Genomic DNA, 288,358 nt, shown 5'->3' with positions numbered 1-288,358 from the left:
AGATAGACTCAAGCTTCTATGAAGAGTTCAAGAAAGCAGGTCTCCTTCAGTTCTTGGGCCATTTAGACACAGCCTCCAACCTATAAAGGAATTAAAAATAATTAGCTCTCTTTTCCCTCCCAGTCCTCTACCTACCTTCTACCAGTTCCTCATCCTTTTCATTTCACATCCTACTATCATCCAATCAGAGTGCATCTTCTTTATCCCTCTGCCTTTTCCTCCTATCAAAGTGCATCTTCCTTATCCCTCTGCCTCTTCCTCCTATCAGAGTGCATCTTCCTTATCCCTCTGCCTATTCCTCCTATCAGAGTGCATCTTCCTTATCCCTCTGCCTCTTCCTCCAATCAGAGTGCATCTTCCTTATCCCTCTGCCTCTTCCTCCAATCAGAGTGCATCTTCCTTATCCCTCTGCCTCTTCCTCCAATCAGAGTGCATCTTCCTTATCCCTCTGCCTCTTCCTCCAATCAGAGTGCATCTTCCTTATCCTTCTGCCTCTTCCTCCAATCAGAGTGCATCTTCCTTATCCCTCTGCCTCTTCCTCCAATCAGAGTGCATCTTCCTTATCCCTCTGCCTCTTCCTCCAATCAGAGTGCATCTTCCTTATCCCTCTGCCTTTTCCTCCTAGCAGAGTGCATCTTCTTTAGTCCTCAGCCTCTTCAACCTGTCGGAGTGCACCTTCTATATCCTCTTCCTCCTATATCTTCTTCATCACCCTGCCTATTCCTCCTATCAAAATGCATCTTCCTTAGTCCTCTGCCTCTTCCTATCATAGTGCATCTTCTTTAAGCCTCAGCCTCTTCATCCAATTAGAAGGCACTTTCCATATCCTTCTCCTTCTTCATCTTATCAGAGTGCACCTTCCTTATCCCTCAGCCTCTTCATTCTATCAATTCCTCTTTTATTACCCATTTGCTCCCCTGCCCACCTGCAGCCACATATCACCTTCCAGTTCCTCCTCCTCCTCCTATTCTCACTCACCTTTCTACTTGGGCTTCCACCCTTGCAACTGCTGATCAAGGATCATGGCCTCAAACGTTGCTGATCTATTGCCTTTCATGGATGCTGCCTGGCCTGCTGAGTTCCACCAGAGTTTTGTGCGGACCTGCTGAAACCATGTCTTCATTCCTTTGAAAACCACTGGCCATTGTCATGAAAACAATTTCTGGCTGGAGAAAGTACCTTCCTTCATCGCCTGCTCCTCCTCCCATACAATGTTTTGGATCTACCTGTGAGCCCCTTCTACTGGGGCTCCTGGAGTTCTGAGATCTTGTTTCCACTGCAACATTGAGGACTAATTTAGCAAAAAGCTAATGAATGCTAGTTAACTTTCAGATCCCCTTATGGAACCACTTTAATTGCCTGCAGTTCAGCAGTTGAGGGTGTGGGAGTTCAGCTTGAACTAATAGTTGCCTTTGATCTAGCATGCGCCTCAAGGCAGTCCACATGAGTGCAAGCAGCCCAATGTGTCCAAGTGCATTATCCGTCTATAAAGTCTATATGCTTGATGCAGAAGAAAAGAACCCACACGTGCACACACAAACACATCAGGACAACCCAAATCTGGATTCAGTTTATGTCAGGTATCACATGGAAACATAAACAAGTTCTACAAACCTGTCCTCTTCGGCAGCTGTACATAACAAATCACACTTTATGCCTCTGTGTCTACAATTAAGAAATGTGTTCATCAAGTCATACCTCTGTGCCTTATATACTTCTGTGCTCCCTACTTCAGACCCCTTCTCCCTCATTAAACCTTCCTCCTCCTCCTCCTGGACACCTCTCTCCATCCTTCTGCCTGGTCTGTACTTTTATATTTCCAAGTGCTGACTTCACCACTCCCCTCACTAATTATAATCTCACCCCCTCAGAATGCTTGTCGCTCCTCTCACTCTGCACTAATCCCAACCTCGCCATCAAACCTGCACCCAGGGGTGGTACTGCACTGGCGTACTGACTACTATCAGCGTCTGTAGACTTTTGTGTTTCACCACCTCCTTCTGTGTTTTAATGCTCTGACTTAGGAGAAAAGCCCATTGTTCAAATCAAGCATTTGCAGGTGACCAACCAAACCAGCCAAATGTTATGGCCATAGATAGCATTTACTTTCAAAATCTCTCCCAATTTTATTCTGGCTTTCAGGCGATCATAAATAAATCAGCATTCCTGTGAATGTTACCCAACCCATTGATAAAGTCTAGCAGGTGTACAAAATTATGAGAGTGTGGATAGAGGAAATGCAAGCAGTTTTTTGAGGCTGGATGAGACCTGAACTCGAAGACATAGGTTAAGAGTGAAATGGAAAATGTTTAAGGGGAACATTTAGGGTGAACTCCTTCAGGCAGAGAGTGATGAGAATATGGAACAAGCTGGCGGCTAAAGCAGTGAACGCAGGCTCAATTTTACATGGACAGGAGGAGTATGGAGGGCTAGGGTCTGAATGAACCACCTCTTGAACACTCCTACATCTCCGCTAATTAAACTTTGTAAATTTAAATGTAATTTTTAATGTTTTTTTTAAACATTCAGCACGTTAACATGGCCCACAAGCCCATGCAGCTCAAAATATCTCAATCAAGTTACAACCCCTACACATTTTGAAGGTAGCTCTTTAATACTGCATTCCAGATTCCAGATTTTAACCCTGTGTGTGCAAAATTCTTTTATTGGTTACCTTCTGGTATTTTTTTGTTGTTGCCTGGGTGACTGTCCAGTCGACTCTGAGGATTCCATTTGATAAGTAGGCCTCACTTCTTCTAAACTTTTAAAGTGAAGTTTCTTCTGAATCTGTGTCTTCGATTTCTTTGTATTAGCTGCCTTTACAGTCTTTCAGATAACTTCAAAACAAACTTAAAGTCCTTAAATTCAGGTTTTTTTAGTCCAACTGGGAGAATATGGAATTACACTTCTTCCTCCTTTGCCATCAGGCCACGCCCCCGACTCCCCTTCTAGTATTTTTGATCATTATTTTGAGCTGTGATTATTGTCTCACTTTGCCAGATGAAACAGTTCCTTCTTGTGGGTCGATCATAAATCTCTGACTATCTCTTAACCACTTAACCTTCTCTGTTTACGGAGATCACTGGCACTGATGTACGTCAGAATTGGTGAACTTTGTTCAATGTGAGTTCATTGTCATATGTAGAAATACAATGTACAGAGGCACTCAAATTCTTAATTGCAGCGGCCAAATGCCAACTACAAAAATGTTAAGGACTACAAATGGAAGACAGAAAAAGAGGTGATAAATATGAAAAGATAGATAAATATCTATTTGAAACACTGAATCTGTGAGAGACATTACAAAGCACTTGATGAAGGGCTCTGGCCTGAAACATTATCAATTCTTCTTCCACTGATGGTGATCGACCTGTTGAGTTCCTCCAGTGGATTGTTTGTTTCCCCAGATTCCTACCTTTATTCTTTTGTTTATATTGCAAAGATAAAGGTGCATAACCAATGTTTCTGGGGTTACCTTTGCTATATAACCTGCTGAGCTTCTCCAGAATTTTTATTACTTCAACCACAGTGTCTGGAAACTTTTGTGTTTTACACCTGTTCCTGTTGCCACGACCTCCTCTGACAACTCATTCTAGATACTAACAAATTCCTGATTCCTGACCAAGGCCTCAGGCTGTCTTTTATTTCCTGTGAATGTTACCCAACCTGCTGAGCCTCTCCAGCACTTTTGTGCACTGCACTTGACCCCAGAATCTGCAGATGCCCTTGTTCACTTCCAGATACTAAATGCTCTTTGTGTGAAACATTGACCCCTCAGACCCATCCCCCCCCCCCCCACCTCCAATGGGAAACAGACATTGGCTATCTATATATCTTCTAAAGTTATACACCTCAATCATGTCACCTTTGCTGTAATGCAAACAAATTCAGCCTATCCAATCTCTCTTGTTAATGCAAGCCCTCCAGTTCAGACAGCATCCTTGTTTGGTTGATCTTTTCTCCCAGTGTCAGTTCCCTGTGCTAAACTTATACTTGGCACCATGAATATCCAAAATCTACCAATTCTGTCTTGAATCTACAGTACCCACCTTAATGTTTGGGACAAAGACACTATTTTTTCAGTTGTTTGCCCCAGTGCTCCAGTTTTACATTTGTAATCAAACATTCATATGTAATTAAAGCCCACATTCCAGATTTTATTCAAGGTTATTTGCATACATTTCGGTTTGACCATGTAGAGATTACAGTACTTTTTACCATAGATAGACCCATCATTTCAGAGATCCATAATATTGGGGACATTTGGTTTCACAGGTGTTTGTGAGAACTCAGGTATGTTTAACTGCGTCATTGGTGCAGGTATAAGAGAACTAGGCTTGCTTCTAAGCTTTTGATCACATTTAGAGTTTGTAGTGGCCATTTTTCAACAAGAGAATCAGAATTGTGCCAATGACATCACCCAAACTTTAAGATTCCTAGAGTCAACAGTTTGGAACAGCATTAAGAAAGAGCGCACTGGTGAGCTCAGTAATCGCAAAGGCACTGGTCGGCCAATGAAGATCTCCACTGCTGATGACGGAAAAATTCTCATCATCAAGAAGAAAAATCCCCAAATGCCTCTCTGACAGATTAGAAACATTCTTCAGGAGGCAGATGTGGATGTGTCAGTAACGATGGTCCACAGAAGACCATGAAGAGAAATACAGAGGAGAGGAGAATGCAAGTTGCAAACCTCTACTTAGCCACGGAAAGAATGGCTAGATTACAATTTTCAAGGAATTCTGGAAAAAAAGTTCTTACGGACAGATGAGACCAAGATTAATATGTATCAGAATGATGGCAAGAGCAAAATGTGGAGGCATAAAGGAACTCCCCAAGATCCAAAACATACCACTTATGCCATGCTTTGCATCTTGCAGAACTGTATGGGTGGAGCATGAACATTCTTTCGGCGACTGCATAGAATTTAATTGAATTCATGGCCACATAGAACATAGAACACTTCAGGCCCTTCAGCCCTTGATGTTGTGCTGACTTATATATTCCTACCAAAATAAAACTAAACCTTTCCTACCTCAAAACCCTCTATTTTGCATTTATCCATGCGTCTGTCTAAGAGTCTAATAAATGCTCCTAATGTTTCGGCCTCCACCACCACACCTGGCAAGACATTCCAACTTACCCCTGATCTATCTTGTAAACTTTCCTCCCTTCACTTTGTATAGATGTCCTCTGGTGTTTGCTATTCCTGCCCTGGGACAAAGGCACTGACACGTGAAGAGATTTCAGATTTAATGTCAGACTGCATACATGATATCACATACAACTCTGATGCAAAAATCTGTACTTAATGTACACATGTAAACAAAGAAAGAAATGTAAATGCACTGACTGTGCATTACAGTCATTGAAAAAAAAATAAAGTGCAAAAGTAAATCTTTAAATGAGACCCTGAAGGAGTTTGTTGTTGAGAAGACTGAGGATGGAGGGGTAGCAAATGTTCCTGAACCTGATGGTGCCAGTATTATGGAACCGATACCTCTTTCCTGATACAGTGAAAAGCTTTGTTTCGTGTGTTATCAAAATAAGTCCACTTACAAAACATGTTGTGCAAATGGAAAAAAAATAAAAATAAACAAATAAATAAACTAATAAGTAAACAAGAGTGTAGGGAGCAGTGACTGAATAAGGCGAAGAATGAGGGGCACAGAGAAAAGTACAAAAACATAATGCAGGATTTACAGTTAAAAACATTGCAAGAGCATCATTTTTTTGCCAGCGTGAGATCTATGTTAACAGCAGCAGAATCTGAATTTGAATATTTGGTTTTTCCAACTCATACATCTTCTGTCCGGAGGAGTAAAGAAGAGAGAGTAACTGGTTGGCACGGTTGATGAAGCGGTTAGTGATCAGGGCCAGGGTTTGAAGACGTCTGCAAGGAGTTTGTATGTTTTCCCCGTGTCGATGTGGGTTTTCTCTGGCGGCTCCAGTTTCCTCCCACTGTTCAAAACATACCAGGGGCGTAGGTTAATTGGTGGTAAATTGAGCAGCCCGGTTTTGTGGGCTGCTACTGTGCTGAATGTATGTCTAAATTTAAAAAGAAAAGTTAAATGGAATGGAATCGATCCTCTAATATGTTGGCAAATTTCCAAGACAGTGGAAGGTAGTGATGTCGGAGGGCAGGTAACTTGTCTGATGGTCTGAATTGTGTTCACATCTCTCTGCAGTTCTTGAGGTCCTGGGCAGAGCAGTTCCCATCTCAAGCCAATATGCATCCAGAGAGAATACTTTATTGGACAGGTGCATCTATAAGCATTGGGAAGAGGCCTTAGCAGCATGTCAAATTTCCTCAGGCCTGGTGCACTGTCTTGACTGTAACATTGACATGGTTGGACCAAGAAAGTTTGTTGGTGATATTTACACCTTAGAACTTGAAGCTCTCCATCATATCATCTCCACCTCAACACTGTTGATATGTACAGATGAGTTCTTCTCTGTTTCCTGAAGTCTATGACCAGCTTTTTAATTTCTGACAGAAAGGTTGTAATCCTGATGCCTTTCCACCAGCCGTTCTATCTCTTTCCTGTTCTTCATCTTGTCATTGTTTGATAATTGTCTTTTCTGCAAACGTAGATGGAGTGGAGGCTGTGTTCAGCCTCACAGCCATGAGTGTATAGAAACCACAGTAAGGGTTTGCTTACGCAGACTTGCAGAGCACCGCTTCTGAGGATGATGAAGGAGGTGATGTATCACTAACTTTCACTGATTATGCTCAGGTAGGTCAGGAAGTTAAGGAAGCAGTTGTAGACAGGGTTGCTGAGATTTGTCTCTTGGAGTTTGCAGATTAATCTGCTTGGGATAATGGTGTTGAAGACAGAGTTGCAGTCAATAAATAGGAGATCGACGCTGATGTCCTTCTTTTCAGGTGTGCCAAGTTAGACTGCAAGGGCAGGGAGATGGTATCTGTCCTGAGCCTGTTGTGATGAGGGCAACAGGTCCATGACAGATAGTACATTGTAGGGGATTTTCTTCAGATGCTTCAGCTTTTGCCCATAAAGACTACATCATTAAATACATGAGGCTCATGAGGCCGTGTCATCCAAATACATCCATGTGACCAACTTCCTTGTCAAATCCTCCTTTCCTACCAATTACCCCTTTTGGATCTACCCCTGTGACAACAGGAGATGCTCCACTTGCACCACAACTCCTCACTCATCACCATTTTGGGCCATAAACAGTCCTTCCAAGTGAAGCAACACTTCACTTCTGAATCTGCAGAATCTGAATCTCTATACATCAGAGAGACTGGCCGCAGACTGGGAGATCGCTTTGTTGAGCACCTCAGCTCTGTCCACCACAAGAGCGTGGATCTCCCAGTGGCCACCCATTTCAATTCCCCATCCCAATTCCCTTCCTGACATATCTGTCCATGGTCTAATGCACTGCCAAACTGAGACCACCTGTAAATTGGAGGAACAACCCCTCATCCACCGACTGGTCACCCTCCATCGGGATGGCATTTATATCGACTTCTCTGGCTTTCATTAAACCCCTCCCCCCTCACTTCTTCTCCCATCACCTTTCTCCAGCTCTCTCTCTCTCCCTTTTTCCTGTTTCCTTTCACACAAATATAATCAATTCTCATCTCTCCCCTTGTCATATCAAATGAACACCTTTTCTTGGACTGGATTCCTCCTTCAGCCAGGATTGTCTTTTTTCTGAGATTCCCTATTTTTTTTTGCTCATTCTTCCTATTTCTTGAAGAAGGGCTCAGGTCTGAAATGCCACAATATAGCTTTACCTCCTATGGACGCTGAAAAATTGGCTAAGTTCCTCCAGCATTTTGTTCTGTTTTTAACCTAAGAACCCTGCATGTCTTTGGAAAGTGGGAAGTAGCAGGAGCATACAGAGGAAAACTGGAGGTCATGGGGAGAACCTACAGACACATTTATATTGATTTTTATTTATTGTAGGGATATTAAAGGGTCTGGAGAAAAGAAGGGGATGTGGGGTTGAATCCATGGCAAAATTTTATTTAATAGCAGAGCCAGCTGAATGGGCTTATCCTGCTCCTTTGATTTTATGTTCAGAATATCTGGCTGAGCCTTCCTTCAGCAACAGTTGGCTCTCTGCCTGCTGCCCACTACTGCTTTCAATCTGTTTTGGGTGAAGGATTAATTATCAATCAGCAGGGTGAGGCAACCCACCAGCAAGTCTCTTGTGGTCCCTGCTCTACAGTTCCTGATGTAAACACATAGCCTGTTAAAACTCCCGCAAGCAGGCCTCCTCAATGGGAGAATGTCACAGGAGAGACTTTGCCATCCACAGAAGAAAAAGTATTCGACAACAAAACATCAATAATATAGCTTTACCCCCTATGGACGCTGTGAGACCTGCTGAGTTCCTCCAGCATTTTCATGTTTTAGTAACAATCACAGCATCTGCAGCCTTTCGTGTTTCAATGTCTTCAAAGTGCTTCCAGCCATTTTGCAAAAGGCAAATGATGATTGAACCAAATGTTTTGTCATCTTCCATTGAAAGAGACTTGGACCACAATGTTTTTTCACAAAAAAATCAATTTTGATGAATTAAACAATTGCCAACTTTCCGTCATTTGGAACAGTCACTTGGTTTCTGCTGTAGATTCGTCCCTGGTCCAGTGACAATTTAATTTAAAAATTCTTGTGCCACGATTCAAACCCCACATTCCCTTTGTAAACTCCTGTTACCTCACAACTGTTTACAGGTGTTACTTCCTTTCACTTCTGGTCTAATATGCTCCTTGACAATTTTCCTCAGTTCGGACTTTATCTGCCTTATAACACCATAAGTCAGAGGAGCTATTCAGCCCATTAAGTCTGCCCTGCCATTCAATCATGGCCTGACCCATTTTGCCACTCAGCCCCACTTCCCTGCCTTGTCCCCATAACCTTTGATACCCTGGCTATTCAAGAATCCATCAATCTCTGCCTTAAATACACCCAATGTCTTGGCCTCTGCAACCGCCTGTGCCAACAAATTCCACAATTTTACCACCCTCTGGCTGAAGAAATCCCACCATATCTCTGTTCTAAGTGGATGCTCTTCAATCCTGACCTTGGGCCCTCTTGTACTCAACTCTCCCACCATAGGAAACAACCTTTCTACATCTACTCTATCCATGTCTTTCAACATTTCTAAGTGGATGCCCTTCAATCCTGAAGTAGTGTTGAGACCTGATTCCCTCCTGAACCATTTATCTCTTCCCTTTCCTTTAAAGGATTCTTTAAGCTGATATCTTAGGCAAGTTCTGGGCCAAGATTTTTGTTAAAATCTGGAACTTCTCAGTTAAATTTCATCCATTAAAAAATATTATTATGATGCACATCAGAATATCTTGTTAATGATGCTTTATGAATTTAAGCTCAGACATGCTTAATTGAATATAAACTGTTTGAAACCTTGTGAATATCTAAAATAAAGTATATTTCTTTTATACTGGAGCATAGCAGCACATCAGGATATTGACCCACATCAGCAGAGCTGGGCTGCAGGCTAGTAACAGCAATTAAACTAACACCATGGAGCACATGTGGTAACATTTTTGATTTCTGGAACAAATCCTCAAATCTCTGCGCCACTGCAGCTGTCAATGGTTAGAAAACTAACCCCAGAAAGAGAAAGGAAATAATTAGATAACAACATTCACATATTTAGAGCATCTTATAAAACGTTAACTTCTGCATATTCTTTAAACAATAAATAATTAATGAAGAACAATGGAGGAGATGAGGATTAACGGAGAAACCAGAGAAAGGCGAAGGATTAGGAGGGAGAAAGATGGGGTGCAGGGAGAGAGAGAGAGAGAGAGAGAGAGAGAGAGAGAGAGAGAGAGAGAGAGAGAGAGAGAGAGAGAGAGGGAGACACAAGAGACTAAGAGACTGCAGATCTCCTAACTTTTCAGGAAGGTTCAACAGTGACCTCACTACCTGACTAGACTGAAGTAGGCAAGGCTACTAGCCACCATCAAGACTAAAGTTGCTCGATCAAGAGCATCCTGGCAGGCTGCATCACAGTGTGGTAAGGTTGCTGTAGAGAAATGGATCAGAGGTTACTATCCAGGACTATAAGAGTGGTAGAGAGGATCACTGGAGTCTTCCGCCACCTATCGATGTGATCTATTGGAATGGTTGTCTGAATCATTGAGGACCCCCTTCCACCCTGCGCACAGCATCTTTCAGCTACTCCCATCAGGAAAGAGATATGGAGGATCAGAGCCAGCACCACCAGGCTGAGGAACAGCTTCTTCCCACAGGCAGTGAGAATACTAAATGACTAAATGAACTGCTGTTACTATGCATCTGAGACTTTATTTATTTAACGATATTTATTTATTTTTATCTTTGTCCTGTGTATGTATTGCTTCCCTTTATATGTGTAATGTCCAGTGTGTTTGCATGTTTTGACCAGAGAACGGTGTTTCGTTGGGTTGTGAACCCAACTGCGCTGGGTGGGTCACGTCTCCAGAATGGAGGACCATCGCCTTCCCAAGATCGGTTTATATAGCGAGCTCTCCACTGGCCACCGAGACAGAGGTGCACCAAAGAAGAGGTACAAGGACTGCCTAAAGAAATCTCTTGGTGCCTGCTACATTGACCACCGCCAGTGGGCTGATATCGCCTCCAACTGTGCATCTTGGCGCCTCACAGTTCGGCGGGCAGCAACCTCCTTTGAAGAAGACCGCAGAGCCCACCTCACTGACAAAAGACAAAGGAGGAAAAACCCAACACCCAACCCCAACCAGCCAATTTTCCCTTGCAACCGCTGCAACCGTGCCTGCCTGTCCCGCATCGGACTTGTCAGTCACCAACGAGCCTGCAGCAGACGTGATCGTACCCCTCCATAAATCTTCGTCCGCGAAGCCAAGCCAAAGAACGACTTGTGAAATAGGATAATAATAAACTGAACCTGAGATGCCGAAATCTGGAGCAACAAACCAAATGGCTGGAGGAAACAGATGGTCAAGCAGCATCTGTGGGTGTGGGGTGGAGGAAGAGATGACTGATGCCGTGACCCTGTGCCATGACTGATGGATGACGTGTCATGAAAGGAGAGAGTGAGCAGATGTGGAAGATCCTATTCAAAACAATCATCAGTGGGGAAATAAGCCCACATCACACAGGAATCCCTCAAGGTGCTGTGATTTCCCTCAGATGAGATCCAGATACTGGCTGGGGTGTTTCTGACAGTTTTGTTTAAGCTGATAGTGCAGTAAGTGCCAACAGTTTTTGTAGCTGAGTCCAAATGTCCATTCTCAAGAGCCTAATGTTGTGGTCAGTTCCAAGAGCTGAACGATTCAGCAAGTATGTCTGTGCAGCCTTGCATATAACCCTCTGCCTCTTTCGATACACATCTGCTTCATCTCAATATTTTCATGAAAACATTGCACACATTGGCACGTGCATCTATAATATATACATACACACACACACACTGGAACCCCAATGTAACGCGACCCGATTTAACGTGAACCCAGATATTGCGTGATCAGCTCGTGGACCTCATTTTTTCCCTCCTTCCAGAATTGAAATTGTTTTCAGATCAAAATGGAACGCACCATTAGAAGATGGAAATCTTTTTCAGTGAAAGATAAGCTTCACGCATTTGAAGCAATCAAGAATAAAAGTCAAACCCAAGTTGCATGTGACCTAGGCATACCTGAATCAACACTTCATGGCTGGAAATCTCAGGAAGATAGGTTACGCGCGTGGCTTTGGAAAGTTGAGGAAGAGACAGGACTAAAGACCAAATGCATGAAGATATCCAAAGATGTCAGCCTCGATGAGTGGTTCATTCAAGCATGCTCAGAAGGCCTTCCAAATTCTGGACCAATTCTCAAAACTCAAGCTGAGAAGTATGACTAGCTGATCAACGGAGAAACCTCATAGTTCAAAGCTATCAGTGGACGGCTAGACTGGTTTAAACATTGTCACGGGATTTCTCAAGTGTTGGTGCCTGGAGAAATTCGATCAGCTGACATTGCCACACCAATTAATACCCGGCAGAACTAAAAACTCTGTTAGGAGAAGGTGGCTACATTGAAGAACCAGTGTACGATTGTGACGACTGCTACAAGATGATCACAGACCGCACGCTGTCTAGCAAGGATGACACCCATCAATGTGAGGGGTTCAAACAATGCAAAGGTCGCGTGACATTTGTTGATTTGTGTAAACAAGACTGGAACACAAGTTAAAACTACTTATAATTGGCAAAGTTCACTCACCCCGCTGTTTCCACCATGTCAACGTGAAGTCGTTACCGTTTGAGTACATGCATAGCAGCAATGCTTGGATGACCAGTGTCATATTTGAGAATTGGTTTTACAAAACTTCTGTCCCTGCTGTCTGTGCTCATTGGCATAAGTAAAAGCTAGAACTCAAAAGTTTTTCTTTTGTTGGACAACTGTCTCACCCACCTGCCAGCTGCCAACCTATTAAGCCACAATGGAAAGATCTGAGTTTCTTATCTCCTAAAGAACATTATATCTATGATCCAGCCCCTAGATCAGGGGATCATCTCCATGTTCAAGCAGAATTACAGGCGTGAATTAATTTGTAGAACTGTAGCTGAATCAACAACGATGGAAGACTATCTGAGAAGCATGAACATTAAGGAAGTTTGCCACTTGGGCCAGGCAGAAGTCAGCTCCTCGTGTTTGTGGAAAAATGCTGGGAGAAGGGTCTGGGTCCAGCCTTTTCATCAGGACAGTCTACCGGGGAAGATGAAGATGATAATGAGCAAGTATTCTACGGCTTCACAGATGAAGAGGTGGGTGAGGCTCAGAGGCTGTTTGAAATTAGCAAAGAGTACTCTGCAGATGATGCATGCCCGACATATGAGCATCTGACAGACTCCAAGATCATCTGTTACATTACTATAGCTTAAGTACCAGAACCACAGGAAGAGGATAATGAGGAGCCTCCTCTCCCACCCCTAAAAATGTCTGAAGCCATTGAATACCTTGAGGTTAGTCAATATTGGCTGGAGACCCTGGATGTGGGACCATATAAAAATCCTCTAGCTTATAAACATTTTGGGTTTCGCTCACCGCCAGTGACCTGCTGCATTCACGTAACGAACACTTGATTGTTTTTTTAAGAAATAAAATGATGATTGTTAAAAAGGTGATTGCCAAAACAGGTATTGTACACATGTTCTTTATTTTTATAAAAACTTTGCTCTTTGTGACCCCGATTTAGTGACACCTGCTTTACTCATGATCCAATTATTTGGACCTGATTCATCACATTATAATGGGGTTCCACTGTAGATATATCTTCTGGTTAACCATCCCATAGGATGATGATGGTCCCTTTCAGTCAGCTTGTGGGGTTTGATATGAGGATACGCTACTCCTGAGAAAGGAACAGTGCATGAATGGATTTAGGTGAGTAGGGGTTTCACAGGTCCAGATCTACCCTCTCAACATCCCCTCCTGGATCCAGCGGCATGGTGAGATTCAGGACAACTGGGGGAAGTCAATTGCTAGACCAAGCTTCAATGCAAGGGATGCCCTTTCCACTCTTCATGGCACGTATTTGCTAGAAGTCCTTTGATCCTACAAGAGGGTTAGTCTGCACTTTGACAGGAATTGTTAGGGTAGATATACATCAGGTGCAGGAGTAGGCCAAACAGATCTAACCTTGTTGTACCTCCGCATGACTGATCTGATTATATTGGAAAATGAAGATTTTTTTCTTCCTGAATACTTTTGGGGGCATTTTATGGATTTTAGGCTGCTGATCACGAAAATTACCTTAAAATTTTCCGATCACATACCATTTTTTTAGACGTAACCAATTTTTGTGATTTCCTGTCATATTTTAAGTCTGCTTCAAGCATGCAAAACCATGAAGTGCAACATGTCATTGAAAATTCATTTTCTGCATTCACCCTTGGACTTCTTCCCTGCTATCTTGCTGCAGTCAGTGACGAACATGGTGAAAGGTTTCACTAGGACATTGCGACCCTGGAAAATCATTGTCAGGGCAACTGAAATCTATCAATGTTGTCCGATTATTCTTGGACACGGATATAAGAAGCATCAGATGCTGGGTACAAATGAAAATCAGAGGCGAAACATTTTTAGGTCAATTGAACTCATGCAATGTGTTCACATCATTATGTGATTAAACATGCTAAATTCAATAAAAGTTAATTTAATGTTTCTCCAATTTCCCACGTAATACAACAAATCTGAAGGTGTATTTGTGTTCAGCTTGAAATTGTTTATCATAATTCTGAAATTTTTTTTGCAAGGCAAATCTTTCAAAGAACATTGTATTCCAGTGTAATTGTCTCAACTCCATGTTCCTGTGAACCCGCAGAAAGCTGTTTATCAAGAGCTCCATCTGCCTTCGTGATATTTAATGATTCTTCTGCTGTTCTGATTAATCAGGTGTAGACCATTGAAGAAGGCACGCTTGTCTTTTTTGGCAGGGCATTGAGTATAACTGTGGAGATGTCCTAATACAGCTGTATAATTTGTTGATGTACTTTGAGTAGAGATTTAGCTCTGGAGCTCAGATTGCCAATGGTTTGGACTGAAGACAGTGCAGCTGCGGAAGTGCTCGAGGGGAATCCATGGGAATTTAGTAACTCTGGGGGAGACCCACTTTTGCTTCCCTTTCACTGACTGTAAGGAGCACTGGGCAATTTCTGCTGATAGTGAAACTATTCTGCCTTACAGTAGGCTAAAGGAAATTTTGTGTAATATCACATAGAGGGGTTGAGGGGGTTGGGGGAGGGGCAGTGGAGGTAGCACAGTTAGTGTAGCAATCGGGACCAGAGTTTGAATCCCGAGTTGTCTGTAAGAAATTTGGACGTTCTCCCCTTGTCCGCGTGGGTTTTGCCTGGGGCTCCGGATTCCTCCCACCATTCAAAAATGTACCGGGGGTTGTAGGTGAATTGGGTGCATTTGAGCGTTGTGGACTTATGGGCCAAAAGAGCCTGTTTCTGCGTTGTATGTCTAAATTTAAAATTTAATCACATTTTCTGTTTTATTACATGTCAATAAAGTAATCTTGAATCTTGAATGTTGACAGGACGGGAATGCATGAAGTCATGAGGCAGAGGGTCAACCTTATGGAGGATTATAAATCGAGAAGGGCATGGATAAAGTTCTCACTTTATTCTTAAGCTAGTAGCTGAAGGTTGAAAATGAGAGGAGAATAATTTAAGGAAGATCTGAGGGGCAATTTTTTCACTCAGAGGTGGTCTATGTCTGCAACAAGCTGCCAGAAAAATAACTAGAGAGGCAGGTACAATTATAATGTTCAAGAGTCATTTGGGCGGATATATGGATAGGAAAGGTTGAGAAAGATACTGTACGTCCAGTCCCAGAAAATGAATCCCTTTAGTCCCGTTCCCCTGTCTTGCTTCTTTCCTCTCTTTCACATGCTGTTGAACTCCCCTCTGATTCAGTCCTTTGTCATTATCCAACTCTGAGGGGTCATTTCCTTGAGTTTGTTGTTGCAAATACCCCTTTGTAACTTGATCCTTGATTTTCTCATCAGAAGACCACAGTCAGTATGAATTGGAAACAACGTCTCCTCCTCAATGATCACCAACAGAGGCGCGCCCCACTGATCTATTTGTTATACAGCCATGACTGCTTGGCCAGGCACAATTCCAATGCTATCTACAAATTGGTCAATGGCACCACAGTTGTTGGCAGAATCACGAGCGGCAATGAAGAACCGTACAGGAAGGAGATAGATCAACTCCTTGAATGCTGTGATGACAACAACCTTGCTTTGAGTGTCAGCAAAACCGAGGAAATGATTGTGGACGTCGGGAGGAAATCAGGGGAACATGACCCAATCCACATCGAGAGCTCAGTAGTGGAGAGGATCTAGAACTTCAAATTCCTGGGTGTCAACATTTCAAGTCAAATCAACTTTATGTTTTGGTTTGGGACCCTCCACCAAGCTTCCACTTAGTGGTATAATGTGGGGGATCTTATATCAAACCCATTTCTGTCCAATTCTGGATGTGAATACAACTGTTTTCTGGAAAATCGAAGTATGTATTTGGCTTCCTACTTTTACTGCCCATGGGCCACTCAACTCAACCGTTGTCCTGGCTATATTCAACAAATTTGGTCCACACTGGGAGCATCTCTCCCTCTCCCTCAATCTCCCCTCTTTCTGTCTACCACACACAGACTTAAGAATGCATTTTGCAAGAGAATAACATACTTGAGGGTGTAAAAAAAAAATATTCTGAAGCACGTATTTTAATTTCAGCAATGTATTTCTTACAAATTAGGTTTGGTGAACAAGTATATGGCCTTTCCTCAGCCCTCCCACCCTCTTTCTCTCGAACCACAATGGCATTCCACACACACTATAACTGGAGTTCATTTCCTGATCATCAGACTTCTGGTATGAACACTCAATGTGCTCGTGCCAAATTTCCATTTGTATTTTATTCCCATTAGACATCTGTACGTCCCAGAATAGTGCCAATTAGTAAACAAAGCTCAATATCCTCAGTGTTAGCATTTTACATGTCGTGAGGTCGAAACTGGGGCTTGGCAATGAGCACTAAATGCACAACATGGCATCACTGCCCATTGACAGATTTGCTACCCATTGTCTTCAGTGACTGGGCATTTTGTAAATGAAGCTTCATGTGCAGCCGATAAATTTCTTGCAAATTTTCACAAGCCAAATTCCCAGCAACATCCAAATCCAAAACTCCATGGATGCTTGAAATCTGAAATTAAATATATATATTTCAATTCAAGTTTATTGTCATCTGATTGCACAAGTACAACCTGACGAAAAAATGTTCTCCGGTCCTCGGTGCAAAACACGCAGACAGACAACCCGACATAACACACAAACAGACAAACAAATGCAGGACAAGTGCTTCATCAACACACATAAATAAATAAATATTGTTTTGTAAATATGAAAGTCTCAGATGGTTAGTTCCTCTGGTTCTTGAGTGTTCTCACTGTCCGTGGGATGAAGCTGGCTCTAATACTTCCATATCTCTTCCTTGATGGGAGCAGCTGAAAGATGCTGTGTACAGGGTGGAAGGGGTCCTCAATGGTTTTGTGCGCCCTCTTCAGACAAAGATCCTGGAAGATCATGTCAATGGAGGGGAAAGGAGATTCCAGTGATCCTCTCTGCCACTCATATGGTCCTGTGGATTGACCTCCAATTCATTTCTCTGCAGCAACCATACCACACTGTGATGCAACCGGCCAGGACACTCTCAGATTATATATTCATGCTGGAGGAACTCAGCCAATCTTATAGCGTCCACAGGAGGTAAAGTTATATTACTGACATTTCATGCCTGAGCCCTTCTTCAAGCATAAGCAAAAACTAGGCAAGCATTTTAATTAAAGATGAGAGGGAATGGTGGAGAATGGGAGGGGGCGGTGTCCAGACCTATCAGCAAAAAGGTGTTAATTGGATATGATAAGAGGAAAGGTGAGAATTGATTTTGTCTCTGTGAAAGGAGACAGGGGGAAGAGAAAGAGGGAGACACACATAGCTGGAGGAAAGGTGATAAACGGATGAAGATTGGGGGTTTTTAATGAAAACCAGAGAAGCTGATACAAAGGCCATCTGGTTGGAGGGTGTCCAGATGGAAGAGGAGGTGCTGTTCCTCCAACCTGTGTGCAGCCTCTATCCGGCAATGCACAAGAGATTGGGATTGGGAACTGAGGTCAGACATCTGTGGAAAGAGTTAAACTTTACAGTCCCGTCCTGATCGCTAGTGCTGTAATTGCATTGCACTAATCGCTTCACCAACTGTGCTGCCACTAAAGAATGTTTATTACCGCACTTGGAAGTCACAAAAGGGGTCGCACTCACATGCGCGCATGCACACACACATACCCCAACCCCTCCACACACACACACACACACATACACCCTGACCCACACACACACAAGCACACACACCAACCTACACACACCCCAAATCCCCCCCCACATACACACACACACACACACACACACACTCACACACACACACACACATCCCGACCCACACACACATACACACACACACACCCCGACCCACACACACACATACATACACTGCAACCCACACACACACCAACCTACACACACACACACCCCAAATCCCCCCCCACACACACACACACACACACACACACCCCGACCCACACATACATGCACCCCGACCCACACACACACATGCACACACACCAACCTACACACACACACACCCCAAACACCCCCCCACACACACACACATACACCCCGACCCACACACACATACACCCCGACCCTCACACACACACACACACACCAACCACACACACACATACATACTCCGCAACCCACACACACACACACCAACCAACACACACACCCCAAATACCCCCCCACACACACACCCCAAATACCCCCCACACACACACACATACACCCCGACCCACACATACATACACCCCAACCCACACACACACATGCACACACACCAACCAACACACACACACACACACACACACACACACACACACACACACACACACACACACCCCGACCCCCACACACATACATTTCACATGCAGTAGATGCTACAATCCACAATACACAGAGAAAAAAGACAGGATAAAACCTTGTTAACCGGCACTATAATTGATTACAAAGTTACAATGAAGGATAAATTACAATAGTCCTTCAGGTATGCAACAACTATAGCTCCCCACCCTTTAATTGCACACAACTTACAATTATCTCACCAGCATTTCCCCCGACTTGCCACATGGAGTGGAGCTATAAAAGGAGCCAATAATAAGGTATGTGCTCACCTATGGGTGGGCTAAGCCTTGATTGGCATATAAGCTGTCTTTCGACTAGGTTCCCAATAGAAGGGTCAGCCACCTCATTACAGGTCCTGGTAAACCAAATCTGTCAGCCCCAATTCCTAATTTTAACCCTTGCCCTGAAAATTCTCTTCAATGTGCTTCTTCAGATCCCATTTGAAGGCCATCATTAACTGTCACACCTAATGATTCACTGCTTTCTTTCTCACATTTTTCTTGAATCTTACATCCCTTTGTTCTTGAACGGTCTGCCAATTAAAACATTTTCCTCATGTAAAATAGTAATGATCTTGGATGCTGAAACATGTGTGTCAACTCCATCTACACACCTCCCTTCCTTCTTGGGAAGGCTGCCAATATACTATAGGAACCATCCCAGGCCCAGTTACTCTCTCCTCTCCCTGACTGGTACAGGATGCTTGAGCTCGATAACATGAACTTCCAGATTCATAGACAATTTCTTTCCTGCATTGATCAGACTCCTCGGTAAATTTCTTATCAGCAATAGATAATACCTCTGCACTGTTGGTATTTTCCTTCATATCCTGCACTTTGCCCTCATAACACAATACCCAACTCTTTTTGACTTACTCTCACACCCTGTAGGTTGTTTTAATATTTTACCATCTGCTTTACTTGAGCATGTGTCAACTTGCCTGAGGAGCAAGAACAAGAACATTTTTAATCTTCAATTTTAAATTTAGACATACAGCACAGTATTAGGCCCTGCTGGCCCATGAGCCCGTGCCACCCAATTATACCCAATTAACCTGTAGCCCCTGCATGTTTTGAAGAATGGCAGGAAACCGGAGCACCTGGGGAAAATCCAAGCAGACACGGGGAGAACACACAAACTCCTTACAGACAGCGACAGATTGGAACCTGGGACGCTGGCACTGCAATAGCATCGCGCTAATCACTGCATGAAAATAAACAAGTCAATTCACTCCAATTCATTTCAGTCTGTGCCAAGAGCTTCAAGACTTCACAATACTCTAAAGATCCTTCCTTCCCTGTGGATATATGTTATCGATAAGCTGCACCTGAATGCATTCACGGAGACTAACTGCCTTTCAGATTTTACTTGAGGGATAAATATTGGACAAAACACCAGGGAGAACATCTTGCTCCCTTTCCAAATGGTACAGTGGAATAACTTATGTCCAAACGAACAAGGTTCATGATCAGACTGGGTCGAGATTTATTCAGACTCTTTGGTGCCAGAAGCATAGTTTCAGCCTGCAATAAAAACAGAAAATGCTGGAAACACTCGACAGGTCAGGCAACATCTGGAGAGAGAGAAGCAGTTCACATTTCAAGACCAGCACCCTTCATCAGGATAGAGAAAGAGAAAACAAAGTTGTCAAATAAATTAGCTCGAAAAGGCAGAAAATACAGAAACTTGGTATGTTCAGGTTCAAGATTTTTTTTTCCCTCAAACATCCATCAGTTTCATGAACCACCTCATACTCCCCTAACCATAAGCTACTCCTTGACTACCAAAAATAGAACCGAGAACAATGAACATTACACACGGTACAGACACTTAATCCCATGATGTTCTGCTGACCTAAGATCTGTCAGCACGATTGAAACAGCACATTTTTTTAAAATCTTACTGCTACTATGAAGATTTATCTATTTTTTTATATTCATTGTGTATTTTTCCTCTTGTCGTGCATTGTAATAATTTTATTTCTACTGATTGTCTGCTGTTTTACACATCTGTGTAAAACCGCAAGTAAGAATTTCAGTGCAGCTGTACATTGTACTTATGGATATGACAATAAAACTTTATCATCATAACTGCTTCCAATGGCTACATTATTTCACCCTGTCAGAGAAATTCCCTTTATTCCAGCTTCCCTCGCCTTCTGTACGACCTGAACTATAATACCTTGCTTCTCCCTCTCTCAGCTTCGATGGTAATGAGTCAACTGTTGTGCTTTCTTTCTTTGCATTCTTTTTAATTGGTTTTGAAAAACAAATGAGATACCTAGATACATATGATATAAATGTTCAGGTTACACAAATTAAAATTACAGATAGAAAGGAATGGTAAACAAGATATGTATGATCTGTGTTAGTGATTGAAAAAGGTAAATGAAAAAAAAGTCTATAACTATTTGAATTTCTAACCCCAACCTATTCTATGAGTGATAGCTATCAAAGTCAGATGTCACTTACTAATTTCAATATTAATAGGTTCAGAGAAAAAAGAAATGAAAAAGAAAAAAAAACCCAAAACAATTGATCTATACATTTTTAAAAAGAACCCCAGTGAGAAAAAAAAATTGTCCTCGTTTGAGTAGTTGAGCACCTGATTTCTGCAGAGAGAAGGATGCCATCAAATCCGAGAACCATTGTGTATGTGTGGGAGGGTCAAGATCTTTCCACCTCAGCAAAATGGGCTTTCTAGCAATCAGGGCAGCAAAACGCGACCCCATGGTTAACTGTTTTCCTTTCCATAGTTTCTGCTTGACCTGCTGAGTAATCTTATTTTTTCAGGTTCCTGTTTTCTCGAGGCTTTTTATTGATTTTCATTGGCCTGATATAAGCCTTTCGGAACTGAGAGAGTCCAACTCACATCTCAGCTTTGGAACACATAGTTCAATGATATTGAATTAAAAATCTTTTCTCGTTGGAGCAATGGAGGATGGGGGGGGGGGGGGTTGCATTTGTATGCAATGACACCGTCCATTTATCCTGCTTGACTCTGTTCACAGTTGGCTGTACAGTGTCTGTTGACTTATGGTTTTTCTGAACTACCATGCATCACTGAGAGTAGTTTCTTCTATAGTGTGTTTTATAGCATGCATACTTTCATTTCTGCTTTGTTTCCCTTGATAAAAAGATTGCCTTACATAGTGATTCTGTGCTTTGCGCTTATTACAGACTTATTCAAAGGCTGGGCATTGCTTTGGTGCATGTTGCACGCCACATCATTTACAATTGAATGTCTCGCCATCTTTTTTGTTGTTTCCTATATCTTGTTTTTTTGTTTATGTGTATGGACACGTTATGTGGCTATGGCCATTTTCACTGGCTTTTGCACTATCACTGAATTTTTTGGTGTGTTGCAGTGCTATTTCACTGGTGTGGCACATCTTCACAGCTCCAGCTAAGGCAAGCTCTATCTCTTGGAGAAACCTCTCTCTCACTTTCTTATCATTAATCCTGCACACAATTTGATCACAGATCTACTGAGGCCATGGCTGAAAATGTTGCGGGTAAGGTACGCACTGCACTGAAGATGGGCCAAAGTGCTGCGATAGAGCAGTACTTGCAGAGTACTGGGAACCAGGAGTATGTTTGAAAGTCCTTGTCTGTAGAGTGTGTGAGCATATAGAGCATAGGTCGCCACAGGTATCAGAGTCCAGCCTAGGCCCGTGTGAATGTCTATATCATTGTTTAAGTAATAGAGTACCATTTGACATTCTGCCATTTGTATTAATTAATGTGATTGTAACACTTGTGTCCAGACTCATCTCTCTGTGAACCCATTGAACGTGATACTCTTCTCGACATGACAGTTGAGTGCAGTTTTGTTTGCACTACCAATAAGTGGCAATTCTGCCTCGCCTGCAGGGAAAAGAATCTCAGGGTTGTATGTGATGTCATGTATGCACACCTGCAATAAATTTGAAATTTAGAACTAGAGAGCAGGTTTAAGGTGGGAAGGGAGAAATTTCCTTTCCTAGGGTTACAGCTCAGTAACGGGCCACTCTGGATCAACAGCAGAGTGAGGAATGCCCACAAGTGCAGATTAGTTAGTTTAATGGAGATCCGGAGGGGTTAGCTTTGACACAGCGGGTGGTGTTTTATCTGGAATGAGCTGCCAAAGGAGGTGGTGCAGACAGATGCAATGAGAATGTTTAAAACACATTTGGACAGATCCTTAGATCAGAAATGCCTAGACGAATATAGGCCTAATGCAAGCAAATGGAATAAAAGGAGATGGGTATCATGATCGACATGGATGAGGTGTGTTGAAAGGGCCCCTTTCTGTACTGTATGATTCTATGAATGAAACACAAAGCATTATCGTGTTAGACAACTCATACCTTTGGATTTTAGACAAATCTTTGAGGAAGCTACACCCTAGATTATTACAGAAATGCCAAACTCACCATTCACACCCCTGTTCTCTAGGGACAGAGAGAGATGGAACATAATCAAGCAGGATGAAAGAACTTGTGTACTTCCTATTAGTATCCACAGTATAAGCTTTACTATTAACAGATTGATCCAGATACTCCAGATTTATCCATTGGGTGGGTCACAACCTGGTTACTCCTTTTCCTCAGTGGGTGCCTGAAACACATTGTCAGGGGTGGTGGAGGCTGGTTCAATAGGAACATTCAAAACACTGAGACACAAAAGTCAACAAATGCTCTGATTGTAGTAAAAACACAGAAATGCTGGGGGAACTCAGCGGGTCTTGCAGCACCCATAGGAGATAAAGGCAGAAGAAGGGCAAAGGCCCGAAACATCGGTTCTAATACCTTTACCTCCTATGGACGCTGCAAGACTTGCTGAGTTTCTTGAATAGTTCTGTGTTTTTATATTCTGGACTATTAGATGGGCACATGGATATCAGAAAAAAATAGAGGGTTATGGGTATGGGGTGGGGAAAAATTAAATTGCTTTGGAGTACGTTTACATAGATCGGCACAACATCATGAGCTAAGGCTCTGTACTGTGCTGTAATGTTCTATGATTCTTGTGTTACTGAATGACTGACTTATCAAATCATAAGGGGAATGACTTTATAACAGAGCAATTTAATGAATGTTTTCCTTGTTCTTTGCCCTGAGTCACACAGTGAATTTATCCAATTCCCCTGTTTCCATGAATCTTTCATAGAGAACATAGAACTTACAACACAGTGAAGGCCCTTCAGGTGTGGGAAGCCAGGTCACAATGCCCCCAACTTTCCCAGTTACTTTAGATCTGCACCTGCCTTCTCATTTGGACCTCCTGATAACACAGCTCCTCCCAAGGAGAGCAGTCATATTCTCCTCATGCCTTTCACTCAGGTACATGCTGTCAAAAACCGAACACTAATGTTGACGCACAGAGTGGGTCACATTACTCCTGATGGCATCCAACTGTATCATCACTTTTATATCTGAGTTTCATTTTATAAAGGCAATCATTTCCCACACAATTATATGTTTTGGTCAGGGGAATAGGGAGAGACAAAATATTTCTAAGTTCAGAGTGTGGTGATACGACCACCAGCCGACTGCAGAGGGCGATCTCTGTACCTGCAGAAACACCACCTAAGGGGCTGACTGCACCTGGCTGGCCGTCAATCAGCCAACCCGAATATAGATCTGAGCCGGCCCCTCCTGAGCCAGTCACACGGGAGCCACCAAAGCATGAACTGGTGTTCAGACTTTTACTGGGATAAAGCCTGTTGTACAGTCTTTTGAGTCTACCTCAGCACACCACACAGAGTAGATGCAGAAACATGAATAATGGAAAAAAAATTAAAGGTGACCTAAGGGGTATGTTTTTTACTTCACACAGAAGATGGTGAATATCTGGAATGAGATGCCAGAGGAAATGGTGGAGGCAGATGCTCGATGAATATTTGGACGAGAACTGAAACAGGAAAGGAGTAGAGGGATACCAGGCGAATTAGGGCATATGGAATTAGTGGAGATCGGTATCATGGTTGGTGTAGATGGGGTCGGGTGACGGGGTTCATTTCTGAGCTGTACATTTCTATGATTCCATCATAGAAATAACAATTTATGGCATTTTACTTCATAATAGGGGCTCAGAATACAAAGTGCAAGGCAGTAATGGACAATAACAGTCAAATTCAGGGAAATTTAAAACTTTTATGGCAGAGTATTAGGCCATTTGGCCCATCAGGCTTATGCTAGTGTTTATAGAGGCTGTTAGTCCCTTCTCCCTCACCTCCACTCTTTTTCAAAGTTTATTCCCTCTCAGCTGGCTTTTCCCTTTTGAAAGGACTGTAACCTTCAGCTCTCCTAGAAATGTGCTCCAGACGACCTGATCTTGAAAAAAAAAGATTTTCTCACATTTCTTGTGTGTGCGCGTGCTGCTCAGGAACTGAGACTTCACTTCAGTGCAGATGGCAAGGTAGCCTGAGCTATTGCAAGATCCAAGCTGTCTAAGACCATCCGGGAAGCAAAGCATGTGCGCATTCACAGTTACTTGCTGGACAGCAAGGACACACAACACATGTGGAAGGGCTTCCAAGATATCACCAACCACAAGACAATACCATCTGCATCTACTAATGATGTCTCCCTCCCAGGTGTACTGAACAAATTCTACACACGCTTTGCAGTGAAGACCACCTCTCCTCCAAACGACCAGGTGCTGTGTCTTGCAGTGGTCAATGTGAAGAAAAAGATAGGCAAGGTCGACCTGCGGAAAACTGCGGAACCGGCTAACACTCCCGGCAGAGTGCTCAGGGGATGAGTGGCTCAGCTAGCAGAACTCACCGAAATGTTTAACACCTCCCTTAGAAGCATCATGCTTCCAATCTGTTTCAAAGCTGCCACCATTGTCTCCGTGCCAAAGATGTCATCTGTGAACTGCCTTCCTCAATGACTACCGCCCAGTTGCACTCTTGTCCATCATCATGAAGTGCTTCGAGAGATCGTCATGTGGCACATCAAACTCCTGCTGCCCCCGTTACTGGACCCCCTGCAGTTCACATAAAGACCCAACTGCTCATGGACAATGCCATCTCCACCGCCCTCCATCTAGCCACCACCCACCTGAAAAATAAGGATTTGTATGTTCAAATGCTGTTCATTAACTTCAGCTCGGCATTCAACACAATCGTACCTCAGTACCTGATAAGGAAGTTGAGCCTGCTGGGTCGAAGCACCTCCCTCTGCAATTGGAACCTTGACTTCCTGTCGGGGAGACCTCAAGCAGACCAGATTTGTAACAGCACCTCCAAGACCATCATACTGACTACATTGGGAGGAGGGGCAAGGCTACATGCTTATTCCACTCCTGTTCACTCTGCTGACCCATGACTGTGCAGCTAAACACTGCTCAAATCACATCATCAAGTCCGCTAATGACACAACCGTGGTGGGACTGATCAGTAAGAATGATGAGTCAGTGAACAGAGATGAGGTGCAGTCACTAACAGACTGCTGCAGAGCCAACAAACTGTATCTGAACGTTAATAAAATAAAAGAGATGGTTGTCAACTTCAGGAGGGTCTGGGGGGACCATGTGCAGCTGAGCATTGATGGCTCGACCATTGAGGTCATCAAGAGTATCAAGTTCCGTGGAGTGCACTTGGCAGGGTATCTCACCTGGTCCCTTAACTCCAGCTCCACATCCAAGAAAGCCCAGCAGTGCCTTTACTTCCTGCAAAGGCTGAGGAAAGTTCATCTCCCACCCTCCATCCCCACTACCACTTTGGACTGCAAGACCCTGCAGATGATAGTGAAATCAGCAGAAAAGATCTTTGGGGCTCTCTTCCTATTTTGAAGAACATCTACAACATTCAATGCAGGCAAAAGGCAATAAACATTGAGTAGGACTCCACACACCCCTCCAGTAAACTGTTCTCCCTTCTGCCATCTGGTAGGAAGTACTGCAGCACTTGGGCCCTTACGTCCAGATTGGGCAACAGCTTTTTTTCCCCCTGAATTCCCAGAACATAGGTGGATTGTGTACCATGGACTTTCATTGAATACATCTTAATATCTTAATATTTCAATGTGTTTAACTTTTATTCTTACTTATATTTATGTAAATACTCTCCGTGGTCCTGGAGTCATGCTGTCTTGTCCTTACCATGTGAAAATGGTATGAACAATAAATAAAAGTGACTTGAATTGACTTGACTTGTGTCCTTTGCTTAAAGGCTTCAACCTAAGTCTCCCGGCTCTAATGGGTACAACCTCCTTCCACTTCTTCATCCAAAATGTCTCTGATCTTGTATGAGCCTAGTAATATCCCTCTTAGACTCCTCAACCAAGGTGAAACAGAATAGCCACCAATTCTGTTCACTATACTTCATGAAGAATGTGAAAGCCTATGAGAAGGTTTAAGTTGAACTTCAATAGAATATAGAACAGGCCCTTCAGCTCATGATGTACTGATCTATATCAAATTTATTATCACGACTCTACATATGGGATAACGATGAACACACACATAAAATAATACCTTTCTCGCACACCACATAATAATCATATGCATTCTTAAAATAAAATATAAAATAAATATGTATAATTATTCAGGAATAATTTTTTATCAATTTCATTAATAAGAGACCCAAGGTTACAGGATACCAATCTGATAGCCTCGGGGAAGAAGTTATTTCCCAGCCTGGCAGTCCTGATTTTGATGTTCCTGTACCTGATGGTAGTAATCAAAGATGTGTGCTGGATGGAAGGGATCCCTGATGATTCTTTGAGCCCTATTGAAGCAAGGGTGTCCGGGAATGTCATCAATAGAGGGAAGTGAGATCCCAGTGATCTTCCTGGCCAAATTTAGTGATCCTCTAATATTGATTCCAGTCTGATGCTTCGCAGCTACTGCCCCACACAATGATGCAGCCAGTCAAGACCCTCTCAATTGTGCTCCAGTCAAAGGTTGTCAAGGTGAGGGCCATTAGCCTTCCCACCTCAACCTCTAGAGAAAGTGTAGACACTGATGTGCCTTCCTGACGAATGGGGAGGTGTTGAATGTGCACCACTCCTAACTATTTTCTGTTTCTCAGTCACTTGTGCATTCAGGTGTTTCCTGTCCTTAATAAACCACCAAGTTTAATTCCAGGAATATTCTTGGGCTTTTCAATAACTTACCTACAAATTTGTTCCCTTGTATTTTTTTCCACTAATTGATGCTTCGATGGAATAGTTTCTCTGATAATTCTATCGCGTTGACCAATTTTTATGAAGAAGTCCTCATTTTTATCATTCATTTCCGACCCTGGAACAGCACTGTTGATTATTCCTGCCGAAGCCAGTGTTAGATCTTGCCAATTAACTTACTGCAGAGCAAGGAGACAAGAAACTTTGTCTATTTTTCTCCCTTCTGACAGAAAGAAAACAGGATGATGAGCAGACCAAAGATCACTGATCAAAATACCAACTGCTCAATTTCCAGTGGTGACTTCAAATTACGTCTAATTTTAGGGAGACACAAGAAACAACAGATGCTGGAATACGGAACAAAAAAAAACTGCTGCAGTCCTGGTAGGATCATGTAGGTAAATTTTGGGTCGAGAACCTTCATCTGGACTGGGTATCGAATCTTATGCCATTGATTCTGCCCGACCCCCTGAGGAACTGGGCAGTAGCTAAATATTTGGAAGATTTGACTTTAATTCCTGAAGTTATATCTTAGAGTAAGAATGATAATGGTGTTTCTATTTTACTCACAGGATGTGAATGTTCATTTTAAGCCACATAGTACAACACAGTAGAAGATCTTCAGCCCACGCTGTGGTGCTAACACGCGTAAACCAACTCTGCGATGATCTAATCCTTTCCTATCTCACACCTGTAACCTACTATTTTTCTTACATCCATGTGCCCACCTGAAGCTCTTTTAAATGTCCCTGTTGTATCAGCCCCCACCATCACCCCCAGCAATACATTCCAGGCACCCCCCCCCCCACTCTTACCTCTGACCTCTCCCCTAAACTTTCCTTCACTCACCTTAAACCGATGCCTTCTGGTAGTTGTTACTGTCGTAGAGTAAGTGGGAGGAATTAAAAGACTGGAACTTACTGTGCATTCCCTATTGTTCCTGGATCACCTCAGAGAGAAATAAGGACATTGATGGGACCAGGTGAGGACAATAGTAAATTGATCGGATTATTTGGCAATCCAGCAATTTCACATTGTCCATTACTGATGCAGTTATTAAATAGACTCAATGGGTTGAATAGCCTTTTCTGCTCCTATTTCTTATGGTCAGTGAAGAAAGGGTGGCATTTAGTTAACCTTAAACTCACCAGCAATCCTTGTGGGTCTTGGACTTTTATCTCTGGGACATTAAACGTCTGAATACATCCTAAATTTAACAACTTAGATCATTGTAAAAGCTGCAGCACAGTACGGTCCATTCACCCCATAGGATTGTGCTAGCCTATTTACATTCTCTAACAATTGCCTAGTATTTCTCTACTGCATAACCCTGCATTTTTTCTCAGTTCCACGTACCACCCTAGCAGCCTCTTAATAGATCCGATCGTACCTGCCTCCACCACCATTGCCAGCAGTGCATTCTATGCACCTACCACTTCCTGTGCAAAGAACTCACCTCTTACATCCCTCCAGTACACACTCCTAAAGTTCTTAAAACTATGTCCTGTCATGTTTACCATTTCAGCCTTAGGAAAAGGTCTCTGGTGATCCTCACGATCAATGCCTCTCATCATTTACACCTCTACCCTATCACCCCTCATCCTCCATCATTGCATGGAGAAAAGACCAAGTTCAACCAGCCTATTCTCATAAGGGATGCTCACCTATTCCAGAATACCCTCCTCAAATTTCCCCATGTATCCACCAAGAGGTATAATGAAAACAGCAAACAGCTAACACAAAACCAAACAGCTGAGGAGAGCCCCTAGGATGAATGCTAAATATCTGTTGCTCTGAGCAATTAAACTTTTCCACAAAACACAATTGTAGCCAAAAAGAACCCTACTTCCATCAAACAGAATTTGGATGCGCAGTGGCGTTATGGAAATAAAATTGTCAAAGTAGGGAACGTTCCTTTTTTTCTCAATATATTTATTGAGATTTTATATAATGAAGATCCAGCTGCGCTGGATGGGTCACGTCTCCAGAATGGAGGACCATCGCCTTCCCAAGATCGTGTTATATGGCGAGCTCTCCACTGGCCACCGTGACAGAGGTGCACCAAAGAAAAGGTACAAGGACTGCCTAAAGAAATCTCTTGGTGCCTGCCACATTGACCACCGCCAGTGGGCTGATAACGCCTCAAACCGTGCATCTTGGCGCCTCACAGTTTGGCGGGCAGCAACCTCCTTTGAAGAAGACCGCAGAGCCCACCTCACTGACAAAAGGCAAAGGAGGAAAAACCCAACACCCAACCCCAACCAACCAATTTTCCCCTGCAACCGCTGCAATCGTGTCTGCCTGTCCCGCATCGGACTTGTCAGCCACAAACGAGCATGCAGCTGACGTGGACTTTTTACCCCCTCCATAAATCTTCGTCCGCGAAGCCAAGCCAAAGAAGAAGATATAATGATACATACATACATACAGAAAAAAGATTGCTGCATGACACTGATATAGTTGTAACAAAGTAAGCAAACTCATTAGCAGAAAATAAAAGATTTTGCCTTATAACATAACATAACATAACATAACAATTACAGCACGGAAACAGGCCATTAGGCCCTTCTAGTCCGCACCGAACCAAACACCCCTCTCTAGTCCCACCTCCCTGCACAATGCCCATAACCCTCCATCTACTTCTCATCCATATACCTGTCCAACCTTTTCTTAAATAATACAATTGCATAATACAATTATGCAACAATAGTGATTCAAGGATATATCAAAAAAGAAGAAAAAAATGAAAAGAGAGGAAAAAGAAACATGAAAAATATGTTTATATAATTCAAACCCAAAACCATTCCAAAGTTGTGTGGCAATATAAAAAAAAAGTACACTGCTAGCAAGAATAAGAAGAATCAGAACAGGACATACGTGGTAAATGGGAGAGCATTGATGAATACAGAAGAGCAGAAAGATTTAGGAGTAACGGTACATCGTTCCCTGAAGGTAGAAACTCACGTGAATAGGGTGGTGAAGAAGGCTTTTAGTATGCTGGCCTTTATCAATCATTGCATGGAATATAGGAGTTGGGAGGTGATTTTGAGACTGCATAAGACGTTGGTGTGGCCTAATTTGGAGTTCTGTGTGCAGTTCTGGTCGCCTAATTATAGGAAGGATATAAACAGAGTGGAGAGAGTGCAGAGAAGGTTTACCAGAATGTTACCTGGGTTTAAGCATCTAGAGTATAGGGAGAGATTGGACAGATTAGGTCTTTATTCTTTGGAGCGTAGAAGGTTGAGAGGGGATTTGATAGAAGTATTTAAGATTATGAAAGGGATAGACAGAGTGGATGTGGATAGACCTTTTCCGTTAAGAGGAGGAAAGATTAAAACAAGAGGACATGAGTTAAGAATTAAGGGGCAGAGGTTTAGAGGTAACATGAGGGGGAACTTCTTTACTCAGAGAATGGTAGACGTGTGGAATGAGCTTCCGGGAGAAATAGTGGCAGCGGAGTCAATTGTATTATTTAAGAAAAGGTTGGACAGGTATATGGATGAGAAGAAGATGGAGGGCTATGGGCATTGTGCAGGGAGGTGGGACTAGAGAGGGGTGTTTGGTTCGGTGCGGACTAGAAGGGCCTAATGGCCTGTTTCCGTGCTGTAAATTGTTATGTTATGTTATGTTAAAAATAAGATGAAATGCAAATCCACGATAATCACAAATTACATTATTATAATTCCCATTAAAGGTCATGAAGGTAATTCAAAAAGGAACCCCAAAGATTAGAAAAAAATTAAATTTAAAACCTATGTTGAACATCTTATTTTCTCCAAATTTAAATGTGACGTCATATCATTCATGTCCACCATTGATTTTGATTGGGCAGGACAGCATCTTTCCATCTGATTAAAATTACTCGTCTCGCATTAAGAGAAGTGAAGGCCAATATATGATGTTGAGGCAGACGATTTCACTACCTTCTGCTCAACCTTCCCAAACAAGGCTATTAACGGATCAGGTGTTGTTTAATATAGGTAACATTCCATAAATAGAGAGCTTGGTGACACAGAATGGAATTGGAAGGCGGATAAGCATTTTCTGGACTGATGTTCATGCATTATTTTTCGTGAAAGTGAATGGTAGAAAAGTGAATTTGGCAGTCAGTCAATCCCTGAAGCAATCTGAAATTGGCATTAGGAGAGAGATATTTGCTGAGTACAGATTAAGCCAGGTTGCTTGACCCCAGAAAAATGTAATGCAAATTGAAGAATCTTCTGGAATTGCAGAGTAGGTCAGGTGGAATCAGTGGAAGTACAGTAAAAGTCCTAAAATATAAACTGCTAGGGGATTGGGTCGGTTTGGAGTTTCGGAATTTCCAGATTGTCAGGCAGTACTTTTAAAATACAAATTAAAAGAGGAATAGAGAGATGAACAGGTAAATTTTGATAGTTTATTACTCAGCCAATCCAGCATGCTTTATTTATCAAAACAGGCAGTTTTTAAAGAAAAATAAAGTCAACACCGTTCAAAAATGTAAACAAAAATTTTTCACGACAGATAAGAGCATGTGATGCCTGAAATTATGTATAAAAATAAACATTGTTAAAAAAAAATACAGTATACAAATTAATTTCTTTATTAAGTATGGTAGCTTGTTGCTGCGTTGCATCTATGGCACTTACAAAAGCCCACTAAATTAAAAAAGTTGAGAGTTCAGATTCTCTGTTGGTCTGAATTTCTGGCAATATGGATTTTTACTGTATAAACCATGTTGATTGTACTCATTATGGAAAACGATCTGAGTGGTTGACACTTGAAGGAAGGAAGGTATTGAATTCAGATCCAGAGATGCCCACCTCAACGTTCACCACTCCTTTACTCTTGGTCTCTTGTTCATTCCCTCTCCCTTCATCCTTCCAGTCACAGGCCAGCGTGATCATAAGGTATACCTGTTCAATCTGTTTGTGAAAGGAAAGAAAAGGAAAAGAAAGTGAAAGAGAGTGGGAGAGAAAGTCACAGAAAGAAAGAGAAAATGAAAGAGAGGGGAGTGACAGAAAGAAAATGAAAAAAGAAAGCATGAAAGGCATAGAGAGGAAGTGAAAGAGAGAGAGAGACAAGTAGAAATAAAGTAAAAGAGGGAGCAGGGAGAGAATGAGAAACAGAAAGAAATTGAAGAGAGAATAAGATGAAGAGACTAGTCAATGATCTGCTGCCAAGTGAAAGATGTGGACAGAGTAAATGTAGAATTGTTTTTATCCATGGTGGGAGAGTCAGGACAAGAGGGCATAACTTCAGGATTGAAGGCCGTCTACTTAGATCGGAAATGCGTCAGAATTTCTCCATCCAGAGGGTGGTGAATCTGTAGAATTTGTTGTCACAGTCGGATGTCGAGGCCAGGTCATTGGGTGAATTTATGACAGAGATTGATATTCTTGATTAGCCAGGGCATCAAAGGTTATGGGGAGAAGGCTGGGGAGTGGGGAAAATAAATCAGATCATGATTAAAAGGCGGGGCAGACTCAATGGGCTAAATGGCCTATTTCTACTCCTCTGCCTTCTGGTCCTATTTGAGAACATCTAGAACATTGTGCAGTGACGAAGAAGGCTCGTGGTATGGTTGATGTGCCGTGAGGTAGAAGTGTGGCTGCCAATTTCCATTCATAATGGAATGTATAATGGTGACCAAATAAATTGTTGACTGAGAAATACATCCCAGTGAGAGTATTATTTATCCTCTGTGGAATGCTTAATTTCACATAATTGCCACGTTAAAGAGAACATCATAATTAGAGGAAGAATGGAGAGAAAATGCACATAAGGGACCACCTTGACAGAAGGTGAGAACAGGGAATGTGGAAAGAGGCAAAGAATCATCAACCACAATTTTCTAACTGGTGATAGGAAAAGGGACTTAGATCAGATTTAAGTGGGAGAAGGTAGAGCGGATTTCTTAAGTTCGAAGAGGAGATCTGGAGGAGAAGGAGAGGATCATAATGTCTTTAGATGAGGTCGCTCGAAGCTGTTCCCATCAGCAAATGATTCAAGGACAATGGGATAAGGGGTCAAAAGAAAAACAGGAAAATGTGAGGAATTGTCCTCTCACTCACAGGCTCATTAGGATTGGAATTCATTCCCTGTAAAGTGTTGTGGCAACTGAATCAATCCTTGGGATTCTCCTGCTACGAGCTGGCATAAATTAACACTGAACATGAAACATTACAGTGCAGGGAAGGCATTTCAACCCACAATGTTGTACTGACATATTTATATACACTCCACAATCTAAACCTTCCCAATCTCACACCAATTACCCTCTATCTTCCTCCCATCTAAAAGTATTTTAAATGTTCCTATTGTACCAGCCTCCACTCCCACCCCCGGCAATGTATTCCAGGCACTGACCACTCTGTGTAAAAAAAAACATCACTGGCGTGTCTCCTAAATGTTCATCCACTCACTTTAAACAAATGTCCTCTGGAACTTGCTATTTTTGCCTTGCAATAAATGTGCTGGCTGTCAACCCTATCTATGCCTTCCATAATCTCATATGCCTAACTTAATCTTAAATCCTGATAAATATTCTATCTTGACTGAGACTTGGCATTGTGGTAGTTTGTATTCTATGACAATAACTACATTTCAAAAAGAGCAGAGATTTAAAAGAACTGCAAATGCCGGAAACCTGAAATGAAATCAGAATATGCTGGAAACAGAAACAGGAGTTGGAAGTTGGAAGTCATTTATCACAAATAGGAAAGTTTGGATCGAAGAAAAGGAATATCTTCATTCAGATATGGCAGTAAAGAATGGAATCACCATGGTTACACTAGTCTTGCCCTGTCAGAGATATTCCTTTGTTCCATCATTCCTTGACCCAGCCTCTCTGCCACTTCAAACTAACATTTTCAAACCTCCCCAATTTTGATGAGAGATGTTATCGTGAAATGTTCACTCTGCTTCCAGAGATGCTGCCTGACCTGTTTTTATTTTACATTTGAAAATTAATTATTTGGTTGTAACAAAGTCCCAAGGTTGTAATCGGACTGATCTAAATACCAGTTCTTCTGTTCCTCAGGAAATTCAATCAGGGACCATTTTTAGCTCAGATGCAATTTCCCACAATGCAACACATTCTAGCCACATCACCATTGACGTTTATCACAATCTCCAAGTCCGCTGGGGCACGGCAGGAGCTGGTGGGCCGTATGCTGGTGGAGCCACTTTAATCACATCAATTTCATTTTAAATCACCATGAGTGAATATCAGAGTAGAACAAAACTAGATTGGATCTGAGATGTGATTCTGATTGCAATGAGAACAATTTTTTATTTGAATTTGGAACAGTTTTGTTCGTGACTGAGATTTAATCAGTTCAGAGTCTTTTCACAAAGGGAGAAAGGTTGAAAGGATGTGCTCCAGTTCTTCAACAGACACAGTTTTTTTGACTGGATTTTCTTTAGACAACTGGGGCAGGAAACTAGATTTCCAGCATCAGCCTTTGGATTTTTGAATTTCATCTCTGAAGATATTAGGATTAGAGATTACAGTGATAAGGAGGGACAACAAGAACAAAGAAGTATTGCAAACAAACAGGATGTACGACAGCAACTCAACAAGACTCGTTGGACTCACCAGAATCAGAATCAGGTTTATGGTTATGAACGTGTTTCATGAAATTTGTTGTTTGGCAGCAGCAGTTTTGTGCACAACGTGCAAAAATTAATGTATATTACAATTTCATAACAACAAGATTTAAAAAAAAATGAGGTCCAGATGCTGTAGCTCAGAAAAAAATGTTAAATGCCAATTTTCACAAGCTCGGGACTTTTCAAAGTGCTTTAGCACCAATTATCATGGCTACTGGATAACAGACTCATCATGCGCCAGTGATGGAGCTTCACTCGCGTAGGTCTGACATCATCCACAACAAAGCTTAGTTGACACAAATTCAACCACTTCAAGAATTTATTCCTTCCATCAATGGTCTTTGAGGTGATGACAGGGAGCTACCTCATTAATCCAGTAGAAGGCCCTTCCTGCCCATGCAACCTGCACTCTCCAATTCTTCTTCTTTGGCTTGGCTTCGCGGACGAAGATTTATGGAGGGGGTAAAAAGTCCACGTCAGCTGCAGGCTCGTTTGTGGCTGACAAGTCCGATGCGGGACAGGCAGACACGGTTGCAGGGGAAAATTGGTGGGTTGGGGTTGGGTGTTGGGTTTTTTCTCCTTTGCCTTTTATCCTTTATGTCTTTGGAGGGTGGGAAGAAACCTGTGCAGCTGGAGAAAAATCCATTCAGGACATGGGGAGAACGTACAAACTCCTTGCAGACAGGGGCAGGTTCGACCCTGGGTCTCTGGTATTGAGCCAGTCATGTCGCTCTCAGTGACTTGACCCCACAGAAAATGCGCTGTGGGATTAGACTCAATGAGTAAAAGTGATGCTGCTAAAGGTTCAGATGATCAAGCAACATGGGGTGGGGAAGGGGGGTGGGGGGAGGGGGGTGGGGGGTGGGGAGAGTGAAAGAGTTGTTGATGTTTTGGGTCAAGACTACAGCATTGAAAGAGATCAACAGAATCAGTGAATAGAAATGAATCCCTTAACAACTGTATAGCTGCTGGATGATTTGTTTAAATATAATCTTTCCATTGGACAATGATTTGTAATTACTCGATGGAGTGAACAAACAGATTCCATCTGTTACTTTCTCTGATCACTTTAGACAATTTTTTTTTGTCAATATTCAGAAGGAGTTAGGGTTGTTATTCTCCCATTGGCAGCTACCATCTCATGATGTACATCACTCTCCGACCCACCTCTCCCCAAGGAAAGGTTAACTTTGGACATTTGAATTTTATGGACTATGTACTCTAGTCCAGAGATATGATGTTTCATCGGGACGTACACTCAAATGACAATAAACTTGATTGAACGTGACCTTGAACTCGAACAATTTTGAATCAGCCAGTCGTCCAAAATTAGTGAAGGTGGTGGCGATGTTGCAAGATCAGTAATCCTGAAATGTAGATTGATGAACTGAATCAAAATTGTTTAAATCCTGCAAATGAGAAACAGGACTCAGTGAATAAACTGGAGAAACTCAAAAACTGCAGCTGCTGGAATCTTGAGTAAACAGAGAGAAGCTGCAGGGACTCAACAGGCCAGGTAACATCCATGGAGAGAAGTGGACAGTCCACATTTCCACTCGGAGCCCTTTAGCGACCGACCTTTTCCATGTATAGCTGCTGCCTGACCCAATGTGCCGTTCGAGCTTCTTTCTGTTCACTCATTTGATGAGTTCACCCATCACTCTAAAATCTAAAGCTCTTTGTTAATGATCAATATTTGTCAAGTGCTCCCCATGGATTCTTGATTAATCACATTCATGACCCAGCCTCTCTCTTCATTAGGCTGATAAAAACACATTAGAAATTCCTGTCACATTTATCGTCCGACATTAATCCCACCTTAACTTATAAGTGCAGTTAACACTCAGCAGGTCAACCTTCATCTGTGGGAAGGCTAACAGTCAAGGTTTCATAGACCCTTCATCAGGGGAGTCTTGGAGCTGAACAATTACATCTGTTTCTCTTCCCTCAGATGCAGCCTGACCTACTGAGTGTTTCCTGCATTTTCTGTCACTGAAATCTGTGCCTCTTTATAACGTCCTTCCAGATTGGCCTTTTTTTCTCTTTCCCAGATTACACACAATGAGTGACGTTTCTCATTCCTGATGAATGGATTTAGTCCAAAAAGTCTTCCACAAATGCTGCCTGACCCATCAAATTCCTCTAGCACTTTATGTGCTACTCAAGTGAGGTTACTCCATTGTTCATATTGCAAAGTTGGAGGTAGATAACCAACATTTCAGGGATTATCTTTGCTATATAAAGGACACTGTTTGACTTGCTGAGTTTCTCCAGCATTGTGTTTTTACTTCAACCACGGCGTCTGCAGATTTTCATGTTTTACTCCTTACTTTTTTGTTTCTTAGCTTTGCCAAAATTGATTTAATCCCTCAAGAGAATCCATTGTCTCAATCCATCTTCTACTGCATTCCCTGATCATCAACACTCCAACACCACCTTCTTCAATCTTTCCTGAACACCCGAGGTGCTCAATCCCCAATCTTGCCCTTCTGTTACTCTCACCGTAATGCACAAGGATACTTGAAATGCCCGATGTGGTTCTGCTGACAGTCTGTCAATCTGAAACATTATCTCTGTTCACAGATAATATGTCTGCCCTGCTGATCTTTCGCAGCACATTCTGTTCCTGTTTCAGATTCCCAGCATGTGTGGTATTTTTCTCATTGCGTGCCACAGTGTTTCATATTTCAAGAGTGTTTTCTTTCACAGCAACATGCAAATGCTGAGAATTGTCCATGGAAACCGGCAGCACCACTGAGATCGAAGGAGAAATCTGTCTTAAACATGACTAACTACAAGGCTTTCAGAACTAGTACAAAATGTATACTATTAATTGTTGAGTTATTACACCACAGGAAAATGTTACAGCTTCTATGTTGCTTCTCTTCAGTGGAGTCCCATTACTTGCTCAATTTCTGTGGGGCTTTTTTTGGGGAAATTCTAAATTTGTTTAATGTGTTTCATTTGAATACAGATTTTCAGATTTCACATTTATTATCAGAGTCTTCTTTGGCTTGGCTTCGCAGACGAAGATTTATGGAGGGGTAATGTCCACGTCAGCTGCAGGCTCGTTTGTGGCTGACAAGTCCGACGCGGGACAGGCAGACACAGTTGCAGCGGTTGCAAGGGAAAATTGGTTGGTTGGGGTTGGGTGTTGGGTTTTTCCTCCTTTGTCTTTTGTCAGTGAGGTGGGCTCTGCAGCCTTCTTCAAAGGAGGTTGCTGCCCACCGAACTGTGAGGTGCCAAGATGCACGGTTTGAGGCGATATCAGCCCAATGGCGGTGGTCAATGTGGCAGGCACCAAGAGATTTCTTTAGGCAGTCCTTGTACTTCTTCTTTGGTGCACCTCTGTCACGGTAGCCAGTGGAGAGCTTGCCATATAACACGATCTTGGGAAGGCGATGGTCCTCCATTCTGGAGACGTGACCTACCCAGCGCAGTTGGATCTTCAGCAGTGTGGATTCGATGCTGTGGCCTCTGCCATCTGGAGTACTCCAATGTTAGGGATGAAGTCACTCCAATGAATGTTGAGGATGGAGTACATACATAACATCACGTACAACCCTGAGATTCTTTTTCCTGCAGGCGAGGCAGAGTTACCACTTCTTGGTAGTGCGAACAAAACCGTATTCAATGTCCACCTGACAAAAAAAATGTAAACACGCTGACTGTGCAATACAGAGAGAAAAAAAAATCAATAAAATGGGAAAAGTCAGAGTCCTTAAATGAGTTTGTTGTTGAGGAGACTGATAGTGGAGGAATAACAGCTGTTCCTGAACCAGGTGGTGTGAGTCTTGTGGGACCTATACCTCTTTCTTGATGGTTGCAGTGAGGACAGAACGTGTGCTGGGTGATGTGGTTCCTGATGATTGCTGCTGCTCTCTGATGGCATCATTCCCTTGTTGTTGTGGAGGGTTTTGCTTGTGATGTCCTGGACTATATCCACTATCTTTTGCAGGGCTTTTGGTGGTATTGGTGTCCCCATCCCTGGCCATGATGCAGCCAGTCAGCACACTTTTCACCACACAGTGTAGAAATTTGCCAGGGTTTCTGACATCATACCAAACCTTAGAAAGTTAAGGCGCTGACGTGCTTTCTTCCTGATGCCATTATCGTGTTTGCTCCAGGAAAGAATCTCCGAGATAATGACTCCCAAGAACTTAAATTAGCTCACCCTCTCCTCCTCTGATCCCCCAAGGATCACTGGATCCATACATCTCTGGTTTTCCCTTCCTGAAGTCAACCATCAGCTCCTTGACTTTGGAGACATTGAGTGCGAGGTTGTTATGGGTGCACCATTCAGCAAAGTTTTTGATCTCCAACCTGTGTGCTGACCGCTGAATTTCTAGACAGCCTTGATGGGCCATGCAGTCAGATACCACATTGAAAGGTTTTTCATCTGCAACCACTTCCAAATGCCTAATTGTATTCATCTATTTTTTTTCCTACATCAGAATGATATGCTGAGAGGTTGATTGGCAGCTCCAAGCATTGGTGTAGATTAGTGATGCGGAGATTCGGTATGGTATCACAAACCTTGGGAAACTTCTACAGATGTGTGGTGGGAAGTGTGCTGGCTGGCTGCATATTGACCTGGTACAGGTCACCAATACCTCTGAGTGGAAAGCCCAGCACAAGGTAGTGGACACAGCCCAGTACATCACAGGCAAAACTTTCCCCACCAACGAGAAAATCTGCAGGGAGCACTGCCGTCGGAGAGCAGCAGCAATCAAGGATCCATGCCACCCGGCACACCCTCTGTTCTCGATGCTCACATCAGGAAAGAGGTATAAGTGTGACAGGACTCATGACCAGGTTGAAGAAGAGTTACTGCTCCTTCACCATCAGACTCATGAACAATAAACTCAAACAGGGACTCATTTAAGGACTTGTACTTTCCATATTATTTATTACTGATTTATTTTTCTGTATTTCAGGCAGTTTGTTTAATTTTTTTTCTTTGTTTACATTTCTCTTTTTTGTATACATACCTTTTCTTGAGTACAGTTTTTTTTTCACCACTGATAAATTGAAATTCTGCCTGACCTGCAGGAAGAATAATTTAAGGGTGGTATGTGATATAATTTATGTACTCTACAATAGATCTGAACTTTCAACTCCAATGTGAGACAAAATATGTTGTAGGACTACAGAGACGTAGGAATAGGAGCAATGGAATATTGGGCTAGGAACTTGGATGGTCTCATTGGGTTGAATGGTTCCTAGAATCAGCCAGCACAGAAGCAGGACTTTTATCTGCACCAACCATGAATCACCCATTTATAATAATCCTTCATTAATCCCCTTATTTATTCTCCCTGTATTCTCATCAACACCTTCCTTTTCCAATACAACCACTCCTGCTACATTCACCTGCACATTGAGAACAATTTACAGCGGCCACTTTCCATGTCCGCATCTCTTTAAGATGTGGAATGAAACCGGTCATTGCTGTATCTTGACTTAATTCTTCATTGCATTCCCACTCTGAGTCCCTGTCTTTAAGCTTTTGCTCTGCTCCATTGATGCTCAATATACACAGCACCTCATCTTCTAGCTTGGCACATTGCAGCCAGCCCCGCCATTCAATGATTCCAGCTGAACTACTGAGATCTCCTTCTTCCCCAAATTGCCAGAGCCCTCAATTCCTTAATCTTGCAAAAAGGGTTTATATTTCCTACCTACCTTCCTCCATGTTAACTGCTTCTAATAACACTGGACAATTTTTTTTCAAAAGGTCTGTTTCCTGAAAAAAAATTGGGGATTATGATAGACAACTTCAGTAGATCGCAAAGATAATTTCAGATTTGCTGTACTGGGTAGGAAATGGGAGAAATATTAAATGAACCTTTTATTGAATTTAGCATGTTTAATCATATAAATATGCTGACACATTGCATTAGAACAAGTGACATAAAAATGCTTTGCCACTGATTTTGTTTGTACTCAGCATCTGATACCTCTCTTGCCAGTGTCTGAGGATTGTCGGCCAGCATTGATGGATTCCAGTTCCCCCGATACTACCTTTACATGGTCGCAATATCCTGGTGAAATCGTTCACAACGTTTATCGCTGACTGCACCGAGATGTGCAGGGAAAAAGTCCAAGTGTGAATGCAGAAAATGAATTTCAATGACATTTTGCACTTTATGGATTTGTCTGGTTGTAGTTTTAAAATATGGCAGGAAATCACAAACATAGGTTATATCTAAACGTCGGTATGTGATAGGAACATTTTAAGGTGTTTTTCGTGATCAGCAGCCCAGAATTGATAAAATACACCCAAAGGTGTTCAGGAAGCAAAGTTTACATTCTCCAGTGTAATCGCTGCTTTCAATTATATACGGAGCAGCGCACAATGAAGCAGTTAATACACCTACTGCCTCACAATTCCCATGATCCCGAGTTCAATCCTGATCTCTGGTGCATATGTGATAATAAGCAACTTAAATATATTTTTTCTCTTCTACCATACAACCTATATACTCCTATGACCTGTTACTCTGTGGTCCTTCCCCTGTACTTTCCTCCCTTCTCATCTCTCCTCTCCTCCCCTACTTTCGATACAGGCTGTGGTAAACCACTATTTGCATATAATGGTCTGATCAGGCACACTCTTTGGCCGACTGTAACTGTGTCCCCTCCCACAAGCTCCTGGATAAAGGTGACTGTTCCACAACCCCCTCAGTGCAGGTCAGTCCAGGGGTGTGGATGTTCCTTTGGAAGTTTTTTTTACAACAATGGAGCAGATCTTGAAGCCAGAAAAGCTGGAAATCGACCCTCAATTGCCACCAACTTTGAACTCTGGCTCTGTTGCTTTGAAGCATTCCTGCAACCATTTTCTACCAGCGAGTGCTCAGAGATCGATAAGCTGCAGATACTGCAGGGTGGGCACCCTGGTATACTCCATGATCGAGGATGCCACATTATACCAGGAAGTTGTGGACATATTCAAAGGATAATATCTTCAGAAGATCAATGTTGTCTTCTAGTGACCTGCAAACAGTGACCTGGTGAGTCCAATACTGAGTACCTTTGAGCCCTGCGATCCCTCAGCAGGACCTGTAGATGTAAGGCCGTAACTGCTGCATAGTACACTGAGGACTTGATCAGGGATGCCTATGTCACGGGGATCAGGTCGAACTACATCCACCAGAGACTTTTGGAGCAAGGGGAGCTCAGTCTGTGGAGAGTTGTTGAGCTGGCAAGTACGCTGGAGGTGGCTCTCCAGAACATGGAGGCCTAGTTGACCGACAATGTGGCTGCCTCATGGCTACCCCGGCTGCCACCATCTTAGGATGTGCTGCCACAACCCCCCCACTCCACTAACGACCTGTCCATGACAGTAGTGCTCCATGATCGCCTACCACCTCCTTCGCCCTGTCCTGTTGGTGATCTGATCATAGTTGAGGATTTCCGGGACACCCGAAGTTTTACTTCTGTGGCCTGGGAAAGTATCAGTGGAAACACTGCCCAACAAAGGATTCAATTTGCTCCAGCAGTGGGAAGAAGGGACATTACGCCAAAGTGTGGAAGTCGAAACCGCTTCCTAGCAGAAGAGTGTGTGAATTGTGGGGGATGACATCCTGGATACCACCATCAAGGGGGGGTCCAGCAGAGCCATGTACCAACTGTGGGGACCACCATCTTCGGGATCTAGTAGTGCTGTGTGCGGGCCCTGGGGGGCCACCATCTTGGACACCATCTTGGAGATCCAGCAGTGCCACGGGTGGGCCCTAGGGGCTTCCATTTTGGACACTGCTGTCTTCCACTGAAGAAATGATCAGCGATCCGACACTGGCCTCCATCACATTCGACCAGAACAGCCTGGACCAGCTCACTAGTTCGATGATGGAAATGAAGGTAAACGGCCACTTGACGTATTCAACAAACTTCAAACACTTGGACACGGTGCACCATCTTTCCCACACAGTGTTGCCAATTAATCAGAAGGTCTCCTCGTCCTTCAAGTCACACATGGCTGATGTCCTTAGGTACTGCGTGGTGACTCTAACAATGCAGGGTACAGACTATAAAGACTTCAAACTTTTGGCAATGTCACAGCACTCCGCTGCTCTACTATTCGGGCTTGATTTTCAGTGTCACCTTAAAAGCGTGTCAATGGAGTTCAAAGAGTCCTAGCCACTCCTCACTGTATATAATCCGTAATTTTCTAACCGACCACTGCGCTCCACCCACCTTCCACAACCCCACAGCATGCATGGCCAACAACTCAGCCGCTCACCACGTACAACCTGTGGACTCTCCACCCCGTCGTTATTCGCCAACCTCACCCCCGACTGTAAACCTGTCGCCACTAAAAGTTGATGGCACAGTGCCGGGGACAGGGCCTTTATCCAGGCAGAGGTACAGCCCTTGCTCAAGGAAGGGATCATTGAACCCAGCACCAGCCCTTGGAGAACATAGGTAGTGGTAGTGGGGAGTGGAGAAAAGAACAGGATGATCATCGATTCAAGTCAGACCATCAATTGATACATGCAATTGGACACATAGACCCTCCCTCGCATAGCCGACATGGTGAACAAAGTTGCACAGTATCGAGTCCTCTCGACCATTGACCTGAAGTCGGCATATCGTCAGTTCCAAATCTGCCCGGAGGGACCGCTAGTATACGGGGTTCGAGGCAGATGGCCACCTTTACCATTTCCTGTGAGTCCTTTTGGTAGACCAGTACGAACTGCAGGCCATCTTCCTGTACCTTAATATCACCATCAGTAGTCACGACCTTCAGGATCATGACACCAGTCTCCAGAAATTTCTCAAAATGGCCATGCACCTCAACCTCAAAGACAAGTGTATATTTCACGCAATTGGCCTTGTCATCCTTGGATATGTCATTGATAACAGAGTCATTGACCTAGACCCTGACCACATGTATCCACTCCTGGAACTTCCACTCCCCCACATCCCTAAGGCCCTGAAGAGATGCCTTGGGTTTTTTTCCTATTATGCCCAATAGATCCCCAATTATGTGGACAAGGCCCGCCCCCTCGTCAAATCCACAACCTTCCCTTTGACCGTGGAGGATTGTGCAGCTTTCAATCACATCAAGGCAGACAATGCCAAGGCCACGATGCACACTGTAGATGAATCCACCCCGTTCCAGGTGGAAAGTGAGCAAAAGGGTACACCTGCTCCATGCCAGTTCCCACAATGCCTACACGGCAGAGCCTGATGGACACGAAGACACAATCTCTGTTAGGGATTTGGCTCCCCCACAGGGCCTGGAGACCTCTGCGCATCACCCCACACACCCTTCACCATTGAACACACATGATGCACCTGACCCCTGGTACCCTGCCCCTGGCCCCCAAGGGAGGATACACCAGACTCATCAACACTTACCAACCAGCACAACAACGATGAGTATATATAGGCGCCCAAGATCGTCCAGGACCCCATCGTTGCACCTCAGCCACAGACACCTGCCAGCTTTGTACTTATATCTTGATGAAGGGCTCAGGCCCGAAAGTCATTACCCCTGATTTCCTATGGTGCTACGTGACCTGCTGAGCTTCTCTAACACTTTTATGCATTGAATTACATTTGAAACTTTTCCATTTTTAATTTTATGTTATTTTTCATCAACAGGGGTCACTAAGGTGCTTTCTTTCCACTGTGAATCAATAAAATCACTGATTTTAACAATCATTTAAAATTTTAAACATGCAGGCCAGTTACAGGCCATTTCGACCCACAAGCCCATGCTGCTCAATTTGCACTCAATTAACCTGCCCCCCCCAGTACTTTTCGAGTGGTGGGTGGAAACTGGACCCCCTGGGGGAAAATCCATGCTGATACAGCAAGAATGTACTAACTCCTTATGGACAGCGCGAGATTCGAACCCCAATCCCAATTGCTGGCGCTGTAAAGGCATTACGCTAACCACTTCACCAACTGTGTCACCCCAAATTACACTCCTTGTTTAAAAAAAAATCCCTTAATTACAAACTCCCACAGTAAATCAACAATGGGCATAGAGAAAGCTATTTATTAATTATTTCACTGCTCATGCATCATAACAATAAATAATTGCTATTTAAAACATCAAATGGTATCTTTGCTTGCTTGATGCTTCCTATTTAAGTCTCTTTATTACCCATAAAAATGCTTAAAATAAGACTGGTTTCCTTCAGCAAAGCTAAATACAGAAATTGAGCCCAAAAGAAGAGTTTGAATGCTGTGACCTTCCTTCCTTGAATCCAAAAGTTGTCATCTGATATTCCCAACCCAAACTGCAGTATTTAGCTCATTCGATGTCACCCATTGTTAATAGTTTCCTTTGTTCCTGAGCTATGATTCAAGAATCTTATATAATCATGTAATAAAACAGAAAAAAGTAATATTACACAAAAGGCAGATGAAGAGTTGCCATTAATATTGCATGGTGCCCCTTTTAGTATGAGAGAAGCAAAAGGGAGTTCCTTTCGAGTGCCCGAGGATTCCCCTCCAGTGTTACAGCAGCTGCACAGACCCCTGTTCTATCCATTGCCAAACTGAGTTCCAGATCCAAACTTCTGATACGATCAGGAGGCCTTCAGCGCCCGAGGCCCTTTGGGAGCCCTTCTTGCCCTCCGCTCCCTTTCAAATCCCAGGTGATTCCCATGAGCCAGTCTCCAGCAGCCTGTGTGGGTCCTTTGACCAGGAGTCACCAACAGCCTGCAGCCCATGTGGGTCCTTCAGCTACTGACCCCCTCTCTGGTCCGCTGTCATGGTCACTGTTCTGCAGGGTCATCTCCTCTGCTTCTCCCTCTCAACAGAGTGTGTTTCTCCCTAGTTCTGGAGCCCTGCACCTGTCCACTGCCCCCCCCCCCTACCCACTACATCCCCCTCCCTCAGAATCTGGAACCACTTGTGGCCAGTGCTGAGTGCTGCCATTTTGGGCACAGACCTCTGCGGTTGCAGAATTTACTTACAATGTCAACTCCTTTAATGGGCTGTATAAGCCTGTGCAGAACCATCGGCATTAGTACCGGATGGTTGGACCCTGCGAAGCAGCACTGTATCTCTGCTTGCCGCTCTCCCCAGCATCTGTGGTAGCAGATTATTATGTCTTCGGTAGAATACCTTGATATCGTAAGCTTCCTTATGACCTTGGACATACTCTTTGACGTTGTAATGTTAAGCAAAAATCAGTGCATCATTTTAAGCATGGAACAATGCTTTATCATTATTGTTGACTGCTGGGAGTTGAGGCCATCACACACACCAACTTCCCCTCCACTGATTCCATTTATATGTCTCGCTGTCTCAGGGAAGCTGCTAATCCATCTCACTCGGGTCATACACTTATCTCACCCCTTCCTTTGACCAGAGGGTACATGTGGTTGAGAACACAACCATGTAGATTCAAGGACAGATACTTTCCTGCCATTATCAGAGTCTTAAAACATTCTCCCACAAACACTATTTTTAGCTACTTTTCTCAACACAATTTGAAGTAATACTATTCTCTTCACTGTTGTTTATTTGTGACTCTTGTACGAGTTTACTTGCCTGAATAGCATTTTTTTTTTCCCAGTGAATACCAGAGGATATCTGTTTAAGGTGAGTGGAGGAAAGTTTGGGAAAGACGTCAGGAGTATGTTCTTTACTCAGAAGGTGGGGGGTGCCTGGAATGCTTTGCAGAGGTGGCAGTGGAGGCTGGTACAACAGGGACATTTACAAAACTCTTAAGACATGGATGTCAGATGATCGAGGGTTATGGGTGTAAAGCAAGCAAGGATGAGATTGTCATTGAATAGGTTTATATGGGTCAGCATGACATTGTGGGCTGAAGAACCTGTACTGTGCTGCGATGCTCTATGTTTTAAGGGTGCCTTGAGTTGCAGGACAGAGATGGGAGAAGGTATGCCTGGAGGAGTGGAAGGGTGGAGTTGGATAACATAGAACACCATTGTGGTGAGCATTGTCAAACTGATGAGATGAACAAAGGAGGCTGGAAAGAGAAAAAATGATATTGAAATTCAAGAGGCTGGAATTGTTAGAAATAGCAGATCAGGTACCCAAAATGGACCTTTTGACAACAGGGTTTAGCAAATCAGCATTGATGCAGAGAGAAAAAGAAAATCTGAGGGAAGGTAGTTCAGACACAGGGGCAAGTTTCAAGGAAGATCTTAATTGAAAGTCGGAGAGGTCTGGAGAAGCAGAAGGAGTTCCAGAGTTTGGAACCAAGTGTTGAAGAAGGAAGGCTACCTTTATTTGGCCAAAGGGACCAGGGGAGAGGGGATGCTGCGAAAGGCAGGCTTTGAGATCCCAGAGGTGTGCAGGACAACAGGAGGCAGTAAAGGGGTGTCTTCAGGGCGGACAGTACGAATCTGGAAGCCATCGGTGAAAGGATGTCCCATAGGAAAGCCAACAATCTTGGTCTGATATCAGTGAAACACTAAAGTCTGCGGTTGCTGTAGTTGTAGTAAAAAAACATAGAAATGCTGGGGGAGCTCAGCAGGTCTCGCAGCATCCATAGAGGGTAAAGATATATAACCATCAATTGGGTTACATATCTTTATCTCCTATGGACGGTGTGACACCTGCTGAGTTCCTCCCGCATTTTCGAGTTCATCAGATGTCACCATGCTTGAACAACTACCTGAGATGGCCTGTTCAAATCCAGCTAACCTGTCTTCTAAAACTCTTCCTTAACAAGAGAAAGCCAGAAATGTTTCATTGCCTAATTTCCCCATCTCATGAAGGGGCAACCAGACGGTGACTCAAGCCTCTTTCAGTGAAGCCTGCAGAATTTATTTTGAAAACTTCCACCAGTGTTTGAGAAGCAAAGAAAACACTTGCCATTTGAATATTTTCCGACAGTTAGAGGTTTGGAAAATCACCTTGTTGCTAAAGCTTTGCTCAGCTCATTAAAGAACAGTCAGGGCCTGTTCTCCACCGGCTTTACTCGGGGAGAAGCCTCTCCATGAGTTCCACTGTTTGCAGAGGAAAGCAGTTAACAGGTGCAGCATTAATGAGCCCATCATCTAGAACATGGTGAACAGTTGCGTTTTATTACCTAATCTGTCACCTCTCCCTGTTGGAAGGATTTCAAACTGGCTATCAGTGTTGTGGAATGCTTCATTATCAGATGCCTGGCTCTCACTGAAGTCAGATTACAATGTTCAAAAGAGTGGCATGGTGAACGCAGCAGTTAGTTCAACACGTTACAATGCCAGCGACAGGGGTTGGAATCTAGCGCTGTCTCTTAGAAGTTTGTACGTTCTCCCCGAGTCGGCTTGGGTTTCCTCTACTCACTCCAGTTTCCTTCCATCCTTCGAAATGTATGGGGGTTGTGGGTTAATTGGGTGTAATTGGCCAGCATGGGCTCCTGGGCCGAAAGAGCCTGTAAGCGCACTCTATTTGGACAGGCACGTAGCTAGGAAAGGTTTAGAAGGATACGGGGCCAGACGCAGTAGATGGGATCAGCTCAGGAAGGATGGATAAGATGGGCTGAAAGGCCTGTTTCATGCTGTAAAACTCTACGATTCTATAATGCAGAGAATCAGCACAGCAGCAGGTTCACTGGCCCACTAAGTCGACGCTCATGTTAACTCTATCTCTACCTTAATCCTGCATCTCATCCACACCCAGCAGATTCTTCAATGCATTTATATAGGCCAGGGGAATTTTACTCCAGCCAAAAGAGTACCCATGTTTTTATGATGTGGAAACTAAAGCACCCAGGAGGGGGTACCCACACAGTCACAGGGAGTACATGCCTACTCCGCACAGGTAGCATCTGAGGTTGGTGTTGATCCCAGGTCACTGGGTGAGCCAGTGAGCCAGTGTCATATTTCACTAACTCACCGATGGGACCCTGACTCACATTGTCATGCTGACGTGGAAGGCCATTTGGTCTGTCGTGTCTGTGCCAGCTCCCAGATCAGACCCCTTCACCCACATTTCCCAATAATTCTACAAGGGGGAGGATGTTTAAGGGAGAGGCACAGAGCAAATATTTTGCACAGAGAATGGCAGGTGCCTGGAAGATGCCACCGAGAGTAGTGATGGAGAAGCAGATACAACAGGAGCATTGGAGAGACTTCAAAACAGACCCAGGGATATGATGGGAATGGGGGATATTGACCCGAATCAAGCAGCAGAGTTTCAGTTTGATTTGGACATCATGTTCAGCACAGACGTGTGGACCGGAGGGCCTGTTACTGTGCTCTACTGCTCCGTGTTCTATATTTCTGCAGCTCCCAGATTGCACTGCCTCCCTCAAGTTTTCTTTCAAGTTCATTGTCACATTATACCTGGTACAACGAGAAGGGTTCTTCCATGAGTGGCCCAGCAAGTCAGGTCCAGCATTCAATTCAAGTCAAGTTTATTGTCATCTGATTGTACAAGTACAACCCAACTGCGCTCTTCAGTCCTCGGTGCAAAACACGCAGACACACATCCAGACACAGCACACATACAGACAGACAATACTATCAGAATCAGAATTTATCGTCATGAACAAGTCATGAAATTCGGTGTTTTGTGGCAGCGTCGTAGTGTAAACATTCCTATTATAACCATCTTACGGATCACTATAAAAAATAACAATAATATAATAGTGCAGGTAAAGTAAGGCAGTGTCTTTGGTTGATTGATTATTCAGGAATCTGATAGCAGCAGGGAAGAAGCTGTCCTTGTGCCAAAGAGTGCTCGTCTTTAGGCTCCTGTTTCTTTTTCCCTATGGTAGAAGAGTGAAGAGGCCATGGCCTAGGTGATGGGAGTCTTTGGGGATAGAGGATGCTTTTTTTAAGACACCACCTCTTGTAGATGTCCTTGATGGAGTGACGTCTGGTACCTGTGATGTTGCAGGCCGAGTTAACAACCCTCTGGAGTTTATTCTTGTCCTGAGAGTTGGCGCCTCCATACCAAGCAGTGAGGCAACCAGCCAGAACGCTCTCCACGGTACACATGTAGAAGTATGCAGGACCTATTCAGGACAAGTATTCATATCTACAAGTAAATAATTAATTTTTTCCATAAATGTGAGAGTCTTGGATGGTTAGAGTGAGCAATCCCTTTGGTCGTTCAGCATTCTCACTGCCCGTGGGAAGAAGCTGTTTCTCAGCCTGTCTCTGATACTCCTGTATCTCTTTCCCAATGAGTGCAGCTGAAAGATGCTGTGTGTGGAGTGGAAGGGGTACTCAGAAGGGCAAGTCTACAATCACAGAGTAGGCGAAGGGCAGAATACATGGACTTTATTCAAGAGCAGGAGCTTTATGGCAGTAGGGAAGAATCTGCTTTTAAGCCTGTTAATATACAGTTTCACACAATACCTAGAAGAACACTGACTTAATTTTGTGAGAGCTGCACCCATCAGTTACCCACTATTCTTGCAATGTCACCGTTCTACTCTGCTCTCCCTGCACTCTCAGGCCCACCCTCACAAATCCTGGAAACAGGAACATGAGGGGGGGGGGGGGCGGGGGGGGGATTGTATTGAGTGGCGGAGGAGGCTCGAAGGTCCGAATAGCCTCTATCTTGCTCCCTTTTTTTCAGTGTTTCTTCAAATTCACCCAAGCAAGTGGAGGTGCAAGCAAACTGCTGGAGAAAGCCAGCAATTCAAACTACCTATATGCAGGTAAAAAGTAAATGTCGACATTTTGGGTCGAACTGATGCTGCTCAAATTCCTCCTGCGGCTTGTCTTTTTTTTTATTCCTCATTCAAGTACCTGGAATTTCTTTGGTCTCAAATGGAGCTGAGATGTGGGTCATTTGTGGGACTGAAAAGAAAGTGGCAGTGCTGCGGAGAACAGGGAACGGAGACACAGTCTCCCCTGCTGGGTCCAACCGCCCAGCCTGACTGCCATTGGCTGCATACAGGCTCTAGTGGCCTACTGAAGGAGCCAACTGCATTTTATTTTAAAATCCCGTGAGCTGGGCCCAAGATGGGCCACGCCTATGATTGGCTGCAGCCACGAGAGGGTTGCAGACTCCAGGGATATGAAGGAATGGTGAGGGGGGAGGATCACTGAATGCAGTGACTGCATTCACTTTGTGAACCAGTGCACAGAAATGGAAGTGTGCCCAATGGCACAGAGATAAGAGTGGGCGCCAAGATTTCATTGACATCTCAGACCAAGAGATTACAATCTGCTGAAGGGAATCACACTAAAAAATGGTGGCAGTACTGTCACAGGTGCAGACCCACGGACAATTGGTAGTGGAAACATAGCGCTCCCCTGTGGAGTCCAACAGCTCAGACTGACTGCCATCGGTTTATGTACAGGCTTGTAAAATAAACCAACGGTGGTTTATTTGAAAAACCCGCGACCTCAGATTCTTGGCCCAAAATGGCGGCACCTATGTTCGGCAGCGGTGTGAAGGGGTTGCAGAGTCCGGGGAAGTGGAGGAGTGGTGAAGTGCATCAGAAGAGAAGCAGAGAAGACAATCCGTGGGACGGTGACCATAATGGCAGGCCAGTGAGGGGCTCTGAGGCTGTAGAATACAGAGGTGGGATTTTGGCGACTCAAGGTGAGGAACCCATTTTGGATATGAGCTGCTGGTGACTGCAGTCAACGGACTTGTACCAAGCTGCCAATTGCTGGAGACCGGCTGAAGACTGGTTGAAGATGTACCTGTACTGACAATAACCACACCAGCAGTGCGAGTATAAGACAGCTTTAATAATCTAATATGTACACTAAAAAGTCTTGTCTCTCTGCAAGACAAACCTGGAAGGCTAGACTGTAGCTCTGGACTGCTTTATAGACAAGGCCACCGAGATGACCCCTGGTGACTTAGTGGTGTAATTACATATCACCACAGTACCAGGTGTCGGAACTGGACAGGAGTGTCAAGGGTACTGGAGGCTTCCTGATCGTGTCCAGAGGTTTGCATCTGGAGCTCGAGTTGCCAATGGTCTGGGTGAAAGCTGTGCAGCTGCCGAGCCTGCGGAACCCCTGGAGCTGAAGCCATGGACCTTCAATGACTCTGGGGAGACTGTCTTTTACTGTAATGGGCGCAGGGCAATTTCTGATCATAGCAAATCTGGGTCTGCTTTGTGGCTGTTCAAAGGAAATTTTGTGTAATTTTACATTTTCTGTTTTATTACATGACAATAAAATAATCTTTAACCTTGAACTGATAGAGCAGGACCGATGATTTCAGGCACTAAAGCACAGTTGAAAAGAGCCGAGCGAATGAGGCACAGTATCTGTCAAGTTTACAAGTGGAGATCTCTGTCAAAGGAGGACAGGACTTCTGTTCAGAGTCCCAGTCCTGCGCCACTGTTTAATCAAAGGAAATTAAGGCTGGGAAAGGCTGTTAAAACAGGAGGGACAGGATGGGAGGATGAAGAGGAAATTCAAGAGAGGAAGTGCAATGCCTTTAGGCCACAGGAAATGTCCTTGGGATAATGATCCACGGGTGATCAGATCATTGACCTTTGTACTCTCCAATCTCTGCCCATTAGGAACATAGCCTGAAAACTAATATTTAAATGTAGCTCCTCAAGATTAAATAGTTGTAACTGTTTGTTATCTTTTCCCTTGTAAAGTTCTTTGGATTTAATCCCACAGATGTCTCTTTTGCATTAATTAATGTTAAATGTACTTGTCCCATTACTCTGCATTATTTGACTTACTGTTACATTACTCTCTATTCTGTTCTTTGTGCTTATTTGGAAGGAACCTGTACGTTCTACCCGTGACTTGTGTAGGTTTCCTCCGGGTGCTCCCGTTTCCTCCCACCCTCCAAAAATGGTAGGTTATTGGTGTAATTGGATGGCACTGGTTTTATGGGCCTTAAGGGCCTCCTACTGTGCTTTTATTAAATGAAGTCGCTTCAGTAAGTTGTGACAAGGAAACTATTGGATTGGTCATAATGTCCTTCAGGGAGTAAAATCTCTCCTTCTTACCCTCAGAGTGATCTATATGTGACCTGCTAACTCACAGGTCAATGAATCACACTCTGAAATAGAACCATACACTACAGCACAGAAACAGATCCTTCAGCCCCATATAGTCTGTGCTGTAATGTTATTCCTAGTCTCACTGACCTCCCTCCCCATCTTAAACCTCCACACCCTTCCCCTCCATAGAACCACAGAAGCAGAGAACATTACAGCACAGAAAACAGGCCCTTTGGCCCTTCCAGTCTGTGCTCAACTATTACACTAGCCAATCCCTGACTGACCTAAACCCAGACCATATTGCTCCATACCCCTCTCATCCATGTATCTCCCCTAATTTTTCTTAAATGTCATTCACCACTTTAGATGGCAGCTCATTCCACGCTCTCTGCACCCTCTGTGTGAAGTTCCCATTAATACCTTCCCTAAACTTCTCTCCTTTCTCCCTTAACCCACGTTCCATTTCTGTCTAACATCAGGAGAAAGCCTACTTGCTTTTACTTATTCTAAACCCTTCATAATTTTATATCCTCTATCAAATCTCCCCTCAATCTTCTATGCTCGAGGAAATAAAGACCTCAGCAATCAAAACACAGGAATTCATTGTCCTGAGCCCTACATTGGGCAAGGGGTAAGACCTGAAACATCAGTTATATATCTTTACCTCCTACGGACCCTGTGAGATCTGCTGAGTTCCTCCAGCATTTCTGTGCTTTGACTGAATTCACAGTGTCTTTCATGAAGAACTTCTGTGTTTCATTCTTCTCAACCATTCCCTGAAACTCAATTTCTCAAATTCTGGCAACATCCTTGTAAATCCGAGACCATTGGAGAGCATGGTTTTCAATGGTCATCTGCCGTGTAGCAAATATGTTTTTTTTAAAGAATCCCCTCAGTTTCACTAGCTTGTGGAGATGATTATGGATTTCAGGAGGAAGTCAGGAGAATGCAAACCAGTTCTCATTGAGGGCTCAGTAGTGGAGAGGGTCAAGAATTTCAAATTTCTGGGTGTCAACATCTCCGTGGATCTGTCTTGGAACCCCCCCCCACCCCCCACCCCATGTCGACACAATCATGAAGAAGGCTCACCAGCAACTATACAGTGTGAGGTGTTAGAGGAGATTTGGTATGTCATTGAAGACTCAAAAACTTCTACAGGTGTTTCAAGGAGAGCATTCTGGATAGTTGCATCACTGTCTGTTATGGAAGTGACAATGCTTAGGACAAGAAAAATCTCCAGAGCATTGTTAACTTGGCCTGCAACATCACAGATACCAATCTTCGCTCCATCAAGGCAGTCTTAAGAAAGCAGCCTCTAACCTCAAGGATCCCAACCACCAGACCACCCCCTCTTCAGTCTGCTCCGATTGGGAAAAAGGTACAGGAGCCTGAAGACAAGCACTCAATGACACAAGGACAGCTTCATTCTCCCCATCAGATTCCTGAATGACATTTCGTGTACCATTTTTATTTAGTTTTGTAAGGTGATTTGCCCTGTGATGCTGTCATAAAACAACAAATTTCATGACTTGTTCATGACAATAAATTCAAAAATTTTGAAATCCTGGAATTCCATTTACTGCAAGAACCTCTCCAATACCCTCTCAATTGCACTTGGGATGGGCAAAAAATATTCACTCGGCCAATTTCTCTTTATTGAAAATGCAAATAAAGAAAAGAGAAATTATGACCACAACATTTGAGAATGGTTTGTGTTTAGTGATTTAATTCCATAGGAATATGCTAGGATGTGTTGCATCCTGTTCAATGGTAAATTTAGCATAGCTCAAACAAAAGTACTCAGGTTGTGTCCTTTATCAGCCTGTAACAAGCCGAGATCTAAAAACATATCTTTGTGACAAACAATGCCTCCCATGTACTAACTGATGCTGAGCTCCTGAACCCCACAATGTCCTCTGTAAGGAAATGCTCAGTTTAGTAAAATTTTCTCAGTGAGCAGATCACATCACTTGGAAAAGGATTTCCACAGGAAAGATTGTATGTAAGCCTTTTAATCCTAAATATTGTAATGAAAATAGCATGCAAAAAGAAATTAACAAAATGGTATAAGAGACATTTGGAGAGGAGTAGATTAAAGACAATAATAAGCAGGGTTATGGATGAGTTGTCTCTACCCATTAAGTGGGTACTGAGGCGATAGATAAGGCCAAAGTGAGATCCTCAAACTCATGGCTGTGTGCTCCACTTAGAGAGGACTTCTTACTTTCATACTGAACCTCCCTAGAATTACTGGGAGATCGCTTCGCTGAGCACTTTCACTCTGCCCGCATTAGTGACAGGGATCCCCCAGTGGCCAACTATTTCAATTCTGCACCCCGCTTCCTTGCTGACATGTCTTTCCATTGCCTTATGTACTGTCAAACCAAGACCACCTATAAACTGAAGGAGCAACACTAATTTTTCATCTGGGCACTCTTCAACCACATGGCATTAACGTCAACCTTTCCGGTTTCTGCTAGCCTACTCTCTGTTCTCTCTCCCTTCCCATTCCCTCTGTCCCCTTTTCCTTCAGCTCTCCACCCCTTTCCCTCTCCATTCACGGAGCCATTCCCCCCCTTCCCCGTTTGTTGCTGTGCCCTCCCGCCCTTATCCACCTATTACCTCCTCTCTGTGGGACTGTGGTTCTCCCCCTGCCACCTCACCATTTTGTTTGGGTGCCTGCTGAGACTTTTCCATACCTCGATGAAGGGCTCAGCCCTGAAACGTTGGTTATGTATCTTTATCTTTGCTATATAAAGAAAAATGTTTGATCTGCTGAGTTTCTCCGGCAAAGTGTTTTAACTTCATTCATGGTGTCTGCAGACTTTCGTGTTTTACTTCTACCTCGAATTCACAGCAGTAGCTGATTTTTAGTTGACCTTAAAAGTGTGCTGCAAGCTGTTCAGTCATATCAAAATTGATGTTATAAGATGGACAACAGTGGTGAAAGGAGGACACCACTTTCAAAGCACAATTAAAATCGAGCCTTAATTGCTGGGATGAAATGCAACAATCTGCAGATGCTGTGATTGAAGAAAAAACACAGACACGTGAAGGAACTTGGCAGATTTCACAATCCGTCCGCCCAACTCACGCTGCTGGTCTCCCCACCCTCGCCCGCCTGAGTCGCGCTGCTGTTCTCTCCCCCTCACCCACCTGACTTGTGCTGCTGGTCTCTCCCCCTCGCCCGCCCAACTCGCGCTGCCGGTCTCTCCCCACTTGCTGGATTTTAGATGTCTGGATAATGGATTGTGTACCTGTATAACCATATATATACATATATATATAAATGCCTTGAAGAAGAGCTCAGGCCTGAAACGTTAGTTACACATCTTTACCCACTATGGACGCCTCATGACCTGCTGAGTTCCTCCAGCATTTTTGTGGCTTTGCCTTGATAGCTGGTCTTGTCATCCTGAAACAGATTAAACAAACCAGCTAAAACTAAATAACAAAACCAGCAAAAACTAAACAACATTCAAGATGTGCAATGTAAGCGAGGTCCAGGCTCTGTGCAATAATTGACCTGGAGATTATCAATGTTTGCAAGCAATACTGTGGTAATGTCAGAAAATTCAACCGTATGTCCTCAGGGTTTCCTGGCCCTTGTGTGAGGCCCACAGGAAATGCCTTGTTGAAACTGCAAGCCAATAAATAGAGTTGATCCGCAGGAAGGAATTTTCCTAATCTGCTTTGTCATCTGAGAGAAACACACTCCTGCTCTCCGCTTCTTAGTGCACAAGCTGGGATAACTACAGGGTAAAAGAAAGTTAATTTTCCTTCGTACAATATTCGAACCAAGAACAATAATTGATGTTGTTTACAACATGAAAGAAACCCCAGCTGAAGTGGTAAATGCAGGTTCAAATTTGAAATTTAAGAAAACTGTGGACAGCTTCATGGATGGAAGGGGTATGGAGGGATATGGTTCGGGTGCACATCAGTGAACTAGGCCAAAAAATAGTTTGGCAGAGACTAGAAGGGTCAATGAGCCTGTTTGTGTGCTGATTTGATCATTAAATCCAAGTTACCGGACTGGGTAATTTAGACATTTCAAACTCTGGGCATGATTGGCCAAACTTTAGTGATTGAAATACCTCATGATGGATGCTAGAAATACAACTCAGAGTCTGATTATAGATATAAATATTGAAATTGTGCATAAAACCATGAGATAGACTCAAGGATTTATTAGCTGAGAAGTCAACAGGATAACTAGAAGAAGCTTTGGAGGAAACATCTTTTTTTTTAACCCTGCAGCTATTGAAGATAAATTACCCGCAAAACCCACGCAATTATAGAATTGATAGAGTACTAACAGAAGACCAGTGGCTCGGTGCCCGGAGCTCTCACTCAACACAGCAAGAAGAAGGAGCTGGTCGTGGACTTCCGAAGGAGGGGTGAAGCTCATTCTGCTGAGGTGAAGATAGTCAACAGGTTTATATTCTACAATGATGCATGTGGAAGGGCATCCAAGATATCACCAAGCACTGGACGACACCATCTGCCTGTGCTGGTGATGCCTTCCTCCCAGATGATGTGGCACGAAGAAGACCACCTAGCCTCCAAACGATGCGAGAAATGATCTAGGCAAGGTCAACCCGCAGAAAGTTGCTGGTCATGTAACATTCCCAGCAGAGTGCTCAGGGGATGAGCGGCTCAGCTGGCAGATCTTCTCACTGATATCTTTAACATCTCCCTGAGAAGTTCCGTAGTCCCAACGTGCTTCAAAGCCGCCACCTTTGTCTCCGTGCTGAAGAAGTCACCTGTGACCTGCCTCAATGACTACCGCCCTGTTGTACTCACATCCATTGTCATGAAATGCTTCGAGAGGCTCATCATGGGGTACATCAAGCTCTTGCTGCCCTCGTCACTGAACCCCCTTCAGTTCGCCTACAGATCCAACCTCTCTAAGGATGATACCATTGCCACCGCCCTCCATTAAGCCCTCACCCACCTGGAAAATAAGGACACGTATGATCGAATGCTGTTCATTGACTTCATTCAGTGTTCAACACAATCGTACCTCAGTACCTGATAGAGACGTTGAGCCTGCTGGGTCTAAACACCTCCCTCTGCAATTAGATTCTTCACTTCCTGTCGGGAAGATCTCAGGCAGTCCGGATCAGAAACAGCACCTCAAATACCATCACACTGAGCTTGGGGGCCCCCCAGGGCTGTGTGCTTAGTCTACTGCTGTTCACTCTGTTGACCCACGACTGTGCAGCTAAACACCACTCGAACCACATCATTAAGTTCACTGACGACATGACTGTGGTGGGCCTTGTTAGTAAGAATGATGAGTCAGCGTACATAGATGAGGTGTAGTCATTAATGGACTGGTTCACAACCAACAAACTGTATCTGAATGTTAAAAAAAGACAAAAGATGGTTGTCGACTTCAGGAGGGCCCTGGGGATCACTCACACTGACCATAGATGGCTCTACCATCGAGGTCGTCAAGAGTATCATGTTCCTTGGTGTGCACTTGGTGGAGAATATCACCAGGTCCCTTAACACCAGCTCCATAGCCAAGAAAGCCCAGCAGCACCTCTACTTACTGCAAAGGCTGAGGAAAGTTCATCTCCTACCCTCCAACCTCACTACATTCTACAGAGGATGCATTGAGAGCATTTTGAGCAATTGCATCAATCTGCTTTGGAAGCTGTACCACCTCAGACCATTAGACCCTGCAGAGGACAGTGAAGTCAGCATAAAAGATCATTTGGGGCTCACTCCCTACCATGAAGGACATCTACAAAACTCGATGTAGGCGAAAGGTCTCAGTGTGAAGGACTTCACCCACCCCTCATGTAAACTGTTCTCCCTTCTACCATCAGGTAGGAGGTACTGCAGCACTCGGGCCCTTCTGTCCAGATTGGACAATGGTTTTTCCACCAAGACATCAGATTCCTGAATTCACAGAACAGATGTGAACAGTTCACTGTGGACTGTGCCCCAGCATCTGCAGACTTCCTTGTTGAACACCATTAAAGTGACTTTGCCTTTTTTCTGTACTATCCGATCTCTCTGTATTTCTGCACTCTTTACTGTGTTTTTATTGACTAGACAGGCTCCTCACACAAAAAGCCCTCTCATAGTACTTCGCTTCAAAAGGCAATAAATTTGAATTTGTCCGGAATTAGACCCTTCAACCCATTCATCTTAGTAGAACAATCCCATCAGTCCCTTGGCCACCCTCTTTCCCAACAGGCCAAATGACCTCCCAAGATGCCTAAACAATTCTCTTTTGAAGTTGACCAAATGTCATCTTTCTATGCAAATGGAGGAGATACAACACCCTTGTACTCATCACTTTGTTTCCCACCAGAGAGAAGTCTGAACTATCATTGCAAGGGGAGCTGTGGCGAAACCAGACTCAGACTGGGTAATCACTTTACAAAGCACCAACGTTCATTCCACTGGCTGATCCTGAGCTTCCTTTCTTTTCCAATCTTTTTTATTAACCATATTATAAGTAAACAATACATGAAGAGAATAGAATGAAGAATCGAACAGTAAAAACAGAAACATCAATATATTGCAACACATAATGTAACATACAACATTGTAGCATTTTGAACCATATTAACCCTTTCCCCTCAAGTTGAAATATTCAAAAAAAGAGAGAAAAAATTTGAAGTTAAAACCCCATCTACCTGCCAAAATAAACACAAAAAAAACCGCATCAGCAAAAAAAAAGCTGGGCAGCCTAAACTGAGAGTTCACTACAACACAACAGTACAAACTATTTATGTGGTCTCTGCCAACTAAAAAAACAACAGAAATCCAAAACAGTCTGGGAGGTAAAATCCAAATGCAAATGAACTCATATGAAAATAGTTTATAAAAGGACACCAAATCTCTCAAACTTAAAAGAGGTATCAAAAGTGCAACTTCTAATATTTTTTCTTAACTTAAACATGACATAAATTGAAAGAGCCATTGCATCAAAGTAGGTGAATTAGGATCTTTCCATTAAAATAAAATAGCTCTTCTGGGTAACAGTGTGGTAAAGGCTACAACCTGGAGTGCAGAAGTGGGAACTCAACCCATCTCTGGAACAATAATTCCAAAAATAGTGGTGTGATAGTACAGATCTATCACCTATGTATATAGTGTATGTAGTTACAGTATCTAGACAACACATATCAAACTCTGGCCAAATTTGGCCCGCGATATAATTATATTTGGCCCGCAAGATCATTTAAAAAATGTATTAGAGGTGGCCCGCCCTGCAGCGAGAGCCGATGCAGTTTTTTGGTAATGTCACCCCCACCATCCTCCCCCTTCATTGCACATCCTTCCCCACCCCCTAACTATCCCCCCCCCCTAAAACCACCCCCCTTAAAAGATGGCCAGAATATTCTCAAAAAGGAATCCAGAATGGTAAAGTTCCACAAACCTTCTGCTGGGAATCCTAACAACACCCGGGCATCAGATCCACGGGACGCGGAGGGAGCAAGAGTGTTGCAGGTTGACCGTGCAAACTTTGAGAATAGGGAAAACAAAATTGTAACACGAGAAGTCTGTCGATGTCATCAGCCGGCAAGCCAGTTGGAAGGCTCCCCGCACAACCAGTCACTTCTCCCACCTGTCGAGCGGTGCGGCGGATTGGCGAGCGCCTGTGATTTCCTGTCGGCGTGACGGACATGGCAGGCTGTGCACGGTCCCCGCTGTTCTGCAAAGGCTGATCGGCAGCGTGCTGGGCCTGAGTGGGTGGGTAAGCAGGGGTGGGCAGAGGGTGTAGGTGAGGAGTAATGGGCAGGGGAAGTTATGGTGGTGTGAGGGGCAGTTAGAGGGAGGGATGAGTAGAAGGAGGGGTGGATAGGGAAGAGGTAAAAGGGGAGGGGCAGGGCGAGTAGGGGAGGGGTGATTAGAGGGTGAGAGATGGGTAGAGGGAGGAACAGGTTGAGGGGAGAGGCAGTAGAGGGGCGTGTATAGGATGGGGTGGGTAGAGGCAGAGCGAGTGGAGTGAGGGGTGAGTAGAGGTTGGGTAAAGGACTGGTCAGGTAGAGGGATGGTAGGTCGAGGGTGAATAGAGGCCTAGAGCCTGAGGAGTGAGCAGGAAATGCTGAGTCCTGATGTAGGCCAAAATGGACACAGCCTGTGAATGCTGACTACATCTCCACAGGGGCCAAATATGTTTCCCTCAGGTCAAGCAAAGGGTGAACTTGAGCTACCTACTCCTGACCTGTAACATTATCCTCCTAAAGTTATATCCTAAAGTTTAACATTACATATGTTGAAAGAAGAGAAAACATGCAGATGTTGTTGAAAATTTTCAATAAATATTTAGTTCGGCCCTCGACTTAGTCCAAGTTTTTAATTTTGGCCCTCCGTGAATTTGAGTTTGACAGCCCTGATCTAGACTGCGCTTACAGCAATTGGCTCAGAGCTAAGCCACGCCTACTGTCTGGGCCTCAAAGGCTTGTGTTCCTAGCCAGGTTGGATCATTCCGGACTGGTCGGCCACCTGTGAAGAGCTCCTGTCTTTTGCTAATAAAAGCCTTGGTTTGGATCAACAAGTCTTTGATTCTTTCAACGAGCTCTACAAGTGGTCACTGGATTAGGTTGCAAACTAACACCCAGTATGACAAAGTTTTGAAAATATCTGTTCAATACAATGCAAGACCAAAACATATGCATTAGTGTGGTCACTTGTGATTTACATCTATTATACCTCAGACTAACATCAGGAAAGATACAGGCCAATTTATCTTTCGACATATGAACCCGATGTACCACTTTAAACTGAATCAATGCATGTCGCGCACATAATGAGGAAGTATTAACCATTCCAAAAATATTTTCCCAATGTTTCTCTGGGAGAAGTGACTGAAGTTCCAATCCCCAAGCTCCTCTAATTTTATCCAGAGATTCCTGCTGCTCCCTCTTTGATTCTCAGTCTCACTCTCACTCCAAACCACTTGGCTCTTGCTTCCTCACTAATGAGGCCCAACATAAGCCAGAAGAACAATTTCTTATCCTTTGTCTGGACATGTTGCCTCTCTCGGGAATGAACAGTGAATTCTCCAACTTCAAGATTCAAGATTCCATTTATTATCGAGAAAAACACCGCCCAACTGAGACCACCGGCAAATTGGGGTAATAACCCCTCATATTCTGTCTGGGCAAACCCCCCCCCACATCTGGACAGCCTTAATATCGACCTCTGCTTTCCATCAGACCATCCCACCCCCGCCCAGCCCCCACCACTGCACCATCTTTCTTGTTCCCCATCAGCACAGTCTTTCCTTCAGCTTCCCTCCCCTTGTCTCTCACACTCTTTCCATAGCCCTCTGTCTCTTTTCTTATAGCTCTCCATTCACAGAGCTACACCACTCCCCCACTAATCAATTCTCAGCTTTTTTCTCCTGTCCTCCTATCGTTGAAATCCCTGCTCCTTACACCACCCCCCCAATCATTAATCAATTCTCAGCTTTTCGCTCCTGCCCTCCTGTCAATGAAACCCCTGCTCTTTCTTCCCTCTTCCTCCTACCTTTTCATTCAGGCATCCACTTGCTTTTATGCTCATACCTTGGCAAAGGACTAAAGGCCCAAAAGGTTGATTATATATCTTTGCCTTCTGTGGACGTTGTTGAGTTCCTCCAGCATTTTTGTGTATTTACTTACAATCACAGCAGCTGCCGGTTTTCTTGTTTCACACAAAATCTATCCTTTATTTTCCCCTTAAAGCCATGCAAATGAGCTATTTGTGTCAAAATCAGACAAGAAAAGGAAGTACTAGAGAGTTCCCTCAGAGACACCGAGTGTCTGTGGGTCCTACCATCTCCTCCAATGCCGCCACTTCTTGTGCCCCTGTCATCTCCGTAGCCTCACGGGCTCCTGTCCAGTACTGAACCTGAGCTCACATGATAACTCATTGACCCTTGATGCTGAGGCCCTTTGGCAGACTTGTGCTCGCCGTCGCACCTTCACGAGTCCTGATTCCGAAGCCTGATTCCCAGAAACCGGTTGTTAGCAGCCTGTGGCCTGGTGTGAGGACTTTGCTGACCCAGCCCCAAGGCAGAATTGAGGTCCATTGTTGTCATTGCCTGGTTCTTCAAGTCCTCTCCAAGGCTCCGTCTCAACAACCAAGATGTTCTCCCAGTCCTGGTGCTCAGGGCTGATCGTCGCTTCCTCAGACCTCGCAGCCCCTGATGTCTAGGCTGCCAAACCTGGGTGCCGCTATCTTGAACACAAAACCTGAGCATCCCGTTGTCATAAAATCTGCCACCAGCCCTGCTCTGCACGCAACCCACAGGTGGCCATGGGCAGGTTAACCAGGCAGTAGGACCTCGCTAAGGAGCTGACATAGAACAGATGGGGCAGAATTTCATCTCCCAGCAGACTGCAAGCTTCAGAGTTTTCTGTAATGGAGCAGATGTTATTTCATCTATTCAATATGATGAAAGCTTTTTACTTGGACCAGTGATCAATGACACAGCAGAAAGGGAAAGAGAGAGATGGGATGAAAGAGAGGGACAGAGCTAGAGACTGACAGACTGATATCGATAAATTGAGAGAGGGATAGATAGATAGATAGATAGATGGATGGATGGATGAATGGATAGACAGACAGACAGACATAGATAGATAGATAGATATAGATAGATAGATAGATAGATAGATAGATAGATAGATAGATAGATAGATAGATAGATAGATAGTTCAGAAGAATGAGAGGAGATCTTATGGAAACATATAGGATTATGAAGGGTATGGATAGGATAGATGTAGGAAAGTTTTTTGAGCTGGCCAGGGAAACTAAAACGAGAGGACACAGTCTCAAGATTCGGGGGAGTAGATTTTGGACAGAGATGAGGAAAAATAGTTTTTCCCAGAGAGTAGTGAATGTTTGGAATTCTCTATCCAGGGATGTGGTTGAGGCTGCTTCATTAAACATATTTAAAATTTGGTTAGATCAATTTTTACATGATAGAGGAATTAGGGGATATGGGGAGAAGGCAGGTAGGTGGAGTTAGGTCATAAATTAGATCAGCCATGATCTTATTGAATGGCGGAGCAGGCTCGATGGGCCATTTTTGGCCTACTCCTGTTCCTACTTCCTATGGACCTATAGATAGATAGAACTAAAATGAATTGAGCAAATAATGAGAAGCTGGAGGGACTCAATAGGCCAGGCAGCATCCCTAGAGAGAAATGGAGAGTAAATGCTTTGGGTCAGGACCATTTCTTAAGGTTAATGGAGATTAATAATTTTAAATGGGTGATAAAATCAGTCCTGAAGTTTCACATTGAAGATTGCTTGGGGTCTCTCTATCCCACTCCTGCTCCATTTCTTTGCTGTATCTGATTGCACCACATCTTGTTTTATGACACAGCCAAGAGTCTCATTATAGGCTCAATGTTAAATCTTAGAATTGAACCGATGGACTGATGGGCATTTTCCAACCTTACTTATCCCAGTGACACTTGATATGTAATGAGTCAGTGATTGCAGAACCAAACCAACAAAAACTGCATGCTTTTAAATGCCAGGATGACTGCAAATGAGTTGGTTTACAAATTAGTCTCGTCAAATATTCTCCATCATATCTGATTGAACTTTTTATCCATTTTGAGAATGAAATGAGGCATCAGATTATGATCATTAGTAAAATGAATGACCCTTTAAGAAAAAAGAGTTTGTGTGCGCACTCGTGAGTGTGCATGCACGTGTGTGTGTGTACGCTCATGTGTGCACATGTGTGTGTGACTACTTGTGTGTGTGCATGCACGTGTGTGTACGCTCATGTGTGTGTGTGTGTGTGTGTGTCTGTATGTGAGAGAGAGACAGAGAGAGTCAGAGAGAGAGAAAGAGAAAGGAACAGAGGATATACAGTGAAAAAGAGGATGATTAAACATGAGGACCAAACCCATGACTTCTGCAGCAGAGGCTGATATGTCACTGTTTGCTTTGGATGCTTAGAGCTTCACCAGTTCCAAACAAGTGGAACAGGAGAAGACATATAAGCCATTTGCTTTAAGGGGTCTCCAAATGGACAGAAAGACATTGGATCTCTCAAAGCATCATCGGGCACTTTGAGAGAAGATAGCAAAGGCTCAGTCACATTGATTCAAACTTCATGTCGAGAGAGAGAGAGAGAGAGAGAGAGAGAGAGAGAGAGAGAGAGAGAGAGAGAGAAAGAGAGAGAGAACACAGAGATAGGAGAGAGAGAAGGAAAGAGAGTGAGTGAATTAAATATGCTAAGCAGATCTTGCTGAAGTTTTTTTTAACTTGTTCTTGAATAATGTGCAAGCATAGTTGACACAGATGGTAGCAATAAGCAGGCAGAATCATGACTGCCAGTTACTCGGGCAGTTTAATGTAGCATTTTATTTTACCTTTCCCATCATGCACCATTGAAAATCCATACTATCTTTCCCGGAATAAAAGCTTCACGTGCCATTAATCTTTTTGAAAGCTCAGTGGCACATCATCTTGTCCTGGCTTCCACTTCAGGTTCTGACCTCTGCAACTCGTTGCTTTTCTGCATCTCTATCCCTCTGCCTCTCCCTCTGCCTCTATATCACAGAGTTGGAAAATCTTACAGTACAGAAATAGGGCCTTCTTCCACTCATCAAGCCTGTATTATTTATCTAGCACCCTTTTACACTGATCCAATATTCATCCCATTTTAGTCTCACCACAACTCCCTCCAGATTCTCCCACTCACTTACACACAATTTATGGTGGCCAATTAATCTACCAACATACATGTATTCGGGATGTGGGAGGAAATTGGATTCTATGGAAGCAACCTACGTTGTCATAGTCAGAGCATTCAAACTTTCGGGGGAGCAGCGGACTGGCGCAGGACACCAGGAACAGGGAGCAAATGCCTTTTTGAGAAAGAGAAACCTGAGGACAGTCAGGACCAGCGAGGGGCTCAGCAGCTGAAGGACAGGCACAGGTAGATGAGCTGTGGGTGACTTGCAGGTGAGGAACCCTCACAGGCTGCAGGCAGCAGGAGACTGGCTCACAAGGACCAGGTATTGGAATTGGGATTCGAGAGGATTTTGAGGGCAAGGAGAGCTTCCAAAGAGTGCTGAAGGCTTCCTCATCGCGTCAGAGGTTTGGATCTGGGCTTGGATTTCCATGGGTTTGAACTGAACTGGAGTCTTGTGCAGCTGCAGAGGCTACGGGAACGCTGGAGGCTCAGTGACTCTGAAGGGACTCTCTCTGAACATAAAGGGCGGCAAACAATGCTAAAGCTAATGGTAAATCTGTCTGCCTTATGACAATTTCTTGTAATACAGGTTGTATCTCTCTTATCCACTCTGTGGTCTGGTAACTACCATGGTCTGGCACATTTGAATCTGCCTCTGTTAGTACAAACAGTGTGCGACTTAAATACCGGCTGCGATAGTTGGTGCTGTAAAGGCTTTGTGCTATAGTATTATAGCAGTACTATTTACTCTTTTAAGCTTTGTTATACCTTTGATATATTTACATAATGGGTTTCCTTTGGGGTCAATTTCTGATTCCAGCATTTTCTGCGATATAGCAACGTCGTCGGATTAAAGAGGTACAACCAGTATTACTCTATTACTCCCCTTTTTAATGGTTTTATGGTATATCCAGCATATAAGGTGGCCCCCATTTTATGGCTGCCTGAGGTTCCCCGTTGACCGGCGTATAAGTCGACCCCTAAAGCTCATGATGCCTAGATGGGCCGTTTACTGGCATATATGTGAGCACTGCTGTGTGAATAATTCTGACACAAAGTCCACAGACTGTACAAAAGGCTCTAATTAGCTTAAACCTGTACACACCAGGTCTCAGTACACTCCTGGCTCCACATATCTGACTCGAGCTGGCTCGAGTCTTTATAAAGGCCGGTGACTGACAGCAGGAAGGTGAGGCCAGCCTCACAGGTCGCCTACTTGCAAATACAGTGGTTGCCCCCTGAAGTAGGCTGGTAGGAATGCAGCCAGTAGAAGTATCACCACAGTATACAATAGCTCCAATAAATCATGCAGATTGACCTACTGGACGTTAGGTGGAGGTGATTGCTATCATAGATGGTCCTTTGATGTGATGAAAATAATGAAGTGAGCTTTAAGTTTAAAGTGATAGAAATGGCCAAGAAAAGAAACAACTGGGCTGCTGCAAGAAAATTTAATGTGCATGAGAAGTTGGTAAGAGATTGGAGGAAGAAAGACAGAAATTAAACAAAATACCAAAAAGGCAATGTTCGTTGAGAAAAGGAATCACTCGTTGGCCAGAGTTGGAAAATCACATTGCAGAATGGGTATGTGAGCAGAGGCAAGATTGCTACATAGTCACCTGAAATAAAATACAGTGTAAGAACATTTGCACTGCGGTGAGCAAAGTCGCACTCAGACCTCAGTGATGACTTTGAGGCTACAGTAGGCCGGTGCAAGTCTTTCATGAACAGGAAAAATTTGGTATTACGACAAATAACAAAAAAATGCACAGGAACTACCAACAGGTCTTGATCATAAATGTGTAAGCTTTCACCAGTTTATTATACGTAACCAGCAGAAACACCAGTTTGCAATGGCAAATACCGGAAACATGGACATTACCCATGAATTTCAACATGATAGGTAATAGAACAGTGGAATGGAAGGGTGTTAAAACTGTGCAAACCAGAAGTACAGGGCACAAAAGGACCAGGTTTTCCATGGTGTTATTGTGTATGGCCGACAGGATAAAGTTAAGACCCATGGTAATCCTCAAATGCAAAATTAAACTGAAAATGAAATTTCCTGCAGGTATTTTTGTACATCTACATGAAAAAGGATGGATGGATGAAAATGGTGTAAAACTATGGATAGACAATGTGTGGAACAGGTGGCCAGGCGGTTTATCCAAAGAACAAATTTTTCTGGTCTGGGATAAGTTTCGTAGCCACCTAACAGAGAACACTAAAAGTAGATTAGCACTAAATAATAGTTATATGGTTTGACGTCTATATTGCAACCTCTCGATGTCTGCTTGAACAAGCCATTCAAAGACCATTTGCGCGAGGAGTGGAATACATGGATGTCGGGTGCAGAAAAGTCATTTACGTGATGTGCTCTGTAAATTCATGCTCAAGGCATGAGACAAAGTTAAAGTAGAGACTGTGATAAAATCATTTAAAAAGTGCAGTATCTCGTGCAATTGATGCCATGGAAGATGATTTCTTGTGGGACACTGAAAACAAAACTGAAACTGCCTCATCAGATAGAGACCGGGACTCTTATAATGACTGTTTGAACAGTGAGTACGGTCGTGCTTGCCACCATCTTTACCTCAGATGATGATAAAGAGAGTGATTTTGAAGGGTTTCTAAGTGTGTTGATGTTTTCAGACAATGATAACGATTTTGAAGGCTGATAATTGTGTTGTTTTCAATAAAAATCTCAATGAAAATCTGTCGCAGTCGTTTTTGTTTTGGTTTTTCAAGGGTCAACATATGCTGAATCGGTTTTTCAAGGGTTGACTTATACGCTGGATTAGCATGGATTGGATTTTGAGCTGATTAACTGGCCTAAAAGTTGATCCTCATTTTATTAGAGATTTTTTTGGGTTTCACGACTTGACTTATACACCAAAATATATGATGGACATGCAAATATCATGACCCAGTAGCTAACTGGGTCTAACCATGGATTCAGCATGAAGGTGATGGACTGATGGCCTGGGAGATTTTGCCAATATTTATTTCTTTAACCTTCATGGGAAAGTTTTGTGGAAATCCTTACTATGACATTACTCCAGTGCCTTGAAGGTACTGCCATAGGAGGTACGTATCTCAGAAACATAAAGGAGGGAAAGAATCACTCCTACCCAGTAGGAATTAAACTTTAGGCTATGTCTGAGATCTTGAATAACATTTCAAAGTTTACCACAATCTCTTCTGGTGCATTAAAGGTGGTGGTGAATGTCATCATGCAGATGGATTTCTATCTTTATAAATGCAAAGTGATGCATTGAGGGAGGTCAAGTAAGAGTAGAACATACACAATGAATGGGTGTGGGATGTATTGAGGATTAAAGGGACTATAATGTACCAAAGAGATGAACTAGGATTTTTGTTCAATGCGCAGAAGTGCTGGAGAAAGATCTGCAGGTCCATAAGAAGCATAAATACAACTAACATTTAGGGCCTGAGTCCCTTGTCAAGGTAGGAGCAAAATGCAGGAAAACACCTGAATAAAAAGGTGGGGAAAGCAGAGGAGAGAAGGGAAGAATGGAGAATGGGCCCACAGGCAAGAGGCCATAGGTGGGAGGGTAGAAGAGGAAAAATGGTGGGAAGGGATACATGCCTTTTGCTCATACCTTGACAGAGGCCTCAGACTTTAATTTTTGGCTACATACCTTTGCTACACAAGAAACACTGCGTGATCTGCTGACTTTCTCCAGCAATTGTGCATATTGAACTACAGTCGCAGCATCTGCAGACATTCTTATTTAACTAGATTAACTTGGATGATGCCTGAGATGGAATGGCACAGTAATGACAGACTGGAGAACACCAAGTTCCTTGGAGGTCACTTAACTAGTGACCTATTGTGAACATTCAACATCTCCTCACTTATCAGAACTGCATTTCCTGAGAAGACTGAAGCGGGCAAGGGTACCAGACACCATCCTGTCAACTTTCTGAAGGAGCTCTATCGGGAGTGACCCTGGCCGGCTGCATCATGATGCGGTACAGTTGCTGCAAAGAAATGGATTGGAGGTCAATCCACAGGACCATAAGAGTAGCAGAGAGCATCACTGGAGTCTCCCTCCCTCACCCCCCCCATCGACATGATCATTGGGATCATTGTCTGAAGAGGGCAGGTTAAATCATTGAGGACCCCTTCCACCCCGTACACAGCACTTTTTAGCTGCTCCCATTGGGAAAGAGATACAGGAGAATCAGAGCTAGCACCACTGAGCTGAGAAACAGCTTCTTCTCACAGACAGGGAGAATGCTAAATGACCAAAGGAACTGCTCTCACTAAACATGCAAGACTATCATATCTACGAAACAATATTTATTGTACCTATGAATTCTAGTCCTGCTTAGATGTCCCAGTGATCATGTCGATGGGGGTGGGGGGGGGGGGTGGGGCGAGGGAGGGGGACTCCAGTGATGCTCTCTGCTACCCTTATGGTCCTGTGGATTGACCTCCAATCCATTTCTTTGCAGCAACTGTACCGCATCATGATGCAGCCGGCCAGGGTCACTCCCGATAGATCTCCTTCAGTAAGTTGACAAGATGGTGTCTGGTACCCTCGTCCGCTTCAGTCTTCTCAGGAAATGCAGTCCTGATAAGTGAGGAGATTGTTTGAAGGCATGTGTGTTATATCAGGTTGTGTGTCTGCCCATTTTGCACCCAAGACTAGAGAACACTATTAAATCAGCTTGCACTTGTTCAATCAGAAGACAATAAACCTGACTTGAGTTGAATTGACTTGGTATATTTCATTCCCTTGTCCTTTTCGATGAAGGCCAACATTTCATTTGCCTTTCTGCTTGTTATATCTTCATGCTAGCTTACTGTGTGGTCAAAGCTAACGTTCTGTGAAGTATTTCAGTCTTTAGCCAAACGATCTTGTATGACGTAATTCAAACCATGCTGGGAAGGATTAGTTCTGTCAGTTTAGGATCAAATCTTTCAATCTCTCCCAAGCAAATAGAAACTTCTCATGAATTGGCCATTATAACAATAAATACTCATTAGCTAATGAAACTTTTACTTCATTAATTGCATGTTCAAAGCAATTTTAAAGAGCAGCTATCTGATTATCTAAATTAGCCTTTACACAGTGCTCTGCGTATTTTCATTGAGGCCACATTTTTCAGGAATGGGGCAGCTAATGGTACACACATGACTCAAAGGAAAGAATACATTTCAGTGTCAGAAATTTGCTGAGAGTGTAAGTTGTTTGGATGGATGGTCTGTGACAGGGTTTCTGAGCCCTTTGAAGGTAAGGAGACAATCGTTCTATTCAGTTCTGGTTGTCCTGCTACAGGAAAGGTGTCTGTCACCTGGAAAAGGGTGGGAAAGATTCACAAATATGTTACCAAGACAGGAGGGCTTGAGTTATAAAGAGAGACTAGATAGACTCGGATGTTTTTGAGTGGAGCCTTGGAGGTTGAGGAATAAACGTATAAAGGCATATGTGCCAGAGATAAAGGTGAAAGTTCCTAGTCATTTCCTCAGAGCAGGAGAGTCCAAAATTAGAGGGTATTGTTTTATTTTTAATTTTTTAAATACTTTTTACTGATTTTAATAAAGAACTTATACAAACAAAAAAGGTACAATTCATTAAGATGATATTGACAGTTACAAAACTAAATAAGATATTCCATATAACACTAACATACATAAATTGTAAATCATACCCATAATTCATATTCTAAAGAGTATGTACCTTTTTTAGAAGAAAAACTCTAATTAATAAAATAAAAGAAAGGAAGTAAAAAAATAGTAAAGGAGAAAAACACAAACCTTTTCCCTAACTGCACTGCTAGATGCTATATATGACTGCTATTAAAAGAAAAACGAAGGTTAGAAATAATATAAAGAACGCAGAAAAGATACAAACAATTTAATCACATTGGAGTACAATGATAAAGTAAGATAACGAGTCATAAATGACCCCCATAACTAGAGGAGCCAAGATGGCCTGTTTCCATATTGTAATTGTTATATAGTTACATGGTTATACCTGAATTATTAATTGAATAACAATTTTTTTCCATGTTCAAACAGGACATGATATCACCCAATCACTGATCATGAGTAGGTGGAGCAGCATCCTTCCATTTCAGTAAAATCGCACGCCTCACCAAAAGAGAGGCAAAAGAGAAAGCACAATTCTGAACCAGAGTCTACAGAAGGGCATCTACATGAGGCGGCAGCCTCTATTCTCAAAGACCCCCACCAACCAGGCCATGACCCCTTCATTCTGCAACCACAGGGGGGAAAGGTACAGGAGCCTAAAGACGAGCATTCAGCGGCACAAGGACAGCTTCTTCCCCTTTGCCATCAGATTCCTGAATAATCAATGAACCAAAGACACGGCCTTACTTTTTGTGCCCTGTTATTGTTATTTTATTTGATTTTTTATAATAATGTCGTAAGATGGTTATAATATGAATGTTTACACTTCGATGCTCCTGCAAACCCCAAATTTCATGACTTGTTCATGACAATAAATCCTGAATCTGATTCTGATTCTGTGATAAAGAAGAATCATTCCCTCCTGTTAAACCGAAGAGGAACCACCAAAGGGCTTGGTGCTAAATCTATATTGAAATGTTTTGATAGAGTATGGAAAATTTTTCTCCATTATTTTTCTAGATGAAGACAAGTCCAGAACATATGAATTAGTGATGCCTCTCCTTTCTTACACCTGTCACACTATGGAGTCATTTCAGAATAAAAGTGAGATAATTTAGTTTTAGACAAATGCACTCTATGTACCACTTTGAATCGTAATAGACAAGGTCGAGCACATAATGAAGAGTTATTAATCAACTAAAGAATTGTGTCCCTATCCCCATTCAATAGAGTCAGATTTGAATCCTGTTCCCAACCATTTTTTTTATTTTAAATAATGAAGTCTGATTTAAACATCACAATTTCTTGTAAATAATAGATATTAAACTTTTACAAGAAGGTATTACACTAAAAGACTCATCTTCAAAATTTGATGCAGACTCTTCTAGAAAATTAGAAAATTAGAAACTTGTGCTTCAAGAAAATATCTAAAGGATTGAGATTTGGCCAGAGTTTTTAAGTGAGAAGGGAAAAGAAACTGAGAGGCAATATTTTTTCATGCAGAGAATAGTATATGGTACAAGTGGCTAGAAAACACGGATAAGGCAGACACATTTATGACATTTGAATCCTATGGGGTTAGGAAAGGTTTAGAACAATATGGGGCAATTGCAGGCAAAGGGATTGAGCTCAGACAGGTAACTTGGTCAATATCAATGATTTGGGTTCAAGGGACTACTTTGTAATGTATGACTAATGCTGAATGACCAAAAGAAATCCTCACACTAACCATCTGGGACTGTAATATCTACTAAGCAATATTTATTTATCTATATCTATCATTATCTATATCTATCAATTTGTCTATTTATTTATCTATGTATTTATCTGTTTATTTGTTTATTTATATATATTTCAACGTTCCAATTTATTGTCAGACTATGTACATGACATGACATAAACCCTGAGAAAACTTCATGCAAGTGAGGCAGAATTACCACTTATTAGTTGTGCAAAGAGTGTACTCAAGAAAAAAAAACATACACTGTACATGTAAACAAATAAAGAATTTTAAACAAACTGACTGCAATACAGAGGGAATGTATATGTATAGATATATAGTTTGCCTGTATGAGTATTATGTTTACTTGGTTGTCTGCGTGTTTTGCACTGAGGACCAGAGGACGCTGTTTTATTGGGTTGTACCTGTGCCATTTAATGATATTAAACTCTTCAGATTTCAGATTTATTGTCAGAGTACATCACATTAAACCCTTAGATTATTTTCCCTGTGGGTGAAGTAGAATCACTTCTTGTTGGTAGTGTAAAAATAATGTACAGAACGTACACATGTAAACAATTAAATAAATGGAAACAAACTGCGCAACACAGATAATAAAAAATAACAAGAAAGTGCACCAGTAAGAGGTTCTTAAATGAGTCCCAGATTGAGCTTGTTGTTGAGGGGTCTGATGGTTGAGGGGGTAGCAGCTGTTCCTGAACCTGGGGGTATGCATCTTGTGGCACCTAGACCTCTTTTCGAATGGTAGCAGTGAGAACAGAGTTTGTCCTGGGTTGTGTGGATCCTTGAGGAAACTGCTGCTCTCTGATGGTAATGTTCCCCATAGATGTTCTTGATGGTAGGGAGGGTTTTGCCTGTGATGTCCTGGGCTGTGTCCACTATGTTTTGCAGAGCTTTATACTCGGTGTCTCCATATCGGACCGTGATGCAGTTGGTCAGCACACTTTTGCCAGGGTTTCCAATGTCATGCCTAACCTCAGCAAACTCTTGAGGAAGTAAAGGTACTGAGATGTTTTCTTCATGATACCAAGCTAGGGACTCACAAGAACTTAAATTTGCTCAAACTCTCCACCTCTGACCCTTAAATGATTACTGGATAGTATACGTTGGGTTTTCCTTTCCGGAAATCAGCAATTACCTCCTTGGTTTCGATGACATTGAGAGCAAGATTATTGTTGGTACACCATTCAGCCAAGTTTACAATCTCCCTCCTGCATGCTGACTCATTGCCCCTTTTTATACAACCCACTACCGTGGTATCGTCAGTAAATTGGTTGTTGTACTGAGCCACACAGCCACAAGTGTAAAGTGAGTAGAGCAGGGGGCTAATAATGCAGGCCAGTGCTGCTCCGGTACTGATGGAGGTTGTGGAGGAGATGGCCTTACCATGATTGTGGTCTGTATGTGAGGAAATCAAAGATCTAATTACACAGTGGGATGTTGATCCCAGGTCTTGGGAGTTTGCTGATCTGTGTTGAGGGGATGATGGTGTTAAATGCTGAACTTTAGTCAATAAAGAGCATCCTGATGATTGTATCTTTACTGTCCAGGTTTTCCAGGGCTTTAGTGTAGAGTCAGTGAGACAGCATCCACTGTAAACCCGTTGCTACTTCAACTTGAACCTGACCTTGAAGAATATAACTCACCAACGTTTAGATTTGATGGTGTATTGTCTTCAGTTTTGGTCACTGTGCCTGCAGGAAAAATGTTGTCAAGATGGAGAGAATGCAAAGAAGATTGACAAGGATGTTGCCAAGAATTGAGGACCTGAAATATAAGGAGATGTTGAGCAGGGTTGGGCTTTATTCCATGGATATGAGGAGCATGAGGGTTTGATCTCATCATTTAAAAGATCATGAGAAGTTTAGAGTGTGAACAGAAAGAATCTTTTTTTCCCGGAGCAGAGGAATCTGTAATCAGAGGATATAGATTTAAGGTGAGGGGGTAAAGATATAGCAGGACCTGAAGGGGGTAAGTTTTTCACACAACAGATGATAAGTGTATGGAACAAGTTGTCAGAGAAGGTGATTAAGGTAGGTACAGTAGAAAAAAATGGATGGTTACTTGGATAGGATGGGTTTAGAGGGATATTGGCTAAACACTGGAAGGTGGGATGAGTGTGGGTCGGACATTTTGTCCATGTGGGTATGTTGGGCTGAAGGTCAAGAGAAGTCGTTTATTGTCATCTGATTGCCCAAGTACAACCCGATGGAACAACATTCTCCAGTCCTCAAAGCAAAACACACTGACACATTGCCAGATATCACACACATACAGTCAAACATCACATATGCAGGACAAATACTGATATGTAGAAATAAATAAATAAATAGATAGATATTGTTTCATAAATATGAGGGTCTCGCGGGTTAGTGCGAGCAGTTGCTTTGGTCGCTCAGCATTCTCACTGCCTGCAGGAAGAAGCTGTTTCTCAGCCTGATGGTGCTTGATCTGATAGTCCTGGATCTCTTTCCCGACAGGAGCAACTGAAAGATACCCTATGTGAAAGGAATCCTCAATGATTTTTAACACTCTCTCCAGACAACAATTCTGGTAGACCACGTTGATGGGGAGGGGGTTGGTGGAGGGAGTCTTATGGTCCTGTTGATTGACCTCCAATCTATTTCTCTGCAGCAACCATACCACACTGTGATGCAGCCGGCCAGGACGCTCGTGAAAGAGCTCTTGTAGAAGCTTGATATGATGACAGCTAGTAGCATTTCCCAGTTCAATCTTCTCAGGAATTACAGTCACTGTTGTGTGAGGAGATGATGCATATCCATGATAGGTCATTAGATCCTGTTTCCACGCTGTATGACATTATGGTGTAGTCTTGATTTTCTTCATGAAATATTGCTTTATTACTGCAATACAAAAGCATGTAAAACGCATGTAACCAAGCAAAAAAAAAATGCTATTGGAGGAACTCAGAAGGTCAAGCTGTGCTTGTGGATGGAACTGAACTGTTGATATTTTATGCCAAGACCTTTTATCTGCTCTGAAAGAGTAATGTGGAAATGGTCAAAGAGTTAAGGTGAAAATATTATTCAAATTTTTATCAAAGAGGACCATCTTTGATTCTTGAGAGTCAACTGAAATTTCTGCAAGTTTAGAAAGTGGGGCTTGAACCCACAACTCATTGGAGCCATCAAGGATCCACGTCACCCAGCACAAGCCCTGTTCCTGCTGCGACCATCAGGAAAGAGGTGTAGGTGCCACAAGACTCGCACCACCAGGTTCAGGAACAGCTGCTACCCCTCCTCCATCAGACTCCTCAAAGACAAACTAAATCAGGGACTTATTTAAGGGCTCTTTTTTTCTGTCTCTATTATACAGTGAGTTTCTTTACATTGTTTTCCTATGTATGCTGAGTACAGCTTATTTGCTCTACCAATAAATGGCAATTCTGCTTTACCAACAGGAAGAAGAATCTTTGGGTTGTATGTGATGTCATGAATGTACTCTTGACAATAAATATGAAATCTGAATATGAAACTGATGGCCAAAGATGAGCTAGAGATATAGATCTAGCCATTTTGATGAATAGATTGTTAATTCTTTCTCTTTTCAGGGTGCTGCCGAACCTATCAATTGTTTCTCAACAGTTTTTTTAAATTCCTGATTTCTATACCTTAAGGCAGTGCCTCTGCACTGCCTCCTAACTCCAAAATTATTTATCTATCTTTTTATATCTTTTAATTTTTGTCTCTCTTGGCATATTGTTGTAATTTAATGTATCCTTGTGTACCTGTATGGCTGCAGCACGAAAGAATTTCAGTGCATCTGTACGTGCATGACATTAAACTCTCATCTTATTGATTTAATTAGAATTTTAGTTTTATTTTAAATAAATGTTTAAATGTATGCATGAAGCACAGTAACAGATCCTTTCACCCCATGAGCCTGTGCTGCCCCATTGACCTACATCCCTGGTATGCTTTGAAAGATGGGAGGAAACCGGACCACCCGGTAGAAACCCCTCGCAGAAACAGGGGGGGCGGGGGAGCAATCTCCTGACAGACTGCGTGGGATTCGAACCCCGGTCACTGGCACTGTAATAGCGTTGTGTTAACTGCTACGCTAATTGTGCCAGCCTGCTCTGCTAACTTTGCCACCCTGCTATGCTAACCATGTCACTCTGTCATGCTAACCATGTTCAGATGTTCTATGTTTAGAGTGAATCACAATTAAATTGATATGTAGTGCTTAGTTAAAGAATCTCTGGCAACCACCACACCCCCCCCCCCACCCCCCCCCCACATCTCCCAGCTTTTACAGCACTGTTCGTAACATTAATAGGCCTCCTTATTCAGCTTGAAATCAGTGCTGTGAATGGTTTTAGCCTGAGCTCAAGGAATTAACATGTTTTGGTGTTGAGGTCACAGCATGACATCATTCCCATTTAATCGGAATGAATTAGTGCGCCTCCTTTGGTAGGGGTGTCGAGTTGGAGGCTGTTGTTAACTTCAAAACTCTTCCAGCTGGAGTGAGAAGGAGAGAACTGGCAAGGAAATGTGTGGGATTTGGAACAGCATCTGTGCATTGGACCACCCCAACCCTTCCCACCAACCCCCCCCAACCCCCCACACAACCTCCCCATCACCCCCCTCAGTGAATAGGTAGACTGCTGTGTAAGAGAGCAGAAACAATTACACTCTGTGGTTTAATGTGACCTCACACTTATGCGAAAGACCAAAAGAGATTGGCTGGCAGTGACGTGACCATTTGTAAAATATTTCATTAAAGCCCAATTAACTTCCAGCACATTTCTTTATTTTCACTAATAACAAACATTACTTTCCAGTGAGCGGCTGGTGTTATTATTTTTTCTTTTAGTAAATATATAAATCTTTTTTCCTTTCTGCAGCGTAATAAATTGCCTCCTGAGTGCGTTAAGGATCTGGATGAAGTATGAATCACTGGTCAGAGTGAATCATACTGCAGCTGAGTAAATGGTGCCCAAATATCCCTCAAGGTGTATGAAAAGCCCTTCAAAAAAACAGCCCTCCATGCAAAGGACTGCAGAAGGTTGGAAGCTGACTCACTGCTGAGTTCAGAGTGGAATTTGGCTGCTCAAAGGACCAGAATCATCTTAAAACTAATTGAGGAAGATCTCTCTCTCTCTCTCTCTCTCTCTCTCTCTCTCTCTCTTCCCTTTTCAGCTCCTTTCATCCTCCAGGAAGAAAAGTCCGAGTCTATCCAGTGTCTTCCTATACATCAAGCCCACCAGTCCAGATAGATTTCATGGATTTTTTGGTTTAGTTTCCAGGTTATTGATATATTTCCTTTAACTAGAAACAGCCCCTTCAGCCCATTGAGTCTGTGTCAACCATCAACCACCCACTCAAACCAATCCTACATTAATTCCATGTTGTAAATCACAACTTCCCCCAGATTTGCCTCTCACCTCTATGCACGAAACAATTAATCTACAAATATGCACTTTTGGGATGTGAGAGGTAACGGGAACGCACGAATGAAACCCATGCGTGTCAACTCCCCATGGACAGTTAAGATTGAAGATACACAGGAGACTGTCAAACCACCCCACCCTGATGACTCATTTCCCACCCCATAGTTTTCTTGCCCCCTCTCTCTGTCTCTCTCTCTCTCTCTCTGTCTCTCTCTCTCTTTTTTCCTCTCTCTCACTCTCTCACTCTTTTGGACTATAAATTTCCTTTCATCTACAATAAGGCAGTTAAAGATTCACTATCAACAGAAATTGCCTGGTGTCCTTCACAGTCAGAGAAATAGAAGCAAAAGTGCTCCCAGTATCACTGAGTGTCCATGGATTCAACTCCAGACCTCACGCAGCCTCTGCAGCCACACAGCCTCCGTCCAAACCATCGGCAACCAGAACTCCAAATCTAATCCCCTCAATGCCCTTGGCACCCTCTAGTTGTTGGTTCTGATATCTGGTCCCCCTTCAGTCAGTCTCAAGCCAGTCATCACCAGCCTGCAGCCTGAGGGGGTTCCTCGTTTTGAGTCACCGACAGTTCACCACCTATGTGTTCTTCAGCTGCAGAGCCGCTCATTGGTCCAACCAAATGTTTATATGTAAATATAGATATAGCGTGAGAGAGAATCATCATAAAGTATCCCAGTATTTGAGATTGTCCACTCTGTTGTAACATCATACTTTTTTTTTTATGATATGCAATGTGAATATTTACAGTAAAAACACAGAAAAGCAGTAGGCCCTGCAGAGTCCATTGGGGATAAAGATATAAAATTGACATTCTTGGCCTGACTCCTTCCTCAAGGTCTCTCTCTCTCTCTCTCTCTCTCTCTCTCTCTCTCTCTCTCTCTCTCTCTCTCTCTCTCTCTCTCTCTCTCTCTCTCTTTCTCTCTTCTCTCTCTCCCTCTCTCTCCCTCCCTCTCTCCCTCTTTACCTGCATCAGTTCAATATGTTACACCTCTACGTGGTTGGCCAAACATGTGGACCCCGTCTCACCCTTTCGACCCTCTCCTCTCTACACCACTTTGATTCTAACTTTTCTCAGTCCTACAAAGAGTTTTAGCTCAAAAAGGTCGGTCATTCTTTTTCTCCCACTGAGCTCTGGTGCTCTACAAGCTTTTCCAATCTAACAATGTTCCATGTTCTAAGGTTCTATAATCGACACATTTTAAGAAGACATGGATGAGATGTACACAAGATCCATGTAGATGAGACAGTGGCTCCTGTTGTCCATGCATGCAGGAAAGTTCTGTTTCTACTTAGATCAAACTTAAACAAGAATTAGCATGCATGGGATGGATGAAAGAAATACAGAAAATTGAAGAACTCACAGATTGGTCATTGTGCAAAAGAATGCATATGCTGGACCTAAGAGATCTCAATAAAGCCATCAAGAGAAAGCATTTTAAATTGCCAACACGGGAGGAAATCATATACCAGTTTGCAAGTGACAAGTGGTTCAGCAAGCTTGATGCATCACTAGGGTTTTGGCAGATAAATCTTGATGAGGCAAGTTTGAGACCAGGCATTTTCAATACTCCAAAATGCACATACTGCTTTCTTTGGTGACCATATGGGATCTTGTCCACACCAGAAGTCAACTATAAAACCATCCACATGATCTTTGAAAGTGTACCTGAAGTTGAGACTATAATGGATGACATTATTGTATGGAGATCCACCAAAAATGAACATGATACACGGCTAAGGCAAGTGCTTGACATAACATGGAAAGTCAATTTGAAATTAAAGAGAGATGTGAGTTTGGCGTAAAGACACCAAGCTTTATAGGAGAAGTCATATTTGAACAGGGAGAGAAGCCTGATCCAAGAAAGGCATCAACCATTGAAAATTTTGTGAAGCCCTTAAACAGAGGAGATGAGACATTTCTTGGGACTGGTGACTTACCTGGCTATGTTCATCCCTCGTCTGTCAACTGTGTCAGGACAACCTAGGTCACTCCTTGAGTAGAAAAAATGAGTGCATCTGGTTGCACGAGCAAGAAAAGTACTTCCAGGTACTCAAAAAAGTCCTAACAGAAGAGCCTGTGCTAAAATTTTATGATCCGGATCGGCGCCTCAATATTCAGATGATGCTTCTCAACATGGCCTTGGAGCAGTACTACTGCAGCAGCATGAGGACACATGGCAACCTGGGGCCAATGTATCAAGGGCTTTAACGAGGGCAAAAGCCAGCTATGCACAGATAGAGAAAGAACTTATTGCCAGCACTTATGCATGCAAGATAAAAAAGAGATACAGGCCTTTGTTGACATGATTTTCACCTCATTTCCAGTTTGCCAGGATAGAACACAGCAGATCAGGAAAGCAACAGAGACAGATGAAACAATGAAAGACCTCAGTTACAATATAGAAAGGATGACCAGCAGCTAAGAATGAGTGTCCAATGGGTATTTGGGATTATTGGGCATGCAGAGATGACATGTCAGTTATGAAAGATATGGTCTTCAAAGGGAACAGGTTTGTAATTCCAGTTTTGCTATGCAAATAAATGGTCTAGAAGATACATGAAGGACATAAAATGCAAACGTAGAGCTAGAGAGGTGATGTACTGGCCAAGAATGAACCAAGACATAAGCCAGACCACTGCTTCATGTGAAATATGGCTTACCTTCAGACCAAAGCAGCAAACAGAACCAATTACCCCACACCCTGTACCAACCAGACAGGCTGGACTTCAAAGTTGGAGTAGATTTGTTTGACTATAATAGGAAGAGTCATTTAGTAGTAACAGGCTATTTTTCCAGTTACCCAGAGGTAGCAACACTGCGGTCAACATCCAGCAAAGCATTTATCACTTTCATGAAAAATGTTTTCGTGAGGCATGGAGTTACTTGTGAAGTCGTATCAGACAATGGTCCACAATTTTCAAGCTGTGAACTTGAGTACTTTGCCAATACCTGGGGGCTTTGACATTTAACTTCATTCCCACATCACCCAAAATGTAATAGCCTAGCAAAGAGTTCTCTCAAGGTGGTGAAGAGCCTCATGAAGAAAGAGCCTCATGATTGGCAAGAGGATTTCCACAGAAGTCTAATGATTCACAGAAGTGCGCCTCTACAGAATGGCCTTACTCCTGCCTAAATGCTGATGGGTCGATGCATGCATACTAACCTTCTGATGCATGAAAGTCTGATGACACCTATAGGAGCACACAAGGACAAACAGTCTAAAGTGGAAGAGAAAGTAAAACAATAACAGTAGACTGCAAAAAGCCGATGCAAGATCACAATTCTGGCATGTGGTTTACGCAAAGAGATGTGCAAGAGGAAATAGATCCACATTCCTACCAGATCCAGACAGAGAGAGGGACACTTCTGAGAAGGAACTGCATAGATCTACAACCACACTCTCCAACACATGGTCATGACCCATCACCTGTCAGTACACAAAAGGAGCAGCACACATAGAAAAGGAATATGCTGTCCAGAGTTCATGGAAAGACACAAATACTAACTCAGCAAATGTAAGCAATACACTAGTACCAACCCATAACAGATCAAAAAGGACTGTTAAACCACCTCAGAGACTGATTGAAACCTGCTGAGTGAGAAGAGACTGGCTATGGACTGTAGATACCCTTGTTATGTAAACATGGTATTGTGTTTGTACTTCTATTTTTTTTAAAAGGGGATGTATAATAAAAGGGCATGTATATTAAAGAACTACATTTCCCAGTAGACAATGCACAACGTTGATGTGGGAAGGAGAAGTAGACCACGACAGAAGTCGAGTGCATTGTTCGTTCAAGCAGCTCGAAAAATTAAATTGTTTAAGCATTAAACCCACGTTGTCCTTCTTCAGGGAACAAACATAACAATAGCCAAAAGCATTCTTGAAGCAAATTCCTTGTTGTCCAATGATATTTCTTTGTAACTTTCCATCAACATTTACCTCAAACGTTCTTACATGGCACCTTGAAACTTTTTAGCTGAAAGGAAAGCACCATGTAAATTATTGTTGGCTATTGATTGAAAGAAAATAATTACCTTTACAAGCAAAGCACTTACTTGGCAAAGGCAGATGGTGGGTCCAAATCTTGGGATAAATCCCATTGAATTGCAAGAGAAGTTAAATAAACATTTGAAATTGAGAAAGATATCACTATAAGACCATTAGATAGGAACAGAAATAGGTTATTGAACTCATCAAGGCTGCCTCGTCATTTAATCAGAGCTGATCCATTTTCCCACTCAGCCCCACTGCCCGGCTTTCTCCCCATAACCTTTGGTGCCCTGAATGGGAGGCACTTAGCATGGGGGCAGCGGTTAGCACAATGCTATTATGGCACCAGTGACCTGGGTTCAAATCCGATACTGCCTGCAAGGAGTTTGTACATTCTCCCCTTTTCTGTGAGTGTTTATTCTGTCCAAAAGCATACAGGGTTGTAGGTTAATTGTGGTATTTGTGCGGCACGGGTTCCTGGGCCGGAAGGGCCTGTTACAATGTTGTACAGCAAGATCCAATGAGAATCCACTAGGATCTTGGATTCTGAGTGGGCCATTCTCCAGACATGAGTAATTTACCAGTCTCCTTGTTATGAGAGCCTAAAAGATAAAGAACCCCCCCCCCCCCCCCCAATGTTACAAGTATCTGTTGGTGACAACTCTTGAGTAGGATATCTAAAACTTTCCATGCCAGTAGGCATTCTGCCCAACATTTGTAATGAAGCTAGCTGGTACTTGGCACGGCTAGTGTAGCAGTTAGCTCAGCGCTATTACAGTGCCAGTGACCCATGGTTGAATCTGGCCTTTTGAGCTTACACTGCTCAAATAAGATCATGACTGGCTTAGGCATGGACTTTGCCTACCTGCCTTTTCCCCATTATCCCAAAATCCTCTACTATGTAAAATATATTTACAACTGTGTCCTAAATATATTTAATAAGGAAATCTCTCCTGTTTTGGACAGAGAATTCCACAGATTCACTACTATCTAGGAAAAGTAGTTCCTACTTATCTTAGTCAGAAATCCACTCCATGGATCCTGAGGCTCTGTGCCCTGGTCTCTTCTACCAGCCAAAAGTAGCAGGTGAGACTTTTTTGCCTCTATTTATCTCTTTAATAACTTTAAATGTTTCCATAAGATCGCCACTCATTCTTTTGAAATCCAGCAAAGGTACTCCCATGTGACTCAATTTCTCCTCATAGGCTAACCTCCTCATTTCTGGAATCAACCTGGTGAACCTTCTCCATGACACCTCCAAATCCAATATTTATGTTCTCAGGAAAGGAGACCAGAACTGCACACAGTACTCCATATGCAGCCTCACCAGTTCCCTGTACAATTATAACAGAACCTCCCTGCTCTTTAATTCAATCCCTCTAGCCACAAAAGCCAAAGTTCCATTTGCTGCCATGATAACCTGTAACACCTGCAATTTAACTTTTTGTGATTCATTCACAAGCGCTCCCAAGTCCCTCTGCATGACAGCATGCTGCAACTTTTCACCTTTTAAATAATAAATTGATTTTTTTTTCATCCAAATTGGAAGATGTTGCATTTACCAACATTGCACTTTATGTGCCAAACCCATCTTTTTTAGACATACAGCACAGTAAACAGGCCCTTTCAACCCATGAGTCTTTGCTATCCAACTCCTGGCACGTTTTGAAGGGTAGGAGGAAACCGGAGCACCTGGAGAAAACCCATGCAAACACAGAGAGAACGTAGAAACTCCTTACAAACAGTGCAGGATTCAAATGCTGGTCAATGGCACTGCAACAAAGCTGTGCTAACTGATAGAGTAACTATGCTATCCCAACCACAAGGGCTAAACATGGCAGATGGGACTAGCTTAGGTAAAAATGGATGGGTTGGGCTGAAGAGCCTAATTCCATAATGTTAAACTGTGACTCTTAGTCATGTATTTTATTCAAATGAGGATGACTTAGGTTAAGAAGGTTAATTTTTGATTAGACATGAAGCCTGTACAACCAGGTCAATTTTAACAACATACCTTCAGTTCTCATTGAAATTTCTGGATGATGATTCATTGCAAAGTAAATATAAGGATGTTTAATAAAAACAGGCCAGGAAGAATTGAAAGGGAGTGGGGAGGGGGGATGGGTTTCATTAATAGGCATTTGACTTCTTGGCTGTACTTTGGGATTGGTCACCTTTGTTTACATTATTACTCATGACATGGGCCAAAACTTGTGGAGGCTGGAAACCCAAGCTGACGTCATGACAAGTTTATAAATATTTATTATTGAGGGGGCCGGTTGCGGTAAAGCCAGAAAGATAAACTCCTTTCATATTCATACTTTATTTCTTCTCATACAATGGCATAGTCCATGCCTGTGTGCAGCAAGAACTTGAGAACATTCAATGAAAAAAAAACTGCAGGGGCCAGAAATGTGAAATACAGTAAAAACCCCTGGTTTGGGAATTGGTAGGTACCGGTAAATAAATTTTCTGGTTGCTTGAGATTACGTATTGTGTGACTGGCGAACTAACGGGTGAGATGTGCCAATTTTAAACTATTTTTTTTACTATTTATTTTCTGCAATTTTTTTTTAACCAGTTGCTTGGATAATAGGGGTTTTGCTGCAAATTATAAAATGCCGGTGACACTCAAAACAACAGTTAACATCTCAAAAGAGAAAGCCGCCCAGTGTTTCAGGTCCAAGATCCTAATGAAAGTGAAACTTGAATATATTTTCTCTCTTTCCCTTGAAGGGACTGATGAGTGGCAAGTAACATTTATGGGCTGGGAGTGGAAAAGCTGGGCTTGTTATCCCTTGAGTGTAGGAGGCAGGTTGGTTATTTGACACAGGTTTATAGATGATAAAAAGCACTGATGCAGGTAAATGAGGTTAGTGCAAGTAACAAGGTCAGTGTAGATAGACAATTATTTTTACCTTAGAAAGCAAGACAACAGAGTTTTAAGAAAGGAGGTCAGACTATTAGGTTCTTGAATCTCCCCTTACAACTCTAATTGTAACTTACTCCAGGACCACTAAAAGATCTGTCTGTGCTATTAAAACATTATTCACATGTACTACCAATCAACCACAATCAGACAGAGAGTCGTGATAAATAAGGCTTTAATTGCCTTACAGTGTCAGCACGCTTGCATGTTGCTGGCCCGGTTCCAAGGCAGGTACTGAGGGTGGGGTTTGGGTGTGACAGCCTTTATGGGGATATCTGGGAGGGAGGAGTTACAGGTTCAGGTGGCAGGCCAGCCCATACAGCACATATATCTATCTATACAGAATAATGGTAGCACCACATTGCACTAACTGCAACTGTGAATATTCATCTATCTTATAATGATTATCTCTTTGTTATTTCTTGGTATCTTGTGGTAACGTAATGTTTACTCTTGCAAATTTCTACAGGCCTACTGCGGAGAGCATTATAACTGGTTGCATCACTGACTGGTATGGAGGTGGCAAGCACTGGTCAAGAAGAAAACTATAGAGAGTTGTGAACTTTGCCCGTGCAGTCATCAATCTTCACTCCATCAAGGACATCTACAAGAGTCGGTGCCTTAGGAAAGCAACCATTATCATCAAGGACACTCACCACCCATCCATGCCATGCCCTCTTCACACTGCGACCATCAGGATGGAGATACAGGACCCTGAAGACGAACACCCAGCAGCACAAAAAAAAAGCATGGGTGGCATGGGATTCAATGGCCAGAATCTGCTTCCACCATGCTGTAATGAAATAAATGCAGTGAGTCAGGCATGGAGGGAAATGGACAATTGATGCTTCGTATTCAAATATTGTTTCTGTTCGATATGACGCTGGGTTTTAACCAATAACGTTGACCATCATTTTTCCTCCATGGATGCTGCTTGACCAGTTGAGTTCCTCTACTGGTTTGATATTTGCTCTAGATTAGGGATTCCCAAAGTGGCCGCTACCTCCATCCTTTAGGTGGTGGAAAGATCCAAGGGGGAAATGAGGGAAAAGGGGGCAATCAGGGGGGTGATAAGGGCAAAGGGGGTGGTCAAGGGCGGTGAGGGATAAGGGGACGTTCCAAACCTTCAGTCTTGTTATTATTTATCCTGCTGCAAAGTTTTACTGAAGAAGCCAGTGCAGTAATTTTCTGGGGTGGCTGTAGTGAGCAAAATAAATGGTAACAAAGCTTTTTTTGCAAGAGCTGGTCTCAGTGGCCGCCATGTTGCATGGGCGTCAGTTCCGTCCACTCAGTGCCACCGCCGCCACTACCCCCAAACCCGCTCAGCACCGCCACTACCCCACACCCCTCTCAGCGCTGCCACTACCCCCCTCTCAGTGCTGCCATTAACCCCCGCTACCCTGCTAAGTGCTGTCACTAACCCCGCATGCTGCTCAGCGCTGCCAACTCGCCCAACCCCAATGCCATTGTATAGGGGGGGGGTAGGTGGTGGGGGAGTCAGGATATGGTCTGGACGCTAAGTGGGTGGCACCCCAAAAATATTTGGGAACCACTGCTCTAGATTCCAATCTCTACGGTCCCTGTGTCTCTCCAAATTTGTGTAATTGAGTTCATGATATTAAGTACCAGACACAATGTATAATTGTAACCACTGTAGTGGTATTAGGCTGGTGTCAAATTAACTTAGCAGTTAAGATTCAGAATATTACTTATGGCAGATTAAATAAAATTCCATGTAATATTACTGTGGAAGAAATTTTATGAAGAAAGGATTGACACTGTTACTAACACAATTGGCAAACAGCCCATTTTAATAACAGCATCTGTTCCACAAGATCGTATTTAAAAGCTAAGTTGTCGCCTTTAACCGTAGTCAAGGATGCTAATAGTAGATATTGATGCATTCTCCTTCAAATTAGACTAAAGTAAGATTTAATTTACAAAAATTATAATAAAGGTCTTGATGTTGTTTTCATCTTGTTTATTCCATGATGTAATCTGTAATAGTTTGTCTCTCTGCATAAATATACACTCTTGTAGAAGTAGATGTCAGAGACAGATAGCAGTGGGGATTGCCGCTTAATACAAGGTGAATTAAAGTCTGCAAAATGACACTCGAGGTCTCCGATCAGTTAATTTCATTTTCAATTTTATTACATATCAATAAAAAATCTTGAATTTGGAGAATGCGCATTTCAATATATTAATATCTATGCTAAGGTAATAATTGTGGAAGAGGATGTGAGGTCAGATGGTGTGAATATTATATGAACAAGTGATCCACTGGAATTGTTAACATCTCAAGAAAATCATGGATATATCAAGTACAAATCAAATTAAAATTTGGTCATTGAGACCAAGAGACTGAAAACATTTAAATGTGTTTAAATTTATAACCACGCATGCATATCACTTTAGAAAATTGGCTAATTGTATAATTTTTAGTCTAAGCAGTTGGTATAACTTGATATTTGCAGCAAGTAGATTTTATGTACAGCTTTACATAGAAGGGAGAATCAATGTGGGGTATATGAATGGTGATTTACCTTTCAGAAACAATGTGCCATCTGATATGATTTTGAATACATCATTGTGGCTGCCGCAGCTATTAGCTGACACCAGTTGCTCTCAATGAATCCTTCCCAAAAATAACTACAGGTGGTCCCCCACTTATGACCGTAATGAGGACCAACGAATTGGCCGTAACTCTGATTGGTCATAAGTCGGGTTCGCCCAACACGCACAATTAAACGAGACCATAAAGATTTTTAACAAATGAGTCTTTAATGAAAAATGTAAACATATGTACAGTACAGAACCTTCAATAAAAGTACTCCCCAATCCCCACGTGAACTTCTCGTATATAACAGTCATTGGACTTGGGTGTTGGGATGCCGCGGGGAACGGGGACTTCAACGCTGCCGCGGAGAGTGGGAACTTTAGGGCTGCCCCAGGGAACGGGGATATTGGGCTGCCGCTGGCAGCGGGAACCAGTATACAGTACTTTTAGTACAAAATATGTACTTGTACAGTAGTTATAATAAAGATTTTTTGAAAATGGTCATATGTGCGGGTGGACGTAACTCGCATAGGTCAGAAGTCGAGGACTACCTGTACCTAGTTCTACCTTCGACAGAAAATAACTGCCCAGTTCTACCTCTGACACAAAAATATTTTCTGACTCAAAAAGAAGGATATCTTGTCTGAAGCTCTATCTCTGTGAGCAGCAACACTGAAGTGGAACAGACCCAACAGAGCAAGTTCTCCTTAGCTGGGGACTGAACTGGAACTGTTACAAGAGCCTTGGGTACTCTCTGGAGTTTCCCTAAACTGATCACTTCCCTAAGGGCATAAACAGAATAACAATTAGAACAAAGTCTACTTATTCCAGCTAATTTAGTTCCTTCACATAAACCCATAAAATAATAAACCATGTCAGCCATGCTCCAGTTTAAATATATTTGCTCTGCATCAGTCCAAGCATTGATTCAGGTCAACGCCTACACAGGCCTAGTTGTTTCATGCACTCCCTCTTTTATACACTAAAGTAAACTGCCAATGTCATACATGGCTTTCTTGAAGCAGACCGCACCAAATGACTTCCTGAAATTGAAGTTAACCACAACTGTTTGCCGCCTGACTGGAAATAATTCTTCACATACATTGGGAAAGGATGGGCAAGGAACCATTGCTAAACAGAGAAAAATTAGCTCCACAGAAGGCTCATCTGAGGTGAACTGATCCCCCCCATGAGGTGAGCAGAGCTGGGGAGAGCTCGAGCTCTGCTACTGATGACTGGTCCCAGAGCATCTGCTGTGAGAGGGAGTTGTATCGAGTCAGTGACCGTTATGTACCCGGAGATGTTGGAGAGTTGCATTACATTTCTATAATTATTAAAGGGAGGTGTATTCAGAATGTTTGGGTGTTGGAGGGATTTACCTAGGGGTTAGGTAAGGGAGAAGGGTGTATTCTGAGGGTTAGTTTTTGGAAAGGTGTGTACCCAGAAGGTTAGTTGTGGGAGAGGGGTGTACCCAAAGGTTTAGGTGTTGGAGAGAGGTGTACCCAGGGCATTAAACATTGGAGAGGAGTGTAACCAGGGGGGTAGGTGCTTGAGAGTGATGTACCCAAGTGAGTTAGATATTAGAGAGGGGCATTCCCATGGAGTTAGCTGTTGGTGAGAAGTGTAACCAGCAGGTAGTAGAGACAGGCCTTCATTATTAGGTATTCTGACCCTGGGGTGTGGGAGCTGACCAGGACTACCACGTCCCAGCACCACATCATGTTGACGAGAGACTCTGCCTCCTGCTTTTACTGAGTACATTGACTAGACCATTGGCAGATTAAGAAATCCTCTGGTTGTACCACACAGTCAGGAGTGGAGGGTGTGAGCCTTGTCTCCGTGAAGCAGAGCAGACGGCAATCTCTCACCTCCCTTTGAAAGGTAGCCCCAGCTTTGCCTAACTTGATCTCTGTGGCTTGGATATCTGATGAGGGAATACTGGGGAGGTGGCAGGCCTTGAAACCATTCTCATCAGTAGCTGGCCTCATCAGCCACAAGGATGAGTCACACTGCAGAGAAAATGTAGAAAATTTTGTGATGTGGTCTGAGAGTAACAACCTGAGTCTCATTGTGGACAAGACAAAGAAGATGAGCATGATATTCAAGCGGACCAAGAACAACCACCCTCCATTACACACTAGCAACTCTGTAATAGAGAGTGGAGAGCACCACGTTCCTTGGAGTTCAGGTAACTAGTGACCTATCGTGGATACTCAATATCTCCTCACTTGTCAGGAGGCACAACGGAGACTGCACTTCCTGAGAAGAGTGAAGCGGGCAAGGCTATGACCACTATTATGCCATCCTTCTGTACGAGCTCTATCGAGAGCATCCTTTCCAGCTGCATCACAGTGTGTTACAATTGCTGTAGAGAAATGGTTTAGAGGTCAATCCACAGAACCATAAGATTGGCAGAGAGGATCACTTCTAACACCCCATCCCCTCATTGATGTGATCTACCAGGATCATTGTCTGAAGAGGGGGCACAAAATTATTAAGAACCCCATCCATCCTGCACACAACATCTTTCAGTTGCTCCCATTAGGAAAGAGATGCAGGAGTATCAGAGCAACCGCCATCAGGGTGAGGAACAGCTTCTTCCCACGGGCAGTGAGAATGCTGAACGGTCAAAGGAACGGCTCACACTAACCATCCAAGATTCTCATATTCATTGAACAATATCTATTTATTTATTTATTGCATTAATTAAATACTTGTCCTGCATATGTGTTGTTTGTCTGTATGTGTGTTATGTCTGGTTGTGTGTCTGCATGTTTTGCACTGAAGGCCAGCGAACACTGCTTCATCGGGTTGTTCTTATACAATCAGATGATAATAAACTTGACTTAATTCTGCTTCATTCACCACTGCGGCCCACCTCGACTGCTGTCTACATGGGAATCCACCTTCAATGAACTCTGTACCATAACCCCCCCATGTCCCTCTGTTCCTCTGAATACCTTAATGCCCTCCCCTTAACTGCATATGTCCTATTTTGGTTATTTTTTCTGAAATGCAGCTCCTCGCACTTGTCTACATTAAATTCCACCTGCCATCTTTCAGCCCACTTTTCCAAACAAACCAAATCCTTCAGTAATCCAAGAAAAACTTCCTCACTATCCACCATTCCCCCTATTTTCATCTCATCCGCATATTTGCTTACCCAGTTAATCACCCCCTCCTCCAAATCATTAATATAAATGATAAACAACAAGGGACTCAGTACCGATCCCTGAGGCACCCTGCTTGTTATAGACTTCCAACCTGACAGACAGTTGTCCACCATGACTCTCTGCTGTCTATCTTCCAGCTAACTCTGAACTCATCTCACTATCTCTCTGTTAATATCTAGTGACTGAACCTTCCTTATTAACCTTACATGCGGAACCTTATCAAAAGCCTTACTAAAATCCAAATAGATCACATCAACCGCCCTTACCTTCATCCACTTTTTTTGTCACCTCCACAAAAAACTCAACTCATCAAACATGTATGTATTAGATTAGATTTCAGATTCTGCCTCCTGTGGGTGAGGCAGAATTACTACTATTTGTTAGTGCAAAGAAAATGTACACATCATATATGTGTGTAAAAAAAAAAGACTGTCAACAGATAACAAATGTAAACAAACTGCAATACAGTTAGAATTTAAAAAAACAATAAAATGCACAGGGAAGAGTCCTTAAATGAGACCCTGATTGAACTTGTTGTTGAGAAGTCTGATGGTGGAGGGGTAGTAGCTGTTCCTGAATCTGGTGGTGCAAGCCTTGTTTCTTTCCTGATGGTAGCTGTGAGAACAGAGTGTGTGCTGGGTGGTTGTGTGTCTTTGATAGTTGCTGCTGCTCTCTACAGCAGGCTTCCTTGTAGATGTGCTCAGTAGTGGGAAAGATTTTGCCTATGATGTCCGGGGCTTTGTCCACAACCTTTTGTAGGACTTTATTCTCAGGGGTATTGGTGACCCCATACCAGACCGTGATGCAGCTGATCAGCACATTTTCCATCACACATCTGTAGAAATTTGTCAGGGTTTCTGGCGTTATACAAAACTTCCGCAAACTTCTGAGGAAGTAAAGGCGCTGACATGCATTCTTCACGATACCATTAATGTGTTGGGTACAGTAAGATCTTCTGAGATAGTGATTCCCTCAAATTTAAATTTGTTCACCCTTTCCATGAATGGATCATACACCTCTGGTTTTCCCTTCCTGAAGTCAATAATCAGTTCCTTGGTTTTGGTGATATTAAGTGCAATGTTGACACCTCAGTTGTTCAGACAAATTGTTTGGTGGTTCTGGAGTAGTTTATGGTTAACATCATAGGTGGAGGTTCAAGCTCCAGGTAGCTGTTCAATAAAAGGTGTTCTTGAATCTGGAGGTTCGGTCTTCAGACTTCTGCACCTCCTGCCAGAGCATGGCAGTGAGAAGAGGTTGTGACCAGGGTGTTGGGGGTCCTTTATGATGTTGGCTGCCTTCTTAAGGCAGCAACTCATTTGGATGCCTTCAGGAGGTCAATGCTTGTGATGGATGTGGCTTGGGTTTGTCACTTCCTGCAGCCTTCTGCGTACCTGGGCACTAAAACCTGCCTGTGAATTTGCTTTCTCGTACACTTTCTGCTATTTGCAGGGCTGGTAATAAGGTCGTTCCTGAATTCTGGAGGGCCCCCAATCCCAAAAGAAGGTTTAAGAGAGAAATATTAGGGATGTACAAAGAGGAAGCAAAGTAGAGCAATTGCATTTAATGAGAAGAGAATATCTCCTCAGAGCACGAGGCCAAATGTTAACAGCACCATTTTTTTTTCTCTCTACAATCAATGATTTCACCTTCAATTCTCGAAATTGTTCTCAACGAATCACTTAGCTTATTATGTGTTCTGAACTCTATTCATCTTCATCACAACCCTCCCATTCAGCTTTCTATCATCAGTAAATGTGGATCTATTTGGTTTGATCTTCTAAATCATTGGTCACACAACATGGAATCAAGCCCTTCGACCCAGCTTCCCCATGCCAACCAAAATATCCCACCCACTCTAGCCTGACCTGCCTGCGTTGGTTGTAGAATGGGAATACATGAAACACCAAACTATTCCTCTCTAATCACAGCCTGCTGACCTGAAAGTGGCCCCTTTATTGAAACTCTTTGCATATTGTCCACTAATCAAAGCTCCTTCCATATAAGTACATTACTCCTGCTCCTATATGCTCTGTTTGTTTAATAATCTCTTGTATGGCACATTATCAAAGGAATTCTGAGAATCCAAATACACCAGATTTCTATTCTGCTAATTATAACCTCAGAAAGCTCCAACTGTTTTGTTAAAAAGGGTTTCTCTTTTATAAATTCACGCTGACACTGTCCAGTCGTGTTGTTAATTTTCAAGTATCCTGCTACTAGTTCCCCAAAAAAACCAGATTTAAGCACTTGCCCTGAGGTTATAATTACACTGACATAAATTTTGTTCCCTGCTTTCTTCCCCTACATTTATTAACCCCTCATTTGAGGTTAAAATGGGTTTTTTAAACTCCAGAGAGTTGTTAACTCTTTACACCATCGAGGACATCTACAAGAGGTTGGTGTCTTCAGAAAGCAGCCTCTATCCTCAAAGACCCCACCACCAAGGTCATGCCCTCTTCACACTGCTACCACTGGGAAGGAGGTGTAGGACAGTGATGGTGAACACGCAACAGTAGAAGGACAGTTTCTTCTCTTCTCCCATTAGATTTCTGAATGGACAATGAATCACAGACACTTCCACATTTTCTCATCTTTTTCTTGCACTATTTATTTATTTTGAAATGTAATTTATTGCAATACTTGGACAGTAATACTACTGCAAAACAATGAATTTCGTGACATGTTCATGACAATAAATTCTGATTCTGATTATGGTGTATTTTTGACCTAAGCTACAGGAACCATTTTAGAATCTATAGAACTTAGAAAGATGCCTAACAGGTCATCAGTATTACCATTGTCAATCCTTAGATGTAACTCATCAGGACCTGGGGATTTATGAGTGTCCATGTCCTTCATTTCTCTAAATATTCTTTCTGTTCACCATTCACTCTCAATGTGCTCTCCATTAGATCTGGGAATGCTTTCTGTATCTTCTTCAAGAAGACAGACAGAAAACATTTGCTTAATTTCTCTGTCATTTCCTTATAGAGCGTTTTCTGTCTCAGTCCCACATTACCTTTTGCTAACCATTTCCTTTACATTTGGCAACAGGAGCCTTTAGAGTTTGTTCCTGCATTTCTCTGGACTCTTGTATTCTCCTTTTCATGTCCTTATCAATATTTTGTTCCTTCTTTGCCAAATTCTTGGAAATCACCCAATCTTTAAGCTTACTGATGTTTTTGACAACATTATAAGTATTTTCCTTTGATCTAAAAACTTTAATGTCAGCCAGCGCTGGATTAGTTTCCCCACTTTGTTTCTGTGCCTTAAAGGGATATATATATATCTTTGTTGTCCATTATCTATTAATTCTTTCAATGCTAGCTACAGCTGTTTTACCATCATACCTTTTATTGAACTTTGTATTTTACCATAACCAACGCATTTCTCCTAGTTTTACATTTTAAATTTAAATTTAGACATACAGCTCGGTAACAGGGCATTTCGGCCATGAGTCCTTGCCGCCCAATTTACACCCAATTAACCTACACCCACAGGACATTTCAAACAGTGGGAGGAAACCTGATCTCCTAGGAAAAACCTACGCAGACACAGGGAGAATGTACAAATTCATTACAGACAGCAAGGGATTTGAACCCCATCCCGATCACTGGTATAGGAAAGGTGTTGCACTAACCGTTGTTCCAACCGTGCTGTCTTTGTGATTTCTTTGTGACTGCTTAGAATTAATAACATTGTTTCAAGATGAATTGAGGCCTTTTTCATATGAAAATCCCTCTTATTGTTGATCACTCTTCTTTCATGGGACTTAATTAGAGCTATGGAGGCATAGAACATTACAGCACAGAAAATAGGCGCTTTGACCCTTCTAGTCAGTGCTGAATTATCATTCTGCCTTGTCCCACTGACCCACACCCTGTCCATATCCCTCTGTACCCATCTCATCCATGTATCTGTCCAAATTTTTCTTCAATGTTAAAATTACGGCCGCATTCACCACTTCAGCTGGCAGCTCATTCCACTCTCCTATCACTCTCTGGGTGAAGAAATTCATGCAATGTTCCCCCTTCACCCCTTCACCCTTAACTCCTTGTCAGACTCTTAATTAAACATTTTTTATATAACAGCACAGGATGTTATTACACCTTTCTCTCAATCTAATTGCTATGTCTGGGTTTTTTTTAATCATGTTAATCTTGATAAGGATCTCTTCCTCCATTCACAAGTTCATTCTCGATACAATTATTGCTAACTTCATTTACCAAGATTAGGTGGTAAAGGTAAAGGTTCCATTATAGTCACATAATGCTATATTTAGAATGTAACATCCATGAAATTCTTTAACTTTTTCTACTGTAAGGAAGAGCACTTTATCCAGCGCCCCTCACAGAAAAAAAATACCCCAGCAAGGAACAAACTCACGACCCCTGGTTTACAAGACCAGTGCTCTCACCACTGAGCTTGTGCAAACTGAAGTTCCCCCACTTATTGGAGTTCCAGTAATTTACTGATTAATATTTTGTCTTAAATCTTCACTGCTGTTGGGAGGACCATGGATGCGGCCACATTTTGACTTGCTGTGTGTGCAATCTGTGCTCGTGAAATACGGAAGTTTGCAGATGCTGTGACTGTAGTAAAATCACACAGTAAATTCTGGAGGAACTCAGCCAGTCTCACAGCGTCCATTGGAGGTTAATATATGTTAATGGCATTTTGGGCCTGAGCCTTGAGAAGGGAATAGCCCTAAAACAACAGTAATATATCTTGACCTCCTATGGACGCTGCAAGATTGGCTGAGTTCCCTCAGAATTTACTGTGTTTTAGTAAAATCTGTGCTGTCTTCATTCCATCTTTCTTCATCCCACTTGCCTCTCAATTTTGTCCAATTTTTTGATGTTAAATATGCTACAATATTTAACTCCAAGCTTTCATTATTTTGCAATCATGTATTCACAATGGCTGCTTGTTTGCACTGAACTATTTTTATTTTTGGCATTAATTCATCTTGTTAGGAACACTGCCTGCATTCAGATTGAGTCTTCAACTTTGTCTCTACAATTTTCCCATTTTTAACTGGAGATATATTTGCATGTTTCTAATTTTTTTTTACCTTTCTGGCAGACTTTGACCATCCTCTTTGCTACCATGTGTTATTTATTGTCTTGTGCAATCTCATTTGCCCTCACCATCTACCCCATTATTTAGGTAAAGGCCTTGTCTTTTGCATGGTTATTTGATTCACAAGGACACTGGTCCCGGCTGGATTCAAGTAAAGTGCATTCCATTGGTGTCAGAGACTGAAGCTTCTCCAGCACTATGCTCTGGATTCCAATATTTGCTTCACCTGCTGTAACATCCTCCATTACCAGTTCCACAAAATCTAAAGTGCGTCAGCCTTCTGGAACAAATTGTACCACCCAGTGTTTGAATCCTGGACTCCAGTTCCACAATAATGGAACCTTTACCTTTACCACCTTATCTGGGAAATTCTGTGCTGAATTTCCTCAAGCTTTGTGATATCTGTCTCAGAAGTATCTTTCCAGAGGGTGACCCTCGCAAGGCATGAAGCCCTGACAAGGTACTGAAAATCTATGTCAACCAACCAGCCGGAGCGTTCACGAATATTTTCAATATCTCACTGCTCCAGTCAGAGGTTTCCACTTGTTTTAAATGGGCATCAATCATCCTGGTGCCCAAGAAGAGACAAGTGAGCTGCTTCACTGACTATGGCCCAGTAGCACTAATATCTAATTTGAGAAAATACTTTGAGAGGTTGGTCATGGCCAGAATTAATAAGTACATAAGTAAAGTATTGGACCCACTACCATCAAAATTGCTCCACAACAGATACAATATCACTGGTTCTCCACTCAGCTGTGGATTACCTAGGCAACAGCAATTCATACATATGGTGGCACTTCATCGACTGCAGCTCGGCCTTCAACAACATAATTCCCTCAGTGCTGGTCAACAAGCTCCAAATCCTGGGCCATTGAACCACCCCCCACCCCCCATCAGAAGACCAAAGTCAGTACAAATTGGAAACAATGCAAATGCTACGTACAAATTTGCCGATTATACCACAGTTGTTGGTAGAATTGCAAATGGCAGTGAGGAAGTGTACAGCAGGGCGGTAGATCAGATAGTTAAGTAGAGTCACAACAACCTTGCTCTCAACATTAACAAAGCCAAAGAGATGATTGTGCACTTCAAGAGGAAGACAAGGGAACCCGACCCATTCCTCCTTGAGGGGTCATTAGTGAAGAGGGTCAAGAACTTCAAATACCTGGGTGTCAATATCTCTGAGAATCTGTTTTGGAGCCTCCATGTTTATGCAATCACTAAGAAAGTTTGACAGCAGCAAGGCAGAAGAGTTTGAGGAGATTTGGTATGTCACCAAAGACTCTCGAAAACTTCTATAGGTGTACTGTGGAGACCATTCCATCTGGTTGCATCACTGTCTGGTATGGAGGTGCCAATGGTCAGGACAAGAAAAACTCCAAAGTGTTGTTAACTCGACCTGCAACATCATGGACACTAACCTTCATTTCTTCGAGGATATCTACATCAGGCAGTGTCTTAAGAAAGCAGTCTCCGTCCTCAAGGACCCCCCATCACCCAGGTCATGCCCTCTTCACTCTACTACCATCAGGAAAAGGTACAGGAGCCTGAAGGCAAGCACTCATTTTCATTTTCTTACTCTATTTTTATTCATTTTTGCAATGTGGTTTATATAAATGTTGGAACTGTGATGCTGCCACAATTCAACAAATTTTGTGACATACTCATGACAATAAATTTTGAATCTGAAGTGGCCAACAGCACTGCAGATGTGTTTACAATGTATTTTTTGATGTGCAATCTACTTGGGACCAGGACCACCTTGAAGGATTGAATGGTCCTTTTCTCTTCCTAAATTCCTACATGTATGATGTCTTCTGGATTTGAATTGCTCCAATCATGTTTCAGTTGCCATGGCAGTTCAAGGGATTCTATTGTGTTGGTTGCCTTGTTGACATCATTAAAGTGTATGCAGTCCTTACATTATCCCAATGAGCTACAGAAAAGCCTGTCAACTGTTCATGAGGCTCAGGATATTATACGGGCATCAGAATCATTAACAGGTTGACACTCTGAACTCTGACAAATGTTTACATCCTGTGAGAAACAGAAGTACCTTCACAGATTTCGCTCGAGACAAAAATTGAGAACAAAGAACATTTATTGTACAACAGTGCAAAGTTGGGTGCTTCCCCTTACCCTGGGAATACACACACATACTGGGGCTCACCCAACTTTTATACAGTTCATTTCAGTGTAGAGGTACCCACCCCCCCCCCCCCCCCCCCTAACATTCTTCTGCCTCCTGGATTGGTTTGGTATTTGATAATTCTGTCTGCCTACATGCAGTTTCTGTAAACTTGAAAGACCATGGGGTATCCTGTCTGGGTCCCATCACGTCATTTCATGAATCTGCCTTTGTCCTTATTCACACATCTCAACCCCCCTTACTAATTCTATATGCAGAACTTGCTAATTCTTTCTATCACTATAAGGCCCTTATTCTATTATACTTGCATAAACCTTCCTCACACTCTTATCGGAATTCATCCCTACTCAGCACTTACTCCTCTAGTCCAGTCCAGTATTCCTTATTTCATTCATACTAGCTTTACTTCCTATATTCTATTATCTCTCACAATACACACTTTTTCTTTAGCTTTGCTTAGTAAATTCTCAACTGGAAGCTTGGTCTTTTTCCCAGCGAGTCAGCAAACGAACTGCAATCTCAGCATCATCAGACGGAGCTTGGGAAACATACATCCTTTGTGATCTGACGAAGGGTCCGTTGAATTAAACACTGCACACAAGTCATTAGGCAGGGAAGTATCATGATGGCTAAAATAACAAGTCCAACTGCTATAAGTCACCAGTAAAAAGTTCAACCGCCTGACCATTGTGACCGTTGTCATCAATCGATCTTCCACAAACGCCGCCCTCAGCAGCCAACAAGTAATCGAGAGCCAGGCGGTTTTGATAAGCTGTAGCTCGTATCTGTCGTTGTTCTTCAGCCAATAAATCCAAGGCCATCGCTGTCTGTTTGGTGATAATCTCCAAAACTGCCTGGAGTCTGATTAAATGGTTTAAATGCCAAACAGCTGTGGTACTCTGGAGCAGCTTGAGCCGATTACAACTGGAATCCCCCTTATAGTGACCTTTAGCCTTCCGAATGTATTTGTGACCCAAAGGATGATTTACAAGATGCCAAGTTGGGGGGGGGCATTTATTGTTACCTAACCTGTGAGTAGCAGTTTGTCTGCGAACATTTGCATATATGCCCCCTTTATCCCTACTCCAGGTATAGCCCTGACTAATGTTCTGCCGATCACTTTCCCACCATCTTCTCTGTACCATATTTTTAGCACTCATCTCTTTAATATCTGTAGAGGCCGGGATGCAAACCCAATCCACTCCCCTAGGGCAATTCTGTTTTCCTGGTCCATGTTGGGATCCTAAATTAAACCATACTAAATAAGGTACCCCACTATGAATACACTCTATACCTGTGCTCTGTCTGCATTCTAAAGGTAAACTTTTCCATTTCTCAAAGTAATTATCACCTCTGCTGCCCCATTCCAGGAGGACTTAATACATTGTGTACAATTGGGTGGTTTCCCAAAAATTGGGAACCAGCAGAAAAACAATACAGCAAATAATAAAAATAATATTACAGCACTTTTTCCCGGCGTAGCGTAACTTTCAGACCAGAAGGATGTGAGGCTGCATGCCAGGTGGAGGGTATATTATCAACGTCTTTAGTTCGTGGATTAGCTTGTTTAATGCGTTGTATGTGAGTCCACCCCTTTTCTTTTGTTCGCACTGCAGTGTCTGTAATCAGAAGTACACAATAAGGGCCGTCCCATATCGGTTTTAGTTTATGGTCTTGCCACACTTTTACATATACCCAATCACCAGGTTTAACAGAATGAATAGGTTAGTCCAGGGGTGGGTTTTGAGCTAATAAACCCTTCTGTCGTAAGTCATACAGAGAAGTAGAAAGTCCTTGTAAATATTTAGATATGTACTGGTCATTAGCCTCAGGGATAGGGGTATCAGTGTGGAATCCCATGTAAGGAAGACCAAACATCATTTCATATGGTAAGATAGCAAGGTCCTTACGAGGAGCTGTGAGAGTCCTAATTAAAGCTAAGGGTAAGCATTTAATCCAGGAGAGGCCAGTTTCCTCATGAAGTCGAGTGAGTTGATTTTTCAGGGTCTGATTCATCCGTTCAACATGGCCTGAACTCTGGGGGTGCCATGGGATATGTAACTGCCAATCTATTCCCAGGATTTTATACACACCCCGGAGTACCTGAGAGGTAAAATGTGTACCTCGATCTGAGTCAATGGTTTGAATAATGCCATAACGCGGAATAACAGTAATATCCGGATAACGGTGCTAGCACGATCATTAGGGGTCGGGAAAGCCTCAACCCATCGAGTAAAATGATCCACCATCACCAGGAGGTCCACCACAACCCATCGGCAGTTTGACGCATTCCCTGGTCTTTCATATAAACCTCCTCTTCCCGTGAAAAGATGGGAGTCTTTTTAACCTCATGTGGGACGGGGAGTAACAGCTGCATGTCTATTTTTTCTGTGAGTCTGTTCCTCTGTGCTTCAGGACTGTCAATAATTTTATGGCCTCGTACATGAATTACAGCTATCTCCTCAGGTAACATAAGAACATCTAAGGATTGAACAATTAAGTTTTCATGGATCAACTTTTGTCCTTTCCCAGTTATCATTCCCCGCTCTTTCCAAATCTTTCCAAAGGTGTGCACTACACCAAAAACATACTTTGAGTCGGTATAGATTGTGCCCACCTTTCCCTCTAAACCCTGGGGAAGGACTGTCCACCGGTATTGATTTTTCCATCCTGTAAAAGGATTCTCCCACTCAAATGCAAACAGTCCCAACTGTCTATTGCCAACGGACAGGTCCAAAAGGCAGCTTTGAGGTCAATTACAGTAAACCACTTACTATGGGGATCAATTTTACCCATTATCGTATAGGGGTTAGGTACAACTGGATAACGGGTGAGAATAATTTTAACTTCCTCAAATCCTGCACTAATCGATAGGTACCATCTGGTTTTTGGACAGGTAAAATTGGGGTATTAAAAGGTGACATACAAGGTTCTAGTATACTATCTTTCACCAATTGGTCAATTACTGGCTGCAGCCCCTTTCGGCCAGCCATAGGTATTGGATACTGTTTTCATCTAATTACTTGGTCAGGGTCTTTTAAAGTAACTTGCAGGGGAGGAACATCTAACCCTCCTCTATTGCCTATTTTTGCCCATACTCTAGGATTTATTAGTTCCCGAACCTCCTCTGTTAGTACATAAAATTGAACCCCGATACCTGATCCCTGTGGCCGGGTACCGATAGCCATTTGGTCCTGTAAATCCCGTCCCAACAAGCAAACTCCAGCTTGGGGAACTAGTAAAATATCCTCTGTTATTATCTTTTCTCCTCTTTGTATCCTTACATTCTTTAGTATAGGGACTGTAAAATCTCTTCCTCCCACTCCCAAAATCATCACTGCCCCTTCTGTTTTAACACCCTCGGGCTGTTGTAAAATACTAGACCGGGCTGCCCCAGAATCTACTAGAAAAGTCGTCTTGTCACTGTGGGGTCCTATGCTTAAATTTACCAATGGTTCTCCGTGCAGCCCCACGGTGTGTATTGACTGAGAACCGTGACCCCCCCATTCATAATCTGCCTCCATCAATGCGTAAGATCGCATCTCCCTAGCTCGTATTGGGCATTCCCTCTTAAAGTGTCCCTCCTTTTTACAATAATAGCAAACTAATGCTCCTGTTTCCCAATTTCTACCAGGGTCTCCACGGGGTTCCGGGAATGGTCGTCGTCCCTGGAATTCTCCTCTACCCCTGCCTCTGCTCTGGTCTCTACTTCCCCACTCCTGGCGCTCCTCCCAACGTCCAGGAGCTGGCACACAGCTCCTAATATTTCCCTGCTGTCCCTCCACAACTTCCTTGACTGCCAAGGGTTCTGCCCTTCCCTCCCGAAGGGTCTCACACTGTTCTGAATGACCCTCATAATCAAAGTCTCCTCCCTCTCGTGTCATTTGAGGTGGTAATCTTGTACTCTGTGAGCGGGTCATCATACCACCCCTACTTTCTTCTTCTTTCTCTAACTGTGGAGGAGGAGGTGAAGGTAAAGAAGGGTAAAGCGTAGGTGAGAGGGGGGAGATAGGAGCCGGCACAGGGAGAACATAAGGTGGAGGAAGGGAATGTAACACATCCATCCTTGTATTTCAGGGGCAGAAGGTTCCTCATCCTTCTTGTTCTTACATTCCTTTTCACTCAAAATCATTTGATCAAACGATCCACTAAGCCAACAGGCTGCATATTCTCTGCTCTCGGTATTACCTCCTTGATTTTAGTAGAGCCAGATGTTCAATGCCTGACACATCCAGTCCTCGTCAGATCCGAACTTTGGCCAATATACCGAACTCCCTTTTATCGGATTCTTAACCCATTCCTGACAGCAATACCTGACCATGCTCTGTTTATCTTTCCCACGGGTTTTCCCCGCATACCAATCAGATAACATTAATCCTAACGGTCTATGTTTAGGTATCTGAACTTCCCGTCCTTCTTTAGGACTGTTTCCCTTGCTACTTACTCCTCCCATACTAGCAGGTAAATAAAATTCCTCTTACTGGGATCCAGTAGCTATTCCTAGCGCGCTTCCTTAATGTTTTCCCGTCGTTTGTACTCAATGCCTCTTCTCGGATATCACTCGCTTTATCCACTGACCAGTCACCCATCGTCCGGGAGTCCAGCTGAATCAGCCGGGATGCACCTACCTCCGTCGTCGGGCACTTTGTCAGTGGAGGGAGTGCGATCCCGGACGAGCCCCCATTTGTGAGAAAAGGAAGTACCTTCACAGATTTCGCTCGAGACAAAAATTGAGAACAAAGAACATTTGTTGTACAACAGTGCAAAGTTGGGTGCTTCCCCTTACCCTGGGAATACACACACATACTGGGGCTCACTCTTATCGGAATTCATCCCTACTCAGCAATTACTCCTCTAGTCCAGTCCAGTATTCCTTATTTCATTCATACTAGCTTTACTTCCTATATTCTATTATCTCTCACACATCCCATATCTTGTTTCAAAACTATCTCCATGACAATCTCATCTCCCATCAAATCATTCAAATTCCAGAAGTATAGAAGAAGTGAAAAAGCAGGCATGTTGTGTGGAAACCTGTTGAGACCACACACACACACACACACACACACACACACACACACACACACACACACACACTTACACACACACACACACACACACTCACACACACACACACACACACACTCATACACACACACACACACACACACACACACACACACACCCTAACTCAAGACAGTTTTGTTCTCCATATTACAAAACAAAGTAGAGGCATCTGATGATACAAAAATATTTACAATTGTACAACCAGCGGTGGGAAGTTCAATCTGCTAAGATTCTTTCTTGGCAGAAAATTGGAGTAGTGGAGGATATGCAAGTGAGGGTGGGATCAAGAAAAGTTGCTGTGCACAAATTCGTTTCTACATTTCCAAAAGAATAACCAATGTTAAAATCAACTTCATTATTCAAACAAAGAACAGACATAACATGTTTCAGCCAATTGCATTCTCCAGAATCAGATAACCTTTTCTATCTGTCATCATGCTGGCTCAATTTATCTTTTTCCATTAATAGAGACTGGTCTCATTGTTATCAACACAACTCAGACAAAGATACACCCTGACTACTACTCCTCCTGCCATTGGTGTCACCCTATCAGAGATACTCACTTCATCAAATCCATCCTCTCCCACTTTCTTGCTGTTTTAAAAAAACTCACTTATATCCTCCACTATCTGCACATCTGCCCTGGCCCGCTCCACCTCCACGTGCAACAAGGACAGGATTCCCCTTTTCTTCACCTACCACCCCACCAGTCTCCATGTCTAATATATCCTCCTCTGCCATTTCTGTCACCTATTATGTGATTCCACCACCATTCACATATTTCCCTTACCCTCCCCCTCCACCTTCCACAGGGATCACTGCCTCCATGACTCCTTTGTCCACTCCTTCCTCCCCATTTATCGTCCCCTTAACACCTACTCCTGGGGTCATCTACTGTATCCAGTGCTTCCATTTTGGGAGATCACTTTGAAGGGCACCTTGGTTCTGTCCACTACAATATTGTGGATTTCCCTGTGGCAACCCATTTTGATTTCTTGTCCCAATCCCTTGCTGACATTCTATCCATGGTCTCAAGCACTGCCAGGTTACCCACAAATTGGAGGAAAAACATCTCATCATCCATCCAACCAGATGGCATTAACATCAATTTCTCTGATTTCTATTAAGAAAACACCCCCCCCTCATTCTTCCCTCTGGTTTCTCTCTCTCTCTCTCTCTCTCTCTCTCTCTCTCTCTCTCTCTCTCTCTCTCTCTCTCTCTCTCTCTCTCTGTCTCTCTCTCTCTCTCTCTCTCTCTCTCTCTCTCTCTCTCTCTCTCTCTCTCTTCCCCCCCTCTCTTTCCTCTCTCTCTCTTTAATTTATCCTTTGTCTCTTTTCACAGAGCCAAAATCAATTCCTACCTTTCAAATTAACATCTTTTGTCTATTGGTTTGGACTCTTCCCTCTTCAATTTTTCCCCATTTCTCTCTAGTTAATTAAGGTATCTGCCTACTTTTTGCTTATATCTTGGAGAAGGGCTCAGGCCTGAAATGTCAGTAATATATCTTTACCTCCTCTAGATGCTGTGAGACTGGCTGAGCTCTTCTATGTGTTTTTTTACTTTTCAGTCTAGTCCTGTTGTCCAGGCAAATTCCTTTTCTATACCCTCTCCGACTTATAATTGCAATGAGGCTACTTCATCTAGAAACAAGATCCAACACGACAAGTAATTAGATAATTTCCTTATTTTTGGATATCAAGACCAGCACAGTACCATTCTGAACTTTGCTTGGATTAAGTGGCTTTAAAGCTCGATCACATTCGAAGGTCTTGAGTAACATATTGGCCCAACCAAGCAGAGATCGCAGATTTCGTCCCCTGGTGGGCATTGTGAAACGGATGGGTATTAATAGCATCAAGTCATTTTGAGTTTAGCATGAATGTGACAATATTTCCATGAGGCCGGAGGCGGACGATGCTCAACATGGTTTGGAGAAGGATCTCGTCAATACTTCGGCTCCTGCTGAACACTTCTGACTGGAAATGTTGACCACCATTCTTTTTCTCCCATTGACGCTGCTCTACCTGCTGAGTTCCTGCAGCAGATTCTGTGCTGTCCACATCTGACAATGGTAATGAGTTATTGTCATACACACTGTAACATTTACATATCCACCAACATTCTTGCTGCAGCTGAGCATTTATATAAAAAAACAACTAAAAAAAATCTGCATTCCAAATATTTAATTGAAGTAAGAAAACAATAAATACAAAAAAGATAGATAATTAGTATTTAGAGTTATCCTTGTGCCAAATAAAAGACATTTTGAAGAGCTGGAGCCGTTCCTGATAAGAGTGCTGTCTCTCGTGTGTCTCTTGAAAGATTGGAAATAGTAATTTCCTATCAGCTACTTTCTTTTGGACTGCAGTTGTCTTGTGGACCAATTTCCACGTTTCCCCTCGTCCTTATTATTCAGTCAAGATCCTTATCTATTTTTCAGAATCTTCAAGATCGCAGAAGTCCAACTGCAATGCACGTGGCATAGATTGAGAATGAATGGATGATGTAATTACACTTAAGTCCAAAATAAACTGGGAAGTGCAAAGCAGACTCACACGTTTCATACCAAGAATATTACATTCAGCGTTACTGGGGAGTTTGAATCTTATGGGAGCTTTGAAGATCATTACCAACTCCTCCCACTGCATTAGGTCACATGCACTTACTAAATCCCAGTTACATAATCTCCTAAATTTGGAACTGGCGAGAATGACAACATCCATTAGCATGATGGAATCACAGAGGGATTTTTGGACTTGAAGAGGAAACGTGATATTTAAAAACTATTTTGTTTTAAAATAAAAAGGACTTACATTTTTACACTATTTGTTGTGACTTTGAAATGTGAGCAGGAAGTGGCATATGGGGTCCCTTGAGCCTGGCCTGATACTCAATAGCATAAGGGCTGGTCTGAACTTGGCCCCTGTTCCCTACCTGTTCCCCATGGCTCTTGACTGCCCTGTAGACCAAAAATCTGTTTCAAACCTGAATAAATTAAATCAAAGCTATAGAGCTGTTCAGCCTGGAAGCAGTCCCTTCAGCTCACCTTCATGCAGGTTGTCTACCTGAGCCACTCCTGTCTCCTATGTATTTTGTCCTTTTCTTTCTTTTCTTTGGCTTGGCTTCGCGGACGAAGATTTATGGAGGGGTATGTCCACGTCTGTTGCAGGCTCGTTGGTGACTGACAAGTCCGATGCGGGACAGGAAGGCACGGTTGCAGCGGTTGCAAGGGAAAATTGGTGGGTTGGGGTTAGGTGTTGGGTTTTTCCTCCTTTGTCTTTTGTCAGTGAGGTGGGGTCTGCGGTCTTCTTCAAAGGAGGTTGCTGCCCGCCGAACTGTGAGGCGCCAAGATGCACGACTGGAGGCGATATCAGCCCACTGACGGTGGTCAATGTGGCAGGCACCAAGAGATTTCTTTAGGCAGTCCTTGTACCTCTTCTTTGGTGCACCTCTGTCTCGGTGGCCAGTGGAGAGCTCGCCATAGAACACAATCTTGGGAAGGTGATGGTCCTCCATTCTGGAGATGTGACCCACCCAGCGCAGTTGGGTCTTCAGCAGCATGGATTCGATGCTTGCGGACTCTGCCAGCATCCCTCTAAATCATACTTGTCCAAGTAGCTCTCTAAATGTCTTTGAAATGTCACAATCATACCCATATCTACTACTTTCTCTGGCAGCTCATTCCACACACTCACTACCCACTGTGTGATGAAGTTACCACTCAAGTCCCTTTTAACTTTCCTCCTTCTCATTGTAAACCTCTGCCCCTTGAATTTAGATGCCCCTTCATTTCGGAGCAGACACTGTGACCATTCACGTTAACTGCGCCCTGCGTGACTTAATATACCTTTATAACATCACCCCTTGGCCTCCTGTACTCCACTTAGTCAAGTCAAGTCACATTTATTGTCATCTGATTGCACAAGTGCAACCAGACAAAACAGTGTTCTCCGGTTCTTGGTGCAAAGCATGCAGATGCACAACCAGAAATAACACACATACAGACAAGCAATACATATGCAGGACATGTATTCAAATACTGTATACAAATAAATAAATAAATATGTTTCAGAAATATGAGAGTCTCAGATGGTTAGTGTGAGCAGTTCTTTCGGTCGTTCGGCAGTCTCACTGCTCATTGGAAGTAGGTGCTTCACAGCCTGGTGGTGTTGGCTCAGATACTCCTCTCGAGAGAACTCCTGTAGAAGATTAACATGCTGGTGGCCGGTAGCCTTGCCCACTTCAGTCTTCTCAGGAAGTGAGGTTACTGTTGCACCTTCCTGACAAGTGAGATGTTGTGTGTCCTTGATAAGTCACTGGTTAGTTTAGGTAGGAGGAGCAGATTTCCTATTCTGAAGGACGTTATTGAGTTGGATGTCTATTTTTTGACAGAAGCTTAATGATCGTCATCCCTAATGTTGGTTGGATTAGCTGAAGGAAGGATATTCTTGATAATGGTGGTGGGGGGGGGGGGTAGTCCAGGACCAGGGGTTATGGTCTACAGAACAGGAACAGAATCTTTGGCCCACAATGTCCGTGCTGAACAAGATACCAAATTGAACTAAAATGTCTCTGCCTGCATAATGATCCATAACCCTCTAAGCCATGCATATCCATGTGTCTATCTTGAAGCTTCTTAAATGCTACAATCATATCTACTTCTACCACTACCCCAGCCAGCCCATGCCAGGTACCCATCATTCTCTGTGTAAAAAAAAAACAACCCCACATCTCCCTTAAACTTTCCCTTCACTCACCTGAAATTCATGTCCTCTGGTCGGTGACATCTTTAACTTGGGTTTAAAAGACTCTTACTATCTTCCATATTTATGCCTCTCATATTGTTGTACTGTGTTGTAATCTTTGGTGTAAGACTGATTGTGGAGAAGGAAGACAGCTGGTGTAAGGAGCACAAGTCTGGTTATCTCCCTTTAAATATTCAATAGATCCAGACAATCCCTTTTGAGAGTTCAAGATTATTTTATTGTCCTATAATAAAACAGAAAATGTGATATTACAGTATATTTCCTTTAGTCTGTCATATGGCACCCAAAGATTTGGCATCAGCAAAAATTGTCCAGTGTTCCTTACAGCCAGAGAAAAAGAAGTAAAAAGAGAGTCCACCCAGAGTTCAGATGGCTTCACCTCTAGCGCTCCTGTAGCCTCCGCAGACACAAGCCTTTAGTCCGAACCATTAGCAACCCAAGCGTCTGCCACGAGCAGGAAGCCTCCAGTGCCCTCTCACATCTTGGATCCAATACCTGATACCCCTTCAGCCAGTCTCCAATAACTGAAGGTAGCAGCAAGAGGAAATTGTAACCAGGGTGTTGGCAGTCCTTTATGAGTCTATGAAAGGATTCCACTGAAAACATCGTCCATTCTCTTTCTTCCAGGTTCCAAGTTCCATCAAATGGCACCTCTTGTGTGTCTCTTTTATGATGTTCACCATCCCCTTGACAGGACCACAATGCCTATGATGCAATTGGCAATGTTTTAGAGGAAGGACCCTTTAAAATCTGCAAAGACTAGCATGTTAAAAGTTGCAGTGAGGGGAAGGATTGAGATCTCTGTGATAGTGCAAGACAATATTTTGTAAACCATCAGTTGAGGACAAAATGGATAAAGAAGCAAATTAAAACAGGAGAGTCCAATCACATCTGTGGAGAAATGCAAAACAAAATTGGTTTACACCTTCTCCACTCAGAAATATTCAGGGCCACACCCATAGTCCTTCCAAGAGAAGCAGCACTTCACCTGAATCTGTTGGCTTCACGAGAGCTGCAGCAATCATCAAGGATCCACACCACCCACCACACGCTCTGTTCTCACTGCTACCATCAAGAAATAGGTATAGGTGTCACAAGACTCACACCATCAAGCTCAGGAACAGTTGCTACCCTCTACCATCAGGGTCTTCAACAACAAACTCAACCAGAGACTCATATAAGGACATTTTCTTTGCACATTATTTATTACTGAAAATTGATTTTATGTAGTGCATAGTCAGTTTATTTACATTTCTTTATTTGGTTGCATGCGTACGTTCTATATAACTTTTCCTTTGTATTACCTCACCTGCAGAAAAAGAATCTCAGGTTTGTATGTAATATCATGTAGGTATTCTGACAATAAATCTGAAATCCGAATCTGTAGTCAAGTCAAGTTGATTACTGGAGCCATCTTCCCTCTCCCCCCCCCCCCCCCACACCCCCCAATTGATGTGATCGACCACGATCATTGTCTGAAGAGGCTGCGCAAAGTAATTGAGGACCATTTCCACCTGCACACAGCATCTTTCAGCTGCTCCTGTTGAGAAAGAGATGCAAGAGGATCAGAGCCAGCACCACCAGCTTCTTCCCACGGCCAGCGACAACGCTGAACGACTAAAGGAACTGCTCACACTAACCATCCGAGACTCTCCTTTTTTCTGAAACAATATTTATTTATCTATTTGTATCTATGAATACTTGTCCTGCATAAGTATTGCTTGCCTGTATGTGTGTTATGTCTGGTTGTGTGTCTATGTGCTTTGCACTGAGGACCGGAGAATGCTGTTTCATCGGATTGTGCTTGTATAATTAGATGACAATAAACTTGACTTAATGTTGATGTGACTCCAGACCAACAACTGACATGGCTGACTGTGAAATAACCCAGCCAGCCTCTCAGCTCACTGCCAACTAAGAATGGTCAATAAATGCTGGCTTTAACATCTGAATAAAAATAAATCAAATCCTATTTTAACAGCAGTGCTACTGTTTTTCCGCAGTCAGTGGGTCTGATCCAAGCTGCACTCGTCAATAAAATCCAATTATAGAGTGTGATTTGGATCAGATCTTCTTCAGTACATAAAATGTATTAAAAATATTCCATAGGTTAGTCCTCATCTGTAAAAAAAGAGGAGCAGAGACAGCGTTTCAAATGGATCAATCTTCTCCAGTAAATAAAATTTGGATCAGATTTCCTCCAGTGTACAAAATGCATTAGAAAATATTGGAAATACTCCATTGGTTAGTCTTCATGTGTGAGAAAAGAAGCAGACTCAGTGTTTCAGGTCAGAGATCCTTCAGCAGGGCTGGGAAGGAGATGAGGGTAGAATTGAGTAGATTAACGAGCTTGTTTTATCTTTGACTCAAAGCGTTGCCTTTCTTCCCACAGACAGCTCATCAAACACACCAGTCTGCAATGAAGAGTCCTGCTGTTGCTGGAGTTCCTGGGACTGTTTAGTTCCTCACTCATAAGGTTATTCAGTAATACGGACACAACACTTAATCAATTCCATGCATCCCCTTCCAGCATGGAAGCAGAAACTGGCAGCCAATTGATGAGATGAGAAAATGAGTTTATTATTATACTCATAAGTACAATGCGTAGATTTACTGGAATTCTTTGTGCAGGAAAACAAGTACACAAGAAGGGGCAACTACAATAGAATGCGTTAAAGCCTACAGGGCAATGACCATGGCAGCAGACCAACAAGTGGCTTAGCGGCTGAAGGATGCACACAGGCTGTGGACAACGCGGTCAGGGACCCGCAGGAACTGCAGGCTGCTGGAGACTGGCTCATGAAGACCAGGTATCGGAACCAAATTCAAGAGGGTGCTGAGGGCAAGAAGAGCTCCCAAAGGATCTTGGGCACCAAAGTCTTTTTGATCATTTTGGAGGATTGGATCTGGAGCTGGGGTTGTTGATGAATAGAACAGGAGTCTATGCAGCTGCAGAGGCTGTGGGAGCCGTTTAGGTGAATCCACGGACACTCAGTTACTCTAAAGGAACTCTGTTTTGCTTCTCTTTCTCTCATACTGTTAGGGGCAGTGGGTTTCATTCATGGCGGCTCTTTGTCTTAGGGCAGGGAGAAGACAATATTGCATGGCTTTTTTAATTAAAATTTTTATATTTTAATTTTTATTTAAATGCAGCCATGCAGCAAGTAACAGACCATTTCAGCCATGAGCACATCCCTGCTGCCCAATTACACTCAATTAACCTACCAACTCCAGTATGTTCCAAATGGTGGGAGGAAACCAGAGCCCTGAAGAACGCGCCAGGCAGCTTACAGGTAGCATGGGATTCAAATTCCAGTTCTGATCACTGGTGCTGCAGCGTCATTACGCCAACCCCTACACCAACTATGCTGCCCATACTATTATATGGCAATAAAGGAATCTTGACTCTTGAATGAAAAATTGGCATCTTCTGCACTCCTGCCTCTATATCCAAATTCCATCCTTCCCACACCACCTGATTCCACCTGTCCATCATCCTTAGCCTCTTCTTGATCCACCTATCACCCCCCCACTACCCATTTCATTTTTATGTTGCCTGTCTTTTCTCTCCTTTCTCCATCCTGAAGGAATATTTTGACCCAAAATGTCATCTTTCCTGTTCTCTCCATGGATGCTGTCTGATCTGTTGAGGTCCTCTATATCTTTTTTTTTGTTGTTGCTCCAGTCTAATCAGTTCCATTGGCAAGGGAACAAGCTAATCATAATCTTTGGACTTTAGTTTTGGAAGAGCAAGATTGGGCGTGAGATGACATGGTGACTTCTCCCTGCCATAGCTCACCATCCATTTCCAGAATCAAAATCATCATCTACTCAATAGCTGATCGGATGTAAATTGGGTGGAATGTTGGCAGATGGAGTTCAATCCAGATAAGTGTGAAGTGATGCCCTTCGGAAGGTTGAAAGAAGGCAGAGTATGGTAGGATTTTTAACAGAGTGGAGGAACAGAAAGATTGTAGGTTCCAGGCCATAGGTCCCTCAAGGTAGTCACATAAGTTAATAGGGTAGCTGAGAAGGCGTATGATGTGTTCACTTTCCTTAGTCAGAGGATTGAGATGAAGAGCCATGAGGTAATGTTGCAGCTCTATACGACTCTGGTTGGACAACACTTAGAGTTTAGTTAGGTTCTCTTCTGGTCACCTCATTATAAGAAGGATTTAGATGCTTTAGAGAAGGTGCAGGGGAGATTTACCAGGACATTAACTGGATTGGAGAACATCTTATGAACAAAGATCGACAGATCTTTGAAGCAACGTTGGATGACAGGAGACATAACAGAAATACTGTACGCAATGTTATGATGGGTTTCAATAAGATGGGCATCCAGCACGTGTTTCCTGGGGTGACAATAGCAAATACCAGAGGATATTTGTTTAATATGAGTGCTGGAAAGTTTAGGTGAGTTGTTTTTAACACATGGGCAGGAGTGATGGTGGAGGCTAGTACAATAGGGACCTTCAAAAGACATAGATAGGCACATGGATGTAAAAAATGGAGGTTTATGAAAAATTGAATTGTTGTGGAGTAGAATTATTTAGGTTGAGACAACATCATGGGCTGAAGGGCCTACACTGTGCTGCAATGTTCTATGATCTATGAAATTGTTCCATTGGTATCACATCATTGGAAACCTTTGAATGCTTAAACCATTCAGTGAATGTGACATGTCCTTCTGGGCTTAATTCAGAGAGATACCTCTTCATCACCTCCCAGTGGTCTTTAAGCACTAGTCGAGACTTTAAGCACAGGCGAGCTAATCAACCTTGTAAGAATATCACCATCGTCACTTTGTAGTAGTGTATCTAAATGAATCGGTTGATTGAGGGTGGAAATGTTCACTCTGAAGACCACTCAGCTGGGAACTGTGTTGAAGGGTCATGAAAGGGCCAACTGGTACAGTTTTGGATTTCCCCCTCTTTGTTCCAACACCATTAATGTCAGCTCAGACATTTCTTGGCCGGAATCTGAGCCAGGACTTTCCCACGGTCGGCAGGACTACCCTTCTGCAAATTGATAAATAACGAGGTTAACTATTCAGTCAAAACGAGGCACAGAGAGCACATTTCATTAACTTCTCCGTATTAAGTGAATTTTAGTTTGAGTTTGGCATCCAAGTGGCAAAAGAAAACAACCTCCAAAGTAAACTTTTGGATTTACCAAGAATCTGTGGGTGAAGGATGTTAAAAGTAATATCAGTACAATCTCAAATGAACATTTGACTTGTGGATGGTGAATGTAAATGGCAATACTCTGGAGATTATTTCATTCATTCTTTGCAGTCGACATTGTTGGTTTATTGCCTTTCCCTATCTGCCCTTGAAAAGGCGGAGGAACGCTAACTTCTTGACTCATTGCACTCCTTCGGATGAAGGAGCACCCACTGTGTTGTTTGATAAGGCAATCTAGGATTGCAATCATTGATTATATTTCCCAGTCAGGATGGTGAATGATTCAAAGGAAAATCTGGAGGGGTGGCTGGTTCCCATCTCCTTGCTGCTGTTGTCCTTCATGGGTGGAAGAGGACATGGGTTCAGGAGGTGCTATCTGGGTAGGTTGAGCAAGTTGCTTGGAGCATGCCATGAGGCCACAATCTACCAGTTTTGCAACATGGTGGAATTGGCTCCACCCTCACCCATTTAAAAGTAAGTTAATTTAAAAAAAAAAATTAACTTAGGTATACTACACGTTAACAGGTCCTTTCAATTCATAAGCCCGCGCCACCTAATTATGTCCAATTGACCCACAACCGCTGATACTTTTTTGAAGGGTGGGAGGAAATGGGAGCACCCAAAGGAAACCTACACAGACACGGGGAGAATGTACAAATTAATTACAGACAATGCAGGATTCAAAGCCCAGTCCCGATCACTGGTGCCGTAGCACCGTGCTAACCAATACATTAAGTATGCTGGGTTTCTCCAACACTTTTGTATATTTAAAATGAATGTTTGTGCTATTTATGTGCATGATATTGAAGGAATATTGAATCAAATCTATGCCAACTCGTGTTAGCATCCCATCTTGACAAAAAGACTTTGACTGTTCACCTTATTTCTGCCCCCCATGACTTTATACACCTTTATAAGCCCACCCTCCCAGCCTCTTGTAGTCTCACTTTATCCAACCTCTGCTGCAGTCCCAGCCTGTGGGTTGGTGAGCTGTGGAATCTGGGGGAGTTGGTGGGTTGTGGGGAGAATACAATGGGATTCATGTCGAAATCATGTAAATGGATGTTTGATGGTTGGCAGGGTCTCAGCAAGCCACCGGGCCTGTTTCCTAACTGTATGGGATGGCAGGCCATCTGTGGAGGTGACGTTTAGAAATAAAGAGAGAAAAGAAAACAGTCCAAGAAGAAAATCTCCAGATGCTGGGGTTGAGAGCAGCACACAAACGTGTTGGAGAAACTCAGCAGGTTATTTAGCATCCATAGGGACGAAAATGCCCGAAACATTGATTACCACTAGATGATGAAGATTTTGCCTGTATTTAATGGATTTTGGACTGCTGATCACTTTAATATTTTCCAATCACACTCTTAGATATAACCTATTTTTGTGATTTCCTGTCATATTTTAAGTCTACTGGTATATTTCCTTCAAAGCAAGCTGATTTGGTCATTCCAAGCATACCTGGGCATGCACTCAATGGAGGTGTTATGCAAATGTTGTGTTAGACCTGGGCGTGCTTGGTCAGCATTGAGGCAGACAGACTACTTCACATCAACAGGTGCAGTGCATTACATTGACATAGATTGAATGATGTTGATGCACATGTTCTTCAGGCAATAACATACTGAGCGAACTTAATAATACCATTCACACTTGGACTTCTTCCCTGCTGATCTTTGTGCAGTCAGTGATGAGCATAGTGAAAGATTTTACCAGGACATTGTGACTATGGAAAAGCAGTATCATGGCAGTTGGAATCCATCAATGCTGGCCGACAATTCTTGGATACTGACACGAGAAGCATCAAATGCTGAGTACAAACGAAAATCAGCTGCAAAACATGCTTAGGTCAGTTTAACGAACACAATGCGTCAGCAATATTGTGCAATTAAACATGCTAAATTCAATAAAAGTTAATTTAATGTTTCTCCAACTTCCTGCTTGATACAGAAAATCTGAAATTATCTTTGTATTCAGCTTGAAGTTGTCTATCATAATCCCCAATTTCTTTACAGGAAGCAACCCTTAAGAAAAAAATATTGCTATCCAGTGTTACCTTTTACTTTCTAAGGATTCTGCTTGACCTGCTGTACCTCAATGTAAAGAAAACTCAGCACTAATCTCACAGCTAATTGAAGCTCCGTTTCAAAATCTGGTCTGTGGACGCAACCCGTGCTGAGAACATTCACCATTACAGATCGGATGCGAGAGAGATCTGACTGGGGAGAGGATTTCTTTTTTGTCAGCAACTGAAATATGCTTCTCTCTGGGGATCCCTCAGCTTCCACCTGTAGCTGATACATGGCCGCTCTTCCCATGAGGCCTTGCATCTAGCTTTAAGAGGTTTAAATAAAAAGGTGGCCACTCGGGACCTTTGTCTCAAAAATGGGCCCTTTTATCCTGTTTCTGACTTCACGGAGGCAGGGCTAGGGATTGAAAGCTCCCTGTGTCACTCTGCAGAATTGAGCGGCGAACTCCTCGTGGCATTACTCGGCCCTCAACGCCACGAGTCAGCAAGTTTCGGCCCTGTATCTGCCAGGACAAACACCAGCACACCTCTGTGGAATAGTGAGCAGTTTCTCGGGCTGCCGGCTGAATAGGAGCTATTATTAGTGGGGAGGTTCCTTGATCGGTTCTGGTGGAATGCCTCTGAGCGTCTCACTGAAACAAGAGGCAGCCCTAAAGCACTGTAAGCCACTGAAATCGCATTCAGAGTCCCTCTCTGTGAGCAACTGGAAGATAAATAGCCACAATCTGAAAGTAAAACCACTCACACCACACCCCCGCTTTGCAAGAGCCTCAGGAAAATAGCAGCGGTGTGTTAAGGTCAATACTGGAAAGAGCGAGGAGATTGTTTCCAGCATGCTGCTGCTCACGTCATGCTTCAAGTGCCCTCTCCGTCTCGCTCGATAGCCGTGTCATTTCAGATGACCCAAGCTGAGCTCTGACCCCATGTCCTTCCTTCACCCTCCCCCATCTCACACCCTCTCACCTCAGCCTCAGCTCCGCCTCTGCCTCAACCAAGCTTTTGATGTCACCTTTATCCAAGCCCCAGTTCCTATGGCTGCTGAGACACCCTCTCACTGCCCTATCCATGTGAGCTCACCCCGAACCCTTTACCTGGGGTTATAGTTGTCAGTGGCCAGGAAACTGAAAATCTCAACCTGGGGATTCAACTTCCAGACCTACCATAACACAGCTCTAGAAATCTGGAATTAAAAAGCCAGTCTCATAATGGTTCATGGATTTTTGATGCAAGACTGCAGCACTCTGGAGAAGTATTAGCTAATATGAATACCACGAGGTCATAATAATGTGATTTGCTCTAAAATGGACCAGTTCATGATAGTTAAGGTGGGCTTAGCGATGGAATATAAGTGCTGATCTACAAGCCCACAACTTTTAACTCACACTGAGTTAGTGCTACCCTTTACATGTTGATTTAGGATGGATGAGGCCGTTGGTTCATGAATGGTTTGGTCTGAAGTGTCTCATGTTTTTTAATAGACAGACAGACAGACAGACACACAAGCACACACTCTCACTCATACACACACACACACACACACACACACACACACACACACACACACATGCATGCAAATGCGCGCACATACATGCACATATGTACTCATGCATACACACATGCACACAATCCTTATCCAGTAAATTCATACATAGCAGTAAAAGACTGTAATGGTATGGATCGTGTATGCTAATTTGTCTTGGCCTGGCCCACCCTCTGATGACACTCTTACCTGGACTCCTCCCCTGAGACCCAGGCCATAAAGGTCAGGCCACCTTTTCCTTCCTAGCACTTCCCTAGTTTGGATCCGGGCCAGCTCAAGTCTTCTGTGTAATAAAGCCTATCGTTCCCCTCAGTCTTCGTCATTGTAGTTAGTGGGGCAACTGATAGTCCCCAACAAAGACCCTTCAGCCCTTCATGTCTATGTTAACCATTAAGCACCCACCTTTTGTAATCCCATTTTCCAGTAATTAGTCTGAGCCACCTAAACCTTAGTGATTCACATGTTCCTTCAGATCTTTCCTAAATATTGTGGGAGTCTCTGCCTCCACTGCTCATTCCAACCTTAGATCCCTTCTACATGTGAACCTATGCCCTCTAGTTTTAGATACTCTGATTTGCAATGTTTCTGATTATCTACCATCGCATAATTTTGTGGCTTCAGGCCCCTTCCCTCAGCCTCCATCACTCCAAGGAAAACAAACCCAACCTATCCATTTTCTCCACATGACTGAATGCTCCTCCCCCAGCCACATGCTGATAAACCTTCTCCACTCCGACAACCTGAAAATCTAGGCAGCTTCTGTTTGGCCTCTTTCCCATCTTCAAGTCCAATGGCTGACCCCAGTAAATTCACCTCCACAATGACCTCTCTATCTCTTGCTCCTTCACATCTATGTTCATCTCTTCATGTCTTGCTTATTCATTAAGAAATGTTACACTGTTGTTATGCATTGAGATATAGTAAATGCATATCCAGGGAGGTAGAGGTTTATTTTTAAGATAACTCATGGGCTAGTCATATGTGCAACTCTCTGCTTATGCTCTGAGTTGAAAGCGAAACTGTTGTGTTGATTGGGAAGCAAGCACAACGCCTGACTCGGCAGCCCGATGGAATCACAATTTAAGCATGATCCCAGAAACCTTTTCCAATTTCCTTACAGCACAGCGAAAGGTCAATTCATCCCCTTGCACTGGATCACAAACGTCCAGAAGGCCAAGCTTGCTAGCTAGGGATGGATCTGAAGTTGAGTTATAAAAACAGTTTGAGCAGAAGAAAGACCTTGAACGGACAAATCCTACACCCATCAAACCTCTCTGGGATCATTTGATGATTAGCATGATCCCAGCCACAGCTTTGCTGACTGTCAAAACTCTTAAGTGTTTCTGAACATTGCTGTCATTCAGGAATATTTAATCATTGTTCAAATGAAAAAGAACAATTAAAATGTTGTAAACATTCTTATTTTGAACTCATAACCCTCAATTTTTCTCTCATCCATGGGATTTTTACATAGAGAAGTTGCTTTATTGCCCAACTCACGATCCATGTAAAAGGGGGATCAGAGAGGTGGATTCATTGTGTTCACGCTGAAAGCGGATCGCTGAATCCTTTTATGGTAGCGAGTCGGCTTCCCAGGGAAAAGGGGCGAGACGTGAAGCACAGCAGCGCCACCTTCTGCTGTGATATAGAACATACGCACCAGGAAGTGAATCACTTTTATTATGATTTCGACCAAGTCCACGATCACTAGCAATGATTTGTGTTTGGATTGACTATAAAAAAAAACACTTGCAATTATAAAATGATTTGCTTGACTCATAATGCCCTCTCCCACCATTCCACCAGTCACCACTTTGGCAAGAAAATCAATTGGTAAACCAGCTGCATAACATCTCCTGCTTCTGGGATGGGGTGAATTTTGTGCTTCATGTGAATGTCAAACTGCCTGAAGTTTGGAAAAGATCGACCTCACAGTTCAACGTTGACCTTGCCACTTCCTTTGCAGGAACAGTCCCTTTTAATTTTAAAATTTGCACGCTTTGGTCGCAGGTCGAGGACCTCATTGCGACATCATCAGCCGTCCCCCTTTTGAGCCGGTTTCGGCCCTCGTCAGCTTACGCAGCAGGCGGTGCAACTTCACTCCACCTCTGAGGCTAGGTCCCTTGGTGAACTGAAGTGAAATGGACCCGTCAATCCACTTTTTCTGCATTCATGCAAGTAAGTGAACCATATAAAAGATAGAGGAAGGCTGTCTTGGAGGTTCTATGTAAAAGGGGCTTTAACGAGTCTCCTAAATGCTGCTTTTGTTCCAGCCTCCACCGGACACAGGAAAAGGCTGTGAATATGTGTAGGGCGGCAGGGACTACACAGGCTCAAGCTAAGGAGCTGCACAGGATAAACACCACAGTGTAGGCTGTGCAAACAGAGAAGCAGAACACCAGGAGTCTCCCAAAGCTACAGCAAAGCAAAGAGGTAGGTTCAAACAGCAAATGCAGCAGGTGTGGAGGTAGACATATTCCAAAGATGTGTCCTGACTATGGAAAGTCCTTCAATAAATGTGGGTAAAAGAAACATTTTGCAAAGTGCTGTAAAGCAGGGGATACCAAGAGAAAGATGCACACAGTGGATGAAGAAATGGAGGAATTCTTCGTGGATTCACTGGTAAAACAGAATGAATCATTCCAGTGACTGAATAAGACAGTAATTCAATTTAAGCTTGACACCAAAGCCCAGGTGAATCTGTTATCTAAGGACAATTACATGACACTCACTGTACAGAGCAAGATTTATCCAGTGAAATTAAAAATGACAGGCTACACTGGAGAGAACATTCCAGAAAAAGGGTGCTCTATGGTGATCTTCAAACACAAAGGGCAGCATTTAGATTGTAGACTGGAGAGTACAGCCAATATTAGATCTGAGTGCACGTGAAGAGCTCAAACCTGGTGAAAAATGTTTTCATAGTGGCTTCACAGACTGAAGCTGAGCACACAATGCTCATGGAAGAGTTCACAGATGTCTTTGAGGGCTTAGGTATTTACCTTGTGTACACGAGATCCACAGAGATGAGGCAGTGGCTCCTGCTGTCCATGCATAGAGGAAAGTTCAGTTTCCACTTAGAGATAAACTTAAACAAGAATTAGCATGCATGAAATGGATTAAAGTCATACAGAAATTTGAACAACCTACAGATTGGGTCATCGTGAAAAAGAAAAATGGAGCATTGTGTATATATTTGGACCCAAGAGATCTCAATAAAGCCATCAAGAGAAATTGATAACAGGAGGAAATCATGTCCCAGTTTGCAGGTGCCAAGTGGTTTAGCAAGTTCGACGCGTCATCGGGATTTTGGCAGATAAAGCTTGATGTGACAAGTTCGAGACTATGCACTTTCAATACTCCAGAAGGAAGCTAGCACTTTCTTCAGCTACCATAAGGGATGTTGCCCGCATCAGAAGTCTTCCATAAAACATCCACGTGATCTTTGAAAGTATACCTGGAGTCGAGACCATGATGGATGACATCATTGTATGGGGGTCCACCAGGAATTAACATGTTACGTAACTAAGGCAAATGCTTGACATGACAGAGAAAGTCAATTTGAAATTAAAGAGAAATGCGAGTTTGGCGTAAAGACGCCGAACTTCATAGGAGACATCATATCTGAACAGGGCGTGAAGCCCGATCCAAGAAAGACATCAGCCATTGAGAATTTTATGAGGCCCCAAAACAAATGGATGTTTCTTGGGGCTGGTGACTTACCTGGCTAAGTTCACCCCTCTTCTGTCGACTGTGTCAGCAACATTTAGGTCACTCCTTGAGCAGAAAAATGAGTGGATCTGGTCACACAAGCAAGAAGAGTGCTTCCAGGCACTCAAAAATGTCCTAACAGAAGAGTCTGGACTAAAATTTTCTGATCCGGATAGGCACCCCAGGACCTCGGCTGTTGTATCCCGACATGGCCTTGGAGCAGTACTACCTGCGGCAGCATGAGGACACAAGGCCTGTGGCCTGTGCATCAAGGGCTTTAGCAAGGGCACAGATAGAGAGAGAGCTTCTTGCCAGCACTTATGCATGTGAAAGGTTCCATCAACACATTTATGGACAAGCTCTTGAAGTGGAAACTGACCATAAACCATTGGCGTCAATTATGTCCAAACCACTGCCATGAGAGTACAGCGCACTTTGATAAGACTGCAGAAATACAATGTGAAAATGATTTACAAGCCAGAAAAATACATGTTTGCAGCTGATACATTGTCTCAAGCAGTTGACAAAAAACAAAAGCACAACCAAGAGGTTAATGTAGAGATACAGGCCTACGTTGACATGATCATCAACTTATTTCCAGTATCCTGGGATAGAACAGAATAGATCAGGAAAGCAACAGAGGCAGATGAGACAATGAAAGAGCTCAAAGTTATACAGAAAGGATGGCCAACAGCTAAGAATGGCTGTCCAATGGGTAATCAGAGATAAACTATCAGTTGTGAAAGATATGGTCTTCTAAGGGAACAGGTTTGTGATTCCAGTGTTCTTATGCAAAGAAGTAGTCTGGAAGAAACACACAGGACATCTTGGTGAGGAAAAATGCAAAAGTAGAGCTCGAGAGGTGATGTACCAGCCAAGAATGAACAAAGACATAAGCCAAACCACTGCTTCATACAAAATATGCCTTACCTATAAATCAAAGCAGCAAACAGACTGCTTATACCACACCCTGCCCCAGACAGGCCATACTTCAAAGTAGATTTGTTTGACTGTAATGGGAAGAGTCATATGGTAGTAACAGGCTATTTTTCCAGTTACCCAGAGATAGCAACACTCCAGTCAACATCCAGCAAAGCATTTATCGCTTTCATTAAAAAAATGTGTTTGAGAGGCATGGAGTTCCTTGTGAAATAGTATCAGACAATGGTCCACAATTTTCGAGCAGTGAATTTGAGTCCTTTCACAATACTTGGGGTTTCAACATATAACTTCAAGCCCATATTGCCAAAAGTCTAATGGCCTAGCACCTCTGTCAAGGTGGTGAAGAAAGTACGCTATGGACAAGAGGATTTCCACAGAAGTCTAATGAATTCTAAAGAATGCTGATGGGTCGACTCATACGTACCAAGCTCCCAAAGCACACAAGGTCAAACAAGCTAAAGTGGAAGAGAAAGTAATACAGAAATAGTATCAGGTTAAGACTGAAAAGCCGACCAGTCCTGAAGCTTGGAATTCAAGTGCGAATCCGAGATTACAATTCTGGCACATGGTCCATACAAGGATATGTGCAAGAGGAAATAGATCCACATTTCAACCAGATTCATACAGAGAGAGGCACACCTCTGAGAAGGACCCACGTGGATCCACAACCACAAGCTCCAACCCATGGTCGTGACCCATCACCTGTCAGTACGCAAAAGGGGCCAGCACACATAGAAAAGGAACATACTGTTCAAAGTTCACAGAAAGACACAAATACTAATGCAACAAATACAAGCAATACGCTGGTGGAAACCAGAGCAAAAAGGACTGTTAAAACGACCTCAGAAACTGATTGAAATCTGCTGAGTGGGAAGAAACTGGCCATGGAATGTTGTTATGAAGACATAGTATTGTGTTTGAGTTTTCTTTTCTTTTTTTCAAAAAAGGGAAAGATGTGTTATTCTGTGTGTAAATAAAGGACCACATTTCCCAGTAGGCAATGCAAGCAGTTGATGTGGGAACAAAAAGCAGACTACGACAGAAGTTGAGTGCGTTGCTGGTTCAAGGAGTTCAAAAAATAAAGTTGTTTAAGTGTTAAACCCACACAAGGTTGTTCTTCTTCATGGAACAAACATATTTAAGTGGAGATACCCTGGCAATTACTCACAGAATTTCCAGCACAAATTTGAAAAAGATTTTGATAAAGTTGGTCTATATTCCCTGTGGAACTTGAAATCATATCACCCAATTAATAAGGCTTCTAGGAGTCTGAGAGTGCAATTACTTCCCACTAAAGTTATTAATTCAAAGGGTCACAAAAACCAGAAACAGGTCCTTCATCCCATCGAGGGTATGCCAACAACCCAGACACCCCTTCACAGTATCCCCAGATGAATTCAATTTTTATTCTTCCCCCATTCCCCTCAACTCCCCCCAGACTCTCCCTCTCACCTACACACTGAGATATATTTACAATGATCTTCTCTCTCTTTGGCTTGGCTTCGTGGACGAAGATTTATGGAGGGGGTAAAAAGTCCACATCAGCTGCAGGCTCGTTTGTGGCTGACAAGTCCGATGCGGGACAGGCAGACACGGTTGCAGTGGTTGCAGGGGAAAATTGGTTGGTTGGGGTTGGGTGTTGGGTTTTTCCTCCTTTGCCTTTTGTCAGTGAGGTGGGCTCTGCGGTCTTCTTCAAAGGAGGTTGCTGCCCGCCAAACTGTGAGGCGCCAAGATGCACGGTTTGAGGCGTTATCAGCCCACTGGCGGTGGTCAATGTGGCAGGCACCAAGAGATTTCTTTAGGCAGTCCTTGTACCTTTTCTTTGGTGCACCTCTGTCACGGTGGCCAGTGGAGAGCTCGCCATATAACACAATCTTGGGAAGGCGATGGTCCTCCATTCTGGAGATGTGACCCACCCAGCGCAGCTGGATCTTCAGCAGCGTGGACTCGATGCTGTCGACCTCTGCCATCTCGAGTGCTTCGACGTTAGGGATGAAAGCGCTCCAATGGATGTTGAGGATGGAGCGGAGACAACGCTGGTGGAAGCGTTCTAGGAGCCGTAGGTGGTGCCGGTAGAGGACCCATGATTCGGAGCCGAACAGGAGTGTGGGTATGACAACGGCTCTGTATACGCTTATCTTTGTGAGGTTTTTCAGTTGGTTGTTTTTCCAGACTCTTTTGTGTAGTCTTCCAAAGGCGCTATTTGCCTTGGCGAGTCTGTTGTCTATCTCATTGTCGATCCTTGCATCTGATGAAATGGTGCAGCCGAGATAGGTAAACTGGTTGACCGTTTTGAGTTTTGTGTGCCCGATGGAGATGTGGGGGGGCTGGTAGTCATGGTGGGGAGCTGGCTGATGGAGGACCTCAGTTTTCTTCAGGCTGACTTCCAGGCCAAACATTTTGGCAGTTTCCGCAAAGCAGGACGTCAATAAGCCACATAAAGTTACTTAGCACAGGAAATTAATCTTTGAAGTCGGGTACAATGTAATGACACTCAAAGAGTGGCTATGAATAAATGCATAACATACCTTTTCAATCATCAGTAGATCACCGTTTCACAGATCAATTTGCATGCTTGCAAAGATTTACATTAACTTCTCACTCCAGCCCCAAGGATATATTGCACTGTCGAATAAAATGTCCATTAGAGGAGACGAGACTTTAAACTGAAGGGCTTGGCAGGGCAGATGAACATGTCTGATTGCCATGTCTCGGACGTCAATGGGCACAGTTTCACAACAAGATATAGGCTTAAGGCCAAGATGAGAAAGGATTTTTCTTCCTTCAAAGGGGTATAGGTGAGGTCAATAGTTATTGTATCTTTCATAGGGTATAACCATATAACAGGCTATATTTGTTTTTAGGGAGACTAAACTTCTAGGGCAGAGTTTGAATGTGAGAGGGGAAGGTTTTAACATGCACCTGAGAGCAACTTTTTCATACAAAGGGTAGTGGCTCCATAGAAAGAGTTACAGTCAAAGAAGTAGAGCTGGGAAAAGTTTCAAGGGATATGGGTCAAATGCAGGTGAATGGGACTAGCTTAGGTAGACGTCTTGGTCCATATGGACAAGTTGGGACAGAGGCTCTGATTCTGCACTATAGAATTCTCTGCCTCGACAGGGTGATGAACTTCTGAATCTTCGATTCTGGAGAGATGTGGAGCTTTAATCATTCTGAACATCAAGGGATCAAGGGAAAGGGGTTGGGAAATGCTGCTGAAGGTCGGCCTTACTTGAAATGAATGGCAGAACAGGATGGGATAGACAGCCTATGCCTGCTCTTGTATCTTATGAAGCCTCATTCGCTCCCATTCATTTTGGTAAAAGATCCCTCAGCCACTGGCTTCAATGGCTTTTGTGGCAGGGTTGTTACAAAGGGAGTTCCTTCACTTGAAATGAAGACTACCTCGGGTTCAAGATCTAAGTCGGCCCTGATGGGATTGGTAAATGGCCTCCGTTCATTCTACAACAATTTAAAACAAATACCGAGGGGGGTGGGGTGGGGGGGGTGGAATTCGAGACTGTAGAATTTGTTGAGTGAATATTTGACTATTTCATGACAAAACCATAAAAATCGAGATGACGCTCTCTCGTTCAAAGAGCATGAAGTATTACCTGCAGAGAGAGGCTAAATTTGAAGATGCTTGCATGACCCTGGTGCATGGGGTGAATGAGACCTGAGTTATCTTTATGTTTCTTGGCTGCAGTGTACAAACAAGAACTATGATCAATACTGTGCACTCATAGCCTAAATACAGACAAACTGTGGTTGAAATAAAGATTTGCCACATGCACTGACACCTGATACTCCTTACGCCATACTTCAATATTGACACAGCAGTAACGTTGATGTAAGGAGGAGATGACAGATTCCAATTCTCATGCAAGCGAACCGAACTGGCACCAGAGAAAGCTGCTTTTACTTCCAGACCATTGGTGAAGTGCATCACGATTCCCCCTGGTTAAACAACTTGAGTTGTCAAGGTCCACGACACATTCAATTGCAAGAAGAGGGGGAATGTGACATGCCTGAAAAGGTTTGGCGAGGGTGAAATATGAGCAGCATCTGTGGGCATATAAATTGTGCAAACTGCAAGCAATTTATTTCAAATGGGCCGTCAGGCCCTACTGATGATGTTTATATTGTTGATAGGACTGCTGGAACCCTTAAAACTGATGAATACTTTAACAACCCTGATAAAATACACAAACTTGTTCTCTACATGAGAAGCAACAGAAACTGAATATTGCTACGACCTTAATTTAACATGACTGTGTTTATAGCAAGTATAGGTTTGGAGTGGGCTTCATCCATCACTTCCAAATATTCAAACATAACTCTGTTAGAGTATTAGAGACTCCATTTCAAATGCATTTTTGTTCTGCTGAGGTCATAATAGCTGTTATATAATTGAAAAGCCTTTTTTCTAATTTTGAATTTAGACATACAGCACACTTAACAGGCCCTTCTGACCCACAAGCCCCTGGGGCTCAAATTCCCTAATTAACCTACAAACCCCATACGTTTTGAAGGCTGGGAGAAAACATGTGCAGGTTGGTTGGTTGAGGAGCTGCAGTAAAATTTCTCCTCATGTGCAGGTGAGCTGTTGAACCGAGGGCAAATGGATGGGACTGCAGGATAATTAAAAATTTGAATTTAATTTAAATTTTTTAAATATTAATTTAGACATGCAGCACATTAACAGGCCCTGCTGGCCCATGAGCCCATTCTGCCCAAATACACCCATGTGACCAATTCATCTACTAACCTCATACATCTGTGGAATGTGGGAGGAAACCCACGCCAACGTGCAAACTCCTTACAGACCGTGCCTGATTCGAACCCTGGTTGCTCTTGCTGTAATACTGTTGTGCCCACCATTACACTAACGGTGTCAGCCCTGTAAATGGGGATTCATGTAGTATTGGAGTGAACAGGTTAGCATGGACTAAGTGGGCCAAAAGTCCTACTTCCCTGTTGTATACCTCTTAAAACTTCTTTCATAAAAGTGATGGATGCTGTATTGAGAAGGTGACCTAAGGAAGGGCTGAGGCATGGTTTGAAGGTAACATTCAGTCAAGGTGACATGTTTGCCAAAAAAAATCTGCTGGAGCGAGTCAGCAGGTCGAGCAGAATCAGAGGGAGAAAAAGGAATGGAAAAGTTGTCCCTTCATTAAAACTTGATGCCGAGCTCCTCCAGCACATTATTGCTCCAGACTCCAGCATCTGCAGTCTCCTGTGTGGATGCCATTGATTGAGGATGCAAACGTAACTGAATCTAATCCCTCAACATCAGAACAGCTTTGAAGTCTATTTACTAGATGCCCCAAGCATAGAAGCTCTTGCTAATAGCTGTAAAGTATTTTCCTGTAATCTTCCTCGCATCTCATGCCCTCCTGTCTGCATCTACCATCAATCTTTCTGCCACCAATAATCCAATGCTGAAATAGATCTTCTGAGTGGATGGGGCAGTGAGAAATGTGGCTCTTTATTGGCAGAGAAAAGAGGAATAGAGAAGATTGTATCTCCCCACAAATGAAGGGCCAGGTTTACATGAGCAGACAAAGAACTACTTGAGGCACTCAACAGGTCAGTTAAGATCCATGAATAGAAATGATTAGTCATCATTTTGGTTCTGGACCCTTTATTAAGACTTAAGGGAATGGGTTGATATTATGTACTTAAAGTAAGAAAGAAACTGGGGGAACCCAAAGGTGATAGGGTGCAAGAGAGAAGGTGTGAGAAGTGGGGAGAAGTAGAGGGAGACACCAGTAGGAAAAGCAGATGGGGAGGGAAAGAAATGTTAGTGAGAGAGAGAGAGAGAGAGAGAGAGAGAGAGAGAGAGAGAGAGTAAAACGAAGTACAGGAGTGGGTAAAGAAGGCACGGAAACATTGGGACCAGTTGCGATTGGGGATACCTAAAAAAATAAATAGTAGTTTTTGCCATTATGTTTAAGGCTATCAAGCAGGAATCTGCAGGGGCCATCTACTCTGTGAGGTGCTCTTGATGCAACCTTCTCAACGTCGGAGAGACCGGAGCTGATGGGGAGATGGTTTCGTTGAACACCTTTGTACTGGCTGCAGCAATAATACGAACCTGCCAGTGGCCAACCATTTCAATACCACTCACCATTTCCACACTGACATATCTATCCATGGCCTTATGCACTGCCAAACAGAGGCTTCCCACATAAACAGCACTTAACATTCCGCCTGGGAACCCTCCAACCAGACGACATTAACATTGACCTCCCTTTTTCCTCCAGTCTCCTTCGCCTACACTCTCTCTCTCTCTCTCTCTCTCTCTCTCTCCCTTTCTTCCCCTCTCCCTCCTTTCCTCCAGCTCACCGTACATTCCATTCCTTCTCTTTTCAAAGAGCTACCTCCCCATAACCTCAGCTTTTTTTGTCTTCTTCTCTCCCACCAAGATCCACCTTTCATCTCTTACCTCTTTGCCTGTACTCCTTCCACTGCCCTTTCCTCCTTTGCTCCTCCCTCCACCTTTTTATTTAGACACCTACCTGCTTTTTCCTCATACCTTGATGGAGGGTTTAGGCCCGATATGTTGGTTACCCTTTACTTCCTCTATATGTTGCATGATCTCCAGAGTTTCTCCAGCATTTTTCTGTGTTGCCTGGGATATTAATGTGGTTTTCCTTAGTTTTATGTTTGGCCTTGCCCTCCCAATGGTAAAGAATGACATGTTGTTGTAGCAGTACACAAGAGTACTGGAACATCTTTGCAGGTCACTGGGGGAGGAGGAGAGGAGAAGAAGAGGAGGAATGTGAAGAGGTAATATAGGTGGTACAGGTGGGAGGGCGGAAGAGAAAGACGCTGAGAAATAATGGAGGATAGGGCAGAAGGCTAAGAAGAGGTAGCTCTCAGATAGGAGAAGGGACCGGGCAGCTGGAGGAGACAGAGGGACTGGAAGAGAGAGAGAGAGAGAGAGAGAGAGAGAGAGAGAGAGAGAGAGAGAGCAGAATTAGAATCAGAATTTATTGTTATGAATATGTCACAAAATACATGGTTTTGCAGTAGATTTACAGTGTATATATTGCTATGATTACATTTCAAAATGAATAAATAATGCAAGAAAATAGGATAAAGTGAGGTAGTGAATGTGGTTCATTGTTCATTCTGAAATCTGATGGAAGAGGAGAAGAAGCTGTCCTTGTGCCACTGGGTCTTGCCTTCAGGCTCCTATATCATTTTCCTGTTGGTAGCAGAGTGAAGAGGGCATGGCCTGGGTGATCGGGGCTCTTGAGGATGGAGACCGCTTTCTTAAGACACCGCCTCTTGTAGATGTCCTCGATGGTGTGGTGCCTGTGATGTCGCTGGCTGAGTTCACAACACTGGAGTTTTTTTTTCCCCTGTCATGTGCTTTGGCACCTCCATACCAGACAGTGATGCAGTCAGTCAAAATGTTCTCCGCGGTGCACCTGGAGACGTTTTCAAGAGTTTTTGTTGACTTTCCGAATCTCCTCACAAAATATAACCGCTGGCAAGCCTTCTTCATGATTGCATCAGAGATGTTGACACCCATGAATTTTAAGTTCTTGACCCTCTCCACTGCTGACCCCTCATGAGGATTGGTTCGTCTTCTGATTTCCTCTTAGTCCACAAATACTTCCTTGGTTTTGCGAATGTTGAGTGCAGGGTTGATGTTGTGATTCCACTCAACAAGCTGATCTATCTCCCTCCTGTTTAGGAGAAGGGTTAACTGAAATTGGAGGTTGATGCAATCTGATTGTAGACTGTCGAGACAGAATACTGCTCCTCTAATTTGCAGGTTGCCTTGATCATCCATCAATGTCTTTGTAGGAATGGTTGGGGGAGTTGACAGGATGCTCAGGTTTATAACCACAAGCAGAGGGTAGCTTCGGCCAAGTTTTCTAACTGCCCCATCCTGTCAGAAGATCTATGTGGGCATTACCTGGTGGCGACAGAAAGATTGTTGCAGGATGCGGTCAGAAGGGTAAGAGCAACAGGGAATATTACAGGAACATCCATTGCTCTTGTGCTATTGGCTAGATTTCAAAATAAAAATAATTCCAACTTTCTAAATTTATTCACATCTTGCGAGGAGTGCAGACAGGAATAGCTGTTGTTTAGTGGAACAATAGGAGCAGGAAATCCAGTTTCAGTTTAGGAGTCATGTCACATTTGCTGCCTCGGGCAGCTCATTCCATATATCCAGCCTTTGTGTGAGAAAGGTGCCCCTCAGGTTCTTTAATATCTTTCCCTACTCTCTCCTTAAACATATGTTCTTTAGTTTTAGACTCTCCTATCCTGGGGAGAAAAAAAACATACAAAACCATGAAGTTCACCCGCCACCCCCACCCGCTCACCCTCCTATGCTCCCGGGAGAAAAGTCCAAATGGATCCAGATTTTCCTTATAATTTAAGCTCCCCAAATCCTGATAGCATTTTTTTAAATTTAGACATATTGCAGGCCCTTTCAGCCCTCGAGCCCAATTAAATTCAATTGGCCTACAAAATTTTTTGGTTTTTTTGAACAGTGGGAGGAAACCAGAGCACCCAGAGGAAACCCATGCAGACAATGGGAGAATGTACAAACTCCTTACAGACAGTACCATATTCGAACTCTGGTTGCTAGCACTTTAATAGCCCCAAGCTGACCACTATGCAACCCGTGGCACCCATTCTTGTGAATCTTTCCTGCACCTTTTCCATCTTAATGATCTAACCTTCCTTCCCTTAAGATCCACTACTTTAACAAGCCTTTAGTTGTCTAATATCCTCCACAGGGTCAATGGCAGATTGATGTGGATGAACTCCTGGGGAGAACCTGGGATAATTTACTCTGGTGGCAGCGCCTTATAAATCTATATTGTGGTGTTGGACTGGTGGACCACTAAGAGATGTGCCAAGTAATTTTTCTAGACAATTCCATCAATCACAACTGTCCAATAAGAGAATTTGTGTCTGACCTCAGTTCAAGCACCCCTGAGCCAAATTCACATTGGAGCAAATCCACAAACCTCACAGAATGTTTGGAACTGAATCTTAACCATTAAGTTAAGAACCATATTTCTATTGGCCACAATCTACCAAGAGCACAATCGCTCTAGGTCTATAGTCACTGGGCCAACAACCAGTTATCCTTGGTCTATCAACATCAGACACTGGCCATGATCCTCCTCTGATTACAAATTATAGACTGGACAATTTTTTTTTCAGAAGGTTTGCTTCCTGAAAAGAAAATGGGGATTATGACAGACAACTTCAAACTGAACACAAAGATAATTTTAAATTTGCGGCATTATATTGGAAGTCAAAGAATCATTAAATTAACTTTTATTGAATTTAACATGCTTAATTGCATAATGATGCGAACACATTGGGTTTGTTCAACTGACCTACAAATGCTTTGCCGCTGATTTTCATTTGCACTCAGCATCTGATGCCTCTCATGACAGCCACCAAGAGTAGTCAGCCAGTATTTTGATGGATTCCAGTTGTCCTGGTACTGCTTTTCCACGGTTCTAATGTCCTGGTAAAATTTTTCACTGTGTTCGTCAAGTGTGAATAAGAAGATTAATTTTCAAAGACATGTAACACTTCATGGTTTTGTATGTTTGAAATAGACTTAAAATATGACAAGAAATCACGAAAATACATTCTTTCTAAAACAAACGGTACGTGATAGTGACATTTTAAAGTGATTTTCGTGATCAGCACCTCAAAATCCATAAAATACACCAAAAGTGTTCAGAAAGCAAAGTCTTCTTTGTCCAGTGTTATGAAGTGGTAGGTAAGTTGTTTCATTTGGTGGGGGAGGTTAGAACTAGGAGACATTGCCTCAAGATCCGGGGTAGTAGATCTAATATGGAGATGAGGAGAAACTGCTTTTCCCAGAGGGTGGTGTATCAATGGAATTTGCTGCCCAATGAACCTCAGTGAAATATATTTAAGACAGGTTGGATAGATTTTTACAAAGTAGGGGAATTGAGGGATATGTTCACAGCCACTCAAGTACTTTTGAAGGACTGATGCTTCTGTGAACCAAACCTCTGCACAGCAAGTCCCCATAAAGAGCTAAGTGGAAAAAAAATTAACTGACTCTCTAAGTAACTGTGAGTGAAAATTAAAAAAAACCCACAGATGCTAAAACTCTGAAAAAAATACAGTGAATGCAAAATAATTCTCAGGTGCCCTGTCAGCAACTGTGGAAAGAGAAAAAAAATCAACATTTCAGCTCTAATCATGTTTGTGGAATGAAGAGGACAGCATAGTAAATGTAGTGGTTAGTGCGATGCTATTACTGTCCCAGTGACCTGCGTTCATATCTCACTCTGCCTGTAAGTAGCTTGTGCTTTCTCCCCAAGTCTGCTTCGGTTTCCTCCATAAGCTTTGGTTTCTTCTACCCTCCGAAAAACGTACGAGGATTGTAGGTTAATTTGATCTAGTTGAGGGGCGTGGGCTTGTGGGCCGGAAGGGCCTGAATTAAAAAAAAAATTGGGTAGTTCTCTGAATATTGGCCATTTTTTCCTGTTTGGGTTCAAAAGATTTAAGGTTAGAGGGGAAACATTCAAAAGGGACCTGATTGGAGGGGGACAGGGGGTACCATTTTCACACAGACCATGTGGAATGCACTGTCAGAGAAGGGAGTGGAGGTAGGTACAGTTGCATCTGTTTGACATCAGATAGATGCACATGGGCAGAAATGTTTAGATGGATTTGAGGAGAATGCAAGCAAGTGGGACTAACAGAGAGAGAGAGAGAGAGAGAGAGAGAGAGAGAGAGAGAGAGAGAGAGAGAGAGAGACCTTGGTAAGCATGGCCATTGGGTATGTTTCCATGCTGTAAAACTGTAGCTCTATAACTCTGTGCTCATTTGTGTCCCTTTTTCTTCCTCTGTTCAGAGAAGTACCATTAACAACCAAGAAGCACCAGACTTGCACCCACAGCTCCTCCTTCATCATCATTCGGGGCCCCAAAGAGTCCTTCACTTGTGAATCTGCAGGAGTCATCTACTCCATCCAGTGCTTCTGATGTGGCCTTCTCTATTTTGGAGAGGCTGGGTGCAGAATGGGAGATTACTTCACTGAGCACCTTCTCTCTGACGGCATCAAGGATCTCTCAGTGGCCAACCATTTCAATTCTGCGCCCCGCTCCCACACTGACATGTCTGTCTATGGCCTCATCACTGTGTAAATTGGGGAGGCAACACTTAGTATTCCGTCTGGATACTCTCCAACCAGATGTCATGAACATTGATTTCTCCGGTTTCTGCTACTCCACTCCCTGTTCGCCCTCTCTTCCCCATCCCTCTGCCTCATTTCGTCCGCCTCTCCACCCCTTTCCCTCTCCATTCACAGCGTCATCCTTCCTTTGTTTGCTGGTGTGCCCACCCTCCCTTATCCACCTATTACCTGCCTGTGGGACTGTGCTAGTCCTCCTCCCCCTCCCTCCCCACCATTTTGATCGAGCGCCTGCATACATTTTACTGCTTACCTCGATAAAGGGCACAACTCCCAAACAGTGGTTATGTATTTTTATCTTTGCTATATAAAGTACACTGAGTTTCTCCAACATTGTGTATTTTACTTCAATCATGGTGTCTACAGACTTTTCATGTTTTACCTTGTCAACCAGGTTTTACATTTGAGTGGACATTGTAAGGACAGACATAGGCTTGTCTCTCACAGCTTTTGTACATTCTTTTGGATAACATTTGCCAGCATTTCCTACCCATTTCTAACGACATTGATAAGGAACTGGAGAGCTGTCCACTTGAATGACTGCAATCAATGTGGCAAGAATGGTCCACCATGCTGTTGGAGGAGATCCTGGATTAGGCACAGCTGCGATAAAGGGACAGCAACATAATTTCAAGTCAGGACTTCCACTGAAAATGTTGCCCTTTCCTTGCTTGGTGGTAGAGGCCACAGCATTGGGAGGAGCTGATCAGGTATTTTTGGGGAATAATTTGCAGTGTGTTTTGATATGCTGAAGCAAAGATGGAATGAATATTTAAAATGCATGCTAATACAATCAAATCCCTGGTATCCGACACCTTTGGGGATTGGTAGGTGCCGGGTGAGTGAAATTTCTGGGAGCTTGAGATTGTGTGTTACGTGAATTGGCAAATGAACCACTAGGGAGCGCCGATTTTAATCTTTCATAATTATAACTAGTTATTTTCTGCAATCTTTTTTCTGGTTGCTTGAGGCTCCCCGTGGCTTGAATTCTGGATAACAGGAATTTTACTTATAGATGATCGAAATCTTCTTTCTATTTCTGGATGGAGAATAAAGAACCCTATCATTTTAGAATGAACCATTCATGTTCATGAACCATGAACAGGGGTACAAAAGAAAAGGAAAAGGAGAAATGCAGTAGTTATTGGGGACTCCATTGTCAGGGGTACAGACAGGAGGCTCTGTGAGCCAGATAAGTATACCTGCATGGTGTGCTGCCTCCATGGTGCAAGGGTACAAGATATCACAAATCGGGTCCAAAATATTCTGAGAGGAGAGGGAGAGCAGCCTGATGTCTTGGTACATGTGGGTACAAATGACATTGACAAGAAAAGGGAGGAGGTCATGAAAAGGGTTTACAGTGAGCTGGGACGAAAGCTGAAAGACAGGAATGCTAGGGTGGTGATCTCAGGATTACTACCTGTTCCAAATGCAAGTGATAAAAAGAATGTAAGGATAAGGAAAATGAACGTGTGGCTGAGGTGCTGGTGTACAAGGCAAGGATTTGGCTTCTTGGATCATTGGGATCTCTTTTGGGGAAGGCATGATCTTTACAAGAGGGACGGGTTGCACCTAAATCAAAAAGGTGTCAACATTTTGGCAAGTATGTTTGGCACAGCAGTGGGACAAGGTTTAAACTAATTTGGCAGGGGTATGGGAACCAGAGTGATAGGGAAAAGGGTAGGGAAGATAAAGTAATGGCCAGGAAAAGTAAAATAGGCAAAGTAATGTTGGGAGGAGAAAGTAAAAAATCCGATGGTGCAGTGAGTTTTCGGGTCAACGATAGTCTTAAGAAAATTACAAAGGAAAAATAGTGGGCAGAAAAATCAAAAGAAAAGGTTACAGAAGTCACTAGATATTAAAAGGACAAAGAGCATAAGGGCACTTTATCTGAATGCACGCAGTATTAGAAATAGGGTTAGTGAACTTGAGGCGCAAATCGGTACCCATGCCTATGATTTGGTAGCCATCACGGAAACATGGCTACAAGGTGACCATAAATGGGAATTAAACTTTCAAGGGTATCAGGTGGTGCAAAGAGATAGACAGGATGGTAAGGGAGGTGGAGTTGCACTCTTAATCAAAGTTGAGCTCCAGGCAGTAGTGAGGAATGATATAAGATCTAAAGAGCATAATGTTGAGTTCATTTGGGTAGAGATAAAGAATAACAAAGGGAAAAAATTATTGGTGGGTGTTATCTATCGCCCACCAAATAACAATAGTTTAGTGGTACAGGAAATAAATAGAGAGATAAGTGAGGCATGTAATAATGATACGGCAGTAGTCATGGGAACTTTAACTTCCACATAGATTGGGAAAATCAAGTTGGTCATGGGAGTCTAGAAGAGGACTTCATAGAATGCATCCGCGATAGCTTTCTTGAGCAGCATGTTAAGGAACCCACAAGAGAAAATGCTCTCCTGGATCTAGTGTTGTGCAATGAGATAGGTAGAGTAAATGATGTAATAGTCCGAGACCATCTGGGAAATAGCGATCATAGTATGATTAAATTTCTCATTCAGATGGAAGGGGAAATAGTTAGATCTAAAACTAATATATTATGCTTAAACAGGGGTGACTACCATAGGATGAGGGAGGAACTGGGCAGAGTGGACTGGGAGCACAGGCTAATTGAGGAACAGTGGAATATTTTCAAAGAAATATTTTGTAATGCTCAACAAAAATATATTCTGGTCAGGAAAAAGGGCAGCAAGGGAGGAAAAAATCAACCGTGGTTAACAAAGGAAATAAAGGAGAGTATAAAATTGAAGGCGCAGGTGTACAAAGCTGCAAAGAGCAGTGGGAAACTGGAAGATTGGGATAACTTTAAGAGACAACATGGGGTTACAAAGCGGGTAATAAGAAATGGGAAAAAGGATTATGAAAGTAAATTGGCACAAAATATAAAAACAGAAAGCAAAAAATTTTATAAATATATAAAACGGAAGAGAGTGGCCAGAGTTAACATAGGACCCTTAGAGGATGAGAAATGAAAACTGGTAGCAAAAAGTGAGGAAATGGCCGAGGCATTAAACAAATATTTTGTGTCCGTCTTCACGGTGGAAGACATGTCCAGCATGCCCAAGTGCGGAGTTAAGGATGCAAATGTTGGGGAGGGCCTTGATAACAAAAGAAGTAGTGATGGAGAAACTAATGGGACTAAAGCCAGACAAATCACCTGGTCCTGATGATATGCATCCAAGGGTTCTGAAGGAAATGGCAGAAGTTATAGTTGATGCATTGGTGGTCATAAACCAAAATTCCTTGGATTCTGGGCAGGTCCCGGCAGACTGGAAGACAGCAAATGTCACGCCACTTTTTAAGAAGGGATGTAAGCAGAAGACTGGAAATTATCGGCCAATTAGCTTGACGTCTGTAGTTGGAAAAATACTTGAAGCCGTCATTAAAGATGAAATAGTGAAACTTTTGGAACGTAAGGGTTCAATCAGGCAGATGCAACATGGTTTTAGAAAGGGAAGATTTTGTTTGACAAACTTGTTAGGATTCTTTGAGGATATAATGGGTGCGGTGGATAGAGGGGATCAGGTTGATGTTGTATATTTGGATTTCCAGAAAGCGTTTGATTAGGTGCCGCACAAGAGACTTATCAGTATGTTACAGGAAAGTGGAGTCCGGGGAAGTATATTGGCCTGGATTGAAAATTGGTTGTCTGACAGGAGGCGGAGAGTCGGGATAAGTGGGAGTTTTTCAGGTTGGCAGAGAGTGGTAAGTGGGGTGCCGCAGGGGTCAGTGTTAGGCCCACAACTGTTCATCATTTACATTGATGACTTGGAGGAGGGGACAAAATGTGGTGTAGCCAAGTTTCAATGTATTTATTAAGCATAAGATTGAAAACGTGAGGTTCAGGGTTTTATTTATTTATTTAGACATACTACCCGGTAACTGGCCCATTCGGCCCACAATCCCTTGCTGCTCAATTACAATTACAGTTGTTCCATAATAATCCTTCTGGAGAATGGTGGTAAGGGCGGCACGGATAGCATGGCAGTTAGCACAATGCTGTGCAGGGCCATCAATCAGGAGCGGGATTCAAAGCTGGCGCTGTCTGCAAGGAGTGTGTACATTCTCCCCATGTCTGCGTGGGTTTCCTCTGGGGGCTCGTTTCCTCCCACCATTCGAACCATACTGGAGGTTGGAGGCTAATTGGGTGTAATTGGGCAGCGCGGCTCATGGGACGAAATGGCCTGTTACCGTGCTGCATGTCCAAATCTAAATCTAAATCAAATTACACCCTATTAACCTACAATGGCAGTACATTTTTCGAATAGTGGGAGGGAACCAGAACACCCAGAGGAAATTCACACAGACATGGGGGAAATGCACAAACTCCTTACAGATAGCTCTGGATCCCAACCTGGGTCGGTGGCGCCGTAATAGCATTAATCTAACCACCACGCTAACTGTGTCCCCCTTACCACTGTTCTCCAGCTGGATTATAATGGAACAATAACTTTGTCAAAAATTAATTTGGATTATTATTTTTTAATTATGTAAGACTAAATATATTTTTTAAACACCAGAGTATAAACAGTAAGATTTCTCTTTACGCAGTAAACAAGAACATTTGCAGATTCTGGGGTTCAGCAAAGTACACGTAAGCCCCCTTTCATGTTCAATCTACTCTTGAATATTTCCAGGGAATTTTTCTGTATTTGAAGACATTCAGAAGCTTTGTTTTAAAAATTTTAATGTCGTTGGCACGCAGTAAATAACACAAGAGGCCAAGACCGAGTCACCGATCTACAGGCTTTTATTCACAATGGGCAGGGTTCTCATCCTGTGCCATGATCTGGGCTTTCTGGGGAAGAGTCAGGATGTTGGAGGCTTTATACAAGGTCAAAAGAGGGAGGGACCACAGGTACAGACACAGAATGAGGAGGAACCAGGTAATCAGGAGTACAGCAGTTCACCACAGTCATTTCTTATTTGCCAATATAATATTTCTCACCTCAATCCATGAGGGATGAAAGTAATGTTTGCTCATCTTTTTTTTCTTTCCTCCTACATGGTTTTATTTGTTTTTATGATGTTTTACCTTTTTTTACTTTCCCTTTTCAATCTTTTGTGTTCCTTCATTGAATTCTAGAATTCTCCCAATTCTCAGGATTATTGCTCTCTCTGGAAATACAATCCCTTTGTCTGCGAGAAGAAAATAAAATGACTGGTGCAGATGTGCGGAAAGCGGGGAGACACAGTGCCCCTCTGCAGGGTTCTACCGCTGAAGAGAACCCTGGGGCCGGGTGGGCTGTTGGTGAGCAACCCACGCAGGGTGCAGCAACTATGATTGAAGGGCTCTCATCAGGCAGTGGACTGCTGGAGACTGGCTGAAGAGGTACCAGGAATTGGAATCGGGATTCTCGAGGTTGTGATGGACCTGAAGGCTTCCTGATCGAGTGAGAAGTTGGGATCTTGAGCTCATGTTGCTGATGGTATTGGATCCATATCATGGATTGAAGTATTTGTAGTTACAGAGGCTGTGGGAGCACTGGAGATTAATCCACAGACCCTCGGTGTATCTGTGGGACTCGCATTTGCTTCTCTTTCTCGGACTGATGGCCAATTTCTGCTGATGGCCAATCTTTTGTCTGCCTTATGGCAGACTAAAGTAGGCTTTTTGTAATATTACATCTGTTTTACAATAAAAGAATCTTGAATCTTGAACCTTTCCCTTGGACCACATATTATATTCATGTTATCTTTTATGACCATGAATGGACAGGTTTACAGTTGGATTCTTGAGCCTTAAAAGGCATTATAAACCATGTATTAATTCTTCATGTGTTCGTCTTTAGTGTCATTTAAAAAAAAAATTCCCTATCTATTACAGCCAAATGAAAATGATTAGGAGAATCTAACAGCTGAAGCAAATTAGACAAATAAATACTCACTCCAAAAGACACTAAAAACTCACACACTTGTTTGTCACAGCACATCACACATTGGACGGCAGCTCTGAAAGAAATTGCTGCTCCTCTCAGTAAAATGCCATTAGAATCCTTAAATGAGTCTGTTAATAGAAACACAACCCTGTGTTTAATCATTGCTGAGGACTGAAATGATGATAGAGCACTTTATCATTAATGACAAAATGCAGATTTCGTATAATATTTGGGACCATTGACCGCTGAGGCTATCTCCTTGGAGACAATTGGTTCCTGTGTAAGGCAGACCCCAAGAAACCAAGAAAGGCCACTGCCATCTCAGACACTTGCGTCAGTGAAACCACCAATCGGTAAGGTCGGCCAAATGCCTTTCAATGTGCTCTGTTATCATGGAAATGACTATCCTTGTGAAGCAAGGAGCAGAGCTGAGAAATGCTTCCGCTGTCAACCTTCACAATGCCTTTTGCACTCGTTGACAACCATCCATTTTGAGATACAAATTAGATGACGTACTGGAATTTTCAGTGATGTGTCTGGGTCAGGGCAATTACCGCATTTTGTACTGGAAGTATGTAAATGTGGTTCGGTGAATGGATGAAGCCTTCACTTCAGGCTGTGGCAAGGGTGACATTTGACTTGTCAACGTTCTTCATCATTTTCTGGTTCATGGAGAGTCCCTTGGAAATAAAGATGCTTTTATTCCAGTCTAGTTGTGTGGGCTTTCAGATCATCCCTCAACTGTCAGACTCTTGAACAATAATAGATAACGATACTCAATTACAAACTCATTTAAGGACCCTTATGCTCATTAGCTATTGCTGTTTATTTATATCTGCATTTGCACCGTTTGTTTACAACTGACTGCCCCTGATGTTTATAGTTTACAGTTACTGGTCTATAAATTTGCCTAGCCCAGTCCGCGATTAAAAAATCTTAGGGTTGTGTGTGATATCGTTCATGTTCTCTGATAATAAATGTAACTTTGAACAAATGACAAGCATTTGGGCTTCATGTGAAGGAGATTATGAATGTGGTGGATAGGTGATGAGTTGGTGAAGTGGTACTTCTTTCCTGGGCTTCTGTGTGCTCCTGATCCTTGGCCTCTCAATATAGTCCTTCTCTATTTTCTGAAGCCAGAGGTCAGCGATTCTTCGAGGATGTTGCATTTATTCAAAGGGACAGGGCACATTATTGAGACTTACCTTCTGTCTACCTGATAATATCTTCCCAGGAATAAGCATGACGTTGGTTTCAGGAGGTTGATATTGGGCATTTGAGCAACCCTGCCAACATCCCCTTTGCTGTTTATGACAATAAACTCATGATGAACATCGAACTGCTGAGGGTCAGGTAAATTTGATTGTGAACTGCAGTCACAGTGGATTGGATAGTTTCCCGATACTTTCGAAGATCAGCTCCTCTCCTGCAGGGACTTTATTGGAGATGAGATGCAATAATGCACCAAGAAAAGTTGATCTGGTAAACCACTGTTATGCTATGATTGGCTACTGCCAGCTGGACACACCTCCCAAGACCAATCCTACCCATTACCCCTTTGCATACTCCCACTGTTACGAGCCCAGAGGACCTCAAAACCCAGCAACAATAGATATTCACCAAGACAAATGGTTACTTAAACAAAAGTTGCTTTTAATTATCTTTAAACATGAAAACAGAATCACACTTTAACTTATCACTATTGACTTAACTAACTTAACTTAACCCCCTTCTAATTCTAAGCGCATGTGTGTGTAATGTGTGTATAAGTTCATAAAAGCATTTTGGTTCACAGTCCAATCTCACTTCTCATTCCTTCAAGTTCACTGGTTGCAGGCAATTCTTAGACTGTCTACAGAATTTAACATTTATAAAGTTCACCAGGCTTTGGTGCTTGAAAGGTAAATGGTTACTGCTCAGGAAGGTTCTTGTCGGTTTTCAGAGAAAGATTCGTTGTAGCTGACACCTACAACTGATTCCTTTTTAATCAGCTACTTCAGTGTCTTGCAGAAGAAACTTGACTCCTCAGGGTTCTCCAGATGATAACTTCTTTCTTTCAGGTCACCACCGAGTTCCTTTTTGTTTCTCTTATTTCAAGTGAAACATTAGACAACAAGTCTTCTCCTCTTGCATGAACCGCAAGGACTTTGACCAGGCTGAACTAAGCACTCACAACCCATCTTACGAATGGGGTTTCCACAAGCTTGCCAGCTTGTACTATTCCAGTCCTAGAACTGATCTCTCTCTCTCTCTCTCTCTCTCTCTCTCTCTCTCTCTCTCTCTCTCTCTCTCTTTCTCCCTCTGAGTGAAAGCCTGTTTGACTCTCTGCTTGCAAAACCACATGACCCTCTTAGAACAGCAAGTTCCACTCCAGACAGTATGCGGCTCCAAGAATTTCTTTCATCTGTTGCCTTTTTGTAAACAACAATCCATTAGTGAAGTCTCTTAGGCACTCTTCAAAGCTTCTGCAAAGGTTCTGGGCCGATATGTCCAGCATTAGCAGAGCCCCAGTATTTTAAATAAGATCTGTTTGAAAGTGTTTGTATGTGACCTACACTAACAAACCTGCCCCAATTTATCTCCCAAAGATATATCTATATTCTGTCACACCACTCTTCCTTTCATGATCAGTCGATGAGGTTGGCTGCTGCTCCAGTCTATAGTTAATAAAAGCCCATCAGTTTCAGAACCTCAGTCTTTTGTGGTAACTGATGGTGTATCAGTTGAGAAAAATGTTTGGGCAATAGTGCCACTTTGTTTGACATCGGTGGTCACCAAGGATAGTTCTGTTGGTTTTATGGCATGCATGCAGTTGTGAGGCAAGGCAAGGTGAACGTGAATTTCTGTTGGCAGCTGAATTTGATCAAGATGTTCTTCTGTCCATTTTAATGAATGAAGCCAGAGGCTTGCGTGAGGTCAAGGGAGCTGCCCCATGCCTGTCACACAGTGGAAATCATAGTACTAAACAAATAAGATCCTCACTGCCATTCAGAGCTCCGTTCTTCAGTCACTGGGAGCAGGGATAACCCAGGTAATGACTTTTTCTCCTTCACTTCCATTGACTCAATGGGTTTATCACCTGAAATGACTTCACAATAATCCAACATAACGCCTTCCAATGCTCATAGTACATTGGGCACAATAAATATATTTTAATTAAAAATCATCAATAAAGCCATTCATTCCATCACCTAGAGTAAATAAATACAGGAATTGTTCCCTTCATTTGGGGTGAATTATCTGAGGGTTCAGATAAAGGCACATTCCATTTCATAAATTCATAATTCACTTTTACACAGGTTCAATTTTTATTCATATCTTCAGCTTTGTTAAACAAAATCCTAAAAATCATTTTTTTAATCAAAATTATTCAAGCACTTCTGCAGATTATACTTCATGTTTGAATTTTCTTGGTTAAAAACTGAAACCATGTTCCAAAGTCATTCCTGGAAAATAATTTCTTTTTTTTTAAATTAATACAATGGAACTTTATATTTGGCAATAAATATCAGCCATGCTGAATTTACACAACTATATGTAGCTTTCCAACTTTTCGACTTATGTCGTGTGTCCAGAGCAGCCATTCACAATGAGGTCCATATGGCTGCCTTGGGAAGCCACAGCACATGTATGGAGGACCACGGATTGAAAAATAAAATATTCTTTGTTTTTTATTAGGAGAGAAGTATGGAAGAAACCAACTAAATGACTGCTTCACAGGGAAGGGGGCTCATAAACTTTGAGGAAAGTCCTAAAGGGGCCATAGTCAAAAACATGTTGAGTGGTTGGTCAAGAGGATAGAGTGGTACCGATACTCAGCTCCCATGAGCCAGTCTCTAGCAAACCCAGCCTGTGTGAGTCCTTTGACTGTGGATTTCCAGCAGCTTCTGTCCTGTGTGAGTCCCTCGACCACAGGTCTCTGAGCGTCTGCAACCTGTGTGGGTCCTCCAACAGCTGAGTCCCTAACTGATCAGCTGCCGTGGTCACCATCCCATAGTGTCATCTCCTCTGCTTCTCCTTCTCAGCAGGAGGTGTTCCCCCCATTTCTGGTACCCTGCTTCCCCAGAGTCTGCACCTGCTCGTGGCCACTGCCGATTTGGGCACAGATCCCACAGTTACAGGGTTCTAATTAAAAACACTATTGGCTCCTTTAACAAGCAGTTTAAGGTCAAAGGAGGGTAAGGTTAAGAGGGACCTGAGGGAAAACCTTCTCTCTTTGATGATTGTCTGCATCTGTACAAGCTGCCACAGGAAATCGTAGAAGTGAGTAGAAATGCAATGTTCAAAAGAAATTTAGACAGGTATTATGGATGAGGGAATCAGAATAATATGGACCAAATGCAAGAAAATATGACTAGCTCAAAAAGCCAGAGTTGGACTGAAGGGCCTGTTTTGTGCTGTATAACTTTATGAACTGAGTATAAAAACGGTACAGAGTTCCAAGGACACTGCAGGACCTGATGAGTTCCTCTAGCATTTTTGTATTGTTAATAAAAACTGTACAATTCCATTGTCTCACCTAATTTATTTTCCCCATCAGATTTAGAACATTGAACATAGAACAATACAACACAGGAACAGACTCTATGACTTATGATATCTGTGCCAAACACAATGCCAAATTAAACTAAAATTCTGCTCCTTGCACATAATGCATATCCATCCGTTCCCTGCAAATTTATGTCTATATAAGTCCTTCGAAAGCAATCCTAAAATGAAATTCAGGAAAAAAAAATATTCCTGGTAACATTTATTTTCAATTTTTCCACATAAACTATGTTATATCTTCTCCGAAAGGGATTGTTAATTGATTGTAAATTGGGACTGAAATTCTTATCTGGATCCTTGCCCACCATGACTGATCTGCCAAACTTACTTCACCTTCCACCCAGGAGATAAGGCTTCTATTCAGGTCATCAGTCACAGATTTATTTCCTCCTAGATCTTCGAAATAAAATGCCAGTGTTTAATTCACTGAATCACCCCATTCATTTCACTTAAACCTTTGAGAATTTATGAAGATCTTCCTCAAACAGCAGATATAATATTCCTGAAAATGTGTTATAGGCCTCCATGAATCATACACACACCACAGAAATATCAGAAAATTGCATGGATATAAATGTATTGTTGGAAAGAAGTTCATCTGGTTTTCATCAATTGGACAACAGAAGAATATTCCCCAGGATATTGTTTCATCTAATTTCTTTTCCAATCAGATTTAGAACATAGAACATAGAACAATGCAGCACAGGAACAGACTACAACTCATGACATCTGTGCAAACACAATGCCGAATTAAACTAAAACTCTGCTCCTTGAACATGATGCATATCCATCCGTTCCCTGCATATTCACGTGTCTACATCGGAAAGTTTCTTAAAAACTACTATCGTATCTGCTTTCACTATTATCCCTGGCGAACCCAGACACCTACCAGTCTCTGTGTAAAAACCTTGTCTCCTTTAAACATTCCCCTTCTCACCTTAAACCCATACCCACTTTGATCTTGGGAGAAAGATTCTGATTATCTATCCTTTCTATGCCTCTCATAATTATAAAAACTTTCACCAGGTCTCTCCTCACCCTCTAATACCCAGAGAAATCAGCTCAACTTTATCCAATCTTTCCTTATACCTCTTGCTCTCTAATCCTGGCAGCATCTGGGTCAACCTCTTCTGTACCCTTTCCAAGGTTCCACATCCTTCCAACAATGGGATGTCCATAATTTACATGCAAAATTTTACAGAAAGATAATTTCAAGCTCAAAGAACTATGGACCTTCCAGTTATATTTCTCATATCACTGTTCATTTTTTTTTCAAAATTGTTCACAGAATGTAGACTTCTCTGACAAACTGGCATTTGAAGTCAGTCTATAATCCACATAGTGGTTAACGGAATGGCTGTTACAGCACCAGTGACCCGGGCTCGAATCTGGCACTATCTGTAAGGAGTTTGTAATGGTAAAAGTTCAATTATTGTCATGTAATACTGCATTAGGAATGTAACTTTCATTAAATTCATGAACTTTTGTCTACAATAAGGCAGACAGGGAGTCGCTACTTTGTTCAGCACCCCTCACAGAAACCTACTGGAGTTGGTGTTCCTTGGCGGTCTCCCCTCCAAGTACTGGCCAGCCTGATTATCTTTCGATATCAGATGATCTCAGGCATATTCAGAATATTAGGCTTGTACGTTCTCCTCATGACTGGCTTCATGGGTTTCCTCTGGGTGCTCTGGTTTCCCCCCGCACTTTAACACATACTGGAGTTGTAGATCAATTGGGTGCAATTGGGTTGCATGGAATTGTAGGCTGAAAGGGTTTCCTATATGTGTAAAAAAATTGTTCTCTGAACTGATTGGCTTTCAGATGGCAGTTAAGAGCTTACCTCATTGGTAGACTTGGAGACATATATAAAAGTCAGGCCAGTTAAGGATGGGAAATGTCCTTCTTCAAGGACTAGAGTGAACCAGATCTGTTTTTAATACAAGTTGGCTAATTTCATGATCACCATTGACTCAGCTCAGGCTATCACACAAACTGGCCTCCTTCCGTTAACTCCATCTACAACTCAACAGTTTTGGGAAAGTTGCCAATTCCCCCTATCCTGGTCACACCCTCTTCTCCCTTCTTCCATTGACTAGCATATACACAAGCTTGAAAGCAAGGAACATCTAGATTCAAGATCAGGTTCTTGCCTGCTGTTATCAGAACTCTTAAATGGACCTCACACTGACAAAAGATGACACCCTTGTGGTGTGCTGAGGTAGCAGCGAGCAAGCACAAAACTCAAAGACTGTACAACAGGCTTTATGCCGGTACAAGTATGAGCACCATTTCATGCTTCAGTGGCTCCTGTGTGACTGGCTCAGGAAGGGCCAGCTCAGGTCTATATTCGGGTCAGCTGATTGACAGCTGGCCAGGTGGAGTCAGCTCTTAGGTGATCTTCCTGCAGGTACAGAGATTGCCCCCTACAGTAGTATGGTGGTCATATCACCACAACCCTGGCACTATTTTTCAAAACTACTTTTCACTATCCCCAGTATTTTTTTTTAACTTTTCTCTCCACCCAGAACTATTGTAACATTCTCTCTGTTTGTAAAACCTGCTGAGTTTCTCCAGTACAGTTGTCTATTTCACTCGACACCATCAACTGCAGTCTTCCTTATTTAAATCTTCTCTATACTTTTGTCCCATTTATTTCTTATTATTGCTGACTTGCCTGGATAGCAAGAAAAACAATGCTTCTTACCATGTCTTCAATTCATATTAGCTTTTTATCCTAATTTATTAGAACATGGAACATTACTGCACAGTACAGGCCCTTTGTCCCATGATGTTGTTCCAACCTATAAAAACCTATTCAACAAACTAAACCTTCCCTACCTCACACCCATAACCCAATACTTTTCTTGCATCAATGTGTCTGTCTGCGAGTCTTTTAAAAGTCCCCATTGTACCAGCCGCTACCACCACCTCTGGCAATGCATACTAGGCAACCTCAACTCTCTGTAAAAAAAAATCCCTGATATCACCCCCCCCACCCAAACTTTCCTCCCATCACCTTGTACTAATGTCCTCTGGTGTTTGCTACTCTCGCCCCAGGGAAAAGGTGTTGGGTCTCCACCCTACCTATGCCTCTCTATTTAATCACCTGTATTGATCTTAAACCTAATTGAACTTAAAATTTCCAGCTGCTGTGATGGGATTCGAATTTTTATCTTTGAATCAAGCATGTGTACTCTGGCTGCTGGTTAAGTACATAGCTAATACTCCCTTTTGTGCTTGGTACTTAAACTCAGCAGAAATCAATCAGTCATAAACAGGAACATTTAGAACATCCACTATAACATTCACTTGGCCATCCTGAATGGGCCTTTATATTAGAGAAGTTTGGAAAAACGCAAGCACAAGTTTTAGACAAGCAAGTGAGGTGCAACTTACAGAACGCTTTGGAGATCATGTAATTCTCCCAGTTAACAATGTCTCCCAAGGTCAGAATCCATTTTTTTTGGGAATATTAGCGGTGTTGCTTCCCATAAGGTAAACTGACCTGATGACCACTTCTAGCATTTTCACACTTTAATTTACATTTCTACCATCTACAAGTTAAAAACAAATACTTGTACATTCATCTTTTTCATTAATTTAGACATACAGCACCGTAACAGGCCCTTCTGGCCCACGAGCCCCTGATGCCCAATTGGACCCAATTATCCTACAACCCTATATGCTTTTGAAGGGTGGAAGGAAACTCACGCAGACACGAGGAGAACATACAAACATACAAAGAATGAGAGGAGACTTAATAAAGGTCCACAAGATTATGAGAGGCATAGATAGGGTGGACAGCCAACCCCTGTGTATCAGCGCAGGAATAGCAAACACCAGAGAATTTATGTACAAAGTGAAGGGAGGGATGTTTAAAGATTCCATTATTGTCACGTAATACTACATTTAGAATGTAATATACATGAAATTCTTTAACTTTGTCTACCGTAAAGCAGACAGAGAGTCGCAGGGTAGACATCAGGGGTAAATATTTTATGCAGAGAGTTGTGGGATCTTGGAATGCCTTGCCAGGCATGGTAGCAGAGGCTGAAAGATTAGCGGAATTTAAGAGACTCTTAGACAGGCACACGGATGGAAGAAAAATAGAGGGTTACTGGCTAGGGAGGATTTACTACATTTTTTAAGGAATATAGCACACCTTTACACTAACCATGCACAAACCCTATGTTATCCTCCCCATGCCCTCAACTCTCTCTCGAATTTACCACTCATCTGCACACTGGAGTGCAGATGTTTATTAAGAAGATCCAACACTTCCTCTTCATTAATCTCCACATGAGCCTGTTCTATTCCCACCCTATTCTGATCAAGGTCCTTTTCTCTCTTGTGAATATTGAAGGAAAGTTAGGACTTCCCCAACCTCCTCTGCCTCCAGGTATATGTTACCTCATTTTTCCTTTAGCAGCCCCACCTTTATTCTCATCATACTTTCAGGATGGTTAAATGAGTCTATCAATGCTCTTGGACATTAAAGATTGGATTTAAAGACAAATTAGTTCAAAATGGTGGACAGTCAGAACCTTTACCCCAGGGTATGAGTTTAAAGGAGATCTGCAGGGCAACGTTTTTGCACAGAGAGTGGTGGGTACCTGTAATGGTTTACCAGGAGTACTGGTGGAAGCATTTACAATCAGAGCATTGAAAAGAATTCCAGTCAGGCACATGAATATGCAGGAATAGATGGATATGGATCATTTCCAGGCAGAAGAGATTCAGCTTAACTTGGCATCATGTTCAGCACAGACTTTGTGGGCTGAAGGACCAGGTCCTGTGCTCTCTGTTCTGTATTACTAGCACAATAACAGGCTGTTCTGGTCCACGAACATAAATACATCGAGGTTACAAATTAACCTGTTCACCCCATAAGTCTGGAACCCATAAGTCTTTAGAATGTGGCACGAATATTGTGTTCAGTTCTGGTCACCTAATTATAGGAAGGATGTGGCAGCTATGAAGCGGGTGCAGAGAAGATTTACCAGGATGTTATCTGGATTGGAAAATAAGCTTTATGAGGCGAGGTTAGCAGAGCTGGGGATTTTCTCTCTGGACTGATAAAGGATGAGACGTGACTTAATAGAGATCTGCAAGAGTCTGAGAGGCAGACTCTACATAGGTAGAGAGCCAGTGAGCACCTTTTTCCCAGAGTGGGAATAGCAAACAGCAAAGAACATCTGAACAAATTGAAGGGAGGAGAGTTTAGGCATGGACTAGTAGGGCCAAACTGGCCTATTCTGTGCTGTATATGGTTATATGGTTATAGGGGTATGTTATTTTACACAGAGAGTTTTAGGTGCTAGAAAGCCTTGCCAGGTGTGGTAGTGAAGGCTGAAACATTAGCGGCATTTAGAGTCTCTTAGACAGGAACACAGATGAAGTAAAATAGACAGTAATGAGTAGAATGGGTTTCATTTTTTTTTTGGTGGGAATATATAGATCAGCACATCATCTAGGGCCGAAGGGCCTGTACTGTGCTGTAACGTTCTATGTTCTCTGCAACTGGAGCACCCAGAGGAAACCCGCGCAGGTCATGGAGAGAACATACAAACTCCTTACAGAGAGTGGCAGATTTGAACCCAGGTCATAAGTGCTGTAATAGCATTGTGATAACCGTGTTGAAGGGGATGGAGAGATATCTATCAGGTGCAAGCAGCAGAGTTTTAGTTTGATTTGGATGTCATGTTCGGCAACAACACCGGGGGGCCGAAGGGCCTGTCCTCTGCTGCACTGCTCTATGACCTGTAACCTATACCTTGGACATGATGGTAGAAATCCGAGCAGCTGGAGGAACATCGAAACCACAGTACCGGAGGTCAGGATTGAACTCACGCCACTGGAGCTGTTAGGCAGCAGCTCTTCCTGCTGTGCCTCCAAGTTGCCTGCTATGAAAGGCGCAACGTAAAGTCTTTCCTTCGCAATATGCTGGTGCAATGAATTATGTTTCCTCCCCCCCCCCCCCAGTGAAGGGGGATGGGTTTGCAAAGCCAGTTTAGCAAACACCTTCTGGTGGATTGCATCAGCACAGCCCATGCCTTCTCCAGAGCAAAGCGATAAAACTTTCCAGAGAAGCTTAAACTTGTGCAAAAATAAATAACCACCTGATTTGTTTCACCGCCAAGAGCCTGTTGGAAAGTTTTATAGCTTTTTTCTGGAGCACAAGAGTGCTTGCACTGTGATGTAATCCTTAAGAGGATATGTTAAATGAATCTTCCAGTAAGTAAAGATAATGCACGTACATTCTCTCCCATCAAAGACACAGTTTCAGTGAAGAACTTTCATCAGGGAGAAGCTGAGGACTGTGAAATTGTGAACCAACAGGCTTGAAGAGTTTCTTTTCCAGAGCCATGAAGCTCCTGATTGAATCCCTTAACCTTGTTTGGTAGAAATTAATCTTCCTTTACATTGTCATCCTATGCTCTATAAACTGTGCTCTTTACATGGCTGTTTGAATGTTAGAGATAACCCATCAGTCTGCTTGCAGAAGAAACCTTCTCACTGTACTAAACCTTAGCATTAATCAGAGCCACATAGGGGACAGCAGATGCTGAAATCTGAACACAAATTCTCTGCTGGAGGAACTCAGCGGGTCGAGCATCAACCGTGGGAGGAAAATGAACGGTCAGTGTTTCAGTCTGGAACCATCCATTAAGACAACGACGACTCCGGCCTGAAACGTTGACCGTTCTTTTCCTCTCACGGATGCTGCTCGACCCATTGAGTTCCTCCAGCAGATTGTGTTTAGCCTGAGCATTATTGCATCCCTCTGCAAGGAGAGGTTTGCATTAATAGGGAATCTGGGAATGGCGTGTGGATAATGGAGCCTGTCTCTGCCTCAGTTATGTGTTTAACACTAAGATCTCCAGTCTAATTCTGGGTCAGGCCTAGGTTAATGAGTCTCAGTCGCTGGAGTGATTAAAAACTGTCTTCTGGACTGCAATGACCTGTTGTGAAGGAAAGTATAGTAAATCCGGCACCTATGGGGGATTGGTAGATGCCAGATAAGTGAATTTCCCTGTTGTTTGAGTTTGCATGTTGCATGATTGGTGAGGCACAACAATTTTAAACTTTGATATTTTTTACCTATTTATTTTGCTGGTGGTTTGAGGCTGCCGGTTGCTTGAATTCCAGATAACAGGAGATTTTTCTATACTTGAATTCAAATAGCCCCTTTCTCATTTCATTCGGATCATCCAAAAGCATTTTACAGCCAATTAAATATGTCTGAAGTGCAGTCATTGCTACAAGGTTGAGTGAACTTGGTCTTTTCTCCTTGGAACAACAGAGGATGAGGGCTGACCCAATAGAGGTATACAACATGATCATGGGGATGGCCAGTGGCTTTTTCTTGGGGATGAAATAGCTAACACCAATGGAACATAGTTTTAAGAGCTTGGGAGTTAGTACAAGTTGGATGTAAGAGGTGTTAAACACAGAGAGTGGTTGGGTGCATGGAATGTACAATGGTGGTGGAGACAGGTACAACAGAATTTTTTAATAGATGGGTACATGCAACTGAGAAAAATGGACGGTATGCATTGGGGAAACTCTTGTTGCTTGTTATCAAGTTGTTGGAGTTGGTTATTATGTTGGCACAACACTGTGGGTCGAAGGGCCTGTGCTGTGCTGTAGATTTCTATGTTTGTGAGAAGTGGCAGGCAATTTTTTGGACAGAAAGCTCCCACAAACAGCCACTTGATGAACCGCAGAAATATCAAGAGTGGGATAAATATTGGTCAGGGTACTTGGATTAATTCATCATCGAATGAGATGGGATGATTTGCATTTATCAGAAAGAGCAATTAGTCATGGATAAATTCAGCTCAGAAACAGGCCCTTCAGCTCATTGTGTGAAACTGTCCATCAGCTACCAATTTTATACTCATCTTGCATTAATCCCATTTTCTATTCTTCCTTCATATTCTCATTGACTCCTGCCAGAGACTGCCACGGCTTCACATGACACGAGCAACTTCCAATGGCCAAAGGCCCTGTCGCATACTGGAAGATAGGCGTTTAAGCTAAGGAGGGGAAAGTTTAAAGGAGATATGCGGGGGAAATTTTTTAGACTTGCAGCATGGTAACAGGCCCTTCGAGCCGACGAGCCCCTGCTGCACAATTACACCCAATTGACCTACAAACCCCGAAGGGTGGGAGGAAGATGGAGTACCTATTGGAAACCCAAGCAGATACGTGGAGAACGTACAATTTCCTTAAAGACAATGCCGGATTCGAACCCAAGTCACTGGTACTATAACAACATTGTGCTAACCTCTACACTAACTGTGCTGCCTGCAGAGGTTAGTGGGTTTCTGGAACAAGTTGCTAGGAGTAGTTCTTCTTTCTTTGGCTTGGCTTCCCGGACAAAGATTAATGGAGGGGTAATGTCCATGTCAGCTGCAGGCTCATAGTGGATGCAGATAACATATTAGTGTGAAAGAGACTTTTAAATAGATGCATGAATATTCAAGAAATAGAGAGATTTGTATCATGAGTCAAGAGCAGAGTTTTATGTATCATATTTGCTAAATTTGCACAATTTACATTAATGATCTGGATGAGGGGATTGGATGTAATATCTCCAAATTTGCCGACAACACTAAGCTAGGAGGGGTTGTGTGCACGGAAGAGGGGGTCAGGAAGCTCCAGTGTGATTTGGTTAAATTGAGGGACTGGGCAGATATATGGCAAATGCACTACAATATGGATAAATGTGAGGTTATCCACTTTGGTCATACAAACCGGAGGGCAGATTACTATTTGAATGGCAATAGATTAAGAGATGGGAAAGTGCAGAGAGACCTAGGGGTACTTGTACACCAGTCTCTGAAGGCGAGCATGCAGGTACAACAGGCGGTTAAAAAGGCAAATGGTATGTTGGCCTTCATATCAAGAGGGTTTGAGTATAGGAACAAGGATACCTTACTGCAGCTGTACAGGGCCTTGGTGAGACCCCACCTGGAGTATTGTGTGCAGTTTTGGTCACCTTATCTAAGGAAGGAGGTTCTTGCAATGGAGGGAGTGCAGAGGCGATTCACCAGGCTGATACCTGGAATGGCAGGAATGACTTATGAGGAAAGATTGCGCAAATTGGGATTGTACTCGCTGGAGTTTAGAAGATTGAGAGGGGATCTCATAGAGACCTATAAAATTCTGGCAGGACTGGACAGAATGGATGCAGATGGGATGTTTCCAAGGATGGGAAAATCCAGAACTCGAGGCCATGGTTTGAGGATAATAGGCAAACCATTTAGGACCGAGATGAGGAGGAATTTCTTGACCCAGAAGGTGGTGAATCTGTGGAATTCATTGCCACAGAGGGCAGTAGAGGCAGGTTCATTAAATATATTTAAGAGGGAATTAGATCTATTTCTTCAGTATAAGGCTATTAAAGGTTATGGAGAGAAGGCGGGGATGGGGTACTGAACTTTAAGATCAGCCATGATCTCGTTCAATGGCGGAGCAGGCTCGAAGGGTCGAATGACCTACTCCTGCTCCTATCTTCTATGTTTCTATGTTTCTATATTGCACTATTCTATATGTATGTCAGCTTACCAAGCTGCATATTAAGACACAGGAAGAAATTAGAGCACCCAGAGAGTGCTGTCACAGAGCAAGCAAACTGCACACAGACAGCTCTTAAGATCAGGACTGAACCCAGGTCTCTAGCGTTGCTCAGGACTTGTAAATATAGTACAATTCCAATCATCCAAAATCAGATTACCTGAAATCCTCAGTTATCTGAAATTTTTTGAACCCGGAAATGACATCCGTTCAGCTCCAAAAATGTTCTTTTTTAGTTAATTGAGGATTTCAGAAAAATCATAAATCCTCATTTATTCAATTTTTTTTTCAGAGCTGAACTGACGTGGCAGGTTGAGAAAATGTTGGAATTTTGGAAAAACCTCCGATAGAATTTCGAGTTTTTGGTGTTGGATTTATCTTATTTTATCAGATTGCTTTTTGTTGAGAATTAATCATTATTTCATGCATTAAAAAAACCTTTCCTTGTTGTTTGTTGTTGTTTGAACACTGTTACAAGTGATTTGTTGCTGCTACTGGGCTGTTTTTTTAAAAAATGAGCAGTTATCTGAAAGTATCATTTATCCAAAATAGGCCCAGTTCCGACCATTATGGATAATCGGAGTTGCACTGGTATAGAAACTTGGTTGAGGGAAGGGCAGGACTGCAGCTTAATGTGCTGGGGTGTGAAGTCTCAGCCATGACAGAGACAGATGCCATAGAGGAAAGGGAATCACACTAAGTTTAGGAATGTGGAGAGGAAATCCTGGAGGGATCATCAACAATGATGAGGAGAGTTTATTGTCATGTACAGTATAATGTAAATGAAAAATTCTTACTTGCTGCAGCCATGCAGGTACCAGAATATAGGTTTGAGTTCAACTTCACTCTGATCTGGCTGTATGTACGTATTCAACACACACACACACACACACACACACACACACACACACACACACACACACACACACACACACACACACACACACACACGCACACACACACGCACACACACACACACACTTTATAATAACATCTATACAAAATAAATACATATTTTGGAATAATTTACTTAGTTTTGGATACTGTTCATCATTCTCACAGCCTTTGGGAAGAAGTTATTTTCCAGCCTGGCAGTCCTGATTTTGATGCTCCTTTACTTCATTCCTGATGGCAGTGGGTCAAAGATACTGTGTGCTAGATGGAAAGAGTCCCAATAATTCAATTTAAGCAAGCCCTATCAGGCCATATGGGTAGAATTTAGGAATGAGTAAGGGTTTGGGGGTAAAAGATGACCAGTATATAATAGTACGAGGGAGGGTAGGCCAGGGCTGGTAGGTGATAGGTGGAACAAGATGGGGAGGGAATGATGTCATTTACCTCCATCTGCCTGTAGTCTCCTTCCCATCTGGATGACCTATCACTTACTAGCCTGTTATTCCCCATCCTCCTCCTGATTCTGTTATGTACTGGCAATCTCAGTCCTGATGTTGTCTTGATCTGATGACCTCATTCTGCCTCCCTCCTCAGATGTTGCCTGATCTGTTGAGTTCTTCCAGAGTACTGCTTCTTGTTGCTGACTCTCAAGTCATATATGGGCCAGGATGGGTGAGGGAGATGGATTGCCTTCCCTGAAGATTGCTAAGGAACCAGATGCATTTTAAAACACTCCAATCGACCCATGGTCACCACTGCTGTGACATGCTTTGTATTGAATTGAACTTAAAAATGATGCAGCGCTGAAATGAAAGGGTGGGATTTGAACTCACATCACTGCATCATTTTCCAATACCTTTGAATTACTCCAATATCTCAACCGCGGTCCTCCTGATCCCTTTGAGGGTGGATCTTGCATATTCACATTGATTAAACAAAGGCTTCGTCATTCACTGCAGTCCTCTGTGATGTCCTGAGGCTGACAAAGGTGCTTTAGAAATGAAAATCTTTCTTCATCCCTCATCTTAAAATAACAAGGACTTACGTTAAGAATTCTTTCCTCCCCAACCAATGTTTAATTGAGTTTTTTCTTTAAATGGTCGCATTGTGTGAATTGGCAGAGAACAGTAGTTCATCCCAACAGCATGAGGGAGATGAATTTAACACACGTTGCCCAAACAATAAGATCTTTGAAGGAAGCAGAGGTTAATGACTGAACAGAGGCTGGTCTGAAACCTACATCTCTGTGCTGTCAGGTTGCCTCAAAACCAGCTCCACAAATAAGCAGAAGAAACAAATAACTAAATGAAGAGAAATGCACTGTAACTATTGCAGTTCTGTCACGTTCACTTTTTTAAAGGTTCGATACTGAAACGAGCAAATGTTTGGCCAACATAAGTAAGTCCATGTATATCACGATAAGAGCAGTTGCTTTGCCACACATCGGTTCACATCTAATTGAAATAAAGAAGCAGCACTTCTTAGGAAGGACACAGAAAGAATTTATTGGAACGATTCAGAGGATGAGGGACTTTGCTTGCAGGGATGTTGGCACTTTTTCTTTAAAAGAGAGAAGTCTACGGAAAATTTCTGTCGGGTGATCATCATCCTGAATGATGATTGGGTTTCTTGATTTTTCAACATTTTTGGTTTTTACTTCAGATTTGCTGGCACATTGGCCTGACTTGAGTTGCTGACTGGCTGGAGTTTGCACATTTTCCCTGTGACCAATTGGGTTTCCCCTGGGAGCTGTGGTTTCCTCCCACATTCCTAAAGCATGCCACAGTGGCCACAGTAAATGGTCCCCAACATGCAAGTGAGAGTCCAAATCTCATGGGTGAATGGGGAGAATAGAACAGGATTAGTGGGTGTTTAATGGACAGTGCAGACACGATGGGCCAAAAGGCCTGTTTGGTGTTGCATAACTGAATTCCTATTGCACAATATTAGTAGGAACATAGAACAATACAGCACAGTACTGGCCCTTCTGCCCACAGTACTGACCTATAAATTCCTATATTAAAAAATAAGCCCTCCCTATCTCATTACCCTCTATTTTTCTTTCATCCATGAGCTTGTCTAAGAGTCTCTTAAATGCCCCTAATGTTCCACCTCCACCACCACCCCTGACAATACAAGCTAGACACCCATAACTCTGTAAAGAAATTACCACTGATATCTCCACTAAAATTTCCTCTCCATTTTGTACAGTGTCCTGTGACATTTGTAACTCCTGCCCTAGGAAAAGGTGTTGCGTGTCCATCTTTCATAATCTTGTAGACATCCATTAAGTCACCTCTCCTCCTTCTTCGCTCTAAAGAGAAAAATTCCTAGTTCTGCTAATCTTGCCTCATTAGACATAATCCTGTTAAAATTTTGCATGTAAGTTGCTGAGGTATTTGCCTGCTCCCTTTGTCACCCCTGCTCAAGTTATGACATTGACATTGACCCAGGTATCATGCCTTCAGTTGAGCTGGCTGTCAGAATGGTTTCCCAAGCAGTCAAGGTCACCGGACATCTTTTTTTCCAAAGGGCATGTTCACCAGATGGAATTCAATAAAGGCATGATATGTGTTTATTATTAAACTTCCATGACTGACTGTAAATTTATTCTTGAATTAATAAGAAAAAAATACTTGCAGGTACTCTAAACACTGAGCAGGTTAGTCAGCATCTGTGGAAGGGGAAAAAGAATGAATCTTTTGTGAAATACTTGCTCTCCAGATGCTGTCTTGCCACCATTTTATGGTTTTGTGCTAGTTTTCATTAATTTAAAATTTAAAATTTAGACATACAGATATTCAGCACGGTAAAGGCCCTTCTGGCCCATGAGCCCATGCTGCCCACTTATACCCAATTAAGCTACATCCCATTTACTTGATGTTAGATTCTTTCAATGCTACAGTGGGGTTCGAACCTTATCCGAGGATCCGTAGAGAATACAGAGTAGCGTCAACAGCAAAACATAAAGAACAGGAGGATTTCAGCGGATCAGGGAAGCATCCATCAAAATCAACTGAGATCAAAGGTCAAACGGATCGATAGTTTAGGTTAATTGTCTGTTCAGAAATCTGATGACAGAGGGGAAGAAGCTGCTTTTGGAACATTGAATGTGTATCTTCAGGCTCCTGTACCTCCTTCCTGATGGTAGCAGTGAGAAAAGGGTACAGCCTGTGTGATGAGGCTCATTGACAAATGATGAATTTCAAACAATATCAGACATTCTCCCCTCCTGCAGTGTCAGAGTCTGGGAGATTAACATTCCCACCTTAAGGAATTTTGAGTGAAGCGGCTTCCCAGAATTGAAGCTGTGATGTGATAGAAATAGATGACTTTGTAGTTCATCGTGACCATGTGATATTTCAAACTTTTTCCCATACTCACAGCTCACTGATGGATGAGACAGGCAGGCTGGAAGCTTTTGAAAAATTAGGTTTATTTTGGAAAATCTTCAGTTCTGTGTACTTCTGTGTTTTTTTCTTCCATCTACTGTTTATTGATGACGCAACTCTTCGAGTGGGAAAACGTGGTGTGACCTGGTCAACAACATGTCATGGGAGACCAGATATTGTCACATTGAAACAATGTCATGCAGAGACTGGAGGGGCAAGCATCAAATCTTGCTCACTGAGGGCGGGGGGGGGGGGGTGGGATTGAAGCTTTGGGGGGAATGATTTGCCCATTGGATCCTCAACACCCTTGAGACGAGAACAATACTGGAAACACGCTGCTATAATCCCAAGGGTCTGAGGCTCTGGAAAATGAAGAGTGTTTTGTTGTTCTGCCCTGACCCTGTGTGCTAGTGATATCAGGATTGAGTCTGTGCCAGGCGGGATGGATGACCGAGATCTGCGCCATGTGAGTGTCAGACTTGGGATGCCAGAGAGGCACTGATGCAAGAGTCAGTGAAAAGGGAAAATAGAAGCCAGGATCACCAGTCCCTGTGATCGTTGTGTCCTGTGGAATTACAGGCATTGTACTCGGCCAAGCCAAGACACAACCAGTAGGATCGAGGAGAGATGTATTCTTGGAAAAGTGCCACATCCTCACAAACAGGTGGGAATTCCTGGTTCACAGCTGATCCAAAGAAGAAAGAACATAGGTAAATGACATAAGAAATAGGACCAAGAGTCGACCATCCAAACCATTGAGCCTGTTGCTCCATTTAATAAATCATGGCTGATCTGGCCAAGGATTCATTTCACCTCCCCCCCCCCACTGCTCTCCATAACCCTTCATTCCTATATTAAGGATTAAGGGAGTGAGAAACATCATTGTTCACAATGAATCTTTCATTGCGAGCTTATGGAATTCTGTCAAAATTGCAGAAGGAGAACACCGCTTCAAGAAAAGCCCACCTCGCTTGCCATCCATAGCCCTTACCTTGGCAGGGTCTGGAACTCCCACATCTTCTGCATCAGCCACCTCAGGACCACTGAGTTAAACAAGAAATTCTGCAGATGCACCACACAAGATGAATCGCAGACGGGCTGGAGAACTCAGTAGGTCACATAGCAGTCAACATTTCAGTCCTCAGTCCTCGGTTGGGAATTCAGGTCCGAAATGTTGCTTGCGTTTTTACATCTCCAGGATCCACTGAAGTTGTCACCCCTGAGAAGCCTAATTGGAAGACAGTGGGGCCAAACAGTGGAAGCATGGGAGTGCACAGATGTACTTTCTGATAAGAGGCGGAGGTGGTATTAAACATTAGCCCCGAGGATGAGATGAAAAATACATCAACTGTGAATTAAATAGTGGAGCAAATTCGATAGGCTGACTGGCCTACTCTGTTCCTCTGTCCCATGGTATTAGTCATTCTAGCACCTTTATTTCAGCTTAGTTCCATCCAGATTGAACAATTCTTTCTTGCTTGTGTGCATTTCAAATAAATAATATTTATTTATTTTGAGAGATGTATCCTTGTCCTGCTTCTCTGTATGTGTGCTACGTCTGGTTGCATGTTTTGCACCTGGACCCTAAGAACACTGTTTCGTTGGGTTGCAGTCGTGCAATTAGATGAGAAATAAACCTGAACTGGAACTTGATTTCTGCTTGCTTAGCTACAGGATGGATGCCAATAAACTGGAAAAGGCGCAGGAAAGATTCACAAGGAGGTTACCTGGACTCTGGGGCTTGGGTTATAAAGAGAGGCTGAGACATCTTCTCCCCAGAATTTTGAAGGTTGACACTTGAGCTTAGAGAGTTGCAAGAACTCATGAAGAGTATTAATAAGGAGAATGGTCAGCGTGTTTATCCCAGCATCTAAAAGGTCCAAGAGGGCACAGGTTTAAGTTGAGAGGGAAAATATTTAAAGGGCCACTTTTTCACACAGAGAAAGTAGAAGAGACAGTTACAATGATGACATTTAGAAGACTTTTTGATAAATGTATGGATGTAAACAGTTTATAGCTGTAGCATCCAAGCTCAAGAAAATGGAACGAGTTCATGGACAACTTGCTTGGCAGGATGAGTTGGGCTAAAGCTCCTCTTTCTGCGCTGTATAACCCTTTGACTCGAACTCTACAGTTCCGAGAAATTATCTGAACTTTTAAGTAACACTCACAAACGAAAATCTTTAAAATGCCAAAAGATCACTCAGCACCATGGAACTTATCAGCCTGGTGAGAAAGGAATATGCAGAACCGAGGGAGGCACTCTCCAAATAAGCCAAGGGCATTGCTGCAGTTAGGACTTGTGACAACATTTCTGAGCTCTCAGTAACTTGAGCTGTAATGTCCAAAGCATTTTAAACATCTCTTGGAAAAGTGGTAATAAATCAAGTGCAACTATACTGTGGTCACAAAGCTATAAGTTCATGATTACTGTGGAGAGGGTGTAGAGGACATTCACCAGGATATCTTTGTTAGATGCTAACTGCAGAAAGCCAGACATAACAAAGATTCATTACAACCCTACAATGTTGACCCTGTTATTGTAGAATTATTTACACTTCAGTCTTCTAACCACCTTGCTCAAGGTAATGACCACACTCCATTGATGAAAGCCAACAAGAACTTGAGTCGGCCATTGTTGTGGCTTTAATGTTGTTTTAAGTAGTATTCCCCTGCAAGTTTTGTGCACGATCACAACTTCCTCTCAATTCCTCATTGATGTTTGGCCAATGCACCAGACTCCTGGCAATGTCCTTCACATTGACATTTCCACTGTGTTCAGCACGTAGCTCAGTCTACAATCCTTTTCCTGACTATACTTAGAACTACTGCCTGATATCCCCATTGTAAACATCCTTGATCAATTGATAATATGGGATAGCTGCAAAGCTTTTTTGTAGCAATTTCCAGGTTGCCTCATTCTCTCAAGGTAAAATTGTAGACCTGCTGTAGGCCCCACTTTTTGGAGTGGTCCAACCAATCTCAGTAACTATTTCCATGCAAATTGGAGAAAAAGCTGTCTTGTAATCTGGTATTGAGGGCCCGAATGCTTCAGTACCTCTTCCTGAAGGCAGGGGCAGAGCAGAATGTGGGAGAAGTGTGTGGAGTCCTTTGCGATGTTTATGGCTTTCCGCAAACAACGACCATGATAAATGCCCATCATGGCCGGGAGAGAGACCCCAATAATACTGACTGGCTGCATCACAGACTGGTATGGGGACATCCCTGCAAAAGGTAATGGTCACAGCCCAGAACATCACAAGCAAAATCCCTCCCGATTATCAAGAACATCACAGAGCAGCAGCAATCATCAAGGATCCACACCACCCAGTGCACGCTCTGCTCTCACTGCTGTCAGGAAAGAGGTCTAGGTGCTACAACACTCACACCACCAGGTCCAGGATCAGCTGCTACCCCTCCACCATCAGACACCTCAATGACAAACTCAATCAGGGACTCATTTAAGGACTTTTACATGCAGTTTATTGATATCTTTTTAAAAAATTCTCTGTTTTGCACAGTTTGTTTACATTTGGTTATCTGTTGACAGTTCTTTATTAGTTTACTACCAATTAGTGGTCATTTTGCCTCATCTGCAGAAAAAGAATCTCAGGGTTGTATGTGATACCATGCATGAACTCTGACAATAAATCGGAATCTAAAATTTGAATATGTCTTTACCTCATTTGGATTGTGCAAGTTCCTCCAGAATTTTTGCATTCTTACTACAATCATAGCATCTGCAGACTTTCATGTTTTACTCCTTTTGAGCCACGACTGCAATTTCTTATCTGAATTGGCCTATATTAAATGAAGCAGACTATCCAGAAGATTCAAGGTTCAATTTATTGTCATTGTAATAAAACAGTGTCATATTACACAAAATTGCTTTTGCTTGAAGCACCTCTTACAGAGAAGGAGAAGGAAAAGCGAGTGTGTCCCCCCCCCCCCCAGAGTCGCCATGTGTCTGAGGATTCGCTTCCAGTCCTCCCGCAGCCACACAGAATCTAGTTCAAACCATTGGCAACCTGAGCTCCAGATCCTATCCTCTGCCATGGTCAGAAACCCTTCAGTGCCTTCGGCACCCCCTCACATCCCGGTTCCGATACCTGGCACCCCTTCAGCCAGTTTGGAGCCAGTCTCCAGCAGTCTGCAGCAAGTCTCCCGACAGCCGTCTCCAGCAGCCCACAGCCTCTGTGGGTTCCTTGCCTCGAGTCGCCAGCAACCCGCCGCATGCGTGGGTCTTTCAGCTGCAGAGCCCCCTCACGGCTCCGCCGCCATGGGTCGCCTCTTCTGCTTTTCCTTCTCAGATATGGGAAGGTCTCTCCATTTTCGGGTGCCCTGTTCCAGTCCTCTGCTCCCCTGGAGTCTGCAACCCCTCGTGGCTGCTGCTAATCAGAGGTACCGCCATCTTGGGCGCAGGTCCCGTGGTCACGGAATTTTAAATAAAACTGCTAAATTTTCTTTGAACTTTCCACAACAAAATGTTGTGACAGCAATAAAGAGAAGTTAATCACAAGATATAGTCCTTCATGTGATAGAACTTTAAAAGAGCAATTATAGTTTGTAACCAATATTATTTGTGATAAGTTTTACTCATTACTGTTGCGTTTAATGAATCCATTGTGAATTTAGGTCCATGACTCACCAGGGCTATCATAAGTTTTTCAACAGGATGTTCTCCTGTAGTGTAAGGTCTCAACCCTTCTACGCTGCCTAGTTCTATCTACCCATTATATCCTCCCCATTTTGTTCCACGTCACCTCCCAGCCTCAGTCCCACCCTTGCATTGCTACACAGCAACAATCTTTCCAGATCATTCTCCTCCCCGATGCAGAGTCACGGCCTGAGATACCAATGCGCCCCTTCTTCCACTTGGCCTGCCGAGTTCTCCCAGCATTCCGCTTCAAGTTAAATACGTTAGTCTCCTGAGCTAACGTCCCCAGCATTGAGTCTGCAATTGCTCTCAAGCCAGCTCTGACGGGGAGGCCACATCATTTGCATTGCCAATGGCAAGGATCGGAAAAAGATATTCCTATTCAGGAGGTTACCATGCAAGCAACCTATCGAAGCATGTTCTCACAACTTCCTTGAAAAGGAGGTTTATCAAGATGTTGCCTAGATAGAACATACCTTTTCTTTCTTTTTCAATCTTTTTATTATTATTATAATTTATAAACACATACAGTTCAAAGAGATATAAAAAAAATACATAGTAAGTAATGAATTAATACAGAGATATTAAACAATAATATTACAGAATAAAAATATATCATAAAAAAAAATTTTGATCAGTTTAGGGTGTGAACTATCTCTAAAAAAAAAAGATATAATTAATAACAATATATGAAAAAAGAGAAAAAAAAACCCCAAAAAAGAAGAAAAAACAAATCTGAATTAAAAAAAACTTTAAAAAAAACTTTAAAAAAAACCTACAGATATAGCTAAACCACGCCGATCACTCCGATCTCATCTTACAGCCCAATTATCATACATAATCATAGAAAGAAAACAGAGCCAGATCAACTCACCTGAGAACATACCTAATGAAGCAAGGTTGACTGAGCCAGAGCTTTTATCTTTGGAGTAACAAAGGACAAAAGGTGACTTATAGAGGTATACAGATTATGAGGGGCATAGATCGGATATTCAGTCAACATATTTTTCCACAGAGAAACATAGCAAATATCATAGGACATCTATTTCAGGAGACTGGAGAAAAGTTTAGGGGAGACGTCAGAGGAATTTTTAAATTTTTTTATATATACGCAGAGAAGATGAGTGCCTGGAATGCATTGCCAGGTGGTGGCTGATACAAAGGGAACATTCAAAAGACCCTTAAATGAGCACATGTGAGAAAAATAGAGGGATTATGGGTGTGAGGGAAGGAAAAATAAGACTGACGTGGAGTAGGTTTACATAGGTCAGCACAACATTGTGAGCTGAAAGGCCTGTATGGCGCTGTGCTGCAATATTCAGTGCGACGCATCATACTGGAAATCTCAGGCTTGTGAGAAACAAGGAGAGGAGGCATTATGGTGAGATTTCATCGATTTGTTGGAAGTGCACATCAGGCCGATAAGAGCTGTGGAAGGAGGACCCCACCTCCTAAATTACCTGCCCACCTTCTGCCTCACCTCTGGAAAAGCCTGTTTCCCACACCTTCCCCAAACCGGAGAGGATGCATATGTATCCCATGAGGCGAAGCGGTTAACATTGTCACTGGATGATTCACAAGAACAGAGATTCTTCCTTCTACCCGTAAACTGTCTTTTTGTGTGAGACTGATGACAAATGAAATTTGTTGGTTTTTTCACTGCCATTTCCATAGAACATTACAGCACAGAAATAGCCCTTCAGTCCTCTAGTCTGTGCCAAACTAGTATTCTGCCTAGTCCCACACATAGTCCGTATCCCTTCCCATCCATGTACCTGTCCAAACAATTTTTTTTATTCTATGTTAAAATTGAATCCACAGCTAGCAGCTCACTCCCATGTCTCTCTGGATGAAGGAATCCTCCCTAATGTTCCCATTAAACTTTCCCCTTCACCCTTAACCCATGTCCTCTGGTTTGTATCTCACCTAACCTCAGTTGTAAAAGCCTATCCACATTTACTCTATTATACCCCTCATATTGGGCGGCATGGTTAGCGTAGCAATTAGTGCAACACTGTTACAGCGTCAGCAATCAGGACCAGGGCTCAAATCCCACGCTGTCTGTAAGGAGTTTGCATGTTCTGTCTGCGTGGATTTTTCCCGAGGGCTCCAGTTTCCTCCCACCCCTAAAAACATATCAGGGTTAATTGGGTGTAAGTGAGTGGCATGGGCTCGTGGGTCTAAATGGCCTGTTATTGTGCTGTATGACTGAAAAAAATTATAATTCTGTATGCTCTATCGAATCTCCTCACCTTCTCCAACTCTCCAGGAAAGCTTAACCTGTTTAAGGTTTCCCTGCAGCTCAGTTCCCAGCAACATCATAGTAAATCTCTCCACTATTTCAATCTAACCACAGCACCAAATAGCCTGAATATGCTTGAGATTGTCCGATCTTGGACACTAAGCAGGCTCAGCACTGGTCAGTATTTGGAGGGGAGACCCACCTAGGAACACCAGGTGCTGTAGGTTTCTGTGAGGGGAGCTGGACAAAGTGATGACTCTCTGTCTTCCTTACAATAGAGAAAAATTAAAGGATTTCATGCATGTTACATTCTAAATAAAGTATTTATTACGTGACAAAAATGGAACCTTTAACCTTTACTTTTTGATATCTTTCCTGTAGTTTGGTGACTAAAACTGCACCAGTGCTCCAAATTTGGGCTCTTATTCAACTTTAACCTAACTTCTACACTCAATATTTTGATTTATGAAGGCCAATGTGCCAAAAGCTCTCTTTACGACCCGATCTACCTGTGACGCGACTTTCCATTGAGGCTGCAATTTTGTGAGCCAGGTCAAACCAAAGTACCTGCTTAACAACTTGTATGGGAGTCTCGCAATGTTCAAGGCATGCTTTATGTGGTGTTAGACAGAACCGGGCCACACACAAGGTAAAGACTTCCACAGAGCCAGGCTGGCTGTTACTCCAGTAACTCTGAGCGAGACTTTGGAGGCCGGCGCAGCCTTATGTCCCAGAGGGTGATTGACACCCCGTCGGGTGGGGCTTGATCCATTCAGGTCGACTGATTGACAGCCGGCCAAGTGTTGTCCTGTCCCGCTTACACTCCTGCAGGTACAGTGGCTGCCCCCTGCAGTAGGCCAGTGGTGTACCACCACAATTTAATAATTCCCCATGGTTGCATTGCCTGGATAAGTGCTTTAAAACAATAACATGCTCACTGTCTTTTCCTCTCAGTTTTTCATGCCTCCTGTAAACTCAAATCTTTGTGCTATTTCATAATGAACAAATTATCGTCCAATTTCTGCACTGCTTTCTTCTTGTTATTTTTAATTTTAAATTTAAATTTAGACATACAGCAGGGTAACAGGACCTTTCGGCCCATGAGACTGTGCCGCCAAATTTACACCCAATTTACCTACAACCCCCGGTATGTTTTGAATGGTGGGAGGAAACTGGAGGTCCCGGGGAAAACCCACGCAGACATGGGGAGAACGTACAAACTCTTTACAGACAGTGTGGCATTCGATCCCCGGTCCCAATTACTGACGCTGTAAAATCGTTGTGTTACCCACTACACCAATTATATGCTGCCCCAAATCAATGTCAGAAGTGGAAATGTTGTTGACCTGACTGTTGACTCCAGTTGTTTCCACAGATATTCCCCCAAACCTGTTGCATATTTTCTGTTTCTGATGAAGGAATGAGCCCATGGAAAGAGGGAAATAGGTTAATTCACCTGCACCTGGATCCAGGACACATATCGCCATCTCATCAGTCTGGAAGACACAGCATCGCCTGCACTTCCTAAGGAGGTTGAGGAGGGCTAGGCTACTGGTCCCCATCTTCACAACGTTTTACAGGAGCACGATTGAGAATGTCCTGCCTGGCTGCATCATCGTACAGTATTGTAGCTGCAAACCATTGGATTGAGTCAATAAAGAGGACCATCAAAACAGCTGAGAAGGTCTCCCTTTCTGTTACTGACCACATACAACCAGAGCATTGCTTAAATGGGGCTGAAAGAATGCATGAGAACTCTTTACATCCATCCCACAGTATCGTTCACCCACTACCATCAGGAAGGAGGTACAGGAGCATCAAAATCAGGACTGCCAGGCTGCGAAAGTGTGTGTGTGTGTGTGTGTGTGTGTGTGTGTGTGTGTGTGTGTGTGTGTGTGTGTGTGTGTGTGTGTGTGTGTGTGTGTGTGTGTGTGTGTGTGTGTGTGTGTGTGTGTGTGTGTGTGTGTGTGTGTGTGTGTGTGTGTGTGTGTGTGTTTTCATGTTATATCTTTATGTATATATTGATTCTAACATGCGGGGTACTGTGCACACACTGTGGTCTGGAGAAACATTTTTGTTAAATGATAATAAACTTGAACTTGAATTGGAACCATAGGCACCAAGGGGTTGCAGAGCTGATTTCTTTATTTCAGTCCTGAGGATGCTTTTCCAATTTTCCAATGGAAGGAAGCAAAGTGTTTGGTTTTAGTCTAGAACCTTGTCTTAGTAATCACCTACATAAGAAAATGTCAGTGCTGTGGATGTGAAGTGTGAAATGAGGGTAGCGGGTAACGTTTAATCAGGTGAACCTTTCCTGCATTTTCTGATACTTTATAGCTCACCAACATCGAAGTACTCGAGCTGGCAGAGTCCGCAAGCATCGAATCCATGCTGCTGAAGACCCAACTGCGCTGGGTGGGTCACATCTCCAGAATGGAGGACCATCGCCTTCCCAAGATCGTGTTCTATGGCGAGCTCTCCACTGGCCACCAAGACAGATGTGCACCAAAGAAGAGGTAGAAGGACTGCTTAAAGAAATCTCTTGGTGCCTGCCACATTGACCACCGCCAGTGGGCTGATATCACCTCCAACCGTGCATCTTGGCACCTCATAGTTTGGCGGGCAGCAACCTCCTTTGAAGAAGATCACAGAGCCCACCTCACTGACAAAAGACAAAGGAGGAAAAACCCAAAACCCAACCCCAACCCACCAATTTTCCCTTGCAACCGTGCCTGCCTGTCCCGCATCGGACTTGTCAGTCACCAATGAGCCTGCAGTAGACGTGGACATTCCCCTCCATAAATCTTCGTCCTCGAAGCCAAGCCAAAGAAAGAAGAATAGCTCTGGGACACCATCGTACTGTCTGTATCTCCTTTTTGAAACTGAATCCAAAATCCAAGCCTACTCCTCACTCTCAGATAACTACAAAATACCTTACAAATCATATCGAAAATAAGTGGCTTACTTGTCACTGTACTGGACAAAGCAAGACAGCTGTGTTGCGGCTGTATAAAACTTTGGTAAGGCCGCACTAGGAGTACTGCAATTCTGGTCACCTCATGACAGGAAGGATGTGGAAGTTTCACAAAGGGAACGGAAGAGGTTGACCAGGATGTCAACTCAAATTTTGGGTATGAGCTTCCAGGAGAGGTTGGATAAACTTATTTTCTCTGAAGTGTCAGAGGATGGAGGCAGTTTATAAAATTATGAGGCACTTTGATTGGGTCGGTGGTCAGAATCCAAGATAAAAATGTCACATACTGGAGGACATGTGATTAAGTTTAGGGTAGGGTGGAAGTGTTCAAAAGGGTTGTACAGAGCAAGTTTGTTTTTTATATACACAGATTCAAGATTCCTTTATTGTCATGTTATAAAATAGGTGTAATATTGCATGAAATTTGGTTCAGCCTGCCAAATGGCGGGCAAAGATTCACCATCAGCAGAATTGCCTGGCGCCCCTTACAATCAGAGAAAGAAGCGAAATAGAGCACTCCCCCCCCACCCCCCCACCCCCCCACCGAGTCACTGAGTGTCCATGGATTCACGACCAATGCTCCTGCAGCCTCTGCAGCCGCACAGACTTCAGTCCAAACCATTGCTAACCCGAGCTCCAGATCTGAACTTCCAACACGATCAGGAAATCTTCATTGCCAATACCTGGTGCCCATTCAGCCAGTAGAAAGCCAGTCTGGTGTGAGTTTTTTGACAGCAGCAGGCCAGAGCCTGCATGCATTAGTCTCCTCAAGTCACCAACAGATTGCTGTTCTTCTGCTCTTGACCCCCTCACTAGTCCGCTGTCATGATCACCGTCCCATAGGGTCATCTCCTCTGCTTCTCCTTCTCAAACAGGGGAGTGTTCTTGCTATTATCTAGTGCCCTGCGCCAGTTTTCTGCTTCTCCAGAGTCTGCAACCCTTCGTGTCTGCTGCCGATCATAGATGGCACCATCTTGGGCCCAGACCCCGTGGTCTCCAGTTTTTACGATAAATCTCTGTTGGCTTCTTTAACAGACCACTTAAAGCCTATATTGGAGCCATCAGCAGTTGGACTGGGCAGTTGGACCATGCAGGAGAGCCCTGTGTCTCCTCTCCCCACTACCCTCCGTTATCCATACACGCGGCAGTGCTAGTGTTGCAACAGCTCCAGCAGTGCCGCCCTTTTTTTTCTGGAATGTTCTGCCAGTGTAGTGATGAAATCAGCTGTTAGTAGTGTTTGACAGGCTTCCAGACAGACAGGGAATGGAACAGTATGGATCATGTGCAAGGAACAGTGTTTTAGTTCAATTTGGGCACCTTGTTAGATACAAACACATAGGCAGAAGGGCTTATCCCATTGCTCTACTCTTCTATATTCAACATCGTAAAAAAAACTTTTGCTTTCAATGGGATCTTGCGTGCAAATTGGCAGTTGTATTTTGACATTATAAAACAAATCAACGGTGAAAGGGAGCTGGTACAGTGGTAAGACTGTCGATGCACTCAACATCAATGAGTTAAATTGACGACTGACCCAGTAAGAAATTTAAATCACTTTCACCTCTGATTAACCTGCAAAAATGGGTCATTGACTGGATGGCATTTTGTAACATCCTAAAAGAGATATAAAAATGTTAAATAAACATTTTTTTTCTTGCTTCATTTCCTGTTGCAAACACATTGAAAGATGGTGCTCGCCATTTTTTTTACTTCAGTGTGAATCTATCGAATAATCTTCTTATAATTATATTTGAACTTAAAAGGATACAAATACATAAATAATCTGTAGTAAAACAATTGGATCAGTGATAAGTTCATCCTCCAAGCAGAAGGAAAGACAGGGTGAAGATTTGGAAATGTTGCATCACAATACATTGCCTTACACAAAATCTATATCTGGGCACAGTCAGAAGCTGCAGTGATAATGTGTTCTAGGAAATGTGGGGGTGGAGTTGGCATGCAGACAGGCTTGGAAGAGAACTCTAGCCAGAGGCCTGAGTGGGAAACTTGAGAAATAAATCCAGGCCTCACAGGGTTGAGAAGGCATTATGTTCTTTAACATCAGTGTTCCAATGCCTGTGGCAGCCAGCTGATCTTATAGATGGCATCAGCCATTTGTCCTTTCCTTGCTACCAAAAGCCTTGAAGCTCGAAAGGTTTTGTTCCCTCCCACTTGAATATATCAAACCCCCACCCTCCCTAAGCTCTACATCACTCCCAACCTTGGCGTGAAAGAAACATGATTTGAGGAACTGAGATTACTCTGAGGAACGTTCTTCACGGAGCTAGCCATGAGAAATGCACATTACTTTTTTTTCCACTGAGGTTAAGGGAGATATAATCCAGAGGACCAGAGTTAAGGGTGAAAGAGGAGAAGTTAGGGGAGATTTCTTCACCCAGAGAGATGTGCAAGTAAAGAACAAGCTTCCAGCTGAAATGGTGAATGCAGGTTCAATTGTGGCATTTAAGAAAGATGGATGGCAAGGGTATGAAGGGCTATTGTCTGGGTGCCGGTCAAGGGGACTCAGAAGAATAATAGTTTGGTATGGACTAGATGGGCTGAAGGGCCTTTTTCAGTGCTGCATCATTATATAGTTCTTGTTGGGGTATTGCTGCTTTTGTAATGCTCCTCCATAAACTGTTCAGGGACAGAACCAGTAAAATCCTAAGATCCTCGGATACGTGTCGCACCGAGAGACTGACTTGAAATCATAAAATTGCAGGAAAGGAGCATGGTTCAAATTTCTCTGCGCAAGTTTTTTTTGGCCAAGCAAAATGTGAATCAATCCTTCCAAACAGTGATCATCCATTGAATTGAATAGAGATTCAAGTGAATGCACTTTCCTTTCTTAAAATAGGTGACATCTGCCAGGATGGTGTGTCAGCATGAACGGGTGGGCTAATTAATGTTAATAGAAGACAGCCATATCTTGCTAAGATACATAAATGTAATATGACTAAATAGGAAACACAGCATCTAGTCTTGTGGACACATAAACCAACAGTAAGCATGATTGAACCAAAATTGTTCACAGCCACATTACAAGCAGTCAAACTTATAGGATTTTGTACTGAGGTAGTTGTAAAACATGGCTCTTAATTTATAGTCATATCTGAACATGTCCCTTCAAACTCTCAATCATTTCCTTGATATAATTATCAGAATCTTGGGTGGCACGGATGGCGTAGCAGTTGGCACAATGCCCTTACAGCGCCAGCAATCGGGACCAGGGTTCGAATCCCACTCTGTCTGTAAGGAGTCTGTGTGTTCTCGCTATGTCTGCGTGGCTTTCTAACGGGGGGGGGGAGGGGGGCTCTCCAGTTTCTGCCCACCATTCGATATGTACTGGGGGTTGTAGTGTAATTGGGCGGCACGAGCTTATGGGCCAAAACTCTGCTGTATGACTAAAGAGAAACTTGCCCAAGTATCACCATAAATTATTCCAGGATTTGAGATTGCTGTATTTTAATACCATACTTTTTTTTTGTATGATATGTAACTGTGAATATTTATATTAAAAACACAGAAATGTTGTGGAAATGCAGCAGGTCTTGCAGTGTCCGTCAGGAATTAAGATATATAACTGACATTCTGGGCCTGACCCCTTCCTCAAGGTCTCTTTCTTTCTCTCGCTATATCTATATTTACATGTAAAAATTTAGTGAGACCAATAAGGGCTCTGCAGAGGAAGAACACGCAAGTGGTGGACTGTTGATGACTCAAAGTGAGGAACCCATGTAGGCTACGGGTTGCTGGTGTCTGGCTCGAGACTGGCAGAAGGGGGAAGCAGGCATCAGAACTGACATCAAGAGGGTGCCGAGGGTGTTGCGAGGTTTAGATTTGGAGCTCTGGTCGCCGGTGGTTTGGACAGAAGGCTGTGTGGTTGCGGAGGTTGCGTGAGCACTGGAGGTAAATCCATGGCTGCTGGGGGATACTCTTTTGCTTCTCTTTCTCTGACTGTAAAGGGCACCGGGCAATTTTTCTTCGTGAATCTTTGACTGCCTTATGGTGGAGTGTGGTGGTACACCACCAGCCTACTGCAGGGGACAACCCTGGGGACTGGACAACACCTGACCAGCTGTCAATCAGTTGGCCTGAATGGATCAAGCCCCACCTGGTCAGGTGTCAATCACCCTCTGGGATATAAGCCTGCGCTGGCCTCCCGAGGCCTCACTCAGAGTTGCTGCAGCTACAGCCAGCCTGGATCTGTGGAAGTCTTTGTGGATTAAAGCCTGTTGTACAGTCTTTACCTTGTGTATGTCTGATTCTGGCACCACATAGACAAAGGAAATTTATAGTCAGAAAGAGAGAGATCAGTATCTTTGCCTCCAAGACCTGCTGAGTTCTTGCAGCATTTGTGTTTTAATTACAATCAGTGCTTGCAAACTTTCATGTTCCACTCTGCGAATATTTATCTATCTTTTTATGTTTTATGACCCTTTTCTTCTCTTGTGGCGTTAATTTATACTTATTGTTTGCTAGTGTAACTGCAGTGATTAAGAAATTCTATGTTTGTTCATCATCTATGATAGTAAATTCTCATTATCATTACCAACATCAACATCAAACACATCTGTTTAAATTCAATACATAAAATTGTTGGAGAAACTCAGCGAGTCAGCCAGCATTCCTTATGTAGCATGACAAAGGTTTCGGACTTGAGTCTTTTAACTTTAAAATGACCGTTTAATTGTATTTCTCCTCAGTTTTAATCACTTTTTGCATCTCTAAGCATTGCATATTTAAAATCTCGTGTTCCATGCAGGGAATTTGGAGTAAGGCCAAGGCATGGATCAGTGCAGGAGATTTGGATCTGCTTTTGGAGACAATGGAGACGCCTGCGATCTGAAATTCAGCACCACAAATTGGTCAGTAAGTCTCGGATTCATGGCACATGCACATCATTCTGGGACTTACTTGGCTGAACGGTGCCAGGGCCATTGAGTTGCACTGGCCGCGGCTAGTGAGACTTATCGTAAAACGATCTTGCATTCAGAACCTGGCCCTGAGCTGTCAAGGATCAGGGACGACCATCCTCCACTGCACATTAATTGCTTGGCAGTGAAGAGAGTAAAGAGCTCCAAGTTCCTCAGAGTCCATTTTAAGTGATCTATCCTGCACACACAACATCTCCTCGCTTGTCAGGAATGCGCAACAGTACCTGCACTTCCTTAGCAGGCTGAGGCGGGTAAGGCTACCAGCCACCACTCTGTCAAGTTTCTACAGGAGCTCTATTGATGGTGTATCGGCCTGCTGCATCACAGTATGGTAGGGTAATGTAGAGCATCAGGTCCATAGGACCTTAAAATCACTGGGGACTCCCTCCCCCCCTCCCCTGCCCATCAATGTGATATACCGGGATTGTTGATTAAAGTTGGGCTCGCAAAATAATTGAGGACCCCTACCAGCTACTCCCATCTGGAGGGAGATACAGGAGTATCAGAGCCAAAACTACCAGGCTGAGAAATAGCTTCTTCCCACAGGCAATGAGACTGCTGTATGTGTCTGTGTGTATGCGTTCATGCTTGTGTGTGTGTGTGTGTGTGTGTGTGTGTGTGTGTGTGTGTGTGTATGTTTGGTGGTGTACGTATGGGGGGTGTGTATCGGGGGTGTGTGTATCTGGGGGTGTGTGTATCTGGGGGTGTGGGTGTGTATAGGTGTGTGTGGGACTGTGTGGGGGGGTGTGTGTGGTGGTGAGTCCATGTGGATGTGTGTGTGTGGGTATGAGTGGGTGTGTGTGAGAGTGCACACACGCACATGGGAAAGAGAAACAATGTTGGTATTAAACCCAATACCAGCAAAAACATAGCTACGCACTTTCATTTTACTGAGAATAATGTCAGTGTGTCTTTCCTAAGGAGTATATGGAAAATGTGCTTTACAAAAAGTCACTGAGCTGTTTTTACAAGATGAGAAAGAGGTCCTTTTTCTAACCCTGGACAGGCTTAAGCACTGCCTGTTGCCACGACTGGTGACTTCTGCAATCTATCTGGCTCCAGCAAGTTAAGGCGAGGGGCTTTACTCCCAAGGTTGTTTACACTGTGACTCGCAGCGAGCATTTTCTGTTCGAATCTTTCTCTGGAAAGTGGAGTTTCAGGTCAGCATGTTCAAAAAAAATCTACTACAAAGGAAGACTCTGTGTTTTAAAGAGTGCTTTTCTTTAATTGGAAAAGAAAATTTGCTTTGATTATTCTTTCATGGAAACAGTTTCTCAGCGTTTCTTAGAAATCTATGCCTGGAGCACTCAACAAGCTATTAGATTTAACTTTAATGGTGTTAGGGCTGATTCAGTGTCAACAATATTTAGCAGTCATTATTCTTTCCATTGACTGGCTTTTGACCAAGGTAATCCAGGAGTGATTATAAACTGCAACCAGGAGTTATGCTGCACTAATCCGAAGGTTGCTTTGGCTTTCTTGCCTGGAAGTGAGACAATGGGATGAATGGGGTAAGGGTTTGTCATGCAATCATCCAAGTACAGTCAAATCCCCATTATCTGCAACTCAATCAACTGGAAGCTCCAACAACCAGCAAAAAAAAACGAGGCAATAACTAAATAAGTAAATCTAATGAATACGACTGGGCAGATAGATCCCATTGAGGAGTGCAGAGACTTTGTTGGACAGATGCAGGTTTGTCCTGCGGAACTAGCAATGCCCCTCAACGTGCGCACTTTCTTTTCTTTGTCGCCACTTGCATGGAGGAGAGTCGCATTGTCAGCGTGAGGAAGGTGTACTGCGGGCCTGACCAGGTCACTTGCCTGGAGGTGAGTCGGGTTGCCTTAGTGAAGATGGGAGCAACAGTTCAGCCAACGGAGTGCTCCCGTCATGCCCCGCCTGCAGCAGTTGTTTGAATAAAGTTTCAATAAAGTTGGAATTAAAATCGCGGCGCCCAGGATGAAGAGCTGGTTGACGCTGCTCACTGCTAGGGTGACTCTCCCAAAGTGTCTCCCTATACCGACCTAGCAAGAGTCTTTATTTTTACTAGTATTAAGCATATTAGTAAGGCTTAATCTGCAAACCTGGGGGAGGAGGTTAATTATGATGCTGGCACAGTTACCATAGCAACTAGTGCAACGCTGTTACAGAGCCAGCGACCAGGTTTGAATCTAAATTTTATGATACGGGAATTACTTGATTAAAGTGAACTTTACATAATTAAAGACAACAATCCTGATTTTTTTTCAAATGACTATCCGCATTCAATATTGTTTTTTAAACGGCGTATTCTTACTGCAGGTGTATTAGTTAGGCATTGGAAGGGTGAGTCTCAGTTAACAAGAAAATTTGCATTCTGGTATCCACGATCAATGTAGATGATGGATAACTGAGATTTAACCAAGACAACACATCAGACTTGGGCAGAATCTCTTTTCAAGCTACAAAGTTCAACACCCAGAGGACGGTGAGAGGGTGGAACAAGCTGCCAGCAGAGGTGGTGGATGTGCGCTTGATTTCATCATTTGAGAGGATATTGAAGAGGGGTTCGTGGATAGGAGGGGTATGGATAGGGATGAATGTTGGGAGTGGGTGAAATAAGTAAATCAGCATGAACTAGATGGGCAGAAGGGCAGTAATGAAACACCAAATTCTTCAGACACTGTGAGTGTAGTAAAAAAATGGAGAAACTCAGCAAGTCACACAATGTACTTTATCTTTTTCTTTTTCTTTGGCTTGGCTTCGCGGACGAAGATTTATGGAGGGGGTAAAAAGTCCACGTCAGCTGCAGGCTCGTTTGTGGCTGACCAGTCCGATGCGGGACAGGCAGACACGATTGCAGCGGTTGCAAGGGAAAATTGGTTGGTTGGGGTTGGGTGTTGGGTTTTTCCTCCTTTGCCTTTTGTCAGTGAGGTGGGCTCTGCGGTCTTCTTCAAAGGAGGCTGCTGCCCGCCAAACTGTGAGGCACCAAGATGCACGGTTTGAGGCGTTATCAGCCCACTGGCGGTGGTCAATGTGGCAGGCACCAAGAGATTTCTTTAGGCAGTCCTTGTACCTTTTCTTTGGTGCACCTCTGTCACGGTGGCCAGTGGAGAGCTCGCCATATAATACGATCTTGGGAAGGCGATGGTCCTCCATACTGGAGACGTGACCCATCCAGCGCAGCTGGATCTTCAGCAGCGTGGACTTGATGCTGTCGACCTCTGCCATCTCGAGTACCTCGACGTTAGGGGTGTGAGCGCTCCAATGGATGTTGAGGATGGAGCGGAGACAACGCTGGTGGAAGCGTTCTAGGAGCCGTAGGTGGTGCCGGTAGAGGACCCATGATTCGGAGCCGAACAGGAGTGTGGGTATGACAACGGCTCTGTATACGCTTATCTTTGTGAGGTTTTTCAGTTGGTTGTTTTTCCAGACTCTTTTGTGTAGTCTTCCAAAGGCGCTATTTGCCTTGGCGAGTCTGTTGTCTATCTCATTGTCGATCCTTGCATCTGATGAAATGGTGCAGCCGAGATAGGTAAACTGGTTGACTGTTTTGAGTTTTGTGTGCCCGATGGAGATGTGGGGGGGCTGGTAGTCATGGTGGGGAGCTGGCTGATGGAGGACCTCAGTTTTCTTCAGGCTGACTTCCAGGCCAAACATTTTGGCAGTTTCCGCAAAGCAGGACGTCAAGCGCTGAAGAGCTGGCTCTGAATGGGCAACTAAAGCGGCATCATCTGCAAAGAGTAGTTCACGGACAAGTTTCTCTTGTGTCTTGGTATGAGCTTGCAGGCGCCTCAGATTGAAGAGACTGCCATCCGTGCGGTACCGGATGTAAACAGCGTCTTCATTGTTGGGGTCTTTCATGGCTTGGTTCAGCATCATGCTGAAGAAGATTGAAAAGAGGGTTGGTGCGAGAACACAGCCTTGCTTCACGCCATTGTAAAGATAAAGATACAATACCAACGTGTTCAGGCCTCATCTTTCCATTAAGGTATGATCAACATGTAGGCAGCCACTTTTAATAAAATGGCAGGGAGAGGGGTAGGGGAGGAGTGCACCCCCCACAGGAAAGGGGTCAGAGGTTGATATGGGAGGGTGGGCACAACAGAAAGGGTGTTGGGGTGTGCAGGATGTGGAGAGGAATTGGGGGGGGCTGGGGAAACTTGGAGGGGAGGGGTGGGAGGGTGGGTGTCTTGCCAGCTGTGGAAGCCAGAGGAGGGAGGTGGTAGGCTGGGGAGGTCAGAATAGAGAGGTGGCAGGCTGGGGAGGTCAGAGGAGCATTTTGGGGTGTTGGGCAGGAGATTAAAGGTTCACAGGCTCAAGAGAGTGTAAAGAAAGGGCTGCAGTGTAATATCCTACCGCTCAAGACAGGTGCAGTCTGTGTTTGGAACTTAAAACAGCAGAAACAAAAGCAGGAGAAGGCCTTTCGCTCCCAGGCATCTGCTCCACCACTCAATAAAATCCTGGCTTATCTTTTATCTCAGCATCACTTCTGCACCTGCCCAACACCTCTGATTCTTTTGCTGTCTAAAAATTAAAATATAATTCTGATTTGAATACACAGGACACTCCCACTTTATGGGGGAAGGGGGTTGAGTTCCTAGAACTCAATTGTATCACAATTTTCAGCACCGCCAACCCTTGACAAAAGCTTTGCTTTGCATGCTATCAAGGCAAGTCAGCCCATGCACAAGAACAGTGAGTGGTGCAATCAAAATACAAAGTGTTGTGTGTAGTGTAGTCAGGATGCAGGGTCAGGCATTGCAAAGTCAAAGAGCAAGATATGGAGCAGTGTATGGAGAGGACTACAGGTAAAACAAGGGCAGGGGGAAATCACCTTTTACCAATTTAACAGCAGGGAAGAAATGCTCTGTGATTTTGTGTGATTTCAGTTTTCAAGGTCTTGTATCTACCACTGGAAACTCGCCTCTACTTCCTACAAAGTCTGAGGAAAGTCCATCTCCCACCCTCCATCCTCACTACATTCTGCAGAGGATGTATTGAGAGCATCCTGTGCAACTGCATAATTGCCTCGTTCGGAAGCTGCATCACTTCGGACCGCAAGACCCCGAAGAGATAATGAAGTCAGCGGAAAAGATCATTGGGGGATCTCTTCCTACCATGGCATTTACAACACTCGATATAGGCAAAAGGCAATAAAGATTATGACGGACTCCACACTCCCCTCATGTAAACTGTTCTCTCTTCTGTCATCTGGTAGGAGGTACTGCAGCACTCAGGCCCTTACATCCAATTTAAGCAACAGCTTTTTTACCCCCAAGACATCAGACTCCTTAATTCCCAGAATGTATGTGGATAGTGTGCAATGGACATTTAAAGTCTTAATATTTCAATGAGTTTAACTTCTATTTATGTAAATATACTCTGTGGTCCTGGAGAAATGCTCTCTCATCTTTACCTTACGAGTATGGTATGAATGATAAATAAAGGAGACTTGACTTGACTTAAAAGGGGGAGAGGGGAGTGTAAAGAATCTTAATTGTGGGAATGGTTGAAATATTTTATGTTTTAGAAGTGTTGTCATACAATGCGTTCAAAAAAATAAAACTGAGAAATGGAAATGGGGAAAAGGGGAAAGGTGGTGGCGAGGAAGCAGAAATGAGATGTAAACAAAGTACGAAATGGCCATGTTGAACTATATGATTATAAAAATTAATGGAATACATAACCAAATCAAAAGGAAGAGGCTATAAAATTTACTGAAAAAAGAAAAAAATTAAATATAACATTCGTACAGGAAACGCGTTTCACTGAAGTGGAACACAAGAAATTAAGGAGAGACTGGGTAGGGCACGTAATGGCAGCACCATATAATTCAAAAGCCAGAGGTGTAGCTATATTAATCAATAAAAATGTGCCAATCAAAATAGAGGAGGAAATAAAAGATCCAGCAGGGAGGTATGTAATGATAAAGTGTCAGATATATTCAGAACTCTGGAATTTGGTCAATATATATGCACCTAATGAAGAGGATCAAAAGTTTATGCAAGAAATTTTTTTGAAGATTGTAGATACGCAGGGGAATATATTGATAGAGGGGACTTTAACCTTAATTTGGATTCAAAGATGGATAAAACTGGACAAAAGACTAGCAGAAAGAACAAAGTAGCCAAATTTATGGTTAAATCAATGCAGGAAATGCAACTTTTGGATATGTGGAGGAGACAACACCCAAAGGAGAAGGAATACTCATATTTTTCGAGTAGACATAAAACATCCTCAAGGATTGACCTGTTCCTGTTGTCAGCCCATATCCAAGGGAGAGTTAGGAAAACTCACCCCTGTTATTAGCAATAGAGCTGGAGGACATCCCACCAAGAACGAATAGTGGAGATTAAACTCCACACTACTTAAAAGACAGGAATTTAGAGAATTTATTGAGCGCCAAATTAAAATGTACTTTGAAATTAATACGGAATCAGTGAAAGATAAATTTATATTATGGGATGCAATGAAAGCGTTCATCAGAGGGCAGATAATAAGTTATGTAACTAAGATGAAGAAGGACTACAATTGGGAAATAGAACAGCTGGAAAGGGAAATAGTAAATACAGAAAAAGAACTAGCAACAAGGGAAGATACAACAAAAAGAAGACAATTGGCGGACAAAAAAAATAAAATACGAAACACTACAAGCGTACAAGGTGGAGAAGAACATAATGGAGATAAAGCAGAAGTATTATGAGCTAGGAGAAAAAATGCACAAAATACTAGCTTGGCAGCTTAAAACAGAACAAGCTAAAAGAATGGTATTGGCATCAAGGAAAAAGGACAAACAAATTACATATAATCCAGCAGAGATCAATGAAAACCAAGGAATTCTATGAGCAATTATACTGAACTGAGAATTAAGGGAAAGAAGACAAAATAGATGAGTTTCTAGCTAAAATTGAACTACTAAAATTGCAAGAAGAGGAGCAAAACAAATTGATAAAACCATTTGACATAGAGGAAATACAGGATATATTAAAAAAGCTACCAAACAATAAAACGCCTGGAGAGAATGGAATCCCAATAGAATTCTATAAAACACTTAAAGACTTATTAATTCCTCCTCTCCTGGTAGTAATGAACATGATTGAAGAAACACAAAACATGCCAGACTCATGTAAAACAGCAATACCAAAGATGGGGTAAGATCCACTAACACCAGCATCGTATAGACCAATATCTCTACTTAACTCAGATTATAAGATAATAGCAAAACTATTAGCAAACAGATTGGCCGACTGTCTACCAAAAATAGTAAAACTAGATCAAACTGGATTTATTAAGAAAAGACGAACAACGGAAAATATCTATAAGTTCATTAACTTAATCCATGCAGTACAGGGAGATAAGACGGCAACAGTGGTGGTTGCTTTAGATGCAGAGAAAGCCTTTGACAGGGTACAATGGAATTATTTATTCAAAGTACTACAGAGGTTCAACCTACCAGAGAAATATATTAATTGGATTAAAGCATTATATAAGGGACCATTGGCGAAGGTGACAGTAAATGGATATATATCGAACCAATTTAAATTAAGCAGGTCAACTAGGCAGGGATGTCCACTATCTCCCTCACTGTTCGCTTTAGCTATAGAACCCCTGGCAGAACTGATAAGAACAGAAAATAAAATAAAAGGGATAAAAATAAAAGAGAAGGAATATAAAATCAGTCTATTTGCAGACTTAACAGAACCAGAATTATCAATAAAAGAATTACATAAGAAATTGAAGGAATATGGGGAAATATCGGGGTACAAGATCAACGCAAATAAAAGTGAAGCGATGCCAATGAATAATGCGGATTTCACAAAGTTTAAAAAAGAATCACCATTTAAATGGCAAACACAAGCAATCCGATTCCTAGGTATTAGACTAGATAATAATCTAGGCCATCTATACAAGTTAAATTATTAGTCATTAATGAAGAAATTACAAGATGACAGAACATTGGAAAGATTTACCACTAACACTTATAGGAAGGGTAAATTGCATTAAAATGAATATCTTCCCAAGGATACAATACCTATTTCAATCGTTACCAATTCCCTTAACAGAGAAATTCATCAACGAGTTAAAGAAAATAATAAGGAAATTCTTATGGAAAGGGAGGGAAACCGAGGATAGTGCTAGATAAATTAACAGAATGGTACAAACAAGGGGGCTTACAGCTACCAAACTTTAAGAATTATTATAGAGCAGCACAATTAAGATATCTATCAGATTTTTATCAAACAAGGGAAAAACCAGATTGGACCAGGTTAGAGCTAGATAAAATAGGGGAGAAGGTACCAGAACATATACTTTATAAGTGGGATGAAAAACTGGTGCTGCAGTACTGCACCATCTGCTCAACATTTGGAAGAAGATTCACGTAGAAAGGAAAAAACAAATCACAAATTACCAAATTTATTATTGATGCAAAATCAACTACTCCCTTTCACAATAGATAACCTTTCCTTTAGAGAATGGGAGAGAAAAGGGATAGAAAATAGTTTTTTGGGAAATAATTTATTATCTTTTGAACAAATGAAGTACAAATATGGTATAATTCATGGTACAATGTTTGCATACCACCAACTGAAAACCTACTTGAAGGACAAATTGGGAATCAGGCTGAGGTTACCAGAAGGAAGCAGCTTTGAATCTGTGATTACAGACACAATGATAATTAAAAGATTTATAACAAACATGTTCATCAAGCTGCAAGAGAAAGAGAACGAGGAAACTAACTGTAAACCTAAACAAAAGTGGGAACAAGATCTAAACAAAGATAAAAAATGAAAAATGTGAAAAGCTATGCTCCGGAACTATGAGAAATACAATAAACACGAGGTTACGCATGATACAATATAATTGGTTACACAGGCTATATATCACGCCCCAAAAGTTAAATAAATGGGACCAAAGAGTATCAGATTGATGTTTTCGCTGTAAGAAGGAAACGGGAACAGCAGAACGTGTGATTTGGGCATGTGAGAAAGTGGAAAAGTTTTGGGAAGATCTAAATCAGGTATTAAATAAAATCACAAAAAGCAACATACCAAAAAATCCAGAGATCTTTCTTCTGAGTAATACAAGAAGTAAAGAATTAGGCCTCAAATTGGATGAAGCACAAAAAAGATTTATTCTGATAGCCTTAGCTGTAGCAAAAAAATGTATAATGTCAATCTGGAAATCAGAAGAGAACCTGAGAGTACGGCAATGGTACATAGAAATGAATAAATGTATTCCATTGGAAAAAATTACATATAATTTAAAAAATAAAGTCACAGTATTTGAACAAATTTGAAAGGTTGTATTTTGACCAAAAGTTTCTTCATGTCCTTTCTCTCCGCTGACATTCAGGCAGATCTGTTTCACAGCCCAAAGTCAGATTAGACCATAAGACATAGGAGCAGAAATAAGCTATTCAGCCCATCTAGTCTACCCTGCCATTCAATCATGAGTTGTTCCATTTTCCCCGCTCCCCATCCTTCTCCTCATAACCTTTGATGTCCTGGCTAATCGGTAAACTATTCATCTCTTCACTTAGTACACCCAATGACTTGGCCTCCACACTGCCTGTGGTAACAAATCCCACAGATTAACCACCTTCCGGCTAAAGAAATTCTTCTGCATCTCTGTTCTAAGCAAAAAAATACAACCTGCTGGAAGAATTGAATCCCACCAGCACACTGTTATAATTTCACCTCAAATTCCATCCGCTGCAGTTTCCTGATTATCAAATTAAGCAGGTCAGTCACAAATTTTTCTCTCTGACCAATATCTGGAAGTTTTGCCAGATGTAGTTTTATCGCACAAGGCTGGTAGTGTCTTCTATGTGACACCGTGACAATGATGAGATGAGAGTTTATTGCCTCTCACACATTTGAACATTGACCTAATGCGATGAAATTCTTGCTTGCTGCAGCTACCAGCAACGTAAAACAAAATGGCAAATTAAATTAATACAATGCACCACTAGAAAAATGTATAAAAAGATCAATAAATATTCATACAAAAAAGGTGTTGTTTCAATAGTGCAGACGAAAGATGTCCTTAATGGAGTGAAGACTAAAGACTATAATGGTGCTAGCCAAATTTATAAGCCTCTGTAGCCTATTCCTGTCCTGTGCATTGGCACTTCCATACCAGACAGTGATGCAACTGGTCAGAATACTCGCCCGTAGAGATTTTCAAGCGTCTTTGGTGACATTCTAAATCTCCTCAAACTCCTAACGAAATATAGCCACTGCTGTGCCTTCTTTAGGATTTTATTGACGTGATGGTTCCTGGATAGATCTTCAGAGATGTTGACATGCAGAATTTTGAAGTTTGTAGGTAATAATTTGCGTATTAGTTAAATGTGATGCGTCTTTCTGTCATTCTTACCCTGGGTGAAATGCATTTGGACAACAGCATTGCTCTGGGTGATTTTTTTCCCCCCCTGATCTCTCCTCTAACCCATCAACTATAACTTTAACCCATGGAAAATAAATGACCCATCACTTGAGCCAGCTGTTGTTGAGCAGGGATTGTTAGAGAGCATTTAAGAGCTGGATATGTGTGAAGCCAGGTGCCAGGTGCTTAAATGGTTGCTAAGCAGAGATTAGTCTAATTTAGAGCATAGTGCAGAGTTTGGTCCAAATGACGTCTCTAAACGTACTGGTCCAAGTGAAACCAAAGCAAAAACTTTAAATGATCAAATATACGTGGTTAATTTACCCTCCTGGGCCTTTAGCTTCAAAGACTGCTTCTTCATTTTTAAAATCTCTGCAATAAAAATGTCTGAGCTGAATTTTCAACATATCTTTCAAATTCTAATAACAGTACAGACAAGTTTAATAGTTCCTGGTGCTTGTATCTCTGCCAATATTGTGAACGTACACTATGGAATGGTGAATTAACATCATTTCAGTTTGGGAAAATTGTCCTTGGCTGTTAATTCTGGATGAATGTGGAGACTCTGTACATGAGGATAACAGTAACAGGCAGGAGGTTCAGCAAGACCCAGAGACAAGGACTAGGTGGATATTTGAGGGGTCATATCTTTCCCACTGAGGCCAGAGGTTCCAATCAAAATTGATTGCATCCATCTGCTTAAACAGAAACCCAGAAACATGGAAAACAAGAGCAAGAGTAGGCCATTCTTCCCCTCAAGCTAATGTCACCCTTCACTAAGATCGTAACTGGCCACCATGTTCAGTTCCCTATTCCCATAGTCCGTAATACCCCTGGTCCCAAGAACATTATGAAACTCTTACTTGAACATATTTCATGATTTGGTTTGAACAGCTTTATACGGTAGAGAATTCGACAGTCTTCACTTGTCAGTTTAAATTTAAAATGTTTAAATTTAGACATACAGAATGGTAACAGGCTCTATCAGATTATGACCCTATGCCATCCAATTACATCCATTAATATACAGGGTTGGAGGAAACTGGAGCACCCAGAGGAAAACCACACAGACACGGAGAGAACATATAAACTCCTTACAGACAACGCAGGATTTGAACCTCAGACAATCCCTGGTCACTGGCCCTGTACCAACGTTGCACTAACCGCTATGCTAACTGTGCTTCCCTTATCCAATATCCTCAGAGAGGGACCCTTGCCTCTTGGTCCTTCCTGCAGCTAATCTAATTCTGTTGGAATTTTGTAAGCTCTTATGAGATCCCCTCTTCAAAACTCCAGTGAACATGTTTCATTGACCCAGTCCTAGGAACTCAACGAGTGAAGCTTTGTTGAACTCCCTCCGTAACAAGAACACTTTTTTTTCCCTCTCTCCACTCATTAATTTGAAGTCAGTTCTGACTTGCACTTAACAACTGACAGACCAAATAAACTTAGCATTAAGAAATGCTTTGACTTTGGTAAAGGATAGTTCAGGTGAGGATACAATGCTGAACTTGAAACCCTAAGTATAGCACAAAATTTTGCAGACACTGAAGTAAAAATACAATGCTGGAAAAATTCAGCTGTTATGTAGCAAAGATAAAGATACATAACCAACATTTCAGGCTTGAGCCATTCATAAAGGTTCTTTTTAGACGGTTGATATCTTGGTGGCAATTGGAAATAAAAAAATCCAGAGTGGGGAACTGGCCAGGAGGTAGTGTCCAAGAGGAGGAGGAAGGCTTAAAATGGGAGGAGGGATCTTAGGTGATTCACAGTCGTGGAAGTGGGCCTGGAGACGGAGACAACAGAAGAAGAGTTGGATATCATGCCGTGCATGGAATTCATTAGGTTTGGGTGGAAGGAGACGAAGGTAAGGCCTCTGCAGAGGATCGAGCACTCCATCTCAGAGAGGGGAAGGTCAGATGAAATGGTCAAAAGTCCTCGATGAAAGGCTCAAGCACAAAACGTTGGTTATGTATCATTATCTTGCTATGTAAAGTTTGACCAGCTGAGTTTCTCCAGCATTGTGTTTTTATTTTGGACTTGAAACCCTCTGGCCAAATTTGTGGGACACAGCTAGAAGTGTGGTATGGTTTTGCGTTGACTCTTGCCGGCTATGGCTGGTGTTTATGACAGCTCCTTCACTCCGTGGACTGATTCGCCTGCACCGAGAATCCAAGGCCTACAAACTGAAGCAGGAGGCCAGGTTTATCATTACTCTTACCTGACGGAGTGCACTTGCAGCCCAATAGTGATGCAGGTGGTGATACGGAATCTGATTCCACCCCACGACCATGCCCCATACTAAATCACGTGGGATTGTACACTTCTGGATAAGTAGGTAAAGAAAAAAGAAAGTTACACTATTAGTGCCATAAAAATGCTCTTCCATCAATTGATCCACACAAACCAAGTTGTCTACCTGAGCTGGATTTGTCTGCATTTGGTCCATGACCCACTGAATGTAAGATAATTAGAGGGTTATGGGTGTGTGGTAGGGAAAAATTAGACTGTTGTGAAGTAGGTTTATATAGGCTGCCACAACATCAGGGGCTGGAGGACCTGTACTGTGCTATAATGTTCTAAGCCTTGATCGGGTCACGGTGAAGTGTTTTTGCTCGAATTGTCAACCATTCCTTTTCTCTCAGTGATGCTATTTGACCCGTTAAGTTCCTCCAGCAGATTGAGTTTGACTCCGTCTAAAACATACCTGTCCGTACATCAGGCAGCATGGTTAGCATAGCATAATACCATTACAATGCCAGCAATACAGGTTCAAGTCTGGCACTGTCTGTGAGGAATTGTACGTTCTCCTGTATCCATGTGGGTTTCCTCTGGGTACTCTGGTTTCCTCCCACATTTGCAGAGATGTACAGGGTTAATTAGTCACATGGGTATAATTGAGTGACACGGGCTTGTGGGCAAGAAGGGCTGTTAACGTGCTGCATCTCTTATGGATGTAAGAAAAATAGAGGGCCGTGTGTGTGAGGTAGGGAAGGATAAGACTGTTGTGGAGTAGGTTTACATAGGTCTGCAAAACATCATGGGCTGGAGGACCTGTACTGTGCTGTAATGTTTTATGTTGCATGCGCATCCACTGTCATAGCACATTACAGCACAGAAGCATACCTTTCACCACATAACTGTGGTAAACATGATGCTACATTAAACTAAATCTTATGATCCATAATCCCTTTATTCCATGCATAGGTCCATCTAGATTCTAGATAAGCCTTAAATTGCTGCTTCCCCCATTATCCCCGGTTGCCTATTCCAGGCACCCACCAGTCTTAGTGTAGCAAACCTTGCCCTACACATCTCCTTTAAACGTTCACCCCCTCACCTTAAAAGTAGGTTCCCTAGAATTAAAAGGTCGCACTATTCAAAAGTACTACATTTAGTACTGTTTCTCTTGGCTAACAACATGAAATAGACTCTTAAAAGATGTAATAATTATCAAGCAGATTTCTACATGGCACAAAATGATGGATGGGTTCAAGGTCCTTTTGTAATTTGGTAAGATGACGGTGTAGCTAACATTTATAGAACATTGCAGCACCGTATAGGCCCTTCAGCCCATGATATTGCTCCAAACTATGTAACACAACAACACGAACTCCACAACAATATAACAATTGAAGAGATGCTATACTGACAGGGCATGAGATAACAGCCACACCCATCCCATCATATGATTTCCTACATTGATCAACAACCATAGAGTCATAGTGCATTCAAACAGTCCCTTCAGCCCAATTGGCCCACACCATCCAAAATGTCCCACTCAAGTGTAGTGTAGATTGTAGAGAGTCATGTGACATCTCTGTTTAGAACCTGGTATAGTATGATTGTGGAGGGTCATGTGACCTCTCCATCTGCAACCTAGTCAGAATATTGCATTGTGGATAGTCACGTGACCTATCTGGCTGCCAATCAAGGTCAATCTCTGGCCAAACATTTGTGTGTGTGGATGTTTGTGTCTGTCCATCTTTTACCCCTGCTGTGACTCCTCTATGCGTGTAAATAAAACCCACTGTTCAGCCTGCCTGTGTTCAGACTTGTTTCTCTTAAGATTTCTTGAACTTGTTTCTTCACGCACAACACCATGCCAGTCTCACTTGCCTTGCCCATATCCCTCTAAACCCATCCTATCCCTGTGTCCATCCAATTTCTCTTAAAAGCTGTTTTAAACATCTCCTCCATTAGCCTGTTCCATGCTCCCACCACCATCTATGTAAAAAACGTCCTCCCTCTTAAATCTCTCTCCCCTTGCCTTTAAACTATGTCCTCTGGTTACTGATCCCGCTGCTCTGGGCCAAATTCCTTGTGTTTTTGTGATATGGTGGTAATGAAGGCATCTCACAGGAATGTAACCAAACACAATTTGAGGCTGAGTCTAATTAAGAGAAAGTTAGCAATCAGAGGTTGATCAGTAATGTAATAGAGAAGAGAAAGAGAATTTAAGAAATTGAAAGCCAATGACAGAGCAAATAAAGTCTGACACTCAATGCACACCTTCCCCTTTCAGTCCATAGTAAGGATTTACTTCATTTGCTTGACAGTTTGCTGCAGATTTGTGTCAGATTTTCAATGCACACATTTTGAGTTTTATTTATCTCCAACAAAGTCCACAATTCGGCTGCTGACGAGGAGTTAAAAAGAGCACAGAGCTGTTGCGAGAGATTTAACAGGTACACTGTACGCCAGAAAGAGGGATAAACAGCATACCTTCGAAGTGACTTCACACCGGCTTGTCTCTCTCTGTCATGATTGCGGAAAGGTTTTGAACGCTCTAAGGCCAGCAATAAGCAACTGAGCCTTCATCTTCAACAAGATAGTAGGATCTACCAGTGACGCAAGGGGACAGTTCGCCACTCAGTGTGTGTGGTTGTTTGGTATATAGACCAAGCTGCCACACGTCCTATCCATTGATGACATCGACATGTGAGGTACTACCTCAGGAAGGCAGCCAACATCATAAATGTCCTCCATCACCCTGGTCACAGTCTTTTCTTGCTGCTACCTTCATGCAGAGGTGCAGAAGCCCCAAAAACCAACACCTCTCGGTTAAAGGACAATTTCTATCCAGGAACTGTCATACTCTTGTTACACTAATCATGGACTGTTCTGACGCCACTAAAGGACTTTCTACATTATTACAAAGTTACTTGTTTTCACATGGATAAATGTGAATATATATTATCTATCAATTTTTTTGCTTTTATTATCTCTGTAATTTAATTAAATATACAATTGTAGTTGTCATATATATGACAATAAACATCATTATTATCACATGGTGGTGGAGGCAGGTGCATTAATATCTCTTTAGGAACACTTGGATAATTCAGTGGAGGGGAGGGATTGGAGGAGTTTGAGCCTAATGCAGATAAGTGGGGCTAAAACAAGAGGGCACCTTGTTTGTCACGGACAAGCTGGGCATGTGGGCCTGTTTCTATGCTCTCAGTTACGATGACTCCTTCACAAGTGTATTGCTTGTCAGTTTACTGCATAAAACTCTTGTATCTTTCGATATTCTTTGCTCCCTTAGGTTTCATGAAACATTGAGCAATCACTCTGTATCAAGTTGCACTGTCAAGCTGAAAGGGTGAGCGAAAACGTTTGGCAGAGCTCTCGGGAATGGTTTGCCCTTCCTCATCGTGAGCTGCCATGCTCATCCACCACTCACTTGTCATTCCAACAGCACTTCTGCAGCTTTGTCCACATGACGCAGTAAGTTGAAGGCGTCATTTGTTTGTTCTTTCAAGAGGATATCATCGGGCAAATAGTCCACATTCACATATAAAGGACAGCCACTTTGTCTTGTGCTTTTAACCTATTAAAAGTTCCAAAAATGATTCAGACCGGCATAGTCAAAATCAGAGTCCTACATAATTATGGACCTTATGCAGTACTAACCAAGCCATTAGCCACACATGTACCAATTGATGAATTGTTTAATGTGACTGATATTTTCATGTTCCTTCAAACAACATGAAAAGCAGCTGAAAGAAAATCATTGCCTAGGTGTATTTAGCACAGGGATGATATAATGGGCAACTTGTCAGGGAACCACAAACACCTCACTGTTCAGGAAGGTGTAGCAGCACCTACACTTCCTACGTCAGTTGAGGAGGGCAAGTCCAGCGACCCCAATCTTGACAATATTTTAACAGACCACAGTTGAGGATGTCCTGCCTGGCTGCATCACTGTGTGGTGTGGAAGCTGCAAAGCATCAGATACGGAGGATCACCAAAATGGCTGAGAAGATCACTGAGGTCTCCCGCTCCTCTACTGACCAGATTTACCATGAGTGTTGCTTAAATAGGGCACAAAGAATTATTGAGGACCCTTTTCATTCAGCATATTTTATCTTTGACACACTACCATCAAGAAGGAGGGTCAGGAGCATCGAAATCAGGGTAGGAATTAGCTTCTTCCTACAGGCTGGAAATTGATAAGCAGTATCCTGTAACAGAGTAAATCATATATATATATATATATATAGACACACACACATAATCTGTGTGTATATGTGTGTTTGTAATATAAGTATATATAAATACACATACATACATACACTCATAAATTGTGCCCATCTATTTATTTATTTGTTCATTCATTCCTCAGCTTATTTATCTATTTTTTTATTTTTTTATTATATTTCTATGTATATTTGTGATCATCATGTGCTGTGTAAAGTGTGTGTGTCTGTGTGTGTCTGTGTGTGTGTAAAGTGTGTGTGTCCGTGTGTGTGTCCGTGTGTGTGTGTCTGTGTGTGTGTGTGTAAAGTGTGTGTGTGTGTGTGTGTGTGTGTGTGTGTGTGTGTGTGTGTGTGAGAGAGAGAGTGTGTGTGTGTGCACGCGCACATGTGTGTACCGTGGTCCAGAGAAACACTCTTTCATCTTCATCTGATTGTATAATCAATAAACTTGAACTTGAAAGAGCACCCTAATGACAGGAGATACCCAGGAGACTACAGAAGCTGAAATCTGAAGCTAAACATAATCTGCTGGAGGAACACAGCAGGACGAGCAGAACCAGAGGGAGAGAAAGAACGGTTAATGTCTTGTGCCCAAATCCTTTATCAAAACTGAGTAAGTGGTTTTGGCTCAATCATCTATTGAGAAAGAAGATTGGATTGAAACACCAACCTTTCTTTTTCTTCCACTGGTACTACCTGACCTGCTGAGTTCCTCCAGCAAAGTGTGTTTAGTTCAGATCCATACTACAAAAGATTCCTTTTGTCACAAGGACATAAACCCACAAAGAAATAGGATCAGGAGTAGGCCACTTGGTCCATCAATCCTGCCCTGCTTGCTATTCAACATTATTGTGACGTTCATTCCTCTTCCGTGCCCATTCCCCAATTCCTCGATCGTTCAAATACTTATCACCTCCACCTTAAATGAGGGAAAGTGCTAAAAAAAACATACACGAAGATGTTACTGGGACTGTAAGGTTTGAGTTAGAAAGAAAGACTGGATAGGCTGGGACCTTTCTGGAGCACAGGAGATTGAGGAGTGATCTTGTAGGGGTGTATAAAATCATAATGGGTACAGATAAGGTGAATGGCAGCACTTTTCTAAAACTCGAGGGCATAGAGTTAAGGTGAAGGAGAAAACATTTAAAATGGACCTGAGATTCAACATTTTCACACAGAGGATGGTGGGTGTGTGGAACAGCTGCCGGAGGAACTGATAAAGGCAAGGACAATTACAAATATTAAGGCATTCAGATGGGTAAATGGATAGGAAAGGTTAAAAGGGAAAATGATTTATATACAGTCACATACATTGTACATATGCACCAGCATTTTTACTTGCTTCGGCTGAACAGTTATTTCTAAAGAAATCTATAGCGGTAAACTAATTGAAGAGACGTCCCTACAGGATGGTGACTGCAGTAGCAAATCAGCGAGGGACTTGGTGGCTGAAGAACGCATGCACAGCTGGGGCCTGTTGGAGACTGGCTCATGTGAGCCAGGTATCGGAACCGGGATTTGAGAGGGTGCTGAGGGCAAGGAGGGCGCCCGAAGGCGCTCGGGCACTGAAGGCTTCCTGATCGTGTCAGAGATTTGGATCTGGAGCCGATGGCTTGAAATGGAGTCTGTGGGAGCACTGGAGGAAAATCTATGGGCACTCAATTTCTTTGAAGGGACTCTCCTTTGATTTTCTTGCTCCTAATTTTAGGGGCTTTGATCATAGCGAGTCTTTGTCTGCCTTATTGCAGATAAAAGTTGAAGTATATCATGTAGATCACATTTTTAATTCATTATCATGTCACAATAAAATGGAACATCTTTCAACCTTTGAACCTTCGAATTAAATTTAAAAAGACATAAATAGATAAGATAGACAGATAATAAATATCCACATTCATCCCAAAGCAAAAAAAAGGTGATTTACAATGAATGATGCAGACAATCCATTGTGCTATTGGAACAGTCCATACTTCACGTAATATTGTCATCAACATTGTACCCATGCACCAAAATTCTTACGCTGCAGCTGAACAGGTACTTTGTTAAAAACAAACAATTACAAATCACCAAATAGACATCGACATACTCAATAATTTAATTAAAAAGGCCAAAATACACAAAAGAAATGTTTAGTAAATATTCATAGTTATCCTAATGCAACAAAAAGGTGATTTTTCTTTTAATCGTGCAGACCCGCTCAGGTGGGCAATGAGACCAGCTTGGATAAGTTGGGCCGAAGGGTGTGTTTCCATGCTGGAGAAGCCTATGACCCAAGGACTTGAAGAGGATGGGTCTGATTGATAAGCAGTTTTGAAGAGTAAAATCAGGTATAATACATGGATGTCCTTCTTTCGTGTCCGATCCTTGTTCTCACTCGGAAAGGAAAGGGGTCAGGATAATTTAATTAAGGTTCACAAACTGAGACAAAATAATTTCTTCTATTTGGCTGAGTAATGGGAGAGGTACAAGAGAGAAAAGGAAGAATTCAACTTTGAGATTGAGCTAAAGGTTGATCAAATTGAGGGATGAGGGAATTATTTAATGAAGACATGCAGGGCAAGACCTTTACAAAGAAAGCGGTAGGTACATTGAATGGGCTGCCAGGGGTAGTGGTCAAAGCAGACATGATAGGCGTGATGGAAACGTTTAAGAGGCTTCAGGATAGACACATGGATATGCAGGGAATGGTGGGGTGGGGGGGAACATAGATCATGTATAAGCAGCAGAGATGAACTGTAATTTGGTATCGGGTTCAGCACGGATATTGTGGGCTGAAGAGCCTTCTCCTGTGCTCTACTGTTCTGCGTTCCATGTATAGCAGAGATAAGTGGATCCCAGAGGGGAAATCAGCTTGATGGTGAGAGGATATTGAGTGCAAAAGTGGGCTGATGTGAAAGGAATTGGAGAATGAAAGTGCCTTCTCTCTATCCACAAATTCTGATGTTGGCACGTTGACACTCTAGGAACTGGTTGTCTTGTGAGACGCAGGATTTGCTATTTACATACTAGATAGCTGGCCTACCTCTTAAATATCTGCGTTGGTTGAAGTGGTCTCTCAACACATCACGTATAACCTACTTAATGCAAATAGCACAGTCCAGTGCAGACCAGCCTCAGTGTATTTTTAGGTATTTGGGAGGGACGTCCAACCTGTGAGCATTAAGGCACTCATCAGGGTGAAGGTGTTGGCCAGCTGGGTGTCACTAGCTTCCTATTCAATGGGAATGCTTATGACTGCTCCACATTTCAGGATCTCGACTCACTGACGGGCGTCACTCTCTGCTCCGAAATGCGGGGGCTGGAAGGAAAGCGGCGACAATCTGGGTGGGAAATCTTCGCTGACCTGCCTGGAACACAAGCAGAGACCATAATCCAACAGAGCAAAAGATTCCAGAAGCCTGTTCACTGTCCACGCTAAAACACTTTCAACAAAATAGGGTGCTTCAGTTGCAGTACGACAGGTACTATTGGCATTACGAGTATGGTGTGGAGGGCATCGTCACCAACAGTTCAATCACACAAAGCTACAAGAAGATGTCATTCAGCTGGGACTCTTAAATAGCCCTTGCCCCCTTCTATCAGTCCTGAAAATGTTTTCCTTTAGTGTGCCCGCTCAGCTCCCTTCTGAACACTACAAATGAATCTGCCTCCACACTCTCTCCATTCAACGAGCAAAGCCTGCACAGCTTCATGGTCCTTTCGATTCATTTCCCGTGTTACGTTCTCTAGTACTTGGCCCATGCAATGATAGGAACTGTTCCTTAGAATCCTTTTGCAAACGTTATCCACAGGAGCAATATCCCAGCCTTCCCCTTCTAACCACTCAATGAAATTCACTCGGCCCTGAGCAACACACAAAATCTGGAGGAGCTCAACAGGTCGGGCAGCCATCGACTGGTAATATTTCAGGTTAGAACTATTTTTTTTAGACATGCCGCAAGGTAAGAGGCACTCCTGCTCCATGTGCCGCCCAAATACCCCTTGTACATTTTGAAGGGTAGGAGGAAACCCACTCAGACTCAGGGAGAACATACAAACTCCTTACAAACAGCACCGGATTTAAATCCAAGATGCTGGCGCTGTAATAGCCATACACTAACCCCGATACACTAAACTTGTGGCCCCCAACTCTTCCTAGGACCAACCAGTCCTGATGACCAGTCCTCCTTATTGAGGCAACGCCTCGCACAGATGTCTGCAATGGATGGGAGGTCGGAGCCTACGATGGACTTCTGCATTTCTGGGCTCTTGAGTTACCAAACCAGACTGGGATAAGTCAGTGCCTTGTATGTCGGGAGAAGTGGAGAGAACATCAGTTTGATGCTGTGTATTACGTTGGGAGAAGCGAAGAGAGCAGCATCGAAGACTGTGATGCAAGCAGTCATTAAACTTTGCACAGTGCATTTGTGGAGAATGACAGAGTATCTGGCGATACGCCAACTCATAGAAAGTAGAGCAGTTGGTGTGTTTTTCCATATGTGGACTGCCAGGAACCCTTTTGTGTGATAACCAGTACCAAGGCAATGCATGAATGACCCAGTGTAAATACTGCACTTCGCTAGCAATCCTCTATAGCCATAGTCATAGACATTCAGCACGGGGCAGGCCCTTCTGCCCACTGAGAGCGCACCAATCATCAACCATCCATTTCTACTTTTTTGACCCTCTACCATCAGGAAGGAGTTTCATGAGCACGAAAATCAGGACTTGCCAGGCTGGGAAATCATTTCTTCCCACCAGCTGTGAGAGTGATGAACCGAGTAAATTATTCCAAAATATTTATATACAGGTATATTTATTTTAAATTAAATCTTTCTGTATATATGGGATTATTATGTGCTGTGCATTTTGTGTGTAAGTGTGCACCATGGTCCAGGGGAAACATTGTTTCATCAGGTTGTACAGGTACAGTCAGAGGATAATAAACTTGGATTTGATACTAATCCTATTTTAATTCCACATTCTCATTGACTCTGCCCAGATGCTCCCACACACTCAGGGAAATTGACAGCAGTGGATTGACTTACCAACCCACACATCTTTGGAATGTGGGAGGAATCCAGAGCACCTGGAGGAAACCCACGTAGTCAGAGGGAGAAGGTGTAGTCTGCACACAGATAGCATCGGTGGTCGGGGTCCCTAACACCAATATTCAATTCACTCCAGTGTGGTTGCATTGTGAGTCATCTTCCCTTTGTGCAATGGTAGCATTGAGGACAACAGCAAACCTCCAGCAGTGTTGATAATCAATGTCCATCACTGTGCATGTTGCCTGTCAGCCCAGTATTTATTGGCCCCTAAACTGAGGATACAGAGTAAAGGCAATCACATTGATGAGCTGGAGCTACTTTTGTCATGGATTGATACAGTGAAGAAACTGGCCTTTCAGCCCATAAAGGTTCCCAATCACTACGCAAGGTTGGAAGCTTCACCACATTAATTATTTATTTGTTTTAATTTTAGAGATACAGCACAGTAACAGCCCCAACGCACTCAGGGACCTGTGCTTCCCAAATACACCAATTAATCTACTAACCCCATATGGTTTTGGAAAGTGGGAGGAAACCAGATCTCCTGGAGAAAACCCACGCAGGACATGGGAGAACGTACAATCTCCTTATAGACAATGCCAGATTTGAACTGGGTTGGTTTACCTTCCAGTTGTTCCACTTGCCTTCACCATCACTTTTTTGGTTTAAGTTCAAATTAATTATCATCTGACTGAACACATACAGCCAGTTGAAAGAGCAATTCTCTGGGGCACAGTGCACGTAAGGTATCACTCTTGCTAATTACCCTGCCACAGATCTTCACAGGCAGAATTCCTCTGCAGATCATTCTCCCCACACCTACACCTTCCTGATTCTACATATCTGGGGAAACTTACATGCACCAATTAACCTACCAATCCGTATACCCATTGGATGTGGGAGGAAATTGGAGTACCTTGGGCTAACCTTTACACAATCCAACGAGCAAGAGCCATGCAGGCAGCATTGGGATCAGGATTATACATGGATCACTGGAGCTGTGAAGAGTAAAACCTTCTTTAAAGGCCAGCTCTCACACTGTGCCCCATGCTCTCGTCGAGATCATGATCTCAGCCTTCACACATGCACCTTCTACCCTTGCCTGTGAAGCTCAAATTCACGGACACTCTCAGCATTCCGGGCCACAGGGTCATTTCAAGATGCTGATTTTGGTCGCATCTGACAGCCTACTGCTCAACATTGTATCAAGGAGGAGCAGGGACATGAGTTCAAGCAAATAGAGAGAAGGTGAAAGGACTGAGGCAGCACTCATGGAGAGAAATGGCAAGCCATTATTTTGGGTCAGGACCAAGATGGGAAGGGGAGAGAGTGAGCATCAAAGGAAGGAGGGAAGGGCTTGTGAGGGAGAAAGATCATAGAATATTGGACAAATGGTGGGGGGTGGGGGGGAGAACATGTTTGGTAGGAGACCACTCGGGAGTGAGGTGGAGGGTAGAGTGTGTGGTTGTTGGGAACAGGTAAAGGACAAAAGGAAACAGTGGAGCTGGACTGATATGGAATAGTACAATTAATTTGCTTCCAGGGCATGTGTCGCCTAAATGTAGGGGTTCACAGACTGCATTCATATTCTTCCTGAGATGTGACTCCTCTGTCATGCCACTGAAAGATCTCCCTGGTCTCCTTGTTCAGAGTCTGAGGGCACTGCACTTTACCACTCGGTTGCAGTAACTCAACCATGAGGAAAGCTATATGACCTCGAATATCTCTCAGCAACTCACCTCGAAGTTCAAAGTTCAGGTTTATTGTCAAAGTGCATACATGTCATCACATACAAGATCCTTTTTCTTGCAGGCCAGGCAGAATTTCTACTTATCGGCAGAGCATAAAAAAATCTGTTCTTGAAAAGATAAGTGTACAAAAGAGAGAAATGTAAACAAGAAGGAAGTGCAAACAACTGTGCGATACAGAAAATAAATATTTGGTAATAAATAATGTGTAAGGGTCCTTAAATTAGTCTGTTGTTTAGGAGTCTAATGGTGGAGGGGTAACCACTGTTCCTGAACCTGATGGTACGAGTCTTGTTGCACCTAGACCTCTTTTCTAATGGCAGGCGTGAAAACAGAGCATGTCTTGGGTGGTGCGGATCCTTGATGATAGCAGCTGCTCTCCGATGGAAGATGTTCCATGTAGATTTTCTCGATGGTGAGGAGAGTTTTGCTTGTGAGTTACTGGGATGCGTCCACTTGCTTTAGCAGGGCTTTTCATACCAGGCTGGGATGCAGCCAGTCAGCAAATTTTCCACCACACATCTGTGGATGTTTGGCTAGGTTTTCGATGTCAGACCAAATCCCCACAAACTCCTGAGGTGGTAGAGGCAATGGCCTGCTGTTTTCACAATGACGTCTGTGTGTTGGGTCCAAGCAAGGTCCTCTAAGATAGTGACTTCTAAGAATTTACATTTGCTCACTGTCTCCACCTCCGTCCCCCAATAATTGCCAAATCGTTCACTTCTGTTTTTCTCCTGAAAACCACAATCAGCTCCTTTGTTTTTGTGACATTGAGGGAGAGGTTGTTGTCAGTACATCATTCAGCCTAGTTCTAGATCTCTCTCCTGTCTGCTGATTCATCCCACTTCTTATCCCACCCACTACATTCTCATTGCCTCCTTTAAAGATTCAACCCCTCACAACTTACTGTACCCAATGTTCAACTAACCCACACTTCTTTGGGATGTGGATGGATACCGGTGCACATGCACACAGAGGGAGTGCCCAGACTCCCTCCGGTGGGGGGCGGGGGGGAGGGGGGGAGGTGGGGGGGGGAGGGGTGGGATTGACTCCAGGTTGCTGGGCCTTTGAGTTAGCAGCTGTACCAGCTGTGCCACCCTGTCATCATACATCACAATGGGTCCCCTCCATTTGAGCAACATTGGTTACATTTGTGAGATCTCTCTTTCCTATCCCTCTGCCTCCTTTACTCCAACACCCCACCCCTTTCTTCTCCATTCAGAGAGCTCTCCCCTCCCTATCACTTCCCAGCATCTTTCTCTTCCGCCTCCCACCCATATCTACCTATGACCTCCTGCCGGTGGGTCTGTGCTCCTCACCTGCCCCTCCTCCCTCCACTTTACTCAGCCATCTGCCTGCTTTCTGCTCATGCCTTGACGAAGGGGTCAGGTCCGAAACATTTGTTATGGACCTTTGCTACCGCTGGACGCTGTGTAACCCGCAGAGTTTCTCCCGCACTTTTGTGAATAAAATTGTACTTTGACACGTCCTTGGGCGCCAGAATCATAGTCATAAAGAATGGAAACATCTGCCCGTCTCCTCTGTGCTGACCAAGTTGGCATTCTGGGCTAGTCCTGTATTTACCTGTATTTAGTCTTTATCCTTCCAAGATCTTCATCTCCATAAATCTGTACAATTGTCTATTGAATGTTGCCATTGTGCCTACTTCTACAGTTTCCATGGAAGCTTAGTTATCGAGCCCTACAGGGTGGAAATAGGATCTTCAGCCAATCTTACCCTTAATATCCCACCCACACTAGTACCATCTGCATGTTTGGCCCATGTTCCTCGAAACCCTTCCTAATCAAGACATTTCTGCCTTTTAATAGACTCCTTGTCCTGTTACTGCGGTAACATCAAGTTCAACGTTAAAAGTTTTTTTTACTGTCACATATAATACATTAAAAATGTGAAATACTTTCACTTTTGCCTGCTGAAAGGCAGAGTCATCATTAAGTTATGATGGCGCACAGTTAAGGTGGAGTTAAACATCACAGAGCAGGCCCCAGTTGCAGAGCTAGGTCAACGCGAACTTACTCAGCTGCCTGAGGAAGGTTCTGTCAGTAATTTGTGTGGGCTAATCTGGCTGCACCCCAGCAACCAACACAAGGTCAACTGGCCTTTGCTTTGCCACTGCCTGCTCCTCACTGACCCCTGGTGGAAGCAGAGCACGGAGAGACAAAGTGAAGAGAGTCAATCTGCAGGCACTGCCTGGACGACAAGGAAACAACTGTGTTTGGCCAGGAATCTCAAAGCAGTAGGACAGAGTCAGGATTTGGGAGAATTGTGTTATTGAAAATCAGTTGAGTAATGACTCAATGCCGATGATCCTTCACTTTCAACTGATTCCTCAGTTCCACAGGAGAGGGCGACAAAGATCATTGTGGCTCAGTACCAAGAGAGTCAATATTGTGGAAATCTCTGCACCAGCAGGTGGAGCCATGCGACCATATTAGGAATAATCTTAAGCTTACGAATCAAGAGGCACCAATTTCAAGCCACCCCAAAAGGCAGCAGTGGCTCAATGGGACCTTCCTCCATCAGCGAAAATCATGAACCGATGAAGAAATATTGCACCAAAATAAAAACAACAACAGTTGCAGGAATCCGGAGGATCAAAGAATGAAGGAGGCATGCCAGTGCCTCCACTTTCTTAGTCTGAGGAGATTTGGCATGCCATCAAATATCCTATCAAACTTCTACAGGTGCTCTATGGAAAGTAGAGGGACTCGTTGTATCAAGGATTTGATTTGAGAATTCGAGTGGCTAGGAACACAAAAGGCTGCAGCAGGTTAGTGTACATCACAGGCTCCGATCTCCCATCCATTGAAGACATCCATGTGAGGCGTTGCTTCAAGAAGGCAGCCAACAATATAAACTACCCACATCAATCCGGTCATATCCCCTTCTCACTGCTACCTTAGAGCAGAAGGTAGGGAATCTTGAAGACCAGCACCTTGAGGTTCAAGAACAGTTCCTTTCCATCACCTGGCAGCATCCTGATCCTCCCTTTGTTACACTAATCACATACTGCACCGACACTACTAAAGGGCTGTCCACACTATTGCAATTCCACCTTTTTCTCCCCCTATGATAACTGTGAATATATATTATCTGTTTATCTTTTCTATTTCTCATCTTGTTAATGGATCCTCAAAACTGATCAGCAAATCCAAGACTTGGGAGTTAACACCGCGTTGCGTAAGTGGATCATGGATTTCCTCACCTCCAGACCACAATCAGTACTGAGCACCACAGGGCTGTGTTCTTAACCCCCTGCTCTACTCATTTTATACCTTTGACTGTGTAGTTCAATATGACAATAACACCATCTACAAATTTGCTGACGATACCATGGTAGTGTGTTGTATAAAGGATGGGGATAAGTTAGCCCACAGGATGGAGAATGAAAACTTGGCTCAATGATGCACCAACCGCAACTTTGTACTCAATGTCACCAAAACTAATGAGTCGATTGTTGACTTCAGGAAAGGAAAGTCAGAGGTCTACAATCCAGTGATCACTGGGGGATCAGAGGTGGAGAGGGTGAGCAAATTTAGGTTTTTTTGCAGTCACTATCTCAGAGGATCTTTCCTGGTCCCAACACATCAATGACATTGTGAAGAAAGCATGTCAGCACCTCTACTTCCTCACACAGATGCGGGGAGAATGGACAAACTCTTTATTCGAACAGTCCGGTTTCGATCGTTGTGAAGGCTTTGCTAACCACCAGACTAACTATGCTGCCCTCCGGTTTCCATTAGAACACCTCTCCTCCACTTTTCCTGTGTCTCCTTTCCTCAAGCTCTGTCTATCTCTCATTCTTCCCTTTTCCTCCTGTCCCCTTATCGTATCCAATTAACACATTTTGTTTGTTGGTCTGTAGTCCTGCCTTTTTTTCTCCAGCCTTCTATCTAGATGCCTGACTCTTTTTTATCAATCATAACTTCAGGCCCAAAACGTCAGTTATCCATTTTTACCTTCTATGGATGCTGCGAGACCTGCTAAGTTCCTCCAGCATTTCTGTGTTTTTACTACAATCATAGCATCTGTAGACTTTTGTGTTTCACCACAAAAATGTTCAGTCAACGTCGCATCGTTAAAAACACTCAAGGACAGAAATGAAGTTCAGAGCCTCTTTGAAGGTTAGCAGGACACTGATTTAACAGACTTTCGAAAGTGAACAATTTAATATAAAAGCTGAATGATGCAGTTTTGCTCTTAGTTATGAAAGTTGATGAAAATTATATTGTAATTGAATATTAAATATTAATTTTAGACATTAATTGAACCACTAACAGAACTTCATTTCTGTCCTTGAATAATTTAAGTTGCTACCTTTTTTTTACACTTATGGCATTATCAAGAAAGTTTCAATTAAATATGGACTAAACCTTTTTACTACTTTATCATTGAAATGTTGGGTGAAAATCAACCCAAACCTTTTCAATAAATTGCATGTTGTATCTCTTTCTACTGAGGTCAAATAATAGAATTGATTTATATATTTAATGATATCATCAGGTACAATATTCCTTGATTGGTTTTGCCACTTAACCTCCTATTATTAAACATCTCCTTTATTGAATTTCATGCACACATGTGCACATTGAGAAGTTACAGTGAGATGGTGTTGCTTGGCAACAGTGAGGTCCTTCACTGACTGTGGATGTTCCATCATGTTGCTGCATGGTGGTGCATTACACAATCCCTTGAAAGTGGCAATACTGATAGGTTGGGTTATGAAGAAGGTTTTTAAGCATTCATGCCTTCTTTGGTCAGGGTACTGCATGAGTACAAGATACAGGAGGTCACCTTACAACTGTAGAAGTCATCAGTGAGACCACATTTAAAGAACTGCGTGGCATTCTGGTCACCCAAAAAGAGTGCAGAAATGATTCATAATGATACTTGCGGGACTGGAAGGCTTGAGTTATAAGGAGAGACTTAGAGAGAATGAGACTCTAAAATCAAGAGGAACATAGATAGCATGAATGGTGACCTTTTCACTGGGATAGGGGAATATAAAACTAGAGGACACAGATGTAAGGTGAGAGGGGAAAGAATTAAAGGGAGTTTAAGGGGTAACTTTTACAGACAAAAAGGTCAAAGTCAAAATTCAAAGTTCTGATTTATTGTTAGAGATCATCCATGAAATCGCAAACAACCCTGAAATTCCTTTTTCCTAAAGCCCAGGCATTATAATAATCGCTACGCCATAGGTCAGTGGTTCTCAACCTTTTTTCTTTCCACTCACATATCACTTTAAGTAATTCCTATGCCATCGGTGCTCTGTGATTAGTAAGGAATTATTTCAGGTGGTAAGTGAGTGGGGAAAAAAGTTGAGAACCACTGCTCTAGGCCCAATTGTTACTGAAATATTTTGCTTGTGAAAAATTCTCATTGGCCCATTTCCTTTGGAGTTATGAAACCGTGCACATAACAAGTCAATTAGATACGATTAAAACAGTGGTTTTCTTTCAACTCACATACCTCCTTACAAATCACAGAACATCGATGGCATAGGGATTACTTAAAATGGTATGTGAGTGGAAATAAAATGTTGAAAACCACTGGTTTAGAGGGATATGGGCTGATTGTTGGCAAATGGGACTGCCTGACTACAAGATACAGACAGACACTTCCCTCCATTCACAGCCTTTTCACTTCCCTGTTTGAATGTCTTTTACACATTGTCATCACACCTGCTTTGCAGGGAGCTGTATATTAGGCACCATACCACACTCTAGTGCACACATCCCCTCTAATTTTTACCCATTCTCACCTTTAACCTGCCACTCTTTGACATTTTCACCCCGGAGAAAAGGCTTTGACTCTCTACCCTCTCTATGCCTCTCATAATTTTACAAACAGCCAAGATTCCATGAATCCCATACCTCATGACTTTCTGAATGAGTCTTTCACGGGGTACCCTGTCAAATCCCTTACTAAAATCCACAACTACCACCCTACCTTCATCAATTTCTTTTGTAACATCCTCAAAAATCTCAATTAGGCTCACGAGGCACAATCTTCCCCTCACAAAACCACGCTGATATCCCTGAGAAGACTGTATTGCTCTAAATGCTCATTAATTCAGTCCTTAAGAATCCCCTCCAATAGTTTGCCCACCATTGGCATCAGACTCACCAGTCTATAGGATTCACCCTATTTTTTTTTTAAACAAGGAGAGAACCTTTGCATTTCTCCAATCCTCTGGCACCTCCCCTGTGGTCAAAGAGGATACAACTATCATTCCAATGGCCCAGTTATCTCTTTCCTCCCTTCCCATAACAACCTGAAGTATATCTCATCAGGTCCCAGGGACATATTAATCCTAACGTTTGTAAGAAGATTTGCAATTCCTCTTTCTTAATCTCAACATGATCCAGCAATCAAGCCTGTTCTATTCTAGCAATACACTCAAATCGTTCCAAAATGGTTCCACTTTCTCACAGGATCATATGGAATGTAAAAACGTCCCTATTTCCTTGGTACATTGAAAACATTTACCTGAATAATTAGAATTAAGCCCATTAAATTTATGTGGAGTATAATATAGAAAATTATATTGGGCCATTTGATATCTAACATTAACTGTATTTGTAACACTCTCTTGCCACAGTTTTGACCATATTTCCTCTTGAATTTGTATATTTAAATCTTTCTCCCATCGTAATTTTGATTTATATAAATCTTTTTACCTTGTAGTTTCTTGTAATTTTATATACATATAAAATTTATATACATGAAAGACCCCAACAATGAAGACGCTGTTTACATCCGGTACCGCACGGATGGCAGTCTCTTCAATCTGAGGCGCCTGCAAGCTCACACCAAGACACAAGAGAAACTTGTCCGTGAACTACTCTTTGCAGATGATGCCGCTTTAGTTGCCCATTCAGAGCCAGCTCTTCAGCGCTTGACGTCCTGCTTTGCGGAAACTGCCGAAATGTTTGGCCTGGAAGTCAGCCTGAAGAAAACTGAGGTCCTCCATCAGCCAGCTCCCCACCATGACTACCAGCCCCCCCACATCTCCATCGGGCACACAAAACTCAAAACGGTCAACCAGTTTACCTATCTCGGCTGCACCATTTCATCAGATGCAAGGATCGACAATGAGATAGACAACAGACTCGCCAAGGTAAATAGCGCCTTTGGAAGACTACACAAAAGAGTCTGGAAAAACAACCAACTGAAAAACCTCACAAAGATAAGCGTATACAGAGCCGTTGTCATACCCACACTCCTGTTCGGCTCCGAATCATGGGTCCTCTACCGGCACCACCTACGGCTCCTAGAACGCTTCCACCAGCGTTGTCTCCGCTCCATCCTCAACATCCATTGGAGCGCTTACACCCCTAACGTCGAAGTACTTGAGATGGCAGAGGTCGACAGCATCGAGTCCACGCTGCTGAAGATCCAGCTGCGCTGGATGGGTCACGTCTCCAGAATGGAGGACCATCGCCTTCCCAAGATCGTGTTATATGGCGAGCTCTCCACTGGCCACCGTGACAGAGGTGCACCAAAGAAGAGGTACAAGGACTGCCTAAAGAAATCTCTTGGTGCCTGCCACATTGACCACCGCCAGTGGGCTGAAAACGCCTCAAACCGTGCATCTTGGCGCCTCACAGTTTGGCGGGCAGCAACCTCCTTTGAAGAAGACCACAGAGCCCACCTCACTGACAAAAGGCAAAGGAGGAAAAACCCAACACCCAACCCCAACCAACCAATTTTCCCTTGCAACCGCTGCAATCGTGTCTGCCTGTCCCGCATCGGACTTGTCAGCCACAAACGAGCCTGCAGCTGACGTGGACTTTTTACCCCCTCCATAAATCTTCGTCCGCGAAGCCAAGCCAAAGAAAAGATATATACATATTAGTAATAAATTTCTTAATAATAAGTGCATCTGTTATTTATACCTTCAAGGTGACTTTGTTCTGGGAGTCTCAAATCTGTTCCTGATTTCTTTTAAGTACAATTTTAATTGGTAATATGCAAAAATTGTATTACTTTGTATATTATATTTATCTTTTAATTGCTCAAAAGTTGAAAAAGACAACCTCTTATCCTCTGTGTACCTTCACTATGCCAACTGTCAAATAAAGAATGATTCAAAGTGAGAAGAATAAGTTGATTTTGTTTTGACAGCATTTTAGGTCATTGATAATTTTTAATCCCTATATGAATCTCATTCCATATTTTCAATATATGCTTTAAAATTGTACTTCCTTTATTTCATTTAAACAATTCACTATTCCATTTATACAAAATTTGTTCTGGGATTGTTTCTCCAATCTTATTCATTTCAATCTGAACCCAAGCTGGTTTCTTACCCACGTGATAGCTAGGACAAATGAAGAAGATAAAGATAAAGATACAAAAAGATCCACGAATATTTTTTATTTGGAAATATATATGAAAAAGGTATAAAATTGAAATTGGATAAATAGCAAGAATTTTTCTTTAATATAGTTTAAATGACTGCAAAGAAATGTACAGCGGCAGTGTGGAAAACTGAGAGCGTGGGACAATTAGACAATTAGACAGATGGCAGATTGAAATGCAAAATTGTGTGCCTTTAGAAAAAATTACATATAGTTCAAGAAATTGAAGCAAAAAATTTATAACATATGGAAACCGTATATCGAGTTTATGAATAAAATTCCATCCACTTTTTCCATCTCAATTAGAAAATATAAAAAATAATCAATGAATATAAAATATGTTAATAATGCTATACCAAGCCATGAAAGACCTCAACAATGAAGACGCTGTTTACATCCGATACCGCACGGATGGCAGTCTCTTCAATCTGAGACGCCTGCAAGCTCACACCAAGACACAAGAGCAACTTGTCCGTGAAGTAGGTGTTCCTTTTCTTTTTCTTCCTTTGCTTTCTTTTCTTTTGGGAGGGAGGGGGGTTTGGGGAGAAAACAAAAAAGGTTTTTGTATAATTTTGTATGACTTACAATAATTACAGTATTATTAAATGTTTTTTTTTGTTTTGATGCAAATGATAAATAAATTTTTCAAAAATAAAAGCTTGTTCTATTCTGACCTCACTTTCAACAAGGTCCTTTCCTCAGGTGAATCATTTATAGGACCTCCCCAACCTCCTCTCCCTCCAGGCCCACGTTGCCTCCTATAACCTCCATGTGGCCCTCCCTTTACTATAATCCTCTTTCTATTCTTCACATATGCATAGAACGCCTTGAGGTTCTCGTTCATCCTACTTGCCAAGGCCTTCTCATTGCCCCCTTGGAGCTTTCCTAAGTCCTTTCTTCAGTTCCTTCCTGACTACCATATAACTCTCATTAGCCCTTCCTGTTTTGCTTCCTAAATCTAATGTCCGCTTCCTTCTTCCTCTTAACCAGTTGCCTCGCCCGTTTTGTCAACCACAGTTCCCTTTTCCTACCATCTTTTCCCTACTTCAGAGGGAAAAACCTATCCAGAATTCCATGCAAGTAATCCCTAAACATCCTCCACATTACCTCTGTGCTTTTCCCAGAGAAAGTCTGTTCCCAATTTACTCTCCCTAGTTCCTGCCTCATCCTGTCATAATTAGCCCTTCCCCAATTCAACACTTTCTCATTTTGTCTGCTTATATCCTTATCCAAAGCTATGCTAAAGCTCAGGGAGTTGTAGTCAATATTACTGAAATGCTTCTTCCCCCCCCCACCCCTCCTTTTTAATGTATTATTATGTGACAGTAAAAGGAAACTTTGAATCTTTGATATTTCCAAATCAGGGCAGTGCGTGCTTGGAGGGTGACTTCTAGGTGGTGGTGTTCCACTGGTTTCTGCTACCCTTTTCCTTTACGCTGGCAGAGGCAGTAAGTTTGGAACGTGCTAAGGCTCTTGGTGAGTTGCTGCCATACATCCTGCAGATGGTACCAACTGTTGCGGCTGTACATCAGTGGTGAAGTGAGTGAATGTTTGTGGATGGAGGTGCATCCTGTGCGGTGGGAAGCCTCTTGAGTGTTGTTAAAGCTGCACTCATCGAAGTAACTAGAGAGTGATAGACATATTCTTGACTCAAACCTTTTGTATGATGGACAGGCTTTGAGGTGATTGATTCCCTGACCTGCTCTTTTCGCCAAATTGTGAAGATGGTCACTTCAGTTCAGTTTTATGAGAATTTCTCCCACAGAACAGTATCTTAAAGCATCACCTTCTCAAAAGGACAAGAAATCAAATATGCCTTTGTTGCTGGAGGTCACAGCCCTAAAATAAACAAAAAATTGTGTTGAATTTCCCTTGATCTGTTGGATAACTTCCTCCTTTTCAGTAAGTGTTTAGTCATACGGGGGTGGAATATTCCCAGTGGTATCACAAGGGGCTTGAGTGGAGGGTTTTTGTGTGGACAAAGCTAACCTCCATAGAAGTCATGGAGATACCAAGAAAAGTACAAAACTGTTACCTCTTGGATGGATTTTTGCCGAGTTGCAACTGCAATTATGGCAGACACTCAGGAGAGTGTCTGGGAAATCTCTGGGAATTACTCTAAATGCCACAGAATATTTCCAGTCATCTGTGTCATTGCATGATGCAATCTATTTAACTATTTATTATTAATATTTATTTTAAATATATAATACATATGTACCTTACTTATCTCTATGTGTGTTATGTCTGTGTGTTTGCACTGTTTTGGACTCTACTGTTTTGTCGGCTTGATTCAGTAGCAGGAAGTTGGACGAGGCTGGGATCGCACTGATGAGCAGACAGAAATTCAACTTTGGAAACTCTTTCCATTGGCAAGAGAATTGGTTTTGTAGGAGTCATCCTGAAGACAGACTGAAAATCATCGGCAACAGACTCAGACGGGCAATGAGAGGTGTTGATTTGATCTGCGATGTGCTGTCTGAACGGGAAATGAAGTGGTCTGCAGGACGCAGTGGAGGACTGAAGTTCAGTCAGGATGTAAAGGATGCACAGCCTTGATAACCCAAATGGCCTCACGTTTTACGGTTAGGTTTTGCAGTTGGGAAATATTTAAGGTCATTTTGCTTGTTTCCATTTGGAGGTGAAAAAAAACCCTGACCATTACACCAGCATCAATACAACTGTAAATACATTTTCCTGTGGTGCTGAGATGGAGACTGTGGAGAGCTTCAAGTTCTTTTGGATGAATGTCTCCAATGACAAGAATTGGTCCAATTCTGTCAATGTTACGGTCATAAAAGCACACTGTCAACTCGAGTTCCTCAGAATCCTGAGGAAATTCGGCAAAGTCCTTTCAAAATGCAACATCTCAAGGTCCCTTATAAATTTCTACAGATGCACCAATAGAAATTATCCTGCTGGATCTATCATAGTTTGGGACGGGTAATGCTCTGCTCAAAAACGCAAGAAACTGCACAATTTAAATGTAGCTCAGACCATCAGACCACCCCCCTCCCTCCCCTCCATTGACTCTGTCTGCACCTCCCACTGTCTCAGGAAGGGAACCAACATATTATAGAACCCTTCCCACCCTGTCACACTCTCATCTCTTGCCCTACCCCTATCATGCGTCAGAAGATAAATGAGATTAAAATCCTGGACTTCCAGATTCAAGGCCAGATTCTTTCATTCAGTATAAGATGAAGCCATTAGCCTGAATTAATTATATTTTTCTCCATAATCTGCAGTTTTTCTTGTAACACCAAGCCCTGCACTCTTTGACTTGCTTCAACACTTCAACTTGAATTTATAACCATATAACAATTACAGTACAGAAACAGTCCATATCGGCCCTTCTAGTCCGCACCGATTTAAGTGAAACTTCACTAGTTCTGCCTACCTGCTCCCTGCCCATAACCCTCCAACCCCACCCCCTCTCACTCACATCCATGTACTCATCCAATCTCCTCTTAAATGACAGAATTGACCCTGCTGCAACTACTTGTTCCGGAAGGTCATTCCACTCAGCCACCGCTCTCTGAGTGAAGAAGCTTCCTCTTATGTTACTTCTAAAGTTTTGCCCCTAACCCTTATATTTATGACCTCTTGCTCCAATCTCCCCTATCCTCAAGGGGAAGAGTCTATTCACATCTACTCTATCTTATTCCTATTATAATTTTATATACCTCTATCAAATCCCCTCTCACTTTTGTGATATTATCGCACAAGCAGCTATATTTAAATTTGAGTTGACATGTCTGGGTACCAGGCAAAACAAAGCTTTTTCACTGTAAGTTTTACACATGAAAATAAACAATTTAGTTCAATTCATTTCAATAGATGACAAAGCCAGCACTATGTGGTGACATAACAAGAAGTACTCTGGCTACTAAAAGTTCTCAAACTGCACTATCGCTCTCCCCATTGAGAACTACTTTGGATGTGACAATGCGAAGAATCATTATGGGTTGATCTACTCATAATAAAAACACATAGAAGGTGCAGGAGGAATTCAGCCTTCTCACAACCTCCATGGGAGGTAAGGCCATACTCGACTATAGAACCATGGGACATTGCAGCATGGAACTAGGCCCCTGGGTCATGCTAGTCTATGCTGAACTATTTTTTCTATGCTTCAGGGAATAAAGTCCTAACCTGTTTCACCTTTTCATGTAACTCAGGCCCTGAAGCCTGGGCAACATCCTAGTAAATCTTCTCTGCCCTCTTTCAGTCTTATTGAGATCTTTCCTGACCCAAACTCCAAATTTGGCCTCACCAATGTCTTAAGCAACTTCACTATAACATCCAAACGCCTATACTATATTTTGGGCTAATATGCCAAAGCTCTCTTTACAACCCTATCTACCTGTGATACCACTTTCAGGGGATTATGCATCTGTATTCCCAGATCTCCCTGTTCTACTGCACTCATTAGTGCCCTACCATTTACTGTCTATGTCCTTTCTTGGTTTGTCTTTCCAAAATGCAACACCTCACACATTAAAATCCAACTGCCATTTTTAAGCCCATTTTTCCAGCTGGTCCAGATCCCTCGGTAAGCTTTGAAAGCCTCGCTATCCACGTTTCTGTCAACTACAAACTTGCTGATCAAATTTACCACATCATTGATATAGATGACAAACAACAATGGTCCCAGCTCTGATCCCTGAAGCACCGATCCCTAGTGACAGGCCTCCAGTCTGAGAAGCAATCGTCCATAACCACCACTCTTTTGCTTCCCCCTACAGCCAATGTCAAATCCGGTTTACTACTTCACCATGAAAACCGAGCTTCTGAATCTTCCTGACTTACCTCCCATGTGGGAACTTGTTAAGGGCTTTACTAAAGTCCATGTAGACAACATCCACACCCTTTCCTTTATCAAGCTCCCTGGTAACCTCCTCAAAAAACTCTGATTGCTTAAACACAACCTACCATACTCAAAGCCATATCAACTATGTGTAATCAGTCCCTGGCTACCCAAATACTTGTATATCTTATCTCTTAGAACACCTAGCAATAATTTACCTACTACTGATGTCAGACTCATTGGCTTATAATTTCCTGGGTTATTTTTGAGCCTTTTTTCAACAACGGAACAATATGAGCTACCCTCCAATTCTCCAGCACCTTACCTGCGGCGAAGAATATTTGAAATATGTCTGCCAGGGCCCGTGCAAGTTCTACACTATCCTCACTCAATGTCAAAGGAATTATCTTGTCAGGCCCTGAGGATTTATACACCCTTATTTATGTACCTTCCTACACTCTGTCTGTGAGTCCAAACTTCAGCTTCCTGTAGCAGAACATCTCAGCTTCCCCAACCATTCCTACATACATTCCAACCATTCATCCATTGTCAAAGTGAGGCCAAACTTAAACTTCTGGACAGACTTAAACCTAATGATAAGAACACTAATTTTTCTAAATTTAGTTAACCTTCATTCCACTGTTTCTTAAATTGACAGCACAGTAACAGGCCCTTCCACCCCACAAGCCCATGCTGCCCAAATACCCCAATTAATCTACAGTCCCCATATATTTTGAAGGGTGGTAAGAAATCCCACGCAGACACGGGGAGAATGTACAAACTCCTTAAAGACTCTTCTTTGGCTTGGCTTCGCGGACGAAGATTTATGGAGGGGGTAAAAAGTCCACGTCAGCTGCAGGCTCGTTTGTGGCTGACAAGTCCGATGCGGGACAGGCAGACACGATTGCAGCGGTTGCAAGGGAAAATTGGTTGGTTGGGGTTGGGTGTTGGGGTTTTCCTCCTTTGCCTTTTGTCAGTGAGGTGGGCTCTGCGGTCTTCTTCAAAGGAGGTTGCTGCCCGCCAAACTGTGAGGTGCCAAGATGCACGGTTTGAGGCGTTATCAGCCCACTGGCGGTGGTCAATGTGGCAGGCACCAAGAGATTTCTTTAGGCAGTCCTTGTACCTTTTCTTTGGTGCACCTCTGTCACGGTGGCCAGTGGAGAGCTCGCCATATAACACGATCTTGGGAAGGCGATGGTCCTCCATTCTGGAGACGTGACCCATCCAGCGCAGCTGGATCTTCAGCAGCGTGGACTCGATGCTGTCGACCTCTGCCATCTCGAGTACTTCGACGTTAGGGGTGTAAGCGCTCCAATGGATGTTGAGGATGGAGCGGAGACAACGCTGGTGGAAGCGTTCTAGGAGCCGTAGGTGATGCCGGTAGAGGACCCATGATTCGGAGCCGAACAGGAGTGTGGGTATGACAACGGCTCTGTATACGCTTATCTTTGTGAGGTTTTTCAGTTGGTTGTTTTTCCAGACTCTTTTGTGTAGTCTTCCAAAGGCGCTATTTGCTTTGGCGAGTCTGTTGTCTATCTCATTGTCGATCCTTGCATCTGATGAAATGGTGCAGCCGAGATAGGTAAACTGGTTGACCGTTTTGAGTTTTGTGTGCCCGATGGAGATGTGGGGGGGCTGGTAGTCATGGTGGGGAGCTGGCTGATGGAGGACCTCAGTTTTCTTCAGGCTGACTTCCAGGCCAAACAGAGGAACCACTGACATGGTCTTTGCCCTCAGACTGCTCCAAGAAAAGTGCAGAGAACAAAACAAAGGACTCTACATCACCTTTGTTGACCTCACCAAAGCCTTCGACATCGTGAGCAGGAAAGGGCTTTGGCAAATACTAGAGCGCATCGGATGTCCCCCAAAGTTCCTCAACATGATTATCCAACTGCACGAAAACCAACAAGGTCGGGTCAGTTACAGCAATGAGCTCTCTGAACCCTTCTCCATTAACAATGGCGTGAAGCAAGGCTGTGTTCTCGCACCAACCCTCTTTTCAATCTTCTTCAGCATGATGCTGAACCAAGCCATGAAAGACCCCAACAATGAAGACGCTGTTTACATCCGGTACCGCACGGATGGCAGTCTCTTCAATCTGAGGCGCCTGCAAGCTCACACCAAGACACAAGAGAAACTTGTCCATGAACTACTCTTTGCAGATGATGCCGCTTTAGTTGCCCATTCAGAGCCAGCTCTTCAGCACTTGACGTCCTGCTTTGCGGAAACTGCCAAAATGTTTGGCCTGGAAGTCCTTAAAGACTACGCTGGATTCAAACCAGGGTTGCTGGCCCTGCATTAGCGCTAACCTAGTGGTTTTCCAACTACCCCCTTAAACTCACATTCCACCTTAAGCAATCACTTTGCGAATGGTGAGGGATTGCTTAAGGTGGTTCATGCACCATCAATAACTCCAGAAGACTAGAAGTTATGTTAAACTGATAGGCTTTTATTAGCAAAAGAATGGAAGAATGTCCATGCTGGTCAACTGTCCTGAACTGGGGAAAGGGGCTGTGGGACAATCACCTTTATTCACAAGTCTGTGGGAGTAGCCACAGGCACAGTCAGCCAAAGGGCATGCCTAGACAGTTAAATATACATACAAAGGTTTACCACATTGGGATGTGAGTGGGAAGGGAAGGTTGAGAATCACTGCTCTAGACCCAATTGTTACTGAAATATTTTGCTTTAGAAAAATTTTCACCAGCTCATTTCCTTTGGAGTTATGAAACCTTGCACATAACGAGTCATTTAGGTACAATTAAAAAGTGGTTTTCAAACCATTTTCTTTCCATTCACATACCACCTTAAGCAATCCCTTACCAATCACAGAGAATTTATGGCATAGGGAATACTTAAGGTGGAATGTAAGTTTAGGGGGGCAGCTTGAAAACCACTGTTCTAACTACTACACCAGTGGTAAAATGTCCATGCCAAAATGCGAAGTGCCAAAATATCTGGGCACCAAACTGTGGGTGCAAAAATGCCTGATTCCCTTCTTTACCTAGTTCTGTTATAATATTTTCTATCTTTCTTTCTAAACTATCTTCCTTACTGTTCCTAATGGTTTCTCCTGCTACCTGTCACTTCACCTCTAATGCTTTCTGTCCCATCACCTCTGGCTCCTCCACCAGTTTCTTACATATTTAATTTCACCTGTTTATCTAAGCTTTGGTAAGGGGTCCTGACTCGAAATATTGACCGACCCTTTTTAACTGTGGTTACTGTCAGATCTGTTGAGTTCCTCCAGCAGTTCTTTGTCTACCGGTAGAAATTTAATGTCTATGTCTTTTTCTGTCAAAAATAAATCTTAACTTATTTACTTTAAGACAACAAGCACCCCCTTCTGTTTAATATGTAAATATTTCATGACCTCACTGCTTGTTTTCCTTACTTCCCAACACACTGTGCCAGTTTCCTGAATAAATACTAATGCAAAATACCCATTTAAGATTTATTCTGGCTCCTTACATAGTCATCCATTTTGATCTTAAAGGGGACAAATTTTGTCCCTTACTATCCTTCTGCTCTTAATATACATGTAGAAACCCTTAGGACTTTCCTTCACATTGTCTGCCAAAACAACTTGTCTTCTTTCAGCCTCCCCAATTTCCTTCTTGTTTTTCCTTGCATATTTTATACTCCACATGTACCTTTTTTGCTCATTGTTGCTTTACCTGCTAATCATCTTCTTAACCAGATCCCCAATATCCCTCATAAACCAAGATTCCCTTTGCCTGCTAACTTTGCCTTTAATCCTGACATGACGATGTAAATTCTGTACTCTCAAAATTTTGCCTTTGAAGAGCTTCCACTTACTGGACACATCCTTGCCAGAAAAGAACTTACCCCAATCTACACTTTCTAGATCCTTTCCCATTTCCTCAAAACCCACGCAGACGCAGGGAGAATATGCAAATTCCGTACAGACCAGCGGCAGGTTCTAAACTGGGTCACTGGAACTGTAACAGCGTGGCAATTTATGCAAACCATACCTCCAATTAAGTTTATGCACAAGTACAATGTATAGATGCAGTGAATGTGCTTACTTGCTATAGATTCTTTGGCTTGGCTTCGCGGACGAAGATTTATGGAGGGGTATGTCCACGTCTGCTGCAGGCTCGTTGGTGACTGACAAGTCCAATGTGGGACAGGCAGACACGGTTGCAGCGGCTGCAAGGGAAAATTGGTGGGTTGGGATTGGGTGTTGGGTTTTTCCTCCTTTGTCTTTTGTCAGTGAGGTGGGCTCTGCGGTCTTCTTCCAAGGAGGTTGCAGCCCGCCGAACTATAGATTCCCAGGTACATTAAACACATAACAACATGTGTAATCTGTAGACAGGAACATTCCAAGTCACATCCATGCAGCCAAAAGTTGGTTACCAGTTTTTTTTTATAATATATAGAACTCATCCTTCTAACTCTATTTCCTTTTTTGAAAGAATGGTGCTTTTTTTAGTTTGATCTTAGGATATGCTTGTCACTGAGAAAATTACTCCTCACTTTATTGCCTATTTGGGCCAATTTTGGAACATTTGGGCTACTAGAAAACTGGAAAACTGACTCTGAAGAGGAATTGAGGACAGTGTAGATCAGGCAGATCAGGCTTGTATGATTAAATGGTGTCCTGTTGCTCCAATGTACTTGTGTTCGAGTGAGTGCAAGGTACAAAAGTGCTGGAGAAATTCAGAAAGGTCACACAGCATAATTTACATTTGAGTCATTTTAGAAGATAGTAAATTAGACTGTATAATGAGAGGAGGTTTCCTTTAATGAAGGACATTAGTTAACCAGATGGAGTTATTTTATGTCAATTCAATTTATGTTAATAGCAGTAATATTTTATTCCAGATGTATTTTAATTTAGGTAAATAAATGAAATTAAATGTGTTCTCATGGTAAGATTCCAACTGATATTTCTAGGTCAACAGTCTGTGGTAACTTATTGCCAGTAATATACAAGGAAAGATGAGAGGTAAATATGTCTAGGATTAACCTCTTTGAGGGTTGTAATTAAATTGGAGAGGGATGAAAGTACGTTAAGTGATTATTGCTCTACCATTGGATCCCTTATCAGTTTGGTTCCCCTTCACTAAGCGAAGATTTCACATGCTTTACTGTATACCCCAGGCAGTCTGCAAGGAATTTGTACATTCTCCCTGTGTCTACATGGGCTTCCTCCTGGTACTCTAGTTTCCTCTCACCCTTCAAAACATACAGGGGTTGGAGGTTAATTGGGTGTAATTGAGTGGCACAGGCTCCTGGACCAGAAGGGCCTGTTACTGTAATGCATTGTCTCTAAATTAAAATAAAATATATTAAATTTGTAAAGCTTGAAGTATTTGGTAGGGATAGAATAGACTATACCTGATCCACCTCATTTTTCTGGGCATTACTCAATGCAGACTGTGGGCTTTGAGTCTTACCCATTGGAGGACTATTTTCCCTGCATCTGTTAATTAATCAAAAACCGTTGGAGGTGCTGGAAATCTGAAATACAAATAGAAAATGCTAGAAACACTCACCAGGTCAAGCAGCATGTTTGGAGAGAGAGATACCAAGTTAATGGTTTAGATCAGAGACCATTCATCAAAGGAGAAAGAGAGCCAGTTTCACATTGCAAAGAGGATAGAGTAGGGACAGCAACCCGGGTTCGAATCCAGTGCTGTCTGTAAGGAGTTTGTACATTCTCCCCATGTTGTGTGGGCTTCCTCCTGGTACTCCGGTTACCTCCCACCTTTCAAAAATGTACGGGGCGGGGTGGTTGTAGGTTAATTGGTTTATTTTGAGGATGGACTCATGGGCTGGGTTACTACGCTGTATGTCTAATTCTTTAATTAAAAATTAAAAAATGAAAACGGATATCTCTGAGAGAGTGGAGGCCGTGTTCCCATGGTGATATACTTTTGAGGTAGCCTTTGGTTGATGGATGAATGAGGGAATTTGCAGAGAAAGAAAACAAAGGGTGTGAAATAGAAAAACACAAAAGTTGCAGATGCTGGAATCTTGAGTGGACAAAGAATTGCTGAAAGAACTCAGAAGGAGAGGCAGTATCCGTGGATAGAAATGGTCAGGCAATACTTCAGAGCTGTCCCTTTACCAAGGATGTGGAATGGTTGGCTTCTGCAAGCCAGAGTATTCTGATTGGATATGATCTACAAGTGGAGACAATATGAATCTCTTCCAATGTAGAAAAGAAATCATGGAAATTTAACAGAGAAACCCAAAATCTGCAGATACTAGAATCTTGACCAGATTAAGAATTACTGGAGGAACTCAACAGGTCAGACAGTAGCCATGGGTAGAATTGGTCAATCAATGTTTAGATCTGAAATCTTAATGAAGAATAAGATGAAAAGGTGAAATTACATTCACCGTTCATACTCGTGTTGTAATTATCGATTCCATGTAATAGTCGACCCGCCCCCCAACATTTTTGGCCCAAATATCATGTGTCTCCCCATCCCCTTTTTTGGCCCCAACCACCTACCCATCCAAGATCCCAATGCACCGATGGCAGATCCAAGCTGTCCATCCAAACTTTTGAGGCCCTGACCATCGACCTTACCCCAGCCGCCTGCACATCCGAGGTCACGACACCCCAAGCGCTGATTCACCACCCAGTCCCGGCAATCTGAGCTCCCAATGCCTTGAAAGACACAGATGCTTACCGCTGTTGAAGGTTTACTTCCTGCCAAAAATAATCTTAACTTAACCCCACATCTTCAGCAACAAAATGCAGAGGTGAAAAAAAAAACAAACATTGGAAACAAGAACAGGAGCTGTCAATCTGATCCAGTCTCTTAAAATGGTCATGTTTGAAATGGGGAGTCAAACAAAAATCACGAACCATTACTGACCTATTTGTCTGCTCCAACATTCAAGATCTGATCTTTGCTTCAGATCCACTATACTGCCCGTTCTTCATAACCTTTGATACTTCTGCACCCCAAGTACCGATCTACCGTGAACCAAAGAATTGGCAGACACAGCTCTCTGAGGTAGAGAACTCCCAAGATTGATGACCTCAGTGAAGAAGTCCCTCCTGATCTTCATCATTAATGAGCACCAATAATGTGTTTGTGATCTGAGAGACAGATTGCCAGTGCTTGGGGGCACAGCTGGTCTATAGATTGTCTATAGACATTTGTCAGATGTCTTGTAAATATTCATACTGCAAGAGTCCCTTTGATCCAACGAATGCACTTGATTTTAGATTATCTTGGGTCTACCATAACATCACTTTCAAGATTTTTTGTTACCAATGCTTTGTCTTGCTGCTTGGGATCCTGTCTGGATTCACTGCAGATTGATATAAGACCATAAGACATAGGAGCAGAAATAGGCTATTCAGCCCATCGAGTATACCCTTTATTCACGAGCTGATCCATTTACCCACTCAGCCCCATTGACCAGCCTTCTCACCATAACCTTTGATACCCCAACTAATCAAGAACCTATCAATCTCTGCCTTAAATACACCCAATGACCTGGCCTCCTCAACCACCCCTGACAACAAATTCCACAGATTTACCCTCTCTGGCTGAATAAACTCCTATGCATGGAAAACAACCTTTCTATATCTTCTCTGTTCATGCCTTTCAACATGCTTTAATGAGATCCCCCTCATTGTCTTAATTTCCAATAAGTACAGGCCAAGAGCTGTCAAACACTCATCATATGATAACCCTTTCATTCCTGGAATCATCCTAGTGGACCTCCTTTGAACCCTCTCTAACATCAGCACATCTTTCCTTAAACAAGGAGCCCAAAACTGCCCTCAATACTCCAAGTGAGGTCCCACCAGTGCCTTATAAAGTCTCACCATCATATCCCTGCTTTTGAACTATATTCTATTCCTCTTGAAATTAATGCCAGCATTGCATTCTCCTTCTTCACCATAATCTCAATGAGAACTGCCCTGCAGAGAATTGTGAGCACAACTCAGGTCGTCACACAAACCAACTTCTCCTCCATCAACTCCATCTTTGCTTTCTGTTGCCTCGGGAAAGTTGACAACTAATAAAAGGACAGATCCTTCCCCAATCACGCTCTCTTCTTCCCCCCCCCACCCCATTCCATTCGGGCAGGAGGTTCATCAGCTTGAAAGCTCGAACCTCCAGATTCAAGGACACTTTCTTTTATGTTTTGAGATCTATATGAGTTTGCTAGAGTTCGAGCTCAAAACTATTGTCCCACACATTGGAACTATCGTGATAAAGGTGTTGAGATCAGACTGGTGGGCATTTCTTTCATCGTACAAGTAAGACAACACAAAAAGTACAAAGGAGGAGTCGTACAGAGAGAAAGAGAGAGAGATTGATCAGTTAGTAGAGAGTAAAGGCAACATAATTTACTATTCTGGGGTTCATTCAGGAGTCTGATAATATCAGGGAGGAAACTATCCTTGAATCTGATGGTGCATGATCTCACACACGTGAATGCTCTTCCTGACAGGAGAGTGTGGCCAGGGAGGGCCACATTGCTGAGTCTGATTTTAAAACAGTTAAGACTGTGTTACAGTGTGATGGGGTGGATGGAAAACGGTTTCCACTTGTCTGACCGTCAAATAAATTTGAACAAATGCCCCAGTCATTTCAGGAGGATTAAAAGAGAGACACGCAGTTCCCAAATTTTCCAAGGTCTAGACAGATCTTGGATGTGCCACTGGCATATATCTCCTGTATTGTAATTCCAGCAGGCTTTCAGAACACAGAAACTTACAATGTCCAAAATTGTGTACAAAAGAAAAAGACAGGAGGCACATAACTCATGCTGACACTCCCACTGCCACGCAGCATTCCAAGTTATACAAAATACATGAGCTGTTGTTAGCAGCCACCAGAACGTTATGGTACAAACAGCAATTAATGTGAATTCTAATGCCTTGTGTGTAGTTGATGTACTCTGTTAACAATATCAAGTGAGATCAGTGATGAGCCTGATCTTAGTGAATGCCAAAACACATTTTTGGAAATGTTATCATGGAATTTGTTATCATGGGCAGTTGTGGAGGCCAGATCATTCAAAAAAAGTCATATTAGAGTAACGTGGAGGCTGATTTTCATAATTGCTTCATTAAAATGTATTTTATTTTTACTTTTGTTAATGTGAAGAATCTGAAATTTTTGACCAAAATTTGGATAATGTTGATAATACTGTACAACACTTCAATCCATGCTGATCAAGTTGCCATTTTAGCTAGTTTCATTTGCTTATACTTGTCCTATATATCTCCAACCTTCTCCTGTTCATGTAGCTTCCCAAATGTCTTTTAAATGTCATTATTTGTACCAGCCTCTACTGCTTCTCTGGCAGTTTGTTCCATAGATACATCAGCATCTTTGTTGCCTCTTAGGACCCCTTTCAATCTTTCCCCTCTCACCTTAAATGTATGTCCTTTATTTCAGCGTCTTCTACCTTGGGAAAAAGATAGTCTCCTTTACCCATGCCCAATCGTGCCACGGCAGATGCAGTATCGCTGGCTCTCTATGCAGCTCAGGATTACCTCAAAAACAGCAATTTGTACATACGCTGAGCTTCATAGACAACAGCTTGGCCTTCAATACCGTTATTCCCTCAGTGCTGGTCATGAATCTACAAACTCTAGTCCTCTGTACCCCCCACCCCGTGACTGGATCCTTGACTTTCTCATCAGAAGACCACAGTCAGTACGAATTGGAAACAATGTCTCCTCCTCACTGATCATCAATACAGGCACATCCTAAAGATGCATGCTCTACTCATTATACACCCATGACTATGTAGCCAGGCACAATTCTAATGCCATCTATAAGTTTGCCGATGACACCACAGTTGTTGGCAGAATCACTAACAGCAATGAGAAAGTGTACAGGAGGGAGACAGATCAGCTTGTTGAATAGTGTAAAGATAATAACCTCGCGCTTAACGTCAGAAAAACCAAGGAGATGATTGTGGACTTCAGCAGGAAGTCAGGAAAAAACAACGCATTCCTCATCGAGGGCTCAGTAGTGGAGAGGATCAAGAACTTCCAATTCTTGGTGTCAACATCTCTGAGGAGCTGACCTGGAGCCTCCTCATTGATTCAATCGCAAAGAAGGCTCGCCAGCAGCTACACTTAACAAGGTGTCTGAGGAGATTCGGTATGTCACCAAAGACTTGTAAATTTCTATAGGTCTGCCTGAAGAGCATTCTGGCTGGTTGCATCACTGGCTGGTATGGAGGTGCCAATTCTCAGCTCAAGAAATAACTCCAGAGGGTTTTTAACTCAGGCTGCAACATCACAGGCACCAGACTTCACTTCAACAAGGACGTCTACATGAGGTGGTATCTTAAAAAAGCAACCTCTATCCTCAAAGACTCCCACCACCCAGCCCATTCCCTCTTCACTCTGCTACTGTCGGGGAAAAGGTACAGGCTGTACATTCAGATGAGTCAAGCAGATCGCTGTGCTCCACCGATTATTCCTCCCTGAGGAGAGTTGGCATCGGTGCCTCGGAGGCGCTCTCGGCACATACAGGTACGTATTTAGCCACAAGCTATATTATCTTCGCCTTTACACAAGGGTGTTTAGTCCACCTGAAGAACATACCTCTCACATCTCCCTTGTACTTACTCCCAAGCACCTTAAATCTACAGCCCTTGGTGTTAGCTATTTCAGCCAGGGAAAATGCCTCTGGCTATCCACAACATCAATGCCTTGCATAATCTTGTACACCTCTATAAGGTCACTTCTCAACTTCCAATGCTCTAAGGAGAACAATATCACTCAGACTATCCTCAAAAGGCATGATGTCCAATGCAGGGAACATCCTTATAATTCTCCTCTGCACCCTCTCTACACCATCCACAACCGTCCTGTAGCGAGGTGACCAGTTGATTAGAACCGAACACAACATTCAAAATGGAGTCTAACTAGGTCTTATAAAGATACAACATATACCTCATGGCTCACGATCCCATGGTTCATGAAGGCCTTTATGCACAGCTGGAAGAACACCCCAAGCGCAAGTTGTAAGCTGGTACCATTCACTATAGCACTCCCTCATAGCCTGCTGCTCAAGTTGTGAAAAAGTACAGCTACACATCAACAACCCATTTGCATTGATCTGGTATTAATCCCATTATTAATATTCCCTTGCATTCTCAACAACTAGCCCCAGATTCTTCCACAGGCTCTAGAGGTTAGTATTAGACTGGTGTTTATTAATACATAAATACAACTTGGTCAGTGCTTATACCGGGACAGCTGCAAATAACAAAAGTGGCCTAGAATGTGTGTTGCCTGGCAATGACAGCAATCTGAAATTCCATCAGCTCTGATCATGAGGGTCTCGGAATGTGGATTGTTCAGTAACAGCAATCTGATTTAATAAATTTACAATAGTCTTGTTTCTCTCCAAAGCCATGTGATTTTCAAGAACTAGGAGGACAGGCCTGTGTGACTGGAACACAATATGGTGCATCATGTAGATGGACATTGCCGAGCTTAATGCTAATAGTATAATGCTTGCTGCTTTGGAGGTGACTGTTTTGAGATTGATTAATGCCAGACAGTGTTGGAGAATTTAAACCATGTCTTTCTATGTTTCGAAAGCTCCTGGATCCTCTATGAGGGATAATGGGCCTCCCACCTAACTTGTATGTAATAAAGGAGTACCAAGAAACTAAATTAACATAACAATTTACAGCACGGAAACAGGCCATTAGGCCCTTCTAGTCCGCACCGAACCAAACACCCCTCTCTAGTCCCACCTCCCTGCACAATGCCCATAACCCTCCATCTTCTTCTCATCCATATACCTGTCCAACCTTTTCTTAAATAATACAATTGACTCCGCCACCACTATTTCTCCCGGAAGCTCATTCCACACGGCTACCACTCTCTGAGTAAAGAAGTTCCCCCTCATGTTACCTCTAAACCTCTGCCCCTTAATTCTTAACTCATGTCCTCTTGTTTTAATCTTTCCTCTTCTTAATGGAAATAGTCTATCCACATCCACTCTGTCTATCCCTTTCATAATCTTAAATACTTCTATCAAATCCCCTCTCAACCTTCTACGCTCCAAAGAATAAAGACCTAATCTGTCCAATCTCTCCCTATACTCTAGATGCTTAAACCCAGCTAACATTCTGGTAAACCTTCTCTGCACTCTCTCCACTCTCTTTATATCCTTCCTGTAATTAGGCGACCAGAACTGCACACAGAACTCCAAATTAGGCCGCACCAACGTCTTATACAATCTCAACATCACCTCCCAACTCCTATATTCCATGCAATGATTGATAAAGGCCAGCATACTAAAAGCCTTCTTCACCACCCTATTCACGTGAGTTTCTACTTTCAGGGAATGATGTACCGTTACTCCTAAATCTTTCTGCTCTTCTGTATTCATCAATGCTCTCCCATTTACCACGTATGTCCTGTTCTGATTCTTCTTACCAAAATGAAGCACCTCACACTTATCAGCATTAAATTCCATCTGCCATTTTTCAGCCCACTTTTCTAAGCAGCCCAAATCCCTCTGCAATCCTTGAAAACCTTCTTCATTATCCACTATTCCACCTATCTTAGTATCGTCTGCATATTTACTAATCCAATTTACCACCCCATCATCTAGATCATTAATGTATATAACGAACAACAATGGGCCCAATACAGATCCTTGAGGCACACCACTGGTCACCGGCCTCCAACCTGACAGACAATTATCCACTACCACTCTCTGGCCTCTCCCTTTCAGCCAATGTTCAATCCATTTGACTATCTCAAAATTTATACCTAAAGACTGCACCTTCTTAACTAACCTTCCATGTGGTACCTTATTGAAGGCCTTACTGAAGTCCATATAGACTACATCCACTGCGCTACCCTCATCCACATTCCTAGTCACCTCTTCAAAAAATTCAATCAGATTGGTCAAACATGACCTTCCTCCCACAAATCCATGTTGAGTGCTCCTGATCAGACCCTGTCTATCCAGATGTTTATAAGTACTATCTCTAAGAATTTTCTCCATTAATTTACCTACCACAGACGTCAAACTTACAGGCCGATAGTTGCCAGGCTTCCTCCTTGAACCCTTTTTATATAACGGAACCACATGCGCAATGCGCCAATCCTCCGGCACTATCCCCATATCTAATGACATTTGGAAAATTACCGCCAGAGCCTCTGCTATTTCCTCCTTCACTTCTCTCAATGTCCTGGGGAAGATCCCGTCTGGTCCCGGAGACTTATCCACCTTTATATTCTTCAAAAGCCCTAAAACTACATCTTTTGTAATCTCTATATTCCCCATATTTACCCAATTTGCTTTTTTTTATCTCACATCTCCCAATATCCTTCTCCTTAGTGAATACCGAAGAAAAGAAACTGTTCAATATCTCCCCCATTTCTCTAGGCTCCACACACAGTTTTCCGCTCTGATTCTCTAAGGGACCAATTTTGTCTCTAGCTTTCCTTTTACCATTAACATATTTGTAGAACTCTTTTGGATTAGTTTTCACCCTGCTTGCCATAGTTTCCTCGTACCTTCTTTTAGCTTTCCTAATTCCTCTCTTAAGATTCCTCTTACATTCAATGTATCTTTCAAACATCCCCTTAACTCCATGCTTCTTATATCTAATGTATGCCTCCCTTTTTCTTCGAACCAAGTTTCCAATATTCCTTGAAAACCACGGCTCTCTCAAACCTTTTTCCCCTCCTTTTAACCTAACAGGAACATAAAGCTTTTGCACTCTCAAAATCTGATCTTTAAAAGACTTCCATCTCTCTACTACATCCTGCCCATAAAACAAATTGTCCCAATCCACACCCTGCAAGTCCTTTCGCATCTCCTCAAATCTAGCTTTTCCCCAATCAAAAACCTCAACCCTTGGCCCTGACTTCTCTCTTTCCATAATGACATTGAAGCTGATGGCATTATGATCACTGGACCCGAAGTGCTTGCCAACACTAACCTCCGTCACTTGACCCATCCCATTTGCCAACAGTAGATCTAACACTGCTCCTTCTCTGGTTGGCACCTCTACATATTGTTGTAAAAAACTATCTTGCACACATTTCACAAACTCTAACCCATCCAGTCCTTTCACAGAATGTGTTTCCCAATCTATATGTGGAAAATTAAAATCTCGCATAATTACAACCCTGTGCTTATCACAAATATCTACTATCTCCCTACAGATTTGCTCCTCTAGGTCTCGGTCCCCTCCGGGTGGTCTATAATACATACCTACAAGTGTAACCTCTCCTTTCCTACTCCTCAGTTCCACCCAAATAGCCTCCGTGGTTGTGCCCTCTAATCTATCCTTCCTAGGCACCGCTGTAATATTTTCCCTGACAAGCAATGCAACCCCACCTCCTCTTGCCCCTCCGACTCTATCTCACCTAAAACAATGAAACCCAGGGATATTCAGCTGCCAATCACATCCCTCCTGCAACCATGTCTCACTAATCGCTACCACATCATACTTCCAAGTATCAATCCACACCTTCAGCTCATCCACCTTTTTTACAATACTCCTGGCATTAAAATATATGAATTTCAGAGATTTCCCAATTTTTAAACCCTGTTTTCCCTCATCTTTAATAACAACATTATTTCCTTTTCCTGCCAATTGCCCTTCATCTTCTTCCAGAGCATTTCCCTTCTCTATCACCTGCCCATCCATATTCAAATACTTACTACAAACTTTCTTTGTTTGCATTCTAACCTTCTCCTTACTGCTCTGTACTATTTTGTTCCCTCTCCCCAACCATTCTAGTCCAAGTCTTCCATTTTTACATTATATTTGCTGAAGAATGGAGTTACCCTTTGGAACTGGATGAATTGGGGTCAAAAAGTGACCACCCACAACACCCTTACGTTTGGAGCAGTTTACAGCAGCCACCAACTCGCACGTCGTTAGTTAGGCATCGTGCTTGGCCAAAGGGCCTTTTCCCTATGCTGGAATTCTCTGTGTTCCAGGTTTTATCCCTGGGATGTGGGTAGGAACTGGAGCACTCGGGAGAAACTCACATAGCCACAGGAAGACCATGTAAACTCCAAATGGACAGTGGCTTGACACCTTAAAGGCAGCATCTTTAGGAGCTATGCCACTGAACAGCCGGGTTGTGTTAAGAATAACTCAAAAGATATAAAAGCAGGATGAGATAATTCAGCCCCCAGTGAAGATTGTCACTGACCTTTTACATCAACTTCTCCATTGATCCCTTAATATCTAAAATCCCATCACTCAAGTTACCTGCTCAGGTTACTCTAATCCACCTATCCGAGTCAGAGGTAATTAAAGCAAGGAGGTGTTGGCTGGCATATGGGCCTGATTTAAATTTATAGCTGCCAATCTCTCATAGTAGGGACCCAAGCTGATTGCATTGACCAGCTAATTAACTGATATCATGCAAGAGCAGCAATATAATCATCTGGACACAGAGTAAAGTAAAATACAGAAATACTGGAGGAACTCAGCAGGTCTTGCAGCATCCGTAGAAGATAAAGATCTATAACTGACATTTTGGGCTTGAGTTCTTCAAGATAAAAGCAAAGAGCAAACAGACACCTGAATAAAATGGTTGGGGGAGAAGGGAGGAAAGGGCAGGCTAGGGGGAGCACCAGCCAACAGACAAAAGGAAATAATTGGACATGGATAGGAGGACAGGAGAAGAAAGGTGAGAATTCATCGGCAGATCTGTGAAGGCAGAGCTGGAGGAATGAAGACAGAGAGAAAGGGAAGAGAGAGAAAAAGAGAGAGGCGGATGCAGAGGAAAGGAGAAAAAGGAATTGGGGACCAACAGAAACAAGATAAGTGAGTGTTAATGCCATCTGGTTGGAGGGTGACCAGACGGAATATAAAGTGTTGTTCCTCCCATTTGTGGGTGGTAAGGGGACGTAGACACAAAGTTCAACCCTGACTCCAGCCACCTCTTGTACAGCAGAACAAAATGTGCACCATTTTTCTTTCCAAAGGAAGATTTATTTTGATGCAAGATTGAAGTGACAACAGGGTGAATTGAACTCAATTCAATGGATTTGGGAAGTGTAGCCAATTTGTCCTTGTACTTTCTGGCAAATAAGCAGTATGATGTTGTCCATTTGCCTGTTGCTACAAGCTGTTACGCATGTCGGACGGCTAATATTGCATTGTGCCAATCTTGTGTCTTTCTGGACATGCTCACTCATTTTTTTGCTGATTATCTGATTACTGTAGTTTGTTCTCATACCAACTGTTCAAGAAAGCTTCTCCAGATTATGACAATATTGGAGAATTTCTGTTTTTTAAAAAAAATTCATTTAGAGATTTAACACAGTAACAAGCCCTTCTGGCCCATGTGTTCACATTGTTGCAACCTTGCATGTCTTTGGAAGGTGCGAGGAAACCGGAGGAAACACATACAGACCTTGGGACAATGTACAAACTCATGGATTTGAACCCAGCTCGGTGGGGCCATAATGGCATTGTGCTAACTGCTGCACCAACAAATGCATTCCTATGAAATGTCCAGCACATTAGTGACATCACAAAGGGCTCCCAAAGGGCCTCAGGTGCTGAAGGTCATGTTGGAGGTATGGATCTGGAGTTCCGGTAGCCAACGAATCAAGCAGGAGTCTGTGCAGCTGCAGATGAATCCACGGACATTCGGTGACTCTGAATGATGGGCAGAAGGAAATTTCATGGAATATTACATATTCTGTGCTATTACATGATAATAAAGGAATTATGAATTTTGAATCTTGAAACTTTTGTGACCTTTTCAGTGTCCCACAGGGAACTTTGAGATAAATTAATACATTTCCTATGATCACTAATAAGAATTTAATAGAAATAATTTTTAATTTATAACCTATTTATAATGGTTCAATATCTAACATTTGTGGCATATTGTTGGAAGTAAGAGAGGGTCCTTTAAATATTTTTTTTTAATTTAAATTTGTTAATACATCATCTTTATGTGCCCATCACTCCCTCCTACAATTTAAAGTAGTCCATAAAGATAAATTAAGAGGTGGTCAGATGTGGATTTCCATAGTCATATGCGCATACTGACCAGCCATTACACATCCATACTAACTATCTCTTGCACTGCAGAGCCTCAGAAATTCAAGAATGTATGTAGATACTTCTTAAATGTGATGAGAGTACCTGTGTCCACTATGCATTCATATAGCCTGCATAAGGACTAAATCTATCCTTCCTGAAAAAAATACTTTCTTCAACTTGCTAATTCATTACCTGAAAATTTATTATCCCTTTAATGGATTAATATTTTCAACTTTGAGATAAAAACGAATTGATTCAGATTCTCAATCTGTTATAAGACATTCACTAGATTATTAATCGGACTGGTCAGCCACAAACGAGCCTGCAGCTGACGTGGACTTTTTACCCCCTCCATAAATCTTCGTCCGCGAAGCCAAGCCAAAGAAAGAAAGAAACCTGGACTCTGTCAATTAATTCCTCCCCCACCCCCACCTGCTTTATTCTCATTACACCTATGACTGTGTGGCTTGGTACGACAATAACACCACCTACAAATTTGTCAAGGATAAATGGTTTGTATTTAAAAAAGCAATGAGTCAGCTTTCAGGAGGGAGATTGAAAACATGGCACCAACAACAACCTCACACTCAATGTTACTAAAACCAAGGAGTCGATTATTGACTTCAGGAAGGGAAAACTAGAGGTGTATGATCCAGTGATTATTGGGGGATCAGAGGTGGGCAGGGTGAACAAATTAAAGTTGTTGAGAATCATTATCTCACTTCCTGGACCCAACACTCTAATGGCATCATGAAGAAAGCACATCAGCATCTCTTCTTTCTGAGGAGTTTTCAGAGGTTCGGTATGAAATCAAAAACCCTGGCAAATCCTTACAGATGTGTGATAGAAAATGTGTTGACCGGCACCATCATGGTCTGGTATGAGAACACCAATACTCCTGAGTATAAAACCCTCCAAAAGGTAGTGAACACAACCCAAGACACCACAGGCAAGGCCCACCTCACCATCAAGAACATCTGGGAATGCTCCTGTCAGTGATCAGCAAATATCATCAAGGACCCACACCATCCAGCACATGCTCTGTTCTCACTGCTACCATCAGAAAAGAGATATAGGTGCTACAAGACTCTTACCACCAGGTTCAGGAACAGCCGCTACCCCTCCACCATCAGACTCCTCAACAACAGTCTAAATCAAAGACTCATACATTTACAATTTATTGATTTTTTCATTCTCTCTTTATTGTACAATCAGTTTATTTACATTTCTTAATTTATTCACATGTGTACATTGTGTAGTTTATTTTGCATTATCAATGTGGTAATTCTGCCTGTCTCACAGGAAAACAAATCTCAGGGTTGTATGTGAAGTCATGTATGTACTCTGACAATAAATCTGAAATCTGAATCTGATGTGAATCTATTGATCTGTCACACATTAAGTTAGCATAACGGCTAGCTATTATAGCACCAGTGACCTGGGTTCAAATCTGGCACTGTCTGTATGGAATTTGCATGTTCTCCCTGTGTTGGCGCCAGCTTTTCCCGAGTTCTCTGGTTTTCTCTTACTCTCCAAAACATACAGGGTGAAATTGGGTGGCACAGGTTTAAATAGCCAAATCAGCTTCTACTGTGCTGTAAATAAAAATCAGATGCAACATTTTAATTTAAAATATGTCATTTACAATACATATAAATCTGCTCACTATAATATGTGCAAATTATTCCACATGGGAGAAGCCTGTTTTGTAATTGGGTAACATTAGATTATGGTGGCGAATACAAACACCAGCATTTGTATGTTCACAGAGCTACTTGATGCTCTATGGTGGTGATGGGCCTCCTACAGGCCTGTGTAATGAATAAAATGAATTATCTAAAGCAAAGTCAGAGTCCTTCATTCCTCAAGGAGAGCAAACTGCTGATTGGGGACACACCGCTAGCTGGCTCAGCAAATTTGTGGAGAATTGGTGTTGATCTTCGATCCATGATCTAGGGTGAGGTCCCAGTCAGCAGTTTACTCTCCTTAAGGAATGAAGGACTCTTTCTTCAGCCAATTCCCTTTATTCATTACATACGCCTGTAGGAGGTCTAGCTGGTCTGCTCACAAAGCAAACTTCCTCATTGTTCCTTGGTGCACATGCCAATAAGCTGGACTTAACTTATACAACCAATTTTCTTGTGTCAATTGGTGGTGTTGGTACATCCTAACTCAAGTTGTGTTAATCCACTTCATGGTGCATGCCTAATTCAGCGAGCACTGAACTAATCTCGAAAGCAACATCTCAGATCTTCCCTTATCTACCTCTCACCATTGTCTCTGAAACTAGTTTCAGCTTGGTTTAAGCCAGCCATTCTCATCTACAGCTCAGAATGGAATTGCTCTGGAAGTGCAACGTTGCATGGAGCAGTTTACTCACCACATGAAGAGCCCAGCTTGGCTCTGACTTCTACACCCACCCCCAGCTAGGGCTCAGTGACATGAACACCACCTTCTGAGTCAGAAAATTGTGGGATCATGTAGCCATCCAGACATTCCAGCTGACACCCTGGTGCGGTTCAGAAGGAATTCTGCATTGCAAGCGTTCAGAAGACAAATGTAGCCTCCAGCTGCTATTGTGGCCTGAGTTAAAAAGTCCCATGAGCAAGGAACTGATGAGTTGGTTTCTATCAATCAGCGTGGTCAATCAATATTATTAAAATCTGGTTATTGCCCATTGTCGTTTCTTGGAGCTGGTAAAATTGATAACAACATAAAAGTTAATTTACTGACAATTCAATGACTAGATTAACCTTATGCTACCCTAATCAGAACACTATTCCAGGCCCAAAAAATGTTGTGTGCTATCATTTTTTTTTCCACAAGCTGCAACTAACATCATTTATCTCTCATGTTTTAATGATCTTTTTCTCCCTCGTGTGGTCATTTGATTTATATTTATTGCTTGTTGGCGTATTTTACATACCTCTACAGCTACAGTAAGCAAAGAGAATTTCAGTGCATTTGTCCATTCCATAGGTACAGTAAAATAAAACCTGTAATCTGAAATTCAATCAACCGGCAGCCTCAAGCAGAGAATGAATAGGTAAAAAACATGGAAGTTTAAAATTCCCCCTAGTGGTCAGTTTGCCAATAAAGCAACCATGTAATTCACTTATCCAGAATCTACCAATTTTCCATAGGTGCCTGATACCTGGGGGTTATACTGTGACCATGTGGACAATGGACAAATACACTTAAATTGTTCGTTTGCTATGGCAAAGCAGTGCCCAAAAGTGCTGGGGAAAATCAGCAGGTCATACAATATCTTTAGTAAGAAAAATTCGACGTTTCAGGCCAACCCCATCCATTGCCTTTTACTTCCTCTGGATGCTGCATGAACTGCAGTCCTTTTGAGTGTTGCACAAAACCCCAATATCTTCAGATAGTCTTGTTCACCAATATATAAGAATAAACTCTTATCTCTCTTTTTTTGTTATTTACAAGGTGGAAGCCAATTCCAGCCATTTAAATCCTTTCCACCCAAATACACCCAAATTAACCTACGAGCTCATATGTTTTGGAGTGTGGGTAAACCCACGCCTCTTCTCTCTCCCGTTCATTAGTCCCACCAAGAGCACGTTAAAGCAACGTGCAAGAGAAAATGTTAATTAGACACATATCTAATGATCCAGCTGACAGGAGGAAGAGGCCCCACACTCCTATTGATTGCGGACGTAGTACATGAGTCTCAAAGACATGAGCCAAGCATGGGCTCATATGTTCGGCAAGAAATGCTGATGCTGTCTCAACCTAAAGCATCAGCCATCTTTTTGTATCCACAGATGCTGGATGATCCGTTGAGTTCCTCTGGCAGTTAATTTGTTATGCTCAACATTCCATCACCTGCAGACTCTTCTGCCAATTGTTCTTTAGACATACATACAGCACAGTAACAGACCCTTTTGGCTCATAAACTCATGCTGCCTAATTACACTCAATTGTCCTTCAACCCCTGTATGCTTCGAATGGTGGGAAGAAAAGGGAGCACCCAGAAGAAACCCACGGAGACACAGCAAGAACATGCAAGCACCTTACAGACAGGATTGAATTCAAGCCTCAGTTACTGGTGCTGTAACCAGCATTGCCCCTTAATGGCTACGTTAACCATGCTACCCTCAAGTAGATGATCCCTCTGCTTCTGGCTGGGAATGCTCCCAATCACTGAAGCCAACCTTCAATTAGTTTAGTTCAGACCGCATGATATAGTGCAAAGGTCATGGCACCAAGAAAACGTCCCAGTTGTAGGAAGAACCGTGCCTGTGTTTCTGGCTACCAGTAACTTTGCCAAGCATTCCTCATACAGTTACAACATTGGCATCCATATGACAATGTTCAAAATTACCCAAGTTATGTCCTTCCCACAAAAAGCCAAACAAATCTATTCCCCCTAATTACTGCTCTAAGTGCTCATTTTAACACATCAGCTAACTGATGAAAGGTATCATTGACCGTGCCAACAAGAGATACTTACTCATCACTAGACTACTCAACAATTTTGGCTTCACCAGGGTTGCAATATTGTGTTCAGTTTTGGTCACCTCATTACAAGGAGGATGTGGAAGCTTTGGAGATGGTGCAGTGGAGATGTTGCCTGATTTGGAGAACACGTCTTATGAGGTAAGGTTAACACAGCTAGGACAAAGAAGGAGGATAGGTAACTACAAGATTATGAGAGGCATAGATATGGTGGACAGTGGCAAGTACCAAAGGACATCTGTATAAGGTGAGAGGAGGAAAGTTAAGGGGAGACATCAGGGTTGGGTGCCTGGAATGCTTTGCCAGGTTTGGTGATGGAAGTTGGTACTATAAGGATATTTTTATAAATTTTAAATTTACACATACTGATATATAGTGCCTTTTCAGCCTTGAGCCTATGCCACCCAATTACACACCCCCCCCCCCCCAATTGACCTCAACACCTGTAGGTTTAGAAGGGTGAGAGGAAACCAGAGCACCCAGAGGAAACCCACGTAGACACGGGGAGAATGTACCAACTCATTACAGACAGCGTCGGATTCAAACCCCAATTGCTGGCGCGGTGACAGCCCTGCACTAAAAATGACGGTTACCATGCTACCTTTAGACAGGCACGTGGATGCAAAAAAATAGAGGGTTATGGGTGTGAGACAGGGAAGCTTTCGATTGTTGGCACAAGGTCCTGTAATATGCTGTCATTTTCTCTTTCTTCTCTTTGGCTTGGCTTCGCGGACGAAGATTTATGGAGGGGGTAAAAAGTCCACGTCAGCTGCAGGCTCGTTTGTGGCTGACAAGTCCGATGCGGGACAGGCAGACACGATTGCAGCGGTTGCAAGGGAAAATTGGTGGGTTGGGGTTGGGTGTTGGGTTTTTCCTCCTTTGCCTTTTGTCAGTGAGGTGGGCTCTGCGGTCTTCTTCAAAGGAGGTTGCTGCCCGCCAAACTGTGAGGCGCCAAGATGCACGGTTTGAGGCGTTATCAGCCCACTGGCGGTGGTCAATGTGGCAGGCACCAAGAGATTTCTTTAGGCAGTCCTTGTACCTTTTCTTTGGTGCACCTCTGTCACGGTGGCCAGTGGAGAGCTCGCCATATAACACGATCTTGGGAAGGCGATGGTCTTCCATTCTGGAGACGTGACCCACCCAGCGCAGCTGGATCTTCAGCAGCGTGGACTCGATGCTGTCGACCTCTGCCATCTCGAGTACTTCGACGTTAGGGATGAAAGCGCTCCAATGGATGTTGAGGATGGAGCGGAGACAACGCTGGTGGAAGCGTTCTAGGAGCCGTAGGTGGTGCCGGTAGAGGACCCATGATTCGGAGCCGAACAGGAGTGTGGGTATGACAACGGCTCTGTATACGCTTATCTTTGTGAGGTTTTTCAGTTGGTTGTTTTTCCAGACTCTTTTGTGTAGTCTTCCAAAGGCGCTATTTGCCTTGGCGAGTCTGTTGTCTATCTCATTGTCGATCCTTGCATCTGATGAAATGGTGCAGCCGAGATAGGTAAACTGGTTGACCGTTTTGAGTTTTGTGTGCCCGATGGAGATGTGGGGGGGCTGGTAGTCATGGTGGGGAGCTGGCTGATGGAGGACCTCAGTTTTCTTCAGGCTGACTTCCAGGCCAAACATTTTGGCAGTTTCCGCAAAGCAGGACGTCAAGCGCTGAAGAGCTGGCTCTGAATGGGCAACTAAAGCGGCATCATCTGCAAAGAGTAGTTCACGGACAAGTTTCTCTTGTGTCTTGGTGTGAGCTTTTTCTTTTAATTTTCTATATTCTACCTAAACATATTCACAGCCTTGGTTCCAAAAAGCACAATTCCAGAGGTGAAGGCAGAGTGTCTACCATTAACACCAAGTCACTATTTGTGACTGAGTTTGATTTAAAGGGACTCTGATAAAAAATAATGGGGATGGGTACCAAGGGCAGTGAATGGGGCTATACCTCCCACAGAGGAAGCTGGTTGTTGGATGTCAATCATACCATCCCCAAGGCATAATCGCAGAAATTCCTCAGGACATTATTGATAAAAGACTATATTCCTGCACTATACCCTGGACTTTTTGAACCACTACAACACCAGACACTGCTCTACAAATCTGTTGTACATAAGTATGGGTTGACTTGCCTTGAGAGCACACTAAGCAAAACTTTTCACTGTATCTCAGTACTATCAATTCCACGAGCCTACCATTCAAAATTGGTAAAGACAATTTTAAAGTTGTTTCCTTACATAGCAGTTAGTGCAACAGCACCAGTGACCGGGGTTCGAATCCAACGTTCTCTGTAAGAAGTTTGTACATTCTCACTGAGCACCTCCTGGTGCTCCGGTTTTCTCCTACCTTCCAGAAATGTACAAAGTTAGTAGGTTAATTTGGCAACACAGATTTCAATGGCCAGAATCGACTTCAACCATGTTTCTAATGTTATTTTTAAATTTTGTCAAGAACACACTTACCATTGAAAGGTGTCATCAGATGAAAAGCCAAGTATTAATAGTCACACGAAACACAGTGATCAGCTGTTTTCACATTGCATGTTTAACAGTGATGAACAAAAGTGAATTTCTCCCCCAAACTACAAAGTGGGATGAAGTGCGTCTTTTCTTAATGTTTACTGAGTCTGCAAAAGGATTTAGATAAATTAGGAGATTAGGCAAGGAAATTTCAGGTGGAGAACAATGTAGAGAAATGTATGATCATGCACTTTGGTGAAGATATAAAGGCATAGACTATTTTCTAAATGGACAATGAGTTCAGATTTCAGAGAGGTAAAGGAACTTGGGATTCCTCATGCAAGACTTCCTGAAGATCATCTTACATGAGGAGTCATTGGTAAGGAAGGTAAATGGAATGCTCGCATTTATTTAGATCGGGATAGAATATAAATGCATAGATGTTATGTTGAAGAATTCATCACGCCACACTTGGAATACTATGAGGAGTTTTGGACACCATAACACAGGAAGGATGTGTTGGCATAGGAGAGGGTCCAGAGGAGTTTTACAATGAAGATCCCCAGATTGAAAGGGCTTTCACATGAGGAGTATTTGAGGGCTCTGGGTTTGTACTCACTGTAGTTTGGAGGAATGAAGGGGATTTCATTGAAATCTATCAAATGTTGAAAGGCCCAGATAGAGTGCATGTGAAGTGGATGTTTCCTATGGTGGGGGAGTCTGGGACCAGGGGGCACAGCCTCAAAATACAAATACGTCCCTTTAGAACAGAGATGATGAGGATTTTCTTTACCTGGAGAGTAGAGAATTCATGAAATTTGTTGCCGGGATATCTGTGGAGGCCAAGTCATTGAGGATACTTAAGGCAGTAGATACTGTTCTTGATTAGGAATAGAATCAAGGGGATAAGACAGGAGAATGGGGTTGAGAAGGAGAGTAAATCATCCATGATGGAACTTGATGGGCTGAATTCCATTCCTGGGTCTTATGTTCTTATTTAATTTTTTAAGTTTAGACATGCAACACTCATTTTGGCCCATGAGTCTGTGCCACCCAATTAACCTACACCCCTTGGTACATTTCGAACGGTGAGAGGGAATCAGAGCACCCGGGGAATATCCGCTCAGACACAGGGAGAGTGTACAAACAGCGCGGGATTTGATCCCCAGTCCCGATTACCAGTGCTGTAAAGGTATTGCACTAACCGTTACACCAACCATGCCACCCATGGACTTAATCTTCCTCCATCACGAGATGTTGGTATTCAGTTTATGCCGAGACAGAATCACAACCGTCATTTCCTCAGTTTGGAAACCTCTCTTCATCCAGCTTCTCTGAGTTCATAAAATTTGTGGTCAGTATTAACCTCTGCTCAGAAAACAATTTGTCAGTGCTTTCCTGCACTCTTCTTGAAAACCCAATCATTGTACCTAAGAGTTCCTGTCACTCAGCTATGGTAATCTGACTAATGGGTCAAAGCCCATTTTGCAGAATGGAATGGGAATGATTCATTGCAAGGATTTTCCCCAACACCAGTGGCTTCCTCACTCCTCCACAAGGCTCCTCTAGTCTCACTCAGTTCCTTTCTTCCCCCCAATATACTGAGCATTTCCTTCTGGTTGTGGACTTCAGCCAACACAAAGAGCCAATTCATAAAAAGAGCTAAGAGGCCAGAACTATCTCTTTCTTAAAATAGAATTGCTAAATAGAAATTGGTGTCTGCTCTTTCTCGTTTCCTTAATGCCCAAAGAGAGGTCAATGGCAGGAATATACTGGAGGCACAGAGATGGCAGATGTTTGGATCTGAGTCAAGAATAATCTGCTGGAGCAACTGAACAGGCTGAGCAGTATCGAAGCAGGAGAGGAGATGGGGACAGAGAATCTCTACCTTCATCAGTCCTGATGAAGGGTTTCTCTTTTTCTTTTCAAAATATTTTTATTGAGTTTAGCATAACAATCCATATACAAAATCAAGGCAAAATAATGAATACATAACATAAAATTAAATACACAGTATGCCATAGTTTAAATTCTGTCCATTATTAAATGTGATTATCTGTTCAAATAATTATACATATAAATCAATTAAACATTATTATAACAAATCACAATATATCTTTAATAAGATCTAAAAAGAAGGAATTCTAAAGAAGATTCAAATATTCTTGATTTACTTTTTGATTTACAATTTGTTCATTGTGGATTGATATCACGTATTTATATTAATCTATTAGATTTAAGACTAGCTCCAATATCTAAGATTAAAAATGATTGGGAACATGATATTAATATAACTTTTTCAGTTGAAGATTGGTATTCCACTCTTAATTCGTTCAATGAATCTTCATTTTGTGTGAGGCACTGCTTATTACAATTCAGGGTGGTACATAGAATGCATATGTCTAAACCGAAATTAGCCCGTTTCTATACGAATATTGATCTATTTTGTGAAAAGTGTAAAGTTTTTGAAGCGTCACTGATTCATATGTTTTGGAAATGCCCTAAATTATGACATTATTGGCAGAATATTTTTAATTCCTTGTCAGAGATTTTTAAGATTACATTAGCTCCTTGCCCTTTTACTGCAATGTTTTGGTTTTTCACGTGAACTGGACAAACTTTTATCAGAATCTCAGGAGAAAGTTATAGCTTTTAGCACGTTGACAGCTAGATGAGCAGTTTTAATGAAATGGAAAGATGAACTCCCACCGACTTATGGACAGTGGTGACACGATGTAACGTTATATCTAAGCTTAGAGAAAATTAGGTATAGTATAGATAAAAAGTTTCAGTTTTAGAGGATTTGGGTGCTCCAGGGCCGATCCGTCCGTCTTCTAAAGGTCCCAACCTGATCCATCTTTGTATTTCTTTATAACCTTGATTAAAGGGAGGGATTAAATTTGTTTTAGTTTGTGGTTTTTTTAGAAAAGTGGATTTGTTGGTTTAATCATAATTATTCTGTATAATAACCTTTTTTTTAGATCTGATGAAGGGTTTCAAAGTCAACATTCAAATTTATTATTAGAGTACATACATGATGTCACATACAACCCTAAGATTCTTTATTACTGGTAACTGCAAACTGTATTCAAGAAGAAAGGGAAGTATAACAAAAAACAAAATGTAAATAAACTGAAAGTGCAAATACTGAAAAAAAATTCAGTAATAAATAAATGAGTCCCTTGTTCAGGAGTCTGGTGGTTGAGGGGCAGCAACTGTTCCTGAACCCGTGGTACATCTTGTGGCATTTATGCTTCTTTCCTGATGTCTGCAATGAGAGCAGAGCATGTCCTGGATGATGTGGATCCTAAATCATTTCTGCTGCTCTTTGATGCAGTGTTCCATGTAAATTTTTACCCATAATGGTTTTTACCCATAATATCCTGGGTGTATCCACTACCTTTTGAAGGGCTTTCTGCTCAAAGGTATTAGTGCCCTGATACAAGGCCACGATGCAGCTGGTCAGCACACTTTCCATTACACATGGGTCAAAAATTTGCTAAGATTTTCGATGTCCATCAAGCTTCCACAAATTCCTGAGGAAGGCAGAAATCCTCCTGACTTGGATGTATATCATAATTTTTTTCAATGCAAATAGTTCAAAGCCCTTTCCCATAGTGAGAAGGCAGATTCTGAAGAGTAATTAGAGAGGATACATGTTGGTTTTTATAACAATACCCAATGGAAGACATTATCTCAGAGGATCTTTCCTGGACCCAACATACCATTGGCATTGTGAAGTAAAGAGTTTCTGGAGGTTTGGTATGACATCAGAATCCTTGGCAAATTTCTTCAGATGTAAGATGGAACATATGCTGACCGGCTGCATCACAGTCTGGTATGGAGACATCAATACCCCTGAGCAAAAAAGCCCTCCACAAGGTAGTGGACACAGCCCAGGACATTACAGGCAAAACCCTCCCAACTACTGAGTACATCTGCGGGGAATGCTGATGTCGGAGAGAGCAGCAGCAGTCATCGAAGGTCCACACCACTCAGCACAAGCTCCGTTCTCACTGTTCCCATCAAGAAAGAGGTATAGGTATCACAAGACCCGCACCACCAGGTCCAAGAACAGCTGCTACCCCTCCACCAACAGACTCTTCAATAACAAACTCAATCAGGAACTCATTTAAGGGCTCCTACTTGTGCACTTTATTTATTTTTTTTAAAATTCTCTCTCTTATTGCACAATCAGTTTGTTTACATTCATTATCTGTTTACAGTTCTTTACTTGTTTACATTAATTTGCTGAGTAAAGTTTTTAGGGACTATCAATAATTGGCAATTTTGCTTCGGTGCAGGAAAAAGAATCTCAGGGTTATATGTGATGCCATCTATGTTCTCTGACAAGAAATCTGAAATTACAATCGATGAATAAAAAGAAAAATTCCTCCACTCTTTGATAATGCCTCACAAATGCCTCCTCCACAGAAATCTACCTTTATTACAGCTTCTTCTAGTTTTAGTTAAAATCAGACTCTGCCAAGTCACCCATGTGTTTAACTTCATGTCAGTTAAAATGCACAGATTATCAGACATTCCAGTACATAACAGGACAATATGCTTTCAGTCATTTCTGCTTATTTTGCAAACCAAAGGTAATTATGTAGCAATAGTGCCTTTGATGTGGGCCTTTGAAAACCAGACAGCTTCGTCTATCCTTCTCAGCTTGCATCCACAAAGCTGGCAATTATAAATTGAAATCAGTCATCTATCCAGCAATTATTTTTTAAATGCATTAGATATCGACTTTTATGAATAGTAAAACCCCTGGCATCTGAAATTCAAGCAGATGACAGCTTCGAGCAACCAGCAAAAAAAATTATCAAGGAAAATATTTTTTTTAAAAAATCAATATAAATAAGAATAAAATAAGAGGCAAAAATTACACAAGTTTAAAATTGTAAAAGTAAATGTTCTCTGAAATAACATATAAACATTTGGTGAAGATTGAAGCAAATATTTACCCAGCGGACTGACTTGGTTGTGCTTTGCTCATAGCAGCTGTTTGAATAAAGTTGTGTGAAACATCAATGGCGTCACCCAAGATGAAGAGCAGGTTCATGTCGCTCGCCATTGTTAAGACTCTCTTATAGTATCTCCTTATCCCTGCCTAGCAAGAGTCCTATCTGTCTAAGGCTTTCTCTGTCAATGTTTGGTGGGGGAGGAAGGGGAAAGTGGAGTTAATTATCTATAGCATTATTGTTCGTCTTTCGGGAAGTTCCAAGGAGGGGGAGAAACCTGCAGATGCAGTAACAGTTAAATGTGACTGAAAAGAAAGTAAAATGCTTTAAGGTTATATATTCATGCAAGTGAAGTTTGTTCAGTGTCAGTACAGTATAGTATTTTTTTTTAATTTAGGCATACAGCTCAGTAACAGGCCATTTCAGCCCAAAGTCTATGCCACCCAATTTACAATCCATTACTCTACTTCTGAATACATTTTTGAAGGGTGTGAGGAAGCCAGAGTCCCAATGCAAAACCGACACAGTCACGGGGAGAACGTACAAACTCTTTACTGACAGCGCGGGATTCGAACCCAGGTCCGGTCCTGATCGCTGGTGCTGTAAAGGCATCGCTCTGACTGATACACTACTTAAACTGATCATTCTTAGTGATGGGTATAAGCTCGCCCTCTGCTGGACATTATGACAAACAGGTCATGATGTCACCGTTCCATATATAACCCTATGTGTCAGTAGCCATGTTAGTCTAATAGAGGTAAAGGATGAGAAAGAATCACATCACTGAGTCTTAATTGTGTGAGTGTATACACAACACTTAATGCAGGTGTATTAGTTGGGAATTGTAAGATTAGGTCTCAAGCAACCGTAAAATATACTTATCCAGCATGTACCAATCCCCATAGGTGCCGGATTCCAGAGGTTTTACTTTAAGTGCTGGAATTTGGAGTAAAAAAAAATGCAAAAGAAAATCAGCAGGTCCAGTGGCATCCATGGAGGGAAGGCAATTCTGATTCTGATTGTTGATCTTTCAGATTGAGACCCTACTTCAGGACTGAGAGTGGAGAAGGAAGGTATCTTCAATATCTCACTCCAGGAGGGCATAATACCCACCTGTTTCAAACAGGTGTCAGTCATATTGCTGCCCAAGCAGAGTGCAGTAACTTGCCTTAATGACTATCGACTGATAATAGCACTTACATCAACAGTGATGAAGTGTTTTGAAAGGCTGGTGATGAAGTGTATCAGCTCCTGTCTGAGGAGTGACATAGATACGTTCCCTTCCCCTCTCTTAGAAATAGGTCCATGGTGGATGCCATCTCACTGGCTTTGCCCAAAGCCCTGGAACACCTGAATAGCAAAAATGTATACATCAGGATGCTCTTTATCGACTACAGTTTGGCATTTAACAACATCATCCCCTCAAAACTAATCAGCAAACTCCAAGACCTGGGAGTTAACACCCCACTGTGTAATTGGATCATTGATTTCCTCAACTCCAGATCACAATCAGTGAAGATTGGTCTCCATCAGTACCAGAGTGCCACAGGGCTGGGTTCTCAGCCACCTGCTTTACTCACTTTACACCTAAAACTGTGTAGTTCACTATGAAAATATCACCATCTACAAATTTGACAATGATCCCACGGTAGTGGGTTGTATAAAGGAAGGAGATGAGTCAGCCCACAGGATGGAGATTGAGAAATTGCCTGAATGGTGCACCAACGACAACCTTGCACTCAATGTCACCAAAACTAAGGAGCTGATTATTGACTTCAAGAAAGGAAAGCCAGAGGTCTACAATCCAGTGGTCACTGGAGGGTCAGAGGTGGAGAGGGTGACCAAATTTAGGTTTTTTGGAGTCACTATTTCAGAGGATCTTTCCTGGTCCCAACACACCAATGACATCGTGAAGAAAGCATGTCAGCACCTCTACTTCCTCAGGAGTTTGAGGAGGTTTGCTATGATATCAGAATCCTTGGCAAATATGTACAGATGTGTGGTGGAAAGTGTGCTGACTGGCTGCGTCATGGTGTGGGATGGGAACACCAATACCCCTGAGCATAAAGCCCCCAAAAGGTAGTGGACATCACAGGCCAACTCTCCCTACTATTGAGTACGTCGGCCAGGGAACGCTGCAGTGGCAGGGCAGCAGGAATCATCAAACACCCTCACCACCCAGCATATGCTCCGTTCTCGCTGCTGCCATCAGGAAAGAGGTCTAGGTGCCACAAGATCCACACCACCAGGTTCAGGAACAATTGCTACCCCTCCACCATCAGACTCCTCAACAATAAACTCAATCAGGGACTAATTGAAGGACCCTTACTTGTGCACTATTTTGATTTTCATTTGTTCTCTATGTATTACACAATCAGTTTGTTGTTTGTTATCTGTTTACAGTCCTTTTATTTGTTTACATGTTTATGCTGTGTACAGTTTAATTTTTGGACTACAAATTAGAGGTAATTCTACCACATCTGCAGGAAAAGATATCTCAAGGTTGTATGGGATGTCACATATGTTCTCTATCAAATCTGAAATCTGAAGGTAGGAGGAAAATGGGAGATGAGACAGGAGTCAATAGGTGATAAGTGGAAACAGGAAGAGGAGTAAGGAAGACAGACAGATAGAAGCAGGTAGGATGGGATGGAGAGAGGAAATGGAGACCCCATCAAATGGGAAGTGAGTGTGAGAACTGTGGCCTCAGCGAGTGGAAAGGGGCCCAGTGTGTCAGAAGGAGCCTTACACAATGAACCAAATCCTAAACTATAGGGATGTCCGCATGGTTGGATCTTGGATTGTCAGAGCTTTATTGTATCTGAATACATAGCTCATTCAGAGTCTGTCATCAGTTGGAGTGTGAGTATCTCTTTGAGAGAGGGTACCTTTTCTATGCCATTCCTTAAAACATGCATCCAACAAAGATGGTTGAAAAAGATAGCTGTGTATAATTGGACTAGGCAGTGAAAAAACATTACTTCCAAAGAATTTCCTAAACTGAGCCCAAATTCTCAATCTATTTCTCGTCAACAGATTATTTGTTCATATGGAAAAGGGAAATGGTAAAAAGTATCCTAAAATGGCCAACATTGAAATTTTTTTGGTAAACGGCAATTCCATTTCTACCCAGGAAAGGCAATTCACTGATTTATCCAAATGTAAAACCAAAAGTAAATTATGTATATTAACCACCCAATAGTAAAATCTAAAATCTGACAGTGATAAATCCTGCATTTAGTGTGGCCTTTATACATGGAAATAGCCGAATCTAGCGAGCTGAGAAAAGATTTGGGGATAAAAATTTGTAACGCTTAAAAATGATACAAATATTTAGGTAAAATATTCATTTTAATCTAACGGGATCAACTTGATAATAATTGTTTAATCTTATCGAATAATAACCAGAAATTCTCTTTCATTAAAGTTTTTATAATTTTTCATAATTGTAATTCCTAACTATTGGAAATGTTCTTTCACTATTTTAAATGGAAAATTGGAATAGCCTTCAAAAGTACCTTTAGAAGGTAAAATTTCACTCTTTGTAAATTTAACTTTTAACCCAAGAACTGACTGAATTTATCAAAAATGATTAATATGTTTGGTATAGAAATTTCACGATTTGAAATATAAAGCAGTAAATCATCGGCATAAAATGAGTGTTTATGTTCAATTTCTACTCTAATTATGCCATTTAATGACATAGAAAAAGTATCCAAAGTTTCAAGGATCTTTTTATCAAAATAAATTTGCTTCTTTCAAACAATTATTAGCTAAATTTAATATTTCCAATAGGCATTTTATCAGGCATTTTGTTCGGTCCAAGCTTTTGGAGTTTTCGCTAATTTCTAACACAAAGATTCTTAATCTGTTTTTTAATATACAATTTTATTTTTAAGGGTGGATTAATAGCATGTATTTATAATAATATGGGATTTAAATTTAGTCCCCATGACTGGGATCAAAAGAGATTGGGAACGAGATTTGAACATAACATTTTCACATGAAGATTGATGCTCTACTCTCTGCTTGATTAATGTTTCTTCATTTTGTGCAAGGCATTTCTTATTACAATTTAAGGTGGTACATATAACTCATGAGTCCAAACTTAAATTATCTTGTTTCTATGCCGACATTGATCCATTTTGTGAGAAATGCAAAATTTTCGAAGCTTGTCTGATTCATCTGTTCTGGAAATGCCCAAATTTAGAGGAATTCTGGAATGAGATTTTTCAAACTCTATCCACAGTTTTCAAGATGAATTTGGGATTCTGCTCTATTTGGTTTTTCTTGGAACTCAGATAAACCTTTATCGGCATCCCAAGAAAACATCTGAGCTTTAACTGCATTGATGGACAGATCAGTATTTCATTGAAATGGAAAGGAGGTGCATCCCCTACTCATACACAGTGGCTATTTGATGTAACGTCCTATTTAAGTTTAGTGAAAAGCAGATATAATATTAAAGATAGAAAGTTTCAATTTCTGAAATTATTGGCCCCATTCTTAGCATATTTTTTTGTAACTGGAAGAATTAATAATTATTATTTTTTCCAATTATTCTTTGTCTGTTCTCTGGGGGTCACCAGTGATTCCACATCATTATTGATTTTTTTTCATTACTAAATATAAAAGGTAACCTTGACTAGAGGGAGGGATTCATTTAGATTAGTTTAGTTTATAGTTTTTACCTTTTGTTCTGTTTATTTTCTTTTTTTATTATTTTACAAATGTGTCTGAGATCATTGCATATATTATTCTTTTCAATTAAATGAAATACATGTTATTTTATATATTTTATTTTTAGTTCTTTTTTTCTTTTGGTGTGTTTACTTTTATACAAATGAATCACTATGTAATTTTCATTTTTTATGTATGCTTATATGCTAAACTCAATAAAAATATATTAAAAAAAAGAGGGGGTAGATCAGGAAGCATTGCAGTTGGCATGGATGGACAGAAGACGGCAGCATGAAAAGTGCAAACAAACTGCCACAGGGAGAACTGAGTAAATCCTGCAATAACAGTGGCATCGTGGCAAATAATTTCCCCAATTAATCGTCTGGGAAATTCCACAGGTTAGAAGCTCAAGGTGAACATAACCTGTAAGTTTGTTGCTTCATGCAGGCAGCAGGCATCCTTGACTACCCTGCTATTTCTAGTAACAAGCTGGGTTTGCACCTTTAATTGCCCATTGAGATCTTCACAGCAAAAAAATGGTTGAAGCTCGGCAGTATTTAATGCCTTTTTAATGAAGTGATATTTCTAAAAGACTGCCTAGGCCAAGTGGTTAATTTAAATTCAGGTGACTGATTCCTTGAACAAGTAAATCATTGAATATTCTTTTCAATTAACATCTTTTGAAAAAAATTGTATACTTCTCCCTTAGTCTTCAAATAAGAAGAAGCTCAATTCAGATTGGAGATGACATTCCAGTGTGTGTGTGTGTGTGTGTGTGTGTGTGTGTGTGTGTGTGTGTGTGTGTGTGTGTGTGTGTGTGTGTGTGTGTGTGTGTGTGTGTGTGTGTGTGTGTGTGTGTGTGTGTGTGTGTGTGTGTACGTGTGCGCGCGCGCGCTGTTTCATCTGGTTGAATATGTACCATCAGATGATAATAAACTTAAACGAAAACTTGAAACTTGATGAGGAGAAGAGAAGTTTCTTCACTCATTGGATACAAATTAAAAAGGGACATAGAGTGTGGACGGTCATGAAATGGAGACAGAGAAGAAAGCCGATATTGGAATCTGCAGTCAAAAAGGAAGGACTGGAAGAACTCAAGCAGCATCAGTGGAGGTCAATATTTAGACAGCGATCAACTTTTCCCCAATGCAGATGTATTTAAACCAGGTTTTAAGGAAAATGTTCAGAGGTGCACTGAGGAACAATTTTTTTCAGCTCACCTTTCCTCCTCTGCCATCCAATCCATGTCCAATTATCACCTTTTTAGAATCAGAATCAGAAATTATTGTCAAGAACAAGTCCCAAAATTCAATGTTTTGTGGCAGCGTCACAGCACAAACATTCATATAAACCACCTTACAACAATAAATAAGAAAAATAGTGCGCAAAAAGTAAGGCCGTGTCTTTGGTTCATTGATTATTCAGGAATCTGATGGCAGTGGGCAAGAACCTGCCCTTGTGCTGCTGAGGGCTCATCCTTAGGCTCCTGCAACTTTTCCCCGATGGTAGCAGAAAGAAAAGGGCACGGCCTGGGTGGTGGGGGCCTTTGATCTTTTTTAAAACACCACTTCTTGTAGATGCCCTCGATGGTCTCTTGGTCTGTGGTCCTCCAAAGGCTATGGCCAGCACTGAAACCCCCTGTTAAAAAGCAACAGTTCATGCACAATTGGGCTGGTTTTGAGGTCGGCCGTGTGTATATTGGGTGCTTTCTCAGCGGTCATGAATTCTCAGTTCCCTACATCAGCCCTCTTTCCAGGCTCATTGTAACAGAGTTAGAAGTTCAAGGGCAAAAGGTTTTTCATGGGGGGAAACAGTGTCTCTTGCCTTCTCCCCTCCCCCCCCCTCAATCCCCTCTCTTTAAAACCTCTACATCTTCCATGCAATTAGACTTTGTTCGAGAAACCAGTGCTTGGAACAGACAGAATATTGACGTGCGGCCACTCCAGAGCCAGGCACAGGGGCGCATTGTCCAGAGAACTGCAAATGCATCGCTGGTAACTACCTTCGCACTAGCAGGCGGTGACTGAATGTCGCCTTTCCCTCACCCAAGGCTGATCCAAACTTACCTGACTGCGGAGCCGACAAGGTCAGCCTGACCCTGAACTTCCCAGAGTAACTCTGCCTGGCTTCAGTGGGGAATAGAACATGCACATGGTTGGGGGGGGGGGTTAGGGTGTACTCTTGAATTCTCATTGCTGCAATTCCCTTCACTGAAAACTCCCCCTCTCCTTTTGTTTTTCAAGAGTCCGCTCCATCTCCCCACCACCCCCCCCTCCACCCCACCACCACCCCGAGATCTGGTTCGCCTAATGGGAGCACCGGCTCCAGAGCTCACTGGAGCGCTGCTCCCGCACCTCTCCGGGCCTCTTGGGTGCCGCTCCGCTAGGATCAATTGGTCAAATGCTCATCTTCCTGAACCAGTCCCCCCATGCAGCTGTGTTTCCCTGTTGCTAGCACTAGCAGAACAGTTCCAGCTGTGTGCAAAGTCAGAGGTGGATTGAAAAACAGTCGGAACTTTTCAGTTGCCCAACATTTGCTGGATCATTAAATCATTATTTGGCTCTGATTTTGCTGGTGAGCCACAATTATTTTTTCTTTCCTTGTTACCTATTCCCTTGCACCCTGCCGATGTTATTGCAGCTGTGCAGAGAGTTTGAGGTAATGTGCCCATGGAGTCATTTCACAATGTCACCAATGCTAGGTCAAAGACTTCCTGAGGATGTCACAACACAACTGAATCATACTGCTTCTCCTAACTTAAAGAGCAATCAAAGGGAAGGTGATAAACTATTTCCTCAGATCAGATTTTGAAATTCAAGAGGATTCAAACTTGCCAAAACTCTTTACAACAAGCAGTCGTCAAATTATTCTATCCCATGGTTACTATGATAAATTTGCAAATATAATACATTTCCTTTGAAATTCAATAGTATTTCCCCGTTTCTGTGTGCGGTGTGATTGAAAATGAACTTAACCCAGAGTCGATCGCAGCAGATGGAAACTTCGACCAGGCACTTCATGTGAAAGTCCCTCTTGCGATCCTAAGGCTATTTTAATTCCACACCCCATTGCCACACTGACATCTGTCTATGGTTTCATGTACTACCAAAGTGAGACCCAGCCATAAACTGCAGGAATATCTTTTGGTCCATTTTGGGATTAACATTTTCTCTTAACCTCCTTCCCTAGTCCCTCTCTTCCCCTATCCCTTTGTCTCATTTTCTCCCAGCTCGCTGCTCCTGTCTCCTCTCAGAGAGCTACCTTTCTTCGCCCTCTGCTCTCTCCCCCTATTACTTGCCAGCTTCTTTCTCTGTGAAACACGGAAGTCTGCAGAGACTGTGCTTGTAGTAAAATCATTGAGTAAATGCAAGGGGGGTCTCAGCCCATCTCGCAGCGTCATTTGGAGGTAAAGATATATGACCAACATTTTGAGCCTGAGACCTTCTTCAAGGTAAAAGCAAAAAGCAGGTCAGTGTTTCAATAAAGACTGAGAGGGAAAGGGGGAAGAATAAGAGGGGGAGGAGTCCAGACCAACAAACAAAAGATGTTAATTGGATATGATAAGGGGAAGGGCTTATTTCTCTTCTGCTCTGCCATCTGTATCCACATATGACCTCTTGCCTGTTTACCTGCATTCCTCCCTTTTTTTCCCTCCTCTTCTCCTCCTCTATCCATTTTGTTCAGGCATCTACCTGTTTCTCCTTATTCCTGATGTAAGTATCAGGCAAGACATGTTGGGTACCCTTTACTTCCTATGGATGCTGCATGACCTGCTGAGTTTCTCCAGCAAGATCTAGGAATAACGAATGGCTCATCGTTCCTTGAAGGTAGAATCTCATGTGGATAGGGGGGTGAAGAAGGATTTTAGTTCACTGGCCTTTATAAATCAATCAAAGCATCGAATACAGCAGTTGGGAGGTGACGTTGAAATTGTTCAAGGCATTGGTGAGGCGAAATTTGGAATGCTGTGTGCAGTTCTGGTCATTCTCTACGAGAGGGCAGAGAAGATTTACAAAAATGTTACCTGGGTTTCAGAATCTACATTACAAAGAAAGATTGAACAGATTAGGTTTTTATTCCTTGGAGTGTAGAAGGTTGAGGTTGATAGATATATTTAAGATTAAGAGGGGGGATAGATAGTGTTGATGTGGGAAGGCTTTTTCCATTGAGAGTAGGAGAAATTGAAACAAGAGGTCATGAGTTAAGAGTTAAGGGGCAAAAGTTTAGAAGTAACATGAGGGGGAACTTCACTCAGAGAGTGGTTGCTGTACGAAATGAGCCTCTGGGAGAAGTATTGGTGGCAGTGTTCATTTTATCACTTAAGGAAAGAGTGGATAGGTATATGCATGAGATGCACACACTTATATATAAATCTATAAAATTTATTTATTTATTTAAAAAGCAGCCAATGTATTGAAACTCATCCCATTCCAACCACAATCTTTGCCTCGCCTTCCCATGAGGAAGAACACTTCTCCCTCACATTTCTTCTGAAGATATAGCAATAGAAATAGGCTATTCAGTCCATTGAGTCTACCCTGCCATTTAACCATGAGCTGGTCCATTATTCAATCCCACTGCCTGTTCTTCTCCCCATAACTTTTGATAACTCTTGACTTATCAATCTCTGCCTTAAACACATCCAATATCCTGGCCAAAATGTACTAGTGGGAGATCACGCACTATGAGTTTCTTTCCTACCGTTGTCAATTTTTTAACGAACTTCACACTTGGAAAATAATGTTGCCTTTGCTTTGTTCCACTGATCCCTCTCTGTAACTCTGCACTCTGTACTGTGTTTTTAACTGCTGTGCTATGTATTGGATGAAAACCTGGACTCCATACTGAACAAATTTTCCCAGCATACCTAGGGTCATGTGGACTTGAAATTGAACATGACCTTTCTCTCTGCAAGAAGAAAACAGAGGTTAAAGATTTTACGGGACTTGGTGCATGTTCTGGGATCATTATCACTGACCAAGTTGATCTCCCTCACATTCCTTCTGAAGAACAGCTGGGACATGATTTTGTAACTGTGATCTAATTTCTACAGAAAAGAGATGTAAGTGAATGCAATTTATGGCAAATAAAATCAAAGAATTACAAGAGTTGGTGAGAGGGAGGAATTAATTCTGCTGCCAGCACCCTTGACTCAGTGAGGCTTGAGTGCAGATGAGGTCAGTAAAGTGACATCAGATTACTCATGGTTTAGAAGAACAGGACTGGGTAACTGGACACTGTGTCTTTTAGCAAGGTGCTGTGATGGAGCTATTTACAAGCAACAATTAAAATGCAAAAATCTGCATACTTCATGATTAGAGTTAAAACAATGCTGGAGAAACTCAGCAGTTTACACAGCATACTTTATATAGCAAAAATAAAGATGGTCTCATGTACTGTCAAACCAGGACCACTCATAAATTGGAGGAGCAACACTTAATTTTCTCTTTGGGTACTCTCCACCTGATGGCATTAACATCGATCTCTAGATTCTTCTAACTTACTCCTCATTCTCCCTCTCTTCCCCAACCCACTGTCTTCTTTCCTGCAGATCTCTACCCCTTCCCTCTCCATTCCCAGAGTCACCCATCCTCCCTGTTTGCTGGTGTGCCCTCTCTCTCTTATCCTTCAACAAAGGATTTTCTACCATAGTTTACTTCAGTCTAATTAGTCATGTTTGTCAGAACATAAAACAATTCCACAGACACTCAACTTTCCTTGTCTGAAAGTTCAGACTGAAGGCTTCACTTACATATTCTGAAAAAATATTCCTGATTTTCCTAAAACCTGACATTTAAAATTCTTTCCCTCCTATTTAAATTCCTCAGTGACCCCTCCCTTCCCCAATCCTCAACCTCCAACCTCGTTCCCTATTCCACAGCTCCTGGCTTTTTGAACATTCTCCCTTCAAGAGCTCACACTCAGAAATTCCCTCCAGTCTTTGAGCTTCGTCTTCAGGCTTCCTTCCTGCCGGAATTTTTGACCAAGTTTCCGATTATCCCTCATCATGTCTCCTTTACACCATTACCCTTTTTTTAAAAAAAAACTGACATGCTTCTGAAACAGCCTTGAACATTTTTTAAATGTTGAAAGCTCTCTATTACAAAATCAGCTGGTGTAACGTCCCAATCCATTGCCTCTACAGATGCTGCTTGAATCATTTAGTGTGGATTAGGTCAGTAAAGTGACATCAGATTACTCATGGTAATTAGCAATAATTAAAAAGCAAAAATTTGCAGACACCAAAAGTTTATTTTTGCTGCAGCTTCCAGCATCTGCAGTCTCTTGCAGTGTCTATATTACAAGGTAATACAAGTCACTGTTTCCTCTTTTTGTCATTCTACTCATCTCATTCTCTTTTTCTCTCTCTCTCTCTCTCACACACACACACAGACATTTTTTTTCTCTCTCTCTTACACTCATTCTCTTTTTCTCTCTCTCTCTCACACACACACACAGACATTTTTTTTCTCTCTCTCTTACACTCATTCTCTCTCACATTCTCTCTCTCTCTCTCAGCCCCATGCCGAGCCATGTTGGTATCGGAGGCATCGAGATGAAGCACACTGCTGCTGCTTCTTCTCCCCCACCCCTCTTGTCCTCGCCTACCCGCTGCTTTGCCCAGGCCGCATGTGCCAGAGCCTGACAGCGGATGCGCGTCACCGGCTACCTGACGAATCGAACCGAAGACGTCCTCCTTCCGGACAGCTTGTTGGTTTGTAACTATAGGTTGTTTGTAAATCGGACATTTTCAACCCAGTGACTGCCTGTAACAAATAAAGAAAAGATGACAATCGTCTTTTTACAGTATTTGTTAACCCAGCAATAGACTGACAGACATTCAGAGGGAAAGTTTGTTGACTCATCATCTGTCCAATTAGAAAGTACAAAGGCACAAGTATTTATATCAGAATTTGGCTTTTCATGATTATCCTTGGGGAAATCAAAGAAACAAAATAACACAACCCTCAAACATTGGTTAATTGCCTCTTCCCTGTCTGCCTGACTAATTTTAATTAATGTCTGGAACAGATTAAAAGGTAACTAAACCATTCACTTTCTCATTGAATGGTCTGCCATTCAACATCCTCACATTTTCTATTGGTCAGTGATATCGAGGGTGATGCAATATGTCATTGGTTGGATATTTGAATGCCGACTCAATCTGAAATGCAGACTGAACAAATGAGCTTGTGTCTGAACACAAAAAAAAGCATTCAGTGTTATGAACCCAAAGGAAACTGGAATTATGTGCCCTTTTTATCTGGTTCCCTCCCCCGTAGAGACTGAGGAGAAACCATTTGAGTGACCACTGCTAAGTCACCACTTGAAGCACTTTGAAACAATGGCAAGGAAATAAATTGAACAATGGAACTAAAAAAAATGGCAATTGGGGGAATGTGAGAAGTGTAGAAGAGAACAGAGGGAGGGAGAGAGAGAGAGAGAGAGAGAGAGAGAGAGAGAGAGGGACAGGGAGGGGGAAGAAGGGAGGGAAGAGAAATGGAGGGGAGAGAAATGGGGGAGAGGGAGAGGGGAAAGGTGGGAGAGAGGGAGGGAAGGGGATAGAGGGGAAGAGAGAGAGTTAGGAAGAGACGGAGAGGGAGGGAGGGGAAGGAGGGAAGGGGAGAGGGAGGGAAGGGAGAGTGAGAGAAGGAGGGAGGGAGGGAGTGAGAGGGAAGGAGGGGGTGAGAGGGAGGGAGGGAGGGGAGAGAGCGAGTTAGGGGGGAGGGAGGAAAGGAATTTGAAATGGAAAGTACCCGTACTGTAGTCATCGTTCCATCATTTTCTCCTGAATATTGACTTTTAATCATGATCTTATGACCATATGTAGTTATATTTGTTATTGTGTACAGTACTGTATTATTACCTGTATTTTTATTATGTAGTGCATTATTATGTTTAAGATGTTTTAGTGGTTTGGGAAGTATTTTATATGCATATAAAGGTAAAATATTTACTATATATCCTGTAAACTTTTTTGACTAACTGACTCTAAACAAGGACCGTATGTACTCGTTCAGACTTACATAGAAATTCGGGTTAAAAACAGACCTCGGTAACAGAACTTGTATTTAACCCAGGGACTGCCTATACTTAAACCTTCAATTGAAGGTTCAAAATCAGTTGGGAGTGAAGTATTTAACAAAGTGTTACAACAGCGCATTTACATAACCCAATACCTGTTTCTTCAGCTTAAAAACAATCCCACAAAGAGCGGATACTATTCAAGTACCCACTGAAGAAACAGACTAAAACACAAACACGTTCTCAAAGAGGGGTCAGCAGTGGAGAGGATAAAGAACATCAAATTCCAAGATGTCAACACCTTTGAAGATCTGTCCTGGGGCCTCTATGTCAATGCAATCATGAAGAAGGCTCGCCAGCAGCATATCTCGTTAGGAGTTGAGGAGATTTAAATGTCACCAAAGAACTTGCAAATTTCTACAGGTGCACCGAGAGGAACATTCTGACTGGTTACATCACTGCCTGGTATGGAGGTGCCAATGCAAATGACAGAAAAAGACTTGACCAGCACCTTTGTGGACATTTGCTTTCACTCCATTAAAGAGGTGGTGTCTCAAGAAAGTAGCCTCTACCATTAAGGACCCTTACCACCCAGGCCATGCCCTCGTCTCATTGCTACAATCAGGAAGGAGGTACTGGAGCCTGAAGATGTACACCTAACCGTACCAAAAGAGCTTTGTCCCCTCCACCATCAGATTTCTGAATGGACAATGAACCAGACACACTATCTCATTTTTTTCTCTTCTTTTGAACTAATTATTTATTTTTAAATAGTGCATTTAAGGAAATCCAATTTATCGCAATTTATACACCGGTAATGCACAATAATGCTGCCAAAAAAGTAACAAATTATGTGACATGTTCATGACAATAAATCTGATTCTGAATCTGATTTATATTACTCCTAACATCCCAGGGATTTTAAGGTGAAAATGAAGGGAAGGTAATGCTCAAAGACCATAAGACCATGAAACATTAGACATAGGAGGAGAAATAGACAATGCAACCCATCAAGTGCCCTCCACCTTCAATCATGAGCTGATCCATTTTCTCATTCATCCCCACTGCCCAGCCTTCTCCTCATAAACCTGACTAATCAAGAACCTCCCAATCTCTGCCTTAAATACACCCAATAACTTGGCCTCTACAATTACCTGGGGCAACAAATTCCAAAGATTTACCACCCTCTGGCTACAGAAGTTCCTCCTCATTGATGTTCTATGCACCCGTCCTTCAATCCCGAAGTTGCGCCCTCTTGTCCAAAACTCTCCTACCATGGGAAACAACCTTTCTACATCTACTCTGACCATACAGAGATTGCTCATCAGGGAAAATATCACAGCTGTGCTCGAGCAGGACAGACCAGAAGGCTCATCTACTGAGGCAATATAGGTTGACCTGAAAAACAGGAAAGATATGACCACACTCATAGGATTGTATTATAGACCGCCAAATTGTCAGCAAGATTTGGAGGAACAGATAGCAGACAGCTGCAGGGATCATAACATTGTGATAGCAGGAGATATTAACTTTCCACATATTGACTGGGGTTGAATAGCTTGGATTTTGTCAAATGTGTCCAGGAAAGTTTTCTAAATCAATATATAGAGGTACCAATGAGAGAGAGTTCAATACTGGATATCCTATTAGGAAACGAAACAGGGCAGGTGACAGAAGTATGTGTAGGGGAACATTTTGCATCCAGTGATCATAATACCATTAGTTTCAAGTTAATTATGGAGAAGGATAGGTCTAAGCCTTGGGTTAAGATTCTAAATTGGAGAAAGGCCACTTTTTTTAGGAAATGAGAAAAGATTTAGAATGCATGGATTGGGATAAATTGTTTTCAAGTGAGGAGGTGTGAGGTAAGTGGAGATGAAATTTTGAGAGGACAGAGTTTGTATGTTCCTGTCAGGATCAAAGGAAAGGTTAGAAGGTATAGGGAACCTTGGTATTCAAGGGATGTTGGGGATCTGATTCAGAAGAAGAGAGAGGTATATATGAGGTATCCGTAACATTTAACAAATGAGGTACTTGACGAGTATGACAAATCCAAGAAAAACCTCAAGAAAGATATTAGGAAGGCTAAAAGATCTGCTTTGGCAGACAATATGAAGGAAGGTCCTAAGGGTTTCTACAAGTATATTAAGAGCAAAAGAATAAGGGACAAAATTAGTCCCCTTGAAGATCAGAGTGGCCGACTTTGTATGGAGCCAAAAGAAATGGGAAAGATCTTACTTTTTTTTTTCATCAGTATTCACTCAGGAAATGGGCACAGATTCATGGGAAGTAAGGAAAACAAGCAGTGAGGTCATGGAACCTGTACAGATTAAAGAGGAGAAAGTGCTTGCTGTATTAAAGTAAATAAGGGTTGATAAATCCCCAAGCCCTGACAAGATACTCCCTTGGACCTTGAGTGGGGCTAGTGTAGAAATTCCAGAGGCTCTGGCAGAAATATTTAAAATGTCCATAGCCACGGGTGTGGTGCCAGAGGATTGGAGGGTGGTTCACGCTGTTCCATTGCTTAAAAAAGGCTTCAAAATTAACCCTGGAAATTATAGGCCAGTGAGCTTGACATCAGTAGTAGGTAAATTATTGGAAGATGTTTAAAGAGATTGAATATATAAGTATTTGGAGAGCCATGGACTGATTAGGGATACTCAACATGGCTTTGTATGTGATAGCTCATGTTTAACCAATCTTATAGTTTTTCGAGGTCACCAGGAAACGATGAAGAAAAGGCTGTGTATGTTGTCAACATGGACTTTAATAAGGCCTTTGACAAGGTCCAGCATGAGAGGTTAGTCAGGAAGTTTCAGACGCTGGGTATTCATGGTGAAGTAATGAACTGGATTCAACAATTATTGGACAGGAGAAGACAGAGAGTAGTGGTGGATGATTTCTTCTCAGACTGGAGGCCTGTGACCAGTGGTGTGCTCAGGGATCAATGCTGGGACCATTGTTGTTTGTCATCCATATCAATGATCTGGATGATAATGTGATTAATTGGATCAGCAAGTTTGCAGATGACACTAAGATTGGAGGTGCCATGGAGGGAATTTAATGTGAGGTGTTGCATTTTGGAATGACAAAACAAGAAAGGACATACACAGTAAATGGTCTGAGGAGTGCGATAGAACAGAGGGATCTGGGAATACAGAAACATAATTCCCTGAAAGTGGCATCACACATGGATACGGTTGTAAAGAGAGCTTTTGGCATATTGGCCTTCATAAATCAAAGTATTTAGCACAGGAGTTGGGATGTTATGGTAAAGTTGTATAAGCCATTAGTGAGGCCAAACTTGGAATATTGTGTGCAGTTTTGGTCACCTAACTACAGGAAAGATATCAATAAGGTAGAAAGAGCGCAAAGAAGATTTATTAGGATGGATGTTGCCCAGACTTCAGGAACTGAGTTACAGGGAAAGGTTAAACGTATTAGGACTTTATTCCCTGGAACAAAAAGAATGAGGGGAAATTTAATAGAGGTATTTAAAATTACGAGGCAGATAGACAGAGTGAATGTAGATAGGCTTTTTTTTTCACTGAGGGTAGGTGAGATACAAACCAGAGAATAAGAGTTAAGAGGGAAAGGGGAAAATTATACGGGAAACATGGGTGCATTTGGGTGGCATGGACTTGCGGATTGGAAGGCCCTGTTACCGTACTGCATCTCTAAATTAAAACTAAATTAAAGATGAAAGAGAAAGGTACCTTCAGCCCAACTTGCCCGTGCCAATCATTGCTCATCTAACCTTGTCCCGTCTCATCATAATCTCTCTAATCTTTGCAGAAAACTGTGAGCTGCTGGAGGAGCTCAGTAGGGTCGAGCCACATCAATGGTCAGCAAATAAAGTCTCAATCAACATTGCCTTGGCCACTTCTACCTGTCGATCCTTCCTGACTTAGATGCCAAGACGCCAGCAGTTTCTGTGTTTCCTTCTGTCCTATCCACGTACCTGTTAAAATGATTTTTTAAATGTCGTGATTGTTCTCTCCGCCACCACTTCCTCAGGCAGTTCGTTCCTCCCTCTGAGTGAAAATGGTGCCTACCAGATCACTTTTGAATCTTTCCTCCCTTATCTTAAACCGACACTCACTAACCTGGGGAAAAGTCTGTGACTAGTACAAGTTCCATTGCATTATCACCTGATTGAACAAGTCCAACCCAATGAAACAGCATTCTCCGGTCCTTGGTGAAAGAACTTGCAAAAACTTGTCACCTTACATATTCCCCGTTCCAATTGAATAGAATTCATATCTGCTTTCGTCAGAAAAGCAAGAGGGAAAGACTTTTCTTTTCTCAGGCTCCATAAGTCTCCACTCAAAGTCGATGGGCCTCCTTGCCTGTGAAGCAGTCAAGTTTAGTTAGTTTCTTCCATACTTCACAAGAAACATAAGAACTATTTTATGATTTCAGTCCGTGGCCCACCTTGAATGTGCTGTGGCCTCCGTAAGCCATGGCTGCCCCCATACTACCACTAGTTATATCCCTAAAATTTTTGAGAGTTTAAAGAGTTCATGCTGAACATACACTTTAGCTGAAAGCAACACAGTTTGGAAATACAGTTTCAAGTTTCGCAACAGCTAACCATTAAGGGCACTCGTCCGTAAACCTTTCATTCAAGGTGTATTAAACCGTGAAAGATTTGACCTCTTTTTGTTTGTTGCATGTCGTTATAATTAATTATCCGGACAAGAACAGATGGATTATTATGAATGGAACCCAGGAAATTCTTTCACTGTGTAAGCTGCACAGTGATTCATGAAATTTAACTGGTAGAGAAATACAAAGACTGAATTATTGGACCTAGCTGGCACCATCAACGTGGGCTCAGTCGTCACTCGAGTGGACTTTGTGATGAGGTCACAGTTGTTTCAGCGATTTTAAAAAAAGCTAGCGTCATTTTCTTTCATGTGGGCAAGCTGATAGTATATTCCAAGATGAGACGAAGATAAACCATGAGATTTTAGACCTGTGATACCACTGTTTTGGATAAGGAATCCACAGCACAGGGTGACAGCTAGGATTTCATGCATTCTGCCATCACAACAGAAGACTTCAGCCAGAAGAAGTTGGAACTAGATTTGATAACAATTCGACAAGAGTTACAGAGAACAAAGAGAAGCTGGAGTGACTCAATGGGTTAGGGTGGAGAGAGATGTTCAGTCAACATTTCAGGTCGGGACACTTTACTGAGTGCACAAATTGTAGAATTGCAATAAAGGTCCCTCGAATTTCTTACAAAGCAGAAGGAAGTAGAGAGTTATGGCTGTCAGGTAGGAATATTGAGGGTTCCGAGTGTGAAGTAGGCCATGGAGTAGGTTTATATAGGTCGGTACAGCATTGTGGGCCAATGGATTGTAATGCTCTGTGAAGGTCATTCAACGCATTCCATGGAAAAATCCCATCAATCCCATTTCCTCCTCTTTTTTTAAAACAAAACTTTACATTTAGACATACAGCACAGTAACAGGTTCTTTTTTCCCACAAACCCTTGCCACCCAATTGCACTCAATTGACCGACAACTCCAGTACGTTTTGAACAGAGGGAGCAAACTGGTACTCCTAGAGGAAATGCACGCAGACACAGGGAGAACATACAAACTCCTTAAAAACAGCACCAGATTCGAATCCCAGTCACTGGAGCTGTAGCAGTGTTGCATTAACTGCTACATTAACACTCTTATTGAACATAGAATACTACAGCACAGTACAAGCCCTTCGGCCCTCGATGTTGTGCTGACCTATATATTACTTAAAAAAATACTAAACCCTCCCTACCCCATAACCCTCTATTTTTCTTCCATATAGGCACCCACAATTCACTGTGGAAAAAACACACCCGGAATTGCCCCTAAACTTCCCTCTCTTCATTTAGTACGTATGTCCTCTGGTGTTTGTTATTCCCACCCTGGGAAAAAGGTGCCGGCTATCCATTTTATCTAGACCTCTCTTAATCTTGTGGACCTCTATTAAGTCTCCACTTGTTCTTTGCTCCAAAGAGAAAAGTCCCAGCTCTGCTAATCTTGCCTCATAAGAATTAATTTCCAATCCAGGCAACATCCTGGCAATTCTGCTCTGCACCCTCTCCATAACTTCCGCATCATTCCTATAATGAAGTAACCAGAAGTGAACACAATATTCCAAGTGTGGTCTTACTAGAGATTTGTAGAGTTGCAACATGGCCTCTTGATTATTGAAATCAATCCCCATATTTTTAAAAATATTTTACTTAGAGTTGAACATCACAAAACATAACAATAGTTACTACAATTTGATACATATATAATGTGATTAATCACTTTTATATTAAAAAAACACCCCAACCTCCCTAACCACCCAACTAATACCCACCCTTCTCCCTTTCCCAACTACAAAGAGAGCAAAAGGAGATCATTATCTAATGCAATCAGTTTTAAAACTTTAAAGCTTCTTGGCTGCAGGAGTGGTGACATCCACTGGAGTGGACCGAGTCTTCACACTTTAATATCAACAGTTTTCAAATATGGGCTCCAAACTTCAGCAAAGAAAAAATATTTATCTCTCTAAAGGAATACAGGCTTTCATTTCATTATGCAATCTTTTCATCCCTAAATTCAAGTCCAATTTCCATGTAATAGCTAAACATTTTTTAGAAACCGCCAGCGATAAGTGCAAAATTTCAATTTAATATATATTCAATTTCGATCTTAAAGCTATTGATTTAATATCTCCAAGTAAACACAACATTGGGTCAAAAGGTAAATTTATTTTTAATATCTGCTCTAAAAATAATTTAATTTGCAACCAAAAACTTTTAACCTTAGGACAAGTCCACGTCGAATGAAAAAAAAGTACCTACCTCTTGGCCGCATCTAAAACATAAATCTGAAGAACTAAGTTGAAAATTGTCCCTAGAAACACCATAGATTCCTCATCCCTATCCTTTGGAATTCTCAGCAGAGACCTACTGTGCAGGAAGTTGGGGATAGGTGGGAAATGCTACCCTCACCTGCACCACCAATATCCTACACCAAAGTAAAACAGGAAGGTTGAACATTTGCAGGCCGACACAGGAGCTGGAATCTTGAGTGAACAAAGAAAAGCTGGAAGGATCCAACAGATCAGGCGGCATCCATGGAGAGAAATGCTCGGGGCAAGTTCATTTTAATAAAGGGCCGTCCATTTCTCTCGATGGATACCCCCTGACCCACTGAGTCCCTCCAGCTTCTCAGGATATACAGTGTAGGCACAGACACCTTGGCAGTGCAAAGGCAGCCTAATTTACTAGCTGCCATTCAGTAGTGGCAGAACCTCTTTCCCATCTCTCTTCTGTCTCTCTTCAGCTGCCGACCTCTTCCCTTCATGATCTATCCTTCTTAGCCTTTTACCCCCTCCTCTATCACGTCTTCACTTCTACCCTCATACCCATATCTACCAAACATCTGTAGAGGAACGCTACAATATGTGACTTGTTGAGTTTCTCCAGCACTTTTGTCTGTTGAACTACAATCACAGTGTTTGCAGACTTTCTTGCTTAACTATACAGGCAGTCCCCAAGTTATATACAAGATCCGAGGTCTGACTTTAATTCAAATTTGTATTCAAGTCGGAATAAGTACTTACGGTCCTTATTTAGCACCAGTTTAGCATATATTTATCTTACTATAAAGGATATATAGTACATATTTTACCTTTCAATGCATATAAAACCCTCCCCAACACTAAAACATCTTAAACGTAATACAGTACATAATAGTGCAATACTGTACATAAGCAAATCTAAGATTAATAAGAGTTCTATTGCTGGTCTTTGACTTCCATATCACATCAGTTTCATTGACATTTCAGTACCCACTTCATCTTTCATTAAAAGTGTATTTGTGTTTTCTTTTAAGCAACCTCAGGCCTACTTCAACAAATTGGCAGCTGAGGGTATGTGGGCTGACCGGGAGGCCATGCACGTGCAAAATAACCAGCAGCTAAAATTGGAAGTCAGAGAGCTTGAAAGAGCTGTGGAAATAAAGAGAAATACGTGAAGAATTTAGAGCAAAGGCAATAGCCTTAACAATAAAACAGACTGCTGCGATGAACTCAACAGGCTGAGGATCAACTGTTTGGTGAAGGGGAAGGTCAAGACCCTGCACAGGGATTGAGAGTGGAGAGGGAAGGTAGACAGTGTAAAGGGGAGGGGTGAGACAGGAGCCAGAAGGTGATAGGTAGATTGAGGAAGGTATGGGGTGATGGGAGGATGAACCTATCTCCTTTTCTCCACCCCTCATTTCTCTATCCTCCCACCATTGCATGCTCTCTGTCACCCTCTCAGCTTTTCTCACCCCTTCCCCTCTCATCTTTATACTGCCCATATGGCCTCTCTGTTCTCTGACCCGACACAGGGTTTAACCCCAAACATTCACAGTTCCTCCCCCCAACCCCTGCAGGTGCCGCCTGACCCTTTGGGTTCCTCCAGCATCGACAGTCTCTTGTGTTTCAGTGATAATCTTAAATTTAATAATGGTTATCTGGTTCCCTAATGCATTTATTTGTAACTACCCTAGATTGCCCCAAGTGAAAACATAAAGAGATGCTGATCAGAATCGGGCCATTCAGAACAACACACCACACTGACCATCATCTACCCATTTACACCAATCTTAGACTAATCCCATTTTACACCCCCCGATAGTTCCATAAACTCTTCTAAATTCTGTCACTCACCTCCACACCATGGGCAGTTTACCCAATTAACCTTCATCCCTTTGGCACTTAAGAAGAAACCAGGGGAAACCTGTGTGGTCACAGGAAGAACACACAAATTCCACGCTGACAGCAAGGACAGAGCTGAACAGGGGTGACTGGAGTTACTTGAGCTGTGAGCGTCTTTACTGATGATGCCAATTAATTAACAGGTTGGGAACATTATTGCAAAACCAGCATTTGTTGTTCACTCCTGTGAATCCTGAACTGAGGAGGCAATTAAAGGTTAGCTACATTGTTGGGTCTGGAGTCACATGTAGGTCAGATTGGGTAAGGATGGCAGATATCCCTCCTCACACAAGATGGTGTTTTACATCTCTCCTGTAGTTAAAATTTTTATATTTACTCGGATTAGCTTTCCATCTCCTGTCTAAAATTCCTTCAACTATTTATTTATCCATCCATCTATCTTTCTATCTAAAACTCACACACACACACACACACACACACACACACACACACACACACACACACACACACACACACACACACACACACACACACACACACACACACACACACACACACACACACACACACACACACACACACATATTTGAATTTAAATTCACCCCTGGTGTGTCTCCAGATCAGATCCACATCTATTTATTAGCTTAGTGCAATTCTGCTCACATATCATTATCAAATTTAGTGTCATGTCTATTTCCCCAGCTCTCTGGCCTTTGGGATTATTGTCACTACAGGATCAGACTGATGCCTTGTGATATCTAAGGCATGCTGTTGTAGATATTCTGGAGTGTTACCAGAGGCTACAAATAAACTTGAGGAACAATTATCATATTATTCCTAGACTTAATGGCATGAACATTATTTTTTTCTCATTTAGCTAACCCAATCCCCATCTGGTTCCACTGTTTCCATCTCATGAAGAAAGCACGTCAGTGCCTTTACCTCCTCAGGAGTTTGTGGAGGTTTGGTGTGACACCAGAAACCCTGGTAAATTTCTACAGTTGTGCGGTGGAAAGCCTGCTGACCGGCTGCATCATGGTGTGGACAACTATACCTCTGAGCGTAAAGCCCTCCAAAAGGGAGTGGATACAGTCCAGAACATCACAAGCAAAACTCCCTCCCCCCCCCCACTCCTCTACTATTGATAAGATCTACAAGGAACGCTGCCATTTGAGAGCAGCAGCAATCTACACCACACAGCACATGCTCTGTTCTCGCTGCTGCCAGCAAGAAAGAGTTGCAGGTGCCACAAGTCTCTCACCGCCAGGTTCAGAAAAAGCTGCTGCACCTCCACCATTAGATTCCTCAACGACAAACTCTATCACAGACTCATTTAAGGACTCTTACTTGTGCACTTTATTAATGTTTTAAATTCTCTCTGTACAGTAGTCAGTTTGTTCGTGGATAGTTCTTTATTTGTTTACATGTATATGTTATGTACATTTATTTGCACTACCAATAAGTGGTAATTCTGCCTCGCCTACAGAAGAAAAGGATCCCAGGGTTGTATGTGAAGTCATGCATGTACTGTGACAATAAATCTGAAATGTTTATTACTTCTCTGCTTTTCTCTCTCAAAATGTTAATTACCCCCCCCCCCACCCCTCTGCCCAAGTCTCACACCTTTTATCCCATCACCTCTTGGGTATCCACCCCCCCACCACCCAGCTTCTTTATTCCCCCCCCACCCCCGACCTGAAAGGTGGACTGACCATTTCTACCCCTGGACATTGAGTTCCTCCATTTGCTCAAGGTTTCAGCATCTACTGGCTTTGTCCTTCTTAAATGCTCCTCCAAACAGAAAACTTTACTGCCTGAAGATGGCAGCATTGATTCTGCCAAAAAAAAATCCCTCCTGAAATAAGAATGTTAAAACGCACAAAGGCGTGTGTTGACTGTTCTGTTTCCCTCTTAGAGTATTTGCCTGCAAGCTGAATGGTTTACTTGCTCCTGGTGACTCGCACAAATCAGCCAGCTCCATCCTCCCAATATTTGTGATTGCTTCTGCCTTCTACACGCGTGCATCGCACTTTGCTTTACAATGCCACAACCACGCTGAGATGGCCAGATCTGGATTATGAAGCGCATTCGCCCTTCTTATTCCATGGTTGACGTTGCTGTGTTCTCTGAGCCAATGGAGCTCAGGAGAGATACAGTCACTCAGAAACTATGATGGTTGCAATGCAATACTTGGAACCTTGGTGTCATATCATTCACTAAATATTTTATTTATGAAGATGGTATATCTTTATCACTTTCTTTCCAAGATACATTTTTGTGATTTGTCCAAGAAATCAACAGCAGTTATTTTTGTGTTGTGATAAGACTCGTGCAGTTATTTTCTGACACCTCTCTTGTAATTATCTTCTTGTAAACTTGCCTTGGTATTGGAGACAAGTTGCCAGATTATGTGCTTGCTAGAAATAATTGCATGCTATTTGGAAATCTGTCAACAATCTTCAAATCCAGAATGATAATTTAAACAATCTCCCTTCAGGCCAATTGGATTGGGGATTTAATGCCATTCCTTCATTTCTGGCACCCTGTGCTCCATAACAAGAAAGGATGCTTTCTCCACTGACCAGCCAAGGGTCATGCTAAATAAGGCTGGGATAAAGTTGATTCCATTTCTTCTTCAGGGTTTTTTTTTTATATACTTAAGGGATTAGCCAGGTTTGGCATTTAGCACTCATACCCAAATTATCCCAAGAAAATTATGTGTTTTGTTACAAATGAATGAGTTGTTAGGTCACTTTAGAGTCAACCACAAAAAAACATAAATATGGCAGCTGCTAGCACCAGGAGGAAACAAAGAGAAGCTGGAAGGGCTCAGTGGGTCAGGCAGCTGAGTGGCCACCCATTACAATTCCCCATCCCATTCCACGCCTGTCCACGGTCCTATGCACAGCCAGACTGATACCACATGCAAATTGGAGGATCAACACCTCATCTTTTATCTCTTTGGCATTAACATCAATTTCTCTGGTTTCTGTTAACCACCACCACCCACCCCCACCCCAACCCCATCTTCGACGCCCCCTGTCTCCTTTCCTTTAGTTCTGTTTTTCTCCCTCTTCCTTTTTCCCTCTGTCTCCTTTCACAGAGCCAACATAATTTCTCACCTTTCCTCTAATCATATTGAATTAATGTCTTTTGTTGGTTTATCTGCACCCCATCTTCTATCTGGGCACCTTCCAGCTGGATAGCATTAACAATGACTTTTCTGGCTTTCGATAAACCTTCCCCCACACCCCTCCCTCGCCCACACTTCTTCCCCTGTCACCTTTCCCAAGTGCTGTCTCCCTCCCTTTTCCCTCTGCCTCCTTTCATACAGCCATAATCAATTCTCACCTCTCCTTTTATCATATCCAATTAGTACCTTTTGTTAGTCTGGACTCCTACCCCAGCCAGCACTTTCTCTATTCAGATTTATTGTCATACATGACATCACATATAATCCTAAGATTCTTTTTTTCCTGTGGACACGGCAGAATTACCACCTCTTGTTAGTGCAAAAATATAGACTGTACACACCTCTAAAGAAATTTGCCAGGGTTTCTAGTGCTATACCAAACATCCATAAACTCCAAGCCATGTGCTGATGTGCTTTCTTCATGAGGCCATTGGTGTGTTGGGTCTAGAAAAGATCCTCTGAGATAGCCCTCTCCACCTCTGATCCCCCAATGATCACAGAATTGTATACGTCTGGGTTTCCTTTCCTGAAGTCAACCATCTGCTCCTAAGCTTTGGTGACATTGAAAGCAAGGTTGTTGTTGGTCCACCATTCAGCCAAGTTTTCAATTTCCATCCTGTACGCTGACTCATCCCCTTCCTTTATACAACCCACTACTGTGCTATGATCAACAAATTTGTAGATGGTGTTATTTTTGTACCAAGTTACACAGTCATAAGTGTAAAGTGAATAGAGCAGAGAGCTAAGAATACAGCCTTGTGGTGCACCAGTGATGATGAAGATTGTGGAGGAGATGTTGTTATCAATCCTCACTGATTGTGATCTGGAGGTGAGAAAATCAATGATTCAATTATATTTCTTTTTCTTTGGCTTGGCTTCGCGGACGAAGATTTATGGAGGGGGTAAAATGTCCACGTCAGCTGCAGGCTCGTTTGTGGCTGACCAGTCCGATGCGGGACAGGCAGACACGGTTGCAGCGGTTGTTAACTCCCATTCCATTCTATTCAGACCTTTCCTGTTGTTCGCTTATTCTTTGAAGAGGGGCTCAAGCCCAAAATGTTGGTAATATAACTTCATCTCTTGTGGTGACCAGCTGAGTTCCTCCCGCATTTCTGTGCACTTTTTCTACAGTCACAGCGTCTGCAGACTTTCGTGTTTCATTCCTCCCTTCCTATTCTTTCACAGTCTTTATTGAGACACTTGCCTGCTTTTTGCTTATATCGCGAAGAAGTCCTCAGGCCCAAAACGTCAGTTATATATTCAAGATTCAAGATTCAATTTATTGTCATAGTAATAAAACAGAGTCCTATTACATTAAATTTCTTTTTGCCTGCTGCAAGGCAGACAGATTCATCACTGGCAGGAATTGCCTAGGTGCCTCTCACAGTCAGAGAAAGAGAAGCAAAAGACAGTTCCCTCCAGAGTCACCAAGTGTCCGTAGATTCGCCTCCAGCGCTTCCGCAGCCCCTTAATTGTCTCTTTAATTCCTATGGATACTGCATGATCAGCTGAGTTTTTCCAGCATTTCTAAGTGTTTTCAGAGAGGTGGTTAGTCAGCATTTCAGATTGTGGCCCTTTATCAAAGAGTCAACCATGTTGGTTTGAAATTGGAATCACATAAAGGCAGCGCAATAATTTAATTCCCTCAAGAATTATATTAAACCGAATGCACCTTTTGTAAAAAAAAATCTGAAATCTTTCTAGTTTGTTTACAGATACCAGATTTAATGTTTGTAGATTTGTTTTCTTTTCAAAACCAGATACAAATTCTTAAACTATTTCATAGATGTTGAACTCAAAAGAAAACAACTACAGCTGAGACAGCCTCTCCTCATAACTAAAATTTGCCAAACTCTGGCAACAACCCCCTAATGTCCTTTAGCCCACTGTAAAGCAAACACAACTTTTCTGTAAAGTGGTGAGCAGAATTGTACACAGCACTCTCCATATGGCTTAACCAATGCTTTATGACGATCCATCATGACCTCCTTGTCCTTGTATTCAGTGTCCAGGCCAATAAATAAGTGTCCTGCCTTCATTCAGTGCCAATTCATTAATCCTCCCTCTATTCCTTTACATTTCTCAGTAACTCACTCTCTCTGGGCAAGTTTATTTGGAAACCTTTGTCACTTTTCACTGATTGGCCACAGCAATGGATGTTGAGAGAAAGATAAGGATGCAGATCTTCTGATGACAGGTGAGCTCCCTGCTAAGCACACTCAGACCTGAAGCATGAACTCCTGCAGATATGACAACTTGGAAGTGCCTTGGCATGGCACTGAAACAGGCCTGAATAAAGGCACACTCCTACCAATGCAGGACAGACAACACACATGAGCCATTCTACTACTACCTACATCACGACAAAGTGTTTTAAAATTACATTGAGAAAAGCGGCACAGTTGATGTAGCAGTTAGTACGACACTATTGCAGTGTAAGTGGCCCAGGTTCAATCCACCACTGTCTGTAAGGTGTTTGTACCTTCTCCCTGTGTCTGTGAGGGTTTCCTCTGGCTTTTCTCCCACCCTTCAAAATGTATGGGTTTGTAGGTTCATTGGTATATTTGGGGTGCAAGGGTTCATGGGGCGCAAGGGCTAGTTATTGTGGTGCATGTCTGTAAAAAAAGGCATCTAGATTAGCACTTGGATCACTATAGAATGGAAGGTTTTGGACATAAAGCAGGTCAATGGCTATTGGTAGATGCAATGTCACCATAGATGTGATGAGCCAAAGCGTTTGTTTCTATGTTCGACAAATGTACGATGCTAAAAGTAAAATTTGAAAGCTGTGACAAGTTATTCAAGAGAGAATATGAAAGAGATTTACTGCAATGATCTTATTGATAAGAGATAAGTTTCATGAAAATTTTCATGAATGTAAAGGGGAAATACTGCACCTCCTATATGGAAATGAGTCAGGACAGGGCAGGTGGCTGATGTGTCATTGGTTTGGGGTGGGGTGGGTGGGGGGGAGTTGGGGAGTGCATATTCAAATCAATGATGGTAATTCTAATAGTTGTAGCATCATTAAGGAAACAGATAGAACTGGTCGACATTTAAAGTTCTAAATTCAGGGAAGACTAATTTTGATAACATCTGATGGGATTTTGCAAAGGTTAATTGGAAGAGGCTATTGGCAGGAACAGGGTTGTCAAGTATGTGGGAAACCTTTTGAAATGGGATAATGAGATAGATACTCAGGCTGCCTATGTGGAGTTTCCATGTTCTCCCTGGTGACTTCCAGATCTCCTATTGCCTCGCACATCCCATTGTATGTGGTTGGGTGGTGGCACCTTGAGGGAGTTTTGTGGAAGTAAGGTACAAATGTAGGATGAGTGTGAATGAATGGCTGATGGGCAACATGAACTCAATGGGGCAAAAGGCCTGTTTCCACACTATCTCTCCATTATTGAAGCAGCCAACATCATGCAGGACAGACACCATCACCCTGGTCACAACCTCTTCTCTCTGCTACCTTTGGGCAGAAGGTTGAAAATAAGTACCTCTAGGTTCAAGAACAGCTTCTTTCCAATGGCTCTCAGGTTCGTGAACCTTCTCTTGTCACCCTGGTCTGTCACTATAAAAAGAATGGTAAATATTATTGCAATGAACCTTTTTTTTAATACTATGGTAACAGGTTTGAGTTACAGGGAAAAGTTGTGCAGACTGGGACTTTTTTCTCTGGAGCGTAGAAGATTGCGAGGGGACTTGATAGAGGTGTTTAAGATTTTAAAAGGGACAGACAGAGTAAACGTGGATAGGCTTTTTCAATTAAGAGTGGGGGAGATTCAAACTAGAGGGCATGGTTTAAGATTGAAGGGGGAAAATTATAAGGGGAACATGAGGGGAAATTTCTTTACGCAAAGGGTGGTGGGGATGTGGAATGAGCTTCCGACAGACGTGGTCGAGGCGGGATCATTGGTTACATTTAAGGAAAGACTGGATCGTTACATGGAGAGGAGAGGAGTGGAGGGGAATGGACCGGGTGCTGGTCAGTGGGACTAGGAGGGTGGTGATTTGTTACGGCATGGACTAGTAGGGCCGAACTGGCCTGTTCTGTGCTGTAAGTGGTTATATAGTTATATGGTTATATAGTGAATATTTATTAATGAGTTATCTTTTCTATGTATTTTCTCTGTTTAATTTAATTTGAGGTGTACCATTGGAGCTGATTTTTACAAATCAGGGCAGGTTGCTGATGTGTCATTGGTTTGGGGTGGGGTGGGGTGGGGAGTTGGGGAGTGCATATTCAAATCAATGATGGTAATTCTAATAGTTGTAGCATCATTAAGGAAACAGATAGAACTCTGCTACTAACCGTTAGTGTATCCGTTAGTGCATTGCAAAGCTAACGACCTGGGTTCAAATCTGCTGCCGTTTTTTTTCATTGAGAATATGGAAGTTTGGCTTGTGAACCTTTGAAAGCGTATTTGCTGGGTGCACCACAGAAGAGGCTCTGCTCCAGATCAGAAAATGCTACAGAAGGTGGTGAAGGCAGCTCAGAAAATCACACAAACTTCCCTCCCCTCCATCTACATCTCTCGCTGCTGACAAAAGGCAGCCAACTCACTGAAGGACCTGTCCCACCCTGGAAACACTCTTTTCTCCCTCCTCCTATTAGGGAGAAGGTTCCAGAGTGTTAAAGCATGCACAACATGCTTCTTCCCCACAGCCTTTAGACTTTGGTGTGGCACGATTGCCATAGCCATTAGCGCAATGCCTTTACAGCGTCAGCGATCGGGACTGGGGTTGGATCATGAGCTGTATGAAGGGAGTTTGTACGTTCTCCCTGTGACTGCGTGCGTTTTCCCCAGGGGTTCCGGTTTCCTCCTGGTTCAAAACGTACTGGAGATGTAGGTTAATTGAGTGTAATTGGGCAGCCCAGACTCATGTGCCAAAATGGCCTGTTACTATGCTATATGTCCACACTTAATCATTTAAATTTTCTGAATGAACCTCACTGCAGTGCCCTTACACTGCCTTCATTTTGTACTAATCAATGCATTCTTCTCTTTGTAACTATACTCTGCAATTGTGCTCTTGTTCATCTCCTTTATTTGGCTGTTAACCTGTTGCACTTCTCACAAAGAAATGCTACTGAATCCACCAAAATTCTCACTCGCCATTCATTCATAGATGGACAACAACTATTAACCTTGCCAGTGATGTTTACATCCCACAAATAGTAATATGTAAAGAAAAGTCTTTGGACCAGATGTGAGGAGGACTCAGATACCTCAGCCCAGCAAAAGGATATGGCAGAACAAGAATGATTTGGATGGATTCAAGGGATATGGGCCAAACGCAGGCAGGTGGGACATTTTGGTTGGCATGGGTAAGTTGGACTGAAGGGCTGGGAACCATGCTGTATGACTCCATTGCCCCTTTTCCACTGGCATCCCAGTTAATTAGCTGTGCAGTGTTCCAGGATAGGAGGCCCTTTGTGCCATTTCCACTGTGCCACACTTAACCAGGACACTAATTACTTTTCCACTGAACACAACTCATCTCCGGGGATCAGAGTGTTCTACCTTCAACTGTCCCTTTTCCACTGGTTTTATCAGCACGCCGGCATCAGTAAACGCCGAGGATATGAGGATGTGAAATGTAAGTGGGATGTAAGCATCTCTGGCAAGTTGTTGTCCATAGTTGTTGTTCATCTCTGAGTTTCCCCTTGACTGAATGGCTAATGAGAATTTTGGTGGATTCAGTAGCATTTAAATTGACATGCATTTGTCACATTGCACCTGGTTGGACAGTGTTCCTTTCCTATTGGACCCTGTCCCAGTAATTTCCCAGTTAATTGCTGGGACAGGGTTCAGTGGAAAAAAGGGTCATGATTCGCTGAGAGCTAGAATGTGTGCTCCAATGTCGTTGATGTTCCATTAATGAGAATATAGAAGGGTGTTGGCTCCCAAAAGAGCTCCAACCTCCTTGCAATGGACCATGCACAGTAAGGGTGCCAGAGCTGTCAACGAATGTGGCTGATATGTGTCCAAAGGGAATCTAACTCTCTGTACTCCACCCTGATGACTTCATTAGAGCCTGAAAATAGACAAGGCTGGGAAATTATCCAGTTGACTGTTTTTGCCTCTTCCTTTTACCCTCACTCGTTGTACATTTGAGCAGGACATTTTCATGGCAGTGTGGTTGGATACAGAAATCTCAGGAGTCTCTTCAAACAATGTTGTCAGTGCACCCACAGATGCTAGGCTGAAGCAATGGAGCATCATTCCTTGGAGACCTCATGGGCAGCACGGATAGCATAGCGTTAGCACCATACTATTACAGCACCTGCGATCTAGATTTAAAACTGCCACAGTCTATAAGGGGTTTGTGCCTTATTCCAGTGATTTTCTCTGGGTGCACCAGTTTCCTCCCATATTTCAGAGATCCATGGGGTGAGAAGGTTGATTGGTCGCATGGGTGCATTTGGTTACCAGGCCTTTTACCGCATTATATCTCTAAAGTAAAATTACAAAATAATAGACGGAGTGAGAAAACTTCCAACCCTTCAGGTGAACAAACATCGCACTGTTAGCTGACACATTCTTCCAGGTTATAACATATTTTTTAAGGCATTGGTAACTGATTTAGGCAGCATGCTTTTAAGCACCAACGACCTGAGTTCAAATCCAGTGCTGTCCGTAAAGAGCTTATATGTTCTCCCTGTGTCTGCGTGGGTTTCTTTCATGTGCTCCGGTTTCCTCCCACCCTCCAAAACATATGGGTAATTTGGGTAGCACAAGTCTCAATGGCCAGAATCAGCTTCTACCATGCTCTAGATGAAATTAAAAATGTAATTTTAATCTCCATCACCCAGGATACTTCGGGGTACAAGTACTTAGTTGCATGTAGACAGGGGGATGAAGGTGGTGTTTGGCATGCTCAACTTTATCAGTCAGGCCACAGAGTGCAGGAGCAGTGATGTCATGTTAGAACAGTACAAGACATTGGTGAGACCACACTTGGAGTACTGCACACAGTTCTGGTCACCCAACTACTGGAACGATATCATTGAGCTGGAGAGGGTGCAGAAAAGAATCACGACTGGCACCCTTGAATTCAAAGCTGTCTTTGCTTTCTGTATTTATCTCCACAATAGTGAACTATTTCTGATAATGCATAATTATGAGCATCTTCCTTTTAGAGTGGTTAAAGAACACCTTACATATCTTGGGGTTAAGATCACTAAAAAATTGAAGGATTTATACCAATTTGATTTTCTATCTTTGATTGACTATGTGAAACAAACATTTTCTAGATGGTCTCCATTGGCCATAACTTTAATAGGTCATATAAATGCTATCAAGTTGATAATTTTATCTATATTTTGCATATATTTCAAGCAGTTCCAGTTCTTATTCCTAACTCATTTTTTGTCAACATTGACTCTAAAATTTCTTCTTATATATGGAATAAGAATGGTAGGTTGAGTAAATTTCATTTGCAGGAATTAAAGGAAGATGGTGGGTACGGCTTTACTTAATCTTAGATTTTATTATTGGGCAGCTAATATTCGATATATTATTTTCTGTGTGTTATTCTGACAAACCTAAACATCCTCATTGGACAGATTTGGAATTGAAATCTGTACAGAGGTATTTGTTAGCTTCCTTTTAAAGAGCTGCTCTTCCTTCCCCTTTCATTCTTCCCCTTTCTCTCCCCAGTATTTATTCAGACATCTGCCTGATTTTTTTTGCTCATACCTTGAGGAAGGACTCAGGCCCGAAATACCTTTGCCTCCACTGGACACTCCAAGACCAGCTTAGTTCCTCCAGCATTTACTATGTATATTTATTACAATCATGGCTTCTGCAGACTCATGGTTTCACTTGAATTTTAATGAGAGGCTGGATGGGCTGTGACTTTTCTTCTTGCAATGTGCGAGGCTAAAAGTTTATAAAATCATGAGGGGTATAGAAAAGGTAAATCGTCAAAGTGGTTTTTTTTGGCCAGAGTAGAGGGATCTGAAACTGGAGGGCAGAGGTTGAAAGTGAGAGGGGAAAATCGAAAAGGGATCTGAGGGACATCATTTTTGCACAGAGAGCAATAAGTTGTCTGAAAAAATATAGAGGCGGGTACAATTGTGAGGTTTGTAGCACGATTAGTGACCACTCACAGACACAAACTAAGGGCCAAAGGGTTTGATGATCTAAAGATCCAAGCATGCTTCAGGATGCTGCTGGCTCAAGTCCAAGGGTAGGTATGAGGGAAGAGACTAGGGCTCTCGGCCTTTATTAGAGGTCTTTAAAGGGAGGGGCTACCAGTTCAGCAGGCAGGCCAGCCTGCCGAGCTCAGTGGGGAATGTGCTCGCAATACCATATTGCACCACAAGGTTTAAAGTACATTTAGATAGGAATGTGAATAGGAAATGTTTAGACTCAATAGTTCTTAACTTTTTTTTCCATTCACATACCACTTTAAGTAATCCCTTACTAATCCCAGAGCACCCTTGGCACCCATGGGATGCCATGGACCCTCTGTGTTAGTAAGGGATTACTTAAAGTGGTATGTGAATAGAAAGAAAAAGGTTGAGGATATGGGTTTAAAGGGATATGGGTTGAGGAAGGTAAATGGGATGAGCCCATGGTAGTCTGCATGGACAAGTTGGGCTGAGGGCCTGTTTCCATGCTATAAAACTCCATGCCTCGAACTAGTTGGTAACAATGTAAGAATGTGCTTATCACATTGCAATCCTACCTTGTTTATAACACAATATCAAGTCCCGACAAGATCTCCATTAGACCAAAACTCTCACCTTCCTGGCCCAAGTACATGTCAGCAAATAATAAGAAATTCGAGAGAAACTAAGAAGGGCATGAACGGCTCCAGAAGGGCTCTAGGCACTAAAGGCTTCTTTATCGTGTTGGAGGTTTGGTTCTGGGCTCAGATTGCCGACGGTTTGAACTGTACTGGAATCTTATGCGGCTGCAGAGGCTGCAGGAGTGCTGTAGGCAAACTCATGGACAATAAATATCTCTGAGGGAACTCTCTTTTGCTTTTCTTTTCTCTGATTATGCCAATGGTGAATCTTAGCATTGCTTATGGCAGACTAAAGGCAATATTGTGTAAAATAACATTTCTGTTTTATTACATGACAATAAGTAGTATCTGATCTGATCTGGAATGCTGAGTCCTTCCAACTCTTTGTTGTTTGCTTGGGATTGCAGCATCCACATTCTTGTGTTTCTTCAGAATTATGTGCCAATCGACATTCTTTTATAAATGTTTAGATGATTATCCGATTGGCCCTAAATGTATTTATTGGAATAGTCACAGATTATTGTCATGGAAAGTCATGTAGACTATCAGGGTTCCTGGGACAATGGACCAAATCTGATGAGCATGAATGATGACAAATATTGGTCAAGTTGACATTCTGGAGACTTTGGTTGATTAACATCTGGGGAAGAGAAAGAAATGTTTCCAATTCCCCCTTGTGAAAAAGTTGAGGGATGGAATCGACAATCAGGGTAAATTGAGCACAGACTATGGAAAAAGAGTACAGTTCTCTCAGTCTCCACTTCCTTAATACCTTGGGGAGTTTGACAAACAAAATAAAAGGAAATTTCTTTTTAATAGCTAACTCGAGTGGAGGGGAGGAATTTTAATTTCTTTTCCTCCTTTAACTGTTTGCCAAATTGATCTGCAAACCAGTGATAAGTTATCAAAAGTTGTTTGAGTCTTATTCAAGATATAAAACACACGATGTCTGTAAATGCCTTCTCTCATTGTTTAATTCTTCCTCATTTTCAGTTTTTCTTGTCATTTGCTCATGTCATAATTGATCTACTACCTTAATGGCCACCCACTCCAATTCCCCACTCCATGCTGATATGTCTGTCCACAGTCTGCACTGCCAGACTGAAGCCACCCGCAAGAATTGGAGGACTTGAAGGTTGAAGGAGTTGTGGATGGAGATGAAGGTTGTCAAAGCTTACAAGAGGATATAAATAGGATGGAGAGATGGGCAGAAAAGTGGCAGATGGAGTTCAATCCAGATAATTGTGAGGTGATGCATTTTGAAGGACAAACCAGAAGGCTGAGTACAGGGTTAATGGTTGGTTATTTAAGAGAGTGGATGAACAGAGGGACCTTGTGGATCTATACATTCCTCAAGGTCGCTGCACAGGTTGATAGGTTGGTTAAAAAGGCCTATGGGATGCTGGGCTTCATTAATAGGGACATAGAGTTCAGTAGAGAGGACATGTTGCAAATCTACAAATTTCTGGTAAGATCACACTTAGAGTATTATATTCAGTTCTGGTCACCTCATTATCAGAAGCTATGGAGAGGGTGCAGAGAGATTTACCAGGAGATTGTCTGGATTGTAAAACAAGTCTTATGAGGCAAGGTTAGCATAGCTGGTACTTTTCTCTTTGAAGTGTAAAAGGATGAGAGGAGATTTGATAGTGGTCTTCAAGATTATGAGAGGCATAGATAGGGTGGACGTCTGGCACTTGTTTCCCAGGACAGGAATAGCAGACACTAGAGGATGTACTGTATGTACAAAGTGAAGGGAGGGAAGCTTAGTTAGGGGTAAGTTTTTTACATAGACAGCTATGGGTGCCTGGAATGCCTTGTCAGGGATGATGCTGGAGGCTGAAATATGAGGGGCATTTCAGAGATTCTTAGACAGGCACATGGATGAAAGAAAAATAGAGGGAGGATTTAGTACTTTTTTAAATGAATATATGGGTCAGCCCATTGTCAAGGGCTGAAGGGCCTGTACTGTGCTGTACTGTCCTATGTTTTATGTTCTTAACAACACCTCATATTCCGTCTTTGCAACCAGATGGCATTAACATCGACTTTTCCAGTTTCTGTTAGCATCCCCTATTTTTCCCTGCATCTCTTCTCCTTGTGCTCTGTCTCTGTCTTTGTCTCTGTATCTCTCTCTCTTATCTCTTTTCCTTCTGTCTCCTTTCCCTCGGCTCTGCATTCAGAGAGCCAACCCCCACCCCTCCCCTAATCAATTCTCACCTTACCTTTCTCCCGGCCTCCTCTCCAATCCAATTAACACCTTTTGTCTGTTAGTCTGCACTCCTCTCCCAGCCCTTTCTTCTAATTCAAGCACCTGCCTGCTTTTTACTCAGACCTTAAAGAAGGGCTCAAGCCAAAACTTCGATCATATATTGTTACTACCCATGGATGCTTCGAGACCTGCTGAGTTCCTCCAGCATTTCTGTGTTATTATTATTCCCTTACAACCAAGGGACAAGGATAATCAGGCCAGATTGATATTTATGGGGAGGAATGTTGAGTTCATTCCTGATATGTACTTCAAAAATTAGTTCACCTTGATAATTTCTTTTACTCAGGACTGTAAAAAGGATAGATTTAACCCTATGATAAAGAAGATTGATTTTGGGAGATGTTACAGGTCAAAAAATGATATGGTCACATCATCTAACTGGAAAGATCATCCATCTCTTCCAATAACCCAAATAAAAAGCTTTATTACAAATACCAAAACGACCATATTAGAAGCCACATAGAATGCAATAATGATAATGAGTCTATTGTCATCAACATTACACAAAGCAAATGTGCAACAACATTCTTACAATAATCCCACATATTTTGATTTTTTTTTAATATCCAAAGGTCAATCAGTCTCTATCCTGAACATACTCAGTGACTAAGTCTACACAATCCACTTGGGTAGAGAGTCCCACAGATTTACTACCCTCTTGCGGAACACATTTCTTTTCACGTCAATCCTAAAGAGCAGACCTCTTATTTAGACACTGTGACTCCTGATTCTGAATACCCCATCAGGAAGAAACATCGTAGAACATTAGCACATAGAACACTACAGCACAGTGCCGACCCACGTATTCCTAAAAAAAGTACTAAATCCTCCCTACCCAGTGACCCTCTATTTTCCTTTCATCCATACACCTGTCTAAGTGTTTCTTAAATGCTCTTCATGTTTCAGCCTCCAGCATAATCCCTGGCAAGGCATTCCAGGCATCTACAACTCTCCGTGTAAAAGACTTACCCCTGATATCTCCCCTAAACATCCCTTTTAACTTTGTACATATGTCCTTTGGTGTTTGCCATTGCTGCCCTGGGAAACAAGCCATGGCTGCCCACCCTATCTATGCCTCTCATAATCTTGTAGACCTATATCAAGTCTCCTCTCATCCTTAACGCTCCAAAGAAAAAAGTCCCAGCTTGCATATACCCTATCAAACCATGAATAGAAATGAATAGTTCTGTTTGATAAATCTCTGCCTCACATCACCAGAGACTCAGGTCCAATTCTAGGTTGAGACGCTAACTGTGTGGAGTTTGCACATTCTCCCCTTGACTTCCTGGATTTCTCCCCCCACCCAAATGCTCTGGTTTCCTTCTACATCCAAAAGAAGGGTGGGTCGTAGGCTAAATGGCTATCGGGGGCAAAGATAGACAGGACCGTGTTGTGAGATGTAAGAAGAATGGGATTAATTTAGGATACAGGGGTAAATAAGTGGTTGAGGTTGGCATTGATTTGGGGGGGGTGGTAGGGGGGAAGAACCATTTCTGTGCTGTATTTATCCATGGCTCTAATATAACCTAATCTCATCATACAGCCAACCCATTCATTTCCCTTAGTTATATCCCCCTCAAGCCTCTCCATTTCCTCTTCACAAATCACACCACCGGTAGCATTATTTCAGCAAAAACATGGACATGTTTATATTGATCCCCTCATTCAATCACACTGATTGTAAACAGTGGGGGCTTCTACATTGATTCTTGAAGGGCTCTGCTTGTCACAGCTTCCCAAAAGTGACATGTTAATTGTGATTCAACTAAATCATTTACAATTCATAGTAGTCTAATTGTCCTATGTCCATGTGGCCTAATTTGTGTTTAAATTTCATGTAAACTGCTTACAGAATTGTAGTCATAGAACTATACAACAAGGAAACAGACCGCTTGACCTAACTCATCCTTACCAAACAAGCTATTTGACTGTGCATTTCCCATTTGCCTGAGCTTGTGACACAGTTTCCCACACACAAAGCCCTGTTGACTACCTCGAATCATTCCTTGGTTTAAAAATGTGCACATGCCTCTCAGGAACCCCTCCCGCAACTTTAGGTTTGTGAGCTCGCGTGCCCAGGAATGCAGAAGTGCTGCAGGAAGTGGAAAACCCAGCCAAGTCCATCACGGGTACCGATTTCCTATCGACGTGAGATTCTGCCCCAGGAAAGCAGCCAACATTACATCGCTCTGGTCATAACTTCTCACCGCTATCTTCAGGCACAAGGTACAGAAGCCTTAAGTCCTGCATCTCTAGGTTCAACAATAATGTTTTACCCAACAGCTATCAGGCTCATGTACGTCCCTGTACTCCTCCAACCATAAACTACTCTGGGACCACCAAAAGATTTGACTGCAGTATTGAAATATCACTACTTTTCTTACATTAACTGCAACTGTGAATATTTTTCTTTCTTTCTATTTATCTCATTTTCTGTTTTGCAATAATGTGGTAATTTCATGTACACTCTGATCATTTGGTGTATCGTACAAACATGATTGGCTGTGGCAGATAAGATATCTGGCACTTCTGCACATTATACTTCTGTATATGATAATAAATGTTCTTGCTCCTTAATTTACCTTAGACTCTTGTTGGGCTTATCGATCTGTATTCCCTTACCCATCTAGATTTCCTAAATAATGGCAAAAAACTTGATAAAAATCTGAGTTGATCGCATCGACTAATTCATCCTGAACTATTCCACTGATCAAAGCATCAGAAAATACAATCAGATTTGTCAGACATAACTTCCCTTTCATAAATCCATGTCAATTCTGCCCAAAGTTATTGTTTTTTTAACTGTACCTTGCTGTTACTTAATAATGGATTCCAGCAGTTTCCCAACTATTTCTGTCAGCCTAAATAACGTCTTCCAGTGGGATTGCATTTGATATTTTCCCATCTGTGAGAAACATTCTAAAATCCATGGAATTTTACAACAGTGCAACCATGATATCCACTATCTCCTTGCTCATACTCTCTGGATACCCCGCATCAGGTCCTTGGGAGTTGTTATGCCCCATTAATTTTACAATATTAACATTTTACCATGGCTAATTACTTTGAGCAGCTAGTGCACTGCTATTATGGCACGAGTGACGTGGGTTCCAGTTTCCTCCCACCCTCCAAAAACATACGAGTTTTGAAGGTTAATTGGTGTATTTGTGGGGGGAGGTGCATGAGCTCGTGGGCCAGAAGGGACTGTTAGCGTGTTGTATGTCAGAATTTTTAAAAAAAATACTCATTCACTCTCAAACTTTTATTATTCAGCAGATTTTCAACATCTTCCTTCCTGATAATGGATGCAAATTAATTGGTTCACATCTCAGCTACTTCCAGATTCTCCAACTTACCTCTTCTGTGTCAGCCTATAGGGGACCGATGTCACCTTTGGCTTGGATGTTTCTTTCTACATATCAGGGAAGATCTCCTAATTTCCCATTGCACTACATTATATTACCCACCTCACTGACAAAAGACAAAGGAGGAAAAACCCAACACCCAACCCCAACCAACAAATTTTCCCCTGCAACCTGTCTGCCTGTCCCGCATCGGACTTGTCAGCCACAAACGAGCCTGCAGCTGACGTGGACATTTACCTCTCCATAAATATTCATCCGCGAAGCCAAGCCAAAACAAAACAAACATTATATATTAATTTCCTTTCCATATCGATGCTTCAATGCTAGATTCTGAAATGCTCCCAGACGTCAGACTTATTCCTGTTTATGTCATCATTGTTAGTCTTTGATCTAATGCTATTTTTAACTTCACATGATTTCCATGACTAGGCCTCTTTCTCCACTGTGGATACCAATCCTTTGATTGCACCATCATTCAAAGTTAAGTAACTTCAAAAAGTTTGAATAGGCAGAGTCGAAAGTATCTAGTCAACCTTGCTGAATTGGTCCCATTTTAATGTAACCAACATGACCACGTTTCAGGAATTTGGACTACCATGTTGTCAAGAGTGTCACAGGCCTAATTTAGTCACTGTCTTGGTTGGGAGCATCTGCAGGACAATCAGCAGCTTGGGGAGTTTCTGGTGTCCTGGTGAACATTTATCCTGCTACCAATATTGTTCAAGTAGATTATCTGTGGCATTTCTACGTCCGCTACATAATGACAAGGAATCGCCTCAAACATAATTTAATCAGTTGTAAATCTTGTTGGGATATCCTGAATTAAGGCAATGTATTATGTAAAATCCACTTATTTTATTTTAACGACATTAGAAATTAAATGGGCCTTATTGATTTGTTTCTTTCTTTCTTCTTCTTTGGCTTGGCTTCGCGGACGAAGATTTCTATATATCCACCTATTTATCGTCTATCCATCTCTTCTTATACATTTTTCCATTTATTTATTTATTTGTCTGTGTGTCCATTTATGAATTTATTTACTTACTTACTTACTTATTTGTTTATGTATTAACAATGTGGTAGAAGCTGATTCCAGACTTTGAAACACATGCCCACCAATTACACAAAATTAGCCTACTCACCTTGTACTTTCTTAGAGGATAGGAGAAAGCCGGAGCACCTGGGAAAACCCATGCAGGTCACAGTGAGAATGTACAAACTCCTTTTACCCAGATCATTAGCTCAAGATTCAAGATTTTGTTATTTTCATGAAATAATACAGAAAATGCATTACTATAATAGCATCACATGGGCAAGGCTGACGTACCGGCTAGTACAATCAATGGATTTTCAGCACCAGTGATTGGGTCCGGACCTGGAGTCAAATCCCGTGCTGACTGTTTGTACATTGTCCCCGTGTCTGTGTGGGTTTTCTCCGGGGGCTCCAGTTTCTTCCCACCCCCTTCAAAAACATACTGGGGTGTAGGTTAATGAGGTGTGAATTGAGGGCACAGACTCATTGGGCCAAATTGGCATGTTGGAATGCTGTATGTCTAAATTTAAAAAGAGAACATTTCATCTAATCATGATCATGTGTGGTACTTCAAATGATGGCTTCACCTGATGATACATCAGGGGAAACCTTGTAAACCTTCAGTTCAGAACACAGCTCCAGATATCAAGTCGATTTACAAGAATATTCCTCACCAAGGAAAGCTATACCATGGGATTTGACCATTTTTAATCCATGTGTTTTTTTCTCGTTGACTGCAAGTTGACTTTTCCTCTCGAGAAGCATGAGGTTTGGCTGAGGAACAAAGAGGGGCTCTGCATGTTGTGAGGTTGCTACTGAATCCATGAGGAACATGACCAATCAGTGGCTCTCAGCTCAGAGCAGGGTAGGTCTAGGCTGCCAGCAACCATCAAAGACCTTTGGACACAACCATATTTTGAAAGCCAATTGGTTCCGACTTGAGTAGCAATGTTTGCCTGGGGATTACAGAGTTGCAAAAGCATGCTGGAGTTTTACCGTGCTTGAGGTTTAAATCTTGCTTCAAAAGCAAACTCTGAGTTTTAAATCTTAGAAAGATATTTGCGTATAGCACAGAGTGATGCCATTCACCCATCACAACTGTGCCGAATTTAAGGATAAATCCCAGGAGAGGGACCAATAAGATCAGAAAAATCAAAAGAAGAAGAATCAGAATTTATTATCATGAATTATCATGGAATTTATTGTTTTGCGGCAGATTTCAGGTGCAAATATTCTGATAAATTGCATTTAAAAATAAATAAATTAGTGCAAAATGGAGGTGGTGTTTGTGGTTCATTGTCCATTCAGAAATCTGATGGCGGAGGGGAAGAAGCTGTCACCGTGCTGCTGGGTGTTCATCTTCAGGGTCCTGTACCTCCTTCCTGATGGCAGCAATGAGAAGAGGGCATGGGCTGGATGGTGGGGTTTCTTTGAAGATGGAGGCTGCTTTCTTAAGACACTACCACTTGTAGATGTCCACAATGGAGTGAAGACTGACGAGGACTGATTTGTGTTCTCCTGATTTCTCACTCCTGAAGTCCACAATCAGTTCCTTAGTTTTGTTAACATTGAGGGCAAAGTTTCTGTTGTTACACCACTCAACCAGCTGATCTATCTTCTCATGTGAAGCTGAAATTATTCTATTTCTTCCAGAGGGAGGGAAGACATTTTTGGATGGCTGGTTCAGAGTTGAGTCAGTTGTCATGTTGTGGAGAGAAACATAAATTCGCTTGGAGTTGGACGATCAGAAACATAAGAGATGCCCCCAGCCAAGTCTCAATGTATAATGGAGCTGTGTTAATGATGTGACATTGTTTCTTTAGGTGACCATGACCTAACCAACCTTTAAATAATGGTTAAGCGTGGCACTCAGTCAACGTTAGCTACAAAGCAATATAAGAGCTCTGCATTTAGGGATATCAGAATTAAAATCAGAATTTACTGTCATGAAATAAAAACTCAAAATTTTTTTAAAAATGCTGGAGAAACTCAGCAGGTCAAACAGTGTGCTCTTTATATAGCAAAGGTACAAATACATAACCAAATTTTCAGGCTTGAGCCCTCTATCAAGGTATGGAAAATGTCAGCAGACATTCGAATAACAAAGTATGGTCATGAACATGTGTCAGAAAATTCACTGTTTTGTGGCAGCATTACAGGGAATGAATAAAAATAAATGGAATTTTACATCATTTATGAAAGTCTAGTGATAACTTTAATTGATAATTCATGCAGAATCATGGTTCAAATCTCAATGAATAACTGAGCATTTTAAATGTAATTATTTAAGTAAATCTGCAATATGACATCAGTGTTCCTGATGAAGACATGGAAAGAGTGTACTTACACAACCCACCTTGGGGAGGTATATTCTCCGCTTTCGAGCGCTCCCCCTAGGCACCTGAAAGCAGCTTCTATAGCCCCGACATCCCCCGCCGGCTGCCCCTGCCCTGATGTCCCACGCCAGCTGCCCCAGCGCTGACGTCCCGCGCCGGCCAACCCAGCCCTGATGTCCCACGCCAACTGCCCAGCCCCAGGAGTTGGCATTTGCTCTGCGGCACCTCTCCCCGCTGCAGACCTTTTAGATGGCAGAATAGCGCCTTCAGTGCTGCCACCTGAAAGGACAACACCCAGCTCCAGAGCCACATTTCCCAGGCAAAACCACCTGAAAGGGGCTCTATTCAATGGCACGTAAAGTATTGCTGTGAGCTGCACATTACTTATCAAAGAGCCGCATGTGGCTCGCGAGCTGTAGTTTGGCCACCCCTGGCATAGAGATTACTTAAGGTGGTATGTAAGTGGAAAGTAAAAGTTTGCAAGCCACTGTCTTAATGTATATAAGGGATTATTATGTACTGTGTATTGTGTGTGTGTATGTGTGCATTGTGGATCAGATAAACACTGTTTTGTCTGGTCGCACATGGTGCAACAGAGATTGCACTTCCTGAGAAGTCAGATGCGGGCAAGACTACTGGCCACCATAATGTCAACCTTCTACAGGAGCTCTGTCGAGAGCATCCTGGCCAGCTGCATCACAATGTGGTATGGTTGCTGCAAGGAAATGGATACAAGGTCAAAGCTGTTGATGCTACAGCCTTGTCCCTCTACTCCATCCTGACCCACCTGGAGAACAATGCCTCATACTCCAGGCTGCTGTTCATTGACATCAACTCGACATTTAATGCAATCATTCACCAGAGGCTGGCGAAGAATCTGTCCTCACTGGGACTCAACAACCCTCCCTGTGCTGGATTTGGAACTTCCCAACCGAAAAAAACGCAGTCTGTCTGATTTGGTAGCAAAACATTTGGCACCCTCATGTTGAACGCTGATGTACCTCAGGGCTGTGGGCTCAGCCCACTCCTGATCACTCTACTGGCCCACAACTGCAATGCCAGATCCAGCTCCAAGAGTTTGCAGATGACACGGTAGCAGTTGGCCTCATCAGCAACAACGATGAGTCGCTCTGCAGAGAAAAAGTGGAAAATCTCAAGTGATAGAATAACAGCCTGAGTCTCAATGACAAAGGAAATAATTGTGGATTTCATATGGACTAGGGATGACTGCCCTCCACTACACATAGTGGAGAGAGTAGAGAGCACCACGTTCCTTGGAGTCCAGTTGAGTAGAGACCTATCCTGGATGCACATCTCCTCACTTGTCAGGAATGAGCCACAGTGACTTCACTTCCAGAGAAGACTCAGGCGAGCAAGCCCATAATCCTGTTGACATTCTACAGGAGCTTTATCGAGAGTGCCCTGGCTGGCTACATCACAGTGTGGTGTGGATGCTGCAGACCTTTGGATCAGAGGTCAATCCATAGGACCATAAGAGTGGCAGAGGATCACTGGAGTCTCCCTCCCCCATTAATCTACCAGGATTGTTGTCTGAAGAGGGCGTGCTTAATCATTGGGAGCCACTTCCATCCTGCTCTCAACATAGTTCAGCTGCTCCATTGAACGAGAGATTCGGGAGTATCAGGGGCAGCATCACCACCTGAGAAACATCTTATTCCCACGGGCAATGAGATTTTTAAAAAATTTATACATACTTGTCCTGCATATGTATTGTTTGTTTGTGTGTGTGTTATATTGGTTGTGTGTCTGCAGTTTTTGCTCCGAGGACTGGACACTGAAGCTGCTTTTGTTTTATCAGGTTGTACTTGTGCAATCAGATGACAATAAACTTGACTTTACAATATTGGTCATACCTACATTTTGAAAATGAATAAAGAAGGCTTAGATCTCTGCAAATTTTCAGCGAAGAGTTTTGCCTTCCACCATCTCCAAGCAACAAGACAGCAAAGTGCTGGGATTGTTCCTCCAGCCTCAATCCAGGCAGGCCTGCTGATTTTCAACACCATCTGGAGGCAAAGTAGCTTAAAATTCATATCTGTCACTCCCACTACAGCAATGAAACAAACTGGTTACTCTGTCAGAAATAAAACATGAAAGTCTACAGACACCGTGGTTGAAGTAAAAACACATTGCTGGAGAAACTCAGCGAAGATAAAATTACACGACTGATGCTTCGGGCTTGAGCACTTCATGGAAAAACACCTGATTTTCCTTCTGGGCATTCTCCAGCCAGATGGCATTAACATCAAGTTCTCCGGTTTCTGCAAACCTGCTCACCCTCCCCCCCCCACCCTTCCTTCCCCTTGTCTTCTTTCCCTCAGCTTTCCACCCCTTCCCTATCTATTCATCTGCCATCCCCGCTTACTGCTGTGCCCCCCTCCCTTCTCCACCAAAACCTCCTGCCTTTGTGACCATGCTCCTCCCCCCACCCCTCCCCCTTACCTTTTTTAATTCTGATGCGTGCCAACATTTTTCCGTACCTGGATGAAGGGCTCAAGCCCGGAACGTCGTTTATGTAATTTTATCTTTGCCATATAAAAGACACAGTTTGACCTGTTGAGTTTCTCCAGCTTTGCGTTCTTACTGGTTACTCTTCCAAGTTCCTCCTCCCAAACCATTGAATTCCTCTACCATGGAGGACATTGGCAGAGTATCCAGTTTATTTCAACACATGGCAACGAAAGGTTCCCCTCAGCATCCACCCTGACTTGGAAATGTAACTCCTCTCCTTCAAGGTCTTGCCTATATCCCATAAATGGTTGGAATAAGTTGAAATGACATCAGCATGTATGGTTATATTAAACAGTAATATTTTCAATGCAAATATTGATGCATACTTGGCAAACACCCCCCCCCCCCTCAACCCACATTTGAGATAACATCTGATATGGACTAGCATTAAGTTCTTGAAAACTGGCAGATGACCCAGAATGGGACCTGGGGCCTGAGGATGAGAGGACACGCAAACTCTGTCGGTTGATTCATCTCAATAGGATGGAAAAGGCGATAGATTAAAAATTACTGAATTGTGGTAGATCACTATTCGGTGGGATGGGAAAGTGACTCCTTTCGCACACTTTGCAATCTGTAAACTGATGAATGTTTGTTTTTTATTTAAGTGCACTGGGGGAGAAGCAGTCATCATAGGTAAAGTCAAATTTCCTGTTCTCTTGTTTAGTGTTTAGTGCAACTCAGTCAGGGTCCAATTTTTCCCATTTTCCAGTTCAATCAGCAGAATTGTGGATTAATACATCCAGACTTTGACCCAAATAAAAACGCAATGCTGGAGAAACTCAGCAGATCAAACAGTCTCCTTTATATAGCGAAGTTAAAGATACATAACCGACGTTTCAGGCTTGAGCTCTTCATCAAGGTATGAGCAAAATGTAGGCGGGTTGACCCAAGCTTGTTTTCAACACACTCAGAAGTTGAGAATTGGTGAACATTGAGAAAAGTCTGCTGTGATGAACTTTGGCTGTGACATAAATACACTTGCAATGTTCCCACTTATCCTTGGCTCATCTCTGCATTCTTGCCTAATTGCATGTAGAATTAGGCGCAAAGAAGCAAAGGATGTCACAAAGCTTCCCAGAGCTCAGATTCAGATGACACGGTTAGTGTCACAGTTAAGCAAAATGCTATTACAGCACCAACAACCCCAGTTCACACCGACTGCTGTCTGAAAGGAGACATTCTCCCCGTCACTGCTTGTCTTTCCTCTCGGTGCCTTGTTTCCTTCCACATTCCAAGAACAAGCAGACTTAGTAAGTTCATTGGTCACAATGGGTGTATTTATAAAGGCCTGTTGGTGTAAAATTTAAATTTAAATGCAAAAATTTAAATCTCACAACACTGGTCACTGTCTTAGTTATTTAAAGATAGCTACCATATCTTATGACATACAGGACCCACTTTAAAAAAAAATGGCTCAGAAATATCCCCTGGATCTGATATGCGAAGTTGAAATTAGAGTGATAATGGTGAGAAACACCAACAGTGATTATCCTTGCTGTGTGGCTCACTAGCATCAATGGGGGCTGGTGGCAGGCTGTCGGTGAGGGGGGGGAGCAGGGAGGTGGGATCAGTGTGGGGGCTGTCGGGAGACTCTCCCAGAGGCCCTGCTGTCAGCCCCCGAGCAGGTCCCACTGACCCGCTCTCTCTCAGTGGCCCGGTGTCAGTTCCCACACAGATTCTACCATCCCACAACCCCACCCCAGGAAAGAGCAGGGCAGTGTGGAGACTAACAATGGGCCTCCGGGAGAGAGCAAGGAAGCGGGACCAGTGCAGGGACCAACAGCAAAAGTTTGTTTTTATAAAACAAATTCTGCTATTGATAAGCTGCTTTTGTTTTTTCGAGTAAATTACAGCAGTATTATTATTAAAATGATTTTTCCTTTTGTTTTGTTCAGGTTTTTTTTCCTCCTATACTGTAGCTACATATTTAAACAAACATTAAATGGTTACCTGCTGAAATAGGGTCTTATATGACTATGGGACTTATATGCCATCAAATACGGTACCACTGTTTTGAGGAAGTAATAAAATTAATCAATGTTGCATATAAAGGAAACAGTGACATGTTTAATTTAATTCTCGATCAAACAAATTTGTGTGTGTGGACCAATAACGTAGCTGGTAGAGATATTGTGTCTTAGCTCCAGGTTCAATCTAGATGTACAGGTATTTAGTTTGTACTTACTCCATGTGACGATTTGGGTCGCCCTGGTTTAATCCCACATTTATGATATCCCAAAAATTTACAGGTTGGTTGATTTGTTGAAAAGTAGAAATTCTCTCAGTCGCAGCCAAAGTTAATTTCAGCAGATATTCCTCAATGTTTATCAATTCTCAACTCTTGGGTGTCTTGTAAATAGTGTGTTCACAGTTGACAAAATGAGATCTGCATCAAGGTGCATGGAAATATTGGTCGTCAGAATGAAAGGAAAAATTCCAAAGCAAAAATGTGGCTTGTGGAACAATGGAGAGGACATGAAGAGAACAAGATGGAAAGGAGGGAATGGTAAGAGTGTTTATCACAGTCTCAGGAGAGGGAGTGTCAGGATCACCCACATGGCAGTGAGCCAATAAGATGGTCAGAGGAGTTTAGCTGGGTGCTGTTTGGAGAGTTGAAGAACACAATGTTATGTCTAGTGAATAATAAAAAGGAAATCATCTTCATAGTGTGCTGAAGGAATCAAGTGAGTGTATTCTTTATTTGCTTCTTAGCTGAGCTAAATCAAACCGTTACAAATGGTGGCCCCGTAAATTCACAGTACCTTCTAATTTAAAATGGAAAAGCTGACACAGTTTCCATTGACAGGTTGAAGCTGGCATATATCGACAGTCCATGTTCTGTGTCAGAGCCAAAGTCAGAGGATCGGTTACACCCTTGCCATTCGTACCGTGCATCACCTGTCTTGCACTACCATACAAGGTTGGGCCAAACTGTCAGCCCTCCAGACCATTACATAGAGGGACAGTTCCTCCTTGCGTGGTTCAGAGGCTGAAGGTTGAGGGTGGGGGGAGGGTGCTGTCGTGGTCACGCACCTACCTTCATCAAGAGGAGGAGAGTGAGTGTGTCAGGATCACCCACTTGACAATGAGCCAATGAGAAGGTAAGAGGAGTTGAGCTGGGTGGTGTTTGGGAGTTGAAGAAAGCTAGTTATGTCTAGTGAATAATAAAAAGGAAATCATCTTCATGTTGTGCTGAAGGAATCGAGTGAGTGTATTCTTTATTTGTTTGTAAGCTGCCTTAAATCAAACCATTACAAGTTAAAAAGGACGAGGTTTATGGAGGCTGAGAGAGTGGAACTAAGTACAATTACAACTTCACTGTTGAGCACACGAAGCTAGAGAGGGAGAAGTCCAGCCAAGGAAACAAGTGGTGGAGATGGTTCAGTAGTAGGAAGTGAGCGCATCTTGGATGGGACAAGACTTGGATGATTTATCAATGAACTGTCATTGGCTTTGGCAATGGCTGGGGAGGAATAGAAGAGACACTAGTCATTGAGGAATCTGTACAGCTTGGAAATAGACCCTTTAGCCTAACTTATCAATGCTAACCAAGCTGTCTATGTACCCAAGCCTACTCAATAACTTTCATCAGAACATAAATAACACATTCACATTTATGGAAGCACATCAACTTTGCAGGAACAAGAGCACTCATGGTCATTACGGCAATACTATGTAGAGAATCACAGATGGAACTGAAACAAGGTGTTTAATCTACTGAATCCGAGCTAATTGTTAAGTAGCCATGGCACCCTTCCTGTAACCCAGGATAACCACAGTGTTCTACACATTCAAGAAATGAGTCTGGTCTGTGAAGTATGGTACCAGAAACTGTTATTAATTGAGAATTTACTACTACCTCAAAAAGAATCTCACGGTTGTATGTGTGGTCATGTACAATAAATTTGAACTTTGACTTTGACCTCTGTGTGGGTTTAAATCTGCTCTTTGCTTTATTAAATTGAATTGAATTTACTGCAAAGAGATTAACTTTCAGTAGGAATTGATGATTTAGGATAAGTCCTGAATTAAGTCCCTTGCAGACCAAGTGAAATGGAAAATAAAACGAGGAAATTTGCTTGATTCACGTCTCTTAATTTGGCTCTTGCTGACCTTTAGCTGACCTATAATTGGTCAAAGAAAATGTCTCAGCACTATTTAACTGTACATTAGAGTTGTTTATTGTCACGTGTACCGAGATACAGTCAAAAGCTGTTTCGTGTGATATCCAGGCAAATCAACTCATTCTCGGCCCAAGGAGGCAATGGAAGATGTCCCATTAAATATATTCAAGAGTTAGATAGATCTTTGCATGCTAGGGGAATGAACAGCTATGGGGAAGATGCAGATGGAGATGAGTTCCATGGCCAGATCAACTGTGATCTTGTTGAATTGTGGAGCAGACTCGATTGGCCAGATGCCTCTTATTTCTCTTGTTTCTTTCTTAAGTATCTGGATCAGAATCAAGTATACGGTCATGAAAATTGTTGTTTTGAACCAGCAGTATTGTACACAAAAGGGTGCAAAAATTACTAGAAATTATAATTTTGCAAATACAAGATTTTTAAAATAATCAAGTCATGCGAAAATGAGAAAAAGTAAGGTAGTGTCCATAGGTCCTCAGGCTCATGTATCTCCTCCCTGATGGTACATTAGCCAGGAAGTTGGTAGGGAGTGAAGGCCTCAGGCATTTTAATTGTACCTGTGTAGAGCTCGTCGAAAGAACCAAAGACTTGTTGATCCAAACCAAGGCTTTTATTAGCAAAAGACAGGAGCTCTTCACAGGTGGCCGACCAGTCCGGAATGATCCGCGTAGGCATGGCTTAGTTCTCAGCCAATCGCTGTAAGCACAGTCTAGATACAGTAACTATATACACTATATACATTGGTGATAGATCTGTACAACCTGTAATCATCTTCTGCGTCCTCCTGGTCGGATCTTTCTTAAAGGGAGCTTACACTAGGTACCCGGGTCGCCCGCAGTCTGGAGTTTGTAAGGTGTGCAATAATAAAACAAAAGTGCAGAGCGTAGTTCTACAATAAGTCATAGAGAGCAGGGCATAGTATTACCTTGTTCATGTGGAGGGTAGAGAGAAAGAACAATTTAAATTTAGACATTCAGCATGTTAACAGGCCCTTTTGACCCACCAGCTCGTGCTGCCCAATTACATCTCATTAATGTACAACCAGGGGTTCAGTGCTGCTGGAACTCACTGGACCACTGCTCCAGAACCTCAGGGGGCAACACCGGCTCCTCCTTGTCACCATTTTCGGTGAGCTCCAGCACCTAAAAAATTAGCACTGCACCCCTGCATACAAACCTCATGGGCTTTGAAGGATGGAGGGAAACCAGAGTGCCGAGATGAAACCCACCCAGACACGGGAAGAACATGCAAATGCCTTACAGACAATGCCGGATTCGAACCCAGATCACCAGCATTGTACAGCGTTGCGCTAACCACACTACCCCAATTAAACAGTGCAATAACATCATCTTTTACCAATGGGAAGTCCATTAAAGAGCTTACAGATACCATGATAGCCAAATTAAGTAATGTGAATCAAGCTCGTTTCATGATTTAACTTTGCATTTTGTTGATCTGAAAGTGGCTAATGTCAGGACTTATCTTTG

The sequence above is a fragment of the Narcine bancroftii genome, chromosome 7 (assembly GCF_036971445.1).
Source record: "Narcine bancroftii isolate sNarBan1 chromosome 7, sNarBan1.hap1, whole genome shotgun sequence".
Lineage (NCBI taxonomy): Eukaryota > Metazoa > Chordata > Chondrichthyes > Torpediniformes > Narcinidae > Narcine > Narcine bancroftii.
This window is presented reverse-complemented; position numbering follows the sequence as displayed.